Source organism: Colossoma macropomum, unplaced genomic scaffold (genome assembly GCF_904425465.1).
Source record: "Colossoma macropomum unplaced genomic scaffold, Colossoma_macropomum, whole genome shotgun sequence".
Taxonomy (NCBI): Eukaryota; Metazoa; Chordata; class Actinopteri; order Characiformes; family Serrasalmidae; genus Colossoma; species Colossoma macropomum.
In genome coordinates this window covers 16,244,529-16,532,886 of record NW_023494798.1, presented here as the reverse complement: position 1 = coordinate 16,532,886, position 288,358 = coordinate 16,244,529, and the positions used below count along the sequence as shown (strand labels likewise).

General features: G+C 39.0%; 15 protein-coding genes across 31 annotated transcripts in view; 6 read left to right on the top strand and 9 right to left on the bottom strand.

Moving 5' to 3' along the window:
• Window positions 1-11,426, top strand: part of cry1b (cryptochrome circadian regulator 1b) — a 12,782-nt gene extending 1,356 nt beyond the window's left edge. Inside the window, exons 2-13 of the mRNA XM_036584944.1 lie at window positions 3,321-3,429; window positions 4,020-4,162; window positions 5,359-5,543; window positions 5,647-5,735; window positions 6,744-6,884; window positions 7,064-7,375; window positions 7,868-8,019; window positions 8,170-8,372; window positions 8,623-8,715; window positions 9,156-9,257; window positions 10,094-10,153; window positions 10,350-11,426. Of these exons, the coding sequence (XP_036440837.1) occupies window positions 3,321-3,429; window positions 4,020-4,162; window positions 5,359-5,543; window positions 5,647-5,735; window positions 6,744-6,884; window positions 7,064-7,375; window positions 7,868-8,019; window positions 8,170-8,372; window positions 8,623-8,715; window positions 9,156-9,257; window positions 10,094-10,153; window positions 10,350-10,435 (1,675 nt within the window). The 3' untranslated portion in view covers window positions 10,436-11,426. The remainder of the gene's footprint in view (window positions 1-3,320; window positions 3,430-4,019; window positions 4,163-5,358; window positions 5,544-5,646; window positions 5,736-6,743; window positions 6,885-7,063; window positions 7,376-7,867; window positions 8,020-8,169; window positions 8,373-8,622; window positions 8,716-9,155; window positions 9,258-10,093; window positions 10,154-10,349) is intronic.
• A 3,426-nt stretch (window positions 11,427-14,852) lies between these two features.
• On the top strand, window positions 14,853-22,177 carry zgc:153031 (uncharacterized protein LOC557552 homolog). Its single transcript, XM_036585079.1, has 6 exons — window positions 14,853-15,034; window positions 15,400-15,449; window positions 16,746-16,851; window positions 17,300-17,426; window positions 17,765-17,880; window positions 21,079-22,177. Exons 1-6 carry the CDS (start codon window positions 14,895-14,897, stop codon window positions 21,155-21,157), a joined length of 618 nt encoding a protein of 205 aa, XP_036440972.1. The 5' UTR covers window positions 14,853-14,894; the 3' UTR covers window positions 21,158-22,177.
• Window positions 22,178-25,952: 3,775 nt separating this feature from the next.
• mterf2 (mitochondrial transcription termination factor 2) lies at window positions 25,953-29,449 on the bottom strand. The gene is made up of 2 exons (XM_036585635.1): window positions 29,337-29,449; window positions 25,953-27,800 (listed from the first exon to the last, which is right to left on the bottom strand). Exon 2 carries the CDS (start codon window positions 27,766-27,768, stop codon window positions 26,650-26,652), a length of 1,119 nt encoding a protein of 372 aa, XP_036441528.1. The 5' UTR covers window positions 27,769-27,800; window positions 29,337-29,449; the 3' UTR covers window positions 25,953-26,649.
• Window positions 29,450-52,148: 22,699 nt separating this feature from the next.
• si:ch73-62b13.1 (uncharacterized protein LOC100002270 homolog) lies at window positions 52,149-58,144 on the top strand. The gene is made up of 2 exons (XM_036585473.1): window positions 52,149-52,287; window positions 56,986-58,144. The coding sequence occupies exons 1-2, from the start codon at window positions 52,149-52,151 to the stop codon at window positions 58,110-58,112; spliced, it is 1,266 nt and encodes a 421-aa protein (XP_036441366.1). The 3' UTR covers window positions 58,113-58,144.
• A 29,244-nt stretch (window positions 58,145-87,388) lies between these two features.
• Window positions 87,389-91,679, bottom strand: tmem263 (transmembrane protein 263). 5 transcript variants are annotated; one of them, XM_036585367.1, is made up of 3 exons: window positions 91,570-91,679; window positions 90,078-90,148; window positions 87,389-88,954 (listed from the first exon to the last, which is right to left on the bottom strand). In XM_036585367.1, exons 2-3 carry the CDS (start codon window positions 90,139-90,141, stop codon window positions 88,656-88,658), a joined length of 363 nt encoding a protein of 120 aa, XP_036441260.1. In that variant the 5' UTR covers window positions 90,142-90,148; window positions 91,570-91,679; the 3' UTR covers window positions 87,389-88,655. The 5 variants fall into 5 exon arrangements, with proteins under 5 accessions (XP_036441260.1, XP_036441259.1, XP_036441257.1 ...); XM_036585366.1 differs by lacking the exon at window positions 91,570-91,679 and adding an exon at window positions 91,289-91,535 and having other exon boundaries at window positions 90,078-90,169; XM_036585364.1 differs by lacking the exon at window positions 91,570-91,679 and adding an exon at window positions 91,289-91,533.
• Window positions 91,680-95,124: 3,445 nt separating this feature from the next.
• On the top strand, window positions 95,125-108,534 carry si:dkey-103i16.6 (uncharacterized protein LOC557125 homolog). Of its 2 annotated transcripts, XM_036584986.1 has the most exons (8): window positions 95,125-95,361; window positions 104,407-104,587; window positions 105,069-105,296; window positions 105,520-105,752; window positions 106,108-106,208; window positions 106,320-106,481; window positions 107,992-108,204; window positions 108,312-108,534. In XM_036584986.1, exons 2-8 carry the CDS (start codon window positions 104,415-104,417, stop codon window positions 108,462-108,464), a joined length of 1,263 nt encoding a protein of 420 aa, XP_036440879.1. In that variant the 5' UTR covers window positions 95,125-95,361; window positions 104,407-104,414; the 3' UTR covers window positions 108,465-108,534. The 2 variants fall into 2 exon arrangements, with proteins under 2 accessions (XP_036440879.1, XP_036440878.1); XM_036584985.1 differs by having other exon boundaries at window positions 106,108-106,481.
• A 2,214-nt stretch (window positions 108,535-110,748) lies between these two features.
• On the bottom strand, window positions 110,749-124,860 carry ric8b (RIC8 guanine nucleotide exchange factor B). The gene is made up of 10 exons (XM_036584984.1): window positions 124,607-124,860; window positions 123,173-123,220; window positions 121,860-122,477; window positions 120,158-120,252; window positions 118,042-118,192; window positions 117,835-117,930; window positions 117,526-117,670; window positions 117,016-117,160; window positions 116,791-116,910; window positions 110,749-112,294 (listed from the first exon to the last, which is right to left on the bottom strand). Exons 1-10 carry the CDS (start codon window positions 124,688-124,690, stop codon window positions 112,183-112,185), a joined length of 1,614 nt encoding a protein of 537 aa, XP_036440877.1. The 5' UTR covers window positions 124,691-124,860; the 3' UTR covers window positions 110,749-112,182.
• Window positions 124,861-127,692: 2,832 nt separating this feature from the next.
• rfx4 (regulatory factor X, 4) lies at window positions 127,693-142,841 on the bottom strand. Of its 2 annotated transcripts, none has more exons than XM_036585614.1 (18): window positions 142,573-142,841; window positions 140,195-140,281; window positions 139,911-139,980; window positions 138,474-138,597; window positions 137,427-137,488; window positions 136,882-137,095; window positions 136,359-136,436; window positions 136,050-136,213; window positions 134,994-135,094; window positions 134,860-134,918; window positions 134,594-134,738; window positions 133,547-133,641; window positions 133,140-133,257; window positions 132,086-132,205; window positions 131,795-131,956; window positions 131,052-131,217; window positions 130,826-130,967; window positions 127,693-129,007 (listed from the first exon to the last, which is right to left on the bottom strand). In XM_036585614.1, exons 1-18 carry the CDS (start codon window positions 142,613-142,615, stop codon window positions 128,735-128,737), a joined length of 2,223 nt encoding a protein of 740 aa, XP_036441507.1. In that variant the 5' UTR covers window positions 142,616-142,841; the 3' UTR covers window positions 127,693-128,734. The 2 variants fall into 2 exon arrangements, with proteins under 2 accessions (XP_036441507.1, XP_036441508.1); XM_036585615.1 differs by having other exon boundaries at window positions 131,052-131,178.
• A 2,041-nt stretch (window positions 142,842-144,882) lies between these two features.
• Window positions 144,883-175,846, bottom strand: polr3b (polymerase (RNA) III (DNA directed) polypeptide B). Its single transcript, XM_036585297.1, has 28 exons — window positions 175,775-175,846; window positions 175,565-175,597; window positions 175,343-175,399; window positions 175,151-175,215; window positions 174,981-175,056; window positions 174,640-174,740; window positions 174,357-174,448; window positions 174,148-174,265; window positions 173,921-174,029; window positions 171,965-172,087; window positions 167,796-167,912; window positions 167,481-167,615; window positions 163,766-163,927; window positions 163,464-163,664; window positions 162,068-162,230; window positions 160,515-160,668; window positions 159,494-159,568; window positions 159,179-159,277; window positions 158,899-159,026; window positions 155,970-156,179; window positions 155,540-155,698; window positions 155,182-155,299; window positions 154,763-154,905; window positions 149,840-149,943; window positions 146,700-146,866; window positions 145,841-145,954; window positions 145,544-145,717; window positions 144,883-145,361 (listed from the first exon to the last, which is right to left on the bottom strand). The coding sequence occupies exons 1-28, from the start codon at window positions 175,844-175,846 to the stop codon at window positions 145,232-145,234; spliced, it is 3,399 nt and encodes a 1,132-aa protein (XP_036441190.1). The 3' UTR covers window positions 144,883-145,231.
• Window positions 175,847-177,441: 1,595 nt separating this feature from the next.
• On the bottom strand, window positions 177,442-182,967 carry endouc (endonuclease, polyU-specific C). 2 transcript variants are annotated; one of them, XM_036585628.1, is made up of 9 exons: window positions 182,710-182,967; window positions 182,609-182,674; window positions 182,321-182,380; window positions 182,116-182,215; window positions 181,221-181,332; window positions 179,894-180,015; window positions 179,350-179,462; window positions 179,008-179,158; window positions 177,442-178,372 (listed from the first exon to the last, which is right to left on the bottom strand). In XM_036585628.1, exons 2-9 carry the CDS (start codon window positions 182,617-182,619, stop codon window positions 178,112-178,114), a joined length of 930 nt encoding a protein of 309 aa, XP_036441521.1. In that variant the 5' UTR covers window positions 182,620-182,674; window positions 182,710-182,967; the 3' UTR covers window positions 177,442-178,111. The 2 variants fall into 2 exon arrangements, with proteins under 2 accessions (XP_036441521.1, XP_036441520.1); XM_036585627.1 differs by having other exon boundaries at window positions 177,443-178,372; window positions 182,609-182,966.
• A 1,185-nt stretch (window positions 182,968-184,152) lies between these two features.
• ppfibp1b (PPFIA binding protein 1b) lies at window positions 184,153-213,942 on the bottom strand. Of its 5 annotated transcripts, XM_036584738.1 has the most exons (29): window positions 213,768-213,942; window positions 205,616-205,700; window positions 204,567-204,772; window positions 203,836-203,922; window positions 203,610-203,723; window positions 202,994-203,125; window positions 201,086-201,178; window positions 200,758-200,850; window positions 198,485-198,602; window positions 198,142-198,186; window positions 196,766-196,827; window positions 196,593-196,677; window positions 196,179-196,318; window positions 194,175-194,275; window positions 193,511-193,570; window positions 192,718-192,778; window positions 192,556-192,582; window positions 192,300-192,471; window positions 191,071-191,212; window positions 189,420-189,551; window positions 188,949-189,099; window positions 187,884-187,995; window positions 187,658-187,746; window positions 187,345-187,467; window positions 187,116-187,241; window positions 186,842-187,030; window positions 185,549-185,716; window positions 185,351-185,416; window positions 184,153-185,255 (listed from the first exon to the last, which is right to left on the bottom strand). In XM_036584738.1, the coding sequence occupies exons 2-29, from the start codon at window positions 205,677-205,679 to the stop codon at window positions 185,169-185,171; spliced, it is 3,045 nt and encodes a 1,014-aa protein (XP_036440631.1). In that variant the 5' UTR covers window positions 205,680-205,700; window positions 213,768-213,942; the 3' UTR covers window positions 184,153-185,168. The 5 variants fall into 5 exon arrangements, with proteins under 5 accessions (XP_036440631.1, XP_036440633.1, XP_036440632.1 ...); XM_036584740.1 differs by lacking the exon at window positions 193,511-193,570; XM_036584739.1 differs by lacking the exon at window positions 198,142-198,186.
• A 2,755-nt stretch (window positions 213,943-216,697) lies between these two features.
• On the bottom strand, window positions 216,698-221,653 carry si:ch211-245j22.3 (uncharacterized protein LOC563798 homolog). The gene is made up of 5 exons (XM_036585524.1): window positions 221,583-221,653; window positions 220,488-220,620; window positions 217,985-218,134; window positions 217,154-217,259; window positions 216,698-216,900 (listed from the first exon to the last, which is right to left on the bottom strand). The coding sequence occupies exons 1-5, from the start codon at window positions 221,651-221,653 to the stop codon at window positions 216,776-216,778; spliced, it is 585 nt and encodes a 194-aa protein (XP_036441417.1). The 3' UTR covers window positions 216,698-216,775.
• A 5,029-nt stretch (window positions 221,654-226,682) lies between these two features.
• arntl2 (aryl hydrocarbon receptor nuclear translocator-like 2) lies at window positions 226,683-245,286 on the bottom strand. Its single transcript, XM_036585433.1, is given in 17 exon segments — window positions 226,683-227,713; window positions 227,845-227,944; window positions 228,043-228,133; window positions 228,244-228,386; window positions 228,628-228,694; window positions 228,913-229,063; window positions 229,508-229,614; window positions 229,927-230,167; window positions 230,946-231,092; window positions 231,278-231,395; window positions 231,651-231,743; window positions 232,062-232,141; window positions 232,253-232,410; window positions 233,317-233,358; window positions 233,445-233,498; window positions 233,825-233,954; window positions 245,012-245,286. Coding segments are annotated over 17 exon segments (1,932 nt in total). The 5' UTR covers window positions 245,070-245,286; the 3' UTR covers window positions 226,683-227,561.
• A 4,345-nt stretch (window positions 245,287-249,631) lies between these two features.
• Window positions 249,632-265,134, top strand: slc17a8 (solute carrier family 17 member 8). Its single transcript, XM_036585131.1, has 12 exons — window positions 249,632-250,108; window positions 253,627-253,882; window positions 255,137-255,255; window positions 256,165-256,279; window positions 257,358-257,445; window positions 259,784-259,870; window positions 261,680-261,822; window positions 262,178-262,327; window positions 262,471-262,603; window positions 262,705-262,815; window positions 262,920-263,047; window positions 264,643-265,134. The coding sequence occupies exons 1-12, from the start codon at window positions 250,008-250,010 to the stop codon at window positions 264,991-264,993; spliced, it is 1,782 nt and encodes a 593-aa protein (XP_036441024.1). The 5' UTR covers window positions 249,632-250,007; the 3' UTR covers window positions 264,994-265,134.
• A 3,441-nt stretch (window positions 265,135-268,575) lies between these two features.
• nr1h4 (nuclear receptor subfamily 1, group H, member 4) overlaps window positions 268,576-288,358 on the top strand; it is a 29,092-nt gene continuing 9,309 nt past the window's right edge. Inside the window, exons 1-9 of one of the 6 annotated variants that reach the window (XM_036585688.1) lie at window positions 268,576-268,905; window positions 270,360-270,484; window positions 273,881-274,061; window positions 276,884-277,264; window positions 280,211-280,351; window positions 283,693-283,835; window positions 285,370-285,468; window positions 285,666-285,765; window positions 286,775-286,921. In XM_036585688.1, coding sequence (XP_036441581.1) covers window positions 273,965-274,061; window positions 276,884-277,264; window positions 280,211-280,351; window positions 283,693-283,835; window positions 285,370-285,468; window positions 285,666-285,765; window positions 286,775-286,921 — 1,108 coding nt within the window. In that variant the 5' untranslated portion in view covers window positions 268,576-268,905; window positions 270,360-270,484; window positions 273,881-273,964. Of the gene's footprint in view, window positions 268,906-270,303; window positions 270,485-273,880; window positions 274,062-274,987; window positions 275,569-275,973; window positions 276,036-276,883; window positions 277,265-280,210; window positions 280,352-283,692; window positions 283,836-285,369; window positions 285,469-285,665; window positions 285,766-286,774; window positions 286,922-288,358 lie in introns of those variants that run through there. The other 5 variants (XM_036585690.1, XM_036585689.1, XM_036585687.1 and 2 more) reach the window with 5 other exon arrangements.

Sequence of the window (288,358 nt, the reverse complement as noted above, 5' to 3'; positions counted from 1 at the left end):
AAATGTCCCATTCTAGAGAAACTTACAAGCAACCAGAATTGTTCACAGTGGTGGTGATAGGAACCAGACGTCTGAAGAAGTTTAATGCATCTAAAAGCTCCCTTACACAAAGTTATTGCATGAAATAGTTACAAATATACTGACTGAGGCCTGAGACATTGTTTTATTGGACGTTTGAGGTACGATTTCGGCCTAAATATGCGTTTTTTAAAATGCATTCATGGTGGAGCAGGACATGCAGAACATTCTGAGGCAGTATAGTCCCCCAAAAAACATATTCTTTCAGATCTTCCACTATTTTATCATCATCACCATATATAAGATACAAATAAAAACTCAGAAGACACGTGGGTTTGCTGGTGGTTTTGGATAGTAAATAAAATGCCTATATTTGTGTTGTAGACATGGCGACCCCTGGTTCCAATCACCACTACTGTAAAGAAATCTGAGTCAGTGAGTTTCTCGACAATGAACGATTTTACACCAAATCACTCTGAATGACTTTGTTTACATCTTAATGATGAAATTAAGCAGTCATTTTGAAAAACTGGTAGAATTCCCTTTTATGTTTATGCATTTGGACCTCTCTTGGGACTCTGAATAGGCTGTTTGTGTCTGTTCAATGTTGTAGCCAATTCAAAACGTCTGATCTTTCACAAATTATAGGGAATAGTATCTGAGGTTCTGTACTGATTAGTTCAGAATAATAATAATAGTGTAAACCATTAGGTACGTTAAACTAATCCACTATTACTAAACCAGTTTATTCTTTGTTGATAAGTATGTACTAATAAAGTTGTGTGAGTAAAGTCAAATTTGATCATCAAGGTTAGCCTGTCTTTAAATACATCTGTTGTACTCTTGCAGTTATTTAAGCCAAAACATAACTAATGCCTGGTCATAACATGTCATATTCAATTCATTTATGGTAAAATTACATTATTTAAGTACACCTAAATGTACTGGTACAAGCACAGGTCAAATGTGTAACAGTTGCAGAGATATGTTCCTGTTTAAGAATAGTTCCTGTCTGTAGTAATTGGAGTCTGGCTGCATGATGGGAGATCCTCATGGAAGGCCTGGCCACTTACTCCCATAGCTTGGTGATGATGTAACGTAAAGCAGCCCCACGTCTCCCGCCCTGGTGCAGGGCAGACGGAACTGGGTCAGTGTGTCAGCAGAGGCTGTTACCACATTCCCCTGTCAGACCTGACCTACTTTTCCTCCTCCTTTGAACGGTGCTGCCGCCGCTCCTCTTTTGGTAGGCGCTGTTACAAGGCAGCCGTGCTCATAAGCACCACTCCCTCAAAAGCACTGTGGGGAGCATACACACTGTACAGAGTGTCCTCTGAATTACTGTGAGTTGTCCCTTGGCACTACATTAGCACTGCTTTCAAGGTGTGCTACTGAAAAGTGCTGTACAGTTCTCCTCACAACGTGATGGATACCTTGAACTAATGTGTGAAATAGTGCTGCTGGCTTTCAAGCTTCTTGAATGTGTGGGTGTAACTGCTTTGTATAGAGTTGTAATTTAAACAGCCCTTCTGGAAAACTGACAAATACATCTTTCTGTGTAGGCTAATGAATCATCTTTGGCTTGTACATGTTACAAAATCTGTCCCAGATTACTCTCCATTTCTCTTTTTCTCTGACCCTGCTGCTTTTGTTGAAAATCTTCAAATTAAGAACTGGGCTATTTTTAAGTGCTTTTTGGTTTAAATACATAAGAACAAATATCTGTCTTGGGCATAATATGCACTTGTACACCTGAGAGTGGAAGGAAGGCCATAATAATGTTTCATACCCAGTGAGTCATAGCAAGTATGCTCTATGCCACTGTGTCTTGGCCAGGCCAGGTCAGAGTGGATCAGACGTCTGTGGAAAAGCTGCAGACAGACTGGACTGGATTCTGCCCTGCTGACCCAGTCTCGTTGTGATGTCTCTGACAGGGCAGAAGAGGTACAGCTGCAGCTCAGACAGGATTTAGTCTTTATGAGTCTAATTGTGCCTGATATCTGAGTTCAGCTAGAAGAAAATCATTCCAGGCTTTTCCAAACAATGAAGGTCACGCAGTGATGCTTTCGAAAGAAGAGTCACTGATACCAGAAATGTTTGTGATTCAATATGATTCACAGTGATTCAATGAATTACCTTCGCAGTCCTGAACATTAGAGAATAAAAAGTAAATAATAACCTTTTAAAAGTAAAGAAGGTACTTTTTAGTAATGTAAATAACTTCTGGTTGCATATCTTTTAAAGCTAATGATTACCTTGCTTTGGATAAGATTTATTTCTCAGATAAAGGGAGACTGTGACTCTTGGTGATGTAGTATTTGCTTGCTATGGCATTGATTCCGTTAATGCCTTAAACTGCCGGCTTACTATTCAGTTATTAATCTTAAGACTTATTATTCAGTAACTGTTATAACTATCCTTTATAACTACTGTTAAGTAAATTGTGTAGTTGGGAGACTAGAGAGTTGAAGTGGGGGTCCACATACAGGCTTTTGCAGCATAAGGTGTTAAAAATAGTCTAACCAATCCTTTAAACCCCGTGAGTCTATATCTTTTTCTAAGAAGCGCCTAAAGACTCACTTTTATTCGTAGTTGTGATCATAGGTAATGTTCTTAACTGTGTGTGTGTGTCTGTTTAATTTCTTTTTATTATTTCAACTTTTGTTTTCATTATTTTACTGTGAAGCAATTTTTAGCTCTGTCTTAGAAAAGAGCAACATAAATAACTTAATTATAATTATATAACTTAATTATTAATTATAATAACTTAAATTACTTACTTATAATTGCTGATTTTGCAGAGGCCAAGACAGAATTATTTCATTACTTTGAAGGCTTGGCTTGACAACGGAGCAAAGATATAATAACTGAGGACTTTCAATTTTGAGCTGTTTACAAAGAGCCAAAGGCAGTGGTACACATGTTACATAGGACCAGCTGTAACATGCATGCAGTTTGTACTGAAGGAGAAATTTACATTTAAGGACATTTGATTTTGGTTGTGATAGAGAATTATTGTACTATGTAGTATTTAATTTCGCTCTATACTGTGTTAAATAACATACAAAGTCAAACACTTGCTTGCTCAAGGGCTGGTGTAGTGCTGTTCTGCAGCCTTTCCACACATGAAGCACATTATAAGAATGTTTTTTAGCTAGCACATGGACATTTCTTTAATTTTATCAAACTTTTAATGATACAAAACAGTATCATGATCTGTAACAATGTCTACGACTATGGCCATAACTTAAACCTTCTATAGGGGCTGATTTTGCTGGTCTTTCTTCTTCTTTTCTGTGTTCAAGGTTTTTACTGCAGTGTCTGGAGGACCTGGATGCCAGCCTTCGCAAACTCAACTCACGCCTGTTTGTCATCAGAGGCCAGCCCACTGATGTCTTTCCCAGGCTATTTAAGGTGATTGACAGCTGTTCACCCAACCACTTGCATTATTTTTAACAGTCGAATTTTGAGAAGGTGATAGTGTTTTAAACTATGACTTCTGTAAAAACTACCTGTTTATTGACATAACATTGGCTTTAATGAGGCATGACAAACAAGACATTTGTTCACATTAGGTGTCATACTTAACAAGATCTTACAGCTGTACTGACAGAGAGGTCACCATTAGAAAGCCATTGTTGAGAAGGAAGAGAGTACGCAATGCTGTCAGACAAAACTTAAGGCATCAAAGCTGTAACATTTGATGAGACGATATTAGCAGGAAGACCCTGTGTAGACACATGCTTGTATAAATTCATGCCAATTACTCCACCAGTATAAATTAGAACAGCACTGGTTTATCAGGTGCCTGTGTTAGATCAGTCACTAGTGCCTCACTGCCTTGGCTTGTTTGTGCTCTGCATGTTTGTGCTCTGCATAAATAGCCTGGAGTTCATGATATTCCAGCGAGACTCAAGCGATTTGGTCAGTAGGAGCTGCAAGTCCTTAGTAAAGAGGTGTGGGCGGCTTCATATTTGACTCACACTTTCTCCTCTGTGCCACAGGAGTGGAAGATCACCCGTCTGTCATACGAGTATGACTCTGAACCATTTGGGAAGGAGCGGGATGCGGCCATTAAAAAGCTCGCCAGTGAAGCAGGGGTGGAGGTCACTGTCAGAATCTCCCACACACTCTACGATCTGGACAAGTAAGTGTGTGTGTGTGGATGCACACATGCAGTGCCATATGGCTTGAATCACTCACTGATTTCTGCCATTAGCTGAGCATGGAGCATGATCATGCTTGCAGAATGTGGCACAATAAGGAACAATGTACAGAACTGACATGGCTCCTGTAAAGGTGTGTATAGCATCTCAGAAAGTCACACCATTATAAAACAGTGTTTAATGCACCACACATTTGCATTAATATTGATATAATACTATATTAAAGAATGATTCAGCAAAAAAATTAATTTACACAATTTTCTACTTAGCCCATATGTAGTTGGTCAGCTCGGATATGTTTAGTGTTTAAATTTTGCTTCTTTAGTTTAGTGCTGGAGCCACAAGGCTAACATTGCTATCAAACCCTAGAAGTCAATATACACCCAAATCTTTTCCATAAATTCATCCCTGCTCATCCATATCTTCATTAAGGTCATGCAGACTTGTCAGCGTGGTTTCACAGACAGTACAGCTTACTGTGAACTATAAAACTGAACAAAATTTCAGCGAGTTGTTGAGTCGCAGAATCCGGCTTCCCTTCAACATGCACACAGGTCTCAGAGGCATATGGACGCTAAGATTAGATTTGCAATTTCTGTTGTTTCTTTTTTTACGCATATATCTTCAGTTAAAAAAATCAATCAAGATTAAGTATTATCTATAAAAAGAAACAACAGAAGGTACTCTGTAGTGTCCACATGACCTGCTTGCATGCAATGAACAGTTGGCGCAGCACTGGTTGTCAAAAGTGGCTGCCCACAGCGTTCACGTACACAGCAAAGTTTTGTTTATTTTTCTAGTTCACAGTAAGTTATACCATGTCCTAAAACACATCATCATGTCTACGCCTCAATGAAGACCTGAATGGGATATGAGTGGGTTGAGAGAAGTTTTGGGAATGTGTTTATGAAAAGGATATGGGTGTCTATTGACATCTAGTGTTTGTTAGCAATGTTAGCCTCATAGCTCCAGCGCTAAACTGATGAAGCAAAATTTAGACACCAAACATCTCTTTGCTGATGGACTACATCTGGGGTAAGTGGAAACATGTGCAACGTGTGTCATTGTTCGTCACACCACACCTTGGCTACAAAATAGTGTTGAATCCAACATTGTTGTATGATGTACTGTGTTATACACTATTTTGATGTCTCTCTCTTTCTCTCTGTGTCATTAGGATCATTGAACTGAATGGAGGGCAGTCCCCTCTCACCTATAAGCGGTTCCAAACTCTCATCAGCAAAATGGATGCTGTGGAAACGCCAGCAGAAACTATTACTGCTGAGATCATGGGCAAGTGTGCAACACCTATCAGTGATGACCATGATGAGAAGTTTGGTGTGCCCTCACTGGAGGAGCTTGGTAAGACTGCCGCCACTTCATTCTTGTACATGAAAAGCATGCACATGTATTTTCGTAGTTTGTGCAAGTGTTTGATTGCTTGATCTGTGTTGTTGTGTTGTAGGCTTTGAGACGGAGGGCCTATCATCTGCTGTGTGGCCAGGAGGAGAAACTGAGGCTCTGACTCGTTTGGAGAGACACTTGGAGAGAAAGGTGAGCAGGATCTTAGACTTGCATAACAGTAGATTTCAGGGACATTTTGAGACATTACATTATAGAAATCATTTAAGTTTTTAGTGTAAATCAAAAGAATGGGAATTGGAGTGAATTGAAATTGCTGATTGATATGATTTGCATACTTGGATAATGAATTGTATTTGTTCTTGCAATAATGATAATCAGGCAGTTGACGAGATATGAGGTCAGGTATAAATCGTTCTTTGCCTAAGCGAGGCCTGTATTTTCTTGACTTCAGAAATTCTACCAGTTCAGTTCTTATGCAGTAAACACTGAAATGCAACACAGACAAATACACATAAATCAAATGGAAGAGGGTCATTAGGCTGGCTTAATCATTCACTTGCAAGATATTCAGGTTTCTACATACTCAACGGTGGTAAATTAGGAGAAAAAGTCTTGTACGTCTTCAGTGCCCTGAGACACCGCCATGAAGTAATCCTTTTGCAATTATTTGAAAATATTCTTGTTACAATTAAAAGATTGTTTGTTTGTGTCCAGAAAAGTCTCTTCACAGTTATAGTTTCAAGTGCATGATCAGGTGTTCACCACCAATTAGAACTACAAAAGAACCAATTAAAAGAGCAGGGGCAGTACACAATTCAGGGTACATGGGTATATGTGAGCTATGTTATTTGTTTCTGTTCTTCAGTGTAGCTTTAACACAGGATTAAAGTAGTTTCCTCTTAATATATCTTTTAACTGCTAATCTGTACAGCTCCAGGCAGAGCAAGGCATTCTGATATTTTTCTGAACATTGGGGTACAGAGAGTTCTAAAGCAAGACAAACTATGAAAAGGCAGAGGGAGATGAGGAGGAAGAGAGAGTGCTAGAGAAGATAGAAGACTACAATACACTAAATGTTTTGATGCAAAACATCCACCCAATGATATTGCTTCATTTTTATAATTTGTTATATGCATGTTATCTTTGCATGTAGCTGCTTTATTTTTTCCAAATATGATTTTGATGTCTTTGTTTCAGGCATGGGTAGCTAACTTTGAGCGTCCCAGGATGAATGCAAATTCCTTACTGGCCAGCCCCACAGGCCTAAGCCCTTACCTTCGCTTTGGCTGCCTCTCCTGTAGACTCTTCTACTTCAAACTCACAGACCTCTACAGAAAGGTGAGCTGAAGAAGGGACCCGTAAGTTGAATTAGTTGTGTGAAAGACATTTAAAAAATCCGGCCAAAAGAAAGTGATGGGCTTCCATCAAAATATGACTAATCTTACCAAAGGTTAGTCTAAAGGCGTTATTTCAGTAGATGACTTCTGTGCATCTCTCCATTTCTCTGTCAATATCAGGTGAAGAAGAATAGCATTCCTCCGCTGTCCCTCTATGGCCAGCTACTGTGGCGAGAGTTTTTCTACACGGCTGCCACCAACAACCCACGCTTTGACAAAATGGAGGGCAACCCAATCTGCGTGCAGATCCCCTGGGACCGGAACCCGGAGGCATTGGCCAAATGGGCAGAGGGCAGGACGGGCTTCCCTTGGATTGATGCCATCATGACCCAGCTGAGGCAGGAGGGCTGGATCCACCACCTGGCCCGACATGCCATTGCCTGCTTCCTCACCAGAGGAGACCTGTGGATCAGTTGGGAGGAGGGCATGAAGGTAGAGAAAGCTGAATGACTTACTGATCATTATATTGGGTTTGGGTGATTTACTTATCATTAAAGGTCCTTCTTGCTGGAATTTCAAAAAATAACCATGTTATAATATTTGTTACCTGGGTGACTACAGTATTGTGCAAAACTCAGAGACCACCCTTCCTCAATTTCCAGTTGGCCATTAAGTAAAAGGTATTCATTTTTCAGGAGATATTTCTAAGAAATATTAGGTAAAAGATACTAAGGATCATGAGCAGAAAATGTAGCCAACTTTTCAAGACTGAACTTTGAAGGTGTGGAAAAATACCCTGCAGATTTCTTTAAAAAACTGAAAGTAAGCCTCCTGAAAAGAATGAAAGCTATAAAAAAAGGCAAAAGGTGGACACACTAAATGCCGAAGCTTCTAATAGTTGCCGAAGCTTCTGTGTAATTTTCTGTTAAATATATGTTTACATTTTTTTTACATGAGTAATAATTTTGTGTGTCTGTTTTCCAGGTGTTTGAGGAGCTGTTGCTGGATGCAGATTGGAGTGTGAATGCAGGCAGCTGGATGTGGCTTTCCTGCAGTTCATTTTTCCAGCAGTTCTTCCACTGCTACTGCCCAGTGGGTTTTGGCCGCCGCACTGACCCTAATGGAGATTATATACGGTAGCACCTCTTTACCATCGTTACCACTTAACTGGTGTTTAACTTTTACTTCAGAGCAGTTATATTTAACACCGAGCACTTTGCTCTAGCTGAACATTTAAAGCAAGATGTTAATATTCATATTTAACTTTTTCTTTTTTTTTTTTACAGTCGGTATTTGCCCATTCTGAGGGGTTTTCCTGCCAAATACATTTATGATCCCTGGAATGCACCAGAGGGTGTGCAGAAGCTTGCTAAGTGCATCATAGGGGTGCACTACCCCAAGCCCATGGTCAACCATGCTGAGGCCAGCAGAATAAACATTGAGCGCATGAAACAGATCTACCAGCAGCTGTCCTGCTACAGGGGTCTTGGTAAGCATCAGGCATACAGATGTAGAAGACCTGTTTAGTCATATTGCATTTAATGTTTAACAATTAAAGTTAGTGTGTTGGTCAGAGCCATAGTAACTGATTATCTTTAGGAAATAACCTTTATTGTTTGTCTTTATAAATGTGCATAAAAACACATAAAAAATCACAAGATCTCTTAAGAAAATGCTTAACAAGTGTCTAGTATTCCAATATCAATCTTCTGTTAATTTCTAACCCTCCTGTATCTCAGGGCTTCTGGCCACTGTGCCGTCCAACTCTGGTGGTAATGGCGATGGTGCAGGAGCAGGCTCTGGAGACAGCGCACAGGAGAGCAGTGCTGCAGGTACTTTAACTGCTCATTCACTGACTAATGCTGGCCATTTACTAGTTATAACTGAGCTCCCACTGAGGAAACAGCTGATGACTCAGGGAGCTGAATGATGTCACCCAGAGGAGTTATAAAATAAGAGACTACTAGAACATTCAGTTACAGTGAAACAGACTTAAGTTTGAGTTCAGATTGTGGTTGACCTGTGACCGGCAAGGTTCATTATGAGTACCTTCTTCTTTCACCCTCAAAAATTAAATCTGAAACCACCATAGCTGCTCAGACAGACTTACTGCTCTTGGCTGCTCTTTCCTTATTCTGTGGTCATGAAGCATGAATGGCATGTAGTGTTAATGAGGAAGCCAGACATATTGCTGCCTTGCTAAAAGGAGCTTCTTTTGCTATTTGAATTGCTTAGAATCTTTACTGATTAAGCGTTTTTTTCTGTCTACCAGTGCACTTAACCCCAGCCAACCCTCGAGAAGATTTGTCAGCAAGCACCTTCTCTTGTTCCCATAGTGACCAACAACATGGCATTATTGTCCAGCCACAGAATAGTGAGTATTGAGCCTGCTCTGTACAGTTGCAGAGTATGATAAGAGACTGATTTTGCAAAGTTGAGTTCTTGTTGAACTGCATTCCATAGCAAAAGGGAAATTATTGTAGCGACAATGGAATTGTAGTAGATGTCATATCAGGACTTCATGTTTTTAATTTTTTTTTCCATTGAAAACAATGTTTATATATTATTTATATCGTGTGAACATGGAAACAGAAAAGGTCCAAAATGACTTGTGACATTACACTATCCTCTTTTTTATCAGGCCCTCTAGTGGCCATTCTCCCGTCAGAATGGAAATAGACTCAGATATTTTTAATTAATATAATCAAATAAAATATTTTTTCTTTGTAACTCTATCACATCAAATAGGACACTGTTGGTGCTGTGTGTGTGTTGTGAAATAACTTTGTGTTAAGCTGCTAGCGAGCAACAGGGGTGAAAAGAGAGATGAGAACCCGTTATGTGATAACAGTTCACATCTCTCCACAAAGACATTCAAGCCGAGATAATAAGATGAAAGGGACAGCACGGCTGTGGCTTTTTTATCAGAAAATATTTACAATTGCCACAGTAGCATTTAAACATGACAAAAACACTGTTATAAATATTGACATGCTTGCCAACTTATGAAGTTGCAAAACCAGTTTACTTCTAGTTGTAAATCCATCAGTGTATTTACATTGAACTATATTCCATCAATGATACTGAAGGGAAAAAATGCACAGTTCAGCAGTACAGGCAGAAAATGCATTGTATGGCTACTCTGGGGAAAAAAGAGTAAAAAAAATGTGGGTCTCTGTTTGAATGAATGATCTTTCTCTCCTCTTCAAGGTTTTTCAGGAACTGGCAGAGTTGGGTCTCACAGGCAAGATTCAAAGCAGACACTGCGAGGTGAGCCAAGCACTCCATAATGCTCATACCAAACAAGATTGAATATTAGTAACACATACCATGTTTTGCATATTTGAAGTGGAAATGCAACTGTAACATATGAATTACCTCAACTGTTATTATTGTTGTTGTTAATGTTGTTGTTGTTGTAATAATTATGTTTGCTTGTTTATTCATTTGTTTAAAAAATTCCCAGGACGAGGAACGGTCCCTATGAAGCGACACAATGAAGAGCCAGCATCAAGCAGTGGATGCAAGATTCAGAGACAGAACAGCAACTAGCCACACTTACAAGGATGTTTCTTTGCCAGGACAGATATGTCTCTCCTCAGGCCAGCGATGGGACATGTTCCAAATGATAGGTGTTCCCTAAAACTACCTTTAGATGTTAGTTACCTGCTCACATCTTTTCCACTTTGAGGTCTCTCCTCTATGCTAGGCCATAGTGCAGTTCCCCATGTAGTGCTTATGTAGGTTAATGCTTTGAACCCTGTTCATAAGCTGTGCGGTGGGGCATACTATATGTATTTACAGCTCTGTAAGTATGTACAGCATTTAATTTGTGTTTGTTTAAATGTTTGTGTACTGTTCACCCACTCATGTCAGCATTCATGCTCTCCAGACTGCATGCATATTTGTCTCCTTTTGATACGCAAATCAGTGTGTCTTGCATACATGGTCTTCTTTCATGTTGCTGTATCCGCCCCCCATTTTTGAGATTCTGTTTTGCAGCGAGCGCAGTATATATAGCACAATGAGAAATGACTCAAAATTTTAACTGGAAAAAGCAAACAGTGCCAAGTCAGCTGCGTAACATTCATATCACATTTCGTTACAATGCCATAATGTAGAAATGGCAAAATGAATTGCAGGCAATTTGATGTGCTCACATTGAATTTTTCAAACTGAATGCTGAAATTTTGACCAGCGTTTTATGCACTGATTACGATCAGATCTGGTCAAGTGACTAAAGTGACCCCACTCCTTATTTTTGTATAAAGCAGAGATGGTTATTATATCAAAGAAGTGCATGGCTTGAAAGTCCATTTTAGTCTGATTTTGTACAACTACAGGGACAATACAGCCTGCTATGTATATATGCGTGTACTGTAAGTACTTCAGTCAGCATACCTCTGTATATATAACTTTTTTCTTGCTTAGTTACAGACTTACTGTTATTTTTTTATATGAAAAGCGATACCAGTTTGTTTTTGAATTATTGGTATGTGCTCTTTATAAATCTCCATTAAATCATAAACATTAGACATGTTGATTAGCGACTGTGGTGCTCTTTATTTAACACTTTGCTCTAAATGTTCAAACCAACCATACTTTCTTAAAACCCACTCATGCAGTTTTCACCAAGATTCTGATATTTACCAATGTTTTTTCATATGGGATTTGTTCTGGGTAAGAACAGAATCTACACACACTCAAGAGCACAAAGGTGCGAACTTATGTGGCTTAAGTTCTTACATCATGAATCTGATGTAGACTTTTTCTTAGGACCTTTCTCAAGAACAAATTCAAGAAAAAACTTAGGAAGATATTGGTAAAGGAGTCTGTTTGCTTTACATGTTTTAAATAATAGATACTAGGAGTTGACCATAAATTCATAAACTGGTGTTACCTTTGAACAAACTAGAATGGCTTAAGTGATTAGATACAGCTTTCTCCTGCCATTGGTTATTAATCAGAAACTACCCTCTAAGAACCTTTGTGATTCAAGATAACTGTCATGAGCAGTCTTTACTTACAGAGTGTTCACTAGAGAGCAAATCTTTTGTGAAAGTTGTGCTTGAGACATCACAAATGTGATGTTTATACTCTGTGCAAAAGTATCCCAGCATCAAATTGTCCAACATTTCTTCTGAAATCAAGTTATTAATATCGAATTTGTCGCCCCTTTGATAACAGTCTCTCCTCCTTTGGGAAAGCTTTACATTAGATACAGGAACGTTGCTGTAGCTGATTCTGTTGAGCTTTGGTGAGGTCAGGCACTGATAATAGGTGATTAAGTCATGGTGCTCAAATTCATTTCAAAGGTGTTATTCAGAGGTGTGTCTTTATTCCAGGCAACTGCTTTCACAGAGCAGAATCACTGAGCCAGATAAAACAGACCAAGAGTCACTGTCCAATAAGAGCAGAGTTCAAGGACATTCTGATTGGACATCCCTGAACTTTTGGTATAAGTCATACACAGAGTTTGGCAGAATAATTTGAAAAAGTAGTGATGCCTGAATACTGAATATACTGTCCTAAATGTTTTCATTAATGTGTTTCATTACAATACATAAAAGTAACATATTCAGAATATATTTAGAATACATTTACAGCACATATTGATAAGGTACATGTAAAAAACTGCTTTAATTTTTATTTAATTCATGCTGTTCCTCACTGTTACTGGTTGGCAGTTTTGTTTGTGTAATTCTTCTAAGAATATGTTTTATGAAAAATTCAAATTAACTATGAATACATAATTTCCAATGTATATTTTGTCATTTTGTCCACCACTGCTCCCATAATCCCACTGCCTTAGTCAACAAATCACCATATCACAATAATGAAATCTTGCAAAATTGACTATAAAATGAGTAGCTATGTGATTTTCCATCAATGATAGGTATGTAACTTGCCACGGAACACAAGAACGAATGATAGTTATGTAACTTGAAAGTCCAGTACAATGTCCACTACTCAGTTCAGTTACCCCTAAGAAGAGTTTCTAATGCTCAGATTAATAACTGGCTCATCACTGTCATTTATCAGTCTATTCAGGCTTTAGAAGGAACTTTGGTGCTTGTACAGAAGCCAATTTTGAGTTCTTCTTGAGAGTCAGTCTTTGCATGCTGATGTTTTGTGCTGATTTCAAAATACACTCTCAGAAAAAAGGTACTAAACTGTCACTGGGGTGGTACCATCAAGGGTACGTCTCAATAACTTTAGTCAGGGAACATAATTGTACTATAATTCATTAAAATTATATTTTCTAAGTTGTATTGACTCCACACACCCTGTCTCGTCTTCTTATTTTATTGTTCTGTTTTAAAACTTTAGGTTATGAAAAGGCACAAATATGTACTTTTCACCTGAAAAAACTTATTTAAGGTACACAGTTAAAGCTTAAAACCACTGTTGTACCTTTGAGGAAACATTTACATTGTTTGTACCCTGACAAATGAAAAATCTACCTGCACAGAACCTTTATTTCTAACAGTGTAGTTACTTAATAAACAGTGATGTTTTTTTGAAAGATGGTACATATACCTATATTTATATATGTATATATAGATATTGATATAGATATATAGATATATATTTTTTTTTATTTAGTGAGAAGATATTCTAAAAGTATTCTCCTAAAAAATTAAAAAGTGACTGTATTCTGAATAGTGCCTTCACAACATGTAACTTGGACTAAATACAGATACTTTCTTTCTGTATTCTGGATATGTTTTTCCAGTACTTGTATTCTGTTACATCCCAACCTTGATTATACAGTTCGATATATCCTGCTTTCTGAAATACCCCCTGTTGATGACCAGCTGTGGGGCTGTCTGTTTGCTACTTTTGCTCTACTTGTTTTAAAGGGTCCATATTATGAAAAACTACATTTAAATATATTTTTTAAAATAATAGTGTAATGCAGTATACAAACATTAAGTTTCAAAATGTACCACTGACTCCACAGTCCAGTCAGTCCATACATGGAAACTAACCAGCAGAAACACCCCATTTTAAATTCACTGCTTTTATAATGTCATAAACTATGCATTTGTATATATCTGCCTATTAACTTTGAAGCTGCAAGAGTCTTTTTGAGTACAATTCGAACAGACGGTCAGTAACATATATCAGTCTTAAAGACGCAGCCTGTTTAATTCTAAGGGATAAACGAGAGGTTGGTCATGTAAAATGAAATATGACTGGGCCCAACATCAGGAGATTGCGAATTCAATCCTCAGTGATGCCACAGCCATCTGTGGCTGGGAATCCAAGAGGGCAGAAGTGGTCTTGCTCACTCTAAGCCCAGTGCAGGTCTGTTAGCTGACATTACAGAATTGGTGTTTAGGATTCTCCTCCAAGTGTGTTGAGCTGTTCAATGATGTTGCATTAGCAGAAGTTCAAAAAGATATGGCTGCTGGCTTAATATGTCTAGAGATGCACCATGCTCTAGTCTTCACCCTCCCAGCTTCGTGTAACAATCCTGCTGAAAAAGTACCATTGGAAACCATTAGGATTCAAACGTAATGGTTTTGCTTTCTAATGGGAATTGGCTTAATGGTTTCCAACAGAGACCACTAGTTTCCTGTTGTACATCTTTAGATCCCATTAGGAAACCATCAAATGCATTTAGAACCAGCCATTGGTCACCTGTGAAACCAGTAGGATCCTTTACACTGTGAAATCAACCCATTATAAAGCCAAAACACACTACAAAACCACCAGGAACCAACAGAAGCACTTAAGGGTTTTTCAGCAGGGATGGTGTGATGGGTGGAGACTGGGTAAAAAATGGAGAAAAAAAGAATTACCACTGCTTTTGATACATGAACCAACACAAAGGCTGGATCTCAGAGAAAAAAAAATCCACGAAAAAAGTGAGATATGGATCCTTTAATCCTAAATCAAAGCAGCAGATCAATAGGTTCAACGTCCACGCGCCTCCACCTACCAGCCGCCGTATGTGAGGGAACTCCCCCCTCAGCAGCCCCTCAGAGGAGCTCGTGTGAGGAGCATGGAGGAGCGCAGCTTTGAGAGCAGCGAGATCATGAGCAGCCTGGTAGATGGAGCTCAGCAGAAGCCGATCCGCCTGATCGCGGCTGCGTGTAGTAACCTGGGCATAGGCAAGAACGGACGGCTTCCGTGGAACATTCCGTAAGAGAATACAGACCGATTTTATCAGCTCGTCTCTTTTACCCCAAAATACCCCACGCTGTGCCCGGGCTGACGTGGCTGTGCGGTACATCGTTGTTTACGTGACCTCCGCTGGTGGTCTGTGCCAAGCTCAGCATCCTACTGAGTTTGTTTAAGCCTTATTAATAAATGCACAGCATTTCGCAATAGCTGTGATTTCGTAAGATTTCGCTCCTCTAGGAAAGATAATTGCGCTGCTTTATGTAGTGCTATGCACTTGAATTCCACTGGACGAAACACCAGGCAGCTACTTTGTATGGAATTGTGTAATGCATGTGAAAAGGTGAAAAAATAGTATCACAGTTAAGTCCTTTCACAATCAACAGGTCAGAGTTTCAGTTCTTCTTGGACACCATCACAGCCGTGAGCCAACCAGGTAAGTAGTCCATCCTATCATCTGTCTGATTTCAGCTGGGTTTAGTTACACTGCAGATGTAGAATTAATGCTGAACATTAATGCTGAAAAGACTTTCTCTGAATCTCCACAGTGGCTTTAATCACCCTTCCTCATGCACATTACACAGCATTACAACAGCTAGACTCAGGGAGGTGGCCTCTGCCATAGACTGCTGTCACCTTTGAACAATCCTTTACACTGTTACAGCTTTAGTGATTAGATATCGTTTTTTGCTGCCATCGGATACAACCAGATGTGGGTAGTAACTAATGACGTTCACTCAGTTACATTACTGGAAAAAAGATGGTTCTTCACAGGTTCTTTAGTTCTTTGCATGGTGAAGTGGTTCTTCAGATTGATGGAGATTGTGGTGTATATGGTTCTATACAGAACCTTTTTGAACATGGTTCTATATAACACCAATAAGTATTCTTCTATTTTTTTTTCAAGTTTATCACTGTAACAATAGCAAAACACTTCTGGTTGTTGTATAGAATGATATATAACACATTCTCCATCAATCAGAGAAGCCACTTCACCATGCAAAGAACCATTTAAACATGAAAAATGTTTAATAAATGTACTAATATAGATTACTTGGAAAAATTATTATTATTATTAATTAAAATCATATTATTATATTATTATCATTAAAATTATATTATTAACTTCCATTACAAGATCAAAACACTTTTTCTCCTGTAAAGCTACTATTTTGGAGATGCAAGGTTTTGTTCTGACAGAGACAATTTATTATTTACATTTCAAAACTCTTAAATATGTAGTGTGATGTGAATATTTAGGTTAATGTTAGATGTTAGTGGAGTGGCAGCCTTGAGAGAGCATCAACAAAAGCAAGTAAAAGAGCAAATCACACTGTCATTTCTTCACTAATTTAAATTAAAATTAATTTCAATGTTGGGGTGTCTGTTTATTTATGTAATTATTTTGTGCTCTGGGGCCCTAAGATCCTCTGTACTGATTACACCCCTGTACTTTAGTGATTATTTCACAGTTTTCGCAGGTTTAGGCTGCTCTACCAACCTCTAACTCAAGTCTTTTTAAAAGTTTCTGATCATAGCAAACATTTTGTGTGCAGACATTTACAAGGTCTAATTGTTCACTTAAGTGCAGTTGTTTTCGAAAGTTCATCACACAAATGAACACAGTCCCAGAAATGTGTATTACTATTGTAAGTTGTACTTTTTTTTTACAGCTTTAATAAATGAATACATGCATCAAATATAAATGCATGTGCTATTTTGCTTGCCTCAGGGAGGAAGAACCTGCTGGTCTGGGGCAGATGTACCTGGTTCTCTTGCCCAGAGGGTGTTTTGCCCCTGCCCAATACCCTCCATGTGATTCTGAGCAAAAAGCTGAGGTAAGCAAATCCAGTAGATCAGGGTAGTAAAAGAAGAACAATGTGTGGCTGTAGATGCAGATAAACAATGATGGCATCGGTCTGATTTGCGATAGTAAGCTTAATTAGTTATGTAGTCAGCACATTCCTTAACACAAGAAACATTACTGTTCAAACGTTAGGAATCAGGTTTTCAGTCATTTAAAACCAATAAAAACTGCAGATAAATATATAAAGTGATTCTAATATGCTTTTTTGTGCGATTTCAAATAATAAGTAGGAAGCTAGTAAAATTATAATTAAATCAGGAATTATAGATGAGTCCAGAATGCTCAGTGGAGCTGTTTATGATTCTGAAATGACTGAGAAAGCTGTAAAGAATCAGGGATAAAGTTATATAAAAAAAAAGAATGCAGGTAAGTGCTTGATAAATTCAAACTACATATTTTCTGTACTGTATTCTGATCAGGTCTGTCCCAAAACTCACCCACTACCTGTGTGAGGATTTTGATGGGATGATCCGCTTGGCCTCCCTGCCCCCCCTCAATGACCTGGTAGAGACCATCTGGGTCTTAGGGGGAACCGAAGTCTACAGGGTAAGATTTTAAAGTCATCTTTCAATTTTTACTTTTTATTTAGGTAAATGAGCTATTAATTTGTACCCATAAATTCCTGAAAGACAAGAGCCCTTTTCTTGAGGAGCTTTGGGACAAAATGCCATGTTGAGTCTTGTCTCAGTAGTCAGCAGAACAAAAACCTTCTGAAAATGAGCTCGAGCTAGTACATTTCCATTTGTTTTTCTGAAAGGGCACAAGTGCTGCTAAACATTTGTTTGCCATCTGCACACTGGTATACAATGACCTCATGATAGACGCAGCATTTCCACACTGGAAATAAAACACATGGTTCATCAAAGCACTTCATTTTCTAACAGGAAGCTATGGAGCATCCATGGTGTGATCTTATCTACCTCACCAACATTATGGCAGACTTTGACTGTGATGTTTTCTTCCCGAATTTTGACAAGAATATTTACAGGAAACAAAGCAGGTAAGATTTCTCTCTTAATTCTCAACTTGAATAAACAAAATTCCGAGTTTGATGTGAAATCCGCCATTCTAGAGAATTGTCCTCAGTGGTGGTGATAGGAAGCAGACGTCTGAAGCTTTTAATGCCTCTAAAAGCTCCCTCACAGGAAGCTGGAATATGAAATGGCTACAAATAGAAATGGCATTGCTCTGATACTTAGAATCGGTATCAGGAAAATATTAGCAGTTTGCTATGCCTTCAACATGTGGTGGTAGAATGAGAAGAGACTGTATAGGAGGAGGGAGAACTCTGAGAACCTGGGATGGAGTTCTGGATGGCTTCTACTTTAAGACAGGAGGCCGAACCCCTCTTGATAAGGAGGTAAAACTTAGAGGTAGGACTGAGGAACTGGGAGAAGATAGGGTGGTGGTGGGGTGCAGGGTAGAGATAGAAATTTACAGGACGTTAGATTGGAAAGAGGAGGAGTTTCAGGCATGGTCCTTCTCCCCTACTCTAGTCATTTCATAAAATGCTAAATCGCATATCCCATAACAAATCTAGCCTTTTCAACTGATAAAAAAATCTGCTCATGTTGCCGTGTTGTTGGTTGTGTATTTCCTCCTGTAAGGTTTTAAGTGTTCGAGTAGTGGCCTACTTTTAGGTGCTTCATATATTGCTTGTACTGTGTAAACTGTATATATTGTATATTGCATATTGTCTGTAAATTATATGTACATTGTGTGTGTCTTGCATATAAGACTAGAGAGATGCCAATGGCTGTGTGTCTGTTTCTAATTCTGATTCATTAAATATATATATATATATACACTATATTGCCAAAAGTATTCACTCACCCATTCAAATCATTGAATTCAGGTGTTCCAATCACTTCCATGGCCACAGGTGTATAAAACCAAGCACCTAGGCATGCAGACTGGTTCTACAAGCTCAGGACTACAAAACTGCTTCTCAGGAGCTCAGTGAATTCCAGCGTGGTACCGTGATAGGATGCCACCTGTGCAACAAGTCCAGGCATGAAATTTCCTCGCTACAAAATATTCCACAGTCAACTGTCAGTGGTATTATAATAAAGTGGAAGCAATTGGGAATGACAGCAACTCAGCCACGTAAAATGAAAGAGCGGGGTCAGCGGATGCTGAGGCACATAGTGTGCGGAGGTCGCCAACTTTCTGCAGAGTCAACCGCTACAGACCTCCAAACTTCATGTGGCCTTCAGATTAGCTCAAGAACAGCGTAGAGAGCTTCATGAAATGGGTTTCCATGGCCGAGCAGCTGCATCCAAGCCTTACATCACCAAGCGCAATGCAATGCGTCGAATGCAGTGGTGCAAAGCACTGCCACTGGACTCTAGAGCAGTGGAGACGTGTTCTCTGGAGTGACGAATCACGCTTCTCCATCTGGCAATCTGATGGACGAGTCTGGGTTTGGCGGTTGCCAGGAGAACGGTACTTGTCTGACTGCATTGTGCCAAGTGTAAAGTTTGGTGGAGGGGGGATTATGGTGTGGGGTTGTTTTTCAGGAGTTGGGCTCAGCCCCTTAGTTCCAGTGAAAGGAACTCTTAATGCTTCAGCAGACCAAGAGATTTTGGACAATTTCATGCTCCCAACTTTGTGGCAACAGTTTGGGGAAGGCGCTTGCCTGTTCCAACATGACTGCGCACCAGTGCACAAAGCAAGGTCCATAAAGACATGGATGAGCGAGTCCTGACCTCAACCCGATAGAACACCTTTGGGATAAATTAGAGCGGAGACTGTGAGCCAGGCCTTCTCATCCAACATCAGTGTCTGACCTCACAAATGCGCTTCTGGAAGAATGGTCAAAAATTCCCATAAACTCACTCCTAAACGTTGTGGAAAGCCTTCCCAGAAGAGTTGAAGCTGTTATAGCTGCAAAGGGTGGGCCGACATCATATTAAACCCTATGGATTAAGAATGGGATGTCACTCATGTGCATTATAGTGTAGTTGCATTTTCAGCTTTAGTATCAAAAACGAATAAGTGGTATTGTGTCATCTCTAGTTGCAAATACCCTTTCAAGCCTGAGACACTGTTTTATGATAGTTTTGAGAGATGGGTTTTTGTTTGTTTGTTTGTTTTTTTTTAAATCAATTCATGGTGGAGAGGGACATACAGGGCGCTAAGAGTAAAACAGTACCTGAAGAAAACATATTTTTCCAGATTTATCACTATTTTACATTTAACAACATTAAATATAAAATTCAGAAGACCTGTGTAGGTTCCTGGTCATTTTTAGATAGTAAATAAAATGGCTACACTGTAAAAAATGGCTCGTCAGATCAAAAAAATTACTTCACGCGGTAAATAAATTAACTAGTTTTATTCAACCTAAATGCTTTGAAAAATGATTCTTTATTAGTATTCTTTATAAGTAATTTTTTGAATTGAATAAAGCTAGTTCAACTGCTTGTTACCACATGAAGCAATTTTTTTTAGGTTGATCTGACAAGCCATTTTTTACAGTGTTTATTTACACCACCACTGTAAGAGAAAATCGAGAGTCAATACGTTTCTCTACAATTCGCCATTTCACATCACACCACTTGGAATGACTTAGTTTACATCTCAGCAATTGAGCCTCTCCAATGAAAAAACACATATTAACCATCCCATCTTTTTTCCACCTTCAGTAAAAAAAAATCAGTTATTTAGTTTTCTATTTTACTTTGAACAACATTTTTCACTGTAAAAATTACTTCATGTGGTAACCAATAAATTAACTACTTCATTCAGCCTAAATAAATACCTTGAATGAACGATTCTTTTAATCAGTGTAATTTTTAAGTTGAATAAAACTAGTTCAATTGCTTTTTACCACATGAAGTAATTTTTTAGGTAGATCTGATATATATATATTTTTTTTTATATATATAAAAATATATTTATATATTTTTTATATATATATATATATATATATATATATATATATATATAAAACCTATATATATATATAACCTATATATATATATATATATATACACACACATACACATACTCATTGCAGGGGTTCAATTGAAGTTTGCAGAAATGTTGATGTTTTAGATGTTGAGTGGCTTTTTATTTGAGCTTCTCCACAACATGTCTTACAGTGTCATAATAATGGTGTTGCTATAAAAAGAACCAAAGACATATTCAAAATGGCTCAGCCCTTTCTGAACTCTTTATTTCCTATTTTACACAGGTTCCCTGGTGTCCCAGATGAGATTCAAGAGGAAAATGGCATTAAATTTCAATTTCAAGTCTTTAAGAAGGAGTGCTGACCAAGAAGCAACAATAAGCAGATAGGGGGGCTGTTTTTGGCTTTGGGCACACTAAGTTAATGACTCAGGGAAGTTTTGTATCTAGTGTTTTTTATATTTTTAGTAATTGTACCTAATTTTGCACTAAAAAATTCTGCTAGTCATACTTTCTGATTTCATACTGTCAAAAGCCCAGAAACCATGACAGGGAGAGGCCATTTCTAACCAGTCAGAATAGTTTCTAATAATTTGCGTATTTATTACATAAATAGTATATGTAGCACAAAAAGATTTCTTATAACAGCAACATTATGCTGTTCTGCAATTTGTATAAAGATTCTAATTTGACTGTACCAAGACAATGTTTGAAGACTTCTTATCTCATCTTGAGTTTCAGAAGTAGATGTATTGCATAACAAATCACATTCCACATGACTGGACACAGCAGATGGGCAAACAGGAACGAGTGCCAGTGACGAGCGTGTCATCTCTCACAATGAAAGATACAACAGTTTGTGACCACTCACCAGACCCACTGTTACTCATCCCACCACGTCACCATGGTTACACAACAAAGATAAATCAGACCAGCAGAGGGACGAGAGACAGTGGGACTCCTGCCTTTCTTGGCCCCGAACACATGAATTGTATTAATAGACCATCTGCTGTGTGAAGGCAGTAGATCTATGCCATCCCTCTCTCCACCACCCTAAAGACATTAATGAATTTAAAATAAAAATGTTATTGTTTGGTTTCTGCACTGGCTACTAATCAATGACCTTCATAATGTGCATTGATTAGCTGTGATGGAATACATGTTTGACTGGATATCTACATGCTGACCATCAGGTAAAGCCAAAACCCTTTGCTTAATATAGAATGGGTTACTGTAATATGCTAATGCTACTTTTGTCTAGCATGGTAATGCGTTTGCCCTGATGAGGAAACAGAAAGCCCTAAAAGTGTCAACTAAAATTGGTGCATCCCTGTTTGAAATGAATCATGTGCTTTCCAAAGAACATTGATAAAAACTATATTCTATTTTTGAGTATTGTCTACTAAATACTACCCAGACTGAACAGGCAGGGTACTGAACAGTAAACAGATTTCGCCACTAGATGGAGCCAACAGCAAGGGTAACCTATACCTGTACTTCAGTCCTAGCGGTGTTTAATGTGGAGTGGGGAGGTTAGTCTAGGTTTATTCTCACCAGCTTGCTGCTGTTTGAATGCTACTGCTTTTGATAAAGAACTTGAATAGTGATATATATCATATTATCGCTGTCCCCATACATAATCTGAAAACTGCAGTTACCCATTGAATTATGTTAGAATTTCACGAGGAACGAACTAATTCAAATGTTCCGAAATTGCTCCAAGATTGTACCAAGATTAGAAAAAATCTTACATTAACTTCCGTTACAAAGTAAGAATGTTTTTTTTCCTTCTCCTGTAAAATCATCATTTTGTTCTGACAATGACAATATACTAACTTATAGTACAACAGACTAATTATTTCAGTACTCAGTGTTATATATTGCGAGGTGAAACAAGAATTCAAACAGTTCTATTTGCGTTATTTAATATACTCCTAGTATATGCACTCACAGAGCACTTTATTAGGAACACCTCCTTGTTTGTACACTGTCCATATTATCAGCTCCACTTAATGCATAGGTGCACTTTGTAGATCTACAATTACAGACTGTAGTCCATCTGTTTCTCTGCACTTTATTAGCCCCCTTTCACCCTGTTCTTTTCAATGCTCAGGACCCCTACAAGACCACCACAGAGCAGGTATTTTTGGGTCTTGGATCATTCTCAGCACTGCAGTGACACTGACGTGGTGGTGGCGTGTTAGTGTGTGTTGTGCTGGTATGAGTGGATCAGACACAGCAGTGCTGCTTGAGTTTTCTAACACTGTGTCCCCTCGCAGTCTACTTTATTAGACACTCCTACATAGTAGGTCCACCTTGTAGATGTGAAGTCAGAGACAATAGCTTATATATTGCAGCACAGTTTGTGTTGGTCAACTTCTAGCCCTTTATCAGTGGTCACAAGATGCTGTTGGCTGGATATTTTTGGTTGGTGGTCTATTCTCAGATCAGCACTGACACTGAGGTGAAATTATAGGGTAAAACTATTCAGACAATTTATAACAAGCATATTTATGTAAAGGTTCTACAGGGGTTCTAGATATTAATACTGCAAAATGGTGGTACTGGGGTTCATAATAAGACACTGTCACTGGCTGGGAAGATTTCACGCAACAAGTAGCAATCATGGTGAAGGTGATGGAGCTTCCTAAAATTCTCAGGCTCAACACTATTAAACAATATTTGAACAGAAAAAGCTGCACAGCCCAACAAAAGACCTTAAACATCCATGTCAGTACAACTGGTTCAGTAATTTGCAAGTGGAAAGTTCATCAAACCTTAACCTATCACACACAAGCATTTAGACAAATCAGAACTCTTTGGGAACAATGTACTCTGATCAGGCAAAACAAGAACAGAACTCTTCAGAAATAATTCAGCTTGTCAGGTCTGGAGAAAGAAGGGTTGCGCATAGGAGTCCAAGAACACCACACCCATTCTTGGCCAAAAATCTGTATCTGGGGACATTTCACCAAGACAACAACCCCAGAGATAGAGCCAAAAAAGTCAAGACTAGTTTCTAAAAAAGGAGGCGATGGTGCTGGCATGGCCTAGCCAATATCCTGGCTTGAATCCCTTTGAAAACTTATGGAGGATTTTGAAATTGCAAGTCCATCCAAGGGACCCTTGTAACCCTGAGGTTTTTAAGACAGTGTGCCAAGAGGAAAGGGCCAAAACAGAACCACAATACTACAAAAATCTGATTACATCTTACCATAAATGTCTCAAAGCTGTAATTGCCAACAGCAGCTTTGCAAGAAACTAATATTTGAATATTATTATTTTTTTGTTTTTTAAGCATATCTTTGTGAAATCGTGAAATTTCCCCATTGTGAGACTAATAAAGGATTATCTTTTGCTTATGAATACATACTTTTTTTGTTTAGAAGTATGAAGTCAAAAAACATTATGTGTGTACATTTGAACTGGATGTATATTAAATAACACGTATCTGAATACTTGTTTCCTCCTTTATGCACTCAGTACGTGCACCAAAGCTACCAAATAAATGGTATTTTTATCGAGAAAAAAATACAATATAAAGATGTTGAAAGATATCAAGACACTTTTAGTACTGTAACACAGAAGGAGATGTTCGCAGGTTTTCAGGAATTCTTTATCAATGATCTGATTTCATTTTTCAAAATACCATATTTTATTTCTGTCATTTCATGCTGCTGTTTATTTCTCCTTTCAGTTTGTTTTCCTACTGTGATGTTGAGCAGCCATTTCTGAAATAGGTGAACAACCTCTACAGCCACTGTGATTAGGAGCTCTCAGAGGAATAGCAGAAGAGAGGGAAGCCACAGAGGACTCATCTCAGAGATCACATCAGTTCAGCCTCATCTGCATGACCATGGAATATTTACCACCTTAATATCCCACCACACTGGGGTCAGAGCAGGAAATGAGAGGTTTTAATTGCATATGTCATCTATTTTCATATTTTCCTTGAGTTATGCCCCATAAAACCAATGTATAACACTCGCTAATAATACCCAGTGTCACGTTTTAAATGAAAAAGAACTATTTATACTCCCTCTTATTAACCTCCTATGCTTTTGGGTATAACTCACTGTGTCATTAGCAGGAAGGAGACGGCAGGCAGGGGCCAGCGATGCTCAGCCAGCACTGACCGAGAAAAGAGGACAAAGCACAGAACAATAGGCTAAGATAAGACTAGAGAGAAAATGCACAAAATTAGCTTTTTTGTTGGCAATTGGCAAGTATCCTTTTATGTGAAATATCAATTATTTTAAAATAAATGGCATAGATTAAAGAATATATGTGGAATCTTATCACTTATCAAGGTGCCAAACATTAAACGTTTTAATGTTGGTACTTAAAGCTACAAAAAAAAAAAAAACACAATTTCCTAATTTAGATTAAGAGATATAAAAATGTGTTATCATACGAAATCTCACTGTAACCTATTCATCTCCAACAACTAAATTTAGTATAAGGAAAATGCTATGGGTGTTATTCTTACTGGTCCACAGTGATTTCTGCACATTTAGGTATAGTTATAGCTCGAAATAACATCCCATCCAACAGTACCCACTTGATTTTTTTTCTTTTTTTATTAATGTAATTTTCATACTTTTATTCACAACCAAATTCCATGTAATTTGGTTGTGAAGTAATTTCATGAGATCAAATGACTGAATTTAATATGAAAACATTAAGTGATAATCTCACTTTTTAGCCATATGATTCGAATGATTTGAGAACCTTCTTCAGATTTGTGCTTAAGGAAACACAACATGAACAGGCATCAACATAAAACATTAAGTCCTGTAGCTGGATTAACAAGGCTAGGGTAGCTCTGCAGGGTTTGTATTTAATGATTAAAAAGAAGCACACTGCTTTAAAACACAGCCCAGAGGCCAGAAAAGTACTGCAAACTCTCAAATTAGATTTGGGCAGCACTGTGTTAAGCTGAGGAGGGCTATTTACTGATTTTAAATACTAATTTATTTAAAAGCACCGTTTCAGGAGGCATTCTCCTCAGACCTGCTCTGTTCTACATCACACAGCACAGTAAGACTTATGAAGCACTTTGAAAGCTGTATAAATCTATGAGCAGAACATCACTACAGGCACTGTGATGTAAAATCCATATAAAAAAAAATGGTACAATGCTCAGTAATAAGAATAACATCATGATAAAAAATTTACTGCAAAAATAAAATCAATGATCAATCTTTTGACACAGTTATTCATGTAACCTAAAGGACAACCCACAATTTAATAAGAAAACATTTCTTAAAGCATTTCAGCACCACATGCAAGAAAACAAATAGATCTGATTTATATTAAAACCTTGAGATGTACACACTCTGGCCACTTTATTAGGTACACCTACCTTGTAACTGCACTCATTGTCTATTTTAACAGGTCCATTTACCATCCCCCTTTACCACATTTATCAACGGTTAGGACACCCACAGGACCACCACTGAGTAGGTATTATTTGGGTTGTGGATCATTTTACAGCAACACTGGTGTGACTGATAGACTTGAAACAAAATAACCTCCACTAACACACCACTTCCATGTCAATGTCACTGCAGTGCTGAGAATGACACACCACCCAAATATTACCTGCTCAGTGGGGGTCTTGTGGGTGTCCTGACCATTGATGAACAGGGTGAAGGGGAGCTAATAAATTACACAGATAAATAGATGGACTACAATCTGTAAGTTTAGAATTACACAGTGCACCTATATGATAAGTGGAGCTGATAAAATGGACAATGAGTACAGACAAAGCAGTTTTACCTAATAATATAACCAGATAGTGTATTTTATTGTCTAAAAGAAGGTACCATTTCACAAGAGGAATTCTCACTCATCCTCACTCATCAGTCCTGAGAGGGGCTACAGGGTTAAAGAGTGGCCTCTCTCGCCTCAGACGCAGTTTTCCAAAGCTCATCTCAAAGTCCTTCTTGGTGCCATTGAGGACCTCCAGACTGCCTGTCCTGACATCATAACCATGAGAGCGCAGTTTCTGAATACGATACTGAACAATCTGTGTGGTAAGTTCCATGACTGTGGGTGTCTCCATGATCTGCTGCAGACTGATTCCAGCACTGAAGAGGCCTTCGAACCTGTCTGCCAAGATAGGCACAGAGTAATAGAGCAAAGCAGGACACTTAAGCACAATCTGCCGGAGCTCAGCATCTGCGCAGCCCAACATTTTCTGAGAGTAACTCAAAGTGAGGCCCATCGACTCTGGCTGGACCTCTGTGACAAAGCCTTTTAGTTTGGAGAGCAGCTGGAGGAGCTCAATGCTGGTGAAGCCCCAGCCTTGCAGGAACATCAGGTTATTCCGTAAGGCTTCCGGAGGCTTCATGAGCACGTATGGGTTCTGACTAAGCAGCTTCTGCAGCCAGACCTTCAAACTAGTCTCATTCCCTCCTAGCTCCAGGTATGTCTTCTGCAGTGTTTCAATCATTTCCTCATTCTGTTTTACAGGTCTACTGAAGCTTTGTGGAGCACTGGCCATCAGCTTAGCAATAATGCGCTTGTTAAGGCCCAGGCTTTGGAAGAACATGACATTGGCCCTCTGGCTGTCAAGATGGCAGGGTGAGGTGAAAAAAGAGGCAGGGAATTTTTCAATGATTCCTACCAAGTCCCTCTGGCTGGCACACACTGACATCCACAGCTCCTTCTGAGCCTTGAAATGCTCCGGCCTGCAGAGAATGGCCTCAGGGTGGAGTTCCAACACTCGAGCAATGACCAGCCCGCTGGCCCCCATGTCCCTTAGCAGGGCTGCCGCCTCCATCACATAAGCAGGGTTTTGGTGCAACACCCATGCCTTCAGCTTCCGGATCTTAGTTAAGTCAACTGAAAGGTTGTAAAGTGCATCCACAGTGAGTTTGTTCTCAGCCGGGTTGGAGGAGCAGTATCTGCTGGTGAGGCAGATAAGTGGTTGGGCCCACTGGCATAGGGACACTGTCAGTGAGCGCAACATGGTTGGACATGTCACAGGTCAGTGGTATATACCTGTAGGAGAGATAAATATTCTTTAAGCACTCTAAAAGCCCTCAAATACTCCTCCCTCTCTGAATGGGAGATACTGAAACTGAAGGTCAAATTACCATTGAGTCATTCCACACCAACTCACCTAGCCCTCCCATGGGACTTGCAAAATCCTATTGCTCTACTCCAAGCACTTTTTAGCTATGAATTTTTACAGTTTGGCCCTTCTAATCATTTTTACAATTCTATGTTTGTGCACTCTAAGCCTTACTAATTGCTTATTTTTTGCTGGATTGGGCTGAAATTTGTACTGGACATCCCAGAAACCCTAAGGATAATTTGCAATGTGTATTCATGTAAATGGTTGTTGCTGAATGTTTCACAGTAGTCAAATTATACAAATAAAAAACTTTTAACCAAACAAAGAATCTTTCTTTAAAAAAATATATATTATCTCCACTGGTTTTCACTTCCGCGCAACCAGATTTGGACTTGGTGCAATATTAATTTAGTTCTATCACTTTTAGAAGTTATTTTGCACTGCCTAAATAATTGTGTGCCACAGATCTTGCTAAATATACCCACTTTAAGATATCTTGACTGCATACTTTCCCCAAAAAGGATTATTTGAATTTGCTTAAAACTTTTTTTTTCATTGAAAGGTGTTAATATTTATTGCAGAGATATCAAAAAGTCTATAGATGTTATATTACCCCTTGATCATTTACTAATTTACTGAAATATGTATGATTTCATACTTTTCATACTTTTTTTTTTTCAAGAAAATCCATGGCATGAACTGGGAGGGCTAGGTGAGTTGAAATCACTGATAAAATCTGACAAAAAAAACTCAATATTTTGTAGAGTTTGGCTCACTAAGGTACAAAAACGTGTTTTTTTGGTTTCGGGGGGAGCTTGCGCACATCTCCAAAACGAGGGGGGAGGCCTTCCCAGCTCGCAAGGTACCTAGAAACCTGATTGGCTGTTGTTCTTGAAGGGCGGGGTTTTCTCTGTAAATAGACGCCATGTTGAGCGTTATGAGCTTTCCCATTCAATTTCAACCAGTGACCGGTCTCCTCAGTTATAACAGCTCGTGGCTGTTACTGCAGCAAAGGGGGACAAACGTTGGACGTGCAGGTGTCTACAAACTTTTGGACGGCATATAGTTAGTTTAGTGTACCACAGTAACGGTCAGGTCCAGATATGCACCGTCACAGCACAATTATCTTTGAATATCCTTAAACAAATCAAGACAGATCTTGACTAACTGTTAGTAATTAGGCTATATTGGCTATATTCCTTTCTTTTGATACTCAGACAGTTAACAATATACAACAGGTCTGTTAGACCACCCTCGACAATTAGTGAAAACAATGCACTGCAAAGAAGCTCTGGGTAAATGGTTACTGATAAACACTACTTTTAGTAAGTAACAGATTGTGTAACAACATCTGACTTTCATGGAGAGGAATCAGTCGCGGTAAAGCTCTTTTCAAAGGGGAACACGGGAGTTAAACCCCCCAGAAAACCGCCTGCCTGAAACGTCAGAAAAGTTCATACCTCAACAAAGCAGCAGCTGTCAGGACATCGCTATCAAAGACACCGTGCTCTTCTACACCTTCTCAGCTATGTAACCGCCATGAAATGGCTGCGTTATACCGCCCCCTCCGGATAGGAGACAAACCGACAACCTGGCTCCTGTATGGTCGGGCTGCTCGATTCCTGAAATGTTGGAGTCGACTCTGATTCCAAATGATGGGAATCAGCTGAGACGATTCCAAGAGTCCACATAATTTTCTCGAGTCTCGATTCCAAAAAATCAAACAATAGGAAAGAAGGTCTGTCAAAAAATATAAAGTACAATATGAAGTATATAATACACTTTTGTTGATGGTATAAATAGCGAGCGATCTTATGTTAACTTCATGTGTTACCACCTCACTTGGAAACAAGATGTCAGTGAGGTGGTAACACATGAAGTTAACATAAGATCGCTCGTCATTTATACCATCAAAAATAGTATATTATATTGTACATAATATTTTGCCAGATCTTCTTTCCTGTGCTTTGATATTTGGAATAGCAAAGTAGTTTGGAAAGTTAGCTAAATTAACTTAGCTGACTGTCAAGTAAGGCTGAACAATTATCGTTTTATATTGAAATCGCAATTTGATAGAGTGCAGCTTTCAAATTGCAAGAGCTGCAATTTTCATTATATTATTTATTTATTTATATATATGTAACCTAATAACGCAAATCTTGTGACCCAGTTGTTTGGCACTTGGCATTCAGCGTTCAAGCTGCAAGTCAAAAAAAAATGGATGTGCTTGTTGACAAAAACAGGCCTGTGATCACTTGGAGAAAACATCTTAAGTTTTCCCTTTTATCTTAAGTATCTTAAGCTGCTTAAAATCCCTTCAGGGAAATGTTTAATTCAGAAGTGAAAAACAAAATCCATAAATGTAAATTGTTTTAGTCCCTAAGTTTAAGTTGGAGCACTTTAGTTTTACATTTAAATTTACAGCTTTATCTTTATCCCTTCAGCTTTACTTAAGATTAAAAAAATATTTATTATTAAATACAGTTTTATGCAAGTGAGTGTTTCAGCAGCAGCAAAGTTGATTTCTGTTACAAATCATACATTTTACTTTGTTTTCCACTTTGTTAATAGGAAAATACAATTAGTCTAGTTATGTATGGGTGGCCTGGAATTTAAGAATCGACTCTTTTTGGGACTCCTAGCCCTACTGCATAGAGTAAACGATAACTTTGGAGTTAATAATTACAAAAGGTCAGTTAATAGACCTACATAGTCTGCATCTAATGGTTTATTGAGTAACCTGTAAGTTAGGGGTGGGAATCTCTAGGCATCTCACGATTCGATTTGATTACGATTCAGAGGGCTGCGATGCGATAATAAAACGATTATCGATGCATCTCGATGCATCTTTTTTTTCTATATAGCATTTCTATTTTCTCACTGTGTGAGCTCAAGTTTCGAGTTCAAGTTTCAAGTTTATTTGTCATTTGCACAACATGTCAGGACATTTATGCATTGAAATGCTTGTGGTGAGGCTCAGCTAATCACTCTACAGAAAGAAAATAAGTAAAAATACAAGAAAAACCAACAGAAATATATTAAATATACACAAAATATACACAGAATATAGAGACAATATACATTTTAAAGTGACTAAGTAACTCTGTGTTGTTGTTATTTAAAGTGATTTGGTACTTTTAAAGCAAAGTATTTATAATGATCCATAATGAATTTACTTCCAATATCTTTTTTAATAAAACAAATAAAAGTAAGTGAACTAGAAGGCTCTCATTCAGTGCTCTTGTTTGGAGCACGAGAAGCTGCTGCTACTCATCTGCGATAAAATGCGCAGTTACGGTGAAATAAGATCCAGTGGTAATGGATGTTCACGCAGCACATGTTACAGCTATTCTACCCATTGTGACAGTAAAGTATCTTTGAGATGGGACGTGTGCAACATAGTGTGAAAGCCCTGTTTCGGAACGACTGAGAGACTTTTGCAGGTCAGAGAGACTTTTAACTGATCAACTTCTGAGGAAAAGTTTTCTGGAGGAGATGGGAGGAAAGCAGCTGTAGCTAAAGCTTAAAGCAGAGCGAAGTAAATCTGCATTTTCGTTTATATTGTTTAGCCTATACTAAGACATTAACACATACTGAGACATACTGGACATTAACTGTTGTGGCTCCCAAGGTGGTTTGATTTTTGTTGAAAGGTCAAAATGGCTCTTCTTAACTTTTCGGTTGTGTCTCCTGACCTAACCTGGCTTTTAATGCAGAGGGAGACGGTCGGATTTCTCGATCATCCATGTGTGTTTTTGTTATGTGCCGCCACAGACTGTCCGGGCGCTGCACTTCCGCACTTCCAAGTTCCGCCTTTTGTGTTCCGTCAACATTACGTTATAAATTAAATATTTAGAAAATCGATTTTTGACATTTGTGAATCGATTCAGAATCGTTCACGTCCGCATCGCAATGCATCTAAGAATCAATTTTTTCCCGCACCCCTACTGTAAGTTAATCACACTGAAACACTGAGTTTTAAGTGAAAATCCACATCAGGTGTAGTGATACTGATTGAGAAAATGTCTGTCCTGAGTAGCAGACTTTCCTAAAATGGCACTGTAAGCACCATAATCAACACAAAGCACAATTAGTTTAAACAGTGGAGGAGAAGTGAGTCACAGTGGGAGTTTAATCACAATGCTGGATCATGACTACCTCCTCAAGCTGTTCTCACAGCCCACCCTTGGCAGTCTCTGCTTCCAATCTGGCAACTCTATGAACATTTGCTTTATATTAAGGGAAAGAATGAAGTCAGGTGGAAGTGCACAATAAGACTGCACAGAGAGAAGAGTGAGATAATGGCATGACATGCTATTTTGGAATGTTCCCAAAATGGAAGCAATAATCTATGTAACATAATTGGTATTAGTTCAATTAGTGGTTAATTTTGAACTGAAAGTTTGTGCTTACTTGTCTGCAAAAACATAAGGAATGCAAAGCAATACAATAAGACCATTTAGCACAGCTTACAAAGACGCACTGTGATACAGTGTGAAAAAAAGAACTGCCAGTTAATGATTTAAGGCCAAAAATGCACCATGCCAATTAACTTTTGTCTCTGCATGTTTGCATAAGAAACACTAACTGTCATCGTTGTCTTTCTTTGTTGATGAAGGTAGATTAATATGAGAGCTTTTACAACTCAGAAGTGTATTCCCCATAACAAAACACTGAGCTGTACATAGCAACACAGTCCCACCGAGCTTAGTGAATGTTTTACTAAACCACAAATGTGGGTGAAAAACGCAATGTTGCGATAACAATGAAAGTCAGACCTCTTCTACCTGTTCTGCACTGAAAGGTCATGGGACACAGAACACTTAGTCTGAATATCTGTAAGTGCGTGACAGATTTACAGACTGTGCTGTGAGCTTTTTCTTTCTTGTTCAATTCTCTAGTGAATGAACTTGGCACAAACATATAAGACTTATCACCCTTTTCTCACAAAGCGTGATTTCATGGGTATGCAGTTGTGTACTTTCCCCTCGTGCAAACGTACTGGCATCTGTTCCCTGCGCACGCACACACATATGTAAAGAAACAGTAAACCTGTCCAACCACACACTGACGTACAAGCTGTGTCTTTTATTATTTCTGAAAGATAATAAATCTGAAAACATGCAGGGTGAAGGGCATGATCTCTGCATAGATGGCTAATAAGTCTCAGATTTTTTGGATTACAAAACATCGTGAGAACAGGGGAAAGTTAAAGAGAAAGTGCAACCAAATTAGGCAAGAAGCACATCATGATATGGGCGGTTCTTAACGTCAAACCTTAGAAACAGGTTACACAGTTCTCCGGGTGTGATAAGAAACTGCTTCAGAAAGCTCTGCAGTCTGGACGACTAGCAACGCACAGGATGATCAAATTCAAATTCTTACTGGTTTTGCTGATGGCTAAGGCTCTGGCAGAGGAGGACCCAGAGCCCATTTTCAGGTCAGTAGGAGGGGAACTAGAAATGGGTTATTGCTTTGGAGTGGACTACATCACATTGTACAAGCTAACCGAGAAGGGGAAGCAACTGCTGGGCAACTCCTCCAACGCAGCAGTCGCACCTCCTCAGGCTTATAGGGACCGAGTCAATCCTACCAACCAACTCCATGAGCTACTTGGTATGCAAGTTGTGAATCTCACGCTCTCTGACCCAGGTGTCTACTTGAGAGAGTGCTGGCGTGATAATGAACTTGTTAACCACCATAAACACTACTTGTATGTGTGTGATGAGGAGGCCAGTTCTCAGGAGATTTTCTTGGGATCAGATGGAGGTGTAGATCTGGTGTGCAACATCAGTTATTCCAAACAAAACAATGTCACTATCAAATGGTTCAAGGAGGAGTATGCTGGATACCAAATGTCTTTGCTTTTGGACACCAAGAGGTCCCAGGAGCCACTACAAGAGGAGCTGAAAGGTGTCCTCCAGGTGCGAGACGAAGGCTTTTCACTCCACATTTCGGAGGCTGGCCTGAAGAACGATCACCATTTCTTCTGCCTTGTCATGGAGGGTGAGCAGTGTAAGGGCTTTCAAAACATACACCTTCCAAACAGTGGTGAACATGAGGTGCAGTCTGTTTTTCATGGTGTGGGAGAGACGGCATTTCTGTCATGTTCCTCAGATTATTTGAAGCAAAGACAGGTTTACTGGGAAACACCTTTAGGAACAGTTAACTCAACAACAACAAACAAAAATGAAGGTTCAACCAGCAGTGACATGTACATATCAAAGAGTAAAGAGACAGGAGATTATTCACTGGTTATTCCCTTTATCACACTCACTCATTCTGGGGAGTACAAGTGTTACCCTAATATGATGGAATACTTCATTACGGTTTGCTCAGAGCTGAAGACAACTGAGATTCAAATACATACAGGAAGCAAAGTTACCCTGGAATGCGCTTTGACCACAGACGAGTCAGTCAGCATTCAGTGGTATCGGCAGACAGAACTTGAGGAAGACAACCTCATTTATGACTCAGGAGATCCTTCTGTAAGCACATATCCTAACATTCATGTTTTAAACACTTCTCTCACAATCGCTGAACTCACTGAGGAGGACAGTGGAATGTACTGGTGTGTGGTGTTTTTGGACTCTGACTATGCTGACCATTTCCTAGAGGATGAAGATGAGGAAAATGACAAAACTGATGATGACTATTGGATAGAAGAGGGAGAAAACACAGACAAGTGCATTTTGAAGCAGGTGACCCAGTTGATGGTCGAGTCTAAACCCACATTCAACACTAAAAGACCGTATAATAGAAAGATCACAGATATGGACTCTACACCTGGGCCTGATTCTGAGTCTGAGTCTGGCACACTTCTGTACGCAGTGATTGCAGTGATTGGACTAGTGATACTGCTCTTGATTGCGGTTGGCGTAGTGCTGAAGCTGAGAGCCAGGGGAAGAGCCACAGACCAGAGCAGGACAGAATCTTCTGTACAGCAAACTGTATCTGAACCCCTCGTCAATTTGAAAAGCTTACACTGAAGCTCAGAGAACTTCTGCCTAATCTGTCATACGTGCCTCCATCCTTGCAAGCTGGTAGGCTTTGGGTCCATGAATGTACAGTATTCCATTTTTACAGAGGGCATAATGTTTTCCACATTATCAAACCTAATGCTTTTTACCAAAGTGAACCTAAAGGGCATTGGTTGTAAGGGTGGAGGCTCATTTACATGTAGAAGAAGGGAAAGCAGGAAACGCTTTCTGCAGTGCGGGGAACTCTCTAGGTCTGCAAATGGGAAATACTTGTGTGTATTAATTTGTATAATCTGATCCTGAAGAGCTGAACTTGCATATTATCATGAACCACAGACAAAAAAAAATGAAAAAAAATCCTGAGTGGGACTTTTGGGGCATGAGTGTAATGTGAAAACACTCCTGGCACAAAGCAACACTTCCTTATGCAGGACTAGTTGGTTGGCTTCCATGTCAGAACTATATGTACATGCTTCAAGCAAACGGAATTTGTTAAACCAACAGCCTAAAGCAGGCCTTACACTTTATCTGTCAACATTCTTCAAAGGCAGTGTGGGTCTTATCTCCTTATCTTGTATCTTAACTATTGCATGGGGGATGACTTGCGCATGTATTTCATGTTGTTTGGAAATCTGCACTGACTACTGATACAACAGTCATCCCATTTTTGTATAAGGGTAGCCAAATTACTGCCTAATGTGTCATTGTTTTTTTTTTGCATTTAGTCTATACTATACCCTGTGTTTCTCTAGTATTTTTATAGGTGCTCATAGGTTCATCAGTAGTTTGAACTTGCATCTGGAGTACATTGTAGTGTTTTGCTGCTCTAATACATCCAGTTCAACTGAACACAGGCTTGTTAATGAGCTAATGAATTGGGGGAAGGTAAAAGTAAAAAAAAAAAGAGCTCTTGTGCTCTAGAACTTAGAAGATCCTGGAACCAAAATATAATGTTGTTATGAGTGTTATTATGAACCCATGGAAAATTTTAGTCTGTGAAGTAACTTTTTTAGGGGACTGCAGTAAAGAGTTAAGGAAGCTAAAGATTTGATCTAACACTTTATATTTATCATTGCAGGAAGGCTATTCTTAGAACATTTTGTCTATGACAAAAAAAAAAACTGATCACTGCAATGATAAAATAAAGATTACATGCAGTGGCTCTTGCCCTAAAAGCTTTTTTTTATCATCTCTTCCCTGATCAGAGACCTACACAATTTCCCCACTTTCATTTCTCTTTGGTGTCCTTCAGTGTGCCAGTGGCACGTTTCTGTAAATTGTACACTTGAGCCTATTACTCCCCTGACTCCAATACCCTGAGTCTAACGGCCGGGTGGGTGTGCAGTAGTCGGTTGGTGAGAGGACGGAGGCCGCTGACAATGTCTGGAGAACAGAACGCTGTGTTGATGGGCCCAATTATGCAGCATAAAGTTGCAGCAGCAGGCTCCTTTAGGAGAGGGAAACTCAGGTAAGGGAAACAGTGTAGAGCTTCTAAAGCTGGGTTTGCTGTCATCTAAATGTCCGTGTGAAACAGCTATTTAGAGTATTAAAGGTAATTTTGTGTTCGAGTGATGGGATGTTTTGAAAGCATTAATACATGTCTGTATACTTGGACTGGAAATAAAGCGTCTGCTATAATGGCTTTATTTACACAGACACACATTAATCTACTAAATGTTGCACAGCACAGACTGATTATCTTGTTAGGCCTGAGAAATATTATTATTCTTTATTATGACAGTACTCAGCCATAGCAACGCCACTTGTTGAGTAACATAAAAGTGACTTATGTATTCTTCATTAGGTACAACCAAGAAATAATATTGTTTATCTTTGAAAACTCTATAGATTATAATCATTTACACCTCAGTTCCCATTGCGTGAGGGTAACTATTGTCCCACTACTTCCCAGCAGCTTACCTAACTGCAAAATGTTTTCTTTTCTTTTTGTGGAAGTTTATGAGTCATGACCAGGTTCTTACTTAAGAGACAGTTAGCAATGCAGACGGGCGGGTTTTTGGGATGGCCCAGTGTCTCTTCACTCATCGAAAAGGCCATCATCCTCCCTAACTGCCATTTGGATTGGGCCTGCGGGCAAGAGTCACGTTTCATAACTGACACCTGTGGTGCAAAGTAAATCTGTGCTGCGAAATTCAATCCCACATATTCACAAATCTGCTTGCTAAAGTACTAAAATCTTAATATTCAGTATTATTGAAAGGTCCAAGTGTAATATTTTTCTTGAATTAATGCATTTCAAGTCTTCAAGATGACTGCGTAGAGAATGATGTGGGCAAAACCAGCGGTCAACCTCTACACTGCTGAATTTTTAAAGCGCACAAATAATGAAAAAACTAATTTTGCTCGCTTATTTGAAGTAAAAGATTTTGATGTAGTATGTAAATATTGCTAAACATGGTGTAAAACATTGCACTCCCCTATCTGTACAATCCATATAAATGGAAATAAAGCTGCAAAGAATGACCTGTTTTGAATGCATCACTTTTGTGATGACATTAAAACCAGCAACTTTACGTATGTCTGACTATTCAGCAGGTTAGCCAACCAAATCATAAGTAAAGTACAAGGAAAATGCAGGCCCTTTAAGAGCAGGTACATTAAAATAACCCTGATGTATCAGGCATTGCATATTCCACAGAAGCAATCCTGTGATCTTCTTGAGTCTTGGTTGTAATTCTGTGATGTTCATCACATCATTGTAGATGTTTTGCCTTTTACTGGCTCACATCAATGTAAAACAAAGTATGTATTGAATTGACAGCACTGATGTCCTCAAAGTGGTTCAGGTTATTTGTGAGATTAGTTTCACCAACTTAGCTAATCTACCTCAGTACACAGTGTGACGTAGATATGAGCAGGAACTGTCACATACTGCACATTGTTTTTAACACTACTCAGCCATCTCTTTCCAAAATGTCAAGCAGCGAAAGTGTGAAATGTGATAAGTTCATGCTAGATAGAGAGATTTATATTGGTAAAGCAATTAATGTATGATTAAAAACCAAAGCTCTAATGCAAAACTATATCAAAGATGTCCAATTTGTGAACAAAACATTCTTTTAAAACAGTTCTATTCAATAAATATATGTATATATCTTTGTCATATGCTCCAGAATTCTAATCAAGTTTGAAATATATTTTTTACAAGAACATAAATTGCCAATATTAGGAACAACCTATTTTGTTTATATTGTCTCCCAGTAGGCTGCAGCTTCCTCTATTGTGTGTTTATGCTGTGTGTACGCCAGTCCACTAGGGGGCTCTGAACCAAGTGGCTGATTCTAGTACTTTGTTACAATGATAATTCCCTGACCTATTTTAATGTCTCTGGACAGACTCACTCACTGAACTGAATGAACCGATATCTTCAGTAACGTGGCAATCAATCACAAACATCATCGGTTGTTGAACATGTTTGACTGAACATAAATTAGTCACTCAAGTCAAACCAGTTAATTGAATTAGCTTCTGCCTCATTAAAATCAATGAGCTTAAAATCAGAAAAGTCAAAAGAGCAGAGCGCTTTTACGAGAGCTCTGGTGTCACTCAAACTGATGGCGGAAACTTGAAATAAAACATACAATATTTCCATCATTTCATGAACTTTTTTATTTTATTTATTCTGAAGGCTAAACATAGTCATAAAATGTAAAGTATATGCTAGGTGAGCATGTACACTACAATGATTAATGCAAAAAACATTTAATTTCTTTTATACGTAGACTTTGATCATTCGATTATCATCGCTAGCACGATGCTATTTTCTGCTATGTATGGTAACTTTTTTGCTACCCTTCTGATATTCAGCCAAGCAGACAGTGACATCGTGGAGCTCCTTTCCTGGCATCATCACAGTGAAAAATGTTGTGACTAACCTTTTTGTGCTAGACAGACAGTTTAGTCAGACTGAAAAGACTTTGAGTAATCTCTGCCTGGATGCATTTCAGAGGAGACTGTGCTGGCTGTCATTGATGTCGGTTGGAGTAATGAAATATTTCTCAGCCAGCAAGTTCAGTGGGTCCCACCAAAAGCTCTGAGCTAAAAATGATTCCCAGTCACATAAAAAAGTATTAATCTGCATTAAGTTTTATCGATACATCAATGCATGAAAAGCACAAAGGTGGCCATTTCAGAGACCTCAGAAAAGGAGAACACTACATGTGGCGAAGACTGTGACCTAGGAAATTGAGTTGCAGTCAATGATCAATAATCACGACTGCTTAAGATATTTAAGACCCTTCACTGCTGCTCATAAGCGCTCACCTTCTTGGGGCCCTTGAGAGGGACCTCAGCTTTGATGAACTGAGAAATATCTTCACAGTGTTATATTCTTCATACAGTTCATCCTTGTAAATGTCTTTACAGTCAAGATTACAGGCCATGACTACTTCAGAGAATTCTTCAAAAGGCACAGCACTTGTAAAGCTCAGTTTTGACACTTGATTGTGAAAGCTGTTTTCAAAGAAGTCATAGCTACTACTTAAGTATGTCTTTCTTTTCTTTCCTTTCTTGTGTTTCATAGCTAAATCTTGAGTCAGCTGTCTGAGCCTGGTCCTTACTACAAAGCCAAAACGTGGTACGCAAACCAGGAGTTACACAACAGTGACCAGTCCAACTCAACCTGTTACCCTGTTTGCCAGCTACCTTTTAAGGCCTGTCTTCTCAGTACAATTCATCTTGACTTGACTCTGTGGCAAGAGTAACAGAAATATTACAAACAGGAAACAGAGGCCTTTTAGAATAGAAGCATACAAGACATTGCCATCTTCAAAACACAGAAAGAAAATAAAAAAACAATCTGCTCATTTATTTTATCTCTATAAAATCTAATTGATCTAACTGATAACTTGACTTTCAGCGACCTTAGCAGAGAAATGTATTTATTGATTAACCACTGTGTTCACATTTGTCTAGCTAACTACATTTTCTAAGATCTGGCCATTTTCATCATAGTGAGATAACCAAGCTGGGACCTCAGCTTTCAAATGGTATATATAATTACACATTTCTAAGTATTCAAAATTACTTAGAATAAAATCTCTTTACATTATCTTACTTTGAGTTAAGAAGGTTTTTCCTCCTGTAAAGTATTTGATAAAGCATCGAAATAAAAATATTAAAAATATTTCCAGACACCTCAAACTAGCACAGATTTTGACATCTTGAATGAACACTGACATGGTTGCTTTGTGTAGTAAACTGGGGTGGCCAAACATTTGTATCAGCCAGACCTGTGTTTTTATCTTGTAATTTAATGCATATCCACTAGGAGGCATCCACTGTATGAAGAGATTTCATCAGTCATTGAATCACCATGGCTGTGACAGCAGAAACGACTGGAGATCATGGATGCAGAGTATCAATTCTGCAGAGTATCAATAATTAAAAAAGAAAATATCATAGAGGTTTACCAATATGAATACGTTTTTGAGATATCTATGCTTTTATGTCCATTCATAATTACTATGCAATAACATAAACGTTTCTTTTACTCCCCAAAGTTGCGCAAGAGCCCCTCTACCACGTACAGAGAAATCCATGTCAAGAATCTAGGTTCTCTCTACAACTCAGTATAAGAGATGTCCAGAAATATCTGTTCCTAGACATGTTTATCACTCTGAAATGTGTCATGAGGCAATGTGACTTTGCCAAGCTGCACAGTAAATAAAAAAAGCACATTAACATAGTTAACCAACCATGAGCATCAGCCAGTCATGAGCCGACTATGACCCCTGAAATAGTTCTGCAACAGCTGATCCTTACTGTGTATGCGTACACACTCAGACACGTGCATACACACACCAACACAAATAGAAACACACACACTGTGTGAACCGTGCTGTCACGATGCCTCTCTGTTTGCCTGAAGAGAGGGAATCAGAATCAGTATCATCAACTGTCTGTATTGTCCTCAAGGAGTCAGTATGCTATAAATGGAATGTGATGACTGCTGGCAGAGGATCTAATTTAGTAATTAACTCCAAACACTCTAAGCAAATTATAACACTGGCATCACTCTGAACCTCAATCTGCCCCAGCTCACGCAATAACCCTAACAACCTTTAAACCATAACCCTGACCAATGTTTGACTAAACCAAATATACAGTAAAAGTGTTTACATATAAATATGCATGAGAGAGATTTCAAGCATTAGAATGTCATTTCTCAATATTTTTCATGTACCTACACTATATGTATAAGTATTGAAGCACTCTTCCTAATGATTAAGTTCAGGTGTTTCAGCCACACCCAATGCTAACAGGTGGATGAAATGCCATGCAATCTCAATAGACAAACACTGGCAGTAGAATGGGTCATACTCAAGAGCTCATTGACTTTAAACATGGCACTGTCATAGGATGCCACCTTCCCCACAAGTCAGTTTGTGAAATTTCTGTCCTGCTAGATCTACCCCAGTCAACTGTAAGTGCTATCATTGTGAAATGGAAGCACCTAGGAGCAACAACAGCTTAGCCATGAAGCAGCAGACCATGCAAACTCACAGAGTGGGGCCACCATGTGCTGAAGCACACAGTTCCTATCCTCTGTTGAATCACTCACTAAAGAGGTCCAAAGTGCCTCTGGAAGCAACATTAGCAAAAGAAGTTCACAAAATGGGTTTCCATGGCCGAGCAGCTACACACAAGTATAAGATCAAAATACACAATGCCAGGCATCGGGGGAGGTACTCAACATCACTCATCAATACTCAATGTATTCTGTGGAGTGACGAATCACACTTCTCTGGCAGTCTGATGGACGCGTCTGGGTTTGGTGAATGAAAGGAGAACATTACCTGCCTGTTTGCATTGTGCCGACTGTAACCGTTTGGTAGAGAAGGGATAATGCTACGGGGTTGTTTTGCAGGGGCTGGCCTAGACCCCTTAGTTCCAGTGAAGGGAAACGTTAATGTTTCAGCATACCAAGACATTTTGGACAGTTGTCTGCTTCCAACTTTGCGGGAACAGTTTGGGGAAGACCTTTTCCTGTTCCAGCATGACTGTACCCTAGTGCACAAATCAAGACCCATAAAGGAATGGTTGGGTGTGTTTGGTGTGGAAGAACTTGACTTGCCTGCGTAGAGCCCCGACCTTAACCCCATCGAACACCTTTGGGATGAACTAGAAGGGAGATTGTGAGCCAGGCCCTCTTGTCCAACATCACTGTCTGACCTCACAAATGCTCTTTGGGATGAATGGCCACAGACACACTCCAAAATCTTATAGAAAGCTTCCCAGAAGAGTGGAAGCTGTTATAGCTGCAAAGGGGGGACCAACTTCATATTAATGCTTTTGGATTTAGAATGGGACGTCATAAAAGCTCCTGTAGGTGTAATATGTTGGTGTCCCAATACTTTTGTATATATAGAGTATCTGCTGAAGCTGAGATGCACATTTATAAAGTGTAGACACTGGGACTAAATCCACCTGGATTAGCATTACAGAGACATGGATCATTTATTTGTGTAGGATTATAAATGTAGTAAAATGTACAAATTGTAGATATTTTTGCCCAGTGTCACCTAAACATTCTGCTCTTCTGGTTCACAATAAATACATCACCAAATATCAGTTCATATAGGTCAGCTCTAAACATCTGTCCAACACTGATACATTTTTAAAAGTATATCATATTTGCCAATACCAACATATTTGGATATCATCATGTATCACTTGCATTAATAGGAAGTTGTCCCTCTTTGCTTCAGTAACAGCCTCTGCTCTTCTGAGAAGGCTTTACTCTAGATGTTGGAACATTGCTGTGAGGATTTGATTGCATTCAGCCACCAGAGCATTAGTGAGGTCAGCTACTGATGTTGGATGATCAGTTCTGGATCACAAACTCCACTCCAATTTATCCCAAAAGTTTTGAATTGAGCTCCATCACTCCAGGTCATAAACACGGGGGAGCTTCATATCCCTCTAGCCGACCCCTATCTTTGGTCACGGTGACCTTAGGCTCATGTGGAGGTGCTCCAGGGCATCACATATTATTGGTAATGCAATTATACATATAAACTGTGTGAAGGAATACAGTGGACCTAAAAGTAGTTGAATTCACTAATTACTAGAGATGTCTGGATACTTTTGGACATACAGTGTAGCTGTGGGTCAAAGCAGATGAGACAGACCAGTTCCTGGAATGCTGTGAGGTGGAGGAGCGTCGCTGTGTGAGTGGGTACAGGTAGAGGATCATAAGCGCTCATCAGGAGCGGGAGAAGTGTCTCTGCTCCCTCTCCAATCCCACCCACCGCTCTCAGCGCAAACCCAGCTTCACTCTGTCAGCTCCACATCTCTCAGCACTGGATGCAGCTCGCATCTGGGAGAAAACACCAGCTAAGCCTGCTGAAACAACTTTATTGCTCAGGAAACCCGATCTAACCGAGGAAAGCGGCATCAGACCTGTTCATGGTAAGAGTCGCGCTCGTCGTTCCTCTTTATCGTTCACGGAGACGTTTGTCGGATTATTGTCGCCTTGCATCGCTCTGCAGAGACAGTCCGAGCCAGCAGTTGACTGGGGCTGTTTAAAGTCACTCATTTCCAGCCTCGCGTGAGGGAACTTCTTCAGTTTGTGCGTGTAGGACAGTTTCAGTTTGCAGATTAAAGACAGCAGAACTCACGCGCTCTTATTGTACAGTTTAAGTAGGCGAGGTTTAGCGTAGCGTGCTCGCCTACAGGGCACATGTGCGCCGCTCAGAACGACTGAAGACGCACACTTAGTAAAGGGAATGGTTCTCTTTATAACCATGAGTTCTATATAGAACCATATGCATGCTTAAAGGATTCTTTGCGTGGTTAAATGGTTCTATAAACACCACACAGCCTTGACATCGTAACAATAGCAGAACCCTTTTTAGTGCTCTATAGAACCATTTCACCATGCATATAGCTATTTAAGAATGAAACTCGTGGAACTATTATCTTTATTATATAGAACCATTTCATGCTTAAATTGTTTCTTGCATAGTGAAATGGCTCTGTAAAACACCACAAAGGGTTCTGCCATTGTTACAAGCTTGACATCGTAACAATAGAAGAACCATTTCTGGTGCTATATAGAACCAGTTTCAAAAATGTTCCATATAGAACAATATAGAACACAATTTCATTTCATGCAAAGAGCCTTTTAAGCAAGAGGTGGTTTTATATAGAACTCATGGTTCCAAATAGAACCACTGTCTTAATAATAATAAAGAATCCTTGAAGAACTATAATTTTTAAGACATACAACACATTCTCTATCAATCTGAAGAACCATTTTACCACACAAAGAACCATTCAAGCATAAATAGAACCTTTGGCTTTACTATATAGAGCCATTCGCATGCTTAAATGTCGTAAGCTCGACATAACAACAGAAGAACCCTTTTTGGTGCTGTCTAGAACCATTTCACCATGCAAAGAACCATTTAAGCATGGTTCTAAACAGAACCATTGCCTTTACTATTTAGAACCATTTCATGCTTGGTGAAATCGTTCTATATAGCACCAGAAAAGGTTCCTGTATTGGTAGAAGCTTGACATCATAACAATAGAAGAACCCTTTTGGTGCTATATAGAACCAAGATTCTATATAGCACCATATTCAACACATTCTCCAACAATCTGAAGTACGTTTTCACCATGCAAAGAATCATTTAAGCATGAGCTGGTTTTATATAGAACTCATGTTCTAAATAGATCCACTGTTTGTACTAAAGAACCCTTGAAGAATCATCTTTTTTAAGAGTGTATGCAACGCATTCTCCATCAATCTGAAGAAGCAGTTCACCATGTAAATCCTAAATAGAACTCATGGTTCCAAATAAAATCATTGCCTTTACAAAGAACCCTTGAAGAACCATCTTTTAATGTGTGCAGGCTAAACAGCAAAGACGAGAAAGAGAGGGGCTTCTTACTACAAAGTCGTGAGATGGGAAGCAGCAGTAACCTTGAAACAAATATGATATGGGAGACTTCATTCATATCTTCACTCATTCACGCTGGCTTCTTATTCAGTTTCATTTCTGTTCCACTTTAAATGATACAATGGTTACATTATGTCGCCTTAACGGGTTAAATGTGTAGGTTAGTCTACAGAAGAGAGAAAAAAGACAGAGTAGATGATGAGGAGGAATGTGTTGGTGGATGTGATAGGCTACTGATCTCTTATAGTACAGTGCACACAAACACTTATGAATGAGAATCAGCTTTAGTGTGTTTTTGAGAGCTATCCTAGTGCGTGACACTACGCAGTGTCTATTACTTGTGAACTGGCTACATTCAGTTTTTACCACACACACAAGTGATCTACACATTGTTGGAAAAGACTGAGAATGTGTGAACATTTTAGTTGACATTTTTACCAGGGGAATTTCACCAATTCCTTATTTTTTCTGTATTACTCAGTCTTTGAGATGCAAACACAGTCATTTTGATGTAAGTGTGTAATTGTAGAGAAACTCACCCACTCAGAACAGTTCACAGTGGTATAGCGACCAGATGTTGTTAATGTATCTGGAAGCTACAGTGCTGTGCAAAAGTCAAAGATCACCCTTCATTTATTTCATTGCCAGTCAAAACGGCTATGAATCATAAGTTATTCATTTTTCAACAACTAAATGTAGTATCAATATATTCTGTATTTAGCCTTTTACAACAGCTTTAATCCTTTTTGGTTGACTTGCTTTCAGTTTCTAAGAAATGTGCAGGGATATTTTTCCACACCTCCAAAGTTCAGTCTTAGAAGTTGGTTGCATTTTCTGCTTCTTGAGATCTAAGATCTGGTCAGTCCATTGTTCTGAGAACACCAGCAGCTTCTTTGGTGATTTTTCTTATTTTCTCAGATTTTGTCAGATCTGAATTAAGAGTGGAGCTTAATTTTCTCTCTCTCTCAAAGATGAAAGCTTTAAGTACTGTTTATCTGACAGTTTTGATGGTCTTGCACAGTTGTTAGGAATCATTTCACTCATTTTTTCCCTTTGACTTTCCTTCATTGGAAAGTGGAAAATCATATATTTAATCTAATCAGAAATATCTCCTAAAAAGAATAGCATGTACAGTCGCATACAAAAGTTTGAACACCACTGGTCAGATTCCATTTTTTTTTTGTTGTCTAAGTAATAATAAGTTAACACATCAGCTACAGGGAACAAACTTAAAACTGCCATTTTTGCCAATTTTAATGCACAATTTCTATTTATTTACTAAGTTTAGGATATTGGAAAAAAAAACATAAAATATGAAATGTGCCATAACTTTTGCGCAGGCCACATTTAGTTTTCAGCACCTTAACAGTAATTGTGCATTAAAATGTGCAGAAGTGTGTTCTCTGTAAAGGATGTGTATTTTTTTTTTTTTAAATTAGAAGATAAACAAAATTATGTAACATGATTGGGGCGCCCAAACTTTTGCATATGATTGTACTTGATGTCTGTTTTGACGTAATCTCTGACTTTTTCACAGTACTATACTTCAGAGAGAGTTTGAAATTAAATTACTATGAATACGTCAGCCAAAGGGTAGACAAAAACATACTTTTTAATGAATCCGCTCATGGTGGAGAAGTACATCAGGCTGTTATAAGGCAAAATAGTACCCCAAAAATTTTTTCTTCATGATTTATCACTGTTTTACCATTTTCAGCATTACGCATAAAACTCAAAAGACAGGTGTAGGTTCACTGATTGTATTGGATAGTAAATAAAATATATGCTATATTTACATTGTATACGTTTGTATCAGCACCACTGCAAGTTTCTCTATAATAAACCATTTCACATCAAACCACTCTGAATGACTTCGTTTACAGTAATTTTTGCCAGTTTTTTTAAAAAATGGTGGAATTTTCTTTAATTTCTTTATCCCATTATAACCTCTTATATCTTAAACATATTTTTCTAGTCTTATCTGTTTTTGTGTGTCTTCACAAATGAAAATTAAATAAAGGTTATATCTCTATAAGAACAATAACATGTTTAGCACAGAAGATTGTTTTTCATCTGCATGTTCTAATTATGCTGTTTTATGAATGATTGATGAGGTATTGATGGAAAAACAAATTAGTGCAGATTTCCAGCTGTTGGTAGATATTTCAGGCTCTTCTGGTGCAGCTCTCCCATGAAAATGCCAAATGTAAACAGTTTAAAGAAAAATGCTGACACTTTTCTAATAAATTGTGTTAAAGAAGTAGCAAGTGGTTAGCACTATATACTAATTGATGGCCTTTGGCTTTAATTCACTGTTAGGCTCACAGGTGTCTTTGATTAAGCTATTCCTTTATTCAACATTTTGTGTTCTGGCCAGCGTAGTGCCTTAGTGCCTTGAATTAGCCATATACAAAATTCATAATATGTGATTCCGCACTGTAATGTAATACGGAAAAATTCATCAAGCATGCCTCAGGCACTCTGTACATGGACAAAATGAGCTGAAGTGAATTAATGGTCACAAGATTTGTTGACTTCAGAGCAGGAAATGAGTGTGGAAAGTAACAGTGGTTATGGAATTTTAAAAGTGGTAGGCTAGTTTCAGTGTTGGGAACAAAATTCAGTAGATGTGTCAATACAGAGGCACAAAAAGACTTACATTACCATTGTCGCTGTTGTTTGAAGAGTTGATCCTAAAATCATTAGAGTTTAAAAGGCTATGGCCATCATGGAACACTGCTAATTTAACTGTGGTCTTCCTCTCTGTGACTGCCAGAGGTGGTGCAAAGCACAGTTAATACTCCATGTGTATCTACAAGTTGAGATCTAACACCAACAAAGTTACACATGGAAATGACATGTGATTGAATCAGTAATGCTAACACTTTATTCACATGGAACCACCGTTGCATTTGTAACTAGCATTGTGTTTTATTCTTACTGATCGCCAGAGGCAGGGTGAAGATCACAGTCACAAAGAATTGCACTCACCTAGACTGACACTGAGGTAGCCCCAGACAAACTAACGTGCAAGGTGATGAGCGAGTAGCTGCTGTACAGAGACCTTTCACTACTTCCCATGTTGCAGAAAAACTCTGGACAGGGAGATGACAGCAAATCCGGTTGCATTTGCTGGGTGAACTTAGAAATCACCTCCACCACCTAGTGTGAAAGTCTTTGTTTTGATCCTATTTTTGTCACTGAAGCAGACAAATGTTTGGTCTTTTCAGACAATGGCAACAGTCAAGATCACATAGTGCCTCAAAGCCTGGACCATAACAGAGAACATCAAGAATCCTCCTTGTCTGTGAAGAAAGTCAATTGAATACACTGATTTACATTTTGAGGGGATAAGATAAGACCTTATGCAGAAGGTCACAAGGCAGACCTGATGCCACTTGAAATCCACTTGAGGCCTGTTTATGACAGTGACTCAAAGACTGGACCACACAAATAATGTAATAGCAAAGGCAAATTCCATGGCAGACTTCTACATCAAGAGGTGTTAGTGTTTCGCCCTTAAGGAAAGGACTGACTTAATTATGTGCACTCAGGAAATAAATAAGGTAAAAGTATCATCCATATGAAATTTAGGTGTGATTAAGGAACAACCTTAATCTAGTCGGCTCAATAAGAACATAGTACTACAGAGACTTGGTTACACGTCCCATTGCCTTAATAACAGCGCCAATCCTGTCAGGTAAGGATAACAAGTTTTTTGAGTTCCTGTCCATTCCACACAGTTTGTGCCTTATGTCTGAGCAGGACACAACATTGACACTCCCATCATCCAGGGTGACAACTGCAGGTTGTCTGTATGTGCCTCGTTCAACAGACAAGATGGAACTCTGGGATAGTTTGACTGACCAGCAAACTCACCAGACTTCAATTCCACTTTTCAATTTGAAATGGCAGGTGAAATGCTGAAATAGGCACACATAAACTATTGCTGAAATATGCATCCAGTTATGGAAAAAGAACTAAAATGGACAGGAACTACCCAAAGACACTGGTGTAATAATAATCCCCTGACATGATTGATGATTGAAGTATTAGAAAAGAAATGCAGTGTGAAAAATGTTCTTGTCCGGTGGGCTTATCTATACACTAGTTTTCCGATGACAAACACATATGGCCTGATATGTGCTAAATGCAATATATGGCCAAAACTATGTGGACACCCCTCCTAATTATTCAGTTCAGGTGTTTAAGAGTGATGAATCTGAGTTCGGTGGATGCTAGGAGAAGCTACCGACCGAAATGCAAAGTGCCAACAGTAAAGTTTGGGTAATGATCTGGGGCTGTTTTTCAGGGTTTGAGCTCAGCCCCTTAGTTCCATTGAAGGGTAATGTTAATGCTACAGCTTACCACTTTGTGGCAACATTTTGTGGAAGCCTTTTCTGTTCCTGCATGAGCACAAAATCAGCTACATAAAGACATGGTTTGACAAGGTTGGTGTGGTGGAACTCAAGGAGACCTGACCTCAAACCCACTAAATGCCTTTGGGATGAACTGGAACTGGATTTTGAGCCAGGCCTTCTAGTCCAGCATCAGTGTCTGGCCTCACATATGCTTATTTGACTGAATGAATACAAATTCCCACAGACTCACTCCAAAATGTTTTGGAAAGCATTCCAGAAGAGTGGAGGCTGTGGTAGCCAAAAAAAAGGGGTGCACAGGGGGTATAGTGTAGCTTCCCAGATCGTCGGCTCACAGACCATTTGCTGCCACTCTGACCCACTGACCACTTTCTTAACTGATGGTGATCCAGGTGTGGGTGCCTTACTTAATCCCCAAGCTGAAACAGGAGGCACCTTCTGAGTCGGAGGTCCCTCAAGATGGTCAACAGCATTGGGAACCAGTGTCTGCCAGTCCAAAGTGAACACTATTATGAAATATGTTTGCCATTCTGAATTCTGTGTAACATTTCAAGGGTGAGGAGACACAGAGACAAGGTGGAAAGCATCCAGTCTGGCCAGTCTCATTCCAGCATGTCCAGACACAGGGAACAGGTGGATTTTATACAGAGAACCACAGAAAACTATTACTTCAATACATCCATCCCTTACCATATCTATCCCAAATCATCTGGACAACCTCGCCACCCTTCTAGTGTCAGCACTGAGTTTGGCCATTGTCTTGACATGGAGTCTGGAACCTGGTTTCTGGGGTCCAGCAGATAAGTGGCTTGTGGTGAAACTGCAAAGAGTCCAAGTCAGGAGGCAATATGCAAAGCCTATTAATCTCATGTTCATTGTCATGGATGTGGAAACCATAGCTGTGTTGTCGAATTGTAGAAAGTATTTCAGTGTGAAAAAATAGCCCCAGCTGTTTCAAAGCCTCTGATCCATGGTCTGTTTTTTTCTACTCGCCGATACCATGCTGGTGCCAAACCACATCCACAACCTAACAGGGATGCATCAGTCATGACCACCTCTTTGTGCAAGGGCACTCACACCAAAACCAGCCAGGTGAAAATGTTTTCTTCTCCAGGTCACAAGGGCAGTCATATGTCTACCTATCACCATGGTGTGCTTGTGCTTTGCTGGGTACAGATTTAAGCAATGCAGCCACATCTGAAACTGACAAAGCTGCAGGAGGCTGAAGTTGCTGTCATCATGCTTAATACATGTAAGAGAATGAGGAATGTGAGGAGGGTGCCAAGTCTGACTTGTGAAAGGCCAAGAGTGTCTCGAGATTCACTGAGGCCATCATTGAGCATGAGATCAGCCTATGAACTGAATGGTATGAGATGGAGGAAGGGAATTCTTCTCCCAGTCCATGGACAGCCCCAGGCTTGACATGTGCTCCAGTAGAGCCAGAGTGCCTGACACATACGTAGCCAATGGTCCGAGTATGGGAGAATCTTCGCACCATTTTCTCTCAGCATTCACATAGCTGGTCCATAACCCTGAGGCTATCAATTAGCCATGTGGTGCTGATATGACAGACCCTGGAAAGCAAAGCTTAAGGGATAGGAAAATGAAAATTAATGCCCTTTAAATTAGTGCCTCACAACCCTGGTCCTGGAGTGTCCTCTGCCCTGCACATTTTAGTAATCCTCTAACTAATAAGTCCTTCCTGAGTTGACGTGGGTGTGTTAGAGCAGTGAAAACGATAATGAGCATAACCTTCATGGTTCATATGTATAAGGTAAGCACTGAAACTGCGGTATGTAACCCTATTAAATTGTCATGAGCATCTTGGTTTTAGAGGCAATGAGGGATGGCAGGGAAGTGTGGTTGTACAGTGGAAGAAGAGAGATTCGACTTCCAACCTCTCCACTGGACACGAAGGCTAGCAGAGTTCTTAGGGGCACAGACATCCTCTGTGTCAGTAGGGCATATGTATTAAAAGCAGCATTACATGTCATGTCACTGCATTTCTGGTACAAGATCTTGACGTCTGTGCAGGTGCACAGAGAGCATCCAGTGAGTTTTGCCACTGCCATTGGCAAAATAGAGCCACCTTTTCACTTTTTAGTTCAGTCTTACTTTTATTTTGTTCTCTATTCTTGTTCTTTTTAATATGTCTCACAGACAATAGACAGTTTTCTGATTAAGCATGTTTGTTTTGGTTGCTTTAAGAATAAAATCTATACTTGATTCAAATGTAGTGCATCGTAATTGTTAATTCACTTGCCTTTGCAACATGAACAGCCCCACAGAAGGGACATTTACGGTAAAGGCGAAAGAGGAAGAATAAAAGAGAAAAAAGGGGGGAAGAGAGATGGACAGCAATTTTTTCAGTAATTTACAGCATGGCTCACAAGACTAGTGCTTGATTGTCATGGTTGATGTGGTTGAGCCTATTTTGTCAAATGGGAGCATTTTTGAGTTTTCTGTGTGCTGACTGATGGAGATAAAGGCATTCTGTCCCTCCTCCGCACCTTAATGGGAAACCTTTAATGTCAGCTTTTAACCACCCTTGAAAAAGGAAAAAGAAACAAACAATTAAAGTATTTTTTAAAAAAGTGAAGCAGCCATCATGGCATACCAAAGTTGATTTAAAAGAAAGTGTACGTATGTATGTAGGTTAATCTTTTTAAAAAATTATAATTGCGAGCAAGATCAAATTTTAGCACAAGGTGGGCTATGCCAGTCCTGGAGGGCTGGAGACCCACACATATTGGTGATTCAGCAGCTATAACACATCTACTAAACCTAATAATTAAGGGATGAGTTAAATCAGGTATGGTTGAACAGAAAAATCACCAAAATGTGCATTAAGTCCAGTCTCTGCCATGCCTACTTCTAACCCCCTAGAACACCATCGGTCCTAGAGGGTTACAAGTAGGCATTGCAGAAAAGTGTTATATGTGTCTTTTGGTACAGACTGGAGGAGGTAGGGACGGCGGGCCAGTATGGAGTGCTCGTGGAAGACAGTGCTGCTGTTGGTGTGCGCGTCCCTGGGGGTGCAGTACACTGCCATCCGCTCCCTTCAGGACTTGTTCCCAGGGCCATGCCAGGACTCTGGACACTGCCAGGGACGCGTGGGCAAAGGTGAGTCACAGAACCGTCAGCACTGCTAACAGTGACGCCAGCTGAGTTTACAGTGGAAATGTGCTGTAGCTCTGCGCAAAGTAATAAGATGTTTGCAGAAATGTTTAATAGCTGTTGTTGAGTGTGTATGTGGGGGTTGCCATACGCCTCACATGACTAAGGGTCCCTAAACATGCTCTCATTGGATCAGAAGGATAATACGGGCACTCCTCTGTCACAAATTATTATTATTATTATTATTATTATTATTATTTGTAGTAGTAGTAGTAGTAATAGTAGTAATAGTAGTAGTAGTAGTAGTAATAGTAGTAGTACCAATAATAATAATAACAACAGCAGTGTTTTTCTATAGATTAATTCCAGTCCTGGAGGCAGGGGTGCAAATTTGGTGTAATAAGTGGTGGGGCAACATCAGGTGGATAATTACGCTCTAAATTAAAACTAGGTGAAAAACTACACTTGCAGTTAGAGTTATGATATTGTCATATATCTACTGGTAATGCTTTTAATGGCAAATCAATATCAAAACACAATAACAATAATATTATGAACAATATTATTAACTAATAATATTGTTAATAATATTATGGATTTTATGTTTTGATATTACATTTTGGGTGCAAAAATCGCAAGAGCTCCAATTTATTTATTTTTAAATTATTTATATTTCAGCCTATATTATTCACAGTTGTCTTAACACATTTTAAGTGGAGAAATTTAACCTAATAATGCAGAGCCTCTAGCAGTCTGGCACGTTACATTCACCTTTCAAGATTCAAGCCTGAAAAAAATTGTCTTCTTAGCCAAAAAAAGCCCTGGAGCTTAATTTATAAAAAAAAATCACATTTACATCATCATATTGGTCAGAAAATTGTAACGCACAGACGAACAAGACATTGCTGACTATAACTAAAACTGTGACTGGCTGTGTTGTAATAGTGAGTTTAATTTTTTTTTATTGGAAATATTTGATATTTGCAAACCTCCAACAGCCCTTTCACAACACCATTCGGAATGCAATGATATGTCTACCTATAAGCTTGAAGTGTCAGACTTTCTGAAAAATCAACATTTCAAATGTGGATATTCTATAGTGTAAATAGACAGTAATAATGTAATGTTGATAGTAGTAGAAAGTGGTGAGGTTAGCTGTTAGGCTAGCTGATCGCTGCTGCACACAGCCAGAGACTGTTTTCCCTTCACCTTAGTGTGCGTGTGGTGCGTCTTCATTCAAGCAGCCACTCTGTGTTGACAACAATATCACTAGTGTGGGAGATTTTATTTAAATGTCACTTTTAAAATGTCACAAATATAATGTTAATTTTGTGACAGTCATTCTTTGACCCTGCAAATTTATCTCATATTGGGCCAGATTCATAAAACACACCTCCAGATTTATGGTGACATTAAGAGAAAATAGCGTGGAGGTAACAGGTTTGCTCATTCATAAAAGAGGATTACTGGCATTTACCGCGTGTGCGCTGTGAGGCGTTGCTGCATGATTCTCTAGTTTACATGCACCAACAGAAATTATTCACACGGCACAATCCCACAAAAAATATGGTGATTTTTTCTCCGTAAACCTTGTAACTGCTGTTGTAGGAGCACACGAGGAGGAAGACTTGCTTGAGATTGATTTCACATTGGCAGATTTAAACAGCACTGCACCTAAAACAGCCTCTTCTTCCTTCTTCCAAGTTCCATGTTTGGTAAATCCCCTTCTGTCAATGCAAAGCAGGTTTAGCTTGTAATCCAAATAAGTGAAGAGTAATTTGACATGCTCAGATTCTAATTACATGTTCAAATTGATTTTATTGCAAGTACTTCTAACTTTTAATCCTAATTTTACAATGGATTTTACACAGGAATTCAATTGTGTATGTGAAAATGACATTTTACTAGAAATATTCACATCTTGCAAGTAAAAGCTAATTTTTATTAGTCATAATTTACTATTTGGAAGTGAAAATTGATATCAATAATTAAATATTTACTAGCTGAAATTGTTGAATAGTTGAAGTAAAATGAATTCCTGAGATCAAGAAAAATACAAAATAAAAGCTAAAATGGCTTGCCATAGTAATCAGAATTTCAGCATGACAATAAATTGGAAAAATGCTTAAATTCTTACCAGTGAGAAATGAAATCTGATTTGCTAAAATATAATCCCTACATTTAAAAGTTAATTTAAAGATGGTATAATTTGATGTTTATAAATGTGTCTTTTTTGTAGTTTCAACATTTTCTAATAAAAAAATATATATTTAGTTTGTTAAAGACGGTTAATACCATCTTTAACAAACAATTTACTCTTATTCACCAGTATTTTTCATTGTATCCATTTTAGTTGCCAACTGGAGCTTCGCTTGACTTTAATATGGGTCTTTAATATGTAATTTTTCATTGGCTCTTGCCTAGGACACGGGTGAAAATACAGTAGTGTCAAAAAGACACCATTGCGCTCATCACCAGCACTTTGACTTCATGAATAAGTTTTATTTACTGCTCCACACATTTTGCATGGTGTAGCACTGTTACCACCAAGTTTTATGAATCTGGTCCATAATTTCAAAACCTTATTTTGCACCAGAGCCTGGAGGGCATAATACATCACTTTCTCAAATTACATCATTTAACACACCTGATTCAACTCATTAGCTAATTACAAAGGTCTTCATGCATTGAATTTGAGTGTGAGAAAAGAAAAAATGCTAATCTCTGAAGGGCTGTGCTCCTCCACAACCTGAGTTTGACACCTTGCTATAGATCATTACCGTTCATATTCAAAGTGTGTCTACCAGCAGAGGGCAGCCATATCTCCTCCTAAATTCATCCACTTTTCCTGATGTGCTGCAAATGTGTCATCACCATTTCTGCTGCACAGTTATTGTACATCAAGTGCCAGATTTGTGCGGCAGTCTAACTCTACCCAGAACATAGTTTGAGGGCCATTTACAGGTGCTGCTTGAAATCATCTCAGAGGATCCTCACAAGGCTCAGCCCAGCTGATACCTCAAAGCCTGAGTTCTCTACTTTGTTTATTTATGAAGAATGAAATTAACAGTAGTCAGCTGGGAGAGGGCTGATAAATACAGCAAGGGATTCCCTCTTCATCCCAGGCAACACCGGAGAGAGAAAGATATAATATCAGTAATTTATTTCACAGTCATCTCATAATTTATCTGCAGTAATCTGCTCTCATAGAGCAGCTGTTTGCACTTTCAGCAAGCGCTTCCTTGCACACCCTAATGTCCCATGCGCAATCAACTCCTCATCAGTTGTAATTACATGTTATCACTCTCACTCTCTGTGCTATATTTAGAGATTATTACTTTCAAATTTCAAGCCAAAAACAGTCAAATGTCTGTCTCTCACTGTGACGTTCAAGGATTTAATTGTTCTCCACATTCCAGGCCTGCATATTTTGCCATTTTTTTAGTTTCTGTAAAAAAAGGCAAAGGTATTTTTTTTTCATAAGGAACATTCAAGAAAATTGAGTGCATAGCTGCTGTTATACAAAGTTGGGTAATTTGACACACAGCGTAACTAATATAAAAAAATTTAAATGTATGGAAAACACACATTCATCATTTCTGTGAGGTGATATACCCCAAAACTTAAAAAGAGGGGACCATGACCAAACAGATTACATAATTGAATAAAAAAATTGTTTTTTTTTTTTAATTACAGAAACATGAAAAAGGAAACATAAGAGAGAAAAATAATCTTATCCGATCAACATGTTCACACAAACACATATAACCTCACAGTGGTGAGGTTGAGAACACTCGCAGGTGTCTTTCCCCTCTAACACAGACTTGGTAAAGCAGTTATAGCTTTATGCAAATTACATGTAAAATAGGCATACACAATTGCTGATTCATTATTACAAATCAAAACTATTATAATGCAGACTTGGTTGGGTTTAGAAACTAAACTGATCACAGTGTCATTGGTGAGATTCAATCAACAAAGGTAGTGTCCCTCATGTGCATCTTAACAACGTCAAGAAGAGTCCCTCACGCCAAAAGCCTTGAGGTCATTTTTCACCCAGTTATGCAATCATGTAAAAACACAGTTCCAACTCCTGTACCATAGGCTGCTGCCATGTCTGGTAGGATAGATTGGAGATTGGCATGAACAAGTCTATATCTCATATCATAGCATCCTTCTCCAGAAACATGTCACATGCCTCAAAGAGACACAATGGCCAAAAATGGCCAAACTTGGGTAGTTTGAGCTTGTCAATTTACTTGTATATGTCTAAAGAGAAGTGCTTAATTTAAAAGCTCATTTTAAAGCTTATTAAAACATATCAGATAGAAATTGGTATAGGCTGATACTCAAGGTTTCAATACCGGATTCGGAAACACAATACAGGGCAGCCATTCAGAACGGATATAATTCACATATATCTTTCATAAAGGAACTGTAACAAACACAGCCTGTGTATTTCTAAGGGATGAAGGGAGGTTGGGAAATGGTCGTGTAAAAATGAATTATGACTGTTTTTGGCCATAAACCCACACATATAAGTGAATAAGTGGAAAAAAAGAAAAGAAACGAAGAAAACGTAGGATCTAAGCCCTTTAATGAAGTAGAGTAATTGCCTGTTTTAGTGTTTTGTATGCTCTGAATCCTCCATGGCCCAACTGAGCCTTAAATTCATCGAATCTGACTGTCTCCTTCTGTTCCCAGATCACAGATGGAAATTCTCTTGCGACGACAACTTTGTACCCGCAGAGCGTAGCAGCGCCTCTGCTCGGAAGCACATCCTTCTTTTTGCACAAACTCGCTGTGGCTCCTCCTTCACTGGCCAGCTGTTTAACCAACACCCTGAGATCTTCTACGTGTTTGAGCCACTGTACCATGTCCAGCAAACCTTCACCAACTCTAGCAGTCGTCTCCGTAGAGTCCTGGACAGCCGGGCTCTGCTGGGAGCCTACAGAGACCTCCTCCTCAACCTGTACACCTGCGACCTCACCTTCCTGGAGAACTACATCCGGCCTGAGCCGCAGGATCACGTTACGGCTTCCTTCTTCCGCCGGAGCTCCAGTCATGCTCTGTGCTCACCGCCCGTCTGCCAAGAGGGCGGAGAGGAGATTCAGGCAGGGCAACCGGATGAGACCTGGTGTCCCAAAAAATGCCGGACCTTGAACCTCACCTTAGCCTCGATGGCTTGCCAGGCCCGAAACCACGTTGCCATAAAGACAGTGCGGATCCCTCAGGTCGGAGATCTACGGACACTGTCAGAGGACCCACGTCTGGATTTGAGGATTGTCCACCTGGTAAGAGATCCCAGGGCCATCTTGGCCTCTCGCATGACTGCTTTTGCCGATCAATTCAGGGCCTGGAAGATCTGGAACGCCACAGACCGGCAGCCACGTTACGTGGACTTGACGCAGATCACCAGAACATGCCGAGACATGGAGTATTCTGTGGAGACCGGTCTGCAGAGACCAGCATGGCTGAGGAGACGTTATCTGCTGGTGCGCTACGAGGACCTGGCTTTAAATCCTGAAGACAAGGCCAAGGAAATCTACAGATTCCTGGGCTTAAATATAGGCAATAGAGTTCTCACATGGATTTCTCAAAACACTAATGCCACTGCCCCATCTTTCACTGAGTGGAATTACAAGTACTCCACCAGTAGAGATTCTAAAGCTACAGCCCACAGCTGGAGACAGCGTCTGGGCTTTGACATTGTTAAAACAGTGCAGACTTTATGTAACACTACCTTTGCCTTATTGGGCTACAAGCTAGTACAGTCTGAGGCGGAGCTGAGGGACCTGACAAACAGTTTAGTAGAACCCAGAACATTTTAGAACCTAAAGTTCAATCTGGAACAGTTTCTCACCAATGTTTGAATTGTTCGACATACTGTGCATCGTTTCTTATTCTAGTCATAAATTAATTTCACATCCTCATCACCATATCCTTAGTCAGTATCATGATGTTTATGGTGGACAAAATTTTGGATGCATTAAAAGAAGATGGCAATAAATGTGTACACTACTGTTCAAAAGTTTGGAATTAGTTGTCATAGTAATAATTGGTGTTCCTCTATTCAGAAATAACCCATACAGTATAGATGTAGGCCTGTAATAATTATTACATAATCATCTGATCACAGTTGTCTAAGCTGACCGTGATTCGTTTCCACAGCTTTCAGATTTTACAGTCATATACCCATGCCAAACCGAATGTGCATTTGGTGTCTTTTCATCAGTTGTTCTGAGGCAAGTAATGAAGTATAGCAAAAAACACAAACAATGTTAAGCAAAAAACGCACAACACATAGTTCTTACAAACACAACAAAAGTGCTAACTTCTAACTTAGAAGCTGGTGTAACTTGCTGTAACTGCCATAACACCTTTAGAGGGCAGCAGTGAGTAATGTTTGTTTATTTGAGCTCGAGCTGTGTTTGTCATCAGCTGGAAGTTGGAAGTATCAACATCTACAAGCAAGATAACTACTCAGTCAGTTTGGCCACTTTGGGCTTGAATAGTTGTATACAATGATGAAAATAAGACAATTACATTGTTAATTGCAGTTAATTATATGGCAGTTAATCACCAGCTACAGGTTCATGATTGTGACAGGCCAGTGGAGACTTGCTAATGACTGATTGCATTAACATGCTACTAAGAATCTGTCTTCATTTACAGTTTTCCTCAGCTGCTAAACACTAAACACAGATGCTGAAACACATTCACACATTCACACATTTTCCTTCTACAATGCCCTAATATCCCCAAATCCCCAGAATGTGCCAATTTTGAGTCTGCCTTTGTTGGAACAAGTTATTATAGATTTAAAATGAAGAGAAAATGGCAGATGTGATGGCAGAAAGTAACAGTGAAGAGGTGGTAGATTGTTATGTTATTATTGAAATGATTTAACCATTAAAACATATGGAACATGTTTTATTAAAATGTCAAGTTTTTTGGGGAAAGATGATAAGATGATAAATGACAAGTAATATGCTGTATTTAAGTTATCTGCTTCAAGATTTGATCTCCACTTTTACATTCAACGTGTTCTGGAGGTAAATTTTATCATAACAGTCTTACGTTTTTTTATATTTATTATTATTTTCCAAATTTTTGAACAGTAGTGTATGCAGTTGTCACTTTTTAAAGCAGGACAAACAGAAATAAACCAACGTCCAACCTAGTCATGTTATTACAATCCAGTGCAAACAGTAAACTTTGAAGGGAATGTTGGCAAACACTTTTTGTTAAAGACCCAGGGAACCTAAATCTGTGTTTTCTTTCTGATTAGAATAATCTTGGTCTTGCAGGCAAACAGTGAACATGTCCTAAGTACATACTTTGAATAATGTTCCAATGACCAATAAATGACCGATATATTTGACCATATTTCTCTCCTCGTGATGTAAACTGGGTGGTCCTAATCTTGGGTAAAGCTTCCATAAGCATTCCCCTCACCAACCACAAGACTGGTGACTCTTGCCCCGCCCACACAAAACAGTTTCGGAGTCAGAGACACTCAGTGAGCTAAAGCTAACCCAGTATAACCAAAAGCTAGCAAGCCAGACCACCTGTCTGTAGCTGCCCGTTGCCCACTCATTCGTTTATCCAACACCAACATTCATTCTTCCAGTCCTTCATTCACGCTGTACTTTGTCCATCTGTTTGGTCATTCGTCCGTGACTTTTTTGACTTATTTTACTTTTGATCTAGTAGGCTAGGGGTGTTGAACAGAGAGCTGTAAATCAAGCTGCTCATTAACCATGCCCACAAAGTTCTCAGATAGGTCTGATCAGTGTTTTTTAAGCCATGTTTTCTCATATTTTTCTATCTTATATTTTTTTGCTGGATGTTTAACATGACACTCATGTTCAGTATCATGAAAACATTTTTAATATTTTACCCTGTGTTCCCTGGGACTTTAAATATCACCTTGTAATTTCACGGTCTTAAATATGTCAGTGCTTCAGATGATAACAGTAACCAAGTGGTTGGATGTGCATCGCTGTTTTCTCTTTCTTTCTCTCTGTTATCTCTCGTTACTCTGTTAAGGATTTAATGAGAATGTATGAATCACACTCATAGTCATCAACGTATGAATCACACACTGCTTTTTCAATAATGCTGGAATTAAATGCTGCCGAATGATCAGTGCCTCGCCTCAGGTATGAAGCCTCAAGAAAAGAGGACATACATTTCCACAAAAGATATGGTATCTTCTTGTAGACTAAAGCGTTGGACGTAACTTCTACACTGTGGTTGCTTGGGAAGAATCCAACAAACAAACACAGTGGTGATTTGCGCACCATGTTGTTTTTATTTCATGCATATTTAATATGTACATCTATTAAATGGTAAAACATTAATCTTGAGGTTTTGATGTAAGTTTCTGTTGTTACTGTGCAGTACGCAGGGTGAGAAATAGCTCTGCTCTCCTTGCTTTTGACACATCAGTGTTGTTATGCTGAGGCTGGAACTATTGGTAAGTGCTGACCATCATTTCAACTTCGGTGCAGCAGAAGGCCAACGTCAGCACAAAAATGTGCATCAAAGAATGAGATTAGCAAGAGATAATGTCTATAGCTCACAACCCTTTTGAAGTTCCTGTCAGTTGCTTGGATTCTGAGTAGAAAAATCGTTGGCGTTTACCACATTCTTGTTGGAAGTAATGGTCCAGCAACTAAAAGGGTTGAGGGTTTTCTGCTGTCATTCTATGGCCTGTTTTGTCTAATTGTGTTGTGGTCATTGAGCATTAACCACCTGGGAGGAATAGCTAATGACTGTTATTGCATTAACATGCTAACTAAGAATCTGTCTTCATTTACAGTTTTCCTCAATTGCTAAACACTAAACACAAATGCTGCAACACATTCACAGTTTCACACATTTAGCTTCCAACAGGGGTGTCACTTGAGATTTATGGATAGGGGGCTATGCCTTTACTAAGGGGGTCTGGAAGCATGCTCCCTCGGGAGGATGTTTATTAGTGGCCCCAAAATATCTGTTCATGAAATTTTAGGGTTTATGTTTTAGAGTTTAAATTTCTGAGTTGGCACACAAGATATCTTTCTTCATAGTGTATTAAACACAGACCTTTTATGACTTTTATAAGCTGCAGGTCCTAAATATGTTATTCAAATACACAGATTATAGATTGGTTTTTGCCACCAGATAGAGTGTGATTTTGTTATGTAGTTACATGTTTAATGTCTAGGTGATCTGCTCATAGTGAGATCTGAGAGCACAACAATATATCATCTCAATTTTTTATTTAGTCTCATAAATGGGGATATATTAAAGGAGTACCATTTCCACAAATTCAGTAATCATTTTAAATTAAGATTAAACAACACTCACTTGCTCTCTTCTTGACCACCATCTTTTACCAAACCTGCTTCTTCAGCTCTCTCAGTCTCCTTCAGCTTCTTTCTCTCCCTCTCGTTGCCTGTTTAGTAACATTATTTTTATTAAATTCAGATTTACAAGAACTCAATGATCAGTGGGCCTCATTCACCAACTGTTCTTAAAAAGAAAATTATTCTTAAAACCCACTTATGCAGTTTTCACAAAGATTCTGACATTCACCAATGTTTTTATTTTATCTGGAATTTGTTTTGAACACATCATGAATCTGTTGTAGACTTTTTCTTAGGACCTTTCTCATGAACAAATTTAAAAAAAAACATAGGAAGATATTGGTGAATGAGGCCCAATGTGTTCATTTTTTTGTTTGAACTGGCAAAACTCTCACCTGACTGGCCTTCAAAAGAGCTGACACCTCTTCTCTAGCATCTACAGATTGAGGAATTGAGGGACAAAATATAGCTATATACTGTTTTATACAGTATATAGCTATATTTTGGTTTTGAAATACTTAATAGGAATATGACAAACAAAAAAAATCTGTGAAGTTTCTTAAATTTTCAAAACAGTTGGCTCCTCAGCTAGCTAACGTTCATGCTTTATAGCTGATCCTGTTTTCTTTACCTCAGACAACCGGCTAGAAACTCCATAGCCAGCTGAACTGACAACAGTTTACATCCATATTGTAGGTAGATAACTTTACTCTGTAACTGCTTACTGATTCAGACTGTATATCGTATATTTTACATATTTATATAGTTTGAATGAGGCCTAATCTTTATTTTAGTACGCTTTGAGCTAAAACCCCGTCACATCTTCAGCGGTTGCCGACTGAGTGAGTAGCAGCAGAGCCCCTACCCCAGGTCTGAGATGATTGGCTAACAATTTACGAGGTCTGATATGATTTGCTGAGCCGCCTTTACACGTTTTCCCAAGTATACACAGCAGAGGGTTGGCTTCTCCTGCTAGAAAATCTCTGGTAGTCCGCTGAAGCAGTAGTGGATTAGAGCAGCAGAAGGGAGGTGAAGGTGGGAGTTTCCCACCAGAAATTTTGAACATAATTAAAGTGACATAGCAGAAAAAAAAACTTTTTTTAATCCATTAATTGCTGTCATATAGCGTAAAATCATATGTCTACTATGTATAGAATTAAAGGGGAATTCCACAGAATCTCAAAAACTTCTGCATGATAAAACTATTACAATGTAAAGGTCCACTGTGAAGAAAATTACTGACAAATTATTTAATTTGTTTGTAGACAAAGATAAAAATAAGGTACCCTTTCTTTGAAGAGAAGCATTGATGACAATATGATTTTGATTCTCTTCATGTATTTGTGTAGGTGTATGGGGTCATGCATTCTAAGGTTAATGATTTAACTATGCAGAAAGTTTGAAAAATCAGTGGAATTCCCCTTTAACTACTTGATATGATTTCACTAAAGTAGACTGAGATGTTTTGCTCCTTTGACACTTAGACAATCCATACCCTAGTTAGTAAAGAGAGTTTTGAATTGTAAGTTGCCTCTTAGAACAGCAGTTTTAAAAAGCACTAGTCTTGCTCAGAAATGTAGGGCTGTGGCAAAAATGAAGCTCCACCTATGGAGTAAAACTCTCACGAAAACAAGTGACAGTAATTTTTAAAATTAAGTTTATCTAAATCTTTCATCTTGTTTTAAAAGAAATCAAAAAGATCTTCTTAAAAACATTTAAAAAAGTATGTTTTCACAATTCCTCTACTCGGAGGTGGGACAGCCACCTCAGAATAGAGAGCATATATGATGATATATGATAATGATAATTTTGTATTCTCAATTAATGTATTGAGTTTATATTGATCATAACATAGCACTTGTTAATAACTAAGATCTGAATGCTTATTTTTTTAGTAGTTTTCTGCAGTTTGAACTAATTTGGTAGGATCGTCCAAATAAAAGTGAAAGAAAAAGAAAGAAAAGTAAAAAAGAGTCAGGTGTTTTTATTCACAAAGCCAAATATCAGTTTTCTGTGACTAAGGGGAAATGAACTAATGAGCAGTTGATGACTCTTCATCTGTTGATGAATGTCTCTATCTTCCTGAAAGTATAAAGACAGATGGACTGTGGCTAAATTATAGGAAAACAAAGATTTATTCAGAGTGTTTCTCCACAGAGCCTGAAGGGTTAAGCAGGCCCTAGGGGAATAATCCTCCGGCCTATACAATCAGTCTTTCCTCTGCAGCTGCTGACTCGGGGGATATTTCACAGCAGCTCGAGAATATATCCACAGAAGAAACCCAATAGAAACGGGATTTAAGATGGAAGGAGAAGAGAAGCCATCCCTCTTTGAACTTAATCTGCAAGGCAACACAAACTGGCAATAAAGCGGAGTTTATGACACCCTCGGAGATGTGTTTCATTGGCTTCTCCATCCTGAGCTGACACACAAAGCCCTGAGTTGCCTGAGTCAGCCACACAACTAATCGCCCATCTCTTCCCACCCAGCATCGGCCCCCTCGGTTCCTTTTAACCCCGCTGACAAATTTAGACCCGAGGAGGACGGCAGTGGCCAGCGCTCAGAACAGATGCAGCACAGAGATAGCAAGTTTTGGGAACAGAGCCTGTGTGTGGGTGTGTGTGGAGGTGTGTGTGGTTGTGCATGTTTATGTAAGCATGACAGTGTGTGGTTTCTTGAGTGTGTGTGAGGGTGGCAAGCTGTTTTGTCATTTATTCCAGTCCCTTAGTCATTTAAAACAACATTTACTTCACAAACTGCATTTTAAAGGGCCCGTATCATGAGAAACCACATTATCCTCGCCTTGTTGAAAGGGTTTGATATGGTATGTAAACTTTGTTAAAGCCTCAAAATGTATCGTTTAGTCCCCAGTTCGTACAGTCTATATATGGAAGCTAAGTTGCAGAACCAGCCTGTTTTATGATGTCATTAAAACCTACACATTTACATACATCTGCCTATTCAGCCTACAGCAGTTTAGCTCTGCAGAAAACTTATATTTAACAGAAAATTACACAGAAGCCTCTACAACTAAATATCATTTTTCAATTTTTCAGTACTTAGTGTGTACACCTTTTGCCTTTAGTACAGTTTCTATTCTTTTCAGTTTTTAAAGAAATCTGCAGGGATATTTTTCCACACCTCAAAAGTTCAGTCTTAGAAGTCGGTTGCATTTTCTGCTTGTCAAGATCCAAGTAATCCAAACGCGTTCAGTGATGTTGGACTGTGAGGTGGTCACCAGCAGCTTCTTTGTTTGATTTGCAAATTTACTACTTTTCAGTAACGGCTTCTTGACAGCTACACATCCTTTCAGATCCATAGCGTTGAGTTATGTTCTCCAGTGGAGGGATGGACAGAAACCCTTTTTTTTTAGATCTGAAGCAAGAGTGGACCTTGATTTTCTTGATTGTCTCAAAGCTATGAACACTTTAAGTACTGTTTATTTGATAATTACAGTTTTGGTGTTCTACCAGTTCTTATAGGGTTGTTTAATCATTCCTTGAACTCAAGTTTTGGGCACTCCCATTCTTTAACTTTCTTGGACTTTCATCTTCCTTATGGAAGTGGATTATCTTACATCTTCTCAGAAATATCATCTGAAAATAAAGAAAAAAATGTACTTGGTGGCAGTTGTGATTGAATGATACATAATTCAAGGGGTTCTGGAAGATGGAAGATGGACCTCAGGGAAAAAGAAAAATACAAAAATGTGTAATGTTATGGCCCATTTAACACAGTTACCTGAAAAAGAATATATATATATATATATATATATATTCCAAGACAGTTACTTGGAAAACAGTCTGATTCCACTGACTTACATTAGAAGTAAAGTTGTTTTTTTCCTTTCCCTATAAAGTTACCATTTTGGAGATACAACAGTGTATACATATATATATACATACATCATCTAAACCACTTATGCTTTTGGGTCGCGGTGGGGTGCTGGAGCCTATCCCAGCTGTCATTGGGCAGAAGGCAGGATACACCCTGGACAGGTCGCCAGTCCATCGCAGGGCAGACAGAAAGACATACACAATCACACACAACTAGGGGCAATTTTAGCACGTCCAATTGGCCTAACTGCATGTCTTTGGACTGTGGGAGGAAACCCACACAGACACGGGGAGAACATGCAAACTCCACACAGAAACGACCCTGGTCACCCGGCCAGGAATCGAACCCAGGACATTCTTGCTGTGAGGCGACAGCACTACCCACTGCGCCACCGTGCCGCCACTATATATTATCAATCTATCAATCAATCAATCAATCAATCTATCTATCTATATATATATATATATATATATATATATATATAGATATATATATATAGATTGATATATATATATATATAGATAAATATATATATCTGTTACTACCTATTCATATATATATATATATATATATATATATATATATATATATATATATATATATAGAGAGAGAGAGAGAGAGAGAGAGAGATAGATAGATAGATAGATAGATAGATAGATAGATAGATAGATATCTGTTACTACCTATTCAAGGTGATTCAGATATAAGTGTTGTAAATGTATTAACAGTTGAAGCTTTGGGGGAAACATTTCATGCCTATATTGTTTTTTGTGGTGTAGGTTCATGTCAAATAAAGTATAGCAGATATCCTGTTAATAGCAGCTAAACAACAACAAAAAAGAAAGAAAGCTGCCTTGCTGTCTCCACAGCACAAATTACCCCTCTCTTGGAAAAAATTGATCACAGAAAGGTCAGGCAGGAGGTTCTGCGAGAGGAAAAAATATCGACAGTCCTGTTAAAATGGTGGCCATGGGGACCCAGTGTGACAATATCCTTAAAGCAGTAGATAACAGGAAATGTCAATACAGTTGAATGCTGCAGTTGCTAATTAAAGGATGTAAAGGTAAATTTCAAAGGAGCAATAACGGTGTTTCTACAGCCACCATATTCCAGCTCTGGTTATTTTGGCAGGTTATGGATATTCTTATGTTTTTCTGTGTACTGTTCTTGATATTTGGACTTCTCATTTAACAGGAGCTTATGGAGCGTTTAAAACAGCGGGCTGTGTCTGAGTGAATATACTGTTACTAGCCTCTCAGTATTCTTACACTGAATGCCACTGAGTCCCTGAGCACACATAAGTCACCGCCATACGTCAGTCAGTGCCTGTCACCAATGTACTGTCACACACACACACAGATTTCTCAGCAGAGGCCTTCAGACATTCACTCAAATAGACAGGAAATGCAGGCAACATGCTGCAGTCGATGGTAAAGAGCAAAATGAAAATTCCATAAGCAATGAAATAAATACATTTAAATCTTCTCTCTCCTTGCACCAACCCTGTAAAGGATTCACTTTCAGATCACATGCTTTCAGTATCAACACTGAAAATTCAAGTCATCTTTGTAACACCTGTCAAAGACATTACATTAACAATGATCAAAAGTTATGCTTACTGAATGGACACCGTCAATGAAATGAATATCATCAATGAAATCAATATCACTAATTAAAAATACTGAATCTGCTTTTTTGCTGAATGGCAGAGACTTGGACCAAATGTATTTGCAACAGCACTGCAGAAAAATTGCACTTATTTTCACAGCTTTTTCGCTGCACACATATTTGCGACTACTGTAGTGCCTCTAAAGTTAATTAGTAATGATTGTTCAGTATATCTTGCATTTGTTTTTTTAATCTTTACACTCTTTTACCAGGGGTCTAATGCCATATAGCAGTCAGAGTGCTCTCTTCCAAAGGTAAATCACAAGTCTATGTAATTAGAATAATGAAATGCTTGATTGCCCCCCCTCAGGTGGCCATTTGGCTAAAACTGTGCTCCATGAGGGCATGTGATGATTGCTAAAGCACCCTGACACCGCAAGGAGTAATTAGCCATATTACAATTGGAAGTAATAGGCGTCATAAAATTGAATCCTGAACTCCTTCTATATTTCATGAGATGGAAGCTTTTTATAGACCCTGATGGGCCCAGGGCCACTGGAGAGATCAGGGAGCTTCAGCACTAACAAAGGAGAGGAGTGAAAAGGAGGAAATATGGAAGGAAACGGAACACTCTTGTCAGAATAGCCCTGATTATACCTGCACATCAGTCATAGAGGTGTCACTTCTTTATGTTCTTCCGGTATGTGCATGAACTGCAGCATAATAAGTATTCCATGATGCCTTGCTAAGAGACATCTGACATAAAAAAGAGCAAATTTCTGTGGTTGATGTGCTCCCTCTCAGCATTAGTTTTTCATATATATGAGCAGAATCCTACTGTAACACTGAACCCACCATTTATGTGCAGTTTCCACTGAATTACAGTGCACTGCTTTAAACAATGTGTTTGGCCACTTTAGTGCTCACTTCGTCCATCAGTACAATACTGGAAGAGCAGTGAAATTGTGGCATTTTGTGAGCAAGGTAGAGTTAGACACAGTCATTCATGTGCTACAAATGCAATTTTGACCATTACAGCTTGGGTACATCACTTAGGTGTATAAAAATGGCAACACTAAAGAACATTGCTCTTCTAACATTTTGAAATGATGAGATTCTGTGTGTTTTTTTATTCTGGTGAGATTTTCTTTTCTTTTATGTATTTTTCATTAACAGTGGTATTATGATTGGTGAATGGTTTGTTATAATTGCAAAGTCTTTGCTGTTCATGTGCTAATTTTACACTTTAAATCAGTATCATTTGTGTCACAATTATTGGCACCTTTGGTAAAGATGAAGGTAAAAAAAGGCCATGAAAAATGGCATAGGTGGTTACCTCACACTGAAGATATAAGAAAAATCTAATCTTTAATTGAAGTCAATTAGGTTCAGTTTAAAAAAAACACTTATCAAGAAAATATTATTAAAAACCATGTGTCATAATTAATGGCATTGCAGCTTTTAGTACTTTGTGTAACCTCACTTTACCAACATAACAGCAATGAGTCTTCTCCTATAATGCTTTATGAGATTCAACAAAATAGAGGCCACTACTCAAAACAGGTCTTCTCTTTAGGACTCTCCTCTTCAGTCAGCCCACATGTTTTCAATGGGTTTTAAGTCAGGGGACTGGAATGGCCATGTCAAAAGCTTGATTCTGTAGCACCTATATTGTTTTGTGTGGTTTTGTGTGGTTTTTTTGTGTGGTTTTGGACATCTGTGAACCTCTTTCTAGGCAGGTTCACTACAGCACCAGTTGTTTTAGCCTTGTTATTTTTTCCCTTAACATTGGAAACAGGCAGTAAAGAAAAGTGAAATATAAATATGCTTCAGTTACACTTCATTCATGAGACTTTCTGGGGGTGTCAATAATTGTGATGCATGTGTTTTTTGTTTATTCGATAAAGGTTTTTGTTTTCTTAGAATAAATTTGCTTAAAGATTAATTTTGGTCTTATATTTTCAGTGTAAGATTGCACGAATTAGCCACGAACACATTTTTCCCATCTTTACCAAAAGTGCCAATAATTATGCTGACTGTATGTAACTGATTCTATAATATATATGATATATAGGAAAAACTTCATTCATTGATTTAAGCCATAAGCAAACAGACATACTTCAGAAGATAAAGAGATATTGAGGGAAATATAACCAGTAAAAATCCAGACTTCAGTCATGGAAATGTTATAAGAGATGACAGTAGAAAATGACAGCAGCAAGGTAGCCTGTGTTGTTTATTCCACTCTAAAAGGATTATTCCAGTCAACACCACCACCATGTTTACCTCTAACCTCAAGGAATGAAAGAATTACATAGACTGGTGAAGGAGTTCTCAATTCTAACTGTAAAAGTAAATTCAAAGGAGCAATAACAGCAGTTTCTACAGCCATATTCCAGCTCTGGTAATTTTGGCACAGTATATGGGTAGCTATGGGGATATAGCAGGTTATAGATATTCTTATGTTTTTCTGGGTACTGTGCTTAATAGTTGGACTTGTCATTTATGCTGTTAGTTAAAGTGTTTTTTTCCTGTTCTTCCACACTCCTCCTCTAGTCAAGAAGCACCAGAACTGTCAGCAACTGCACATGAATTATATCCAACTCATATCTTCTGAGGAGAATTTTGCATAATTCAGTCATTATGTTCAGCACACAGAGTAAACACAGACTAACTTCACTCAGAAAGTCTTTTAATCACATTCACCTCAAATAAACCCCTTCTGAGTGGATCTAAAACAAATAAGTGCATAAGAGTCAATATTAGTATAATGTGTATTTGGTGTCCTCAGCATAGTCATTTGAATGTTATATAAACAATGTAAAACAATTAATTTTCAAGTATTACTTTGAAGTGAATGAACATATTATTTATAATATACAGTAATGTTAACCTTCACTTTAAAATATATTTTTTGTGCATTTTATACAATTTTCATTGATGTGGAGATGGAGATTTTGAAATGTTCAAGGTGCTGCATGGTTAAGTTGAATGACTCTTTTAAGAGGTTAATTGTTTAATTTTTTTAAATTTCTACTTCTTTTGAGTTTAGAAGAAATTTGTTTATAATTGAGACATTTTAATTATTCGTTTTGTCATTTTCCAAAAAATATAAAGCTTTTTAAACATGTCAAAGAGTTACTGTCCACCCTGTCATCTCGGGTTAACTGCCTGAAGAAATACTTATTTGAAAACATAGTTCATGTTTGTCCATGACACGGTGCATCATAAGATGTTGGCTTGCCATTGCACAGATGTTTTCTGGGTTGTCTGTAGCCTTGTAACTCTGTTTCAAAATGTTTAAAAATGACTAAAGATTATGTGGTCTCAAAGGCACAGTGTACTGGTAATGAACCATAAAAAGATAGAGTGAGTGAAAAAAAGTGGAAAGTCTGTGCTTAGCTTGCTTTAACATTTATGCATACTCTTATTTTCAGAGACAGGTCACACTTTGCCAGTGGGGTGATCAATACCAAAACAAATTTGACATGAGTCATGATGTAAGGACTAAAGGATTAGTCATTCACTGGAAGAGTTTGCCCAAATTCACCATTTCGAATACTTTTAACGTTCAGACGCTTACACCTCACCACTTCTTCTGCTGACATTTTGAAGCCCTTTCGTTTTCCCTTGCTGCAGGTGTGGGGCATGTGAATCATAGCCTGGAACTCTCTGGTCAGTGTGTTTTGCTCTTGGATCCAGCCATGCAATTTTGGTCCAAGCAGCCTTCCAGTCAGACACGAACGGTGATGCTAATAAACGGCACCCTCCTCCACAACAAGCAGTCCATCTGTCTGTGTCAGCCTAATCAAATTTCATAAACATAATCACAGCACTGTGATGGACTCTGAATGATTCCCTTCTGAGAAGTGTGCTTCATACAAGCTACTACATATCTGATAATTCAGCCAGATCCAGAGAGAGGGGAGAGCCATGAGGCAAATGCATGCGATTGATGACAACTTGTCAGGGAACATCATTGTGCTGCTGCCTGATAATGAACAGGACTCTGATTACTGAGCCCATTTATCAGACAACCCAACTAGAGCTCTATTAACGGCAGTAACAAATGATAGATGGTTGATATCAGAAGTGATCTAGCATGACGCAATACTAGCTCTAGCAATGCTCTTTGCAGATATGAATTTTTAAAGTGATATCAGCTATTTCTTATTTGTGAATAAAGAGATAGAACAATGGTATCTAGATTAATGAATCATTAATTAATAGGTTTTGTAATTAATCAGGCAATTTTCTTCTACTGTTTGCATTGGATTCCTTTTCATGCTAATGTTTTCTCCACAGCATGCTGCCTTTATTTCGGCCCATTACTTAAAACATCATAAATCTAGCTAATTGTGCATATGCTTTATATTTCTATTCATAACCAAGGCACGTTTGAAGAACTTTGTAGATCAGAGAGAGCATCTGAATGAGTTCAGTTAGTTTTTCTCTAACAATAACACAACATATCCATCATGATACCCTGCCCTGCCCATCAAAAAAACTCTGAAAAAGAGGCCACTAATTAGGCCGAGTTCCAGCCCAGGCTCAAAACTCCTTATAGTGGTAATCCCAGTTGATGCATCTGGGGTGGCTGATTCATCGACTGAGAAGCTCAGCTTTTGTACATGAGAACACAATCGACCACAGCACTGTGGCTTCAATGGAGCAAGAACTTCAGTGGGTTTAAACCCGGCGCTATGCTGGGAGAGGGCATGATCACAACAAAGATACCACTGATGTTCTGTGGAACTACTGAGGGACGGGTGTTTAATTAGCCCTCAGTAAAAGATAAGCGAAAACCTCTGAGACCTTGTCTTTGCCTGGAATATTTTCACACAAATAAGTGGGAAAAACAAGTGGGATTGAGAAGAATTTGATTAAAAGATGCCTCATAACAGATGTTAACATGAAATATGTAGGCCATTTCCACCCAGCTAATTAATAATGTCTATGTATTCATCACATCAGTATCTAACCAGTAATATTGTATATGTATATTTTATGAGTAATTGTTAACATTGGCATAAGCCATATGTGTGTATACCATCACTGTCTTATCAAAATCTCATAACTCCATTTATTTTGAAAACAAATTGAAAACAACAGCTGCCCTTGACATTGTGTGAAGATTTCATGATGAATGGACAAATAGACATGGTTCAAAATAATGTACATCAAAGTTTAAGGGAAATTCCACCAACATTTCAAAATTTCTGCCTAGTTATATAGTAGAAATGTAAGCAAATCATAACAATGTCTACAATGAAAATATAGCCATTTATATTTAAATTTAAATGCTTATAAACCATAATACAAAACTATCGCAAAGCAGTGTCTCGAGTATTAGGCAATGTATTTGTAGCCATTTCACTTAGAGCTTTTCTGTGGTGTAGCTTTTACAAGTATTAAACGCTTCCTATCACACCACTGTGAACAATTAAACACTATTAAAGTTTAAAACATATCATTGGCTCCGCAGTCCATACTGATTCATACTTCCATATTTACTTATCTGTGGTAAATAAGTTGCAAACTCAGCAAACCATCACATATACATGTATCTGCCTGTTCAGCCTTCAGCTCTGCCTATTAATGGAGAAGTTATAAAGAGTGTTTTAATTCTGATTTTTCTCTTAAATCAGGCACAATACAGTGCAGCCAATCAGAACAGAGGCCTTTTACATTTACCAGTCTTATAGGCCCAAAACAGCCAATTCTAAAGGATAAAGAAAGGCTAGAAAATGATGATGTAAAATAAATTATGTTTTTGGTACACTAAACTTCACAAACCTTATAAAAAGAACAAAATAAAATACAAGTATGTAAGATATGGGCAATTTAAAGATTCAATTATGCATACATTTTGAAAAGTCCTTGGAATTCCAGTTTAAGAACAAAGAGAAAAGTTTCTTGAAGGTTTGTCATGACAGTGTAATATATTCCACACCGCAGCAATAAAAAGCACTACATCATACTTCATTAAACTCTTACAGAACTGATGTGCAGATCACTCATCAGCTCACCTCACTGAACTTTTTCTTGGGCACTTAGGAATCCGGCTACGAGCGCACACACACATATCATCTGAACTAAACACGCAGCAGCGCCTGTAGTGGCTCGTCGCTGAGCATATTTATGTGTGTTTCAGTCCATAGACAATTGTTTCCCAGAGCATCTGTCATGGGAGCGAGAGAAGAGTGATGACATATGGCACATTTAATTAGTGTAAACTCATTTCATTTCCCCACCTGACAGGGCTGTGGGACGCAGCAGACCCTGTTCTCTGTCAGGGGCCTGGTAAGACTGAGGTTCAGTGGGGTTTCCAGCCTAGTTAACCTGGGCTGTGCTCACCACACTGCATTAATGAGTGGGCTTTCAAGCCACCTGAGCCAACATCACAAAGGAATTTCAATCCACAGAAGTGAGGATCAGTCTGCAAACAGCAGCTGTTGGTTCAATTTGACTCGTGCATAATAGCCTTGTTCTCATGTTTCTGAGGCCTGTTCAAGAGGAATAAACGTCAGAGATATTCAGTCAGCTTGAGCATGCAGCTCACTGATGACTAGACTAGGCTGACCATTTTTCCTGACATCAAGAGCATAAACTCAGCAACCTATGTTTGCATTAAAGCAGTACAGCGTAGGTTTCCCATTGCATAATGAGTTACATGCAAACATTCTATGTAGTAATACAGTTCAGTGATAGTAACAAAGAAATAAATGTTACTTTTGTCGCAATGTTTGAATATGATTCCTTTGCAGACTCTTTAGACCCTAAAGAGCGCTTTCATCTTCAGCAGAGATGCAGTTCTATGGATAGATCTCTCCGTCCACATTATCTAATGGCGCCTCTTCATGCTTGTTTTCACAAAGCATCTTTTTGCGTTTCCTCTGTAAAGAGTGAGACTCTAATGGATTTGAACTAAATAGATCATAGGAGGTTTATTGGCTTATCTGGACTCATGCATTGCCAAATGCATGTGTGTGTATGAGAGAGCTTTTAAAATCAGAGCTCTTATCAGTAATGGGATTGACAGGATGTCCTAGTTTTGCACGATGGTTCAGGCTACATGAATGGAAGTAAAAACCAAGCTCTTTTAAATATCTTTTCAATAAAGGTTTCTGCATTTATATATATATATATATATATATATATATATATATATATATATATATATATATATATATATATATATATATATACATACATAGATAGATAGATAGATAGATAGATAGATAGTTAGATAGATAGATAGATTCAAGTGCTCAGAAAACCTATAATTGCATTAAAGATAAAAGTTACCCATCCAGTATGATACATAGTTCACATTTATTGCATGGCAGGTCTAACTCATTTAAAAGCAATTACCTCACAGCTGCGTATCCTTCTCCATAGTCATAACTGTGTCGAGATGAAACATTCTAAACAAAGATTTACTTATTATTAATTATCATTATCGTACTAGTCTCTCTTAACAAATCAGTTAAACAGACAGTCCACCAGTCATTCAGAGTGGTTCGATGCAAAGTGGCGCATTGCAGAAATAGTTAAGAAAACTCACTCAGATTTCTTTACAGTGGTGGTGGAGGAGCCAGGGGTCACAATGTCTACAACACAAATATATCTTTCTATTTAGTATCCAAAATGCCCAGTGAACCTTTACATCTTCTGAGTTTTTATATGTACAGTGCCATGAAAAGTATTACTGCATACTGTATTTCTTACAGTGAATGCTGTTAGATCTTTAAACAAAATGTTGTTGTTAGTGTGCTGCACACTCGACCTGACTGAATATCTCTGACCTCTTGAACAGGCCCCAGGAACATAAGAAGAAGGCTTTTATGCATGAGCTGCACAAGTCCAAAGCCAGCCAACAGCTGAAAGGGACTGGGCAAAGGTGGCATTCATGGAAAAGCAGCAAGGCAGAAAACAATGCTAACCAAAAGAAACACTGATGCTCATCTCACATTTGCAAAAAAGCACAAACCCCTAAGCCTTTTGAGATAATGTTCTATGGAGAGACCAGCCTGACGTCTACATACTGTAACCGGACAACATAGATCCCTTTATATCTCTCCTAAAGTGAGTGCGAAATAGGAACATCGTACAAACATTTTAACATGGTGGTGGTAGTGCAATGGTGTGGGGATGCTTTTCTGCCTCAGGACCTGAAGAACTTCCCACAAGAAAGAAGAATCAAAAAAGAGATCTCATTAATATTTAAAATTAAAATTAATTTTTAATTTAAAGATTTTCTCTTTTAATTTATTGTTTTAGTCATTTTTAATTATGTTTTTAATGTTGTTTTTAATTATGTTTTTAATGTTGTTTTTAATTATGTTTTTCTGTTTGTGCTTACTTTACTTTTTTAACCAACTGTGACTGAATTTTCTCATTTGTAAAGCACTTTGAACGACAGCAGTGTTTGAAAGGTGCTGTATAAATAAACTTGCCTTGCCATGACTACTATCTCAGTTGTTTATCCTGAATAACAATGAGATCAAGAGGAAAGACAAAGGAGACTTTAGCTCAGTAATCTCACGTGTCTCCTCATGAGTTTAGTAGAGATCTCAATAATGGTACACATTGTGCTTGGGTTTGTTAAGGTACTAACACACATCTTTACGTGCAGTTGAACTCTCATCTCTCCTCTATCTCTCCTGTATCTACGGTCTCATTTTTTGTCTAGTGCCATTTCACCTACAGCATTTTAGGGGAATTACCAATACGTCTCCAAAGCCATCAAAGAGCAACATTTGAGCAATAAAATTTTCATCTGAGTTGCTGTTATTGAAGGAACCATGAATTCTGTTCTGTTTCAGAGTATCTGTTCATCTGTCCATGAGCTGAAGCTGAAACATAATCGAGTTTTGAAGCAAGACAATGACCCAAAGCAGAAAAGCAAATCCACTTCTGAATGGCTGAAAAAAAAAACAAAATTAATGTTTTGGAATGGCTCTGACTTGAATCCAAAACAGATGCTTTAAAAGGTCTTTAAACTTGCAGTTCATGCTAGAAAACCTACAACAAGATATCTGAATTAAAGCAGTTCTGCAAAGAAGAGTGAGCTCAAAGTTTTCCACAACGGTCCACAGGCTGACATTAAATTAAAGGAAATGTTGGTTTGCTGCTAAAGATAATGGGGGTGAAGGGGGATTAAGGGAGCAGTTACTTTTTCACAAGGGTGATCCACATGCTGGATATCTTCGCTTCTTAACTACAAGACTAATAACTTTAAAAATGTGTTTTGTGTTTGATAAGGTTGTCTATCGTTTAAAGATCTAAAAACATTCATTCTGACAAATATGCAGGAATAGAGAAAGGGGCAAATATTTTTTCACAACACTGTAATGCTGACAATGATAAAACAGTGGTAAATAATGAAAAATAAGTTTTCTTAGGGTACTATTTCTCTTTACAACATCCTGCATGTATGTCTCCACCCTATATGTATTTTGAAAATACATTTTAGGACAAAATCTTGAAACTAGTATAAAGCAAGACACGCATTCATAACCATTTCATGTAACAGCTTTCTATGAGGGAGGTTTTAGAGGCCCTGACAGCTTTAGATGTCTGGCTCCTATCACCCCTACTGTGAACAATTATTTTTCGGTACATTTCTTTAGAATGGAGTATTTCACATGAAACTTCTCTGAATGACTTTGTTACGTCTTAGTGATCATATTCTACTGAAATTTTGAACAGTGGAATTCCCCTTTAAGTCATATCAACTTTAAGTTAAATCTGTCTTTAAAGATGGTTCTTTTTGAGCTTAATTATACATTCATATATATATTACATATATTTTTAAGACAGGACAATGAAATGAAAATCTGCATAGGAGCCAGATAATCACCACAAGTACAGAATATGCATCATAGCCTCAGTCATGTTTTTCCAAAAGAAAACGGCACTAATCGACAGCATGGAATTTAGCTGGCCAGCAACATTATTTCAGCCAACAGTAGAGCAAATATGCTTAACAAAATGTCAAATCACAGACCCAGATTTCCCCTAAACCTTGACTGTAGTAGATTTTCAATGAGGAATCAGCATGAATTAATACACACAGTAATTCTGTATGTGATCATACTACTACTACTACTACAAAGACTACTACTACAACTACTACAAAGACTACTACTACTACTACTTATCTACTACTACTACTACTACTACCCCTACTACTACTACAACTACTACTACTGCTACTACTTCTACTACAACTACTACTACTACTACTACTACTACTACAAAGACTACTATTACTACTACTTATCTACTACTCTTACCCCTACTACTATTACAACTACTACTACTACCACAACTACTACAAGACTACTACTACTACTACTACTTCTACCACAATTACTACCACTACTACAACTACTACTACTACTACAATGACTACTACTACAACTACTACAATGACTACTACTACTACAACTACTACAATGACTACTACTACTACAACTACTACTACTAGGGAAAAGTAACAGAAAAAACTTGAGAACTACATGAAAATGTGTAAAAACCAAAAACCTGTGCCTTGTAACTCACAGAAACACCAATATAGAATGCTGCAATGTGATGTGTACAGCAGTATTATAGCCTTACAGTCTTCAGTCTTCATCTAGCAGAAAACAAATATAAATATAAAAATATGAAACATCTAAAGCGCAGACATGTTTGAAAAATGTGTTCAAGTGCACTCAGATTCATTCAGACCATTTTTCAAACCCCCTTTTTTGCGTGGTGGTAGTTATATTCTGAATAACTTGCAAAGATGAATATACAGTCTGTCAAGCGTGTCCAACATGAAAGACTTTTCATTCTTCAGATAAATAGCAGAAGCCAAGCCAAACTGATGGGTGTAAAAGCCTGTACTTTCAATATTATAAAAAAGACCCTTAAATCGTGTGATGGTTAGTGTGAAATCTCATTCACATTCAACTCCACTTTGAAGGGAGGCCGTGGTGAAGGATGGAGGAGGGTGAGAAGACGGTCTTTGTGAAACTCTCCAGCCACACCTAGCATTGAGGCTTCAAATAAAAAGGTAGTGACAAATTCCATCTGATGTCATTCTTTTTCTCACTAACAACTGGTGCCATTCTATCACCAAGTTTAAAAATGAAACCTCTTCCTCAAGTATTGTCATTACTCTTCTCATAACCTTGGACATTCTGAAAATAACCCAGGTGCCACTTTTTCTCCCCTCAGAGTCTGACCTGGCGTAATGAATAGGTTCTGCTGTGACCTGTCTATTATTCTAGTACTGTCCTCTTCCGATTCTCCGATGGTGATGAACAAGAGCCCCTCTACTGCAGTAGAATGACAGCCATGACTTTGCTTAAGCAGAACTCTGCTGGTCCTTCCAATTAAGACTCCAGAGCAGCTTTGACGCCCTCTATTCACAACACTCCCCTCAACACCCACCATTCACAGCACTGATATAACTCATCTTCCAGTGCTCAGCAGAAGTCAGGTGTGGAGGCACAGCCTCAGCTGTGAGACAGTTATAGCAAAGCTCCCTGTGTTCTGATTTCAGACACTGTGCAACATATCATTACATGCCAGCCACTTCAAAGGTATATATAAATACACACTGAAAACATTTCTCAGATCAGACAATAATGTTTGACATCATGCACTCCTAAAAATGGTTCTTTAAGGGTTTTTTAGTAAAGTAAATAATTCTACAAAGAACCATGGACACTTAGAGAATCTTTTGCATGATTAAAGGGTTTTTGCATCATGAAAGTGTTCTTTAGAATGTGCTGTAGATGGATTTATATAGGACCTTTGTGAAAAGGGTTCTTGTGATGTCAAGCTTGTAACAATAGAAGAACCCTTCTGGGTGCTATATAGAACCATTTCACCATCTACAGCACATTCTGAAGAACCCTTTCATGATGCAAAGAACCCTTTGATCACGCAAAGGATTCTTTGACTGTTCATGGCTCTTTATAGACCCATTTTCTTCACTAAAGAACTCTTGAAGAACCATCATTTTTAGTGAGTGTGGCCTGGTTTACCAGATTTTTTTATAATAAGCACCCTTGGTAATGTAATTTAGTCCTAAGGTAAGACTTAATCCACATCAAAAACTGGCCCCATGTTTTATATTGTTCTATAGGCCAGTCATTAGGCATGTTTCAATACTGAAGGTGGTAGCATTTCCAGTATATTTTGACTGAGGTGTCTAAGGTGTAACACAGAGCTAGTGTGAGGTGGCCATGGTATAACGAGACTTAGTTAATGCCAGATGATCAAAATGTATAAATACAATACAATAGTTTAATGCGTTGCATTATTCAGCCTTTTCACTTATCGTATACTTTTTTCTAACAGCCATTTCCCCATATATACAAGGAGGTGATGATGTCTTTTTAAAATTAGTATCAAGTTACACCTGCCACTACCCCCTGACCACTAGTGAAAAGTTGAGTTAGAGAGCATCCCCAATACCATATTTCACTCGGGATAGATCACGGTATGGCAGTAAAATGCGCTATGACTTCTGGTTCAAATTGACTTAAATCAGTCCATGGTTCAAGGGATGTCATTGTTCTGGGACAGTTGTGTAGAGATACCAGGTTCAGCCTGAAAATCATTCAGGCAGAAATGACTGATATAAGGGCTAATAGGCTGATGGAGTGCTTGAGTCAGAGCTTTCAACTGGTAGACACATATGGAATAATTAATGTATGAAGTTTTATATTAGTTTTTTTATTTGTATCCAGGATCTAAAGTTTTTTCCCCCCAAACACTACCACTAATGCCATGTAGGAAATAACAAACCTCTTCTGTGCAGTACATAAGTAAACCCGCCAACATCAGAAATCTTTCCTTTGAGAGTGGCATAGAAAAAAAGAACTTTGCGGTCAGGCTGTACCAGCTTCCAAAGGTCCATTGCCCTTAAAAGCACCTTTCATCTTTTGTGATTCTATATAAAAGAACAAGACTTAGGATCACTAAAAGCAATGGAGGAGTTGCCTAATGCTCACAAGAGCACTTAGTTGTCTGGAAGTTTTTAGTAAAATAACCACTGTAAATTTAAATTAGTTGACTTTACTTTAAAAATCATGCAAATTATTGCCTCAGAAAATAGTAAATAAGGTACTTAACAGATTCAAGTTTAATTTACTTTATATATGAGATATACATACTTTTTAATTTTCAGTGATCCACACTTCTGCAGCAAGTAAGGTTAACTCAAACAGCCCAATAATTAGAAAAGGTTTCTGCTAAACTTTTTCAAGTTCTGCTTAATACTCTTGAATTAGTTAGGTTAGCTACTCCATTACATTAAATGGACTGTTTTGTACAGTAATCAATGCATGCCTTAAATAAGAATAGAATCACCCATTTCTGAGGACTCTAATGGCTTAACCCATATTTGCCCTTCTGTTAGCATTAGCATTCACAATGAGAGGCTGAACTGGTAAGAAGTGGAGAGAAACATTTAACAAAAACATGTAAAATGCATTCAAACCTCTAATTTAACATGAGAACATAACACAAAAATATTTATCTTTATCTTTATCTTTTATCTTATCTTATCTTTATTTAATAGAGTTAATTTACAGAAACCAACAAGACCGCTAAGCATACTGGGAAGCTTTTTAGGCACAAGACTCTTCAGTCTATCAGACTTACTCACATTAACTGATCTTAATTAGATTTACCTAAGTAACTAAGGATTGTACTAGAAATAGTATGTGTTACTAGATTTATATTAGTAATCTTAACAAATTAGAAAAGCAAAATCAAAAAAAATTAAGTTAGTGCTATTAATATGTTTTAGAGTGAGGAGAAAAAAGAGTTTGAAATTCTCAGAGTGACCTTGAATGCATCTCATATCACTATGAACACTTCAGCTAGGTAGTTTTTGTAACAGCACATGTGAGCATGGCACTTTGCCAGCCTAAGCAAAAGTGCATCAGCGCGGCATCCAAGCAGGACAAGGTTAACCCAGTTCTGCTGATAATTAACGTGTGGATCCCTGTCTGCAGCCTCCGGCGGAGGATGAACTTTCGGAAGGTCTCTGAGTCATTCACATCCACAGCTGATGGAGGCGAGTGATCACATGTCCAAACCCCAGGACATCCAGCCTGCATTACATCATTCACTACTAATATAGGCTTTACCACATGGCTTGGACTGAAAGGGCAAGGTTGCTGTCAATGATAAGTCTAGAAATGCAGGAGGAGTAAGAGAAATCTGACAGTTAACACAGTAGCTTAAAGTAAATACCTGAACCCTGTTTGATATAATCCTGGCTGACTTGATTACGCTTTGTAAAAAAAAATGACATGTGATTACACTATGGTTCAAATGGTCCTGAGCACGCACAGCAGCTGTTCCAGTGGCATTTCCATACGGACACGCTTCGACACGGAATGCTCAAAAACCGCAGTACAGGCTTGGTTCCAGCTAAATGATTTTTAAAAAACACTGTGTAGAGGGCACACATTCGAATGTCTGGTGTTGAAGTGATAGAAAGAGAAAAAATACACTTGTTTTGTGGTGCTTTAAGCTCTACTGTGCTGGGCGGCGCTAATGCTAGTGTAGTTAGCCATCTACAGGTGCAACCCATTGCAGTACAGGCTCAATTTCAGTAAGTGATGCTCAAGTAACACTTTTTTGAGAACCATTTTGAGGATAACGAATTTGAGAGCATACCAGGAGACTGATGTTGGAATGACAGATGGAATAAAATGTGTGTTGAGGTGGGTGGTGTGTGTATAGCAATCTTTTTTCTGTAGTTTTCTTCAGTATTTTCTGGTTCTGATTTAGTGACACAACAGATGGAATAAGAAACCATAACCAGCCCTGAGAACCATTTGGCTCGACAATGGAAAAGAGGCCCAGGAGTCAAACAATCAGTTGAATAGATGGTTTGTACCCAGGTTTCAGCATAAATTATCCAAATCTCCTTAGCATTTTAGTCAGTGACAGGAGGAAAAAGATTTGTCAATTAATCTATTTTTAACACTAGATTTTAAGATATGAATCAAAGCGCTTTGAGCTTCACTGGCTGCAGTTCCATCATCAGATGGTGTTTTTAGTGTAAATGAATTAATTCTCTTTGGTGCACACGCTACATCGTGATACTAATGCACCCAAAAGAGTTCCCTGAGGCCCTTAAACAAAGCTATCTGTTTGTGACTGAAATCTGTTGACAGTTGGAGGCTGGCAATAGGGGCACATTTAAGAAAGAACGTCAATAGCCTTCATGCTACTTCTCCATGCTGTCGGTGAAACGCTAGTCACTGGAGAGTGTTGATACTTTCTTCTGTCACAGAAGTCTGACTCATTAAGAGAGGAAACTTCAATCTTTGTTGTGGGCCACAGCGACATTTATGACACACCATTTCTCAGGGGAGGCATTGAAGCTTATAGTATTTTGTCTTAAAGCATAACAGAGAAGAATCTATCCATTTTCTTGATATCTCTCTCGTTTTCTTTTCAGAGCAAGCTGTGCGTACCACGAGATGACAAAGTGTGCTTTGCGAACTGCAGACATCAAGGGGTGTTGTTGCCCGTGCGCATATGTGATGGAATACAAAACTTAATCTCCATCTGTGCTTTCTCAAGGAAGTACCAACACTGTGTTAATCAAAATGATCAAACGCTGAATGAGTCTGTGGAACAGAGTACCTGCTCAGGACTCTCATTGTGAGGCTGTTAATGAGTGAAGAGAAAAGGTGAACCAAGAGAAGTTGAGATAAATAAACACATTTTAAACACATAAACACAGTTTATTTTAAAAGCATTGTTAACATGCAGTATAAGCTCCATATTAGGCCATTTGGAACATTACCAGATAAAAAGACAAATCACAAAAATAAGTAAATATCATTTTTAGTAGCCTGTGTGTCAGTGCAAACATTTCCCTCACTCTTCCACGTTCATGGACAGATGCTATATGTGCCTGCAGACAGTTCCCAATTCCACAGCATATTGACTGACTCTATAATCATGCTTCTAAGAATTGTTTACTCAGTTTCCTGGGTCTTGCTCTTAAGTGCTCTTATCAAGAATTCCACATGCACGGACACTTGCAGAGAAAAGCACGACTGGGCCCACTGCTGTGCTGGTTTATTTGGACCAGCTCATGTTCTTCACTTAGTAATGCAGCCTTTTCAAAGGGATCCATTCAAAGAATGGATTCAAAACAAGTCCATGTCCATTTCCTAGAAATAGTTTTGCCACAGGTTTGTGATAAGGTGCATCAAAATGCATCTTGATTAAAAATGTTTATATCTTTTTACTCTGAAGGACTAATAATGCTCTTCCTATGCTGTTCCAAAACAGTCATTTGCAATGTGTATAAATGTATTACAGCACCTCTATAATTATAACCCTTGGAAGCTCAATAATGGTGAGAGAAGGGCTTGATTTCCCAGCTCCTGCTACTTTGAAGACAAAGGCAATGTCTTCAGCTGAGCACATAAAAGAGTTACGTTGTGGCAGAATTTTCTTTTTAATTGTTTTATTTGCATGGAGACCAAGCAGTAAATCTGGCACCTCATTATGTATAGTTATAAATTATTTGCAGTCAGAAATAAACAAGGCCACAATTTAAAATTTGCGATCTGTTTTCTTTGGGGCAATTAACCATATCACTCACAGAGAGACATCTTCCAATGAGAATCATGATATGATTTTTCTGAGATCAAAGCCGAGCCAGCTCTTTGATTGTTTCTTGCTCTCTGGGTCATAAACAGAAATAATTAAAAAAGCAAAAAATCAATTCGCTGCTGCTTATTGTTTAAGGCTACATTAATCAAAGTGGGAGCGTGTAAATAATTTATACTTTCCTCAATTTCCTGCGTCGTATTCTGCTTTCCTGCCGTGCAATTTATCTTACAGAGCTCCTCACGTTGAAAGCGAAGGAGGTGGGTTAGTATCCTGTGTGAAGGAACACAGCTGCCTCATGTCTTTTTTATTATTCTAAGCACACCTGGAGTTGATCCTCAGCACAGCTGTCAATCACAGGAGCCAGTCTTAATCAGTGTTAAGCGATGGTTATCATGACTGTTGTGAGTGCTGCTGAAACTGAGACTTTCTCATGCAGTGCTAAAAAAAAAAACCTCATATGGCACGAGCCACAAACCAGTAAGTAGTAATATATTGCTTGTATCAAGTGAAGCAAAGCTCCTCTTACTGTAAATAAATTACTGTTCAACTGAAAACTACAGAGCAATTTATCACATGCTTTTCTTGAGTTCTTCTAAAGTTCTTTTAACTCCTAACATGTTTTAGATCTGCATCTCAGGTAAACAATAATGAGTCATTTTTTTGCACAATTTTCTCACTAGGTGGGACTATTTCCATCAGACAAGTTTACCAGGCTTTTTTTCTTTTTGGGCTCCCACTTACGGATGGCTGTGGCAACTTTTGGGTTCACCACTTGTTGGGATGACCACTGGGGGTTGGGAGCCCCTGAAGTTAGATTCAGAGTTTTGTGTTCTGTAGATAAATGTAACATACACAAAAAATATTGTTAAACTTTATCTTAAAAAAGTAACATAGCTGACTAATTGAACATCAGAAAAGTCTACATGACAATGTCAGACACAGATTGTCTTTCTGTTACTTACTTAATGATATTCAATTGACTCAAAATCTAAGGTCAGCCACAAATAATTTAAAGCTAAACTAAAATTACATGGCAACACATGTATATAAGAGTATTAGAGTAAGTATATCTAAGTATTTTATGTATTCCTATTACTGAGGCCAATTTTGTTGGACTAACTAAAACACTGAAAAACAATATTTTTCTAATTCAGGTAACAAAATGAAAACATGCGTAACAGAAATAATTTAAGCTGTTTTTATAGTTTACTTTCTGGCTGGTTATTCACACTCTGCACTGACACTGCATTTGCATTTCTGCATGTACTTTTGAACCAGTGAACACATTTCAAATATTTCACGTCTGATTTGCGCTCTGTTTTTCTTTCCCATCCAAGCTGGGAGTTCTGCATTTTTGCCCTCCTAATTTAAAACATGAAAAACAGATATCACACTGTGTGAAACAACCTAGCTTTTCCCTTAGATTGATATGAGATTAAAGGGGATGCAATTTCATTTTCGTAGCAGGTGGCTTAGTTCAATGGGGTTACAAAGTCATACAAATGCTGCAAACAGCAGGCCACCACAGGGGCTTTACCGTCTGTGAATTATTCAAAATGGAGACAATAACAGGAAGATTTAATCATTGCAGAGACTGGCAAACTTACGACTTAAACACCTTGCCTGTCTGAGCTGAGCTATTTTGTTTTTGCCAACAGCACATTGAACAAAACGGCCAAGGTAAGTGGTTTATTTTTCTTACAGCCCCAGAGAACACTCTCCCCACCCCTTTAACAACCTAGCCACTTATATTGGGTCTTTGAAGTGTAAAGCCCTGGGCAAACTGTGAGTTACATACTGGCCTCATTATTGATTCACTGAATGGCTGTCTGAATCATAGGCTTGTGAGTGGATGGGGAGGTGGAGACAGAATGAGAAGAGAAAAAAACTGAGAGCCAGACATTTAATTCCTTCCCTTTGCCAGGAACACTGTCACCAATGATTTAAGCTTGGTGACTCAAGCTTACAGTCCCTTTTGCTATTGGTTGGAAAGGGGCACATGCTATTCTTTATGAGCGACATCTGTGCTGAACCAAATACCCACAAGGTCTGAGAATGGCAGAGAACAAATTAAAACGTAAGAAACATTTAGCTACTTGAATGATGTGGGAGCAGTTCAATTAAAGCAACACTATGTGGGATTTGGAGACCTCTCTGATAGAAATATGTAATTGCACACAACATGCAGAACACTTTGTAATGTCAATTGTGCTGCAGCTTGTTCTTTTTGATCCATACTCAGTGGTGCTACTTCTCTCAATTTTAATAAAAAACATTATATAGTTCTGCTTTAAATCTAAATTAAAAATAAATTGTTACATCTAGGATAAATAAACAGTAATCTCATGAAAACTCCAAATATAACAGCTCTTTTTCATGCTGAAAACTAAACATCTCACCTCACCGGGTGAAGTGTCCCACTGAAACCCTAGCTGCTGACTTTACTCATCACTTCATAAATAATGATGCCTTTGATTTACTTTGACATGTTTTTTCATGTATATCACAAAGTGTAAGCACAATCTACACTGATCATTATCTACATCCACACAACACTGCCTCATTCATACAAACAAGCACATACATGATCTTATCTCCATGGTGTCTGGAACAACAGAAATGTCTTTCCCAAGAAAGACTCAACACAACCCTGCCATTTTGCCTTTTGCAAGAAAACCTTGGTACGGCATTTCTTATTCACTTCTCACTCATTATCACTATTTCCCCTACACCATACTCTAAGTTGCCACCATCTCAATCTGCAATGAATGCTTCTCGACCCCAAGACTGAAGCCCTCACTTTCAGCCTGCATTTTGAAGTGCTCACTGAGCAGAGAAACCAGGAGTGTGAGGAATGAAACTGTTTCTGAAGGTGACAGACTGGGGGAGACCCCTGTAGCCATGTCCTCAAAGCATCTGGCACCACACTGCTCATATCTGGAATGACCTTGGAACTGGGACTCCTGGGACAACTGCAAAAAGTTGACAAAGTTATTAAGATAAACTAGGTTATAACATATTTTTGAGTATGTCATGGGTATCGTCAAGACATCTAGAGCACTGAACAAACATAGGTATCATAGTGTATAGGAACTACATAAACTACATAGTATCAAGTAACTGGATGTCAACCTAATAAACAATGCTCTCAATTTTTTATTTTTACCAGTTGCTTGTTTTTGCAAATGTTGAATTTAAAAAGTTTGTTTCATGGTCTTTTTAAAATTTTGCACTACTGTTTCAGGAAAACTAAACATCTTGATTCATGTCATGTATTGTGAAAATGTCTTCAAAGGTCATAATTAAATTGATTATATTTTTACATTATTATTATTTTACATTATATTTTTGCTGTATCACTCACTCTTAAGGGTCTAAGAGCCAAATCTGTGTGGGGTACAATTGCCTCTGCAACAAGGCCTGACTGGTGCTGCTAAATTTAAAACCCAAACCTGCTCACAAGAGAGGAAATATACTACATAAGTATCACAAACTAGACAAAAATCCCAGGCTTGACCCAAACCAGATTTTGCATGTGTAAAATCGGCCCAAACACCACTTTTTGTCAGGCCCGGGTTAGGTAGCAGATCTCTAGCGTGGCTTAACTACTATCACTAAGATTTCTCATTTAATATTGAAGCCAAAAGCAACACTGTTGAATATTATTCATTTATTGAATTCACATCACATGTTCAAGTACAGACTTACATATTTGTGTGTAAAAAGAATAAACATATACTGGTAAAAACAAGTGAGAGAATATATTGTTTATAATACAAAAGGGTCAATATTAATGCATTTGAGAAAGGGTTTCACACTATTTGCACTCTTTGGTTGCAGCAAAATAAAGATATTTAACACACACTGGAGAAAAATACTGCCTGTGCCCATTCATACTTTACCAAAATATAAAAACGTGATTCGGTATTGCCTTGTGAAAATGTCTAAACTGTGAAATGAATGAGACGAAAGATGGAAGGCCCCTAGAAACATTTTTTGCAAGAAAAAGAAACTCTGGTATAGTCAAACAAATCAACCTTTACTCCAAGGGTAGAGTACACAAATGATCCATTGTTTTTCTAACGTTATCTTTTAACTCACAGCTCTTTTAACTCACAGCTTTCAATTCCAAAGAAAAACCATCTCAAACTATTTTTCTTAAGAAAGACTGCTACCAGCATTCAGATTTTTGCAGAGAAAAAAGTAACCATTTTAGCTGTTTTGCTGCATAGTAGACACATTCACATTTGCCTGTGTATGTGTGCAGGCTCAGGGTTTTTCTGTATTGCAGGTGACAGAGCGAGAGAGTGATGAGCAAAGCTGTGTGAGAGGGCGGCATGGCTCAGCTTGGACCCCAGAGGCAGTAATCTCACAAACAAAATCAATCCAACAGATGGAACGGTGCCATCAACCCTCCCTACAGTCTCTGATTTTCTTGTACAGTACCTTGAGGGGCACCCAACTGATGTCTGTCTTAATCCAGCACTTGGCTTGTGTTAATTTGGCTGTAAGGCTCTGGTACAAGTGAACGTGAATTCCTTGTGTTTGCTGTCAGATACACAAAGCTTTGTGCTGTGTGGCTTGGCGGAACATGACGCCAGTGTTACTGTGGTCCCTCACACAGATATCCAAACCTCTCCTAGAACTAATACTTCACAAATGAAAAACATTATTGGCATTACTTGGAACGCAATATTCACTCTCTCTCATATTCCACCAGATATCACTCATGACACACAAAAACAGAGGTCCTCTTCTGAGGAGCAGAAGGAAGCTCCCAGCATACTGAAGTCACCATCTCATAGACCAGATCTAGCAGATGGATTTGGTCCCAGCACTCGTGTTGCAGAATAAGAAACCAACCATCAACCCACTAAGGAGTCATGCAATAGTCACTGATAGTATCTCCCCAACACTTCAGTCAGACTTGTCCTTCTTCTTGGCTCCTCCAATGGGAACTTTACTAGCAACTGCTGAGCCAACTGCTGTCACTCCACCTGCCACAGCAGACACGCCCCCTTTTACTAAACCTACTCCCATAGCAGGAACAGAAGCGACAGAAGTGACAGCAGTTTTAGTGAGATCCAAACTCTTCCCTCCAATCCAGGCCACCCCACCAACAGTGGCCCCAACAGCCCCCTTGGTGACACTGAACAGCCCCCCGGTTACTCTGGAAAACATGCCTGGCTGAGGCTGGGGATGATCCTTATTGGTATCTGTAGGACAGACAACAAAACATCAACAACAAGCAAACCTACAATTTTACACATACTATAATCTTCTATTATAGTGGTGAAAATATGATATACAAGGGCAACCATGACAATAATGATAAGCCGTAGCCAAAGAAACAAATATTATGTTACAGTTACATGGTCACCAGCAACTACACATAGGCTTGTCCATACCATACCCCCACAGCATATTCATACAAGTCAGGTATTTCAGAGAATGCTCAGACAAACAAGTCACATGAGCATTACATACTACTGTCTAAATGTGATTTGTTTGACCCTGGAGCCTTGGATAGTCTTAAAGCTAAATGTACATGAATGGAGGGATTCTAGAGGAAAGGTTAATGGAACTGGGGAATGGCTTATTCAAATAGACCTATACAAAGAAACAGCAGTTTTAACCACTTTAATTCTTTACATTTTGCATTTTTTGGCACTCATTTCTCAGCAGTGACAAATCTAAAGAAAATAAAGAATAAATAAATTGGAGGAGCTAACATAGGAATGGTCTGTGTCTCAAGTGCAAGCCCAGTTACAGAGGAGAAAGAGGGAGCAATTCAGTACTTGTTGACTGTAAAGAAACAGAGTCCTGGATGGCACAAGAGCACCACCATGTGAGTTCATACTGTTACTGCTTGTTTTCACATAAACCAGGTAGTGCTGAGACATACATTGCCTATACTGTGATACTGAGATATGAGATATAACTTCAGCAATGTATTTGACAAAAAGTGAGAATTATATCTACAATGTCATGTTCATACAACAGCAGTGTCCCTGGCGCCAAGCAGCTTATTTTTAGTTTTTGTGCACTTTACTCATGATGTCTAGTATGTGACTTCAGGTTGTTTTGAAAGAACAGTTAAAATTATACAAAAACTTACTATAGTCACTATAGTGTGGCAGCACTCAGGAAGCATTCATTTTTACTAATGCCAACTTAAATTAACTGTACTAATTTTACTAATGCCAACATAAATACCATCAGTTATTGTGATTTATTCCAAAAACATTGTGATACTGTATTTTATCACCACCCAAAACTAAAAGCAGGCACGACTGACCCTCTGCAAAAAAAAAAACAACTCATTCTTAACTTGCTTACCTGCTGGAGGTTCATCCTTTAAATATGAAGGCACATCATCTTGCTGCTTATCCACTTCACTCATTGTTTCTCTGCATAGGAAAAAGCCCCAACTAAAATTAAAATGATGTATCACAATTACAACTTTCAAAATAGAAATATCTTTAAAAAAAATGTTAGACAGTGGCAGCAGTTGTACTAGACAAAGGCAATGTGTGAATAGGCCCCTTTGCCATTTGGTATTAGGGTGTGCTGCATATATCAACACAAAACAAGGCAGACCAGTTTACAACCAGTCAGTACAGTGTGACATTAGTGACTGATCTATTTTCTTGTAAAAACAGTATATGCATCCTTGCAGACAATATTGTTTAACCTAGAGTGAGGAGAATTGCAGAAGAAAAAGACATAATTAAACAGCAGATAAACAGCATCGACACTGAAGTTTCCACAACTTTCAACTGTTTGGAAATTTGGGTCCTGATCCATTCCAGACTGTCAGGGGGAATTTGGGTGTGCCAACTATGGGCCAGAAGAACAACCTTAGTACAACAACAACTGAGCCGAGGGCAGTTACACGTAGGCATTAATGACAAGCAGCCTTATGTTCCCGTCTTAGTCCTTAAAACTCGACTGAAAGTCGACTTCCTCCATTAAGTGTGTTAAACATGACCACACAAAACGACAATCGTTAAGTAACAGTGCACTTAAATATCACTTAACTATCTAATACAACTGGAAAAAATCCTCTCGGTTTTTTTAATACTTCACTATGAACCGTTTCATACACAACGATAACATTAGGCCACAACAAAAGGTTAATATGCTAATTATACAGTAAGTTTACTTATGCTCTGTGGTAGCTAGACCTCTTAAGAAAAACTGTACGTGGAGGCTATAAAATTCAACTAAGTAAAGTTTAGAATAAAATACAGATACAATCACACGACTCTTCTGAAAACGACCAGGCGAGTTGGGCTCCTCTGAGCAAAAACAGGCTAACATGAGCTGAACTGGGAGAGGAGAGCAGTTAACTTACAGCTGTCCAGCAAAAATCGATAATGGCCGTCCAATCGGAAGATTTCACAAAACACGGATATCGTGACAAAGTATTGAACTGCCTTATTCAATGTAACTAAGCTATTTAGCGAGCTAACTAACTATAATTTTGCCCGCCACACATCACAGTCAACTTTGCTAGCTAGCTAACGTTAGCTACGTGAAATACTTACGTGTGCAGTTTAGCAGACGCTGCTTTTTTCCTGTCCACTAAACTTGGAGCACTTCTGTTCCCTCCTCCTCTTCTCGCTTTAAAACTTTAAACGTTGTTCCTGATAAGATTTTTAAAGCAACACCGCCGAAATACTGCTGTATATGTGGGTCATGTCAGCCTGTTCATCTACAACATGTCCAGGATTTGCATGATGTGTACGTGGCGTCCTACTTTGCTCTTTTGACCAAGTACCAATGTGGATACATTAGAAAGGAAGTGACGTGTTGTATTTGTACTTACAAACTACAGAACTTCTACACCCGAGACATGGCACACGGATAAATGTTGATTTTTTGATGCTCCACCTGTTAAGTATTGTTATCTAGCACAGTGAAAGCACATAATAGTCCTTCACGCCCTATGGAAACTGTTTAAACCTTGATTGATGATATTGCATGATGGCAAAGATGGAAAGATGGTGTTACGCAAGGATACCCTTTTGCCAACTTGCAAGTTCATGCCAAAATGAGTCAATGCAGGGGAAAATTGCTAAATCCTGCTTGAGGTCTTGTATGTTGCACATCCAAAAGTATCAAGACACCTCTTATAAGACACCTCATCTAATTACTGCTTAAGTTTATCAATTACTGACACACATGCATTCAGTTGGGTGCACACAGCTTCTATAATACATAGAAAAGCATTCCTAATAGAATGCGTCTTGAGCCGCACATGTTCACTGTGCACAATGCCAAGTGCTGGCTAGAGGGGTATAAACATGTGACATGTGTTGACCAAACACTGAATTTCTTGAGTGGCTAATGAGATTAATTTGAAAATGGGTGCAGGCCAGGTGTGACCAGTGTTGGCTCTCATGTTAACTGCCCAAAAGTCCAAAATGAATTTTATAGATATAGTAGCTAGTAGCTAAGGTAGAGACAGTGTTTTAAATCAAGTGGATATATAGTCCAGTGAAAACATGACTAAACCATACACAATAGATTAACATGTATGGCTGGATCCTATACTTATTCCTCATCCTTTTCTTTGTTGTCTCAGTCAAAGGTCAGTGGTAAATATGGATATGACATGTACTGACTTGATTGCTATAATACGCTGTATGTTCTTTGTATTGTACATTGTGGATTTTTTTGGGAATTAAATGTTTCCTGATTTTGAGTTGAGGGCTATACTGTACTAATGAACACATTGCTAATGGTGACATAGCATTTAGTTTTGGACACAGCCAAGAGTCCCAAAAGTCCAAACCCATCAACTGTCCTAGTGACCTGGAAATGCTTGATGCTTCTATATGAGAGGCATGTTAATTTCCCAAAGTCCCAGAAACATGTGGTGAAAGGTTAAGTGTCCCTTGGATATACTACATGGACAAAAGTATTGGGACACCAACACATCACACCCACAGGAGCTTTTATGACATCCCTTTCTAAATCCACAGGCATTAATATGGTATTTGTCCCCCCCTTTGCAGCTATAACAGCTTCCACTCTTCTGGAAAGCTTTCTACAAGATTTTGGAGTGTATCTGTAAGAATGTTTGCCTGCCCATGCATCCAGAAGAGCTTTTGTGAGGTCAGACCCTGATGTTGAACAAGAGGGCCTGGCTCGCAGTCTCTGTTCTAGGTAATCCCAAAGGTGTTTGATGGGGTTGGGGTGCTTCCATTTCACAGTAATAGCACTTACAGTTGACAGGGGCAGATCTAGCAGGACAGAAATTCACACAGTGACTCGTGGCAGAGATGGCATCCTATGATAGTGCCATATTTAAAGTCAGTGAGCTCATCAGTACTCCCAGTGTTGGTCTATCGAGATTGCAAGGCTATATGCTTAATTTTATCCACCTGTTAGCAATGGTTGTGGCTGAAACACCTGAGCTCAATGATTAGGAAGTTTGTCCCAATACTTTTGTCTACATAGTGTATCTTTTAGTGGTTATGTTTTGGAAAACACTTGACTGATATTTGCACCAAATAATTACAGTTGTAAAAGTTACAGCTACATGATAAAACCTGTGAAATCTGCCTGCATTCCTTACAAGAAACACTCTTCCCTCTTAAAGACATGGTTAGTGTAAAGTTACAAATTTAAGTTCCGACTGTTTTGTTGAATGAGCTGTATTAGTTTATGTATCTCTTCTGTTACTCAACCACAGTTTATTCTATATCTCATCTGCATAAGGGTGTGTGTGATACACAGTATATTCCTCGTGAAAGAGTATCTACAGTATCTACAGTAACAAAGTAGAATACCATTATTTAGATCGTACCTCATTGCTTGTCTTCGGTTTCTCCCTCTTTTCTCTTTGTTTGCCTTGACATACATGGAAGACAAGGAGAAAAAGAAGAAAGGTTTTAGTTCAGACTCCAGGTGGTAACACAGGTATGATTTGAGAGTGTCTTCATTAAGAGAAAAAGAGCATGTTCCTTTACAAACACATGCCTCATGTTTCTCATAACTGTCAAATGTAGGTGTTCCTCAAATATCCAATTGTCTTTTTCAAATACATTGAGGTATCTCATGACACACCACCTGCTAATGAGATAAGTTTGTGCCATCTGTAGCTTCTTCCACTCCTTTCTTGGCAGTTAACATGGTTGCCTGTATAAGAATATATATTCAGTCTCACAAGCAGAAGAGGAAAAACACAATGCAGCTTTTACTTTACCTTGAACTTGAAATTTTGAGTTCATAGAACAATTTATGTTATACTTTTGTTAACTTATTATTTTAAGTTAATGAACTCAACATTTCAAGTTAACCTGATTACTTACTTTTTTAAGTTTAAAAGCTGTGTTTTTTGTTTGTTGTTTTTTGTTTGTTTGTTTGTTTGTTTTTTACAGTGAAGGCAGGTTGACCAAGCTGACCTTTTGAACTCCTATAAACAAAATGCAGGCAATTGAGCCTAATGCACATGTACAGGTCTCATTTAGTGAGAACACGATTTGATGACCTCTTTTCACAAAATATCAGATGCATGTTGGTCTGGCAGACCGCAGCATGATTCACCTATTCAGGTGGTCTACTGCTCTCCAATACCCTGAGTGATAAATGCATTGGTATTGGTGGTAATAACAGTTAGTGGCTGAACTGTAAACAAAACAAAGGGGATTCAAATTACCAGTAAAAATGTGCATTTCTACATAACATCCTTATTGTGTGAAACACTGAGAATTTGTAACAACATGAAAGTGCTATGAAGCTTTATTAGTTATATTTTGTGCTCTTATCATAACTCGGTTTTATGTTAAACCCCTAATACAATACTTCCAAGGCAACTTGGTGTGTAAAGCACAATTATGTAGACGATAGAATTAAAATACTGACAGGACGTCTTGGAAGCGATACCACATAACAACATTAATCCAAATTGAGTGTAAAGTGGGTGTGGTATTTTTAGGGGAAAGGGATTCTTTTTGTTTTGTTTTTGACAAGGTAGATTGTTCCACTATCACTCCTAACATCAAGAAAATGCCTCCCTGTAGTTTTTGGTTATGACCTTAAAAAATAAGTACTATATAAACTGTTGTGATGTTTTTTGAACGTAAAATCCCGCCATGTAGTTTATACACTACTATGTATGTTGGCTCTGTAGTACATAACAAAGCGCGGGAAGGATCACGTGATAAATGACCCCCCAAAAACCACTTCCTGTCGGATGTTTGCTTTTTATGTATATTTTTGATAGAAAATTTCAAACGGGCACTTTTAAGGGAGTGATATGTTCACTTGGTTTGGAAGCCATCCCACTGGGCCTTTCTGAGGACCCTGCGGAGGGAGGCGCGAGGACGTTTGGAGGCGGCCTGGTTTCCCGCGCTAAATGAGGGAGTGACGTGTTTCCCGTCTCTCTCCTCGGTGTGTTTTGAGCGGAGGGGCTCGGAGCATCGCTGCTGTTAAAACTCTCACAGCCTGCAGCTCTGACCGCGTCCTGCTCCACAAAGTGATGTGACAGGGGTCTCAGTCACCGCGCCGTGTTTCAGCTGAGGAGGATACAGAGTCGCTGCTGTGTGTCTGTCTGTCTGTCTGAGGCTGTCCGTCCTTCCCTCCCTCTTCACTGACTCTTCACCGTCTGGAGGCAGGTTTGACCACAGAACGGGTGCATTTACATTTTCACTTCATTCGCCACGTAAACTAAGAGGCCTCAGTCGAAATCCATAAAAGATACAATCACGATAAATCTTAAACACTTCAAGTCTTAAACACTTAAGACCTTATTTGAATGACTGTTCACGCCGGAGGCTGTTATTAAGGGACGAAAACAGACTAATGTTAACTTTAAAAATTCGTATTACACAGCAGTTTTATGCTGAGAGAGCAGTTTCTAATCGGTTAACTTTAAAAAATGAGCGTTCAGAAGATCTTACAGGCAGTCCAAACGACAGTGCTGGACGATTTCACCTCATTCAGTATCACGATATTTTCTAAATATATCGCGGTATCATTTGATATTCATTTTTAAGTCAGCGTTAACATTTTAAAATTTAAAATTATAAAATAAGGCACTGTGCTTGCAGACAGCTTGTTTTGATTTTAGTCTGTTTTCTTTTTATTTATACTTTTTATACTTAATTTTACATTAAAAGGAACCTCACATGGTATTGTAAACGTTAAACAGACACCAAACAGATTTACAGAAATACACTTACTGTGTATTCAATTCAGTATATTTAATCATTCTTCCCAAACAGTCTGAAAACACCCAGCGAAGAACAAACACTGCAGTTAACTGTTAAAGGTCCCAAATACCTTAAAACAGTGCACAAAATAAAATTAAATACATTGCTTGGCATCAGCGATATTGCTGTTTTATGAGCATTATATGATGATCCTTAAATGTTCCTGTAATATCACTGAAACTCAAAAGTAATTTCACAGTATACTGGTGGATATATGAGACAGTTGTATGCACCCCTGGCCAAATTGCATATGAAGTGAGAAAAAGTAAACACAGCCTCTGCCACAAACGATTGTGGAAAAATAACATTTTGCTGCAAATGTCTCAGCAGCTGTGGGCTCCTTTAAGCAGCTGGCTGAGAAGATGAAAATAAGTTTAACTGATACCTACGAAGGAGAAGAAGGCTGTAAAAAGATATCAAAGCACTTCCAGTGTGCAGTTTCCACTTTAGGAAACATCATTAAGGCTGGGTGTACACTACACGACTTTTAAAAATGTAACAGATTTCTAAAAGGGAGAGCATCACAAACTTAATGTCAGTTTGTCACAGAATTTCTTCTCATTGTGAGGACGCTCGCTCTAGATGATCAGGCAAAGAGGAAGCATAACACACATAACGAGTTTGGGCTATGAATAAGAACTCACTCCCAGATAACCTCAGAGATCACATGACACAAACAGAGCTGAACTTACTTAAATGGACCTGTTTGTGCTTTTATGCATAGCAAAAATGCTAACTGGGGATTAATATGGGGCTGAGATACACTGATATTACAGTGAGAACTGGAGAAATATTTCAAACTGGCAGCTGAGCTGAAATTATAAAGAGAGTGGCTGATGTCTAGATCCAAACATTATGAACATGATAACGGCTCTTATTTGCCTGTGTTTTACACAAAGCTCCTCTGTCTCTGTGCTTTGCTCTTCAGGTGACATGCATGCATGTGTCTTCACCTGTTTCTCCGCTCTTCTAGCTCTCTGGTTGGCTGTTGTTTGAATCACTCACTGAGTAAATCTCTAACCTTCTTACACTACAGGACTTGTGAACGTTTTGAGTCATAAATGTCAAACATTTGATAATATCTAAGAGCCCTCGATCAGTTCAGAGTTCAGTCGGAGGGCTGAAGATTGACTTGTTTCTCCTCTCGCATTAGTACATCATCCTCACCATCAGCCGCTTCTGATCAAGCTTCCAACCTGGAAAATCACTTTAGATCGTGAAAACTTGTCACAAGGGCCAGTTCGGGGTTAAAATCAGGCAAAAAGTGTAGGCCACCTTAAGAAATTTCAGCGGATCTGTGGAAGTCAAGCCATGATCTGGAAGACCAAGAAAACTCTCAGATAGAGCGGCTCATATAATGGCCAGAAAAGCAGAATAAAACCCCATTTGACAGCAGGGCCCGCAGGAAGGTTTAGCTGACACAGGAATGGTGGTGCACTGTTGAACTTCATTGAACATCTACTGGTAAACATACTGTGTGAGCAGAACGGCCCAAGAAGGTTGCAGAAATGGAAGCATTCTGCAAGGAAGAGTAAGAGTAAGTCCTAAAACATGAAGAATAAGACTCCTGGCTACAAAAAGCATGTGCAAGCTGTGATGTCTTCCAAACTGGGTGTTACTAAATGGGATGTCCAAACTTTTTAGCAAAATCCTTTTTTTCTGGTTTTATGTTAATCAGGTATGAAGTAACAGTGTAGTGGCATTTGCAGAAAATGTCATTTTTATACCTTTTCACTTAAAAAAAATCAATAAAATATGTAATTTGGCCAGGGGTGACCAAACTTTTGCATACAACTGTAAATTGCCCAGCACTATACAGGAATATAAAACATTGAGCTGAATCAGTTGTAAGTGATGTGCATGGTTATGCTGACAACAGCACACTGTTTTGCTAGTAGTGGACAGACGTCTATGTGAAGGTGGAATCTGGACATTTTAATTGTTCATGTTGTATTAATCTTTAACCCATTCTAAAATTCTGTCTAGATGGGATTCCAGAACTACTTTTCTTTAAATTTTAAGATTCCTACACAGTGATGATGCAACGTACATGAGCAGACTTTCTTTCTGTTTAACATGACAATGACCACAGTGTTGATAAAAGTGTATATAGTCACTTACATCAGCATGGCAAGTGTTATTTAAGAAGTTTAAGAAGCCCTGTTTATGAGAAGTGTGTAGAGGCTGAAATTATTGTCACAATCTCAGCAGGTGGCATCTCAGCCATGGTTGACTTTTACTTCTTTGAGTTCTCAGTATTTTGCCAAAATTATTGTATATTATGAAAGAGATTGTGGGGACAGAGAGTCATACATTTGGCTTGTTCATTCATTGTGGATTCCCTTGAAGGCCAATGACATGACATTTTTTAGATTTTTCACACTACTGACTTCTGCCACTAGATGGAAGTCTTTGGCTTGTTTTTGCTGTTTCAAGGCCGGAGGGGGGATTCCACAAAGGGAGCTAACTCAATAAGCCAGACTTATTCCACTGAGCCCGGCTAATTGTCATCAATTTTGGTTCCACGAAAGAAGATAATCTTAAATCCTGTTTAATTACCATGACAGCATATGCTTTAGGACAAGCCTGCACCGTGCTACAGTTAAGGCTTAGTGTAGCTTGATCGATTCCATTGGACAAACCATGTGACGTATTAAAACACCCCTCTAGAACAACAATTTGCCTCAATACTGTCCAGTGCACTGCTGCATAAAAGGTGTATTATATTTAATATTTTATTATGAATATACCATGGGGCCTAATTAGCTTTGTCATTAGGGATATAATTACTTTTAGAAAAATAACTTATGATTTAAAAGCCAAATATAAACCAGTATATGTTTAATTTAGAATGAGGAACTATATTAAAAAGGTTTAGAAGCAGTTATTGTCATTATCATATTGGTTTGAAAAAGTGAACTAATATGGAGAGAGTATAAAAAGTCTATAACAACATACGTGATTTAAATCAGAGGTTTATGCAGTGTATAAGATATTAAAGACCCACAAAATATTTGTTATTGTTGCCTGTGTAAATATAACATCAAGCTTACTCATGTGTATGTATTTTCTGGCTTACTGTGAAGAGCTAGCAATGTTTTTCTGTGTACACCCTGTTCAGAATCTGCTTAAAAACTTAAAGTCCAGATTTAACCACCTGCAGCATCTTTTAGTCACCACACAATACATTTTTGCATAGTGTGGATAATATTACTGTAGGTTGTGGAAACAGTGGAAAGATCTTTCAAAAACTGTCAAAGATCACATGGATGGTGGATCTGTGAGGGACATTCACTTTTTATCAGTGGTCTTGTTCAGCCTGTGCCAAGAACAAAGCCTTAATTAATTTTATATAAAATTAATATAGTACAACTACTACACTTATGGATTTCTCATTTTTATGTTAATTTCCACCTCCAAATTGCTAGTTTCCAGTTACATTTTAATTACTTTAGTCACATCAATGTCTGCTTTGTCACATGAACATCCTCTTGCTGGTCCTGAAAGCATCTGCATTATCAGAGGATAATTAGTACTGCTGAACATCACAGGCTCTCTGGTGAACATTGTCACAATAACTTTTGGCATTTACACAATTTAGAAATTCTAAGTATGTAACCCCAACAGGATCAGGAAAGTAAAGACATTTCCCACTGTTGTAAGACTGTCTGGGCTGCTTAAATATCACATGCATGCGCATCAACCTCAATTACTGATTTGCAGCTTGAATCAGTGGTAACAGATCTCACTTGGGTTTTGTTAGTGGAACCCACGGAGCCTAGAGTGAACTGTTTGGTTAAATAAAGCGAGGCTAATTCAAATAAGCACCGCTTTTATAAGCTCTCTTTGTGCAACACTCCCAAGGATTTCTGAGTTAAACAGTTAAGTTAAGCTTACAGTTGAGGCTTGTCCAATAGGAATGTCCCTTGGCTCTTTTCTTATTGATAAGACTTGACTTAAGGCTTAAGTTATCCCGCATTTCTGCTAAAACCAAGGGTATTAATGGAGAGTTTGTCCCCACTGAGCAACACCCTCTATGCTTCTGGTAAGAGTTTACACTGGATGTTGGAACATTGCTGAAAGGATTCAGCCACCAGAGTTTTAGTGAGGTCAGGTATCGATATTGCAAAATTATTTCTGGACCACAAACACCATGCTCATGTGTGGCTAATTCCTTTGGCAAAGTTTTTCAGCAATTGGTGCACCTAAAATTAGTTTAATTTAATTAGTTCAGGCTCATAATTCTCATTATCTTGAATATAGGCTAAATGATAGCGATCAACTGGGACAAAAGAATTGACCTGATTCAGCTGCCACGTTGTTTTGATGCTGTAACGTCAAAGGCTTCCAAATGACGCCAAAGCGCTTATTGATATGTACAATTTGTGTACTGTAAATCAGCATCAATGTGCTGCTTCTTTGATTTAATCCAGGGTATTGAAGGTGTTAGACAGGTGCTCGCTCGCTCTTATGTAGACACACTTGTGCACCCCCTGAACAAACAATACATTAAGCCCAAATTGGTGGCATTGTATCATGTGAGAATCCAACAAAGAGCCAACACTAAGTGACATGTCATTAGTCCAAGGCAGGATAAAGAGGAGAAGAGACCTTTTGGAGCTGAAGTGGTCACCATGGTGACTGTAGCTCCAAGGCCAGAACTTGCATAGGGGGCAGCAGACGTCAAACACACGCTGCTTACATGACTGGACCTTTGAGGCGAAAGCCTTTGGTGCAAAAGCCCGTCCTCCTCCTTACTAATCTCTTACTTGGGTTTTGGATGAGCTGAGGCCAGATTAGTGGTGTGAATGCTGGTCAGGAAGGGTGTTACAACGAGAGTTTAAGCTATGCACATGTGAGCTTTGAGGTGATGCAGGACAGAATGTACTAATTTGATTACAGTATTAGATTACTGTGGGGAATAGGGCTGCCCATAAACGTGTACAGTAAAATGAGTAAAAAAATACCTGAAGGATTTGGAAGCCAAAGCTGCTGAAATATACAAAAATATTATTTTCAGCAAACCATAAAAATGACAAGCATGTATCTGTCTCTGTCGTCTTTTCATAGTAGAACGCATCTTAAAAGAAAGAATAATCACTGAAAAATTGTATGTATGTAGCATCAGTAGTTCATTGGTCAGAGTACCTGTGTAAAAATATTTGTGCACTCCGTCCCAGAATAATTTCTCTGCTGGTCAGCAAACATTTTGACTAATTGCAGTGGATACGTCAGGCCTGCAGACGGAGATGTGTGCCAATATTCAACTCTACCTCTTTGCTGTCCTACTAACTCTGAGTGTCACTGGCAGCTAATTCCTTCCATGTCTGCCTGTTGCTAGTCTCCTCACCATGGTTTCAGTCACACTGCTGGCCCTGTTGGTTTTTGCCTTTCTCTTTGGAGAGAAGCCTCCATGTGCCTGTGCTTAGTAAAGTCTCTGTTAAGCCACAGACTGCTCTGTTTCTGAACCCTTTCCATTGCTGACTCCACCTCTGGATAGCTAAGCAGGAATAAGTCAGCCATTACCCATTTCATGCTTAATGGGCCTTTATCCTACATTTATTTTAGTGTATTTTTTCCTTGAGGTCCAGTTATGATGATTTGCATGGTTGTATGTCCCCAAAACAGTCATCATTTGTTTTTACACAACCATTTCCCAACCATCTGTTTACCCCACTTAACAGTGAAATTGGCTGTTTTTGTTACTGGAACTTTAAGACAGATATATGTAAATGACCACTGTTTTGATTGGCTGCCCAGTATTGTGCCTCATTCAAAAAGCAGTGAGGACTCAAACATGCCTTGTAGCTTCAGCGTGAATGGATGGAGCTAACCTGCTGTGGGCTGAATAGGCAGATATTCGTCTGTTTCATGTGATCCACAAACATCCAACAGAAAACAGACAAGTTTTGCTGTATTCCTGCATAAACTAACTGACATGACAATGTTTAATCACTTAAGTGTTTAAGCAGTAATGTTACTAACGTTATCATTTACTATGGAAAAACATTAAAAACGAACTTTAATCAACACAATTGACACACAGGTCCCGACAGCCAGTCAACACAGTTCACTGGCTGATCTACCCAACGTTAGCAAACTAAAATAACGCCACCAGTTTTTATTTATGACACATCACATATTCTCTCTCTTGTTCTCATACAGCTTTTTATCTTCTTTAAATCCATACCGCTTGACCATTCAGTGCTGAAGCAGCAGCAGTAGACTACTTTTAATAATGTTACTTCCGCCAAAGTACAGGGATGGATTGTGTACTAAATACACGTTCATGTCTGTAAACATTGCAGTTACATTTTTAGCAGATATTCACACCACTGTGATTTAAAACTGGGGTGAGTGCGGTATGAGGAGCTTTGGAAAAATGATTAATTTGTATAAAAGTAATGTTAATGTCTGACTGGAGAAAAATCCAGGTTCCTGGTAATACTTTTTTTTATTATTTTTTTTTGTCATTCCCCAGGGTTTTCACTGTGTTGAATTTTGCTATTCAACCACACCTCAGAACTGAAAGTAAGGTTTATCATTCAGTATTACCTGTGCATCAGTGCTCTTAAACTACCTGTCCTGTGTGGCAGGTCAGGTCAGTATTAATGAAGTTTGAGAAGTGTATAAATGGCAGCCTCACCTGACACTTTTTTAAAAGGTTCTTACTTCATGCCAGTGTGTTCGTGTTTTGTGATCCTCTGTTTTGAGGGAGTAGTAGAGGGTTCTCTGTGCCATCTGCATGGAGTCTTATTAAGCTCTGCTGTGATATATTGGCCCTATTCAGCAGTGTCTCTATGGGTGGACTGGAGACAAAAGCAGTGAACTCCTACCCCCTGTAGTTTTTAATAGCTCCCCAGAAAAGGCTATTAAAGTAATGGAGATGGGGAAGTTTAATCTCACGAGGAGTAAGCCTAGATGCGTTTAAAAAGACTGAGGGGTTAAAAATAACAATAATGAGTTCTAATTTGTAATTCTGTTTCAGAGCACCTAGTTTGTCAACAGATCAGGAGGAGCTTTTTTCAAAAAGACTGTCGTGTAGGTTTGCAAATTTTCATGTGGTCTTGTCTAGATGCTTTCCCTCAGCCCATAGTAGATGGGTTTATCACTTCAGTGGAACGGGGCTCATTGTCCGTCTGAATGTGATTATGGTGCCTCTCCAGCCTGTGATAAGGTTCCTCAGTGAAAAGGCTGCCTTATCACGTTTGTATGCCATGACGCAGGCTTTGTTTTATTGGATGTATCTCTTTGTCTCCTTTCCTCTATCGCCACTCTTCTCTTTTTCTGCCCACGCCTCATTTTCTTTCTCCCTTTTAAGCGCTCCTTCTTCCTTGGTCAGTGGCTGTCAGTCATCGATAGTGGCATATCTGAGGCTCTAGAAAACAGTCTAGAATACTTTTGGCAGCGCTCTCCCACCCCTTGTCTTCTGTGTATTCGCTTTATTGAAATTTACCTCTGAATCATCTATCTCTGTTCACTCTCCCTCCTTTCGAGAGGGTTTGAGGGGCCTTTTAAGGGGCTTCCTCCTTTCTGTTCCAGCTGGGTTTGTTGACACACAGTCAATCCTGGACCCCCTACTACCCCACCTCTCTTTTAAACACCCCCTCCCTTTCCTTCTTTTCCCCTTCTCTGGGCAGTAAAGCTGCCACAGCTGTGGGTTGTATTAGCATAGCTGCTGAACAGAGGGGGAGCTCTAAATATATTACAACCATTAGCTTTTGTTTGAGAGGTGACAGTTTTAAAACATTGAAGCTTTTCACCCACCAAAGGGCAAAGAGACAAAAGAGATGCTCTGTGATTTCATTTTAACTGCCATTTAAAAATGGCTCTGAACGCTTCTGGATCTGAAATAGCCAAAGCGAAGAACCTCTTGTCCAAAATTAAGAAGGGAGTCAGGAGGGGGGCTTTTATTAATTAAAAAATGAGAGTATCGTCTTTTGAAATGCCAATCTGTACCAGTTTCTTTGCAAGACAGTCTCACAGAACAAAAAAAACACTAAGTGATGAGGCTCTGTATGTTGTGTATTCAACTGCGAAGATGAAAAAGACCCTTTGTCTTCTGAGTTAAGAAAACCTTGCCCTTAAGGTATGGTGCAAGGTGGCTGTGGATGTGCGCAGGTTTAAAGGAGGAAGAAAACCACAGTTCAACTATGGATGCAATCTAAAAAACATCATATTTCTAGATTATAGTTAGGATAATTGGTGGGCACTTGGCATCATCAAAGACGTGGTAAAACATTATGCTGGAAGTTGTGTCTACAAAAATAGCCACATTCAGTGGAAAACAAAATATTAATTTTACATTTATATTTTGGATTACATTATAATATTTATCATATTAAGAACATGATGCTAATTAAATTTATCATATCACAATCTGAACAGTAATTTTATTGCCTAGCTCTGGTTTCTAGTGGTGCTGATGATGAGTAATATTGCAGGTGCAGGCATGAGCAAGGCCAGGTTCAGCAGAGACAGGAGAGTAACCAGAGTAACTCGCAGCTCCATCAGCTCACACGACTCTGGCTCAGCTGCGGCTCAGCAAGGAAGACCCTCAGACTCTGGCCTACTTGATGACCTCAGCCTCATGAGGGTCAGTGAGCTGCAAACCTTATTAACACGGTAAGGTCCTGCACTGGCTCTGATACTTTGCTCTTTTAAATATACAATGGCTATGGCCATTAGCTTATTGCATCTTTACTTCACTGTCATAGTAGCCATGACATCTCCAAAATGGAAACTTTATAAACTTGAATCTACTTTAAGTAATGAGTTTTGATTTAAAGCAGTTTTGGACCATTTCTGTTGATCTATTCATTATGAAAAGGTCATGTTTGGGCAGCTGCTGTTTTCAAACAAGGTTAAATAGTAGTAATAATAATAATAATAATAATAATAATAAAAAATAATAATAATAACCAGAAAAATGGACTTTGATTTTGACATGACCACAACAAAATAAATTTCCATATATATTACTTTGAAACTGGCTGATGTACAGTGGACTGCCGTTAGCAGGACAGGATTCCTTAGTTACACTAACATCTGACCCCTTGCGAATATGTTCTTATTTGTTTCCTCATTTGCCCAACTGTGTATGTAGGAAAGCAAAGCCATCAAAGACAGACAGTGATGTCAGTGAGAGTTCATCAGGCGGCACTAAGCATGGCCTCCCTTCCCCCTCTGGCTCTTCAGTGCGAGCCCCAGGCCGCTCAGCCCCGCGGGGGGCTCTAGAGACTGTGGGCCGGCTGATGAAGCTGGGGCGCCTACGTAATGTGGTAGTGGTGGCTGGGGCTGGAATCAGCACAGCTAGTGGTATACCAGACTTCAGGTGAGAGTTATACTTTGTCTCAAGCACTGAAGCTACTAATTCTTTCATTCTTTTATATTGTTTTCTCTGTCATGCCTGAACGTTTTATGGATACTTGTTTAACAACTTTTTTCCCCTTCTTGAATGGATTTAACTTGCTTTTATAAATTGTGGCATATGATAAAGCTTATTCAGTTATTGATGCTGAACTAAAGTTGTTATGACCCCTCCCTTTTCTTATCAGGACACCAGGGACAGGCCTGTATGCGAACTTGGAAAAGTACAACGTTCCCTACCCTGAAGCTGTATTTAACATTGACTACTTCTCTGATGACCCTCGTCCTTTTTTCTCCTTGGCCAAAGAGCTGTACCCTGGCCGGCATCGTCCCAATTACATTCATTATTTTATCCGCATGCTGCACCAGAAAGGCCTACTGCTCCGAATGTACACTCAGAACATCGACGGCCTGGAGAAAAGTATGTTTAATAGTATTTTAATTGAGATATACAGCTGTCTTTAAATTTGTAGGGTTTATTATGAAAAGCAGCGACTACCGATATCAGTGTCTTTTAAATTAGAACTGCCAATGTAGCCAACAGTGTCAATTGGATGGTAAATGGTTATTTAATGTGTTAAATGTTAAAATGTTTTTGCTGATCTGATTTAAACAAGGACACATGGTGCAAAGCAACAAAGGCCATTTGAGTGCAATTAACTAAAATAGCTAATAGCACCCCCTTATGGAGAATCTTCAGCCTGCTAAAGAAGAGCGAGTTACGAGCCATGAATTGCTTCATGTCTAAAAACTGATGCCTGTTACCGTTTTGTCAGTGTGTGGTATTCCAGATGACAAGCTGGTGGAAGCTCATGGAAGTTTTGCCACAGCCTCCTGTCACCTGTGCTACACACCATTTCCTGCTGAGGAAGCTAAGGTTAAAAGCAACAGTGCTAAACTACAACTGCTTCTGAAAGACTATTGTTGTGATCATCTGGCTTCAATCTGTATACTTTATCTTGCATTCCTACTTCTTTTTTTTTTTCAGACAGCCATCATGAGTGACAGTGTGCCTACGTGTTCGTTTTGTTCAGCCACTGTCAAGCCAAATGTTGTGTTTTTTGGAGAAGATTTACCTGAAAAATACTTTCAGCACGCCCAGGACTTCCCCAGAGCAGACCTGCTCATGATTATGGGCACTTCTTTGCAGGTCAGCATGCTGAGAAATCTTCACTTAGCCTCTTATAGCTTTCGTTCCGCATTAGCCTAGATCATGGGTAGGGCTGCACCAAAAATTGTATTTTTATCTTTAAATATGAGTTTCTGCAATAAACACATCGTTAAGAGCTGCGACGACAAAATCAAATTACCTCATACATGCGGTGCCACAGAGACATTGGTACATTGCCGGCACAAACAGTTAGAAAACTAATGAGGGCTTTTTGAGGCTAGATGGCCAATTACAAGACACACAGTCACAACTCAGTAACAGAAACTACTATAAAACTAATTCTGAACTACAAGTAAAAATGCATCAAACATTAGGATTCTCACACTCAGTATGTTGTTTTTACTGTGCAAGACAGTTACTGTCACAACAATAACTGAAAAAAATGTTCTTGTGTGCGCATATCCACAGTGCACATCCAGTCACTTTTTTAAAAATAATGTATTGCTTCTCATATTGTAATCACGGTATCCGACTTCATCCGCTATAATGAAATAAAACTTGTGAAGGTCCAATTACATCAGAGTTCTTGTTTACAAAGGTACAGATAAACAAACAAGCGTAAGTGAATGATGGCAGTTATGCTTAACCTGTAATGATTAGTCCAGGCAGCAAATAAAATTAACTCACATCAAATATGTTTTGGTTAACTTTTATTTTGAATGTAATGCATTTTTAAGTTGTTTGGCCGTTAGATATTTTTGTGAAATAAAGAAATGAGCAGTAAATGTTTTAAAAAGGAAAAATGTCTTTTAAAACTTAAAAAACTGTTCATAGAAGACAAAATAAATGTTAAAAAAGTTAAAATAAGTTAATTAATTTTAAAAATAAACAAAAATAACAGCTATACTTAATGAGTAATGTGAAATGTCAGGGAATGGACAGACTCTAGTGAATCTTACATGTTGAGCTTTGGGTGGATTTGATTTGTTAGCAGAACTGAATTGTGTCCGTAGGTTAATTTAGGGTGATTTGCTTCGCGGTGGCGTTGGCACTTAACGCTTCCACTTTTGATCAGCATCATGGACTCTGAGAAAAATGCAGACGTCTCTGTTTTTAAACGATTTTGTCGATTTTTAAATCCGTTGTCGCTTCATTACTCAGACCAGAAATAGTAACTAAAACTGAAAGTCTTTGAAAATAAGTATTAATTTCTTTCTGATTTGATATCTAGCCCTGTAGCCTGTCTTCTACCACTCTTCCAGAATGTAGCACAGCATCATTGTGCAAGTGTCTTATACTGTATCATACTAGACAGTTTTCTCAGATCTTGCATATATTTACATATCCACTATTTGTTTTTATACCTTTTATTGTATTCTAACCTTGTGGTATTTTGTGTTACTCTTGTACATTTGCTTAGCCTGTCGAGTATGTTTCATGCTGAATTTATATGCACTCAAGACATATTCTTGTATGCGTAATATACCTGACACAAAAAACAAAAACAATTGTGACAGCTAGTCTAACGTCTTCCTCTCTTATCTGTCAGATTGAGCCGTTTGCCAGCTTGGTGAGCACGGTGAAATCTAACGTGCCCCGGTTGCTGCTTAACCGGCATGCGGTGGGGCCGTTTGAGCGCAAGCCTCTGAGGAGAGGAGACTACATGGAGCTGGGAGACCTGGTGGACTCAGTCACAAGGCTTGCAGAGATCCTAGGCTGGCACACTGAAATTCAGGACCTGATGAACAGCCATGAGAATGGGGTGTGTTGTCCCGCATGGTTTTGTATATGTAATTAAAGACTTGTATCCAAGAAGTGATGGATAATTTGTTTAAACAACAGACACTGATTTTACTTTAAAATTTTCAGACCCTCCCCATGCTGATAAGCACTTCACCATCAAGCACTGGAGCTATAGTTCCCTCATGCAGCAGTGGTGAAGAGAGTGACTCCTCAGAGACGGAGAGCAAGAGCACAGAGTCATCAATACTAAGTAACCACAGACCTCTACAAGCTTTATGAGAAATACACAGGCTACTCTGATTCTGAACACTTATAATCCATTTGTTAAATGTAGGTAATACTGTATATGGGTTTTCCATGACAAATTACATATATATATATATATATATATATATATATATATATATATATATATATATATATATATATATATATATATAGCACTTCCTGATCTATGGGGAATATTAAATTACTAATTAATGGATGAAACGAAATGTGTCAATGCATTCTCTTTTAACACTGTGTGAATGTAGTAGTTCCTTTGGTCTATATGTGGTCCCTGAGCTTAACGCTGCACAAATCTGAAGAAATGTTTAAAACTGATTAAACAGTATGCCATTTTATTCATTATCTTATTAAATCTAGTCTTCTGGTCACATGGACCTGCTGATTTTAACAAGACAGCGTAAAATCCATATTTGTAAATTTAAGTATGAAACTTACATGTAATCAAAGTACTGCTGGATGTTCATTGGTTGAATGGGTTATAAGAGGGACTGTTTGGCCCTGGAGCCTTAAAGGGAAGGTAGTGTTTCAGAAGGACTGCATTAATGATGCAATGGAAATGGATGTCGATTGGGTTTGTTTGTTGGGTCAAGGGGTGCTCTGAGGAGCGTACAGAAGGCCCAGCTCAGAGGACAGTGCTGAATTAGTATGGGAGGTGTGACCTCCTGACTGTGCAGTGTCCTACTGTGTGTGCGCAACCTCTGAGCTGGGGCCTCCCTCCAAAACTCTAATAAATGTCTCTGCTTGGCAACAAAGAACCCCAATATCCTGCTGCTGCTGCTGCTGTGTGTGTGTGTGTTTGTGTCAGTGTGTGTAGGTGGGTGTCAATAAGAAGGGGGGGCGCCTGTATGAGAAAGCTAATTTTGCTTGCTAGTGTTCGCGAGAAAGCAATTATTACATTTTGCACAGTCGATGAAGTGACGATAATGTGGTCTTGATCTTATCTACACTGATCGCATCCTCTGTTTTGGGTTTTGAAACGACATGTTTCAGGCTCTTTGTATAGGATGGCACAAAGCCTTGACCATCTGTTTTACTGTGTGCTATTTTTTTTTATTTTTTCCCCAGAGTTCAAAACTGTTAGCCATGCAAATAATTGGGTGCCCTCCCTGTGAATGGTATGCTTCTTTTAGAATTGTTAGAATTTTTATTTCCTTTCTTTTCACACAAATGTATTTTGTATTCTTGATATCCAGATGCTGCTGTTTTGTAGGTGACGTTGTACCTGTTGTTTCTTATCAAGTACTGTTGACAAAAACATTTAATAAATAGAAATCTATACCAATTCACTTTTCTAAAAACCTTTTTTTTATTTATTTATTTTTTTTTAATTAAAGGGCCTACAGGCTACATTTTTCTTGAATTTTATTTTTTCCCCCAGAGGTCCACTTGTAGAACTCTTGCATAAACTACTGATGACTAGGTTCCTGTGTGCTTAGTGATTTTTGGAGTGATTTGAAGGTTGATGTTTTCAATTAAATTTAGTGTTCCAGAGGCATCAGAATATTATGGAGCAAATGTTAGATAAAACAAATCCTATAATTCAAAAGTAGTGAAGCTAGAAAAACTCAACTGTTCAACCAATATCAGCTACTCAGACTGCAGCTTTACTGCCAAGGTCACTTAACCACCACGTTTCACAAAGCTTGTTTGGTTTTTTGTGCATTTTTGGTATTTTGGTGAAGTTGTCAGTCTTATGTCAGTTTAGTGCACAGCATTGTTAGCTTATTTTGGTTCATTAAGGACCTCGTAATTAAGATGATCTGGCAGTGTTTTTAGGAGATTGTCTGTCTGTGTCGCAAAACAGCTTTGGAACATTTTAGTTTACCACAGCACATGAGAGGCTGATAGAGAAAACCAGCTTACACACGGAGTTCCTAATATGGGCATAATGCTGCCTACAGAGGTCTATGTTCTTCCTGAGGTGTATATCAACATTCTAGGCTGCCACTCTCACCTGAGTGTTTTTGAGTCGGTTTTGCATTCTCTTGTGAAAGGCAGAGCAGAGATTTTCTTCCATTTGTCTGGAAGAGTTTAGCATTAGAGTGAGAGGTTAAACCCTGTATCATGTTTGTGAATGCATCGTTCATGTTCATATTCAAGGAATAAGGAAAGAATAATGAACCCAACGAAGTTCATATTTTACAAACTCACACAAATATTCAAATAACACTTTTGTTTGAACCTCATGCGTTGCCGAACTGCTAGAGACTGCAGAAGCTTCTTTATATGAAAAGCAGCATTTTGATGCACAAATGTCATTCATAGACTCATCACAGAGGGGAAAGGTTTAGCATTTATGATAGTCAAGACACAAAAGATGCATCTAAAAAAAACTCAGTTGAGTTCAAAGTAATAGTAGAGATACACTGTGGAAACATGATTTTGTTTACATGAAATCCAATTCCAATTAACCATTATAAATAATTTACATCCACAGTTTCTAATATTTACCTCATTATACATGCTGATTTAACAGGGGAAATACCTGTTAGGCGTGTCATGTCAGACAAGACAAATCTGTACTTCTGGCATTTATGTTCTGTAAAGGATTTCAGTTTGTTACTATACTTCAGTCACTTCAGTAGAGTCAAAGATTTTCTAGTCTTAGTTTTCAAAGTAACATGTTTTTCTGCATTGTGACAAACAGTAAGGAAATTCAGCATGTTTGTTGGTAAGACAATCCATGCTTTATGTGAAGACAAATCATTTTGATAAAAGCAGCCATTTGTTGTAAGATTAAAATAAGAATATTACATAAAGAGGCACGTATGTACAGTGCAAATGATGATTCAAAGATGAGAAAAAAAAATGGTACAAATGGATAAATGTTCAGTGGAGTGTCAAGAGTAGTGAACCTCTCAGTTCTAATCTAATTTATGTGGACATGAAAAAAAGCACATTGTGCATAAAAAAGTGATTCCAAAGAAAAAGGACTTTAGTACAAATATCAGTCTACAGTAAGGCCAGAGAAATGAACATGTTTAACAGATTTGAACAGATCTGCATAGAGCTTCACTGTTTTCAGAAAAAAAAAACACAATCCCATTGTTTGACCACTGCTCTTTAAAGAAATGAGGCTTCTGAAGAAATGAGCTAAGCATCCCAATGTCTGTGGATGAAATGCCTCTCAGCAGAACTTCAGACATCTATTAAACAAGTATTCATGTTTGTATGGCCTGAGTAAGGCAGTCAGTATTTTTGTACATTAAGTGATCATCACTTCATGGCTTTTCTTACCTTGACACACAAAAAAACCTGTTTATTCTTCATAGTTTTCCAAACCCAATATTGATGGAGTAACAGTAAAATTACACTCCAGGCAAAATATTATAGACTGTACTTTATCCGTGTATTTAAAGCCACATTATTTTAAGCCACACTGGATTTATAGGAGGCATTCACCTGAACCGAACTGATAGCTCATCCTCAATAAGCTAAACTGGCATCTAACATTTTAGTGTACCTTGAGTAAAAAAAGGAATGATTACAAAAGGTGAGCCGAACCTGTGACTGACCCTCTGTGTTTAGTGTGCACATGCAGGACATACTAAAACATAAAAGAATACTGCAGGAGGGCAGCCTGCCTCTGCCTCTGTGTGGACCTTTTATGAAGTGAGACTGATGTGGATTATATCAGACTCTTTTAGTGGCTTTGCCCTGAGGGGCAGCGGGGACCCTGCAGTGTCTGAGTGAGCAAGACTGGCTCATGCTAATCTGAGTCAGACTCACTGCTGTCTGCAACACTGCACTGGCGGACAGCCTCTTCAAGGGGTGCTAGTGAGCCATCTTTCCTCACACCCATTGGCCTGATCAACTGCTGTCTGTGGGGAGAGAGAAAAGAGCAGTCAGTAATTTTATCGGATCTACAAAGATGACTATAATTGATCAGCTTTCCTTTCTATATCTACAAAAGAAGGTATCCAAATATTTGTGTGTAAAGAGGCGTGCCGAGTATAGTGCTGGGCGATATTGTTGAAACTTACATCACAGTATTTTCTGAATACCTCACAGCATTAGACGATATTTAACTTTGCATTAATAAAGTTAATGAACCCATGCTTCCTCACACTCTGCTAAAAGAAAGTCTTTCAAACAGGACATGGCTAGTTTTGATTGGATTGTTTTATTCTGTTCTACTAAAAATTACACTACAGGGAATCTTGAAGTGCTGTAAACATCTAGACAAAAATACACGTCCAGGGGAAAAAAAAAAACAACTTACTATTTAGTGTTTATATATTTTAAATAGGGATGTACTGATGTGGGAATTCTGGGCCGATGCCACTATCGAATATTTTTCTTAATCATATCTCCTGATACCAATATATAAACATTTATAAAATGTAGAAACTGGGAATACATCCTCCTGGATTAACATTACAGAGTAATAACATTTACTTCATTTTTATCTAAAATGAATACAATGCATACATTAGCTCAGCATCACCTAAATGCTCTGCTCTACCAAAGTACAATACATACGTATTACATATCCTTTCGAAATATTAGTCAAATCTAAACTTCTGTCAGACAATATTTTTAAGCAGTTATCTGCTGATACTGATGTGATTCTGACATCATCATACATCGCTGTTTTTAACAATAACAATACTCACATTTTCATCTACAATATAATTTTTGATTCTGAGGTCAAGATTCGTTTTCCTTATTCTGATGTTGAACATGTCTTGACTCTACAGAGCTCTAATTATATAAATAGGCTACAACAGATTTAATTATTTCTATAAAAATATAAATATTAAATTTTATTATATATTATATAAATATTTCTGCAAAAGACAGTCAATGACAGATGCTCAGTAGGAAATGAAGGGCGCACTGGCGACGCAATTTCGAAGTGTGGCTGTACAGTTGTACGCAGTTACTTACAAATGTACAGTTGTAAGTTTGAGCCCCATCAAATTACATATTTTATTGACTTTATAAGTTAACACATCTTTTATAGAGAGTACGCTTCTGTACATTTTATTTATTTTATATAACTGCTGTTCATTTGCTGAATTTAACATATTTGGGGAACAATAATGTGCTCATTTTTTATTTTATTTATTTCCCCAATATTAAACTCAGCAAGAGATCTTGCATTAAAATGTGCAGAAAACTGCCATATATAAATGCCACATTTACTGTATTGGATGGGGCAAATTTTTTTTTTAACTTAGAAAATCACATCAACAAATCACAACTTTTTTTCCTATTTTTTACCCTTAATAAACCCTTAATTTTAAAGTGTTATTTAAATTTAATGCATTCAGCAAATGACACCCCTTGCAATTAAAAAAAAGTTTGTTAGTGTCAACCCCACTAAATCTAAGAATTAATCAAATTAATCAGACCGTTTATGTGCCAACTATGTCAAATGAATCAAATCAATGTGTGCAAATAATCTGATACCAGACAATCTGTGAAACAACCGTAACAACTAGCTGCTTAGTGTAATCATCAGTTTGATGCATTTGTTGTCCTCACGTCTCATCAATGTGGTTTTTCAGGCCACCAATTTGTCACCACAATCCACCTGCTCTTTGAAAGAAACTCATTGTGCCAGCCATTGTAGTAGCATTCAGGTCCTTCCTCTAAAGAGGCCTGTTGATGTGTAGGACATCTTTCTTTCCCTTTACATCCGGCCACATAAGAGCCCTTGGAATCACGGCCCCAAAGACAGCCCTTCAAACACACTCCCTGAACCCAGCCCTGGCCCTCCCTTCCCCCTGCTCTGCAGTTTAATTACAGGATCAGTACTCATTCTAATCTCTTCAAAGCCACGGCTACTCCTCCACGCTAATCCAATTATATCTGCACTGTGTGTCACCAGCGCACCCCAAGATGATTCATCAGAGCGTTATCCAATCAAAGCAAAGCCTAAGATGATTTATCAGAACATTATCCAATCAAAGCTTACAAAAAATCTCCAATTTGCACTCATTTGCAGGTCTCACAATTACCTTGTAATTCGAGGTTCCTCCAAAAAATATGGGTGAATCTGAGTTACACAGAGTCGAGGACAACAAAAGTGATGTCAAGAAACAGAAGTTGCACTCAGTTTCTGAACTTGGTCCCATAAAGTGCCAAAAACACTTTAATGTACAAAACAGTGCACAGAAACAAGCAACAAAAACACAATACTGTCAGTGTATTTCCAGGTGTGCTACTAAATAAAATGCCCACATAGAAACTCATGAAAAATACTTGGTTTATCATCTCATATTTCAGCTGCAAGGACTTCAAAAACACCTGTGTGTTCAGAGGAAGCTTTGTCATCTAGGTTGTATAGTAAGTAGCTGACACTCAGCCTTAAAAAAATTTAAAAAAAGTTTGAGAGCTGCAGTAAGTAGTTGCCCTCAAAGCTGTGCTTTGAGCCAAAAACCAAATTTAGGCATGCAGTTTTTTGGCCAAATCTTTGCTATACATATTTTACATTTTTTTGATTCTGATATTTTGCAGCTTAATTAGGACTAGGAAGTGAGTGGTACAGTTTGAAACTTTAACTGTGTTTACATACTACATTATTAAAAAGTGCCACACTATTAAAAAAATTCAAATTCAGTTAAATTCAGTTTTATATGATATGGGCTCCTTAAATGCAGTACATCAGCTTCAGTGCTGCTCTACAGTGCCAGATTAATACAGCTGTCCAACATCAAAAATGATAAGCCGTCATAAGCACACCAACTAATTAGTTCCAAAGATGATGAAGTAGTGAACAGAAGTATGACCGCAAGTGAGAGAGAGTGTGTGTGTATATGTGTGTGTCGGCGGTAGGTCAGAGTCAGAGCTAATTGGCCCGAGTCAACCAGGATGGGGTGAGGTGGGGGGGCATTCTTGCTGAGATTTGAGGTGTCTCCTGAGCAGCCATACTGGGCGCACTGGTGACTGTCCCCCCTGCCTTCACTACACCACCTCCATCCTGATGGAGAGAATAGGTAGATGGGGGAAAAAAAAAATTCTAAAGGGAGGAATCTGCCTCTCGTGGGCACACGTTGCTCATTACGACTCTATAGCTCGACAATAACAATGATGTCCTCTTGTGTTTGCAAACTTATTTACCACTCTCAAGAACCCACATACATACACACCAAAGCCACACTAATTGAGCCTGTGTCTCTGTGCACTTCTTTTCTTGGGACAATGCTTTGCACCGCCACTGAATACAGCAGTATGTGTATAAAAAGAGGCACGTATATCTATTAAAAAAAGAAAAAACTGAATGCAGAGTACAAAGGACTGTGAGCTTGCGACCCCACTGTGTGTGCCAATTAGCTGGTAATTAATGCAGCAGGGCTGAGGTGGCAGGCTGGTGTGCCGGCGACTTGCATTGACTCCTGTTGAATGCTGCGTCGCAGAGGAAGGCCAGCTGTAAATGAGGCAGAGGCAGGCAGCGGGAGATTCCTGCCTTAATGAAGCGGTTGGTAAGGAACGCGTTCAGAGCAACGCCACATCCCCTCACGCTGCTACCTCAGTAGTGTTTGCTGTCACTTGTTGACAGAAAGGTCAACATGAACGCAGCCTGCCGTTACTGAAATCTCTGAGGGAAGCAAAGCTGAATGGGATACACATACTCTTACTCTAGTACGCTCTTGGAACATACACTATATGTCCAAAAGTTTGTAGACACTTGCTCATCTAACATTTTTTCTGAACTCAAGAATATTATTGGGAGTTTGCTCCCCTTTGCTGAAGTAACAGCCTCTAGTCCTCTGAGAAGGCTTTACACTAGATGTTGGAACATTGCTGCGAGGACTTTGCAGTTTTCAACCACAACAGCACTAGTGAGGTCAGGTACCGACGTTAGATGATTATTTCTGGATCAAAAACACCACTCCAACTCATCCCAAAGGTATTGGCTGGTGCTCCACCTCTCCAGAGATCACAGGTCCACTGCTTCACAGCTCAGGCTGGGGGAATTTATACGACTCTACCGCAACGTTTGGCATCAGGCATGGTGATCTTACGCTCATGTGCAGCTGCTCCAGGGCTTCCATTGTACATAGAGACATGACGTGGTCTTAAACTCCTGCGAAATCTAACCTGACACCTCTGACTTTTAAATTACTGTTTCCAGTTTTACAGAGCGGCTTGTAGCAGCGCACAGACACCATATTTTTAGTGTGTTTTTCCATCCTGACTCACTACTGCTTTAAAGTAGCAGAATCCACTAATTAGAAGCAGTGTCTGAATACTCTGCATATCTTTACAAACTGTGCTCAAATATAAAAGGGCAATTTAAATGTTTTGCAATAGCTGTACTGGTGCACACTGTTAGATAAAAATCACACTTTCACATTTGCTATCTCACCGTGACAACTCGCCAATCATGTTTGCAAGTTTCTGAGCTTCATATTCCTTCTGTTCCTCAGTCATGTCTTCAATAGGGTTTGGCATTGGCTCTTCTATGTGGCCTGTGATCGGGTTTACGCTGAAAGAGACAAGCATGAGGAAACCACTGTGAGAAAAAAACAAACCATCTACATTTCTAAAGCAAAAATATGTAACAAAAATACATATATACACACACACTTACAATGGTTTTGCTGCCTTGTACTCTTCAGTGTCTGAATCCTCATCAGCAGAGTACTCGGTCTCTCCTCTGCCCCCAGCCAGCAGGCCCCGAGCCACCAACAGTCCTGCAGCATTGCCGTAACCCGTGTACTTCAATAGGCTATCCACTGCAGAACATTTAGAAAAAAAGATGGCAAAGAAACAAACTCAGCAAGTACAACACCCTGTAAAAGATCATAAAATCTGCCCTCTGACCACCATTTAACAAGATAACAAGAAAAAAAAAAACATGAGAAATAACTCACATGCACAACAATTCCTCATGCCTGTGACATAGTGACATCAAGTCAGGGATGTTCAACTCTGATTCTGGAGTGCTGGTGTCTAACACAGTTAGGTAATTCCTCTAATTAAACACACCCACTAAACCTGGCAATTAAGTGATGAGTTAGAGTGTTTGAGCAGGAAAATCACCAAACTGTGCTGAACACTGTCTGGAGTTGAACAACCCTGCATCAAGACAAACACTTACCGCTTTCCTTGCAGAGGACGAAAAGAAACTCTGCAGCCCCTTGTTTTACTCCCATGTCTACATGAGTCATGAGGCGCACCAGTTTGTTCCGGACTGTAGTGCCCACTTCAGGCCTCACTTTCACATCTTTTAGAGGTGGCAAAACCTGCGCATTAGCCACTTTCAATTAGAATTCAACAGAATTTAATAAAATGAAAGAAATGAAAAAATAAATAAATAAATAAAACATAACACAACCTGATCTAGCAGAGTGCTACCCAGGCTTACTTGTAGGCAACAGGATGTTACACAGGAGAGTGTGAACTGTACCTTTGCCTTGAGGTATCTGCGGATCTCCCTGTGGTATCTGGAGCCCTCCGTCATCAGGCTCAGCACTGGCGTCAGGCCCTCTTTATAGTTGGACCCCTGAGAGTGCAGAAAAAAATACTGCACCTCTACAAACAGCAAGGACGATGGTGTTGAAGAGGGCTAGCTCATTTATCAAATTCAGGTATCTTATCTGTTCTTTTTCCATACCTTGTCTATTCTTTTCTCCATGAAGTCAACAAGCACCTGCACAGCATCCATGTTCTTTCCACCATATTTCTCAAGTCCTCCCTGTAAAGGCACGTCAATCAGGACATCCAAGCAGCATACAGGAAGATTGCTCAGGAGGTTTATGGCATGACTGGGAGAGATTATTGAACAAAACAACACTTAGTACTTTTGACATTAACACAGTATTCTTTAAACAATTACAATACAAGCATTATTTGAAAGGGTGTGTTTTTCAAGGTTGTAAAAAGTTATTTACATTTGGTCACTGTATAAAAGCTGACTCACTGCTTCTTTTTATGATACTGAGAATTAATGCAACCCTAAATTAATAATTTACACCATTAAAAAACATTAAATAATGCATTAATAATTTTGTTATTATAGGAGTGCCCCTACACCGTTCCACTCATTAAGAATGTGAAGATTTATGAATATACAAACTGTGAAATCATGCAAATTGAAAATGTCCCTATGCATCTCGCTTTCCAAACACTAGTCCTTCCCCAACTACTCTGTACCCTGTGCTTTTACATTTGGTGAATGGGCAAAAAGCAACATTGGGGAATACAACCCTCTGAACAGATTGAGCAGAGGGCTGTGATGTGTGAAGCTATCAGCATGCTAAACTACTGCTTCCTGTAACTCAATTACATTACTAACTTGGCCAGGATGCTAACTCCACACACCATATATGACAGTTTATTGGATAGATGGGGAATTTAAATTTGACACAGCCACGATTCTAAATACCACCATCATGTATCCAGTTTAGCAAACTCCAGGGTTGAAACATCTTAAACATAAAGCTAAATTTAAACTTGCTCTGATTGAGACAGGCAACAACAGCTATCTTTCTCCAGGTTTTCTCTGAGCTTTAAATAATAATAGAAAATATCTGGTTTTATACATAATTATTGACAGTGAAAATCTGGAGGTCAGACATTTGGTTGGATGAAAATGATGCAGGGAAGGGTAATTTTAACCAAATGGAACTCTAAGATTATTTACTTAGGTAGCTAGTTCGCTAGTGAGATTGAGCAAGCCAACCTTCTAGCTTGTGGACGACAGATGCATTCTGAAAATTATAAAAGCATAAAAAGTAAGCTTCTTTGTTACCTTAAAACAAACAAGAAACTGCCCCAGATATAATTGGTTTACTTATATATTGTCCTGTTTTTAACCATTTTCCACAATTCACTCAATAAAGTTTGGTATGTTTTATCTGTGACACAGAATATGGCTTTTACCGATAGAAAATGTTTATAAAGCAGAACTGCATAAATATCAGGACTTGTAGGCTAGTTAGGTTGGACAGAGCTAATATCAGCATCGGCCGATGCTTAAGGATCAGGTATCGGTACTGGAAGGATAAAAGTGGTATTGGTGCATGCGTCCTGCCCATTTTACAAAGTCAGACGAGAGAGAAGAACTCTGTTCCCGGGCCTATTTGAATAACAAAAGCCAAGCTACTAGTGCCCAAGTCTACTTCAGCACATTCAGTGTGCTTTGTTAAAGGGGCAGAATATAGTCAGCCGGGTCGGAGAGTGGTAGAATGCATTGTGCGTTTGTGTCAAGACAGCAAGACATTCCAGAGGTGTGAAAGGGCTGGCGACTGAGCCATGGGGCACACAATGAGTCAAACCCACATAAACAGGATGGGAGGGGGTTCAAAATGCACTGGCTTCTTTGCTACGGGGCAAAGGGGTGTGCCATTAATCACTTAAATGTCGACACCCTTCACTCACATTCGAAGCTCTGGAATTCCTTTTTTCAATATGTCACAAAAATTCTCAACGATCACTTCTAAATATATTTTTATTGTACATGTAATTCCATACATGAAAATTGGTAAGGATTTAGGTATACTGTTATGAATCCTGCTTCCTTCTAATAAAATGTGAACGATCTTTGACAGTAGGGCTAACACTAGAACAAAAAGTGAAATTAGTAGTTCGAGCAGTTTGACAAAAATAAACCCGGTCAACTATTCTCATATATCACATGATGCACTTTAAATCGCAAACTTCTTCAATACAATATAAAATTGCACTCAGAAGTGCCTGAGTTTAAAAAAACAGCCAAGTAGGGTGCTTACCTGTGAGTCTCCTCTGTTTTCTCCTCCGTCTGAGCCCTCAGCATCAAAATATGCCTCATTATGGCTGCAATAAGCCGCAGCTGGTGATAATTATCCTATCGAAAGAAAGACAACAGCACGGTAAGCAAAAAGTCAGATTAAATATAACCTATTTTAAACAGTCTGCAGAGCACTGCATTACACAAGCAGTAAAAGGTAATTTGGGCAGAGAGGGACTGACATATGAAAACAACAAAAAATTGAACTAATTAATAAACTACGCCAGACAAAGAGAGCGGAACAGATTGAGAGTGACTGGTGTCAAGATGATTAAAAATAAGTCCAGAGAAAAAAAACACCTTCTCCTCCTAGCACTGAGCAATACTACACACTGCTGTGAAGTGGGTCACCTTTTTCAAAAAAGGATTTAAACAAATTAATTAATCATGAATAAATAAACAGCTTTCCAATAAGGTCATGAATTGCCTAATCTCACTGCATAGTTAGAAATGACTAGTTTATGTTACATATGTTAAGAAATTTACTACATGATAATATATTTTTCACACACTTTTGGCAAAATAGCATGGACCATAATCTGCATGCAGAGGAGTTGCAGTGAGGCTTTGGACAGATCATTTAACTGATAAGCCTCTTACTGCTGGTTGATTGATAGAAAAGCTCTCCTATCTGCAGTAGGCTGAAACTTTACTCTGCCAGAGGACAGAGTGCACACCCCTCTTCATCAAAAATGTAACACTGCTAAACAGAAAGCAGTCGTTTCAACCTATGCTTTCTTATAAACTAAATATGCTATTGTTTCATCACTGCCAACAAAATGTTATGACTGTTTTATGACTATTTTATACTATTATTTCAACTTGTTTCAGATTTAAATGCTGGTTCATTCACAATCCGAGGTAAACTATATGGCCAAAAGTATGTAGACACCTAATCATCACACACATATGAGCTTGCTATATGTCCCATTCCATTATTATGGGGATTAATATGAAGTTGTCCCTAATATTTCAAGACTTTCCACAAGATTTGAGAGTGTCTGTGGGAATTTGTGCTTATGCAGTCAAAAGAGCATTTGTGAGGACAAGAAGGTGTGGTTCACAATTGACATTCCAGCAAAGCTGTTCACTGGGGCTGATGTCAGGGCTCTGTGCAGACCACTGGAGGTCCCCCACACCAATCAAATCATGTTTTTCTGGAGCTTAATTTGTGCACAGGGGCACAGTTATGCTGAAACAAGAAAGGGTCTGCCCCAAACTGTTACAGCTTTGTGGCTGAGCTGTTGTGACCGCTTTGTGGCTCAGCTGTTGCTGCTTCTAGATACTTGCACAATAATAGCATTACAGTTCACTGGGGCAGATCTAGCAGGTCAGAACTGGAGTAGATCTAGCAGGACATTTCACAAACTGACTTGTGGCAGAGGTAGCAGCCTAGGACAATGCCATGTTTAAAGTCACTGAGGTCTTCAGTATGACCAACTCTGCTGCCAGTGTTTGTCTATATAGATTGCAAGGCTATGTGCTTAATTTTATCCACCTGTTAGCAATAGGTGCAGCTGAAACATCCAAAGTCAATAATTATGAGAGGTGTCCACATACTTTTGGCCATATAGTAGATGTCTAAACGGCTGGTGGGACACATGCATATAGGGGTTAACATACACCAAGCAGCAGCTAGAACATGCAGCCTCAGTCCTGCTCACCTCATCACTGAAGTCTGACATGGTGATATTGAACAGAACTTTGAGGGCTTCCATGACTTGATCACTCTTCTCATTTGGAACAGGTGGGGCCTGGGGGTCAGAAGGTGTGACTTCATACGGCCCCACCCAGCGCACGTCCAGGAGGCGTTCCAGCACTCCAGTGAGCAGCCCCACAGCACCCATTTCTTTGCACACTACCCCGCGGATGTCTGGCCTCAGCGCGGTCAGCAGGAACAGCACACGGAGAGAGAAGAGTCCCACCTCATGGCGCGTGGAGCTGGACGAGCGCAAGTAGGCACAAAGCCCTTGTGCTAACCGCACATCTTCGCCCACCTGCTGTGCTGCCACACTGTTGAACACCACATTGCATAGGCACTTGAGTGCTTCCACCACCACGCGCTCCTCTACTGCTGACTTGGCCTCGTCTAGAGGCTTTACATCAGCATCCGGCACTGGGATCCGGGCCAGTCCCGCCAGCGTGAGGATGCCCTCACTTGTGGCTACAGGCCCCAGCACACGCTTGTCACGGGACAGAATGCGCATAGTCTCCAGACAGGTACTTTGGCATTGTGGCTGGACAGGCCTTCTGACCACAGTGAGCAATCCCTGACACAGCTTCTGCAGGGGGGGGACAAAGTGTGACAGTTACGCATCAAACTGATAACTTGCCAAACCCAAACAGCTTATGCAATTAAAGCTGCAACAATTAGTCAATAAAAACTGGTTAGTTGACCACTATGTTGATTATGGGAAAAAAAGAATTTAAAAGTTAACCCTAAACCAAATGCTGCATGATGTATGTATGACTGAAATCGACAAAGGAATCAGCAGATTTATAATCCAAGCACGCAATCAGCAATTACTGTTTTTATTTGGTTAATCTGTACAGCAATTTTATGACGTAAATAAGGTGAGCCAGGAAAGTGCACTCATGCTGTATTTGAATACTGCTGCTACATCTATACCAAAACAAAAAGAAATCAGAATTAGACCTAAAAAATCATGATCAGTTGTTCCCTAATTGAAAGCACTCTGTAATGTTTTATAATGTTCATATGACACACATGACCATCTTTACGACAGATTGCAGTACACTGGCTTGTTGTTTCACTGCACCACAAAAGAAGAAAATCACTCATCGCACAGACTGAACTTTGAATGAAATCGGTACTATGAAAGAGACAAAAAGAGGAAACAGTAGGAAGTATAACTGTTTAATTAGCTGATTAATCCAATAATAGATTAATTGATGGAAAAAAATCATATGCAGCTCTCATGCAATATACGACATAGTTTGTCAATCTTTTACTCACTATTCGAGCATCCTCTTCTTTACAGTCAAAGGCAAACGTCTTACTGTTCTGGAAGACAACAAGAACAAAGTCTCAAACAATGGAAAACAGTACGGCACAGACACTCTTCTATTTTACATCATGTAAAATCTGTTCATTCAAGCAACTGTGGAACACTCTCACATGGGTCCCTTGACTAAGACCAGCATGTATTCTCATAGTAATAGAAAAAAGTAAAGGAATTTCTAAAATACATTTGCTAGACAGCCTTGCTATTTGTCAAACTAATAACAATTTAAATGATATGTCCTTAATGACCTTGATTTCTATGAACATCTATCCATCTGATGATGGTGAAAAGCTTAATTTGACTAAGTGCAGTATGGCTACACCTGCCTGTGTCTGCTCACTGAACCCCACTAAACATTAAATGTCCAATTAATAACGCATAGATCAATTTTTCCCCAGGACATTACTGCAATGTGATGAACATTTATATAGTATGCAGTATGCATTTTAAAGCAGCACAACCCCAATGCCACTTTACATTCATGAAGGCCAAGTATACGGCACGATCATGGACAGGCCTGGGATGTTCTTTATCACATCTAGAGTTTCATCTTAGATCATTTTGACATCCAATGGTAAGGTAATGGAAAGAGCTCAAGTTGGCTTATGCTATGCTGGGGGTCTAAATCTGGTGACCTTAGTGCTATGCACAAGGCAAACCCTTGAGTCAAATGGCCTGTGTTGGAAGTGTTAACGCTAGAGTAGGGAAATGTGAATGTCTTTGAGCAGCTGAGATCCCACTGCCATACAAGGAACAAGATCTTACAAGGGTTAGATTATCCAACTGAAAGCTGAAAGGATGGCCCCTCTCCAGAAAAATGAATTTACATGTCAACTCAATGAAAAAAGCATGTCAAACACAGCCACTCAAATGGCAGTGGACACTCGTGTAATAACAGGTTTGGCAGGCTGCTTCAGGAAGAGACTGTTGTTGCACTTGCAGGGGAGTAAAGAAATACATTTAACGTGAAATGGCACTTCTCTCTAACGTGAAATGGCCCTTATGGCTCTTCTCATATCTAAACACAGCTGCAAACTGAACTAACCTACTGCTGCAATTACAGTTAGCAAAGAAGTTAACAAGTTAGCGAGCTAATTTGATAAAGCTAGGGACGAAACCAAGCAAACGTTAGCTAGCTAGATAGCTAACGCTGTGTGTAAGCTATCGTGCAATGATTAGGACAAAAATGCGAATTCTCTTTCGGATTTTGTCCGGACCTCAGCACCTGCAGCGTTCAGAGTTAGAGCGGCACATTTCCACTGGCGACGCCTCTGTTTTGCTAACGCTGCTAAGCGCCGAGCCTCAGTCTGTCATCATGAGTCAGTTTAAAGCTAAGTTAGCAGCGCTGAGCTCGCGGGTTAGCAGCATCCATGAACCTAACCTACCTCTCTGTTGTATTCACGCAAACGTCTCTCAGTTTCCTCCTCGTTTCCACTTTCAATCTGTGTTAAAATGTCACTCAGCTCCATGTTTGGGTAGTGAACGGCTCAGCCCAGCAGGTGAAAGTCTAACGTAATCTCCAGCAGATGTTTTTCCCTGTCTTTGGCTTCTAAACCGCTAATATAGGTTTCAACTTTTAACCAAGAAGCGTCACGGTCAGTAGCACTGCGTCAGAGCGCTCCACTGTATACCCTCAGGAGATTCAGGCTGCGTTGGAATTACGCAGAAGCAGACTAAACTCAACACTTTTAACTGATATCAGATTTCAGATTCTTTTGTGTTTGCCCTATTACCAGACCACAAGCTGTTTACCCTGCTGCAGGGCCTGATATATTAATACCACTGCAGACAGCTTCACAAGAACATGGCTAATTCTCAAATGGCTCCTTACTCCCTATATAGAGCACTACATGCACTGATCAGCAATAACATTAAACCATCTCCTTATTTCTAAACTCAATGCCCATTTTATCAGCTTCACTTACCATACAGGTGCACTTTGTAGCTCTACAATTTCAGACTACAGCCCATCTGATTCTCGGCATACTTTGTTAGACCCCCTTTCATCCTGGTCTTCACTGGTCAGGACCCCACACCTTGCCAGAAAAAACAGCATAGACCAGCATGCCTCCTCACCAGCAAAACCAGCATATGTTGTATTTTGGATGCTGGTATGCTTGTCAGCAGCAATGTAAGTTTATATGCTGATTACCACCAATTATGCTGTGTTTTGATGTTGGTATGCTGGTCAATAAGCATGACCATGCTGGGGTGACCAGCTAAACCAGAACGAGAGCAGCATAGACCAGCTTAGACCAGCATGACATGCAGTACACAGTAACACAGCACCACTATATCAGTGTCACTGCAGTGCTGAGAATGATCCACCACCAAAATAATACCTGTTCTATGGTGGTCCTGTGGGGGCCCATCGATGAACAGGGTGAAAGAGGTCTAACAAAGTACACAGAGAAACAAATGGGCTACAGTCTGTAATTGTAAAGCTACACAGAGCTCGAATATTGTAAGTGGAGCAAATAAAATGGACAATAAGTGTAGAAACAAGGAGGTGGTTTTATAATGTTATTGCTGATCAGTGTAAATCACAAAAGTATGACTTTTGGAATCAAATAGTGCACTAAATGGGGACACAGGCTATGGCTGAAACCCAAACTGATCTTTTGGACATTTAATGCAATATTTGGATGTTGAAGCCACCATTTCATATACATCACTATACATGGAGCAGGGAACTACTTGAGATTCAATTCATGATCATAGCCAGGCAAGGAAAATGACCCAGTCATTAAAGACATAGTTCACCAAATCAAATCTAATTTACTCCAGTTTCCTCTCATCCAAAGCCTATTTGACCAGCCAAGATATATTTGGTGTCTGAAGTTGGCTTTGTCAGTTTTGCACTGCAGTTTTTAGCTACTGCTAACGTAGCTAAAGTAATGGGAGTCTGTGCCACTTGAAATCATTTTGGTGACACAGGCTTTTATTATGTTAGCTTTGAAGTTCCAGTGCAAAACAAAAGCAGCAAACTTCAGACACCAAAAATGTTTTGCCTGCTACACTGTTTGGGGCGTTTTATGTTTATTACATGCTTTGGCTGGTACACCCCGAAACATAGTTTGGTGAGTTTCCTGATCAAAAACACTTGATTCAATTCATTAGTTAATACTAGGTTTAGGTCTTGGGCCAGAGCTGGGAAATCACCAAATTGTCCCCTATCCCTGCTTCAATACATTCCTGTTAGCACTGCTAACCACTACTATGAATCAGTGCGTCTCCTGACCAGATCTTGTGTTGCTAGTCAGAGGCATGTTTTCTTGTGCTACAGAAGAAGGGCTTGCTGTGAAAGCATGAAAAGTCCAAAGGTTAAAGGTTACGGGAGGTGCATTAACCTCTCATCAGCAGGGGGTGATGGCTATAGAAGACTAATTCTTTCCACAGTGTGTCCCTTTTGGTCCAGAGGATTTGAAAAGATTTGTTTTTTTTCCTCAACACCAAACATGCAAAAGAGGTAGTAGCGACTGGTCCCGAAAAATGACGCGCCATGACAAATATGCAGTACCATGGTTGGCTAAATTCATGTCAGTCTCCATACCAGATTCTCATCCAGTCATATTTGCAGCGTCTTTTTGTACAGTATGCAGGTTAACACGTGGCCGGCTTAATGTCAGTATTCACTTTAAACTCATACAGGTAGAGCAGACAACACAACCTTGGACAGGCCAGGAGGTGCTTTTTACCACTTCTTAAAAGATTGAAAAGGTTACACGTTTCCAGTTAGTAGCTCTGTATACAGGTTAAACTGGTTCAATCAGCCAGTCTTGCAGAAATCTTGGGGAGTATCAGGGAAATTTAAATTTCTCTGACTGCGTAACGTTGAGAATGTATACAGTCATGCAGAATGGTTTGATGTGAAATGGTGCATTGTAGAGAGACTTACCCTCTCTAACCCTCTCTTATTTCTTTACACTGGTATTCATAGGAACCCCACACACAATGTCTACAATGCAAATGTAGTCATTTTTTTTATCTAGAACCCCTAATGAACCTTCACATCATCTGAGTTTTTACATGTAGAGTTCATAATGCTAAAATAGTGGTTCTATCTGCATAACCAATCTTGTTTTGCATTACAACACTCTTCTCCATTAATGTAATTTTTAAATATGTTTTACATCAAACCATTCTGTTAAAACTATTGCAAAAGAGTGTCTCCGGAAGCATGCTCATAACCATTTTGTGTAATAGCTTTCTCTGATGAAGCTTTTAGAGGCATTAAGAATATTGTGGACATCTGGTTCCTATCACCACCACTGTGAAGAATTCTGACTTGATAAGATTTCACATCAAACTACTCTGAATGACTTTGCTTACACCTTAAGCCTTGAATTATGCAGACAATTGAAACACTGGCAGAATTCTCTTTTAAATCACAGCTAAATCACATCTGAAAAAACATAAAAAAGCACAGTTAAAAACCATCATTTCATGGGCAAATAATCAGATTCAATTCTGGATTTTAAAAATTCTTTATGTGGCAACAAATAATTCCACATATATATTTTACACGGTAACAGCTGTCACCACAGAAGTTACTGAGTGCTTTTACTTGCAAGAGAAAGTGACTACAGATAAATGTTACATTTTGATATTTCTTTCTTTTTTATTCCTACCCATAGGGTAATAGGTCCACAGTACCTTCGAGTGCATTTAAAATCACACAACCCTAGGTTAACACATCTCCTCTCTATATATATTTATAAAAATGCAATTTACAGTACAAACAAATATAAACAAAGCAAAGGGGCACCATGTTACAAAGCTACAGGAAAATGTTTAGAGTTAAGCTCTCCCACACTTACGGTAACCGAGCCTATAACACAAAGCACAAAGCAAACTTGCTGACGCACTTCAGTCAACACACTTCAAGAAACAATTTGTTAACTTGCCAGATCTCAGTTTCATGTACAGTCACCGATGACCCAACAAATGGATGTAATTTAGTTCAGCAGTCAACTCCCTTCCTTTGACGCTCACATCCTGGCAATGGGCCAAGATGCCTTCTAGGGGGGAGAGCTCAGTTCTTCCTGGTTCTTTTACAGAACAGCTGTAAAGGGCACCACACATGCCATAACAACGGCAATCACGAGAGCAAATGCTGATAAACAGTGAGAAAAAATAATCTGATGTCAGTATAAAGATTGCTTTGACGTCAAGCAGCAAGCCCAAGGTCAACAAAGACATGTGATATACATAAATTCAAAATGAAACAGGGAAATTGGGAGGAAAGTAAAAGGCACAACTAGGTTACAGCTGCTCTCGTCATCTCACATTCTGCTTGGAGAAGAAGAGTTTAATTTGCAGCTCTCATGGTAGACACTTTCTCACTCAACTCACACTGCTTTCTGAAACTACTCTCTGTCTTTCACTGACCCATCATTTGTGAGTGTACGGTACTGAGTGTTCCTGGCCTTGCTGGAGGTCTTCTTTTCTGCACAGATCTGCCGATGCATTCCCCAAGTTTACGGGGTTTTTCTTGTTGGACAAAGACGCAGCTATTTGGCCCACCCTGTGGTGGCCTCTCCATTAATGTAGGCCATGCCGGGAAAGTGTTGTGCATGCTCGTATTCTGAGTTTCTGCGTGGTGCCAAAGGGGAGTACATGTCCCCTGTGGAAGCGTAGCGGGATGAGTGCATGGGTGTGCTATAGTAGCAGCTGTTAGCGGAGGGGACTTCTGGCCAGCGGGGGGTCATTGGGGTTGAGTGCAGCCGAGGAGTCCCACCCATAAGACATGGTTCCATGCGAGACATCTGGCTGTTGAGTGGGTACTGCAAAAGGAAAAATCATAGTCAGGCAATATAAGCATTAAAACATACTGCAGCAGTATAAACTAAAAGTTGAAAGCAATAAAATGTTATGTGGGTCATAAGGTAATTTAATCTGTCATGTTTGTGAAATAGTAGTAGCCTGTGTCAGTTTGTCTGAAGAACAGGGAAATATAAAGCACTTGATTTTAACTATTTGCACCACTGTTGGTAAAACTCTAATTACTATGATACATTTCTATGATTACTTCCTGAATTATGGTAATGTGAAGTTTATCCAGTTCAGTTCTAAAAATATATATAAAAATACTAAACAGCACTTGGACACAGATCTCCTTTTTGTTGCCATGGCTAACTCTACTGATCATCAACAAAAGTCAAACATGTCAACATTTGACATCCGTGGATCCTAAAAACGCTTACTGTCCTCGAAGAGGAAACCAGCAATAGTAATTCATTTGTATCTTCTCAGTCATTTCCTTCTGAGTGATCCTCTCACACAAAGCACAGACATTGTGTCCATTTTAAGCCCAGGCAGGACAAGTGGAAGTAAAAATCTATCTGTCCCCTCTAAATAGAAGCGATACACAGTCAATACCATTATGAAGGACCGCAGCATGGAAAAAGAAAGTCAGCCGGGGTCAGAGACCAAGACGTGTGGCTTAGTGACCTCTTGTCCAGGCAGAGAAAAGCAGCCATTGAATAACAATATTTTAATAAGCACGTTATGCGCCTGGGTTCCCGGTCTGCGGCTGAGCTGTCTGAAGCAGCCATTGAGTGTAGGACAGAAGGGTGCTGAGTCGGGGTGGGGGGGGGCTGTCTGGGCTCTGGCCAGGCCATCTTTCAGAGCCTGCATCCGCTGCGTTGAGTGGGATTCGGTATCGGCCGCTTCAACAACACTGAGACCCAGCTGATCTCCCATTACAAAAGCAGGCTAGGCCAGAGAGCTCTTGACAGGAAATTACCACCACGCCTGCTTTGGCTTACAATATATGATGCCACTAATCTAGCAGCCTCTTTCCTTTGCTTCAACAATTCAATTCAACTACTTCCATTCCATCTGTTAGGCTTACTTCAAAGAATCCTCTCTACACCATTGATCTGTTTGGTCCAGATTCCAAGCCACTTCCTAGCCTAGTTATACTGAGAAACATCTTACTACATACTCTCTCACCATATGTTCAACCCTTTGTAACGTAAAGATCACAACGTCATAATCAGAAAGCTGATCATTCATGCACTACCTTGATGTAGGTGATCTAATTAAGTGAGGTAGAGAATGTGCAGAATGACTGGTAGTACCACTCAATTAACCTTTACTTTTAATTGTTTGCTCAGAAACATTCCTGGAAAGAAAGAGCATACAGAAACTGAGCACTAACTGAAATGACAGTTCAACCACAGGCTAAGCTCACTGCTGCCAGAGAAAGAGAACTGCTCCCTAACTATGGACCCCTCAGCATTACACATAGTTCAGCATTTCACATGCTAATGACGCGCAATGTGTCATTCGCCATTCATATTCATATTAGCATTCCTGTCTAGGTTAAGGCCCTTGTAAAATGCTCTTAAAGAGGCAGGAGGTGAATACGCTTCCATTTCAATGAAAGGGAATAAACAATCTTTTGCATCTATTATGATGTACTGCAAGTCATTAAGGCTGCACAAAGATGTATATTGGATCAGACAAAGCCTGGAATCAACAGACTTTACAAAACTGTCAGATTATTAGTGAAAATTCTCACATTAGTATATCTAAGCTTATTAACAGTAAAGTTGTGATCCCTGTTTGAATGTAAGGGAATATCGGGGAGTGCTGACCTGTGCAGGGGACCGGTGGTAAGAGGAGTAGTGCAGTGGGGTGGAGAGGCTTGGCTCGTGAGTCAGACTCGGGTACTGGCTCTGAATGGCATGATGGTGCTGGTTTGGGTAGCTGCTATAGTTGTAGCTGTTGTAGTTGTAGCTGAGGAAAGGGTAGCACACAGATTCAGACAAGAGGAAATAACAAATGTCAGCATCTTCTGCCAGATCTTCAGTAGGGGCTTACCCAGGCTCATCTCTGTGCGGGTAGACTGGCATCCGGGTACCAGATGAGTTAGGGGGTACTGGAGGGCCGCTACGCATGCAGGACAGCTGGGCTCCTCCTTCAGTGGGGCTACCCCCTGACGTAGTCACTGTGTATGTAAGGGACCATGTATATGACTGAACAGCTCCTGGCACAACACAGACACATACAGAACAGGCATTTTTTTGTGGTGGACATCATATCAGCTTCCTCTAAGATAAATAAATGTTGTATGTAGTTAAGATAGAAGAAACATTCAAATGTCACCACACAGACAATTATCCCCTTAAATAGGAAGGATGTTATGAAGCTGCTATTCTTACTGTTATTAATTTTAAGACTTTTTTTATTCGGTAACTTTTTTAATTTAAATATAACTTTTTAAATTCAGTTACTACTTAAAATTATTCTATTTCTACTATATTACTAATATGCGCAGTAAGTTTTGCAGTTATTAAACTGGGGAATTGAAGTGTGATCCCACATACAGGCCCTTGCAAATTAACCCCTTGAACCATAAGCTAATTATGCAGCTATTAATCTTAGGACTTATTATTCAGCAACTGCTATTACTTACTCTGCAACTGTTGTGAAGCTAATATGAAAGTTGTAATTTTGTGAGAATGTAGAATTAAAGTATAGGCCCACATACAGGCCTTTAGGGTTTAAGGAACTAAGGGGTTACGTTTCCATATTAATTAGTATATTTTTAAATCTCCCCTTACCTGAGGTAACAGACACACCAGTGTACTCAGGGGACTGGGCTGAACTGAGAGATCTGATGGCTGGTACTCCCACCGAGTGCACAGACTTTGCAGGAGAGTAGGGACCAGGCGATGTAGAGGTGGGGGTGCTATCTGTCAGCACCATATCCTCGATGCTTTCTGCTATAGGAAAGCAATGCTGGACATGTCAGCACCCACTGTAGTTTGCCTTAATTCACAGCGCTAATTTGGTCCTTTACAAAATTGGTACTCTATAATTCATGATAACTGATAACTCTCCCATTGACTCACCTGTAGTGCCTTCCCCTTTCATGGCCCTCATCAGATCATTGGCTCTCTCCTGGCAGTGCAGAGACTCCAGCAGGTACAGCACATAATCGTCAAACATCAGGTGGATCAGGTGGAAGGAGCCTGCAAACACATGAAAAGGAACACATCTGTTGCACGTTATGAAGCCACTTAAAAAAGCTCAATAACGCTATCATTAGACTAAACCTGGATAGGATTCTGACAGAGTTGTATATTTGCAAATAAGTACTTATTTTGAGCCAAATTTATGTTTGCACCGCTTTAGACATAAGCCACAAACTCTTTAAGGTTAGGGGTGCAAATATGTCCAAGCCCTTGCTCTGAATGAATGGGGTAAGAATCTGGAAAGAGCATGGCACAATCCTCACTTTGTACAGCTAACTCCAGCCATTCTGTGCATTATAAACCCTGTGGCTATTGAGAGAACAGACTGCAATACTGCCCACTCATAAAATGGGAAGCAGGAGGAAACACTTGTGGGGGGGCTAGCCTTTGTTAATTAGCTGTTTTTGTACAGAGAGCTGCATTATCAAAACACTGCAACCAGCTGTGTCTTTGATATTCACAGACAGAGCTGAAGAGGAGGGGGTCTTCACCTCTTTCAGCTTCTCTGCCATAGAGAGCAGGCCACTGTTAACCAAGACCTTGCAAAGCAGCCATCTTGGTGGAAAGCTCAGGATGTGGATTGGGTGTCTTGGTCAGCAGTACAGATTTTGGCTAGTTAACAGATGGTCAAAGGGAATGCTACAACTACAATTCCAAACCATCCATCAAATAGTTCAAATTATTTAAAAGCTTTTAAAAAAACATTTCCATGTATATGTTTAGCTATAACGATGTTGACACTTGATCTCTTGATGAATTCTTCCCAGTCCCATACGCTTGACAGGAAGGCACTTCAGAATGTACTTAAATTCAAACACCCCTTCAATAGTACCATAGTAGAATGCATTCAGTGCACTAGTATGTCCATTACATGGAGACTGCTGTCTTATTGGACAATGATTATAGGACATTTTGGCCTTAGCAGACTCACCGAAGCTGGGGGCGCTGTGGAGTGTCATGTCCCGAATCACTCTGGTCCCAAAACATGACCACATAAGGAGGAACTGCTGGGCAACCTTCTTCAGGCACCCGGGTCTCTTCCCTGCCACCTAAAGGGATCATTACCATGAGAAAAGTGTGAAGGAGGGGCACGAAGGCCTTAACCTTTGGATCCAACCCCCAGGAACGAAAAACATGTCAACTATTTGATTTGTCCTCAGGGACACACCCTCCCATTGAACTATTGTCTGCTGAGCAGTGGATGTTCCCATGGTGACCAAATTTTCACAAGCCTATATGTGCACTATAATAGCTGCTGATTTCTGAAACTACAGTGCAATTGTAGGTAAACAGGTAACAGGTGTGTAAAACACCGAACTGAATAAATGTTCAACTGACCCTTACAACGCATCTGTCCACCATAGAGTCCAGCCATTCAATGTACGCTTCAATGGGGGATTGATCCTCTAGCAGCTGGTCAAACTCCTGATATACTGAGTGAGGAAAGCAAGACACAAAAACAAAACCAAATGAAACAAAGTGAGAAAACTAAAGTGTCTCTAAGTGCTTGTACTCTCCTGATGGCAATTCACTGTAAATAATCTATGTATAGCAACAAATGACAAGCAACTTGCAACTCAACCCCAACCCAAATTAAAACTAAAGACATCAATATTGTTCACATTCATATTATTACCTGAATCAATTTTAGCTCTGCTGGCATTAAGAAATGTTAACTTTGTCATAGGTAGATATTTATCCTATGCCCCAAAACAATTAAATAAATTCTGAGATAGGAACTGGAAACTGTTCATGTGAGGGCATGACCCAATCTCTGAACTCTGACCTTATCGGTCATTTGAGCAGTTGCCACTGAAATGAGTTTAAAATGTTTCCCTGGATGTCAAAGTGTGGGGGTGAACTTGGTTAACCTCTTAGTGGCTATAATTAAAGCCTGTCTTTCTGACCGTGGGAATGATTCAGCGATGGGCATCAGCTACTGAGTGACATCTGACTAATGTCAAAGATCAATATGCAGGTCTTCCCAAAGGATCAAAATACTATCTTAGTCTAATAACTTTCACTACAATAATGAAAATGCTGAAATGCATCTACATGTCAACACATTTGTCCAGTCAAGTCTATTACAAAGTATTTTTTGATATGCAAGATCTACATATGCACAATTCACAAGAACTTCAGTCAATACCATATAAGAGTCAGTGCAGCCAGAGTGTTACCCTTTAAAGACTAGGCATTAGAGGTGAGGTGTTATCTAAGTCACAGTATCAGTAAAAATAACAAAATGTTCAGATGAAGTCTACACTTCTTACGTTATGGTAAGTGTAGACGTCATCAAATCTACTTCAGTTAAAGCTTATTGTTGCTGTCATCACCATCACCATAAAAAAAAAAGAAATGCATGTTGTTTCGCTTTGTTCTTACGCTGAATGATGAGTCTACGTTGCTCCTCTCGTGAATCCTCCATTGTGTAAAGTGTCTGCTTAGTGATGCTATTCAGGTCTACGTTCCTCCAGTCCTCCAGCATCTGAAAGGTGATGTCTGCACTGTGTATCACTGTCCGTGATGCCTTAAGAAACACAAAGTATGGAAAAATATGCTGCTTATTCTGAGTCAGAAACAAAAACAGTGAATAGAACTATATATGTGGGAAACAGATTTGAATGTGTATAAGTGAATTTTTGTCTCACCTGACAAAGATGATTTAAGGACGTCTGCCGTTTGAGTATCTGGGAAAATCTTCTTGACACTGACAAGATAAAAGTTGGACAATCAGTCTTGAGCAAACCAAACTCAACATAAATTCAGCTAGGACGAGACTTACACTCAAACTTGATGTTTCGCAGATTCTCAGGCAGATCGTGCAGAGCCAACTTCAGCCACTCATCCAGCTGCTTAGCAAATTTCCTAATGACCTGTGTCAGGCTACAGGGACCAGAAGCACAGTGAGATAATTGTGAAAATTACTTATTGTAATTTTTTTTCTTCAGAGGACATTATGATGTACTTAAATATTTTCAAATTGAAAACACTACTGGCGATATTTGTTTATTTTACCCTAGTTTGCAAGCTTGCACCAATGAAGGAAAAAGGACAGTTGCTCATATGGTGGAAAATAATTAATCTCATATTATGTGATCAGGACTAACTGTAGTGGTATGCTTTTTTAACTCATGTTGCGGTACAGAGTTGAGTGTCACCTCTTCAAAAAGATGAAAATTGTGAATACATTTAAATGTTGGAATCAAAGTTGCAACAAAAATTAAACCTTCGTTGTTGTTGTGCCACATGCATTAATCTTTCACTGTCTTGTTTCTGTGGTTGGTACAAGCACGCAGAACAGGGCAGAATAAAGAAACATCCCTATAAAATATATGAGCTGTGTGGTAAGCTAATATAATACCCCTCAGATGATTTAGCTGTAGATCAGCAGCTTATCATATACAACTTATGCAGCTTATCATTTGCAAAAGTTTGAACGCCATTCTGTACAGGAAACAAACTTAAATATGGCATTTTCTGCAAATTTTAGAGCACAATATCTATTTATTTATTTAATATATTGAAAATAATCTAAAAAAAAATAATAATCTGTAGAGGATGTGTACTTATTTTCAATTAGAACCTCAACAAAATATGTAACTTGACCAGGGGCACCAAATCTTTGCATGTCACTGTATGTTCTTTATGATAGACCGATGCCTAAGCAGAATCACTATTACTTATTGAAAAGGCAAAAGTCCATGGCTTCCAAGTCAACTTCCAATAGACTTCCCATAGAAAGGATGCAAAACACATGAGCATAGGATTTCCAAAGTTGCTTTCATATTCTTGCTTTCTGGCATCTACTAAAACACAGAAACAAACAACAGGTACTCACCTGTCGGGCAGGGCCTGCAGGACAGTGGGCATGAGGACTCCTGAGATGGCTTTGTAGAGTATGGAGTCACACACCCCTACAATATTTACTACAGTGGGGGAACTCAAGACAGGCAGCATGTGCGGGGGCATGCCTTGCCAAAAGTGCAACAAGAAGCTCTGGACCTACACATACAAACACATATATGAACACAGAGTGGAAGGTGGATTATTAGTACATATTTCAAACGGTTTATGAGGTCGAACATATTCAGTCCTGTAGCCAGTTCAAAGAAACTAAAGATTGTAACAAAATTGGAAAGAAACAAACCTCATCGAAGTTGGCTCGTATGACAGTGTCCAGTATTCTCTGACAGTGAGTTCTGTACATCATTATAAAGGTGGAAACCTAGAAAAGAAAAGAGGCCATTTAACTAAGACTTACTGACATAGTAAATGAAATATGTTTTAGAGAAGTTGAGCCTGGACCACCTGGAACACAAAAATGAAACACAAAATACACAGAACATGGGATTTAGTCAAATGTAATGTATAAAAAGTGGCTTTTAGAGACCAGCAGCACACAAATCCTTTAAAATTACAGCTGCCTTTTAAAGAGGGACAGCTACTGTCTGTACTTTGTTGCATGTGAGATCTTATTATCTACTCAAAAGATTAAGAGTTCGCTAGGACCCAGAATATAAATCCTCTGGATCCTTGTTTAAATCCAGGCTAGGGAAGGTGCAGGGGGCAGATGAAAAGGGGAGCTAGAGGGGTGGCTGGCTGAGAGAAGAGGGGGTGGATGGCTGGCTGAAGGAGAGTGCAGTCACTGAAAGTTTTAGGGCTCTGTTTACCTTCTCTTCTGGCAGACTGGCGGGCAGATTTAGGTCTTTGACATTTGGAAAGTCTGGCAGCAGAGTGCCCAGTTTGGAGCGGGGTGAATACGCCACTGTCTGTTTGGTGACCACTTTCTTGCCCGTCTCGTTCACCCAGGCTGTGCCTTTCTTAGAGTACATCACATCATAGTACTGAGAGGTCTCCTTCACCGCTATGCCATAGTAATGGTACCTAATGGAAACATAGTTGGGAGATTAAGAAGACTTTTCAACAGAAATTGGTAAAACTCAGAGACACTAATGTTGGGACAAAAGTTCTGTAAAGAGCCAAAATGACTAGTTTTGCAGACACAAGTTAACCTAAAAATGATATAAATTGGGGAATCCCTTGAGGTTGACACAGTGTTAATTAAATAATTGTGAGAACTGGCAGTGAAAGTATAGTGTCAATCTCTCACTGCTCAAAAGTAATCAAAATGACCACAAAGCACAGGAGAAAATATTCAAAAGGAGATCACATGCATCCCAAAGTCACTGCAATATCAGGAAAGATTTCCACTTACTTTGATTGGCCCCTGGTTCCCAGTCTTCGTGTGGTTAATTGAGGAAACTGTTGTCTTATTATCTGTGCAGGACAAGAGACAATAAATAATTTATCGTAGATCATACACTGATTTCTCATCTAATCTGGCAATTGCCTGAATCATGGTCGTCTATGAAAACAAGTTAGTGTGTTTAAGTAAGTCTAGTGGACACATTCTACACAAAAGGATGAAAAGCTTCAATGTCTTGTCATCTGTAAAAGCCCATGGCCCTATGTTTGACCATTGAAGTTCTTGCCAGTTGTCACATTCTCAAAATTCATATCCAACAGCTTTTTTCCCCCCATCTTTTTCATTTTCTTGTGTCTCTCTCTGAACGTCTGTCTCGCTCTCCCTGTTCTGTTTTTGTCCATGAGATTGGCTCCTTGGTCCAGCTCCCGGTGCAGAAACTTTAGCAAACAGTGGAGCTCTCCATTGTGTGGGATGAAAAAAGAGGCCAAGCTGTGAAGTTTCTGTCAGGCTCGGCTTGATAAATGAGCAGACAGGGAGGCAGCCCCAGCTCTCTCTCTCTTTTTTGTCCCGAATCAATGAAGCCTTCCTAAAGGACACCCCACGCTGCTCCAGCCACTGATCTAACATTCCGCAACATCTCACCCTTCCAAATTTCCTTTAATTACACATTAATCCAGGCCCCCTCTCTTTTTCAATATCCTCGGACAGGAGCTGGGGAGGGGGCAGGGATGTCAGGTGGTGGCAATGTGAGGAGGTGGTTGGAGGGGTTGTGGGAACAAGGGGAAGCATGTCTATGGATTTAGATTGTCTGTCCAGAGGTTTGTGAACTGGCTGTTACTGGCTTCCTACCATGTCCAGCAAATGTCCACCAATTTCACTAATTATTCTCTTCGATTTGTGCACATCACGTGTGTGTATTTATGATATTTCAGCATTAGATACTTCTAAAAGGAGAATCCAGGAAAAGTATTTGTAGTTTTGTTTGTGTTAAAAATAATTCCATGGAAGAAATCAGCTACAAAGCTCAGAATAGGTGAATAGAATATGAGAGCTCACCTTCCCGAAGCTGGCGGCATTGACAGGCTGGCTGTCATGCTTCTCACAGAAGTCTAGGTAGTGCATGTAAAGAGCACTGCGAGGGACACAAACACCCTCAGCGATCTCATAGTTCTCTTCCAGCCTGCCAAAATGTAAAAATAAATAAAAAATCTTATCAACACTAAGATAACTCTCATTTAAAACATTTCAAACCAACTTTTCAAAACAATCCAAAACTAATGCAAATAAGATCTGAAAGACGCAAATTCTGTTTAAATGGAAGTTTCTACATACATACTATTTGCTCCCTTCCTCATAATTTAGCAAGTATTTTGCAAGTATTAATTGCTATTTAATTTATCTATTTTTTATATATATTTTGACTTTTAATTGACAAGTTATACATTACTTGTGTCTGTTTCAGACTGTATGTCTATCATTTTGCTTGCATTGCTCTGAAAATACATATATTTCATTCAAATCTAGCACTTAAAGATTGTCACTACATTTCACTTTTGAGAAAGTCAGAATGAAAAAAAACATTGTCATTATTTTGCAGGACCCATGCTTGTGTTATTACAAGGGCAAACACAATAGTAACACTGTATAACATAAAATGACCAGACTCAAAGGATATAGAAATATATATTTTATAAAGAATACGGTAAAATAGAGTGATCGTGGCTGAAAATGATGCAGAAACCAATGTCTCCTTGGCTTCATGTAGACAGCTGAATCTGGATTTTTTGCATATATTTTTCTAATGTATCTGATATCTTCTTTCCTGTTTTCTAAATACCAACAATCTAATCAATTTATATGTATGTACAGAATGATATGACGGAATAACGTAGTTCAGCCAATTCTACCCAAAAGGCAGATTCACTTCTTGGTCTCACGCTGTAACAGTAAAATCTTTTGTAACAGTCAAAAAATTATAGTCTGTAATTTGTAGCTTTATTCTTTTATAAATAACATGACATATGGCTTGTGAGCTTGTTACACCCATCACGGGTCGTCATGAATAAACTGAGAATGTTTAACGTGCTTAATACAGCACGTTGTTGTTTTGAAATCACAGAATGTGCTTTTAAAGGCCATCATCTGATTTCCTGCTAGAACTCTCCTGATTTGTGGGGGAAATGATCAAGACTGTAACGATCACATCTTTTGAATCCCAACTTCAGAATCTCTAACTAAACTCTGGATCGAACTGTATACTTAGTTACTTCTGTGTATGAAGCTCTGTTTACACGTTACATTAAAATTATAAATAAACATTCATAAATGAATGATTTAATCAACCAATCAAACACAGGGTAGGCTACTTTGCAGCTATGATTAAAATGACACACATGAAGTTCTAAATGTTCATTTCTGATCCCTGTCACAGCTGTGACATTAAGGATCAGAAATGAAGAGTCACTGAATCAGAATGAGTAAGTGGAGACTCACCATTGTAAAGTTGCAGGTGTTGAATGACGTTTAGATGCTCTGTTGTTTTCTTTCTCTTCATCTTTGAAAGCTTATAAAAAGAAAGCAATGTGATTAAAATATTAAATTATTATCTTAAATGGCACTAGTGGCTTTCTCTCCTTTTATATTAATTTTTAAATCAACTATCTCGTTTGTTTTTACCAAAAAGTTTGCTCTAAAACAAACTTTGTGAGAACAAGACTATAAATTGAATGTATTTATTTGGACTGGCTGGGTAAAGCACAGTGAGGATGTGGGCTTACTCTCGTCGTTGGACATGCTCCCTAGAGACGTGTGGCTGGAGTAGCGCTTGCTGTCGCTTTCGTTGAGACATCTTTCGATCCAGCTCTCTGGAAAAAAGGGCAAATTGGCAAGGTTCTTTCTGCTCTGTTCACAGCCAGTTTTGTTCGGAGGCTCACATTATGAAAAGGTAACGGTAGACTAGCCTATTTTTTTCACTATGAATCAAAGCAACAGGTGTACAGTGGAAAGCGGCTGGATGTAGCAGCTAAAAACAACAAAAAATGGATTTAAAACTAGCTAACTAGCGTTAGCGTTCTTACCAGCAGTACGTGAAATTTTGTTTAAACGTAACGTTACAGTTTCGAAGAAGCTCTTAAAGGGTAGCTTAGCTAGCTATCTTACAGCATTTATACATTAGCCTAGCTGGCTAATGTGTTATCATAGCATGTTTAATTCGAAAATGTGGATTTTAACTGACTGATGAGCGTTCAGGGCTAACGGTTCTCACAGTTACCGCGTTTACTCAAATATGATCATTTTAGATGAGCTAGTTAGACGGTTAGCCGTCATCATGTTGCGACTGTACGACAGGGCCGAGGCTCTATAGGAAATACAGGCATGAAAGTTCGGCTTCAGTGCGGTTTTGTTCTGAGGTGATTTCACCAGAACGACAGGAAACCGGTAACGAATTGGCCCAAACCCGTCTGAACGACTCCTGTCTCTGCCCCGGTATTTTCTATATTTCCCGGTACGAAAACCCTCCAGGCCGCAGTAATAAGGCGTTAATAAACGCCTCAGCCGGTCGTCATGTAGGTTAGATCACTTTCCCGCACGGGCCGTGACTGCTGTCACCATAGCAGCGGTTGCCAAGGCCGTGGGTTGGCAAGGAAACCAGTCCATCAGAAGGGGTTAAAGTTGTGTGTGGGGTGGAAACTAAAAAGACATTGAACCTTCACTGGATAAAAACACATTATTTAACATCTATTCAGAATGGCTGAGCGGATTTAGAGTGAGAAGTAGGCTGGGAGAGGTCAAGGGTATTGAGCAGCGACCAATTTACGGCCAACAAAATAATTAAAACAGTCTGTGGTGACCTTCAGCCCATCGGTGCCCCACAACTATTAACTTAGTTCGGGAAGGAAAAGCGTCGACTCCGCCAGCTGAGGGAAAGTTCAAGCTCGACGATATAAATATTAAAGGATATTCAGCTTTAGGAAGGAAAGCAGTTTTGTTTGAGTAAGTTAATGTGTCTATTTTTTTGCCTGCTCTCCCTCCTCAGCAGACACACAGCCGTTAGAGTCGAGTGTCTGAATCGGGCCTGAACAAAATAAGTAAAATTGATTTCTTAGATTTTTAAAAACGTTATTTAATTATTAAATTATTTTTCCAAGACTTATTTTGTAGAAAAATAATTTCTCTAACGGAGTAATAGTGCTATGCTGTTATATTTGTTATATATACCGCAGATGGCGGCGGGAATTGAATCATTTGCTACGTGCGCAGTTCAAGCAGGTCTAAATAATGGGATTAAATCCAGTCTAAAGGCGAGACGGATCACAGATCATTTATAGTGCTGAACTGAAGCCCACAAAAATGAATAATGAACGTTGACGTTTAATATTAGTTTCATTGAATTATTAGCTGTGTTTTATTAATATGCTAAATAACGAATGAGAATGCAAAAGTCTCGAGTGGCGAACTTTTTCAACATAAGCCTAAAGTTAATCATCGCTAAAAACCCGGTGAAAATGGAGCTATAATTTTGAATTCGATTTTTTTTTAAGGTGATTGGCCTCAATTTAGCTTCGATTTCAAGGCGGTATTACAGCTGTGGCTAGCTTTTAATACTTTAAACTAGTTTGTTCTTCAGCACACCTGCTTCTGAAAGCTTGTCTCGATTTTAGGTTTATTCAGAGGCTGTTTTAAGCCGCTGATTGGTCCCAATGAGATGTCGTCCATATCAGGTGCAGCCCGTATTCGGCCTGAAGCAACAACACAACTTTTCCACGACTTTTACTATATGATGCCAAAACGTATGGCAATCTGTAAACCTAAGCATATTGAGATGAAACGCGCCCAAAGGCCACATGTACTCCACCTAAAACAAAGTGCACTAAAAAGCTGTTCACTATAATGTAAAATTAAGTATAATAATGTCCATCAAAAAATACACATCCTTTGAAGTAAGAAAAAAAACAAGCATACCAGCTTATCTTTTAGCTCTAGAAAGTTGAGGGCACAAAGCCGTCCTGATGGAAAAAAGACTTAAAAGTTAAAGGAACTTTCTTTTGAGTGATGTTGAGGTCCCGCATTCCCAGGGCCCAGCAGCTTGCATTCCAGTGCAGCCCCCCGTTTCCAAAAGCACCCCAAAGCCATGGGCCTTTCAGCGAGAACCAACCTGTGGAATCCATATCAGGCTCTTCCAGCAGCCCACAATGCATCCTCTTCCCATCCACGTTCTGCTGGCTCCTCAGAGAAAATTGCTTCGTGTAGGATTCTCCCTCCTCAGCTCCATCCGTCTCTCCAAGAGCACTGCCCGCCACAGAGATGCATACGATGTGCCGGGCTGCAGAGAGAGAGAAAGAGAGAGAGGGAGAGAGAGAGAGGGTGGTGGTGGTGGTGGTGGTGGTGATGGTGGTGGAGAGGTGGTGGGGGTGAGGGTCGGAGTGGTGGGGTGGAGGGTAGGGGGTGTCAGAGACTCCAGAAATCCAGAGGGGGGAAAAGCCAGAGCCGTCAAAATGTTTGCTGATGTTTCATGGGAAAGGGGCTGATTTTATAGGAGCCCTGATGGGGGACATGTCATTGATAGGCTCGGCAGGCTGATGAATGGCTTCGAGTCAGATGGGGATGTGGCAAGGCTCACTGGAAGTCTTTTGTGGGGCTGTTTTGAATAAGAAAAGCTCCCTCCCCAGAAAAAAAAGAGGCTTAGATCTACGCAATCCCGGCACTGTGGCCTCCCCGTCTCCCATTATAGCATTTAATACGTTTTCATACCCCCTCCCTACACACACATACACACTGCCCCCACTGCCTCCATTTTAAAGTTCTCGATCCAAGGGCCACTTTTTGGCCCACTACGGAACTTTTTTGATGTCTGCGTCTTCCCCAGTAAGCCTGGGAACCTGGATGACAAAGTTACAACATTTTATTTCTGTATGATTCAAAGAAAGAATGAGCAAAACTGAGCTCAAAAGCCTGTTGAAGCTTTTGCTTTGCCCAGTTTCTCTGATATTGAAACACTTTTGTTGTTTTGTCAGGAAATTTCATAGAATGGCGCCAAATCTTGAAACGGTAAAAAAGAAAGTTTGAGAATTTGGTAGACTCCGCTCTTGCGCAAACAGCATTGGTGTGACACCCCCTCCCCTTCCTTTCCCCCCCTTCACTCTCTCTCCTTGAAGCAACCTTATTTCAGTGTGCTGGGAGGAGAGCGTTGGCCACAAAAGGGGGAAGTAAAAGTGTAGAGCCTGAGGCAGGGAGGGCTCTGATGGAGTGCCTGCGAACTGCAGAGGGGAAAGCTGTGATTAGAATATGAATGGAACCACGGGGGGGGGGGGGGTGGGGGGGGGAGTAGGAGAGAGTGAGCAAGAGAAAGGGGGATTATGGCTGAACTGCTCCCCACACGGTGGACAGCAGAGGAAGACTTTCCTCCACTCAGACTGCACAGAAGTGGAGAACAGTGTGATTGCCTCTTAACTGTGTGGCTACTTGTCCTGTCTTTAAAGCAAGAAAATATGCAGGGCAGGTGCAGGACTCCTGGCTAGTGGAGGTCACACAAAGTCTGAGGAAAAGTGGCAACATGTTTTAGTTCTGAATGCACATCTAAAAAGTTTATAACTTTTCTTTGGAGCAAGCAGCTACACAATGCAAATATGAGCTCACAGAGCAAAACTGATTTTGGATAAACATCATCATTCTACTTCAGCACACACCACCAGTTCTACCACTTGGAAAAGCACTTCCAAAATCCAGATCAAGGATTAACACCTTGAATTCTGAACCCCAGCTGAATGCATCATATGAACTAAGCGTCTGCGAACACACCGAACATGCTGAGGAACCTCATCAGAAGAGCAGCAGTCATAATAGGCTAACGACAGGCTCATTAATTCTACTTTTAAACATGGACAGAGGCAGAGAGCCTAAGACAGAAGGGGTCCTCTTCCCCTCCTCAGCGGACATCCTTTTTCTGTCCTGCCACTTTCAGTCTCTCATTAGGCCCTCATTAGCTAGGACAGGTGCAGTTGCCCAAAAAAGAGACGACCCAACACCACCACCACCCTCCACCCTTTATCAGCGAGTCGCTGTCAGTGCTCACTCTGCTGCATTTTCTCAATCAAAGGGTTTCCGAGCCGCTTAGTGGGTGGGGGCATGCATTGAATAGCCGACGTTGTATTAGTGTAAAAAGCATCAGAGAAGGAAGGTGGCCAACACAACAACAAGCTCTTTTCTGCTGTCAGTGTTGTCACATTAACACTTAATCAAGAATGTACAATACTTCTCCCTCTGTTTCTGCCTTTGGGGCAGTGAGGGCAAACACTTCCCGTTTCCTTGACCCTTAATCACTGGTTTACCAAAAAGGTGACGACTCAGAAGTTGATGTAAGAAACTTCTCAGATTATTGTAATTTAAAGAGTCATTTATTACTTACATATACATACAGCAATGTAACAATTTCTGAAAAGCAAAAAAGAATAAACTTTGTGTAATTAATATTTCACTATTTGAATAAAGGAAAAAAATCCTCTTGAAGTAGGCACGTTTTCCACATGCAAACCAAACGTCTAAACACTCAAGACTGTGAAGTGCTAGTTATGTAACAACCTCTGAATTGTTCTTTAGTCCAGAGCTTCTTTGACTCATGAAATGTCAAACTACTTAATTTAACACAAAATGTAACCACTAACGGTTTACAAAGAACTTCTCTGACAGGTGCAAACAAACCACTGTCATGTCATGTCACAAATATCCAGGCTGAGACGCAATGTTGCAGAAGTGCAACCTCCACAGTAGTATGTGTTATCTGTTTTACTGCCTGCTCTGTTAGAGGCATCACTGGCTCACTCGTTGTATCGAGCCAGTTTAAGGCGAGGTACAATGTTCATGGACTGCAGCTCCTGGAAAAGCAGTTTGCAGGCGTAGGGAATGCGCAGAGATGATACGTGGCATGAGGATTTGCAGTAGTGGCACCTGCAGCACATGTAAACACACCACATACAAAGGATTTAGCACAAAAACAGTAATCATGATAATTACATCACCAAATGTACTGATTTCGACTGTTCCAGGATCAGCAGATTATTTTAAAATGACAGAAGTATAAAGCATATGTACATCTTTATCATCTTTAAGTGATGAAGTTTGTGACTGACCATCCTGAATATCCCAGCAGACCGCACTGGCCGCACACGTCCACTTCAAAAGCATCGCTGGAGATCATGAGACGCTCCAGCAGCAGCATGCTGGCCCCATATCCTATCAGACAGTCCCTCTCCATCTCTCCCAGACGGAGACCACCATCTCGGGAGCGACCTTCTGTAGGCTGTCTGCGTAACCACACATACAGATAAACATGAGTTGTTTTAACAACTACAACAACAACTACAACTTCATGAGTGATTAAAATGCCCAGCAAAATAAATTTACTGAGCCCAATAGCTGCCCCTTACCTGGTGAGGACTGCTCTTGGTCCACGTGCTCTGGCATGCATCTTATCCAGCACCATGTGCTTTAGTTTCTGGTAGTACACAGGACCAAAGTAGATGTAGGCCTCTAGGGGCTCCCTGTGTAGAAAGCATAGGCCTAGTCACAGATGAAAAGGATGACCCAAAAAAAAGAAATGGGGAGGGGGATTAAATTGTTAAATATAGTACACTGACGTTTAGGGATGACTGGTCTGGATATCAGTTCTAAATTCTCTCTCAATTAAAACTAAGTAGAGATGCTCGTTCCAGAAGGGCATTTTTTGCTGCAAACGTGCAATTCGTCAATTTATTATTTTGGTGATCTGTGTTGCAATTTTATGACATGCATAATGTGGGGCAGGTAAGTGCAATTGCGCTGCATTTGAATGCTGCTGCTGCTGCATCTGTACCAAAATGTCATTGCATAATTACACATGACTCATTGGGGTAAACAGCCAGCTCCCTTTTACTTTTTACTGACTTATTTGAATGCTGTTATTCTGAGAAATTTTTGTTTTAAGAATTTAAAATGTCACTTTGACCTGTTAAAGAACAAATAATGTTACAGTTTTTGTCAGTAGAAACGGTAATAGAGTGCGCCAATGGGTCTCATGTTCATTTAGTCTACGCAGTACAAGAGTAATAAAAATCAGCCAAAGACAGTTTCTATAAAGGAACTGGAATCAGCCATGGAACAAAAAAAATTCATGGTGTACATTCGTAAAATTAATTATTTGTGCCTTTTATTATTAAAACGTGAAAAATACAGTCCATGCCTTTGGGACAGATGAATTGGAAAAAAAACAAAAAAAAACAAAAAAGTTTGAAAAGTAAAATGTATTACCCAGTGATGCCAGAGGTGACAAAGTCCTTGCCCTGGTAGTTGTACCCATAGCGAATAAGATCCTCACACACATCCTTCACCTTACTGCCTCCGAAAGCCGTACCGTAATGGAAACGCCCGTCCAGCACCCCCGCCTTCCCTGCCAAAAGCTCAATCAGCTTCCCAACCTAACAACAGTAAATGCAATACAAATACACAATTATTTTTCAAAATCACTCTTAAACGTTTTCTTCTTAGTACACCAGGAATAAAAGCATCAACCTGTTCACAAAAGTACAACACTGTGCACATCCACCTATTCATGAAACTATTCTATTCCAGGTACGCTGAGAATTTTACACAAAACTGGGCTGAATATGATTAAGGTTTGATGTCAGTGATGCTGCAGGTGGAGAAAAGGAGAATGTGACATCATACAGCAGGGTCATGGTCCACTGCACCACAGTGGCCTGGCGGAGGCGCCTTGCAGAAAGAACCGGAAGACCTTTGACCTGCAGATGCTGAAAGGGTGAATGCTTTTCTTCTGTTTACACGATTTCCTATCTGAGAGCCTGCTGTGTGCACCCAAACATACACTTCAGATTGTGGAAACTGACAAAATGTTCTGGCTTTAAAGTGCATTAAATCCAGTGCATTTTACATTTCATGCAATTTTAAAAGTGATTCTCTTTACATTAACTTGATAATTTTTTTTGTAGACACTGCAAAAGCTTAGAGAAATTCTTACCTCTTTAAAGAGCTAATATATGGGTCATTTATGTATAAGGATTTTCAATAGGTCGATTTTAAAATACAGAAAATAAGTATATCAATTGCAATTGTTCAAAAACTGAGAATGTTGTGAACCCATAAATTCATATTTAAATTTTAGATTAAGTTATTTTAGCATTTTTTCATCTAGATGAAATGGCTGTGGCCTTAAAAAAAGTCATGTGGTGCGACCATGATTTCTCTCAAAATTAATTCATTTCAGTGACACACATAACTTTTTTTTTTTTACAAGTTCTCAGTAATATAAAGCGTTTAGAAACAAAGGGTTTGCATTACTTTTGGGTTTTATAAATAATGATCTCATATTTTTGTTCTGTAATGTCTCAGTCGCCTTCTTAAATGAAGTAACAGACTTATTTTTCCTGCAAATCGCATAAAACTTAGTAAATATTTTTTAAAAAGCCATTAACTCAAACATACTGCATCAGCGATTAACATTGCAGCCACACAAATTAGATATTTTATTTTAAATTTAATACAGTTATTGCTATTATGTGTCGTACCACATGATGAGGAGTCGCTCCAAATGACATGAATATCTTTAAAAATCTATTTTAAAAGATCAATAAACGGTAAATTCCATACAAAAAATTAATGTTTTTTTTTTTTAAATCAAAGTAAATTGTAAAGTTGAGTACAGCTAATTCAAGTGTTACCACAAAGTATTTTTTTTTAGGTAGAACTGAAGAAACTTCTTACAGTGTAGCTAAAACAGTAATGTAATACAGCATCATGCCATAAATCTGCGTTTTAGTTTATTTTCATTTTGGACTAATGATAGACGCAATGTTAACAAAAAATGCATTTCCTCCAGGTAATGAAAAAATACACATGAGCAATTTTTATTTTTAAAAATTAAAGAAAAATATTCATTTCTTTTCTCCTAGCAAGGTACTCTACTCTTGCTACAGAGTCAGAATTAACACACTGCCTATGGTAAGAGATATTTACAATGGTACCTGGTAAAATAAATTAAAACTGTTATAGATATATAAATAAAAGTTAAGTGAAATTACACATGCTTTATTGTCTGCACTTTTCTCATTATATTGTACAAAGTTTACCAGCACAGAATTGGCCACCAAAAGAAAATAAGCTAGCTTTCCACAAAAGGTAACTATGAAATGTATAATGAAAATATATATTTGTAGAAATAATTTAATATCCATTATTTTTTTGAGGTCATACCACATGATGTACAAAAGTGGCAACAACATGCTAGCCGTTAAAAAGATTATTTTTTCCCAAATTTCAGAGAGACTTACAAATCTGCTTGCTGCTTCCATGGGTCCTTGGCAAACTGCTATATGATGCAATCTCCTGGTTTTGAGATGGTTTTAACATAAACGTCCCAAAGTGGTTGTTTCTTGATGGTTTCACCACAAGATATTTCATAAAATGGACATCATCGGACAAAGTTTGTTTGTATATTATGATGGAAATAAACTTAGAAATGCTTTGCAGTTTTGAACAGGACGACAAAACACTTTGGAAATCATGCCAAATGGGATAAAAAATAAAAATGAACAGATTTAGAGTAATTTCAAAGAAGTTTCAAAACAGCAGTCATGGTCATGGTCGCACCACATGATATTTTGACCCTTTAAGTAACAGGAAAATTACAATTAACTAATATTTTTTGAAAAGTTAAAGTGAGCAGATATGTGGGAGAAGTCCTACATATATACAGTACCTTTTTTATGCAGTTAAACCTTTTTTAAACTGAAAAAAATGTTGGACAGAAAATTTAGGCGTCACGTCATTGACTCATATGGAGATTATGATTAGATTGATAGATTGATTTTACTAAATCCAAATAATTTAGCTATACAAAAGGTAGTAGAATTTCTAACCAAAAACCTCTGCATCTATATCAAAAGTACCATCTATGAATTCAGTGGGTGTAATATAAAAGTGGCATCCAAAAACTCCACTGGTCAACATGTTTTGGTTGATTTAAGAGTGAACACATATGAACACACACCACCTGTATTAAGAACACACTTCGGCATGATTACGGTTTATTTGCTGAATTTAACATACTGGGCAAAAAAAAAAGTTCAAAGATGATGACATTTTGTAAATTCTCTGCTTTTTTTTTACTATTACAGGTTATTCTCAGTAGAAGATGTTAACTTTTTCTCAATAGTAACCGTTAAATGAGCGTAATTGATTATGCACAGTGGAAATTGCAATATTAACAGACAATACTGTATAATACAGTAATGCATTCTGCAGAACATCAATAATCACTGCACTTCAGAATAAACTCCACTAGCACTTCTTGTCTAAAACGTGAACAACACTAACTTCAGTATGTGAAAAAAAAGGATGAAAGAGATGATGCAGTTCCACAAGGAAGGACTTACAGTCATTCTGGAGGGGTATCCATGAGGGTTCATGATTATGTCAGGACAGATCCCTGAATCACAGAAGGGCATGTCCTCCTGAGGGACAATCAGCCCACACACACCTGTTGCAGGAGAAACCAGTCATTAAAACAGTGCTTGCTACCTTACAGGAATTTCATTGCATGTTCTGTCACTTTAATCTATTAAATTGTTAAAGTCAGTTTTATATCAAAAACTGACCATTTTGTCCTTGTTAGATCAAAACGTTATGATGTTTACCTGCCCCTAAGCATCTTTTGATTTGTGTTTATGTCACCATAAACCACCGGGCAAGGAAAAATATTAACAAATATGCCTCTGCCTTCCACCACTTCCACGTATCATTAAACCCTTTGCTAGCACAGATCCTCCCTAATACAAAGTCTAAGACTAATACATTCCATTGCCATATAGAAGGAAAATGGGTTATGATTTTCAATTCACAATGACTTTAAAACGCAGATGATGTTCATGGGCCTCTGTTGTTGCAATACCAAAACTGGTCAGTGAGCTGCAGCAAAACTTTAGTGTGTTAAAGGAAATAAATTAATGTAATGACTGCTCAGCATGAATCTGTTTCAGTGGCTCTATGTAGCTTCTCCCATCTTCCAGGCTTGAGTACTTAAATAACTGAAATCTTCATTACATTGTGCTTCAGGGCATCAGGAAGAAAATATATCAGACCAACAATTCACTGAAATGCTCATTTTATACTTTAATAACTTCAATAGCTCAAGTTACACATCAGTTTAACTTCTTTGTGCATCATAAGAACTAAATATGGCCTAATAAGGTCTTCCCCACATATATCAGTCCATCAACTCTACAGATACTAGAATGTCAAAATTAAACCAAATGCACATCCAATACCAAACATGAAGGTTGATCATACAGAAGCCCAGAAACTCATTTCATCTCAAATGTAGCCCCTTACAGAGGCCAATAAAAGAACAACAATCTAACAAAGTCACAGCAACTACAGTCTGCCTGTGTCAGAGACGTTGGGATCATTTTTAAAATCCCCTACAGAATGTCTGTTCCACTATGAAAATCACTTGCATGCTAACTGAGTGCCATTAACAAATGGTACACAGTGAAGCACAGCAAGTATCTGCAAATGCTGGTCAGGTCCAGTTTTTTTAAAAGTGGTATAGCAGCAGCAGTAGCCATTCGCACGGTGGGCCAGAGAAGTGGTGTGCAGCTCTGAGTGAGAGGGCAAATGTTTGCCGAGGAGCTTCGCACTCTTCCTTCTGCCAGAGCAAACACATTATTGGGCCATTTGCAAGTCATAAAAGGCAGGAGAGGCAGGAGCAGGAAGTGAGGAGAGGTGCTTAGCCGGACAGTGAGAGAGGGATTATGCGTCTGTAGCTTCCCTTTACCATAGTGCACAAAGACAGGATCAAATCGTGAGAGGAATGGAGTACAATCATATGTAAAGAGAGTCTAGGGAACGACTAGGGAAATCTTAATGTACAGAACGGTGCAAACGTCAGAGACTTTTATGTGATGTGCAGGCAAAAAAAAAGCCATTAACTATTGAGTAAATCATTTTTCAGCAACAGGAAAAAAAACAAGAAGCAGAAATCATCAACAGAAAATAACAGTCAATTTAAACACTGAATATACGCACAGATAAAATTTCATGCTACTTGTAAACACTTTGAAAGTTCAATCTTAGAAGCTGGTTGCATTTTCTCCTTCTTACATTTCTAGTAATACCAAACAGCATTCAGTGATGTTGAGGTGTGGGCTCTGGGATGGTCAGTCCTTTGTTCTGAGAACTCCAGCAGCTTCTTTGTTTGACATGTACATTTTGAACTCCTCAGCAGTGTGCTTGGGATCATTATCTTGCTGTATAATTAATTTCTCTGTCAGACGTTTTCCAGAGGGTACTGCATGATATATTAGATTCTGTTTGTACTTATCGGTTCAAGTTGAGTTCAATCAAAAACAAACCACCAACTCGAGATGTTGCTATACATCCTGAACGTGCATTCTCAAAATTACTCACAAAACCACAAAACTTTACTCCACATCTCAGATGTCCATGTCCAGTTTTGTGTTGTACAAAGTTTTGGAAATTCCCATTTCAGTCTGACATTATTTATGTAAGTGGATTCTTATCTGATCTTCTCTCCTCTAGCCATTTTAGATAACATTATTACGTCACATAATTAAGTGAGTCAACTAGCAGCATATTATAATTATTCAGTGTGACGCACTTCAGTTGGTGAATTTGGAAAATCTGCACCAGGAGCTGAATGTCTTCAAAAATTATGTAAACTAAACTATTTAAAGTCAGAAAAGAATTACAAACACACAGAAAGTGAGAGAGAGCGAGAGAGAGAGAGATTCCCATCACAGACATCCTCTGTGTTGTTTATTTTGTGTGCGAGTGAATGATAAAAGAGGCATGAAATCAGCAGAGAAAAGCAGGACAGCAGTAAGAGTCCACGGCCCTCCATCACACCCCATACAGGCTCACCGTGGCAGCTCACACAAAGGGCCGCACCAACACTGCTCTGTGTGTGGTGTGTGTGTGTGTGTGGGTTGTTTATGTCTGTGAGTTGGGTCACCGGTAAATAATTAACCTATTCTGCTCTTTTGACCAGAGCTTATGAGACTAGTCAGGGCTAGTAAGGAGGAGGGAGGTAAATAAGAGTAAGACAAAACTCTAGCGGAACTTGCTTAATACAGCTGGCACCAGTACACTGTGGGATGTCCTCTACTGGTTCTTGGAACCACTGAAGCTGCCAGATTTTTCCCTTTCAAAAGCAATTTTCTGTACATATCTATTTCGGTCTAGATATAAAAGTTAATGATTGATCTTCCAATTTTCAGTTTGGTGTAATTTACATTATTTGGACCTCACAAATGTGTTAAGCTCTATAGCATTAATGAAATTAAATTAAATAATTTTAAATTCAAACTTAAGAAAAAAAAAACTCTGATATGGATATTCTACTGAGGCACCTGCTACACACATATTGGCTCTGGGCCCATGTGATTTCTACTAAAAGAAGCAAGTTTATTGTTAATAAATAAAGATGGCATACCAGTATCAATGGGTACTTGTGTTTGGTCAACGTCAGGAGAAAATGCTGGATGACGTCTCAGAAAATCGTTAAAAAAAAAAAAAGGAAGAAAGAATCCGATTCAATCCGATTCAAAAATTCTATCCTGAAAAGCACACACTTACTTTGTCTGTGGATTTGTTCCTGTGGGCTTGTTTTTGGGTTTTAGATGCTCATCCTCAGAGAAGTGCTTCAATTAAAAACTGATAATTTTAACACTCAGTAGTTTTAAACGAAGAAAAATTGGATGAGTGTCAGAAGGTTTCAATATTGGTAAAGAAAAACGTTGGCAAAAAAAAAGTGGTATTGTGCCATCTCTACTAATAAATAAAACTAGAATGAAAAACTGAGAACCTCAGAGTGATTGTGTCAAAGATAAATTTATGTCTACTATTTTTTTCGGTTTCAAGATGCTAGAGGACTGTGAAGGGGAAAATTACTGTTTTTAGAAACGCATGATGAACCTTGATTTACCATAAAAAAATGCAGTATTTCCAAGTTTTAGCACTGAAACAGATTGCCAATTTATCTCAAAACATCACAGAACACACGCACACACACACACACACACACACACACACACAATCCAGTCCAACTACACAGAATGCTTTCAGAGTTTTGAAAATATTATGTATACTATGTTATATAAAATTCTGAAAAAATATACGTTTATCTAATTTCACTGTCAAATGAATTTTCTCCCAAAACATTTGAACAACCACATCAAAAGATACAGTTTCTGGTAAAATAAGCTTCTGAATCAAATCTAATTATTCTGAACAAACCTCAGGACAGATTCAAACAATTAACACCCCTACTCAGCACAATCAGCCATTCTCTAGACTCAATACCCTTATCTCGGCACACCACCACCCAACTTCTCCCACTCACATAGCTCCACAATAGCTAGCCTCTAAAACCACAAAAAGGCGTTCAAGAGAACTACGCTGTCCCTCGCAAACAACATTTAGCTGTCCTGTATTAGTGGCTCTGTGCCACTCCTTTAAATACCAAGAGGCCCGTTAAAAAGAGCAGTAAATAGCATCTCGGGCTGTTTGCGGCTAACCCCTCCCTGACCCCTGCTCACTGTCATGGGCCGTGATGAGTGCTTGTGGACAACCTCGCCTAATGAAATGAGTGAATTATGCATGGCGCCAGTTACCGCTCTGATTAAACCATCATCGTGGTCTAGGCTCTCAGTGGAGGTGCGCAGAAACAATAAGGACTGTAAACACTTTTTCCCAGGAGCTGCGCTGCTGTAATAAATTTGCATAGTCTGGCTTAGGACAAAAGGCTAATTAATTGAAAAACAGCCCTCAAAAAAAAATAAAAATAAAAAGGAGGCCCACCCCAGATGCAATTCATGTTGGAAATGAGGAAGAAGGAAAAGAAATAAATAAACTCAGTTGTGGGTCTATATATGTATATATCACTGCTGTCAGAGCAAAACCTTGTATCTCCAAAATGATAACTTTACAGGAGAAGGATAAAACATACTTTACTTTTAATGTAAGCCAATGGAACCAGAGTTGTTTCCATGTAATTTTGGGCCATTTCTTTTGGTACTTTCATCACAAAATTTACATACAATGTAAAGGGCAACAGGTACTTTCAAATTATGTCAAAAACTGAAAAACAACATACATGGAGATACTGTGTACACACACACTTTCCTTTTTTCCTTCTCCTGTAAAGTTATGATTTTGGAGACACAGAGCGCATCCACTTGCACTGGCACTGACCGACTAGCTTATATAATAAGACAGATTGGAAGCATTTAGTCTCTTCCACTTAGTAGTCCAGTGGAGGGGCTGGTGTGCTAGGGTACCTTTTTGGCCGTGCCGGCTGCTGAATTTGTCTCCTATCTCGGGCCTACGTGTCTGCCTGAGCAGGATTTTCACCAGGAAGGCATCCTCAGCATTTGATGATATCATGACCTTCTCTATGTATGAGTCTGTTGAGCCCTTATACCTGTATGAATAGAACAGAGAACCACTCTGACATCACTTGCCATGTTATTAAAGCTAAAAAAACAATGAAAATTAAAGTTAATTGGCATGCAAAAGGTCCATCAAAATGACTTTTCTATGGTCCTGCAGACCACAATGGAATAAGCAGCCTTGCACCAATATAAAAAGGGCACTAGTACATAGAAGAATATTATGTATTTAATGTGATTTAAACGTGTGGAAATGGACTAGACGGTGCCCAGTCACAACAACTGTGAGCAGAGAGAGGCACACTTACGTGATGGGTACATCTCTGTACTGTGGCTGGCTTGGCTGGGTACTGCCCTCCAGTGGTGTCTGGGTAACTGTGGGCATAGACTTATTCACCAGCACCTGCTTATTCTCCACTCGTTCACCTGGCATACAGAGTGTACACATACACAAAGTAGGAAAGTTGCATACATTAAATCTCATACCAATTTACAAATATATGTCTTAAGACGTTCCTTTGGCTGCTACCTTGCTAATTTCAGGTGAATTTCAGTCATATTGAGCACACAGAACTCTCTCAAACACATCAAGCATAAGAAGTGGTAAGAATATAGTGGGAGCTCCCTGCGCTGTGCTTTAGTGAAGTGTTTTTCCGTAACACTCACCAGGAGAGCAGATGCCATCCGCATCCAGGATGCTGTGCCTCCAGATGGGCTTCCGAGTTTCAGCATCCAGCATGGGACCCATCACCTTGTCAAAGGTCTGGTTAGTATAACGTCTCAGGGTGCACTTGGCGTTCTTGTACACAAGACATCTGCCAAAACCTGGCAATAAAAGAAGAGGCATAGAGATGAGTGTGGGAGGGAGGCAAGGTGGATGATTCATTGGTTACTACAGAGTCATTGGTTGTTATGCTCTTGCAATTTGCAACTTAGTGATAAAAACTTCTGGGTGTAAAGAACGAGACAAAGCAGTTAATCACTACAGCACTTTTTGTAAACACAATGAGATTAAAAATGAAATTGCAAACGTGGTCAAATTTGACATATGCAAGTTGGCAGCACTAAGAATGTTTGTGTCAAGTAGTACTCTTACCTCTGTCTAGTGAGGCCTTATTAAGCACCAGAGCGTCCTCAATATCATAACCACTGTAGCTCATCACAGCCACTGTGGCGTTCTGACCTGCAGGCAGTTTCTCAAAGTCAATCAGTTCAATGGTCTTTGTTTTCACCATGGGTCTCTGAGGATAGGCCAGCAGGTACATCAGCGTGTCTATCCGGTTCCTCTGGTTATAGCCAATAGTGCCTGTGGGCAAGAGATGTAGTACATGTCTTCTGTAATAAAGGGTATTAATCCTTTATAGCCTCTACTCTTCTCAGGATTTACACTAGATACTGGAACAACGCAGTAAGGATTTGACTGCATTCGTATGTAAGAATGTTAGTAAGGTGAGGTACTGTGTTGGATGATTAGTTCTGTTTCACAAACAGCATTCCAACTGATCCCAAAAGTATTGGATCGTGTTCAACCACAGTTTTACTCCTCCAAAGCCCAGTGCTCAGAGCCTTTATTCCCCTCCACCTTGGAACTTGTCATGGTGACCTTATGTTTCATCATATGCTACAGAGCACCCGATTCTATAAGCAATGCTTTTCTAAGAAGATAAAGATGCAACATGTGTGTGCGCACAGTTAAAGACCTGTATCAGCAATGGGTGCATTACTGAATGCACTATTTAGAAGAGGTATCTGGATATATTTGAACATATAAAGAATGACCAGTAGAAAGCATGTGTTTCTGTGATAAAGCAAACAAAAACATGGGAGAAAAACTTAAACAACGCTGCATTAAACTGGTAGTACATTTCAAACGTAAACGATGTTTTGAAGCCATAATCACCACACTGCTTGTTCTGATACCCCCCCTGATCGCGACTGATCCCGACTGAACCCATGAAGGACCTCTCGTAGTGAGGAATGAGAAAGACAAGAACAGAGCCCCCCCCCCCCCCCCCCCCAAAGGTAGTTTGAGGTTTTGTTCCTTTGTCATTTGAAGAATACTGCTGGCTTTATGCTTTAACACCTTGTCTTCTCTAATTAGTCTAAGGAAAATGAATGAAGAACTCTGACCTTGGTAAATGTTCTTGATTCATCCAGATATGAATCAAGAGATAACACATAAAAGATATCAGATAACCAAAAAGCCAAAAGCTTCAACCAAGCTCTGTTGAGTTGGTTTTCCAAGCCGGAGTCTAGACTTGAACTAAGAAGAATTTTTAAAGAATGTTTATTTCAAGACCATGTTTAATCTGTGTCCACAAAACTTGTCCTAAAATCACATTATGCTTGGCTAACTTTGTCAGTCTGGCTGAGTGAGCATGTGGAGTGACAGTATCTTTAGCTGCAGTGCAGCCAAGAGAGGGCCACCTCCTTAATCCACAGGCGTAAAGCAGGGCAGGTTATGGAAGAATAGCAGCCGTCCCTCGAGGCCTTGACATTTGTCAGATGCTATTACTTCACAATCAGGGTACAAGCACACAGTGTGTGATAATAGGTCCAGGGCCACACAGAAAGATTTGCACATGTATGGGGCCGTCCACATGAGAGAAAAAAAAAGGAAAAAAAAACCCAACACACAACACAAGAGACAAGGGTGAGGATATTGGGCCAAATGTAGTTGCAGTCTCAGTGGTTTTGTAAAGATAGTGGGGTGGGGGGTGGGGGGGGGTGACTATAGTAGTTCTGGTAACCAGGGGAGCGCTGTGTTTTCTCTCTCTCTCTGCTGCAGCTGAGCACACTAACCCACTACACACACTGAGCTGAAGACACAATGAATGGCTAATGACACTCAGACAGACTGTGTGTAGAGGCCCTTTCCCTGCCCCACACACGGCCTACACAAGCAGAGGATGTTTGATGTACACACAGTCAGACACCCACACTTACTTTAGTGTGTATGAGGGTGTGAATACCACTATGAATGTGAATATATTTCAGCATGAATGAATAGTGAGTGAAAGAGAGCAAGAGAGTGAGAGAGAGAGAGAGAAAAAAATGTGTAAATGCTCAAGCTCCCTAGGACAGCTGAAGATGGAGGCTGTGCTGCAGAGTTTGGTATGGTTATAGTGCAGGTGGGCTATTTAGCAAAAATACTACATAATACTTAAGGACATCCACAATACACATCAACATTGTTTTGATATGTTAAAACTGACAATACATCAGCTGCTTTTTTTTCCCAACACAGGTTTGGGTGATATCTAAAAATAATTATCACTATATATTTTTGTTCAAAGATGCTGTTACATCGACACCCACACAAGTATTATTTAAGTACTGATGACACCCATTATATTCTCGGAAAACCTTATCGTAAGGCTTGGACAATAATGTAAATTTGGGCAAAAGACTGTGCTTAGCTGAATGTTACTATAAACAATACCATTGTTAGCCAAGTTACAAAGCATCACGTTCACACATTAAAGAGGCTTACCCTATTGTTTGCACATTCCCTTGATGATAATATAATTACCATAAAATTACCAACTGGGCTAGCTTATAATATTAGCTAATAATTTATAAAAGCTAGCTATATTCTGCACAGATGGCTTGTAATACTTAACATCCAGCGGTCTTCCATGCTCGTTTGGTTGGAAACCAAAACATTGCTAAACTGGCACATTGGCACCTTTCTTCTGGACAAGCTTGTCTATTTCACCTTCTACCAGATCTCACCAGAGCCAGAGTTTCTTTGTTTCACTTGCATGTAGCTCAGCCTTCTTTGCCAGACTTAAAAATCTATGTTATAATCTTTGTGGTGTTTCAAGTATGTGTGTGTAGTTCATTATTTGGTAATGTTCTGTTTGAAAAGCCTTAAATAAGGAGAGTATATCTTGGCACTTTTTTGGTAGTCTGAATTACAAAACTTCAATAACATCAGACAACTAACATATTCATAATTTCATATCGCCCAAGGTTACAGAGCTGAGACTAGCACATTGCTGTGATGGACACATGGCTCTTACCCATGGCCTGTTTGCCCATAGCACACTGGTAGGTGTTCCTGGGGGACTGGTTATGATGGGGATAAGGGATCAATCCAGCACAAACCCCCAGCAGAGTAAATGGCTCAATTTCCAAATGTGTAGTGTCCCTGAAAAACATAGTGAACAACACACTTAACCACCATCTGAAGTGGTTATAAACACGAAAAAGACAGTATTACTTTTAACTTACAAACCATTCCTTTTATAAAGTAAAAAAAGGAAATAGGCCAAAAAATTAAATAAATAAAAAAAACCTCACTTGGTGATCACATGCTCATACAGAGCAATAGAGCAGTCATTCTCCTCATTCACATCAAGATATTCCACCAGACCTTCATGCAGAAAGTCCTCAAAGTTCCTATATGGATAAAAAGATGCAAAGTCAGACATAATAAATGGGTCTGATGGAGCAACTCTGTTTTAGAAATGCCAAACACAGGTTTTCAAATATCTTAAGAGAAAGAGCATTCAAGAAAAAAGCATGGACAATGCAAATAAGCTTCAGATCCACTTGTTTGACCCTCTTTTCAAAATCAATGAGAGGATTTCAACTACTGATTCCACTGAAGCGCACCTGTAACCCTGAGACAGCTCCTCAATGTGTTTGTTCTTCACAGCCGGCTGTCCGTTCTTCACAATGATGTAGGGTCTGGCAGAATTAAGACAAGCAGAACTTAATTAAGCTTTCACTATTCGTTTCATTAAAGAGATTCAACACACAAAAAAAAATGAAATAAAGCCAAGCATTACATACACACACACACACACACATTACAAGGCAACTGTCAATCATAGTGGAAACTGGAATTCACAGGTATGTCACATCATTAGTATTAAGATGCAGGATGAAGCCGGCACTGCCACCTTAACAGTTAATCCAATCAAAATTGTCCATCTCTTGCCCATCTCTCTACAGTGCAATCAGGTCTCAGAAGAGTATGAGATCATCATGAGGATACAATATGGGAACAAGAGAGTGAGCAATATATTGTTTTCATACTTTTAATTCTAAAGGCCGATATAACAGCACAAAAATGCAAAATATTCAGACATGATTTTTTTGCTTCAAAGCTTTACACGCAGAACAAATTTTTGCCTGGAATTTCACCATGTTCACCATTCCACCAACAAACATATGTGCAAAATGTCTTCAAGTGACAAAATGAAGTCCTTATCCTCCCACAAATCTGGCAAATTGTGAACTTTATCGCTCTGTTCAAGAGCTGAAATGTTCTGATCCCTTTCACACATAGCTCAGATACACACAACCCAGTTTTGGTTAGTTTTGAAGATGATAGCACAACATGACGAAGACAGATAAATCCTTTCCACGTTTGTCAAAAAGTTCTAGTTGTGAGGACATAGCTGGTCATTCAGCTTGCATATCGGTATGACCACACCAGAGAAAATTGTGGTTAGGCATAAATTAACGTTGCCTGTGAAAGTTCACAAAAATTTGTAAACTAAACATCACATTTTTGCCAGCCGCAAGTTATCTTAAATTCAACATGTTAAAAATTATTCACTGACGTCTGAATAAATCACACAAAGCACACTGTGTGCTTTTGCAGTTGTTTAATTATACTGAGGCTTACCTGCAGAGGCGCCCCCCGTCAGAGGAGATGTAGACACAGCGGTCCGTCACATTGGTGGAGATGGAAACAAACTCGTTAATAAAGCCAGCTCTTCGCATCAGCCTGAATGTGTTGACAAGCTTGCGGTGGTCTCGAATCACTCCCAGTATGTTACCTGCAGAATCACACACACAAACTGGTTAACAACACTGCACCAAATCACATTGCATTACACAGAAAGAACAAAGGTCTGTCTATACTGAGATCACTGTTATAAGCTGCTTGATTCAAAGTTGACTGTGAAATGGAGCTAGCGCAATGAAAATTACACCAGAAAGAAATATCCATGGTTTACCATTTGGTTTGGTTTAAGGTAAAAACATTTGTGGAATAATGGATACTGTACCAGGATACTGTTGTGCTACAGAGACAAGCAAGTGTATGTGTGGGTGTGTTGTTTGGAGCAGTGACTGGATTTACAGACTGCTCTGCGTTATGCTCTGACACCTGCTGTTTTTGCTAATTAATTACTTTCTGAGGCAGCCTGCATAATTTGAAACTTATCAGTGCTCTGGAAAACATATACACATTAATTAATTAGCTAGGTGAGTCTTCTCTGACATGACATTAAAAGCTAATCTATGGCATGCAGTATACAGCTGTAATGTGGCTAAAGTTCATTAGACTTTCATGCTGCCTTTCAAGTCAAACACAAAAAACAAACCATTTCACTATACACCTTGCATCATAGGTTTTTACTGCCTTCACGTTTTTCCACAAACATCAAGTGCACTGATGTTACAAGGCAAAACCCTTCTTTACAAAAACATCTACAGAAGATTCCTGGAATATATAATCTGAGTGTAAAGCTGGGCCTATGCTACACGACTTTTAAAATCCTGTTACTTTGTTGTGAGGATATGCACACTCGACGATAAGGCAAAGAGAGTGTACAATACACATGAATTTTGGCATTAAAAAACACTCAAAATCCCAGATCTCCCCATGATCACAAGATACAAACAATGCTAAACTGGACTGGACCTGTTTGTGCTTTTATGCACACATAAGAAGTATAGTGAACACGAAAAACTGCAAATGAATATGGGGTTGAAATATGTTACAGTCAGAGCTGGAGAAATATTTTACTACAAACTGGCAGCTGATTTGAAACTATATGAGAGTTATTATTTACTCTGAACTCAACAAGCAGCTTCTCAGTCTCCATAGTCCATGGCTTATGCTTCAGAGGGCATATACGCCTCTCTTCGCCTTTTTTGTCTCTCCCCTGCTCTCTCACTGACCGGTACCTTAATCCTTTGTTCAATTACATCGCTGACCATCTCACCCTACAGGACTTGGGAATGCTTTGAGTTGAAATAACAAACATATTTGAAAATATTGGAGGGCCTTTGATTACTTCAGAGCTCAATTGACTTGTTTCTCCTCTCACACTAGCAGATCACCTGTTAAAATCGTGGTTAAAATAGAGTTAAAATTGTGTAGTGTAGGCCCAGCCTAAAAGCTTATGTGTGAGAAAACGTGGACATGTATGGTAAATGAAGCTGAGTTACCATTCAGGAAAACTAGGAAAACAGTAGGGTAGGACAGCTCCTCTCCACAGAGCAGGTTGACATCCTCCACTCCAAGGTTAAAGGCCAGTTTAATGATGGGCCCATCCTCCATGTCTGTGGTGATGTGGGTCATTAGAGCCAGGTTCTTCACCAGACCACACGCCTAAACCAAACATCGAAATATGAAAATGATTAACCCCCGCCCTGCCCCGACCCCCCCTCAAAATCAGTCATTTCCTGTTGTGTTTACTGTAATAAATAAATAATCAATCATTTTTGTACTGTTGTAGGAATTAGCGTTTAGCTATTCAACCGTGGATTAAGAAGTAAAAGAAGCCTTGACTGTGTTCCTGCTACAATATATAATCCATTTGATAATAGGGATGTGCATGGGTACTTGGGTACTTGAGTACTTGGTTTAACATTTGAGATGCCAGTACTCGAATACTGAATTCACTATTTGGGTGCTTGTTATGTTTCAAGACAGGAAGACAGAAAACACAGAGAACAGCAATTACATGAAATGCCACTTACGTTTTTAAGACTGTAAAATGTGACTGTTTTGCTCATATTTGTGAACAATTGTATTTGTTACACTTTGCCAATCTGAAAACGCATAAGCATGTTGCCAAGGACACACTGTTCAGGAAGTGGCTGAGAAGGCAGATGTAGCGTGGACTTATTTCTAACTAACGTTAGGCTAACTACTCTAACTGATGATAGCTAGTTTCAGAAACAGTGGAAATATATTTCTCTGTCAAACTAACATGTTGGCACATCGTCCAATGAGGAGAAAATACCTTGTGTACCTTGTCCTCCAGCATCTAGCGTTGTATCAAGTAGCTGTTGTTTTAGATCTAAAGAGGCAGCCTCTGTTATTCATACAACTGCTGCTTTTTTTGAATAATAAAACCTGTTCAAACGTATTTCTCTGCCTGCTGCTAAATGTTATGCTACTGATTTATTTTATATTTATACATTTATATTTATAATTTAGCCTCTTATCACAAGAGCTATCACACCAGGCCAGACCATACATTAATTTCGGCAGAAGTAACAGTTAATTGCATATCTGCTCTTTAACTCTTGAGGATACTCAAACATAAAAATTATTCGTAATGCACTTCCCTTTTTGATTAGACTGCGATAATTAGTTGGCAAAGTCAGTGTTTCAGTTTATGAAAAACTTGAGTTAAGCACTCTATAAATGTTCTATAGAAAGCTTTGGCAGTAATATGGCTTCTGATGTTTCATTGGACCATAACAGTAAAAGAAAAAAAGAAATCTGAGTGTTGATAGCAGTAGAAGTGAGGGGGAGGAGTTTAGTTAACTCAACAGATTAGCTCTATATGAAAAAGCTTTCATGTTTGCTCTCAGGCAGAAGTGTTGTACTGACCTCTCCTTCAGGTGTGTCTGAGGGGCACAGCATTCCCCACTGTGAGGGCTGAAGGGAGCGAGGTCCACTCACTTTCCTGGTTTTCTCAAACTGAGAAGAGATCCGGGTCATCATGCCTAACGCTGAGATGAAGGACAGGCGAGAGAGCACCTGTGTGACTCCCTGCCTGTCCATCTTAAACCTCTTCAGAGACCAGTTCCCCTAAAGACAGCAAACCAGAGCAGGGGCAGAAATGAGAAGCAGTGAGAAATGTGTTTGTCAGTAAGCCATGACATGGAGTCTATAAAAGAGCTGAGACTCACAGTAGAGATGGCATTAACCATGCCGTTAGTGATCTGGTCCTGCCTCATGTGTTTCACCACGTCGAACTGAGCCGCTCTCTGCTTGGGGATGATCTGGTCTGCGATCTTCTTCAGCTCAGAGTTAAACTTCTTAAAGAGATCCTCAAACAGCAGAGACAGCAGCTGAGAAGGAACAGGAATCACCAGATGAGCACGTCTGCTAACTTTGTGAGCCTTAGCCTTTAGAACCACTACACTTTACAGAAACATAGTGTGAACTCCAGCAGTTCAAAACTGGCAGCCACTGATCAAAACATGTAGCATTGTTTTGTGATACATCAAGCTGTAATCTGCTGATTAGCACATCTAACAATTCAGTGTGTCTGGAGCATTCAGACAGTGTCCTATTTAAACTCCTATCAACACTTCAGCCTGTGAGTAGCTAACTTCTTCTCTTTGTTGTTCTGATTCCCCAGTGCCACTTCCAAAAACAACCAACTTTATTAACTGCATCTGGCTCTTACAATATCACATTCTGTGTCATCAAGCCTCTAGGCTCTGCAAGCAGATGTAATAACCAGGTGTGCCCGTGCTGTGATAAGGTTGACCTGGCGCTTCTCCCAAGGCCCTCTTATCCTCACCAAAACCCTCCAATAGCAGCGCCCCTCCATCCAAGCACATTAGCATACATCAAAACAAGCAGGCCGCGTCAAAATTAATAAAGAAATTAAGCTTCCGCAGCGCGGCAGGGCCAATTAGTTGAATGTCAGGGATTCGTAATTGAGGAGACTGGCAGTGTTGGGAGTGTGTGTAAGCTCTATTGAAAAGGGTTTTTCGCTTAGTAGTCTCTCTCTCTCTCACACACACACACACACACACACACACACACACACACACACACACACACAGAGTTCACCACCAGAGAAGGCTGGTTGGGGGAAATTAAAGGACTTAAGACTGCGGTAATTACATTATCAGAGCCGGGCTGGTGGATTAACTCAATCGCTCAAGTCAAGGCAGCCATTCTTTTGTCATGGCTGCGCTAAATAATAATAAAAAGCGAGAAAGCCCTGAGCTCGCCTGGCCCGGGATTTGGGTGCTGTCTATGCTGCTGCATATCTCGCCGTCAACAAAGGCAAGGCGAGCTGGGAATGGGGGGGGGGTGTGGGGGGAGGCGGCCACGCAGGGAGGAGGCAAAACACAGAGGAGACAAACAAAGCGGCAGGCAAATAATGAAGGTATTAATAAAAGACAAGGAGGCCAAACACAAAGAGGAAGGTGAGGGATTGGGAGGCAGCCCAGCCGGGCCTGCTCCACTGCTCAGAGCTCAGTTTCACACAGGAGAGCAGTGGTGTGTGCAGAAGAGAAGGAGAGAGGAAGAGAGAAATGTGAGAGATCTAAAAAAGGTCTGATCAAAAACATAAGGTAAGGATAACTAATCTTAATATGAGGTATCGCCAAGGTGAGTAGAATATGGAGACGTTCAAAGAATTAGAACTGACAGTACATACACTGCATTGCAGAATCATTCACCTGCTTAAAACGCATAAGATTTGTCCAGATTACAAACAACACTTTTATACTTTGGGCCGTGGCATATTTATTTTACAATGAATTCATTTAAAGTGATATTGGTTTTATGTAAGAAAATGTTCTCTGACACAAATGACTAACTAAAAAAAGTCATAGATCATATAGATTTACAATTGGCCTCTACCTGTGAATCATTAAAAAAAATGTCACATTATCTGGTAAAAAGACCTGCTTAATTCCTTAAGTATCATTGATCAGACTGTGAATCTGAAGGAAAGCTGAAGACCAAACAGCATTCTGATGAACTTAGAGATAAAGTCATAGACATGCACAAGACAGGAAAAGGCTACAACATAATATTTAAGCGTGTGGATATCCCAGTGAGGAAATGGAAGCTGCATTATACCACCCAGGCACTGCTAGACAAGACTGCCCCTCAAAACTCCACGCCAAAACAAGAAGGGGACTTGTAAGGGAAGCCACAGAGAGGCCAACAATCACTTTGAAGGAGTTACACAGTACAATGGCTGAGAATGGAGTAAAGATGCACCGGTCAATGATATCAAGAGCTCTGCATACAACAGGGCTGTATAGGAGAGTGGCTTGAAAGAATCAGTACTGAAGAAAAACCTCATCAAAGCATGTCTGGAGTCAGAAAGCATCAGTTTGACCGACCTAAAATATGCGAAAAGGTTTTGTGGTCACATGAGACATAAATGAAGCTTTTAGGCCAAACCAAAACACTATGCTTGGTACAAACCTAACACTGCTTACTCGGCAACAAACATCCCAACAGTGAAGTATGGGGGTGGCAGCATCATATTGTGGGATGCTTTTCCTCTGTGTAGACTGAGCATCTTGTTAAAACCGAAGAACGGGGGGGCTCCGAGAGAGCACAATTGGCCTCGCTCTCTCTGGGTGGGTGGGATGGCTGCTCTTCTCCCCCCATCACCCACTCAGCACGATGCTAGTTAGCGCAGGCGTCTGTTAGCTGACGTAACAGATCTGGCGGTTGGTGCTTTCCTCCGAGCGCGTTCAGCTGTCCAGTGACGTTGCGTAAGCGGCAGCTTAGCTTTAGTAAAGAAAATGGCTCCATATGGAACCATGAACACTTAAAGAACCCTTTGTATGATTAAAAGGTTCTTTGGATAGACAGAAAATGTACATGACTGTGCTATAGACTGTTCTATATAGCTCACAAAAGGGTTCTTCTATTGTTACAAGCATGACACCGTAACAATAGAAGAACCCTTTTCAAAAAGGTTCTATATAGAACCATCTAGAGCACATTCTCCATCAATCTGAACACCACCTTCATGATGCAAAAACCCTTTAATCATGCAAACGGTTCTTTGAGTGTTCACGGTCCTATATAGAACAATTTTCTTTACTAAAGAACGCTTGAAGCACCATCCATTTTTAAGAGTGTACAATGGCCAAGTCAAATTCCAGATCTTAATCTACGACAACAGGTGGTACTCATTCAAAATTGCGGTCCACAAATGTCCCCTAACCAACCTGAGCAACCTGGAGCAAATCTGCCAGGAAGAATTGGAGAAAATCACTCCCAAAAAGTGTGCAAAGCTGGTAGAAACTTACCAAACAGAGCTTAAGATGTTATTCCAGTAACCAGTGGTTCTAATACGTACCAGTCTGAAGGGGTTGAATACTTATGCAAGAAGCATTTGTCAGTTTGTATTACTTTTTTAAAGCACTGCTGACAAATAATGAATTTTGACCTCAAAAATTCCCTTTAACAGCATACTGATTTGCTATATAAAATATTGGCTGGAACAATCTGTGTCATTTGTAATCCAGATGAGTCTGATGACTTTTAAAGGGGGTTGAACACTTCTGCAAGGCACTGTACTTATCGCAACTTCGGCCACCAAAATAAAACGTCTGTACTTGTCTCGAGCGACCAGATAAATGCATAAGAAAACACAGAGTCTTAGTTGAGGCAAGTATCATTAAAAGGCTGTCAGTCATTCTTAATTGAATTAGAGTTGGTGTGAATGACTGCAGCAGACAGAACGGGGACTGTGTGGGCCTTCTGCACAAGAACAGCTGTTCAGAGGCTATGTGAGGATTGGCCAGCTCATCCCTATTCCAGGACCACCACTATATCCGTTCAGGCTTCTACAGAACCTCCTCTCTGTTTATGCACGTTTATGGACAGAATGGTGTCGGGCATTGTTTTTACCTGGCCAGCCAACTCCAGACGCTTGTTTCCATAGTAATCACGATCGTCCACTTTGTTGTTGCCTTGAGCAAGAATCACTCTGCGCACCATTACAGCGAGGTAAATGCACTTGGCCCGAAAGTTAAACTCTTTTACCTAGGAGACACAGAGAAACACTGACTTTACACATTGACACTAATCTGCCAATAAACAGCCTAATAGAAGTCCAGGATGGGAATAGAAAAATGAATTTTTTGAATTTGTGCTAGTCATACAGCACAGTACAGAACTAATCCCAGTAAGAAGACTATGAAGAAATAAAAGATGGAGACTCACAGGGACATGGGTGAGAATGGTGGAAGCCAGCAGCTCTCGGGCTTCCTCCATCTTGGTTTTCTTGGGTCCACCCCACATGCGCTGACGCCGCACTTTATTTCCAATGTACTTCAGTGCCTGTGAAGAACAAAAACAACAAGTTTTTAAAGCATGTCAGCATGTCAAAACTTTTTACCTCTTAATTGTGACAGCATCTGGACAAATCATGAACAGCTGTTGTGTCACCTGGTAAAAACTACACAATGACTGGTTTATAGGCTTGTTCACTGTTCTTTCCATATTTGTACCAGTCTTCCTCTTGGTCAACCTCATCACTGGCTGAATATACTTTAGATGTGAAATGTGTGAACAGTGAACCTTGTAATGCATGAGCCCTTTTACCAAATATTTCTCCAACAGAAGTTTGGTTTCACTGATGTACTACAGTTTTCCCCAAGCACTTTACTGTGTTCACACTATCATAACGTGCAAAACTCGGCGAGACGGAATTATGTCTTTGGAGCACTGGAACAGACACATCTTTGCCTCAGAATGTTAGAGGACACAGAGGGTTTTTTATTTCAGTTTAGATAAGTCCAGTTCTGCTTTCTTGTCATTTGCAGGTATTAAAAACACACACTGATTATGGAGCTCAGTCATAAAACCTATTAAAAGAAAAGAAGACACTGCTAAGGTGGTGCTGAAGTATGGTGATACTTCAGCCCCACCTTAGCAGTGTTTTCTGATTATTCTTCCCACTTCCTCAGACAGACCTGTTGCATTCTGCTCTGCTTATGTCACCTTTGATCTTCTGTTACTCTGGGCTTCTCCTCTGCAATAAGAGCCCAGTAGTGGCTTTCTATATTGTTTAATTTTTCCTTCCTTTTTTGACATTCAAATCGTCAAGAACATTTTTCAACCATCTAGCAGGGTTACGTTCAAAGAGGTGGTGGGAGAGAAACCTAAAGTTACTAGTATGTGAATTTCATTGCCAAGTTCTCAACAAGTAACAGAATGGATCAAATTAACAAAAGCACTTGTGTATGGATTTACAGTAACCTGCACAGACAATGCATTTTGCCTCCTTAGTGATGCTGGGACTCTGCAACACTGTTTTTGTAGATGGCAGGTTCTGTGGCTGTTGAATCTGCCACACATAAAAACCATTCTGGAAAATGGAATTGCTCAGGGATTACAGCAAAACTTGGAACCTGGGCTACAACATCTTTATCAGTTTGTTTAAATTTCCGTACAAATATTTCAACAAGAGTTCCCCGAAAAATCTTAAATGTTTAATCGTTGAATGCGCAGGAAATCACAAGGCCCACTGACTCACTAAACAGGTATCAAAGACACACACACACACACACACACACACACGCACACACACGCACACACCTGAGCTTGGCACTACTTATTCCACCAAAGGGGTTAAAGGTCGCAGGGATTGGGATTTTCTTCAAGACCACCCACTCGGACACTTACAGCCACATGGCTGAGCAACTCACAATAAGGAATAAAATTAAATGAACAAAGATTTGTGAAAGATCAGAACAATTTTTTAAAGACTTGTATCAAACAATTATGAACTCGACTTCCTTACAGCAATATTTTGGTGTTTCTGTATATTTAGATGTTCAATAATTCAAAGACCATTAGAATTTCAAAATCTTCCAGAACAAATCTTTCTCTTCATGAAGTAGAAGTGTACCAGTGAGAGTGATTCTACATGCAATGTATACTTACCAATATTTACATTTTGATAGATTTTGACTCTAAATTAAAAGAAAAAAAAATAAAAAAATCACATACAGTACTGTGAAAAGGTCTTAGGCATTTCACATGTACCACCTTTAAGAGCGTTCACACAGATTGCCTGAGCAGAGTGGCAGTGCATCCCAGAGGTGACATGGCATACAGAGAAGGCTTGGAGCCCATTTTTTCTCTGTGTTACCTGCGCCACACAGTAAAATACTTAGAATACCAACAAAAATGAAACAGAAACCCAAACAAAAATGTAAAATATGTGAATTCATATTGGTTTATGAAAAGAAATACTAGTTAAACATTTCATGCAGGATACATATTTCAGAATTAATGTAATGACTGTGAGCTCATTGATAGAGTATTAAAAGAGAACTCAGTCAAAACTAGGTGAAGGATGTGTTTCTTGTGGATGTAAGTTAATTATCTATTACTTACATCTTCATCAGTAAAACACTGATTTTGCATTTGAGACAAACATAAAGCCAGGTCTTGTTTTTGAGGCTGAGTGTGACATTAATACATAAAGACATATTACGTGATCCAAAAAGCTACAATCTGACTAAAATCTGACCAGATGCCTCTAACTCAAATACAGGGTGACTGCAGCAGCACACACAGACCATATTTTGTGCGTTTTTCCATAACTCAGTCATGCTTTTTTCAATTTTATCAAAAATAGTTCACACAGTGCTGCTTTAAATTAAACCAGAGGTGCTGCTGATGAAACTGAACAAATCCACACAATGACAATGAATTCAGCAAACAATTCTGTTATGCTAACTGTATTCTTCTAACTAAGATATCAATAACTTCACTAAAAAATGTTAAACATATACGCTGCGTTCATTTGCTTTTTTATTATAATGATATATAGTGTTTTTACCACTTTCATAACTGCCTAAGACTTCTGTACAGTACTGTACATATAATGTTGAATTAGTTTAGAGAACTTTTTTTTTTTTTTTGATATCAACTTCAGCCCTGGTCCCACAAGATTTGTCATTCTACACTTTGAGAATGATGGCTGCTGCCTCTAGTGGTCATTAACAGATGGTTCCTACAGTTTCCCTTCTTTCCTCTATTAACTATTTGTTCTAATATGTCTTATCTAACTGAAGTCTGCCTGGATCAATTGGAAGACAAATGTGAGGCTCATTAGAGTCCTGATGTGACCAGCACAATGCCATAGGCCCACGAAACAGGCTCTCGGACATGCTCAGATGCAGGTTGCTAGGATGCAGATATGCTTCTTACCAATCCATTGTTGGGGCCTGCTACAAAATAAGACATCCGCTCTCAGCAAATTAGGCCTCAGCGTTCGCTAATGTACGTCACAGACAGACATATTTAGTGTTGTTTCACACTGGGTCAGTGAGATCTCTGAAAGATCCAAGTTTCATCATTATATAAGTGAAGGGAAACAGATGTTTTCAGTGTTTTTGAATAGCTCAAAAAACATTGTGAAGACTAATGAAAGGTAAACCAATATGTGAGAGATGCTGCCATTTGGTGTAAACCTCTAAATTATTCGGTAATGTGCAATCTGTGCATTAACAAAAAAACACAAATCTAAGACAATAGTTGACTCAAAACATGTTTAGAATACAAGTACCAGCCAGTTAAATATGGCACGATTTTCATAGTTTTAAACATTATCATTTTGACTATGAGCTAGACAATAGATGGGCTACTTCTGGAGCCATGTCCTGTGTTTTAGAATGATGACATAGACCAATTGTATTAGACCAAATGATGGCCCATATCTTGGCCAAGTTCACTCATTTTTAACACATACAGTCGATTGCAACAGTTTGAGCACCTCGGTCAAATTTGATTTTACAAGCAAAAGCAAGTTAACACCACCTACAGAAAACACAATTATGTACATTATAAGGCATAGCTAATGTTTAAATGTTTTAAACAGGAAATAAATAGAAACTGTTCAGTACAATTTGCATGAAAAAACCGCCATATTTAATTTGTTCCCTGTAGAGGGTCTGTATTTTTAGCTAAGATACTGTCACTGTTCAAAGAAAAACATGTATCTCCAAAATAGAAACTTTACAGGAGAAGGACAAAACATTCTTAACTTTTAATACAGGTTAATGTAAACAGCTTTTAATTCAAGTGATTTGGGATTATTTATATTTGTCCATTCATTATGAACTTTTCACATACAGTGTAAAAGACAACCATCATGTTCAAATGATGTCAAAAAATGAAAATCAACAAAAATGAAGATTCGTGGTTTTTTTTTCTGGGCCTGATGAAATTCAGAAGGAAGTCTAATAAAGAAGTTTGTCCACACCAATTACATGCTCCTGGATACAAGTTGTAATGCATTTCTTTTAACATGATTCAAAATCCATAGCTCTGCTATGTTGGGCAGTAAGAGGTACAGTCTGATAATGGCAGTGAGGTACCTGGGTTTGGGTGAAAATCTGAGCTTTCTGGCATTCTTCCAGGCTAGGAGCAAAAGCAGCCATGACATGCTCTTCTGTACCAATCATCTGTACTATCTCCTGATCACTCTCCACACCCATGGCCTGAAAACACACACAAAAAAAGCAGAGAAAAGAAAAAAAAGAGGGAGAGAGTGAGCTCAGTTTCTGTATCTTGACAAAGACATGTTGATTGACAATGTTTATCAAATATACTCAAGATGTTCTAGAATTATACTTTACAGATGTGCACTGTAACATCTGCCAAATTTGACACAGAAGTAATTTTTGAGATAAGGAGGCTCAGGCCTCTTTTGACATTTACTTATGCTAATAGACAACTGTGGGAACGGGACAGTAGACCAGGGCACTTACAGGTCGGTGCCGTTTGCAAAGGCCACTGGTTAGCAAGAAAAGGCCTGCAGGAATTTACTCTGGACGCACAAGTGCAAAGCAAACAAGCTCCACAGCCAATTTACTCGGTGCCTCGTCCAAAACGAGTCATATCTGTGTATTTGGCCTGAGGCAAGGGACTTAGTGGTGACATCTCTAAAGCTGAAAGAATTCTCATTTAAGCTTAGATTAAATAACTCGGTCAACTGAATCTTAAACTGTGATTACAGAGACTCTTGGCAGTAAAACCCAGATTGAGATCAAGCAAGGAATGGTCAATTCTGAGCCACAATATTCTGTAAAATCTACATGCTGCTCTCACAGAACATACAGTTCAAATACAAAAACAGCCCTTTAGGAGAACAATTTATTACGTATACAACACTGCCATAAGACGCCAATCAACTGTTTACCCCATCAAAAACAAACTAACTACAGTAACCACTTTTTTACTTCACAACCAACTGCAGCAGTCCCACTGGTTTTCTGTTTGTCATATTGCACCATCTGCTGGTTAGAACGAAATCATGCATCAGAGGACCAGGCATATTTAATGAATTTCCATTACATCAAGAAATGCAGTATGGTTCAGTTACAAATTTATGATCACGCATTTTGTCATTTCCACTACCAAGTAAACTGTCCCATACCTACAAACTAGAGGTAATAATTCACAAAACTGATGATTCAATTTAATACAATACAGAGGTGTTGCGATTCAATCCATTTTTGATTGGGAAAAAAGTAAAAACAAGGAGCAGCTTGTATAACATACATTAGTATGTTAACGTTTACGTTTTCAAATTATCAGAGCATTTAACATGATAAATATACAGTATTTGAAACAAAATGTGCTTTATAGTGTCTAACGTTCTAGCGACAAACTAACGTGTTATCCACAGGCTAACACGATAGCTACAAGCTAACATACTAGCCACAACACAATGATATAATACGATATGTTGTATTGTTACTTCCATACTGAGTACCCGTGGTGAATTTGGTTACCCTTCTTGTTGGGGTAACAAGAGGGTACTGAACCAGAATATATGGGTGGAGCTAGAAACAGTGCAGACCACAGATTTGTCAAGTGTTCAGTCAGATGATCACTTCTTTAAAAGCTACACTAGCCAGATTTGCCATCTGTGACTCTTCAGAACTAAATGTAGACTAAAAGGTAAATCAGAACCCGAAGCACCTCCACTGCTGCTACTGTGGCTGGTTTACTACAGACACTAGCATTGTGTGAGAAATTGTGACCACCATACAACCTCCAGAGAAACCCACCCATTTTCATGGTTCTGTTGTGCAAAAGGAAACGAACAAATACACAAGCACAGATAGGTCTGGGTTTGGATTGGTAACTGTACCATGTTGCAATGTCTGGAAAAACGCATCACAGGAGTATAAAAATATACTCAAATCGGCAACAGCATCTTCAGGTTTCAAAAGTGCTCAATTACGGCCTACTGAATACCCACAATGAACCTCAGTTTTTTCCTCACAGATTTATGAACAGTACCCCTTTGTCTTCTACTCGCTCACCTTGAATATGATGGCTATTGGAGCATCCTCAGAGAGTGTGTTGTGCTTCAAGTAAAAACGACCCTGCTTCACAATCATGTTAGTTCTACTCTTCTTCTCATGAGTGGAGCTACAGCCCATAGAAAAAGAGACACAATCAGAAAATTATAAATGGTAAGTTAGAAGCCAAGAAGTACCACTCGTGTGTTAAACGTCGGAACACAGCGTAAACATATGACTTGCAGCACCTGGTAACGGAGGCTCCCACTGCACCCTTGCGGTCTTGCTCCACAATAATGCGGTTCTTGGACAGCTGCTCCTGGATGAGAATGACCTTCTCCTGACCCTTCACGATGAAATAGCCCCCTGCGCACAGATACATAAAAATTAACAGAAATTTATGAAAGCAGTCTCTCACAATGAACTGTTGTGACTCTTGTGTTATTTAAGGATGTACCTGGATCTAGGGGACATTCATTGAGCTTAGAGAACTCCATGGGTGTCTTGCCTGTCAAGACACAGTTGGAGCTGCGCAACATAATTGGCATCCTGGCAAAAAAAGAAGTAATTTGGACTGGTTATTTAGCCATTTCTGGGTTTAGTTCACAAGGGAGCATCTAAATGAGTGGTCAGAACTTCCTTGTAATGCTTTCCTGTCATCTTAAATAAGGTGCAGAAAAGAGGCCTTGGTCTTCAGTCTGGCCCAGAGATGGGTGCTGAAAAAAAAATAATTTAAGTACCTTCCAATGGGTAATGCATTGCGAATGATTCTCTGGCTGCCTCTGGTGTACTCTATGTCCACTGTAATGGGAGCGGAGTAGGTCATGTCTCTCAAACGACACTAGGCAAAGATAAAGAGAGGAGACGGTCAATACTGTCTAGCCCCAATTTGTACAAACTCCAGAACTTGTGGTGTGTTAAGTTGTTTACAGAACCCAGGATGTCCCTCATCTCCCATTTTATATGAAACTGATTTCAGATGGGCTTTTCTTTTATTTTATGATGTATCAAGTCAAAAACGGTCACAGAGTGGTTTAAAAGCAAAAGAGTGATTAATTAACTGAACAAATTCACAGATTACCTCATGTGGAGACACTGGTCTGGTTACATTAAAGCTCTCCTCTACATCAGGCATACCAACGTAAATATTGAGGTACCTGGAAATACGTGGCAGTACAGGTTCATTTCTCATGTTAAAAATCTGTAAAACTCATGTCAGAGTGTGAATGAAAGAGGAAACAGCAATCTTACTTTAGATACCACATTGGATCAGCATCACTTGTAATCTTCTCATTTGCCTTCATGATCTTCTTTATCTGAAAATATAACAAGAGAGAGCTAAAGACCCTAGCGATGCTCTTAACATGCAAATGTTAGCTAATGAGTATGTTGGAACACACAAATTTTCTGGAATAAATGTCACTAAAAGCTCAAGCATCTTACCTCTACATTGATGAAGTAGTTGAAAGAATCAATGTGTTGCTTTACTAAACCTTTGACCTGAGAGTTAAGTGAAAAATAAAATAACTCGTTGAGACGCTAGAGAAGTAAAATAGAGCAAGTTCCAGACCTACTTTGCTGTATGAAGACCAACAGTGTTTTTATTCTGGTGTGACTACTTCTTAGAGGTGAACAGCAGCTTTAATAACATGACGGCGTGTTTACCTTCAAAAAAGCTGGAAGCAGTTTCCATTTTTCCTTAAAAACAGAAAATATCTGTATTACCATGTCAGATATATAATATTATACAAATTCACATAAACAGTACTTTAAACAGTTGCTGGGTTGAAGGCCAAGTCAAGCAGAAGAGCCACTGCTGTTAGCTCAGTTAGCTTAGCGAGCTGAAGCACGCTGCAGGTTTTAATGCTCGTTTACCTCCACTGTGTTCACAGGAGCAGCGAGCTGCTGGGGAGACATGTCCCCGAAGTCGTCCTTCAGCATTTCCATGATGTTTAATTTTAATTTCACACATTTACGCGATACGACATCATGTTACTTCATCAGTAACCAAAACACTGAGGCTACAAATACATGTGAATTGTGTAGTGTAACTGGAAAAGAATCCCGGGCGGTACAAAGATTATTAGTTCCGTCCACAAATAATGTTTTGTTTACCACAGTTTGTTTGTTATTTGTTATTGGTTAACAAATGCAACGGCACAGAAATGATCTATGACTCATTTTAATTCATTTATGCACTGTACATCATTATGAAATTGAAGCGCCTGAAGACTGCGCTGTCAACCTCTCATCAATACCAACAAGAAAGGACACAGAAATGGCCCTGCGAAATTTTGAAACATATGTTTTTTGGACAAAGTAGGTGATAAAATATGATGGGGAAATTAAGGTAAATAACTGGTTCAGTCCTTTATAATGATGATTCAAGTAAAGAGGAGAGAGGTTTCCAGAAATATTCATTTTTGTGGGTAAGTGTCTCGACAGTAATATTCAAAAGCTGGAATCACTGTTCAAATGTTTGAAATCTTGTATAATTCAATAATCTAAAGCTAATGTGGTTGTAGATAAATGTATAAAATAATTCTAATATGTTAGCCCTGCCCAGCTTCACAGGTTTTAAATAATCAGCAGTACACTACCCTGCTATAAAACAAGCAAAGACCAGCATGGCTGGTCACCAGCAAAACCAGAACATGTCCATTTTTGTCATTTTTTCATGTTTTTGCAAAGTCCAGGTACTTTGCCTTGTGTTGTAATGTTATGATGAACGAACCTATACAAATGGTCCAAAATCACTTGGGAAAAACTTTGTTACATTGACTTCCATCACAAGTTAAGAATGTTTTTTTCTTTCTCCTGTAAAGTTACCATTTTGGAGATACAAGGTTCTGACAGCAATGATATTTTGTGTTTTGGATGCTGGTATGCAGATAAACGAAGCACTAGCCTAGCCCTAGACCAGCATGGAGTTTATACTGGTCTGTGTTTTTTCAGCAGAGTAGGAAACTGTAAATAGAAATTATGAAATTTTAGGTGTGGCAGAATGATAAACAGAGCTCTAAAGTGGCTAAAAAGGTGTAACATCGAGAATCAAGTTATATTAAAATTAATTTTCGGAATTCATATTTCAAAGTGGGGAGGCAGATAATTTGGCAAAAGATGTAACCACATAACTACAGTATATTATCATTTTATTCATTTCTTGTTAGTAGAATTCTTGAAATATTGAAGAAATCCTCTGAAAATGTCTTGGTTTAGTTTGTAATACAGGGTGTCCCAAAAGAATTGACATCATTTGAGATTTTTGTTAAAATTTGAGATCATTTGAGGGAGAATTGGCTATGTTATTAAACTACGAAATGATGTCAATTTTTTGGGACACGCTGTATTTAAATCCACATTGTGTAAGGTTTTTTTTAACAGTAGTGTATATTCAGCGATGCATTCCGGAGATGACAGACCAACACAACCTAATATTCTGTTAGGATATAAACTCCTTTTAGCCTGAATTATGTCTCCAGTCTCAGTGCAGCATGGTGTGAGAGACAGTAAGGGAGTCAATCAGAAGAAAACAAAGTTGTGGACAATAAGTTTAATTATTTCATCATGCATTTCACTTGCTGAAATTAGAACGCTTCCTACACAAAAAACAAATATTGCCAAGGCTTGGCAATGTGTGGGAGTTTACATCAGTGGTCTGCAGATTTAGTGGAGTCATTGTTTGTCAGACATTTTGGACCAAATACGTAACAGCTAATTTATTTCTATTGTTTAATTGTTCTAATTATTCCATAACAAGCAATGTGTGTATATAACCAAGAGTAAAAGAAGAAATCCAGAAAGCCTTTCTCCTGAAATTGTGATCTTTACAAACAGAACAAAACACAACGTGATGAAGAGATGAAGCCAAAAAGTTTTAACTAAGCTGTTTACATCAGTTAAAATTCTAGAAAGAATGAGATAATGCAGTTTCAAACAGTTAAAAGAAGAAAAAAATCTTCAGAAGGTTCCTCTAAAACATTAAAAGCAGTTTCTGAATACATGCACAAACATCTCAGCAGTTCAGCTTTTTTTTCAGCAACATTTATACTACTGCCCCCAAACCAGCAAACTACATGACATTACATGAGTAATGATTTCTACAGAAAGCATGTCTTTCACTTGCTTGTCCTGGCTTTTTAACAATGTCAGCAAATGTTAAAATACTATGTATGCTGCAAACAGGACGATCAAAGCTAGATGTAATAAACTTTATATGTGTCTGTTGTTGCTGCTCAGTAGTTTGGGATAGGACGTCCCGATGGAGCGTCCGTGTCTGTGAACAACCATCTCCAGCTGATACTCGGCCATGTTGACCACAGCAATGGTGGTCTTCTCAGTAGATGTGAGGAACAGAATGGTGAAAATGGCCATCTCAAACTCGGGACTGACACCAATGAAAGTACTGCCTACAGGCTTGACCAGACCATGCCAGCTGAACTGCACATTTAAGACGTGGTCATCCTCATCCGGCTGAAATGGGAGAGAAAAAGAGACATTTTTAATGGAGATAACATCATAGAATGTCCTAAGTTGGAGAAAAAATATTTCATAAAGTATAATGTCCCCTAAAATTAACCTCTACTTTACAGTGCTGTGCAAAAGTCAGAGACCACCTTTCATTAATTTAATTTCCAGTCAAAATAGCCATTAAATACAAGTTGTTTGTTTTTCAGTGTCAGGAAAAGAATTCTGCAGGGATAATTTTCCACACCTCCAAAGTTCAGTCTTAGAAGTTGGTTACATTTACTTTTTGTCACAAACTAAATAATCTCAAACACATTCAGTGATGTTGAGGTCTGGACTCTGGGGTGGTCAGTCCATTGTTCTGAGAACACCAGCAGCTTCTTTAATTCAAATGTTCTCCCTATATCCTTGAGTTGTCTTCTCACAGTGGAAGGATGGACAGAAACACCTGTGGATTTTCTAGTGCATGCAGATTATCTTACACACTAATCTCCTAAGAAATATCCTGAAAAATTAATAATTTATATATAACGGCCATTTTCACTGGACTTTAAATAAATGAGGGATGGTCTCTGATTTTTGCACAGTAATGTGTGTCAGTGTCTTTTCCATCTACAGTTCAGAAGTATGAAAGACGTTACCATATCATTGTGTCTGGCTTTGTAGCCCTTGTAGTCAAGCAGATGCTGCTTTTCCTGAAGATAAAACTGGACCCAATTGTGAAGGCCCATGATTTCATTTCCAAATTTGGTCTCACCAACAAACACATGTTCAAATCCACTGGAGTCCTCACTAGTTGGGTAGAGGGAGATTAAAGAAAAAGAAACATCACAACACATAACTTACTTACGCGGAACAGAAACAAAAGCCACTTTACAGCACTATGTCTCTAAATATTCTTTCATTTTATGTAAACACATGCTTTTGTGTATGTGGACATGAGTGCTTGCGCATGTACATGAGAAGAAAAGAGAGAGACTCACCCTCCATTCCTTTCTCTGTGGTAAAGATGAAACCACATGTAGTACAGCTGAATCTTAAACTGTCTCAGATTGGAGTGAGATTTGCCTTTCTTCACTAAATACTGGTGAGCACGCTGAAGAAAGACATCAAAACAATCATCCTCAAATGAATTAATGTTAGTGTTACTGAACTTAGCCAAAACACGACATCACATGTTTAACTGCAAGAAATAATATTTTTCCCGTGATGTCCCAGGACCTGCAGCTTTTGAGAACAGAACGTGACAGGAAGAAGCAGCATTCAGAGTGGAATTTACTAAACATAGGTCTACTGTGAACAGCAACCACACTAATGTGCTGCCAATCCTTCAACATTTTACAATGGTGTCATACAGTGGTAAGCCAAAATAAGATGCTATAACTTTTTAAATAGGAAAATAAGAGGTGAAGTGATAGGCTTTTGTATGCAGCGCTCCATTGTCTTCTGCTTAGATTGTCATTTGTAAATCACATATAACAGCTGAACTCCATGACTGCCTACACAAATAGTCAATGGTGTATATACCTTCATGACTGCGGTCTCCAAGATGGCATCCAGGAAAGCGTTATTCTCCGTCACTTCCTCAGAGGTCACTTTCTCAGCCACACCGGTGGCCCTTTCATAGTTATCCAACAGCTTCATGAAACCTAGAGTCAGACAGTTGTGCTTAAGATGAAAGAAGGATTGCTACTTTGCCAATCATTGTTTTTAGGAGTCTTGCCAAAGGTCTCTTCTTGGTATAGAGTAGCATTATTGCCCAAGCTGGGCCTGATTACCTTGGGCAAGTCTCCTAATGCTACATTCACCTGCCTCTGTAACATTATTAAATTGTTAATCACTGTGGAAAAGAGCATGCACCAAATGCCATAGCTGTAACTCAAGCTATATTTGCTAAAAGCAAACTTTTTAGCCTAATTCATCACACTTTATTGTCTAATCAGTATAATAAGTCAAGAAAATTTTCTAGCTAAACACAGTTTTGTTAAATATATTTTAATGCTCTGGGTGTAAGCATGTACTAATTTTATTCCCAGCCAGCAGTTAAATCCCATCCATTCATGAGGAAGTTATAAGGTGTGTTTCAGTCCAGACTGCTTTTTGAATAAGGAGCAATACAGGGCAGCTAATCAGAACACAGATCATTTAAATATATTCTAAGGGACAAAGAGGGGTTGAGGGAGTGGTCAAGTAAAAATGAATAATGACTTTTTTTGGTACATAAAACTTTTATAGTGGACCTCAAGGAAAAAATAAAATATGAGAATAATATAAGATATGAACCTGTCAAAAAAAATGTTGCAGGATCTTTAGTTTCATATCCTAATGTACCATTAATTTCCTAAATACATGGTAACCTATTTTATATCCTTAATTCCCTCTAGTATGAGTTTTCAATCTCACAGAAATATTGAAGGGAAACATTCTACTTACATTTGTGCTCTTATTACAGAGCAGTTAATGTACACATTAAGAAAACTTTTCACAGTGAATTATGGATTCTTGGTAACCACGCAAAGTGGGTGCCTCACTGGGGTAATCAAAGTAAAGAAAAACCCTCTTTAATTTAAGCCAGGCTTGCTTCAAACGCAATTACATTACATAAAGGATTGGCATGTCCCTGGGAAAGACATGTCTAGAGCAGCTCCTGGCGCAATCTAAGCTTTTGTGCAAACTGTGTGAGCCAAACACAACTCCAAATAGTACCTTAATGGGATGGGTTTTAAGTGTCAGAGCATGTTAGGGCAGAGGAGTGAGACTAGAGTGTCATTACTAAGGATTTATGGAAATATCTGTTTGAGTAAGAAAAGCCAGAGGCATTCAGAACTGAACAAAGAATATGCTTTTCACTTACAGGCATAGGTAGTGATGGATTTCAGTTTGTTCTCATTCACATAGGAGAACAGAGGAGATGAGGCATGATCTTTTGCAGTAGTGCTGCCACTGGGTATATAACCAGCTTTGCCCTGTAAAGAGGTTTTAACCGTTTAAACGTCTGAAAGAAGTGTTGTCAAAAAGCACCGCTGAATGGTGGAGTTCAGCGATGTTAATGAGGTATGATGACCAATGCAGTGGCATAATAACAATGTAGTAATGTAGTAGATGATGACAATGCATTAAAATGTCATAACAATCTTAATGGGGAATTTTACAGATTTTTCAAAATATCAGCATAACTATATGGTTAAGATAAAAACAAATCATTCAGAGTAGTTTGAACTGAAATAATCCGTTCTAGAGAAAGTCACCGAGTGAGAATTGTTCACAGTGGTGGTGATAGGAACCAGACGTCTGAATGCCTCTAAAAGCTTCCTCACAGAGACATTTGTACACAAAATGGTCATGAATAGACACTGTTTTATAACCTTGAAATAAGATTTAGGCATAATGTTTATTTTTAAAAAATACATTCATTACCTCAAAGTACATCCAGAATGTTCTGAGGCAAAATAGCCCCCAAAGAAAACTCTTATTTTTTTCTGGATTTACCACTATTTTACAATCATCAACATTACATACAAAAACAAAGACACATGTAAGTTCAATGGCCATTTGGGACAGTAAATAAAATGTCATTTTTCGCAACCACTGGTTCCCAACACCACCACTGTAAAGAAATCAGAATAGGTAAGTTTATCTACAATAGTCCATTTTGCATCAAACCACTCTTAATGAATTTACATCTCAACGAATGAGAATTTTAGACAAGTGGGTGGAATTCCCCTTTAATTCTATTAAACCTGTTGTACCTGCAGTGAGATCCTGTAGTCTGTCCCAGCTTTAAAGCGATTCACATCCAACTTCCAAAGCACGTCGAACATGTCAGACAGCTCCTGGTTTACAGTTTGGCTGATGATAGGAACAAGTTCATTTTAGAGCTGTTTGTGTTCACGATCTGAGCTAAATGTGTTAAAGCGTCTGGAACACGTGAGTTAAGGTGGAATAAATGCTCACCTTGCCGCATCAATATATGCAAACAGAGCAAGGAGCCCAATGAAACCACCCCAGACACGCCTGAAAGTCAAGACAAAAACGTTAAACCTTCCTACCAAAGCACCACAGAGCACTTCAGAACTTATTAATGAAAATCTCAGCTGCTTAGCTACACTGAAAAAACGAGCCTCGGTTGAGGATGAAGGGAGAGCAGTCAGACTACATGGACTTGTTTCTGAACAGTGTTCTAACGGCAATGATTTAAGGCACTCGTGGAAAGTTTTAGACAGATATAAATGTTTCACGTACCCGCCAGCCATCGCTGTGTGCCTCCCCAGTCCTGTCTGTACAGTAGAGCTGAAGTTATAGACAGTCCTGTCTGTACAGTAGAGCTGAAGTTATAGACAGTCCTGTCTGTACAGTAGAGCTGAAGTTGGAGAGTGGAGAGTGGAGAGAGTGAGTCCTCCCCTCAGACTCCTTTAGACAAACACACCCAGATGGCCGCCGCGTCACACCGCCCTAAACACAGGCTCGGCCTTCAAGTGTAAAAACCGCTCTAAACAGCAGTTAGCATCGCTTTTGGTAGCCCGGTGAACACACATTGAGACTTTAAATATAAGTTGTAGGATTTCGCTCGGGCACAAATGAACAATCAAACAAGTATAACAGTGTGTCGACCTAGTGCGCATCGCCACAATAGTCAGCAGGTGGCGCTGATACTGCATCGACCCGTGGTTTACTGGCATTCCGGCTCAAAGCTAGCATTTATAGTCAAAATTGACCTTTTACCTCATGTCCCTGGTCATATTAGGCACGATTAATCATATTATATCATATCGTTGTTTTCACATATTCTTTGATTGTATATCTTCGCCAGCAGGTGCAAAAATAACAAGTATACCAATAACCAATCACCTCACCACCTAGCATCAAGAAAAACACTCAGACGTACATCACAGGAGGGAAAATGTATGATTTCAGTATGTTATTAGCCCCCTCTCCAGATGTAGGTTAATACAGACACACTCTGCTTCCGGTAGTGTTAGCTATCTACCTTCCGTCTGCCTTCAACAGATTCCAGCTAACGGAAAAAAATATTTTTCAAAAACCCCGCCTCGATTATATTGGGGGTGGGGGGCGGGGGGGATGTTTCCGCCTTAAAGCGCTTGAAATTTTTCAAAAGTTCCTCCCACCTTTAAGATGCATCATCAGACGTGGGTTTTCCTAGACTGTAAATTCTTACTCTCACGATTTGCACCACCACTGTAGGAGGCAAGTTAGTTTAAGCAGATGTAGCAATGCTTTAATTTTTAATTTTGGCCGGGTGTCCCTTTAACATTTCTAAACAGAAGTACAGATCTGAAATAATTTGTAACTGATGATTTGAACTATTTTGTCTTTGTTTTCCTTTATGGACAAGATCTACAGTAATACTGCTGTAAATCTTGTTATATATATTATTGAAGCAAGTGTTTTCTAAATGTTATGGTTTTAATATTTTATAAATGCTTCTTTTTAGCAGTGTGAGATTATTTGACTGAAAGCTGCATTATTAATAAAATAAATCATCCTTGTTACTAGTCATAGTGGTAGAGAATTTTCTACAGGATTCTTGTAGTCTTGTTTAATTGCATAAAATGTAGTAAATTCAGACAAATATTTACATTTTATGACAAGTATTACACGCCACTATTGAAATCTTATGTTTTACACACACATATATATATATATATATATATATATGGTTCTGCAAGAGATCACCCAACAATATTAATAGTTCTTTTGGATTCAGCCTCTCAGGACCACTTTTATTCCTGTATGGAAAAACCACCCAGTGTACCAACAAAACAAGACCGTGTGCTGTACTTATTTTATTGATCTTTTAAAAATGAGCACAGGTTGACAGAACACAATACACAACTGAAATGATTATGAGAGGCACCAAAAACAAATACCACTGCACTGATGAACAGCACAGATTTTTTTTATATGTTAATTGATGCACAATATTTTTGAAAATGAGAAAGGCTTAAATAACATGCAATGACATTTCTTTACAAATAGGCCATAGAAATGCATTGTACTTAGTTGTTTCATAGTGTTAAAATACACTGCGTGCAAATACATGCATCAATGAGCATATGCAGAATCCAGGGACAGATAATATAGATCAATACAATTCTTGTAAAAGAATACAAATATGGCCATTGTAGGCATTGAGAGATCTGGCAATCCTTATTGGGGAGTGTTCAATGCTTTGAAACTTGGCAGTTCTTTTTGTAATCCAATTTTTAAAATCTAATTTCCTTAAATAGCTGTATGATTCAGAGTGGCTAAAAGTGTCATTGTGCTCTGTTTGCTACCATAAAAAAACAAGGACAAAAAGACAAAGGAGTGTAAGGCCTGTAGAAAAAAAAAGCAAAGTGTGCATAAGTCTCCAGTGACCAGCTGGGAGGCAAACTACAGTAGGACTGCCACTTATTCCCTTTAAAAATTCATAAAATACCTGCAATCGAAGCACAACTACTGGATAAACAAATAATTTAAATCAAAAGATGGGACAAACAAACCCTTAAACTCTTGCGTCTGCTCCTGGGGACATATTCACATCCTCTACACATGACAGCTTACATAGGAAAGATGGGCACTGTTCTGTATGGCAAATACTGTAATGTGGTTCTTCTAAAAGAGTTTACATGACCTATGTAGACTGATAAGGTATGGATGGCACTGTGAGAGAGAAAGAGAAAGAGAGAGAGAAAGAGAGAGAGAGAGAGAGAGAGAGAGAGAGAGAGAGGTGTGCAGAGGGGTTGGCACAGTCAGTTCCGATCACAGCAGCACTATGGACAGGCGAGTCTAGGAAGCGCCCTTAAACGTTGGCGTCATCATCAGTTACGCTGGGGTTGGGTGACGACGTCGACATCTCCTTAAAGAGCTCATCGTCTTTCAGCATACTCTGTGCCACAATGCACATAAAAATTATACATGGTACTATAACACATTAGAAAGTGATCCATCTGATCACAACTGTACGATTAACGTGATTTTTACCGTCAAGTTGTTGATGCCCTCTGAGAAAGCTCCAATCTGTCGCACAGTTCCTTCTGAGTCCTCCATCTGTGGCCACAAAGTCAATAAAAAAGTAATTAAGTAAAATTAAGTAAATAAGCCCATTTTGTGTGATATAACGATTACGCTGTCCATGCTGTGGTATTACTCTTTAATATTAAAGTGTCCACACAACCTTACCTGCTCTAGTCGGTCCAAGTCATCCTCATAGATCTGCAGCTCCATGCCTCTGTAGCCCTTCTGGAAGCTGCGTCCTTTAGGCATCTCCACATCCATGGGGCACACGTACTCCTCATTCTCCTCCTGCCTCTTCTTCCTCCCAAAGCTTCCAAATGCCAGCTTCCGGGGCTAAATACAACACACAACAACACAGCAAGATGGAAGCCCACCACTATTAAAGCAGTATTTCTATGGAAAAAACAAAAAAATTACCAAATACAGTAGATCAGCCAAATAGTGTAAAGGTTGGCTTCTTCAAAGAGAGTGTTCATAATTTTTTAACTGAAGCTTTGAGGCTAATATAATCAACAAGTAATGGAGCTTTATACCCCACCAACTAGCACTGTATACCATATACTGTAATTATTATTTTGATCACTACTTCTCAAATACAAGGCATTCTGAATATTAATTTTAGTGTATTCTGTTTGTATCTAACATCTCTTCATTTTTTACAGCTTTCTACAAATAAATGAAAACAGTGATTCCAAACTTCTGAAATGTCATGTGGGTCACATACCTAATAACAGTAACAGCAGATATCTCTAAGCCTAAGTTGTGTCTATACTTTTGACCATTTTTATAGATAAGGGTATGTCATTCAGTATCTTGGCTGATGCACTCCATAAAGAAAAACATGTAAATTAGATTTTTGTTGAATGATTTCTTTACAGGGGAATTCCACCAAGTTTTTAAAATAGCTGCATTATTAAATGGTTAAGATGTAAACAAAGTCATTCAGAGAGGTTTGATGTAAAATCCTCCATTCTACAAAAACTTATCAAGTCAGAATTGTTCACAGTAAGTGGTGATAGAAACTCTGAAGGGCATAATGCCCTAAAAGCTTCCTCGAGGAAAGTAATTACAAGAAATGTATACAAATCTGCTGCCTTATGCTTGACGCACTGTTTTACAATAGGTTTGAGATTTTGGAAAAGCCATTCTTGCACGCATATTTCTACAGATTTTTTTTTTTCAGATTTTACCATCATCAACATTACATATAAAAACGCAGAAGACACATGTAAGATCACTGGTGGCTTTGGATAATAAATAAAATAGCTATATTTGCTACATTGCGACCCCTGGTTCCTGTCACCACCACTGTAAAGAAGTCACTAAGTTTCTCGACAATTAAGCATTTTACATCAAACTATCTCGAATGACTTCGATTACATCTCAATCACTGATTTATACAAACATTTTGGAGTAAGGAAAGGAATTCTCCATTAAGGCTGGTGTGCTGAAGTGTACCTTGACTTTAGCGGTTGCAGTAAGCACAGTATGGTCAGGGTTTTCCAGACACTCCTGCTTTAGCTGCTGCGCCTCTGAGCCTATCAAAAGGTTAAAGTGAGTGGCCAGGTGCCTCCGAAGCAGTGTCTTATTGGGAGGAATGTTCAGCAGCAGAGCCATGGTCTCCACATTAAAGCGAGGCTCCAACACCTGAACACACAGATATTTGCATACATTAAATACCATTAATTCCCCAAAGACTTAAAACACCATTTCTTTCTTTTTCATTGCTCACCATCAGTCCTCCATGGACTCCGCTGCCCCTCAGATTGGGTGCGTATTCTGCCAGATCTACAGAACGTAGCCACTCCATCACACGGTGGTTGGTCCACTGAGAGACCTCTGCTGGACTGATGTTGTTCTGAAACAACACAGAGAACCAGAATCAGCATGTTTACACACAGCAGTGAGTACTCTACAGTGGAACAGCACAGCTGAGCAAAGAACAACATAGCAGCAGATACCTCGTCAGAGGGTCTGCGGCGCAGGCAGTTGGGCTCATAGTTGTTGAGGCGCAGCACCTGGATGGCTCTTTTAATGCTGAGGTGATGCAGCACACTGCCCACTTTTAAAGACAATAGATCATCCTGACCAACATAAGAGAGTCCATCATTAAATGCAGCACAAGTTCAATAGTGCAATATGCAAGTACCTTTTATGAGAATGATCGCATTTAGGAAATCTGGATTCAGAAAGCAGTAATAACAGGAAGTAAACTGTAAAATGTCAGTGAAACAAAGTGGCCTGTCATCACTCAAGAGGAAAAAGCAGACTCACCACAGTCATGTAATGAAGCATTCTCCCATCTACTCTCCCCTCATCAAACTGGGTTTTGTACTGAGGAAGGCCAATGTCATCAAGCCATCCTGAATGAAGAGATCAGGAAAAAATGTAAGGGAAGAGAAATAAAAACCTCAAATTTAAATCAGTCTGCCAAACAAGTAAACTCCCAGAAGCCTGCAGTTAATTATGACGTTTAGAGCAGGAAAAGGCCCTTCCTCACTTGTCACCCAATGGTAGTCCAGTTTGCCTTTGTTGTCATCCTCCTCAGAGCCCAATGCTTGCAGGGCCAGCTGCAGTTTCTTCCTGTGGAGAGGGTGCTTGATTCCCAGCTCCTACACACAGGCCACAGTGAAATGGTTAGCACTAGCACACCGGGATCAGATCACTGTCCACTGAATTTACACAAAATGGTCATTTGTACACTTTACACAAAATCCAATATTTAAACATTAGAAAATGGACATTAGGAAAAAAGTAAAATTACTGACTAATAGAACAACAGATACTGAAATGAACACTCTTGCTGTTGCCACTGTTGTATACATAAAATACTAGGCAAAGGTCAGAGCCCACCCATTTATTTTTTTTAATTTCTAGTCAAAATGGCCATTAAATACAAAATCATTCATTTTTCAGTGAAAGAAAACAAAAACGTATGTAACAGCAAATTACACTGAAGCCTCAACAATTACATATAATACCAACTTTTTCTGCATTTTGTTTCTATCCTTGCCTTTATTACAGTTTTTCAAAGACATTTTAAAAGCGAAATTTCTTTTCTCAAAGTCGAAAAAAAGTGGAGCTTGATTTTCTCCCATCACTAAAATGTGGAAGCTGTAAGGATTGTTTATCTGATGTTGACCATTTTTGGTGGTCTATCACCAAGCATGACTGTTAGGAGTCATTTTGAATTTGAACTTTGAGTTTTGGAAGCTATTTTTTTTTTTTCAACTTATTTTTCTTTGACTTTCCCTTTCCCTTATGTAAGAGGATTCTCTTATATCTAATCTCAGAAATATCTCCCGAAAAATGAGTTCGTACTTCAAGGCTGTTTTCACTAGAAATTAAATAAATGTAGGTCTCTGACTTTTACATAGCACTGTATATTTTGTGTGCATGTGTATACAACAACAGCAAGTGAAAGATGGGAATGATCAAATCTCGTTTTCATTGGTGAGAAACCCTCCAGTGAGACAACTCACTTTGAAACCAAACTGAAAAAGTTACACAAGATGGGAATACACCGTTCTTGCTCAAGGATGTATGAGAGTCGCTGAATGTCCACCTTTTCTAAGTCTTGCTGAGAGGCCTGCAGGAGAGTGTGTCCTGAGGAGATCCACTGCCTGGCCAGGTTCACATACAGCCCTAGTCCCTGCTCCTGCATCCAGTCACACACCTGCTCCCGGGACCAGCGCGCAAATGGAGCATCCAGCTCACTGACAACCACACACATATACATAACACATTAACTTACAGGCCCTAAATGAGGAAAGAGTAAACTAAAAAATAGATAGATATTGTGCGTAACACATGGAGAAGCATTATGTCTTTTACTATAAGACATCTAAAGTAGAGATCAGACATCAGACAGAAATATCTGTTTTAACATTGTTCATGTGGATTTGGAGGTCATTATCAGCAAGCTCACCACCAGGTGGTGCTGTCTTTACAGCTGCTCCTTATAAGCAAAAATGAAGGATGAAGTGTTTATATGATAGGCCAGACCAGCACAGTCACAATGCCTCTGAAGACTGACCTGTTGGTGTTATGAAGGTCACGTGACCAGCCCAGCCTGGGCCCAGCTGTGGCTCGGATTCCTCCCCGTTTGAACTCGCTCTCTGAAAGGTTGTCATCCAAGTTGAATGTGGTTGACTGACTTCTTCTGAGCCTTCAGTGAAGAGTAATGTTTTATACTGATTTAGCTGACGAGAAAGGATTCTAAGCACGCACAATGAAAGCGACAAAAGTACACTGTTCAAATCTCTCTTGTTTTGCATGTATATCTGCATTACAAACACTATACATCAAATACTGTTTAAAAAGGAAATAAAAAAAATAATCACAACCTCATTTTCAAAAAAGTTGGTACAGTGTGTCAAATGCCAAAAGAACGCAAAAAATCATTTGAACTCCATAATCAACTGTCAATAGTACCAAGACAACATATCAAATGTTGATGCTGAGACATTTTATCATTTTTTTTAAAAATACATGCCCATTTTGAATTTAATGCCAACAACATATTTCAAAAAAGTTGGGAGAGGGGCATGTTTACCACTATGTTGCATCACTTGTTCTTTTAACCACACTCTGTAAGTGTTTGGTAAAGGAGGAGACTAATTGTTGTTTTGAAAGTTAATTTTTTTCCTATTCTTGCTTGATCTAGAATTTCAGTTGGTCAACAGTTCGGAATCTCCTTTGTCATATTTTTCATTTCGTAGTGCACCAAATGTTTTTTTAATGAGTGACAGATCTGGACTGCAGGCAGGTCAGTTTAGCACCCAGACTCTTTTAATACAAAGCCTTGCAGTTGTAATACGTGCAGAATGTGATTTGGCATCGTCTTGCTGAAATAAGCATGGCCTTCCCCAAAAGAGACAATGTCCATATGGCAACATATGTATATATCATTCAGCATTAATGATGCCTTCACAGATGTGCAAGTCACCCATGCCATTTTCACTAATTCACCCCCATACAATCATGGAAGCTGGCTTTTGAACTGTGCACTGATGACAAGCCAGATAGTCCCTCCCCTCTTTAGCCTAGAGGATGAAGCGTTTATGACTTCCAAAAAGAATTCTCAAATTTTGATTCGTCGGAACACAACACTTTTCCACTTCGCCTCAGCCCATCTTAAATGAGCTCGGGCCCAGAGAAGGTGGCAGCATTTCTGGATCCTGTTTATATCTGGTTTCTTCTTTGCATGGTAGAGTTTTAACTTGCATTTGTGGATGCAGCGACAAACAATGATTTTCGGAAGTGTTTGAGCCCGTGCAGTGATTTCCACTATAGAGTTGTGTCTGTTTTTAATGCAGTGCCACCTGAGGGCCCAAAGATCATGGCCATGTTACTGACCTGCTGCCAATTAACCGAATTAGCTGTGAAATGTTGCACCAGGTGTTTTTTTCAGCATTACACAACTTTATCATTCTTTTGCATGCCCCTGTCCCAACTTGAAACTTGTCCGAAATGTCCTGCTGGCATTAAATTCAAAACAGGCAAATTTTTTTTCGAAAACTGATAACAATCCTCAGTTGCAAAATTAGGTATGTTGTCTTTGTCCGATTTTCAGTTAAATATAGATATAAATGATTTGCACATTATTGCATTGTTTTTATTTACATTTTACACAGCAGCCCAACTTTGGGAACGGGTTTGTAGCAGACAGACGGTGGCCTACTCACTTTCCTATGAACGCTTTGATTCCCTTAGACTTCTTCTTGCCATCCGGGCAGGTGGGGAGAGTGCGTGTGCTGTCACTGTTTGCTGATCTTTGTGGCATTCCTGCAAGGTCTAGATGGTCTGTACCTTCACGCTCAGTCTCAGCTGTTCAAACACAGATAGAAGTTTAGAAAGTTCAAGAGACAGAAACAAAATCTGACGGCACTGCAAATGGAAGGTGCAGAAATTAAAACACCAACACCAGAACAGAAAGTCCAGTGCAGAAGAACCCATTAACAGTCTTACTACTAGAACACATCATAATAGAGCATATTTGCAGATAACGTCTAGTCAGGACTCAAGAACAACTGGATAGAGTTTGTTTCAGGGATACACTGAGACAGGGGGAAAAGAAGACAGATGCAGACAACAGCCCTGATCTACACAGCATGTACAAAGTTGCATGAAAAGTTACAAGATCTGATGTCAAAGAACAATGTGGCTGTAGAATAACTTGAGATTAGGGGGCATTACATTTCCACATTCTGCATCCCAGTGGGCTCCTCCTGGTAATAAAGAATGAACAGAATGCCAAAATACTTCAGAGATGTCATCAATCCAGTGAGGAACTCCACTTTTACACATTTGCTTGTTCTTGGAATAGCGGAATATATGAAAAATCCATCAATAAAAACACCTGGATTTTTTAGATGCATGTTTTTTTTCAAATGTTTAAAAAGCTACCAAAAGAGATGACTGTTAATAGAAGTCATCTGATGCAGGCTAAGTCAGTTTAAATCATGACAAGGAGACTGGGGAATGTTTGGTGTGGGAGAGGGGGCCCATCTGGAACAGGGTGTGTTAAGGCCAGTTCACAGAGACAGAACATATCCAGTTGTTGCTTTGTTTCTCCAGAGAGGCCATGCGGCAGGCCCAGCTCTACTGCGGAGGCTGTACCGTTCCTAGCATTGGAGCACTCGCACTCCGGCTGCAGTCTTCACACTATATACAACCACCACATGCCACCACCCCAATGCCAAATAAACAAAGGGCAGAGGTTAGGTTACAACATGCACACACAAAGCTACACTGGACAGGCTGGTTGGACAAACACATGCTTATCACAGCAAAGAAGACAGTTTCAAGCATAAAAAGCATACGCTACTTCATCACACAGTAATGCTGACTGGGACCCTAAAAACGATTGTAGAAGCAGAGCCAAAAATAATCCTTCAGAGGCACGATGTCAAACCTAGATTTGGGGCGCTGGCTGTTCTCTTCCCCCCTTTGATCTTAAAGAAGCCTCGTCCAAAGGAGGACCTGGCCTTCTTGGTACCAAAAGTGTCATCCTCAGAAGTACGGGAAACAGTAGGGGACTTTGGCGGCAAGGTCGTAATTTTGTTGAACTCATCAAAAGCTCGGCTCTAAAAATAAAATAAAATGAAATAAAAAAATAAAAAAATAATATATATGTATGAGAGGACATAACAGCTGTAAGTTAAACTTACCTCTGCTGGTCCTACTGCCAAAGGTCTCTGAGAAGACAAACAAAATGTTTTCAAACAGACATTTGTTTTTTCCAAGACGTATAAATAGTCACTTTAAAGACTGTTGTTAAAGCTGATGTTGTCAAAGACTATTTTTAAAGTTCTTAATAGAATGAAGTTCACCTTATCACTAGGGCTGCTAGCCAGGTTGCTCTGGCTTCCAGATTTGGGCACCTCTGCAGTTCTGCAATAAGATGAGTTAGTTATCATCACTCACTCGCAAAATCTCTGAAGCATCAAAAGAAAATTGCTTGTAAATACCAATTCTGAATGACATAACAGGAAACAGAGGGTATCCAATCCTACACATACACTTGGGATGCACTTATTTTGCCTACTTAAGACCATGAACAAGAGATACCTTCAAACTATGTTGCATCCTCAATATCATTCACCAGTTCTTCATTAGAGCTTAAACGTATGTCAGTATGTAGTACTGTATTAGGGATGCGCCGATATTGGAATTGTAGGCTAATGCCAGTATCCAATATTTTTCAAGTACATATCTGCTGATGCCAATACATAAAAAAATATAAAATGTCAAAACTGGGACCACCGGGATTAACATTTCAGAAAAAATATAACATTTACTTTTGTAGTATTAAAAATGCAGTAAAATGGATAAAATGTAGATATTTAAAGCACAATAGAAGCACAATAAATAGGTTATCAAATCAGTTTGAAATACCAGTCAAATTAACCATCTGACCAATGCCGAATTTTTTAAGCAATTATATGCAGATGCCGATATTCCAATAACATTGTGCATACCTACACAGTGTTAATTCATGTTTCAAATAAAACAAACCAAAACAATTATGGCAGTAATGTCCCATATTTGTAGCAAAGCTGCTGATAATTATTGAGAAGTCTTAAAAAGGCTGTGAAAATTCCCCTTTCTGGCACATATACTCACTCTAGTTTGGTATCTATTGGAGGCTCCTCTGATTGGCTTGGCTCCTGATGCCCTGCATCACTACAGGGGACAAACACATTGGAATAGGAATGCTAAATATGGAGGAAAAGAGTGATGGACAAGCAGTGGGATGCAAACAAGGCTAGACAGAGTTCAGACAATGGTTTGCTAAACATGGTAAGAGTGGAAAAGAGTGATGGAAAAGTGAGTTGAAACTGTACAGTGACCCAACAGTACCTACAACGGCAGAGGACACAGGAAAAGCAGTGGTGTGACAACAACAATGAGGAACAAGGGAAAGAAGCTGATCTTTATTCCGAAGAGCCACAAACAAGCATTAAGATGTCAACATGGAAGACCAGAAGACTGAGATGTAACCATAGTTGGAAATGATGACAATGACTGTGAAACATTTAATGATAAGACAGAATATGTTACTGGTGAGGCATACAAATGAGAGAAAAGGGTTAAGGGTGTCTGCAGTCTTTAGGGGCCAGAGTCATCAGGTTTCTGCTTTTTTTAAATTTGGAATTCACAAAATCCTTCAAGTGCTTGTCTCGGTAGGATGCTGTTGCATTGATGGTTGGTGATCCTGCCTGCTAGGATGCTAATATAGTTTCAGGAAACCACACTTTTGGGGTGTTTTTTTTGGAGCTCAGCTCACCTCTGTGACGGCGTTTGCTCCAATTCTTCATCAGTCTGTTGTTTGGCTTGTGGAGATGGCGTGAGGGAGGGCACCTGCAGTGTACTGACAAACGTAGTTGGCTAAACACAAAAAAGAGAAATATCCAACAATTGGTTAGATCAAACCAATTTTTCAGCTTATCTAAATATTATGAGGCTGTTAGTTTCACTTATCACCCCAGGGATGTCTATTTCCTGACAATAATGACTGCAAATTGACTCTGGATCAACTACAGCAGCAAAGTGTGACTTGGAGTTCACAAGCAATGTCCTCTACTTGGGTCTGTTCAAGCCTCAGGCTTGACAGATTCACCAGGATCAAAACTGTTTGGCTAGAGTGTCAATCTTGCAATCTTGTGATGTTCAAAAATAAAACAATATCAGAGCTAGGGGTGGGTGATATAGCAAAAATATTATATAACAATGAATGAAAACATCTTACAACATGCATCACAATATTTTCACAGTATTGACATAGTAAAAATATCGTATAAACGTATACAGGACTTTGAGGATTTCAGGGTACTTTTCAAAAATACAAACAGAATGTTGATTTAGGAGCATGAGTGCGAGAACAGATTTTGGCCCAAGTCGTCCACCACTTCATTATGTGCATTGTGAATACAAAGGTGAGGATCTTTTTGGTGATGCATGCCACTGGATAAATCAAATGTTACTATTTTGACAAGACATAAGAACATCAGCCTACTTTACTTGTTTGCACGTAATAAGAAACCTAACTAACCCGCCAATAAAAGTTGCACAGCTGTCAAGTCACACACCCACTGTTTGGCCTTTGCTGAGGTTTCACAGCATTAAACGCAAATCTGATGGGTTTTCAAAACAGAAAGAGAAACTTAGCTTAGCTTAGCTGCATGAGGAGCTTAGCTGCATGTTTGCAGTGCACTGATGAGCATTATTAGCCAACACAGCACCTTCAAAATAAGGCCAAGCATGTTGATTTTGTATACCGGCATTTAAATGGGCCACCAAAGTGGATGCTAAACAAAATGAACCAGAAGTTAAACGGCCCTCTCTTACAACAGAAAAACTGGCTGAGTAAAGCATTTAGTTTGACTGCACTAGAACTGAAAAACTTAGAAGTTAGCCAAGCTAACAATATTATCTATTATTTAATTTTCAACAGGTCTTAGTCTAATTTCTAATAAACATGCACAAAAAATGCATTATGTTACAAAAAAAAATAATAATAATAAAAGCAAGAAATGGCTGCTTAGCAAACAGGCTCGCAGGCCAAACGTGTAAGAAATGCAGAGAAAAAGACACACTTTGCATGGATTAGATAAAAGGCAGAAATACAGATGAAATCAAAGAAACTGCATGTTATACGACAAACCTCCTAATCATGTTCAGATCACCCTTAAGGGCTTGCTGGAAAAACCTGATTAATGAATCCTTTTTTTAATTATTTTTCCTGTCAGCCAAAAAGGGGAAAAAAGTTCATACAAAGTTTGTGCTCATAGATGTTGTGTGAGCTCCTGTCTATTTCAAATTAACTGGCAAAAACTTAGAGCCCTGAATTTTACCTAACACACATATCACAACATCCAATTAAGCAGGGCCAAACATGCTCTCTTGAAATTCCATCATCACCACGATACAAACACACAACCTCCCCACAACAGGATAACACATCAAAGCTCCATACAGGCCTCTATTTAATAAAACATTCAGCTGGTCAGTGTTGTTTATGTACTCACGATGACCAAGATATGCTCAGAAAATTGTGATGGAATTTATCACAATATCACGTTGTTGTATCACCCATCCCTAATCAGGGCTCATAGAAAGTTTGACAAACTAAAACAGAAGCCGCACTGAAAAATGAGTAATAATATCTCACAGGGCAAGGCCCAAAACATTTCATACAGTTAGGGGTTCTGAAGTCCCCTGTCATTGCATGTAGGAATGCCTTGTGTGGACGTGCCAGAAGACTCAGCTGGTTTGAAAAGAGATGCAGTACCTCGTCCTGACTCGTCGCAGCCCCTTCCTCAGCACAACCCAGCACGGACTTCTCAGTGTCCATGGAAACTGAGATAGCAGTTGACATGGAGAGGGAGCTGTCACTGTGGCTCTCATCACTTTCACCTTCTTTCCCTTTATCTGAGGAGAAGGAGAAGAGAGCGAGGGAGGCCCGCTCATTAACTGGCGTCGGGTGCACGGAACATGGACATTTAATTTAGAGACTCACACATCAGTTTCAATTACTGTTTATTAACAGCAACTTGACTAATTCGACTAATTACGTCTTAAATTGGATGATGTGTCAACACTTGTAAGAAAGCACAAAAATAGTTCACAGGACCAAATGATGGCAAATTGCCTTTAATTTGCCACAAGAACTCTCACGATTAGTACATACACAACCTCTTTTCACCTTTTCTGCCTTGCACTGACATGACCATATCTTGCACTTTCTTGTAACGCATAAGAGACTGCCGAAGCTCCTCAATCTTGCGATCCTGTGGAGCAGGTAAGAGGAATTATCATAGATTGACATAAACCATCAAAAACACCAAAAAATGAAATTAATTCAAGGGATGGAGGCACCTTCTCTTCATTGGCTGCCATGAGTGATTCAACTGCTTTCTTCATTCTCTGCACTTCCATGTCTGCAAAGTACAGGCTATGTAGTAAAATCAGGGGCCAAAACAAGAACCTGACAGCTAAAGCAACATTTGAACACACTGACACAAGACAGACAACAACAGATCATAAATCTCATTAACAGAGAGAGTTGAGGTCCAACAGTGACCTTTGAGTGCAGTGTATACAGTGGAGGAGCTCCATTGGGTCTACTGTGAGAGTGCACACAGCCAGAGTGGACAGCGCTGGTCTCCAGCCTGAGAGGTACCTCTGGTTAGAGGTCACAGCACTGCTGCTAATGACTGAGCGAAGGTGACAAAAGAACAGATAGAGGGAGGTGACAGAGGAGAGAGGTGCTGAGAGCAGCTGGAGGGTAGTTGAGGTGTTACTGTTAAAGGAGACAAGCAAGAAAACACAGGCTGCTTGTTGGACACAAGGGTGTGGACAGGACACATCCAACATGCTGAACGGGCTACTACAAACTGTCTCACTAATCAGGAGCTGATTTAGACCTTGGTCCTAATGCTTAATGCTTTTAAGGCCGATATCCTATATTTTTCTTGTATTTTCCCCCTGAGGCCCACGTATAACATTTGCGTGGGTTTATGTACCTAAAAATAGATGTAACTTATTTTTAAATTAAACTGGCTTCAAGACAAAATAGGTTTAAATATCCCAATCAAATTACATGTATGGTTGATTTTCTATGTGAAAAAAGTTAAAACATCTTTTACAGAGAGCACACATAAATATGCCTTTTTGCAGAGTTTAGTGCTCAGTTTCCATTTATTTGCAAAGTTTAACAAATTGGAAAAAAATAGGACCTAAAATTTAAATACAGAAAACATAAAATGTTTTATTTTTTCCCCCCAACATGGTAAATTTAGCAAATAAACAGTAATTGTGCATTAAAATGTGCAGGTGTGTGTTCTGCAAATGACTGTATAAGTAAACAGTCTATCTTCTGAATGTCCTGTATTGTGCCTCATTTAAAAAGCAGTCCAGTTTTATGACATTGCAAAAACAGTGAGTTTAAAACAGTGTTTTTGCACCTTAGTTTTCCTATATGGACCTGGGAATGAATGGTTTGATTTTAACAATTTTTATACTTTACATCATTTTTCATGATATCAGCCCTAAAAACAATTTCTTTCCTCATGTTTCCTTCTCAGAGTAACCTGTGCTTGTTTTAACTGGTTCAGTGATGAACACTTCTCCTTCGTTTCACAGAAAAGCAAGCATAATGAGTACATACATGCAGACTGTGAAAGAAGAACAGAACTAAGCAAGGAAACGATATATAGGCATAAATAAATGCATAAAAGGTAAACCTCCCTTACGTTTCTCTTTGAGCCTCTTTTTAAAAGTTTCCTCTGTATGGTAGACTGTATAAGACAGAGTAATGAAATACAATATCTTTTGTTACTGCTTCTGTCAAAACACTGTCCATTATTAAATGGAAACAGACATGCAGCAGTCATATAGAGTCAAATAAAAAAATTAGAAATATAAAATGCAAAAATGCAGTCTATTACAACCTCTTGTATTTTTCACCAAGGGGTAGATGTTAGCGCCATAACATTGCACTGACACATCAAAACCTGGCCCTGGACTAGGGTATTTCCTAGAGCATGCTGAGGCAGGTGATGTGGCTATGAGTAACAGTGGCTTAGCCTGACCCACCTCTCTCGGTGCTTTCTAAGCCTGCAGGCGTGGGTGATCTGGACCCTGTCTCATCCTGTAGCCTCCTCAGTTCTCCATCTCTGCCATCCAGCTGCCTTCTTAAGGTAATCAGCTCCTCCTAAAAAACACACCCATACATACAAATCATGAGACACTGGTTACTTTGATGAGCTTACATGTTACATCAACACCACAGACAAACAAGCCATGACCACATTTCATAAGTTATGCAGCAGAGATATAACACAATCTGTGTGCAGATCTGTACATGTGCAAATACTCCACAATAAAAAAAAAATATATATATATGTATGTATATATATATATATATATATATATATATATATAAAAAAAAGAATGAAAACGTTTTACAGTAAACTACCAGATAGTTGGGACTGAAAGCCAATCAAGCAGCAAAAAGAGGTCAGCATATGATTTCTGCACATTACAACGAAGAAAATCCATTTTCTCTGTTGATTCAACAGCAGGTGACCATAATTCTGAACAAACTTGTCTTTTTTTTCCTTTCTGAAAGGTACTCTGTCAGCCTACACACAACCAAACAGTGCAGTAGAGTCTGCAAGTAACTGGACAGTGAACAATTTTTGTTTTGGATTTGTAACTCTATACTACATTTGTGAACCACACAAGACTAGCCACCTTTTCCAGGGGGCCATAAGTAATAGCTGTTTTTCACTGATACATAACAAGCCAGGAGAGTTCTGGGGCAGTCTTATTTTTGACATACACCACACATAAATTCTCTTACCATAAAAATGAAAGGGAAAAAAAAGGAATTACTCATGATTCAGATCATTCCACCTCATCTGTACAACATTGTATATGTGGAACTGGCTCACTTGTCTGTATGATGTGACTGCTCATATTCAGAAGCATGGAGAAGCATCCTAAAGGGGCATTCTGGTCTAAAACTGGCATTTAATGTATCTGTTGTGCGCAGCATTGTATCCCTCAGCCTCATCAGTCTGACAGAATCCATGATTCTGTATCACTACTGTTTTCATTCATAAATGTTCTCTCACTAGAACACCCAGCTGGAATTACACAAAAAAACATCATAAACCCTGTGGTGTCAAGCAATCCTGACTGCTTGCCTAGGCACTGATGTAAAGGCTGATGAATGCAGATGTGATATCCAGCTTCCACGCAGTAATGTTAGCTATCTGGCTTCCTTCTGCATTAGCTAGGTAGGAAGCCAGATAGCTGGGTATGTGGCAAAGTCTTTGTGTTTTGCTGACTGCTATGAAATCCTGCATGCACATCATGGTTAATGTTCTTTCTTGTTTGATTGACTTGGGTTTCTCTTTGTGATTGTCTTATCTGCTGTGACCAATGTAACACAATGTAACTTAATAATATCAATAACTTGATTTCAAAAACTAGAACCTGATGGAGCCATATACAGACTGGGATTGGGATGGGGAGGCTGGTCCTAGAACATAACAAAATGCAGATAAATTGCATGCATGGTCAACACAAAAATTAAGCAATTAGCCTTATTTGGAGCTTAAAAATCATTGTTGTGTTGGTGACATGTTAAGCCATTCCAGCACACTTCAGACGTATTAATTGCAATGTCAAATTGAAATATAAAGTGTTTATCAGTAAGCTGCTGATAAGGTAGAATGAAGTACTTGATATGTATAGCTATAAGTTTCAGTATTATAAGGAACTATAGTGCAAGTCAAACACTTAAATAAAATGCAGGTATGCTTTCACAATAGAATAAAAGTTTGATTTGTGTTTTGACATTATTCCACCTAATTACATAGAACCCAACTGACATGTCAGCTGGCCAAAAATATTAATAATATCAACAACCAACAGTTTTATTGACATCTGCAAAAATATTTCAGGGTGATTAACAACTTTTTCAGTCAAGACATCTCCAGGATTCCAACTCAAAAGCCCAACAGAAGGTCCCTGTTTAACTATATGACAACAATTCAGGCTAAACTACTGCTACAGTATTTTTTTATTGTATTACTATATAACTGACAACAAAAATCAGTCTAAACTATTAAATCAGCTGACAGAATTATCATCGGTACTGGCCACTAAAATTTCATATTGGTCAGGCCTAATAATAAACAGACTGGCACATTTGGAGGTGAATATCTACTTTAAGAGTAAATATGTAAAAATACTGCCTGACAAGGTGAACTGGTATGTGTGTGTGTGTGTTTGTGTACACTTTTTATAAAACAACAACAAAACAACAGCATCAAACAGTCACCCTGAGGTACGCCAACCTTGAGTGCCTGGATTTTGTGTTCCTTCCTCTGTTTTTCATACTGCATCTGGCCCATTTTGATTTTCAGGCTAGACAGCTTAGCCATTAGCGACTAGCAGTGGAGAGGTTAGCCAGGAAGGAAGAGAGAAAGAGAGAAATTTAAGAGATGAAAAAGACACTTGTAGAAGGAAAAAGGGGGTGAAAAGAGAGTCAAGCCAAGTAATAACAACGATCATGGAAGGAAAAGGAAAAACTGTAGTGAAAGAAGAAATCTATGAAGTGAAAACATTAAAGCAGTGACCCCTGACAGCAACACTACTCAGATCGAGACTGAACTAAAAGCTTACCTTAGTGGACTTCAGTTTCTTCTCATTCTGTAACCGTTCAGTCTCCATTTCAGAAACCCGATACCGCAGCTCATTGATCTCCAGAATCAAACCCTGAAGAGAAAAAAAAAACTATTTTACCACCAGTCCCAAACAGATCTATGAACAGTTGGTCAACATTTGTGAAGAGGAGAGTGTTAAGGTGACACTGAGCTACTGCACTAAAATATCCAATTTTACTGCATTTGTATCCCGATACGAATACATTTTTTATTTCTCCACAACACTAATCCAGGTGGATCTAGTCCCAATTTATATGTTTTAGAAATATAAACGGTCAGCCTCAAACATAGGCATCTGCCCACAATTTCCATATCTGTGTAAGTCTACTTGTGATTCATTCAGTAAAGCCCACTGTTGCATTTAACATTATGTACTCAAGCAGCATAAAAGCCTAAACGCACAACAATCTGACATATTTAAATCTTAGAACATAAAAGTTCAGTATCTCAAAGGGAGGAAAACAAGAGCCCAGTGACAGTGACTTCCATTCAGCACTGGGGCCTTTCGGGGACGAGCTCTTTGTCAGAGTGTCCAGCATTCAGCAAGAGATTTATGATTCAATAAACAGCCTGAACTGCCTGAAGTCATAAACACTTTATACCACTGCAAATTTTACACAGTGTAAAAACAGACATCTGCATTTAAATGATGGTGAGATAGCTGAGGAAAGCCTACATATTCTTGACAAAATAGGTGAAACTGTTTAGGATATGGTCACGATTAAACCAGCTTCATGCCTTAACATTATTCTAGTTTAAGCCTCCAGCTACTAGAAGACAAAAATAGCATCTTTAAGGGAACAGCATGCAGCCATTAAATCATGGGACACAGGAAACAGGCCTGACCTTCCTTATCCTTAACAAATGCACCAACTATCCTACTCTCTAAAAAACAATCCACAGTTCTGGTAACAGTTCTTGTATACTCGTTTAAGGGTGTAAAAGTTTTGTCCGCAGACAGAAAACCATTTAAAGTGTTCAGTGCTATGCTGAAGAAGGAAAAAAAAGACTTATCCCTGTGTTTTAATCACTTTTGGTTGGAGGTGATGGGTGAACACACGTGCAGGGAAGGGTCATCTCTTAGTCCCTAATCTGAGAGCAACATCTTTAAAAAGGAGCATCTGTTCAGACTCAAAGTTCTCCATCTGCTTTTTGCATTACTGGATAAGCAGCTACTCATTCTGGCCAAGGTGATGGAAGCAACTTAAACCTTAACTTTAAGCGCAACAAAAAAATGTGCTGACAAAAATATAATTTTAGCACCACCTCACTCTCCCACCATTTTACAAAGAACATGAGGCATCCATCTGTTTTCAGCAAGTCCTTCGCTATCCATAAAGTCACCACATGTGCCTTTCCACAGCGCTGGTACAAACCCTTCCCATAGTCCTACGCTCAACACCCACTCTCAGGAAACTCAGCGTTCGACTCCCAGACTTGCACATCCACAAAGGGAGCAAAGCTTCCACAGTAATAACTACTTTCCAGAGAGAAGAAAAGCCACCCAAAACAATTTTGGAGAGGAAATGGCTTTTGGCAGAAACTGTCTTTGCTTTAGCCTTTGTCCAGACAGCAAGTGAAGCACAACATGGATAAATGCCTGCCAATCCAATGGACTGGAAGAGACCTGAGCATTTCAACAACACAATGCGTGACTGAAAGTAACCAAGTGCCATGCAAATTTCATTAAAGTTAAAAACAAAGAAAATCTTCTTTCTGTTTCAAACTTCTTTCATAACATTCTTTCATGATAATTGCTGCTGATATATATAAAAAGGATATCTAGGGACATAAAAAATGAGACATCTTACCTACTACAAATTGCAGAGGGATCTATATAAAAAAAAAAAAAATAAAAAATTCTCACCTCACTATCCCTGAATCGTTCATCAAAGTCTATCCTGTCTTTTTCCATGGCAGTCAGCTTCAGTTTCAAGTTGGAAACCTCAGCCATCAGCTCCAGCTTTTGGGTCTCCAGGGCTGACCTGAGGAGGAGCTCCTGAAAGCAAAAGAGGGGCAGAGAATTCAAATGTATGGCCAGCACATACGAAAGATCTAAGTAGTGGTTATAGAAATATGCCACAGTGCAGAAGGTCACTACTTTGACAATCTCAGCAGAAAACGTAAGTTGGCTCATATTCTGCCAGCTCCAACTGTACCCTCTAACAAGGTACCAAACGTTCTCCAGCTCCACAGCTACCATAAAAATGCTTTTTGCTGAGCTACAATAATTGTTCCTCCATGAGTTCCACTGTACTGCACACAATTCACTACACATATGGCAAAAAATCCAAGAGAACCAATGAGCAAAAAATAATTCTGTGTGTATGTATATATATATCAGCATGGTGAAACCTCTATTTAACTGGATTTAATTATGTACAATATGAAAGTTAGCCTGAATTCTGAAGTAAGATAGCAGCATTTTTCTTTGGCTTTGTGAAGCAGCAAAAGTGGTGATTGCCTCCAGCCATGCAACTAACCTGCTGTAACATTTCCTCAGTGGCATTCAGTTTTTCGCGGTGTTCCTCAAGGCACATATCTAGGTCTCTTATCTTTTCTCCTTGAGCTTCCACTTGGTCCGTCAAAACACTGACCTGCAATGCATTATTTTCACTTAAAGCAATTAGACAACTATTATTCAGTTGTACAAAATCTATGAAATACTGTCTGGTAACCAAACATTAACCAAAAAGTTTTCTGAGTTACCTGAAGAACAAGGGATTCCTTGTCACTTTCAAGACGATTAAGTCTGTCCTGGTAAATGTCACCAGTCACGGAAATGTGTCCATTTGACTGTATCAAAAAATGAGATAATTTAAACATATTTAAAGTATAAAATAACAAGCTTATTACTACAAATTACTAAGACAATTTACATTAGTAACGGGTACATTGAGAAAATCATGCAGTTAAGAGAAAATCACAAATGTAAAGAAAGAAGAGCATTTCAAAAAATGACAATGAAGGATTTCGAAGCTGTGTGTCCAATCCAAGTGTTTTCCATGAGCTCTTTGTTCTCATAACACCACCTTAAATGGTGAATGGACTAACAAATCCCTGAGTAAACAGACTGAGTTATGGTATTACATGCTGACTCTGGCATTCCTTTGGCAGACATCCAAACCCCTCTCTCTTAGCATACAGTCAGAACTGGTTTCTTGGTAAAGATAACCATTATCTGCGTATCAGAATATTCAGATATAGCATGCTAACTAAAACATTTCCAACTGCCTTAAATAACCCGCTCAACTGGCAGCTGAAATATGACTGCACTCGAAATATTACTGCAAAAAACAAAAGCATTAGTATGTATAAGCATTTCTGTATAAATTCCAGTTCTATTTACAGCATAGCAATACCATACTATTATTACTATTTGCCTGTATCTAGTAACGAACAGCAGTAACATGACACTGTTATGAAGGCAGAATGCGTACCAGGTGGCCATGCAGCCACTCCACCAGGCAGTCTGCGGTGGAGTCGGGAATTTGGCAGCGTAGTCCTTCTCTCTCCTCCGAGTCCATGAGCTCCAGGACCCCCCTCAGATCCTCAATCAGGTGCAGGGCCCGCAGGCCTCCCATGAACGGGGAGGTCGGAGACTGACAGTCAAAGATGCCATTGGAGTAGTCTAGTGCCTTGGAGCCTGTGAGATATTGACAGCATGTCATTGTTACTCATTCAGATGTGTCCACTGCGATGACTTAAGAACAAATAAAAGAAAAATGGCATATTCGAGGAACTTAGCCAAAAAAAAAAAAGTTGAATGTTTTCATCACAGTTCATGCAATGCTTAATGCAAGCAACATAGCAGTTCCCAACTTGAATTTATTTATTAGTTAATTCCAAAGAAGAATTCGTGTTCTCAGCACTCTACAGCACCGCCAAGCAAGTTCAAAATGAGACCTCTTTCAACACAAAAATTCTCACAGTGCAGCACTAAGGAATGATTATATCTGACTTAAGACATAGTCATGAAAAATATGATTATCTAACACTGTGGAACAAAACAGTGTGCCCTTCTACTAAGCCTTGAGGGCAACTCTTTGACTATAGGCCAGAGTAGAGGAGTCTGAAATAGACCAGAATAAAGGCTATAGTTACCGAGACCTCGAGGCATCATGTGATGTGACAGGCTACTTCTACAAGAAATGCCATCCCCATAATTAACTAGTGCTGAAAAACAGTAGTACTTCACAAGCCTGTTCAGTGAACTGAGCATCAACTACTGTTGAATCTCATGACTATGAATGTTGCAGGATACCATACCATTTAAACACTTTTCTTAGCTCTTAGTCATAGTTCAGACACTGTACAACAGCCTTGTTCAGATATTTACAACAAAAAAATCCTCAACAGGTCATAGATTTCAGAGAAAATCAGCACAACTCATGGTACACAGCAGGTGCATGGTGCAACTGAATTCTGCCATTATTTCTCTCTGAATTTTCTCTGAATATCTGCACTAGATATACAGAGCTTGAATTACCTGCAATGATGCCATCCATCTGCTCCAAGGCAGCTGCCAACATGTCACTGGCATCAGACATCATCTTTAGTCTACCAAATTTACCCTGGAAGGAAAAAAACGTGAACAATGCAAATTACATGAAAATGTACATTTGTAACCATTAACGTGTCCTACAGTTACTCAAAGTAGCAAATCTTTATTCTCTCACACATACAGAAGCCAATCATCTAGCAAAGAGCACTTTCAGTGAGAATGTGAGGGATGGCCAAACGAGCAAACAGAACCTATAGTTTAAACCAAGGTGATGTGACAAGAGGACGTGCACGGTGGCAGAATAAGAGGAGCAGCAGTTTGTTGGTTAATGTTCTTGAAGGACTGACGATATAATCAAAAAGCATATCATGTCGAAATTTAGCACAATAATGATACATACCATCATATTGCTCACCCTATTTTGTACATGTATCACCTGATCAGATCATGATCTCATTAGCATGCTTGTCATTTTCTCCTTCCAAACATGGACCCCACCACAACAGGTCTGTATAGTCAACTGCACAAGACTGAGAGGCTCTGGCTTGCTGTGTTCCTGTTTTATTGTGCTCTAGGACATTAAATCTTTTGGGAGAAAGCCTGGATGATTCTTAGCTTGTCTGCTGTTCCTTGGGTTACCCAGTTAGGATACAACCATTGGCCACAGATTTGAAAGAATAATTGAGCCTTTTACCTCCATTACTGGCACAGTTTTCGTGCTGCTGCATGGGACACAGGGCACTCTGTTGAGGGACCAGTGGAGGCACAGAGTGACGCTCTTTTGGACCAACACCCAAGAACACAGCAGCGTCTTTATCTTAGTCTCACTCCTCCGAACAAACAAATGAAGGGCAACCCTGTCATGTTCTCATATCCTCCCCACCACTGTAGATAAAGTTCTAGGCTAAAATGCCACACCATATATGCAACTTCCAAAATAAATCAGTTGTGAAACAGCCGGTAAGGCCACCACTGTGCTTCATACTACTAGAGTGAGATTTATTTTACTGTACTCAGATCCCTTTTTGATAACCTATGTCAGGGGAATTCCATGATTTCCCTTTGGGGATAAATATAGTACAGTTTTGTGCAAAACTCAGAAATCACTCTTCATTTATTTCAATTCTAGTCAAAACATGTGGTTAAAAGAAGTTTTAGTACTTAGTGTGTCTACCCTTACCCCTTTATTACAGCTCCCATTCTTTTCAGGAGACTTGCTTTCAGTTTTTTAAAGAAATCTGCAGGGATATTTTACCACACGTGCAAACTTTGGTCTTGAATTTTCTGCTTCTCATAATCAAAATAATCTCAAACATATTTAGTGATGTTAAGGTCTGGGGTGGTCAGTCCATTGTTCTGAGAACACAGCAGCTTCTTTGTTTAATTTGCAAATTTTCTTCTTTTTTCGTCTATTTCCTTTTTCTTTGTAACGGCTTCTTGACAGCTACACATGCTTTCAGACTCACAGCACTGAACTGTCTTCCCACAGTGGAAGAACAGACAAACATCTGTGGATTTTTTCTGATCTGAAGCAAGAGCAGAGCTTGATTATCTCCTCTCTCTAAAAGATGAAAGTTTTAAGCATGGTTTATCTGATGATGACAGGTTTGGCTGTATACCAGATCTTTTTGCATTCTATTTTTTCCTCTTATTACCCTATGGTTTTCCTTTGCCTTTTGTGAGTGGTTTATATATTCTTATATGTAATCTCTTCAGAAATAACTCCTGGAAAATGAATAATTTGAACTTAATGATTAAAGAAAATGTGTTCTCTAACTTTTGCTCAGTACTGTACATCTCTCTATCTATCTAGGTGGGAGATTTAACTACACTGAAGCACAATACTGGCTTTGGACTGTTATTCTTCACAACACATCAGCTTGTGATTTTCCAGGTTGGAGAAACTGTTTAGTCACCCAGCTGAATGGTGAGTTTTATTTAAACAGCTGGTCTAACACACTGGTGACACCCAGCATTCAGGTGGCGGTTTTCACTTTTATGCTCTCGATGTTTTATAGAAACCACCCACAAACACACCACATGAAGGACAAAAAAACCATGTTAGAGTAATGTGTAAACCAACGCCCAATACAGTGGCTTAGAAACGCCTAGGTAGACCAACGATTTGAGGTGATTCCGCTGGAAGGACCACTGCTCTGCTTTACAACAGCTATGAACTGACAGAGCAGTCCCTATGAACCCCTGTGACCTCAAAATTACATGGTAAATGCTGTTTTGAGTTAATTACTATTTTGTAGGCATTTCTTTGAAAAGAAGAGGAAACTTGAGGCATTAATTTGTCAAGAGACCAATTCTGTCAAGCCTGTCTAGCTTATCTAGGCAAGTGGGTTTGACAGAAATCCTTTCAAGCAGTGTCTTTTCATAAAATCCCTTTATCTTCAAATAATGTAAATCCAAAGGCCGCAGTGAGTTCTGAATTTGTAAACATTCTGGTTTTGCAGCCATCACATTTCTGTCAAATGAAATGGGATTCAAAGGCCTTTCTGCACCACAAGCAAAACAGTACAAACCCAAAAACATTTGAGGCATTTCAGCAGTGTTCAAAACGCCCATAGACCAAAGCAGAATACCTCACACATTTCATATCTGTGATGAAATTCGTCATGTTCCAAGAAACACAGCCATTGGTACATGGTTAGACTTTATTTTCAGGCAATGATTTTGACTTGACATGTTGCATTATTGAATAAGCGGCGGAAAAAATAGGGAGCATGAAGTCAGTCATCCCTGAGGATCAGACAACCACAAAGATGTTATGAAAAAGCACTGACTGATGCAAGTCATGCATTCTTCTGTCATGCATGCTATCATTCAGATTACACAGTGAAAATGTGCAAGATCTAGATGTCATTGAAGAAATCTTTGACAGTTTGAACTGAAAACAAGTCACTGTATGCTGGCATGAAAGTGGAATTAGTCTAGAAGATTTGCTTGTGTTGTCTCCTCAGCCCACAGTCAGCTGCTATAGACTAAACAGCGTTCAGAAGGCATGAAGTCTTCAAGGTCAGGGTAAACATGTTGTTAGTGATTACTGGGTTCTCACTGAAAGGACAGTGCTGCACTATGGTTGCTGAACTGCTGTTCAAAGGATCAAAGAGTGCTGAAAATGTGAAGGAGACAAATAAGCATTACGCCTTTTGCCTGCGTAAGTCAGAACTTACAACCAAAACAATTTACTGAGACTAAATGCCTAGATGAAGTTACATCAACCTAATGAGAACACCTGGAGCATTTTATCATGTCCAGAAACAAGTATTATTCTAAACCTAACATCTACAGCAAGAAAAATACAGCATGCAGATTAGACAGGCATTTCAACTCTCATGCATTCCACTGTTTTAGCATTTGTTAGGCCTGTCACATTTATTACATAATCACCTGATCACAGTTATTTGCGAGAACCACAATTATTTTCCACACTCGTTAGATTTCACAACTTTATGTCGCAACAAATAGAATGTGAACTGTGTTTACAATTGCTGTGAAGAAGCAAATGCATGTGAATAAAACAAAGCGGAAAATGCATTAACTGAGATACCTTATGGGTATTTCAAAAACAACAAACATTCAAACTTCTGACCTGATGCTGTAGCACCTTTAGAGGGCAGCGGTGAGTAATGTTTGTTTATTTGAGCTCAAGCTGTGTCCGTCCTCTGTTGGGAACTACCAAGTCTAGACTGATAGGAAGCAAATATTTATATATACGCTATATCTTACTTTAATAAATAAAGACAATTAAATTGTCAGTCGCATTTTTTTCGAATATTTTTACGCCAACTAGTCATCAGCTAAAACTTCCTGGTCATGACAGGCCTACCAAATGTCACTATCGATTATATTAGTAACTGAGTAATCTAACGATTATTTTGATGGGTAACTGAGCATCATGGGCCGAACAATAAAAATGAACTTAGAAATAACAAACCATACATAACATTTCAAACATTACAAAGTACGATACTTAAAAGAGATAAAATAGGAAGGCTTTAAAAAGACTTCATTAAAGAAAATATAGCATTGAAATCCATCAGGCTGCGTTTCGTTACTGAAAGACAGACCAGAGGAAGAATTTCAAATGCGCATCATCATCATGCAAATTGTTAAAGCTACACTTTGCAAGTTTTGGGGGTTTGCAGACCTCTTTGGTGGAAGTGTGCAATAGCACGCAATGCATGGAAGAACATTTTCTAAGCCAGCTGTTCTAGTTCAGACCCCTCCCCTGAGTGGATGAATCTGATAATTGCAAGTGCACTGAGAGAGTATTCATAAAGAACTGTCAAGACTTGATAAATGACATGGTGTTCTGAGGTTTTAAGGGGATTATCTACTATTGTTTTCATATCTTCCTTCTTTTTGAGTGTAACATTAATAACATAAAAACATAGGACAAGTCTGGAAAACTCCAATGAAATCTGACCCAACAACTCTGACTTTTAAATTATTATTTCAGGCTTTAGAGGGTGACTCGCAGCAGCAGTGTACACAATATTTTATTGTGATTTTTCTTCTAAGAATAATGCAATATTCTTCGCTGATAATGTACAATTTTAAGGCTGATTTTTTAAAATTGAGTTTAGTCAAGTAATTGTAAAAGCTAAATGTTATAGTGTTTTGATTATGTCTGTCCTATAAAACAGTGTTCACAGGTAAAGCTCAGTGTCTTCTCACTTTGACTTGTTATGGGTTTTACAACCACACACCCCCCCCACACACACACATTCATGCTAGTACACATTGCTTTGCATTGCAGATTCTTGCAGCGCTGGAATTTCCTCTCGTAGCTGGAACACAATGGCTCCCAGCCCGGGCAATGATAACACAAGTTCTTTGTGATGCTCATCACTATCACAATCACTGCACAGAACTCCACGAGATTCTGGAATCACTGCTATGGGCATGTGGGGATACTGTGCATTCCAGATACATGTGGTCACTGGAATTTCACATTACAGTGAGGCCGAACACAGGAAAACAATGAATTTCACCAGAACGTAGATGTATTGTGCAGAAGAAGAAGACTGTCTACCAAAAGAAAAAAAAAATCATTTTATGGACTATAGTAAAGATGGGGCATTTTTTTCTTTTGTAATTACTTCTATAGCAAACAGAAAAGTTGGGAGGGGTGTAAATGTTAATTTAGATCTGAGCTGAAAGACCAATTTCTTCAGTGGTGTCACACTTTGAAGCTAGTCTTACAACCTAACTAGCAAAACTATTTCGGTACTCTAACTCAATGGAAACAGCTGACTCTTACTACTCAGAATGCAAATATTTCCCTCCATTTCGCTCTCCCTCTAAGCACGCCTTAGAGCAATAGTCATGCTTTCCTGCAATGGAGAGTAACAAGCGTGAAAAAGAAAAAGAAAAAAAAAGCCTAATGGCCTCTGAGATCCATCAGGCTGGGTGCCTCTGGGCTACACTTCACTGGCTCTGCTGTATTAACTACTGTCCTACTATGAACTCCAAACTGGCTGACAGAAACAAACCTTCACTGGCACATGCTGGGAAAAAAATACCAGCCTCCAGGTCTTTTGTCTGGAAAAAAAAAATACAAGTATTTGTGGCAGGCAAGTCCTAGGTCAGCAAGCTTGCTTGAAGTCATGCATGTAGGAGCAGAAACTAGTAGCACGGGCAGGAAAAATCGAATAAAACTCTTCAGATTCTAAAGCACGCATAGTACAGATCCCATATCATAACAACTGTGTTAAGAAAGTCAATGTGTCTATACCCTTCCTTACCACAAACCAGCAGTCAGATATTCCTTATCAACATGCTCAAAAATGTGCCATGTGACAAGCACTCAAATGTCAAGCTTTTAATTATAACTCAGGGGGTAAACTGCTGTCTTATTTTGGTTTAGGCCTGGCGCCACACTTTATAGAGAGAAACATAAGCTGTTCTGATTTCCAGTTTTTAACACAGTGCACCACTGTAAGCCCATAAGAGCAGCACATTTCTTTCCAGCTATGGCACACAGGTGACATTACACAGCCTAGGACAGAGTTAAGTAGGGAATGTTGTCTTTTCACAGTACACAAAAAAGTTAAAGGAGGATAGGATCAATGACTACATGCTTAAAAACTACGGTTCTTCAAGGGTTCCTCAGTAAAGGCATCAGTTCTATTTAGAACCATGAGCTCTATATAGAACCATTTTCATGCTAAAACAGAAGATGATATGATTCTTCAGATTGAGGGAGAATGTACTGTATGTGGCTCTATATAGAAGCTTTTTGAAAATCGTTCTACATAGCAACAACAAAGGTTTCTTCCGTTGCCACAAGCTTTACATATTCTATTGTTACAAGCTTGACATCATAACAGATGCAAAGAACCATTTAAGCATGAAATGGCTCTATCTAGAACTCATGGTTGTAAACAGAACCACCGCCTTTACTAAAAACCCCTGAAGAATCGTCTTTTTAAGTGTGTAGGCCACTCTGAGTGTTACTAAGATATTTTAAACACAGGCAGCCAATCAATACAGGGACTGTCAGCTCTTATACTCACGGATGTCGATCTGACCCTGATTTTAAATAAGCCATAAATAACAGGCTCCTATTCCAAGCCAGACTGACACAGAAGAATATCACTTATTTCAGACCCTCTCAACTGCATGGAAGGGAGATGAGCTGCTTGGCTATCTATAGCATACTGTAAAAAAATCATGAAGTCCACTCCGCTTAGGTAAACATCTCTTTGCTCGTACACAACCACAGTGAGAAAACAGATCAACAAATCTGCATCGACAAATGAGACATATTCATATTTCCACGCTTCAGTTTTTGTGCACAGCACATAAATGTACATACTGTACAACAGATCCATCTACATAGAGAAAACACAGTAATGCTGCAAACAAGTATGTTTCTCTCAACAAGCATATTTGGATCTTATTTAAAAAAGGAAGGAAAAATACAGCTCAATCCAGCATTTTGTGAATGGTAGTAGAACAGTCAGTGTTTGGCACTGCAGCTCTTACATTGCCTAAACTGATCGGTCATTTCTAACATGTAGCAGAGCATTCTGACTGTATATTTTCATTCATACTGTTTATATGCATAACTGTGTGCCATATTTCCTCATTACTGACTGTTATTGAAAAACACCTGAAATACTACTAAAGCAGCACTGCAGTGCTGTTTTATAGCAAGCTATAATGCTTATGTAGCATTCTGTAGTTACACCTCAGCAACTGCCTGCATTTACTTTAAGATTCTTACAATAATGCTGTATAAATCTGTACAGACCCACATTATAAATGTGCCAAGTGTCTGGAAAATATAAATATGTATGTATGTATGTATGTATGTGTGTGTGTGTGTGTGTGTACACACACACACACACACACACATAATATAAACTGTAAAAAAACGATTCTTGCCAGGTGAAATGATTCTTCAGATTGAAGGAGAATGTGTTGTAAATAGTTGTGTATAGAATATATATACACATCAAAAACATTATATATCAATGCCAGTAACAGACACTAAATCAAACCAGACTTCTTGTGATTTACTGAGTGCGGAGACAAGTACACTTTTTCCAGTTCATTCATATTGCTGTATGTGGCTGGCTGAATAACAGCTTCTCCGTGTTAGAGCAGGTAAGGGAAGCACAGACGGCCTGGAGAAATGTCTCCATACTCCCAATGGGAACATTAAACCGCCTGTTTCCGTCGTGATTACGTGGAAGACAGCCTAAGTCTGCCACAAACACTTTAGTCGTCCAGTTACCGAAAACTCATGACTTCTTTTCAGGTATTCGATGGAGAGAGTAGATAATAACCACGGCATCTTCTCTCTCTAAAAACATTTAGTCAGCGGTAACGGCCAAAGCGTTTCTGAGGAATCAGATGAAGACCCTCGGGCATCGAAAACAGTGGCTACATTACATTACTGCCGTCACAACTAGTCGTTAAAGATAAATACATGTCATATCTTCATCGGTCTTAGCCAACTTTTCGGTTCAGTAATACGACAATAACCTAATACATAAGGTAGCCTGTCTGCCGAGTAGACTACACTAAGTACACTTAACAAGTTTTGAAAGTAGTGTCTCAGAAGTAAGTTAGACTCGGCTTGTTTACAGAAACAGCTACTTTAAAAAGAACTTACCAAAAGTTGAACTGGCGTCTACAAATCAAACGATGATGTGCGGTGAATCAGGAACGTCTCTCGCCTCTTTATTTTTTTTATTTTTACAGGGTTTGTTCTCCCAACAGCACTTCGTGCTCCCCCTCACCCTGCGCCATGTCGACAGGGAGATGTGGACGTGACTGCGTCACTGGTTGGGAAAAGCCCGCCCCAAATCCAGTGGGATTGGCACGAGAGTCGCTATAGGCAGTTCTGTGGAGCCAAAGTGAAGCGAGTTTCCGAGTTTCCGAGTTAAGATTTAAGGCTGAAGTTATAAAGAGCTGAGACGGGCACGTAACTCATACTAACTCGTGCTCAGACTCGGGGATGCCACTCTGCAAAAATGAGATCTGATAAGTTATAGCCACCTCAAATAACTTGTTAATGTATTAATGATTATTGGTAAGGAAACATTATAAATATTCTCACTATTCCGTCTTTCCGTGTTCTGTCTTAGCGTTTCCCGCGCAGTTGAATTTGACGATGATTTTGTAGCTTAAAATCACCTCTGAAGTCGTCAAACTACGCAACTTTTATTCGAATAACTGTTATGTTAGTTGTAATAGAGGTTGTAAACTGGCTTATAAACAAAATCCATTTTTTCCAGTTGAGCTCTAGTAGTCCGCTGGGTTGCTGAAATAAACATGGCGGAGCTCCAACGGTCTGCAGCTAAAAGTACATCTTTTAGCAGACTAGCTAGCTGTACGTTTAATGTAGTAAACTGGTGTAAAAATGTACATTATTCATGAATATGTAAACAACATAGCTTTAGCAAATTAATAATAAATATGCAGTGGTAAACTGGTGTGTTAGTTGGAGCCTCACATCCACTACATACCCACACCTGTCAAGCATAAGTCATGTAATCTTCATAGACATTGTCAGTAGAAAATGGATCATACTGAAGAGCTCAGTGATGTAAGGCATTTTCTTCGGATAGCAACTTTCCAATACTTAAGTTCAGATTTCTGTTAGAGGTGCCCTGGTCATCTGTGAGTTTTGATGAATCATCACTTTGTTGCTTACTCCATCTGGCAGTGGTTTGGTGGATGCCAAGAGAATGCTATGTGTACGTAGTCACTTGTAAACTTTGGTGGAGGAGGAATAATGGTTTGGGCACCTTAGTTACAGTTGAGGGAAATCTTAATGCTGCAACATACAATGACATTATCGAGAATTCAAACTTTGTAGCAACAGTTTAAGGAAGACCCGTTCCTGTTTAAGTATGACGGTATGCGAAGCGTGGTCATTAAAGAAATGGTTTGCCAAGCTGTGGAGGAACTTGACTGGCCTGCACAGCTTTGACTTCAACCCTATCCAAATCCAGTACCTGTGGTGTGAACCAGAATGTCGACTGTGAGTCAGGCCTTATCACTCAACATCAGCGATTGACCTCACTAATGCTCTTGTGGCTGAATGGAAACAAATACATGTAGCCATGTTCTGAAATCTAGTGGAAAGCCTTCTCAGAAGAGTTGGGGCTGTAATAAGGATGGACCGTATTACTGCGCATGGTTTTAAAAAAAAAGATTTTCTGCAAGCCCATTGTCCAATGTCCCCATAATTTTGATCATGTAGTGCATCATAATGTTGCATGAAAACTTAGCGGCTAAGTTCTGAGCTGTCTGGCAGAGAAAAAAAGGCTGGCAGGTGCCACCAGGCCCAGGTCATCCCATGTGTTTAATGGGCATGTGCCCAGCGCCCCAAGTTGCTACATCTTTGTGATGTGTGAATCGTCTGCTTCCGCTCATTAAGTTATCAGAGGTAAGATATAAATAAAATTTTTAAAATCCATTCTGTGGCAGCATGCTTTAGCCTAGGATGCTTCACAGTTTGGGTTTTTAAGTTTGCTCCTTTTCCCCTGTCTTTATTATGTACTTTTCAGCTGTTCAATTTTAATTTGTTATCTTTATTTGGGTAAATGATTTGCTTGTCAAGAGTTGACATATGCTTCATAGGGAAATATTGTGTTGTTGGATTTATGTTCATGTGTGCATAATCTTGCTATTGTTTTGTCTCGATTGAAAAATATATATATATGAGCTTATAGCAATGATGTGCCCAACACTGCGGCTAGTATGCTACCATCGTAGTGCAGCATAGCCTTCATGTAACCTGCTGTGATATCGTAAAAAAAATCCCTGACCACTCAGGGGCCAATGACTTGAAGATCTGGGTTTGGGTGCTGATTTGGCACAATCCTATCTGGCCTACAAAATTATTCTAATTTTCTATTAATATTAGCCCATTTCACAGCGAGCTGCACTGCAATCCCCTGCATGCATTAAACTGTTGGGCTTTTTAATATGGCCCTTGTAGTGGTTGAGTTTGACACTTCTGCTCTAAAGCATAGCTTTTGTACCTGTGTGTTAAATTTCAGTGTGTGAAAGACCTGTGAAGGAAGAAAGTAGCCTGGAATTACCACATTAAACTCTTTATTTTGCTTAAAAGGCATATTTAACAGTGAGACATCTTTTACATTTTCAAGCAGGGAATCATTCTAAGGCACCCTAAACTGTGGAAACAATAACACTCAGTCTGAAAATCAGTGCAACCTATGCAAATTGTTTAGGAACATTACAATCACAAGTACTAAAATAAATAATTTACACATATAACAGCATGTCAGTTAAATCCTTTGACTAATCATTTTTGAATCAAGTTACCCAAGTCTTATCTTATAGAGTGTAGACTGAAAACGTAGCGATTATACAGTGTCACAACTCTATGCTTCATGAAAGACAGCTGTAATAAGGCTGAGGAAATGCACTGTCCTATCCTTCTGATGTAAATGATAATGTCTAATATCAATGATGAGCTCAAAATGCTTAAGCTTCAAATTACACATATAACAATCCAGTTTTACTATAGAACCTGATTAGCATGGTGACAGGTTCACACAATTTTCACTTTTATATTCTACATACACAGAGCTACTTTCCACTGCACTAGTACATATGATATCCTTCATCCTTCAATAAAACCAAGCTCTAGACTACTGCATGGCCCTTAAGGGGCCTTTCCACCTTCACCGTGTTGGGGTCACATTCCAGCATCTCTCTTATCCATTCATCATCCAGAGCTCCCTCAATGAACTCCTCCAGACTGATGATGGCTGTGGAGATGGAGGAAAAGCACAAATAGGGTCTGCTTTCTCATTAATTGAAACAAGGTCAGTTGTCACTTAGAGCTACCACATTCACATTTTATGTACATTACAAGATTAGCTACCTGTTTACAAAGATAATGTCTGTCATGCAATGAAATGCCAGTGTAAGCCCAACAAATTGAGTTAAATTTCATTAAGGCCAATAATTCCAGATTTACAGAGCGAATCCATAAGAAAGCACCCCTCTACATCACCTTACCGTTGTTGTCTTTGTCCAGTCGTACGAATATCCTGTTGGTGCATTCCTCAGCAGTCAGTGGATTAGGTTTGGTCAGGGAGGCTGCAACACTCATCTTGTACACGGCCTGCCAACAATCAGGACATGTTGGCAAAGTAAGTCTCTGTTGCCCTCTAACGGAGTAAGGAGGTAGTGACAACCTCCTTTACATGAATGATACAACTGAAGCATCTCAATGTTGAAACCTCTGTGCCAAATGAGAGGCCACTGTGATTCCAGTGTTCACCTATTTTCTTAAGACAAAGCAAACATTGACTGACACAATATAATGTGCTATGTGTCCAAAAGTTTGTAGACACAAGCTAATAAGGAGCGTGTCCCACATTTGCTGCAGTAACAGCCTCTACTGTCCTGGAAAGTCTTTGCACAAGTTTTTGCATTAGGCCACATGCGCATTAGTCAGGTCAGGTACAAATGTTGGATGACTAGTTCTAAATCACAAACTCCACTCCACTTCATCCTAAAAGTATTGGATAAAGCTCCATCACTCCAGAGAACGCAGTTCCACTGCTTCATAGCCCAGTGCTGGGGGGCTTTATACCCCTCTAGCTGACACTTGGCACTAGGCACAGTAAACTTAGGCTCATGAGCTGAGTATCCTATTGTATTGGCTGTGATTTTCTATAAAGATTATGCAAGCTGAATGTGCAATTGAATGCTTGTGTCCGCAATGGATAAACCTCAGATGAATTCACTAATTAGAAGGAGTGTTTAAACACTTTTAAGACAAAGTGATTTTTAAAACAGTCACCTTATTATATTTTGAGCACACATACTGAACAAGGGCCCTACCTGCATGATCTCGAGCATTTCTGATCGTGTTATGGCTCCATCCTTGTCCTTGTCATAGAGCCTGAATGACCAGCGTAGCTTGTCTACTGATGAGCCTGCTATCAGCATACTGATGGCTGTCGCATACTCTCGGAAGTCAACAACTCCATCCTGTAAAATAATACACCAACATCTACCATCGTCTACAATGAAGTGCGATTCTCAGTGTTTATGCTGAAAACACAAATACCTTCTCGTAAGGCATTTCCTGTCAGTTATTTTTCCAAACAAGTGTACACTCATTGAGCACTCTACTAGGAGCACTAAACTAATACTGGATATTTACTCTCAAAGTAGCCTCATTTGTTCTTGGTATGGATTCCACAAGATGTTGGAAACATTCCTTTGAGATTCTGGTCCATGTTGATATGATTGCATCATGCAATTCTGGTAGATTTTTCATGAGCACTTTCATGCTGTGAATCTCGTGTTCAACACATCCCAAAGGGGTTCTGTTAGATTCAGATCCAGTGACTGGGAAGGTTGCTGAAGAAAAATGAAATCATTGTCATTTTCATGAAAAGTTTGAGACTTTTGCTTTGTGACATGGTGCATTATCATGCTGGAAGTAGCCATTATAATATGGCTAAATTGTGGCCATGAAGGGATGCATGATTGGTATTACAAGGCCCAAAGTGTGCCAAGAAAACATTTGCACACCATTACACCAACGTGGTCTTCTATTGTAGCCCATATACCTCAAGCTTCGATGTACTGTGCATCCTGAGATGTTTTTCTACTCACTACAGTTGAAGAGTCAAGAATAGTAGTCTGTGTTACCGTATCCTTTCTCTCAGCTCAAACCATTCACTGTCTGGCCATTCACTGTTGACCTCCCTCATCAACAAGGGGTTTCCATCCACAGAATTGCCACTCACTGGATCTTTTATCTTTAATGCACTATTCTGACTAGACTCTAGAGACTATTGTGCATGAAAATCCCAGGAGATCAGCAGATAGAAATACTCAAATATTTCAGCTGAGATCACATTTATTCCCCATTCTGATGGTCTGCCACACGATCAGCTGATTAGGTAATTGAATTAATAAAGTACTCAGTGAGCATATATTCAGGGAATACCATGAAGGTTGGATTGATAAATACACTCTCAGAAAAAAGGTACTAAACTTTTTTGGGTACAAACACTGTCACTGAATTGTTACCCTCGGGTGTCCATCTTCAGTACCTTTTGTGAAGGAACATAATTGTACCATATTCAGTTGCAGTCCTTTATTTTAAGTCTGGGGTGTCAAACTCCAATACTGGATAGTTGTTGTCCAGCACAACCATTCATTCAACTCAACAGTTAATTTCCAGGTTGAGCTGGTGTGTTAAGAGTAGGAAAATTGCCAAACTGTGCTGGACATGGGTCCCCCAGGAAAAAAAGGTTACCACCAAAGTGTTTTTATGACCTGTTTTGACTGCAGGCTTTTTATTTTACTTTTCTATTTAAAAAAGTTAAGTTATGAAAGTGTATAAATGTGCACCTTTCCACTGGAAAAGTGAATGCAGTGTCTCTTGAAAACTCAAAGATACACATCTGAACACAAGGACATTGTTGTACCTTGGGGGACAAAAAAAAAGTACCCTTTTCCTGACAGTATATATATTTTCTGACAGTGTATGTACATATATACCTACAGTACTGTGCAAAAGTCAGAGACTGCCCTTTCTAGTCAAAACAACCATTATGTTATTCATTTCTCAGTGTAAGGATAAAATAACAGAAAACATATATTTTAACAACTTAAACAACTAAATATGCAAAATGTTCAGTCCACTCTTTGCCTTTCACTGCTTCCATTGTTTTCCAGAGACTTGCTTTCGATTTTCGAAGAAATCTGCAGAGATATTTTTCCACAAAAAACTGAAAAGTTCAGTCTTAGAAGTTGGTTGCATTTTCTGCCTCTCACAATTCCTGCAATTCCAAACACATTCAGTGATGGTGAGGTTCGGACTCTGGATTGGTCAGTCCATTGTTTTGAAAACACCAGCGGCTTCTTTGTTTGATTTGCAAATTTTCTTCCTTTTTGTCTGTTTCCTTTTCTCAGTAACGGCTTCTTGACAGCTACACATCCTTTCAGCCTCATAGCGTTGGGTTGTCTTCTCACAGTGAACAGACTAGGGATTGTTTTCAGATCTGAAGCAGATCTCCTCTCTGTCTCAAAGATGAAAGCTTTGAGTACTTTTCATCTGATGGTGACAGTTTTGGTGGTCTACCAGGTCTTGCACAGTTGTTAGTAATCTCATTTTCGCTGTATCTTTTTTTTCACTCATTTTCCTTTGATTTTACCCTTCCTTATACAAGTGAATTATCTTATATCGCTTCAGAAATATCTCCTGAAAAAATCGTACTTCATGGCTGTTTTGACTGGAAATTAAATGAATAAGGGGTGGGCTCTGACTTTGTGTGTATATAGAAAGTGAAAGAGAATTAATACAGCTCCTGTAGTCCTGCCAGACCTCGTTGTTGTCCAGTGTGCGGAATATCTGCTCTGCGTATTCTGCAGACTCTGTTCCGACAGTTCCGTTGCAGAAGTGCCGTCTGAATTCATGCAGAGTGATCAGGCCACTGGGACACTCATTTAAAAACTTCCTACCAGACAAGAGAGAAACCAGCACAATCAAAAATGCCTCCCTTTATGGGGGTATACTATTTGAAGCCACAGCTTATAAATTCTGAATTTGATTCCATTCAGCCACCCAGCATTTTCATATAAAGCCATAAAACCATTTGCTAACATTAATTTGATGAGGCTACATATAGTAGGGGAAATGTTGGTCAGAACACTGAAAAGGATTTGGATCTGTTCATCACATCTACCCAGATTAATTAAAAACGGACATCAGGCATACGCAAAAGCCCCTGATCAAATCACGTTTTCTGAGTGAAATAAGTTTCACAAAGTAAATGCACTTGTGCACATTTTAATGCACAATTACTGTTTATTTGTTGAATTTAACATACTGTGAAAAAATAAAAAACAAAATTTTATCTATTCTAAAGTGATTGAGCATTTTATATTTTATGTATGATTTCTTCCTCATTATTTTAAACTCCACAAAAAATAGAATTTGCACTAAAATGATCAGAAAAATGCCATATTTTAGTGCATTCTCTGTACAAAGGATATTTTCACTTAGAAAATATAGTGTATACTTAGTGTTCAAACATGTATATAACTCTATATAAGATACTATACAATATGTGTGTGTATATATATATATATATATATATATATACACACTTCTCAAACATTCATTAGGCAAGTCATTCTTTCAAGTAACCTGTTTTTTTTTGTTTGTTTTTTTTTGCTTACAATATGGCTGAAAACATGTAGAATAGAATTAAATAAAAAGCAAAGACTCATTTCTGATATTCACGTGTTCAGGACCATGAAACAAGATAATAGATGATTTCTAAGAACAAAATGCCCATACGCCAGAACTGTCATCAGTATGTAAATAAGTAAACCATAAAACTACAACATGTAAAGCACAGTTCATGCAAACAAAAATACATTCGTGAATCAAACGCAGATGAATATCTAACCTTACCTAAACCACTCATAGAGCTGTGTGACATAGGTGCCTCCACTTCTGCTGGGCAAGGTTGCAGTCTGTCCCATCCTCAACTGTTCTCCTCTATGAAGTAGTCCAGTGACACATTTATACCCCAGCCCTGCTTACTTCCCTCAAGCTTAATCACTCTTACAAGTGCCATCCTGCATCTGTGAAATTAGGCAAAAGTAATCTCCCAGCAGGGGGCAACAGGCAGGTTGGGGTGATGCAAATGTAATTACTTCAAGAACAGCTCCACTCAAGGGCGTGTGGGCTGTGAAGTGTTTTGTGGTACCCCAATTCACCCCTACACCAACATTAATGAGTACTGTGAGCAGTAAATGGAACACTGTTTAAGTTTTCCTCTGTCAGTATGTGGGAGATGTGCACCCATGTGTGCACCACCATGTTCATGTAACCCTGTGACCCAGTTAAGAACAGGCACTTTATACACCTGCAGCAAAACGGATGCATGTAGACGTACACGTGATCTGATTAACTAGCAACACTAGCCTGTGGTTTTCTCAGCCAGCTTTGTGCTCTGACTCATCATGTAACGACAATACAGTACTAACTACCTTAATTTAGAGAAAGGAAAAGCTGATTTACGTGGTTATGTGTTTCTGTAAGTACCTTTTTCAGCGGTTACATCTGAGAATGAAGAGCTGACAAAACATTCTCGAAAAGCCCATTTCATGGAAAACTAAGATTTCCTTACTTTTTTTTTAATAAAACGTTTGCTGTAGTATTTATACAGTTTTATAATTTCAAACCACACTGTTCACACCTCAGGGTCTGTTCATGGTCATTCTACAGAAACGTCCATTTTTTGTGTCCCTAGTGTTTACAGATATATTACACTTAAAAAAAAATTAGGGTTACAATTTTTTTACATTTTCAAATAAAACTGTTTTAACAATTACACCTTCTTCAGCCATCAATTTAGCAATATTGGTTTTAAATCTATCATATAGAATTCCAAGTACCACAGAAGTTCTTGTCCCCACAGTCATGTGTAAAGGGCGAGCGCCATATTTTGAAGAAAAAAACATTTTTTCTGCAAGTTTAACTACAATAATCTATACATGACTATGGAATATATAAATTAAAGGACATAAAGAAAACAAATGCCAAATAAATATTATAAAATATTTAATGAAAGTTGTTGTCCCCAGGAGTCCAGACTGGTGTTACTGCGTAACAAAAATATCTTATTTTGAAAAAAAAAATCACACTGATCACATCACTTAACTTCCTTTTACCTATTTTCTGAGGATCTATGAAAAAAGCACATGGTAAGTCCACTGTGTCTTTCCAGAAATTTTCTCATTTAGCTCATGATTTCATATGAAGCTTTTAGTTGAAGTCACTGGTATGACCTACTTTATTCTTAGATAATTGTGAAAAAATAGAATACAAATGGATTAAATGACATATTTTAGTGGATATTCCATGATTCACAACATGTGGTTCGATGCTCTGTAGCAGCCATTTTGTAAAATGTCGCTGGTGTTCCCTTTCTTATGTGTAACACTAATGAGCATTGGTAACACCAGTGACACCTATGGACAGATAGAAAAGTGGACGTTTCTGCAGAATGACTCATAAACTAAGCTGTGAAAATGGCCCACTTTGAATTCAAGAAATGCAAAAATTTGGACACCCCTGGTCAAATGATGTTTTTTTTTTTTTTAATCGATTCTCTGAATGAAAATAAGTACATCTTCTACAGCGACCTGTACATTTGAATGCAGTTACTGTTTATTTGTTGCATTTAACACATTGGGGAAAATATAAAACAACGTTTGCGCAGGCCACATTTTATATATTATTTTGAAATACATTAAATTCAGCAAAATTAGGAATTGTGTAAAATGCCACATTTAACTGTAGAGAGAGGATGTGTTAAATTATTTTTCACTTAGAAAATCAAAAAGATGTGTAATTTCACTTAATTCAAACTTTTGTATATGAACTTTATGTATTTACATATATCCACCTATTCATCTTTCAGCAGGTAAGCTTTGCACCTCAGTGTGTTTCCACCCAGACTGCTGTTTGAATGAGACATGACATACGGCAGCCAGTCATTATATATATCAGTCTAAAAGGCACAGTAACAAAAACAGCCTGTTTAATTTTGATACAGGATATGAAAATGGTCATGTAGAAATGAATTGTGGCTGTTTTTGACACATGAAACCTCACATGATCTAAGCAAGATTTTTTTTTTTATTTATTTTATTGGCCACTTTAGTAGATGTGCCATGTAAACTTTTCTTTTCTTTAGTTTTCACACCTTTGTCACCTCTTCAGTTTCAGAGTGTGGCTGAGTTAAAAACTGCATGCATGTGAAAGACAATCAGAACGTAAATGAAACTAATGTTTATTTAAGAATCTTTTTACAGGATAGCCCGGAGAGAGACAGCTTCGCTGCCATGAACCAGACCTGTTGACAGCAGCAGCGATGGTGTCATACACTTAAGTGCTTTATAATATACGGGGAAGGAGGATGAAAAAAAAAATATACAGAGGAGGCTGTGTGGAACTGGCATTGATGAAGTCCCCCTGTTTTCCAACAGCCTCTGCCAAAGGCTTAGACAGAGCGCATGCAGGATGGTGGCCTGCGCATGTCCAACCCACATTCCCCTCACAAGCAGTTCATGGAAGGGAGGAACTGTGGAAACCGCAAGTGTAGAAGAAGTCCCCAGCGGATGAACAGTCTTCAGCGCACTAACCACCACTCTCCAAGACAAAAGGAGAAGGAAGAAAACACAAAATGACAAAATCCCAGTCTGTCTCATAAGGCAAACAACACCTTTATCTACCACTAACAAAAAAAGTAGAAAAAAAGCAAAATTAACAGGTACACAAAAAGGCGGCATGCATGGATATCACTGGAAGAAAAACAAAGGGAACAACAAAAAAACTAGCATATATCTATGCAGGCTATTTCAAGATATCTTTAGGGCTAAAGCAGTAGAAGATAAGGTCTGTGGTTCTAACCTAAGTACAGTACTCAATTTTTGCTTAGTGCCACTGCAGCAGATGACACATATAGTACATACGCACACTGAAAAACAGTGACATTGTGCCAGGGCATGAATGCACACAGTACATAGATTCTAAAGTAAAACAATAACTCAAAGACAGACAATTCATGATTTTTTTGCCTCTCATAGTTATGGCACGTGTGTCACAGCTCACTGCTTGTTCATATGGGTGGAGAGAGCAGCTGTTCCTGTGCTTAAGGCCCCAGCTGACCAATCTAAGCCCTCATTGGCCATCATACCAGGCTGCCAATTGGCTAGTACTCCAAACCGTTAGCATGGTATGGAAAATTTGCCTACACTCTTAGAAACAGATGGTTTCTCAAGGTTATAATGAATACATAAAAGAACCTTTTGCATTACTAAAGGGTTCTTTGCAGCCTTAAAGTGTTCTTCAGATTGATGGAGAATATGCTGTAGATGGTTTCTATATAGGACCAAAGGGTTCTTCTACTTTTACAAAGTGAAGCTTGAAACAACAGAAGTACCCTTTTTGGTGCTATATAGAACCCTTGTCAAAAAGGTTCTATATAGAACCATATAAAACACATTCTCTATCAATCTGAGGAACACTTTCAGGAAACAAAAACCCTTTAAGCATGCAAAGGGTTCTTTAAGGATCCATGGTTCTATATAGGACCATTTTCTTTACTAAAATACCCTTGAAGAACCATCTTTTAAATAAAGTGTGTAGTCACAACAGCACTTACAAATGATCCCATAAAATACTAAGCAGGTTTAATGGAAATGCCCTTCCTAAATATTCTCCAGTCCATGTGTTTGGTAAAGAGACGCATGGGGAAGAGAGGGACTGTGGTCAAGCTCAATCATGTCTTAAACAGGCAGGTGGAGCTTCTAGACACATCGGTGGGAAAACATACACGGGAGTCTCATGGAACTGAGGATGGGACCCTCCTTCCTTCAAGTAGTAGTCTGGATAGCATTTGAAATGATCAACATGAACAAGAACATTTACCAAAACCTCTTTAAAACAAGCACACTGATGACACAGAGTTATAGGAGATGACTCCAGTACATCAAGGATACACTGCAGCAGAGAACCTGAATTATCCTGTCACTCAAAATGACTTTGGTATGTCAGTAAGAGTCAGACACATGCCAGCGAATAAGGCCATTAGACGCCAGCATGTTTTTTAACACCCAACAGTGCAGCTGTGTTGCTGCCAGTTGATGGAAAGGGTACTAGAGGGAAAAACAGGTCTGTTGCAGACAGGTCACTATTAATACATGGAAGAGTTTTTAAATTATGTTTCTAACGAACCACAGTTAAGGGCAGCCAAACTCTTTGGCTAATTACTATTATTTTGCTAGTCAGATATTGCATGTAGGCCATAGCTTAGTCTGTGGAAGGTTCCTACTAATTGTGCGTACTAAGTTGAAAGACTGAGCACATTCACAGCATAGACTTCAGAAATGATCAGTATTCTAATGGGAGCTAATCGGGCAAAGATTAAAAGCATTGAGGATGGAGTTAAAACTGTCGCACTGGGCTCATTAACTTTGCATGTTTTCAACAGCCACAACACACCATTCCATGAAGGGGTTAATCAGTAATAAACATAGGTTTAAATAACATCTTGATACATGCCATTTGGTTGTATGTTGACAATGTTCACTTTTTGTTGGTCACAGAGATTTATTTGAATATATATATATATATATATATATAATATCTTCAAAAAATTATATAAATATATATATATATATATATATATATATATATATATATATATATATATATATATATATTCATATTCCGGTGCATATTTGTTCACAATAAATACATACTGAAAATGAATCTACCGTGAACAACACACATCTGTACTGCCAACAGAAACCAATCTAATGTGTAGTCAGTAAGATTTGTACATAATGGGTGGCAAAGGGTTTCCCATTCAGTGGCTCCCTGAGTGTTCTGGACTGATTTTAATGATATTCTTAGCCTTCTCTGCTGCTTTTCACTTATTGTTTCATCAGTGTTTCTGGAAAGAGACCTTCATGGTATGGCAGCCTCAATCACTCAGCCTAGACCCCATTCACTAGCTTTTAAAAAACACCACTGAATGCAGATGTGCAAGTATAAACCAAGGTCAAATAAAACAAAAGTTCACAGGTTTTGAGACCAAAGGAGGTGGGGGGAAAGTATTCAGGCCCCAATGCCAATTCAGATCTCCCTGCAAAGTCCTTCTATTTGACAAATGACCACAAGCCTGCCTCTTCATCCCCATGTTGTTCTGGTTCAGCACAAAACATACTTTTTCTGCTTACAAGAGCAATAACTGTCAGGCTTCCCTTGACTCCTTAAAGATGTAGGAATCCTGTTAAAAATTTTCAGTGCGGTTTTGCCTTAAAAAGCTCCATACATAGTTCAAGTGAAGAACATCTAAGGACATTACAAAAAAAGTCCCTTCATCCACTGAAGAACAGTGGACTGTTTGGGTACTTGCTTTATGGCTTGGCTGAGGCATGCTTTTCTCAGCACAGGAGAGTGGGGCCAACAATTGTCCCTCAATCTGCGTCCTCAGAGAAGAGAAATGCACAGCAGACCAATAAAATCTGGTCTTGTTGCTTAAGGTACTCAGCTTCCTCAAGCAGACCCTTGCTGATCATCCTGCTGGAAGATAGACAGAGAATAAGAAAAAAGGATAACATGAGAGTTTGGAGGTGTCCTTTACTGTGGATCCCATTCACTTCCACTGAGGAATCATCGGAGGACTTGCTGTGTCTTTCACAAGAGCATAAATTAAAAATGTCTAGAAGCCAGAGAATGTAGATGATCTGCCAGCAATGGAAGGTTTGTTTTAAAAACAAAAGACCATCATGAAATAAAAAGTTTTTTTTTTCCAAAAAAGAAAAAAAAAAAAAGAAAGAAAAAGAAAAATAGAAAGACATTGGAGCCGTGAGGTTAGAGAGACCAATGCATCTCGTCAAAGTCCACAGCCTCGCCCAAGTTGGCGTCAGTCTCCAGCAGGCTCATTATGACGGCCATTGCAGCTTCGTCACTGCTCAGGCTTCCCAGCCCTGGAACCCCCTCAAGATCCAACTGAGAGCTTCCCTCTGCAGCAAAGACAAAAACCAAAGACAAATATGTCCTTTCAAGTCTTGTGGAATGGAAAAATGAATTACTTCACTACAATAAACAAAGCTAAAAGATAAACTCTAAACTGATACAACGGAACAGCAGGTACCCAAGACATTTTCGCCTGTTGCAAAGGGTCCGCTTCGTGCGTCATCCTCCGAACTCGATTTGCCGGGGATCTCCACATCTGTTGCTTCCCCATTTGGCACCTTGACAACAAAGAAAAGCATAGAATTAGGCCACCACGAAACCCGTCTCACACCCAAGCTCGACCTCAAACATGAATATGGTTGTAAGACTGACTCACATTGCTGCTAGCTTGCGTGAGGGCCAGTGGAGACTTGTCCTGAAGCAGACTGAAGGGGCTGGCATTGCCACTGGATGGGGAGGAGTTCATCCTAAGGACAATTTAGCAAAAATCACATGCATTTTATTTTACATCCACTGTCCTAGCATTTCTAGTACATCATAGAAACACTTGCTAAAATACTGGTAGTCCAAGTCTTACCTATTGAAGTCTAATAGCTCATTAGCAATTTGGGTCCCAATGCTTCCAGCATATATCATTGTGCCTGAGGCATTGGAGATCCCTGGGATGATGGGTAGGGACTTCTTACCATCATCTGATGAGGTGAAAACAGTAGAGATTCACTTCAAGAGGACCAAAACAGTCAAACAGTTTTCCTTAATTATAATGAAAATATTATTTGGAGTTGAGAGTTACATACAAATGGTGTCAAACTTGTATTCGACTTTTAACTCCAAATATTTCTTAGATCCACATCATTTTTACACAACATTATTAAACAGGATCATATCTCTTAGCTTTAGAACGTTCTTTATAGATTGAATCATCAAATAAATGCAATACCAATCTAAACAAAGTGATCACCTTCAGGGCCTTGGAATCAACAGGCTGTTCTGACTTGTCCCCTGATCCACCTGGATTACTCTTACCACTATATGAAAACACAAGCATTAAACAACAAACTGTTATCATCTCAATGTTCAGGAAGAACAGCTGATGTGATGTTCACTACACGTTCACTACGCGTTCACTACACGTTCACTATTCACCTCCAACACAGAGGTGTAGCATATGTGAGACTAAACTTCAGCATGTTCAAATAGATATATACATGGCCTTCAGAAGAAAGGATGAGATATTTGTACTTACGATATGACTGTGTTTGTTGACACTATGTATTCTACTTCTTTGGTCCAGGGATTTATAAAACTAAACCACTGACTTTGCAAGGTGACAAAAGAGCCGTATTTCGTTTTAAACTTGTAGCAATTTGTCTCAATCTTCTCTTTACTTCTCAGCACTGCAAAGAAAAAGGGACAGGTAGAGCCACCCATTTACATATAAGTAACAAGTCAATAGTTTCTAATGTTAGAAACAGGAACACTGACAAAGCAAACACGCCCAAGGCAATAAAGTAGACTTACTCTGTTCAACTGGAGCCAACTACATAAACAACTGATCGCTGATGAGGATTTGGCCTGTGCAGGTGGCACACGCAGATGCCACTTGCCAAATAATCTACAACAGCAACTTGCTTGATTTCTCAGAAAAGCTTGACCCAAATCAAATTTAAAGCCAACATTACCAGTCAAATGCCAGCAGCCCCAATTAGCATGATGTGATTTTCATCAAACGAATTAGAGGTCATCGTGGCTTTCACTGACTATTACTTGTGTTAGTGTTTTTGGTGAGAATATTCTATTGCAGTCCGGAGTCCACTCAGTGCTGAACTCTGATCGCTCACCTTTTCGATGTCTCTCTGCCAAATGAGGCAGGTCGTCTTGATGGAAGTATTCATAGCAGGATGTGCCTAGCAGCTCCTGAGGCAGGTAGCCAAGAACGGTGGTGGCTCTGTAAACGGGTAGGTTACTGTATTTAAAGAACTATACTACGGAAAACTGAACTTTGACATAGTTTTGTGATTCAGTATGTAAACATTGCTACATGTTTCAAAACATACTGTTCACTCTCCAATCTATATATAAAAAACTAAGCTGCAAAAACTCATTTAGTTCCTCATTGTGTCAAAAGGCGTTTGTTCCAAATAGACTGAAGGTCCTGTGTTGATCTACTGTTTCCAAACCACAATGCCTAAATTTAAAAGAGGTATTAAGACAAGGAAGTTACAATGTGTTTTGGAAACATGAAACTCCATCTGTATACCGTTGATCCACAAAGGTGAATTTGCCATCCATGGCACAGCGAGTGACAAACTCTGTGGGCTTGACCTTGACCTCTCCGTTGGCCTGGGGGACGGTGTGGGGGTGCACACGACCTATGGCCACCAGGCAGCTGAAGTGCGAGCTGTCTTTGTCGGCCTCAGCCTCACCCTCTGTGCCAAGCTGGCTGGTGGGCCAGGTGCGCATGTAGCCGGTGCAGTGAACCGTGCAATATCGCTGAGATTCTGAGACAGGAGAAAGAAAGGGGGAGGGAAAAAAAAGTCATCACACAGTGGGGGCTGTGCCACCACAAATGAAGTCTTATTTTAGCTGGATTACTTTTACAAAGCTTTTATAACCAATAACTAGGGGAGGCACAACACTCAATAACAGTAACAACATGGCACATGGCTGGGTCTACTACCAAATTTATAAAATATAGACATTAGGACCAAATCCACATTGATTAGCATCACAGAAAAATGTAACATTTATTTCTGTAGAGTATAAATGCAATAAAATATATAAACCGTATATATTTCAGTACAGTAGACCAGTGTCGCCTAAACATTGTGCTTTTTCAGAGTGTAAGAAATACATCAAGTATCAGTTAAATCAGTCAAATCTAAATCTGTCTGATGCTGATCATTTTTTTTTTTAGCAAATATCCATCAATACCAAATTGATTCCAATATCAATGTGCATCCCTGATTGTAGTACCTCACTAACGTAAAACTAACCCAGGGTTTGAGACCAGTGCCAAATTATGTTCAGAAACATCAGAAAATTTCATAAATCTGAGAATTTTGTGCCTGTAAGAATCACAAGACTAATGTATGTAATTGTTCTGGTTAAACAACTATTTTCTGCTGAAGAAAATTTGGGCACTTTACCCAATTATTTTTGTTTCTTTGCATAATGCAGAAAAGTAAATGTTACACTGCACAAGAGCCAGAGCTCTCTGGGGGACTTCAACTGTAATTGGTATTCCTGGACCTTAAGGCATAAGTTTGTGCTACTTACCTTTCTTTTTGGAAGAGCCCGCCTGGAAGTCCTTTTCTTCTTTAACAGTGACTTTGTTGTACTTCATTCGGCAGAAGAAGGAGCGGCGAGCCCCTGAGCAGAGCCGAGCGGCTCCCACAGGCAAATCTGCCTGCACCTGCAGTCCCGCTACAGAAGAGATTCACAGTCACACAAGCAAGTGGTAGAGATTATTTTATATATTTTACAGATATATATACAGCTTACAAATATATAGCTTACAGACATTAATCATTAACGCACAGTTGTTGACCGTAAACTGAACACAAAAAAAAATCCCGAAAGCTGAATCAGCTCTAGTTTAGAGTGTTTACTTTTGGCGTCTATAAGGCGTTCCCGTGGGTAGAGTTCAGAGGCCGAAAGCTGCTCCTTTACTTTTCCGATGTCCTTGGGGTGAACATAGTCAAACAAGCTCTGACCAATCAGCTCTGGCTAAGAAGCAAAATAACATTTAAATGAGCCAAAGTCTGCCCAATAAACATCCCCAATCCATGAACAACAAAATGTACTGTTCTCAGATGTTTACAGACTGTTCACAAAGCAAACCTAAAGAAAGTGAATGGGACCGTAAACGTCCAGGACAGTAAGCCCTATGCCTAATTACAGAATAACACAACCTCTATGGAACGAATAAATAAATAAATAAATAAATAAATAAGATTTTTTGTATGAAGGAAAACTGCTCACCCGACTGTAGTTAAGTATCTTCGAGACAGACTCTGAAACAAAGACTATTTTCCCTCTGTCACAGCCAACCACAAAGAGAAATCCATCAGCAGCCTAGGCAACAAGATCACTGAAGGTCAAAGGAATGAAAAACATACAGAGAGAAAGAGCAATTCCACTGCTAAGAAGACACAGTTTACACAATGCACTAAAAATGGACAAAAAAATAGAGAAGAAATTTGCTGTAAGTGCTGTTTAAAACACATCTTGTATTTCAGAGCCTGTCTGTTACACTTGTCTCTAAATATATACTTGGCATTGTTTGAACTGATCTTGGCATTCAGTAGCTGTAAAGCTTTGTGTGCTTTCATTCAGAGAGGTAGGCTTTACACAGCCGTACTGGACCAGCTGCAGTACATATTGCAGGATTACCCTGAGGACAAGGTGCTTGAGTTCATCATCCGGGAGGAATGAAGGCTTGTAATTGGCTTCTGCAAAGGAGCTGGTTGCACCTGGCGAAACAAGAAAATCTGCAGTCAGGAAATGATGCATTGCTCTTAGGTCTAGATTTTAAAAGCAGAGCGATTTATTAGTGTAGGCATATGCGTCTGTGAATAACCTACCTTTGAGTGATTTGAGGTGTTGCACAGCCATGCGCAGCACAGTGAGTTTGTCGAGCTTGCGGGACATTGGGTTACAGGTGGGAATCATTGCCGACAGCTCATCAATCAGGTTATTCATCTTGTCCCGTCGCCTTTTCTCAATTTGGCTGTGAGGTTCCCTACAAGTAGGGAAGTTGTTTAACACAAAAAAATGATGTAGACAAGTAACATCTCACTTGATTTAACTGCATGAAATTCATGGAAGACATGAAGCCCCACTATCCTGACCTGTCCTGCTTAAAAGCTGAAAATGTAAATGTGTATGACAAGCAATACTAATTGTGTCAATGTGAAATAGCAAAACAGTTGCCATTTAGAGCATTAATGTGAGATGTGCTAATGTAAAACAAATGTGTTAAATCTAATACATCACTCTTTTTAAATCTCATATCAACAGTCTGCTAAAGAGCCACATTTTACACACACACGAAAGTAGAAAATATGTAGTACTGTGCAAAAGTCAGAGACCGCCCTTCATTTACTTGATTTCCAGTCAAAACTGCAATTAAGAATCAGGAAAAAGCAGAGAATGTGTATATGAGAGAAAACTACACAAAAGCCTAAACAAATAAATATATGTCTTTCCATATTTAGTTTGTCCTCTTTTTTCCCCTTCACTGCTTTCATTCTTTTTTGGGAGACATGCTTTCAGTTTTTCCAAACAAATCTGCAGGGATATTTTTCCACACCTCCAAAGTTCAGTCTTAGAAGCTTAGACATTTTCTTATTTGTCTATTTCTTTTTCTCAGTAATGACATCTTGACAGCTACACACCCTTTCATACCCACAGCGTTGAGTTGTCTCCTCACAGTGGAAGGACGGACAGAAACATAAGTTGTTTTTTTCCTATCTGAAGCAAGAGAGGACTTTTGCACAGTACTGTACATATTTATTTATTTAATTATGCATGCATTGAGCTCTGTAACAGATATTATGTTCCCCACACAAGCATTAAGGCAGCTTACATTAAACATCAGATCAGATGCCAACATCATTAAAAAAAAAAACATGAATTGTTTTAGTACCTGAAACACTTAATTTTCACATGTTGATCATCCCCTTCTGACCTAAAAGCAAAAACACTCCAGGATGTTAAAAACAAGAGTAGAAGCACATAAGAGAGACATTTCGAATGTCATCACAGACAGAGTACCTTTCATGTTCATCCTCCATATCTTCATCCAGCATCGATGCAGATTTTGTTTCCCTGGAAACAAAGTGGTTTAGTGATTAACAAAGCCGAAAAAAGAGGCTAGGCTTCACTCTCCGAGCACTAATACAAACCACACACATTTCTTAGCATTCTGCATGTTCTGCTCTAATTCAGAAAACCAGGACAGGGAGAAAAAAATAAAAAACAGAGGAGAAGATTTCAGTCATACAGAAAACACAGCAACTCTAAAGTACAATACATTTCATTCAGATTTACTTTTCATTCTCTTTAAAACAGAAACTCTCACTATTGAGGTCACCTTTATACATGATAAAATATATCAAATATACACACGTAAACAAATAAAAACACGCACTCACTTGTTGTCCATGCTGCCCTTTCGTTTCCTCGGCAGCTCCATGCCAGAAGCCATGCCAGCGGCTGAAGGGGGGGTCACCAGACTGGAAATGGAGACAGAGTGACTCTGGAGTCTGCCCTCCAACGCATCCCCTGAAACACAACCAACCACCCACGAAGAGAGAATTTAAGGGTACGTTATACATGTAGTTCAGTTCCCTTCTTCCAGACCAAAGAAGAAAATAACACGTTGTAATTCAGTCCTAGTCTGCTTAGCGTTCACGCTGACATTTTTCTTCGAACCAAAAGATGTGATCCAACATCACGAGTAAAACGCAACAACTGACTGCGCAAATTTCATGATGTACAATAACTGCAATAACGTCCATCGAACTTTCTGAATCATGTTCTTTGTTCTATCCGGGCTGTTTGGTTATATTTATGTTTTGTTTTATCTGTCTTGTGATATTAGAGCGATAAGCCACAAGAGTCCCTGCGTTACTGCGGTTTTGCACATCACAAATCAGATCGAAATCCCTGTAACACAGCATTGAGTGGCTGCTTTTACAACAAAGAGAAACCTTGGCACATAAATACACCTCATTTATGTGTGCAGTCAAATATGTATATTGAGTGATTTATAATGACTTCAAATGTGCCTCAGCCTTGGTTCAAAACCAAAACTATCCATGCAGTAATTACCGATTCAGAGCTAATGAAGAGATGACAGAACACATGCACATGTCAAAACATCATCAGAAACTCATCCTTATACAAAAGAAGCTCTGCAGAGATGGTTCGTTCTCTCCTTGGTCCGTTTAGATGTCTTCGGTCTGTATTGCGTTTATACGTCAAACAACCCCCCAGAATTCATTTTAAAGTGAGACAGACATGCTTAGAAAGACTCGGTCTGTTTATTTGGTGCACAACAGAGTTTGGATAATGAATGAACCGCACTAACAGCGCAACCGCATCAGCGTTCACTTTAATTGAACCAAACCTGCCAGGTCTACACACCCTAAATCTTTAGGAGACTTGATGGAAAAATGAATGTTTCTGACGAAAAGGCTACTTCAATTTAGACAGATGTTTATGTTATTATATCTTTCTCCAGACAGAGCTTTAACTGTTCATAAATGCTAGGTCAGCAAAGCTCTAATGAACATGCTCTAAAATGGGTCTGCATAAAGTGGTTTCATCTGCTTACGCCTGATATTTGGTTAAAACACACAGCTCCATGCTGTATGACATGTTTGCATTCGAGTATGTATGTGCATACAGTGCTGTGCAAAACTCAGAGACCACTTTTCATTTATTTAATTTCTTGTCAAAACAGCCAATAGTACAAGTTTTTCATTTTCAGGGAAAAAAAGAAAAAAAAACAAAAAAAACAACACACATTTGGAAGAAAATTATACTCCAGCATCAACAATTTAATATGACTTTCAGTATTTAGTGTGTCCATCCTTTGCCTTTACAACAGCTTCCATTCTTTTCAGGAGACTTGCTTTCAGTTTTTCCAAAGAAATCTACAGGGACATTTTTCCACACCTCTCAGAAGTTGAATTTTCTGCTTTTTACAATCCAAGTAATCCCAAACACATCTAATGATGTTGAGGTCTGGACTCTGGGGTGGTCAGTCCATTGTTTTAAGAACACCAGCACCTTTCGTTTCCTGTTTCTCAGCTTCTTGACGGCTGCACATCCTTTCAGACCAACAGCACTGAGTTGTCTTCTCACATATTTTTTCATTTATTTAAATAAATTCTGCTTTTGGAAACTCCTGCTTTTTTACTTATATCCTTTGACTTTCGCCTTATGTCCAATGTCCTCAGAAATATCTCCTTGTACTAAATGGCCATTTTGCAGGTAATTAAATAAATGAAGGGTGGTCTCTGATGCTTGCACAGTACTGTATATTCTCTTTACAGTCGGTGTGGATAGGAAATCAGAATCCTTCAGAATCTGTTTTGCAGAAAAAAAAACTGTCAAAGATTCTACAAAAAAAGTTATACAACATTTTTCTATAATTTCTGAAACATGACTCATTATTTGTTGAAAGCATGATTTTAATGTGTTTTTTAAGACATGGGAGGCTACTTAAGAGCAAGAGAAAAAAAGACTTCAGCAATAAATATGTTAATAAGTATTGGTAAAAATATGTTAATAAATATAGGTAAAATAAACCTGTGCATGTCAATCCATCATTAGCTGGCTCGTCTCACAGCACCACAGCATGGCGGAAAACCTTAGAAAACAGTGCAGATATTGCCAGATATATGAACTACCTCACTAATGTTGACATGAACTGAAATAACTCTTGATATAGTGAGTATTTTTTACAACTGGTCCAAAAAACAAAACAAGAGATTAAAGCGAGGAGGTTACATGGAGTTGCATGTATTTGCAGCCAGAAGTGAAGGCGACTACAGGTGTTTTCGCTCTATGATTTGTCAGGATAGTGGGAGGGTGGAGAAAAACATGCTAAGATTTTATTGGTTAATATAATTTTTTCCTGTTGATGGTACACAGTGACACAACCAAACATCAAAAGGCATTTAGATTCAGGCAAATAGTCACTACACTTCGATCAAAGAATACAGAGAATTACATTTTTTTGTATTTTGAATCATATGGCAATGGAATGTGCTTAAAATAAACAAAAGATATGAACTAACAACTTAAAAAAAGGTCCATTTTGATTTCAGGTTGACTTGAAAAGGAATGTAAAATACATTTAAAAGATTACCCAAATTTGTCTAGCCTAACAAAGAATGTGCTGAAGAGAACTTAAACTGCTCCTACACCTGTTCCCACTACTGGAACCAGGGCATGGTTGAAATGCAAGCATGTACACAAAGACCATGAAGTTCTCCAAAAACATCCCCAAAAAAAGAAGAACGCTTCACAACTGCAGGTCTAAATAACAGACAACGAAATACTTATGAAATGTGACGATTAAATTTAATACGAAGTCTTAAAACCTAGAAACCCAGTTTTGCACGTGGACCTTAAAAGGCGACACTTGAACATGGATGAAGATGTTCATATAAGAAGTGGTCATTTCACACACACTTCGTAAGCACATCTAGGTTACCTTTCTGTGTTTAGAGGACTGTTATCACAGTATGGCCAACCTAGTTCAACAAGAGGCTTTAATACTCTTTCATGTTCTCTTTTTGCTGTTCTTTACTCATTACTCCAGACAGCACTGCAAATAAAAGATAATTTGCTGCCTGACCAACGGCCTTCAGTGCTAACAGGACCTAATGACAGTAAATGCAAGCTCTTGCTCTACTTTAACAAATCATTAGCTTCTTCTCTCTATTTAAGCTTTAGGCTGTAAAGACGATAACAGAGGTGAGACCAGAACATTATTACACAGTCACAGGCTTAATAAAGCTTCAGTATTACATAGATTTCATAAACAACCTTCATTAGGGATGCACTGATCATGAATTTTTATGGCTGCTTCCAATTTATTTACAGCCCAATTGGTCAATATTCAAATTTTTCTTTTAACACGAAAGGAAAAAAAAACTTTATTAGCCAAAGTCAGAATATGAGTAATATTTTGTTCTTTATTGAGCCAAATTGACATTTTTAATTCTTAAACAAAAACAGTTTCTTATTTAAATAACTTAAATCAAATAAATCTTTTGAAAGAGGGCCACTACCTATTTAGCACAAGGAGTTATACACAATTATATAATTTATACAGGTCTAACAGCAGCATTTAAACACAGCTAAACACTTACCTGACTCACATTATTTACATTATAAAATTGCAAGACAGGTTACCAAAATTCATATTTCATATGTTTGGAGCAAGAATCTGCCAATCTTCCCATCTTGGCTGATTCAGATCATGCTTTTTTTTTAATATAATGGCATGAGTAGGGTTGTCAGGATCAAACTTGTGTAAAATTTTGAAAACCACCTATAATTTACCTTCTTGATGAACTGGCAAAGCTTAGCAGTTTGGATGATGTTTTAAACATTTTAAATTCTCCTACAGTCTCTCTAACAGTAAGAAACACATACATTTATGCATTTTCTGCCATAAAAGATTCCTTGAGCTTGCTATGCCAACTTGGAGGAAAAGCATCATGTTCAGAAGTTTAAGTCTCTTCTAGAGGATTCTTACAATAAAGCGGCCAACAACAATTACACATTGCACCTTGCATGACACGGCCATTCAGTAAAACACTCTGAGCCTCCAATCCCATTCATAAAGAGATTCACCTGGTCTGTGTGAGTAGCCAGGTGGCAGCTGTTGTTCTAAGCCCCTAAGCATGTTGATTTGCCCCTGAACTACTCCTACACATCTCCAGGGCTATGTGCACACGTGTGTGTGCGGGCGCATGTGTGTACACAACAGAGCGGCCAAACTCATGCGACAATGGAACGGGCCAGGCCAAACCCAGCTCACGTCCCTGGCTCCTATATTTAAAACTGTTCCACAGGCCCAGTGACCTAAATAGTCATTAACAGATCAGCAACAACCTGATTTTTAATCCTGGGCTCTGGAGTGAAGATGTGTAGCAGGATTATTGGGCTTTACAAGGGGATGTTGTGACCACACCTTGCAATGATCTACCTCTCCCTCTCTCCCAGTTAGCGAAGTCACTTACACACATATGACCTGCATTTTAGCGCTGTCACACGATGATAACTGAGTGACGTCATTCACTCGAGAGAGAGCTGTTCTGCTGATAACTGACTGAACAATGAACAGAGATATTTTCCAGGATATATCAAACAAACAGCATATATCAACTCATATTAGTGACACATATATTAACAATTAGTTAGCATTTTACAGGCTAACGCTTTGCATTTTAGTCTCTAAAAGTCAGCTCCTTTGCTAAAGATACATTCACTCATTTGACTTTAATTTTTTTATGTACATACATGCAAGAAATAACAACTGTTCTACAAATACAGGTTCGTATATGTCCAACTATCGACATAATGCTTCACATCAACGAATATAGCATAATTTCCATTTTCATTAACTTTTTCAGTAAGTCATGGATAGAATGCATTTTTTCTAAATTAAATCAAAAGGACAGGGGTAAAAGGAATCATCAAAAACATTTAAATGGTTTAGATTAAGACTGTGCACAAAGCAGCTTCCAAAGATTTAAGGCAAAATACTACTGTTAAGTAGGCAATTATATTTTTCATAAATTTTAACAGAAAACCCATGTGATAATCATATCTTTTAAGCACTTTATTATGCTCCCTGTAAGTATTTGCTTAAAAAAAATCAACATCAGTCAGATGTTTAGATTTGACCTATATTTCAAACCTTCATTTAATAATGTATTCATCATTCTCCACAAGAGCACAATGTTTAGGCAACACTGAGCTAGTGTGCTTAAATCTCTGCATGTCATTAATTTTCCAATATTTGTAACAATAATAAATGCTAACCCAGCAAGATTTACTTCCAATTTCTACATTCTATAAATGTGTATATGTACATATACAGACAGGGAAAAATATAGGATATTGGCATTGCCCCAAAGTTCTCATATCAGTGCACCCCAGCGGCCAGTTTTCTGGGAGTTTAGGTACACTACATAGTACTGATTTTCAGAACATACTAATTGTCAAAATGGAGCGTGCAGTTAAATATAATCCATCCCAGTTTTGAAAACTGGCCATTCCGTAAAATTAATAAGGGTGGGATTCTTGTTGGGGCTGAATGACCTGTGAACAGTGCCTGGCACAAGTTCAGACAGCTCTTACAGACCATGAGAAAGCTCTGACCAAAAAAAGGGGATAGAGGAGATTGCTCTAAAAAGAATCTGTGATAATGCAGAAAAGTGGGACTCTTTTCATAACTTTCAAGTTGTATGGAGCAAAGGCTATTTTCCATGACCTAGCTCGATGTTGGCACTACTTTATGCATGTCCTAGCCAATTTACTGCTTCTGCTGCTCCAATTTTTTTTAGGCACTTACTCTTTGAAAGCAGATCACTCCATGTCCATGTCGCTGACGTAACAACTATCTGACACGCTGCTCCATAAGTTAATGTTACGAAGCATGCAAGCCTGTTCAGAGAAAACCCAACCACTAATGCATTTACTTGGATACAACATGCAACTTATTATACTCCACTAAAAAGCTACATTTTCCACTTTTACTTTAGAATTTGACTTAATCACAACACAAAACTCTGGTGGTAAACATTAAACCAACACTCGTGAGTTTGACATCCAAGCTGGTTTTGCCAAAAATGTTAATTTTTTAAAATATTCACCAACAGGATGTTTTACTACCACACTGACGGCAGCACTGTTTAATCTTTTACACAGAGCACCTTTAATGATGTGAGGCACTGAAGTATGTGGGTAAAAATAAACTTGCTCAACCGACTGCATTTTAAATCGTGGTGTGTGTGCATGTGTGTGTGTGTGGATATATATATTATATATTTAAGCAATAGAACATGAGAGGGAGTGTGTTATCGCGAAATAACATCACAGCTGTGATTTAGTCGCAGGCACGAGAATTTAGTGTAGTCTCATCTTCAGAGTCTGACCAAATCAGTTGTCGGTTGAATGTGATCTTAAAAGTATCCATTTTCTGTTTGTGCACAAAGTAAGTAAAAACGCTCAGATGGCTTGAGCGTCTTCTACAGCTGTCAAAGTCGTTGTTTAGCAACGGCATATCAGTGGAGTGATAGTGTTTGTGAAAAAAACGTGATGTTATGGCAAAAAAATCTAAATTAGAACACTTCTCAACCAATCAGCTTGCGTGGCCAGAACTATACATATAAAATTATATAAAATTTTGTTGGAAGAAAACCTTGTATCTCCAAAATGGTAACTTTACAGAATTAAAAAACCTTCTTTACTTTTAATGTAAGTCAATGGAACCAGACTTTTTTCCAAGTAATTTTTGGCCATTTCTTTTGGTCTTTTCATCATGAAATTTACACACAATGTAAAGGGCAACAGGCATTTTCAAATTATGTCAAAAACTGAAAAACGACAAAAACGAAGACATAAGGTTTTGTTCTGACAGCAGCGACGCGCACACACACACACACACACTTGCCCAGAATATTAACATATCCACTTTTTCTGCCTTGAGGCTTGAACACTGGACATGGTGCATCACCTACGGGCAGTTAATCTCCAGGTTGTTGGGTTAAATTACTTACTCAACTGAAACTGAAAACAATGTTGTTGATAATATAGCCTGTAATTAAAATTACAGCTCCTGGAACTGGAAAATTGCACTTTCAAATTGCAACATCGACCCAAAAAAAAAAAATTTCAGTCCTGCTAAAATCACAGTCTTGGTGAATAGAGATTTCAAGGTTTCAGATGTTCAGCACGAGACAGGAAAATAACGAGCCAAATATAGAGCGTGTATTCTGTAACTCAATTTCCTGTCTTATTGTTCGGCATTAGCCATAATATGATTTCCACGCACTTAAGGTCTAGAAAATATACACACAGCAGCATCAATGTATATATAGTTCACGTCTATTCTGGTAGACAAAGAATAACATAAAATATCTCCTCTGCTGTCTCAATTCATACCTTTAATCTTTCATGACCAGGACACAGAGTCTTTTATGTATACTATCCTTTACATTCAAGTACAGCACAAACGCAACCCACTAAAGGCTGCCATCTTGGGAATTCAACAGCACTATTTTCCTCCATACTTCAAAGAAACACACCCATCACTGAACCCTCTGACCGTCCTACACACACAGAAGTATGTGTGGAGGTAAAAGAACACCACAGGTCAAGTGACTATATTTTTCCCCCCAAAAGCAGATCAGCTGACACCTGAAACAACTTTAAACAAAGTGGGTCTGGAACAAACTTGAACCTTAATGAACCAGGGCCTTTGCTTTAATGCCTTTAAGAAATAACTGGTGGACAGTGTGTGGACTCCCTGCAGTCTGTGATCATGTTGTGCCAACCTGTCCTTCAACTCTATCCATCAGCATGTGCTCACGCGGAGCAAAGCAGACGGTGAGGCAACAGCAAGCTGCTAAAAATACACACATGCAAAAAAGTAGTAATATACCCCCATTCCATTGACCTACTTTTGATACAAACTTTCCCTTTAAATTTATGACCTTTACAGTGCCAATTACTCCGAGGTGGGTACAAGGAGCCTGCGGCATTCAAATAATATGTTTTCTCTTCTGTTTTCTGCATTAAATTATTCACTTAAACACATATACGTGCAAATGATTTACTAACCTAATAATACAAGAGCGCTGGTTTACAGAAAATTCAGGCGCTGAACATTCACTTAATGCTGAAAGATAAAAGAAAATCCTCCTGTGAAGCTAAACAAAAGGTATTTCTGTAGTTAGTTACAGAAGGTTTCAGAATTTCTTACCCCACAAACATAAAACAGCAGAAGGCAAGCTCTCCCATTTAAACTGAGACACAATTTTATTGTGTACTTTCCATTTACAAGACTTCCATTTACTAATTTTCTTCACTTTAAATATTTTAACCAAAACAAAACATTGCTCTTCTAACATACAGTTTAAGCATACATACACACACACACACAGAGAGAGAGAGAGAGAGAGAGAGATGCTGTCAGAACAAAACTCTGTATCTCATTTTTTGTTGTTTTTCAGTTTTTGACATAATTTGACATCCAAATTTCTTGATGAATGGATCAAAAGAAATGGCCTAAAATGACTCTGAAAAATGTCTGGTTCCACTGACTTACATTACGGTTTTTCCTTCTCCTGTAAAATTTTCATTTTGGAAAGGTTTTGTTCACTATACACTATTGTATCTGTACTGCTTTTCCCCTTCTTTATAACTCTATTTAAAAGTTAAAGTTATAGAAATAATAGGTACAAAAAAAAAAACAGAAAAAAATGTTAAAAGAAAAAGAAAATGAATGCCGTATCACTGCATCTCTAACACTCTTAATAATAAAGCAGGCTTCTCTTGGCACAAGAACCAAAGGACTAGGGCAATGAACATTTTGAGGTCTGTCATGTTATTGTGTTTGTTTACTGACTGATTAAGTGATTGTAAAAATCTGGTGTTGAAAACTCTCTGCTCTGCTCTGACCGGGTACAAAAGACAAAGCACCGACAAGTTTTCTCTGGGGGGAAGCATAACCAACAGAAATATCTTAAAATCCTGATTGTGTCCAGAGCACGGACAGCATATCTTCTCAAAAACAGTGAACTTGTGAACATGCAGACAGTGCCACAGACGTGTTTCACTGGAGCTTTTTCCCACTATGCTATATTACGCCTCCACAGGAGCTCAAAAAAACATGCCCATGTTAGTCATTTCAGCTATTTCTTTAAAAAAAAATCTGATGAAATTAAGACAGTTAAAGGTCAAAATTCAATTTGCAGCCTAAAAAACTCTAAAGAGGCACAAAAGGCTTTTGAACTCTAAATAGAGAGCGAGGGAGATTCAGTCTGTGTGTTACTCTGAGCCCCACTCCACACGGCAGTCATGACAAATGTTTATCTCTCTACTAGTGGCACGACATCTTTCCTTAATATCGATTTAAACTACAGTGAAAATGTGCTTTGGGTAAAGCTTTAGACTTGACAAGTAAAATTAAGTGTTTCTATGAATATGTGGGTCCTGTTGGCCCCTCTGAAGGCTGAGAGCAGACCCCTCTTTCCCCTCCGCCACGTTTACAGCACTGCATTTCTCAAGGGTTCACCACACAGCTTCCGTGCCTTAACAGCCGACTGCTGTTAAAACGAATAAACACTCGTGAGAGACGTTTAAACGCGTCTCTAAAGCCGTTTTCCTGAGCAGGTTTTCGGCGGAACGTGAAGGCTCGGTTTCCGACGCTGAAGATGAGGAGGGCATCACGGCGATGGCCTACAAGGGTGCCGAGTTTGACCTAGATATTATACAACCGGCACAGTGCAGGATCCCGTTTACGCACTAAATGCACAGCAGATATGGCACCGTTACAAGCGGATACGACGGAAAACGAAGCTGGCACATCAGGCACCTGCACCGAGATCAGATCTGACATTTTTCACGTTTTAGTCGTTTCGTTTCTGATCAAGAACAGAAAGAACAGCCCCATCTGAATGGCACTATATTTACCCACACGCTACTAATCACACCTCCTACCACAACAACAATGAGCCGGTCTTTCTTATTTTCTCAACTTCATACAGGATGAAAATAAACCTGGCTTTGCCAAAGAGACTCTGCTCCAACTGAGTTTACTTCACCTATTTCTCCACAGCCGCTGACATCTGATTAACCACAACAGAGAGGATTTACTTTGAGCCGTTAGTGACTGATAACTTCTACAGGCCCGCATATCCTACATGTCGGTGTGTGTAAGTTCACTTCGAGCTGTTTAAAGACGAAACCAGCAGCCAAACATCAGCCGCACGTTTCGTAAGACCGCGGAGCCGATGTAGGTTACGGACCGATATCAAAGGTTAATAAACAACATCCCCTTTCACTGAGTAACGGCGGAGACCAACCCGCGGCGATTCACTCGGAAACGGGCCGAACCGACACACACCTCGGGGCGACACTCAGCTGAAAATGCTAAGCTTACTAATGAGGTGATGAAGAGACTCTGCCGCTGTTTTGGTCTGAGGTCCGAGCCGAGCTATTATTATTAATATCATCATCATCATCATCATTGTTATTATTCACGGCACTGCAGAGCTCCTCTCCAGCCAGTCACACTCGGTAGTGGCTTCTTTATGAATCATTTTCACACAAAAATTCGGCTGGGTTCGGCTGCTAACCCCCAAAAGACACAGTTACCAGCCCCTCGACACGATAATTCTGTTAGCATAGCCACTTCAGTCACTTCATTGTCGGGCCTCGCCGAACAAACAAACGCAAATTCAGACAACATTCAATCCGAAATGCTCGGTCACACGGCCGAGGGGCCGAGGGGGCTTTAAATTCATCACAGCAACGTGTTGCTCATAGCCCGGTGTCCAAAACGGGCCAGCGGAGCCGGTTCTGCCGGCAACGTCCAGCGCGAAATCTTCGACTATCAGAGTTTGCTCTACTGAACTACTGACCTAGTTTCGCTGTGAACGCGAGTCCGCGGAGGCGAGAGCGCAGAGCACCGGCAGCTCCCTCTCCTCCGTCACACACACACACACACTGACCGAAGGGTCTCTCTGCTGCTCCAGCCCAGGACACACACTCACTCACCGTCCACCCTCGCTGTCCGGCAGTCTTACCTGTCTCTTCCCCCGTCGGTCTGTCACCGCCGCCAGCCGCTGCATTGCTCGCCGACATGGCTGGAGCCGGTCCGCCGGGGCCCAGCACTCCACCGCATGTGGAGAAAGGCGGCGGGTAGTAACGGCTGGAGAGGGAGAGAGAGGTGAGAGGGGGAGGCGGGGGTGGACAGCAAAACGTTGTATAATTGACTTTATTATTTTTTTTTCTCCTTTCAACTAAGTGAGTCGGGAGGAGGGGGGACAGGGCTGAGCACAGAAACGTGCGAGCGCGGTGCGCGGCGTAATCAGGACACGCAGAGGTGGAGATCCGGGAAAACGCGGAAGACGACGACGTGTCTCCTCCTACCGCCATGAACGCCGCCTCCCCTCCCCGCGCTTCCCCTCACGTTACTCACCCCTCGAAGTCACGCGATATGTTATGCAAGCAGAGAAAAATGCGGTCATTGGGCCGCGGTCCAATATGCGTGCTTGTGTTCTAAGTAGAACGCTTAGCGAGTGCGTGCATTTCTGCCCGCTGATTGGCAGGCCGGCGCGCGGCGCGCTCGCCTTCTAACTAGAACACTAAGCTAGGGCGTGGAATTCAAAACAGGTTGTGTTCTATTTGGCGGCCTCAGTTTTCGCACTAGCTAAGCGTTCTCTGTGTAGACCACAAGCACTCGTTCTGTGTTTTATTCGGCGTGCTAGAATTCTACATGTTCGCAAGCGTCTAGTTCTAGTTAGGACAGAAGTATGCGGGTTGTAGTCTGTTTGGAAGGAAGTTGGTCTTCATCTTGGTGCCCATTTAAAACACAACATAGAACACAAGTACTCACGTGTGCTCATTGGGTCACAAGCTCTAAGCATGCTAGTTAGGACACAAGTACGCTTACTGGACTGCAGCCATGTATTTAGCAGCGGTATGCAGTTTGGACCTGGGAACAGCAATGCCTGTGAAATGTCAGCTCTTCAGCTTCAGTAGCGAGTCTTCTCAGAAAGTACTTATATTTCGTTGTCGGTTCTTTTTTGATATCTTCACAGCTTCTTTTTCTCAAATCATTGTTAGTTGCAGAATAGAAAAACAGCTCATTTTATATATCCTACTGAAGCCATATTAGCATGTTTGGTGATTGTATGCTGCACTATTAACCTCTTTGTTCTTTCATTTTCTTCCTTTCTTTCTTTATATATATATATATATATATATATATATATATATCATATTATATATATATATATATATATATAAATCAGTATAAACCTGCGGTTGTCCAAATTAATTTTCTTCTCTAATTTCAGTGAAATTATACGAAACATTTTATTCTCTTTGAAAGATTTTTGTGTGAAATTGAATAAAATACCTTCCGAGAGATTAACACTGGAGAACGTTTTACTATTATTTATATTTTATTGTGTTGTGTGCTTTAAATTCAATTAGAATAACAAATAAATACAGTTTTTAAAAAAGTAATGAATTATTTATTTTTCTAAATAAGTAGAATAATAAGTAATATCTTCATATAGCTGGACGTTTAATATGAGTACAGACATAAAGTGTCCCATGGTCCCTAATCCTGTATTTAATCCATATCTCAGTGTTTACCATGATGGAGCTCTTCCCCACTGCTCCACTGCTATAATAAAATGACTATATAAATCATATTATTTTATTTGAATATACTGGTAGTAAATCATGCTTGTTTGTGATCTCTAGTAGTTCAGCTCTGCTGTTGCAACCTGGTTTTTCTTTTACTTAAAGGAAAAAATCACAGATTGTTCAAAGTGTCTGTGTAATTGAACTGTTGAGATGTAAACAAAGTAATTCAGAGTGTTTTGATGTGAAATACTCCATTCTGCAGGAACGTACAAACTCCTACCGACTTACCAAATTGTTCCCAGTGGTGGTGATAGGAACCAGACATCCAAAGTGTTTAGTGCTTCTAAAAGCTACCTAATACAAACTTACTATATTGCGTGATGTGTGAGGCTTTGTTTTACAATAGTTTTGGGATAAAGTTTTGGCCTAAAACATATTTTTTAAATACATTCATGGCAGAGAGGTACATGCAGGGCGTTCAAAGGCAAAATAGTCCCCCACTATTTTACCATTACTAGTATTACATATAAAAATGCTAAAGACACATGTAGGTGGTCATTTTGACAGTAAATATAATGGCTATATTTCCTTTATGGACATTGTGACTGCTACCTCCTGTCATTGTAACTGTAAAGAAATGTGAGGCAATAAGTTTCTCTGTAATATACCATTTCACGTTAAACCACTCTGAATGACTTTGTTTACATCTTATTCAATGAATTATGCAGACCCAATATGAATGAATAAACTGAACTCTACAAACAGCAGAGAACAGCAGACATGAGTACAACAGAGAAAGTTAATTTTCCTCAAGGGACATGTCCGCCAGCTAAAATTCACAATGAAAAAACTGTTACTCTCACTGGTCAAATGACATGTTTTGTTGATTTTCTGACCAAAAAGAGACACACATCCTCTTCAGTAAACAAACTTAAATATGACATTTTTTCAGCAAATTTCACAATTTCTGTTTATTTGCTGAGGCAAACATACTGGAAATAAAATGTGCCATAACTTTTGCAAAGGTCACATGCTGTATTTTATTTTTCTCTTCTATATGTTAAATTCAGTAATTGTGCATCAAAATGTGCAGAAGTGTGTTCATTATGTTTGTTTAATTATAACTGGATAATAAAATGTGAACGTGAATAAGTTTAATTATCAAAAGCAACTGCTCACATTGGACTGTCCATTATCCATTATTATTATACTGTAGCATGCATTGTGGAAAAATATACGTCAAACTTGGCCAAGCTGCGTATGTCAGTTACTCCATTTGCTATTTGGGGATTAACGGCTAACAACTGAAATTTTACACCTATTCAGTCAGTCAGTAGTGCTACAGTAATCAGTAGAACTACAAGTTCAGAACTGATTTATTTGAGGAATGGAATGAGTACTTTAATATGACTGTGTGTTTCTGCTATTTTAGTAACTCATTGAAAAGCTATATTGAGTAATTTATGTGTTTGAATATAATGAATCTTCTAAGGGGTCTAATGGAGGAACTGAGCTGTTCAGTGTGTCAGATACATTTCTGATACAGTACTACTACTTTACTGTATGTGACACATCGTAATATTTCAGTGTCTCACATTTCTTGAAGATGTTTTCTTTCTAGTCTCTGTTTTGTAAAAATGTAATAAAAAATTGGAACAGGTGTCAAATAAGGTTCTAGAGTGGGTACTGACCACCACTTCCCATGTGATCCACTAGATGTCACATTGGTCCTTATGATCCTTCAGCTCTTTCACTGGAATCAATATATGAGCATGTGAACAAATCATGGAACATACAACCAAAAACCTAAATAAAATCTTTGGTGCACTGAAATGATGTGCAGCAAAGCCAGAGGAAGGTTAAAAAAGTTAACTTAAATCATGTTGGTTCTTATAACGTACAGTGCAAAAGAAAAAAAATTGTCTCATAAGCAAATTGTTTAAAGGCATTTATCTGGGCAGTAAGTGTGTTTTTGCTTGTAAAAGTACCATATAACATTAGAATAAACATTAATGCAGTAAAATGAACAAGAGCGTCTTGTCTTCAAACAGTAGTTGACATGTTTGTTTCCAGATGCCTCCAGCATTCACAGGGATTTGTTAAAATCCATCATCAGCTCATTTGATTTAATTCAATGAATGACTGATTGAGTTAAACTTGGTGTTGGATGGTAACTACATGGAGAGGTTTGGAAATGGCTGAAAGAACACAATGACAGACACGAAATCAATGCGTTTTGTATTATTGTTATTTGTATTTATTGTAATTGTAGTGTGTTTGAGAGCAAATAAATGTTTACTTCTGAGATAAATAGCTTTTCAAGTATAATTTCCTAAGATATCTAGAACTCTTGCACAGTACTGTACTCCCTACATCTCCTAAGTATTTTTATATCCACACATGCAGAATCTTTTAACTGGTCCTACTAAAAAGTCACTCTATTCTGCCTAGCAGTTATTTTAGGAATGAATGTGGTTTGTTATTGCATGAGAGACTTCCAGTGGGGCAACACTTGAGTTTATTTCTGGCTGTCTACTGAAGCACCACAGAGGCCAAAACCAGTTTTCCAAACAGGCCTGCACTGAAACGCATAGAGCTCAACACACCACCGCGCACTGTACTGATGAATCTTTTAAACCTCAATATCTGAATTTTTCACAAGTACTACATTTTTGATCACAGTCAAATAGAGACTGGGAACAAGTACCTTCACACCATTACAAAAAGAACCTCCACTGCCTCCAATATAGCTTCACACACGCTTCAAACCCTTGCTTCAGTGTTTTATTTGTTGTTGGTGATACTTTTGACCCTCAGTGGCCTTGTTATACTAACACAGGATGGCAGTGAGTCTGGGAGCAGAATACTCCATCTCTGGTTACATCTGCTCGTATCGTCCAACACTGAGCCTGCTTGAACTAACTTCGCCTTCAATCTTTAATGACCTGAGCCTGTCTGTCTTACTGTCCTGCTCTAGATGGGATGGGACCTGGAGGGTGGGGTTTTTGGAGGGGAAGCAGGTATCCTCAGTGTCTGTTGGGGCTGTGAGGAGGACAGACTACACCAGAATCTTTCCACTACTGTTGTGTCTAGATGCACTCCGCGATGAGAGTTCAGTGAGAGCAAAGACACTGGGCATTTGTCCTTTTGCTGCCAAATCAGGACCTTTTGGACGTGCTTCTTTATGCCCATGCAAAGCGAAGGAAAATAGACGGACGCCCCGTTACGTCCCCATCTCCAGTGCCTCCAGCAAGTCCCTCCTCTCCCCTCTCTCAGCATCCCACCTCCCCTTTCAGCACACCTCAGTCAGCCCACAACAGCCTAGCCAGGAGGAGGATGAGCATCAATGCCTAGTGGACATCCCACCTGTTCGGCAAGGCAAGAGCCAGGTCTGTAGAAGAGCAACCAGAGGGAGGGAGAGAGATGCCGTTTGGAGGACTTGCAGGGCTGAAGGAGAAGGTGCTGAAGCCAGGAAAGGAGGAGGTGAAGAACACAGTGGGTGACTCTCTGGGGAACCTGCAGAAGTAAGTGTAAACAGGTTGGGTGCAGAACCCGCTCTAAAAAGGAGACTAGCCGAAGCTCTTCGATAGTGTTTTTGACCAGCTCAGGCTGTTGAGTGAGATTTTTTACTAGCGGATGCTGTTCTCCAGTTTTTCTTTTTTTAGTAGCTAAAGCTGTTGGGTAGGTTTTTCACTGGCTGAAACTGTTCAGTCGGATTTTTGAGAAGCTAAGGCTGTCAATAGGGGTTTTGACTACCTAAAGCTGTTAAGTAGATTTTTTTTTTTTACTAGTTAAAGCTGTTCAGTACGTCTAATATGGTTGTTGACTAGCTAAAGCTGTTCTGTAATGTTGTTGATGTGCTGAAGCTGTTCAGTAGGGGGTTTGAAAAGCTAAAGCTGTTCAGTAGGTTTGTCACCAGGCTGAAGTTGTTCAGTAGGGTTGTTGACTAGCTAAAGCTGTTCAGTAGGGTTTCTGACTATTTGAATGTGATGAAGGGGTCGTTGACTATCTGAAACTGTTAATTAGGGATATTGACTAGCTGAAGCTGTTCAGTATGGGTTTTGACTAGCTAAAATTGTTGGGAGGGTTGAATAGCTGAAGCTGTTCGGTTGAGTTGTTGACGGGCAGAAGCTGTTTAGTATGTTTGTTGAATAGCTAAAGCTGTTCAGTAGGGGTTTTGACTAATTCAAGCTGTTCAGTGTGGTTGTTGACTAGCTAAAGCTGTTCAGTAGGGTGGTTGACTAGCTAAAGCTGTTCAGTAGGGGTTTTGACTAATTCAGGCTGTTCTGTATGGTTGTTGACTAGCTAAAGCTGTTCAGTAGGGGATTTGAATAGCTAAAGCTGTTCAGTAGGGGATTTGAATATCTAAAGCTCATCAGTAGGGTTGTTGACTAGCTAGCCTAAATGTGTTTATGGGTGTTGAATATCTAGAGCTTTTCATTCAGGTTAATAACTAATGCTGTTTAATAGTTTTAGATTAGAAGTAGGGTTTTTTAACCATGCTGTTCAGTGTTCCTGATAGAGACAACAGTGTAGACTAGCATGGTTTTTCAAGCATATTGTGTTTTGGATGCTGGTATGCTGGTCAATAGCAATAAAATGCTGATCACTACCAAAACTAGCATAACATCATTGTTGGAAGAAAACCTTGGATCTCCACAATGATACATTTGAAGGAGAATGAAAAAATATTCTTTTTAATGTAAAGTTACTTTTCAACTTTCAGTGTAACACAACTTAATGTAACAAGTTTAAAAAAAATTAACAAGCAATTTAGGGCCATGTGTATTGGTCTGTTCATCATACAATTCTAACACAATTCAAAAGTTAACTGGACTCAAATTATGCAAAAAGTAAAACACAACAAAAATTAAGATGCAAGGTTTTAGTGCTTTGGATGCTGGTATGCACCATGATGAGTGACCAGCTAAACCAGCACCAGACCAGCACAAAACCAACTTAAAGCAGTTCAGGCCAGCATTGAATTCATTCAGGCCTGATCATTTTTTTCAGAAGAACATATTCTGTAGGGGTTTTACTGGCTGAAGCTTTCTTCATTGATTAAATGTTCAGTCAGGTTTTTGACTGAGGCTGTAGGGGTTTTGACTAGTTAAGGCTGGTGAGTAGGGCTTTTGTCTGCAGATCAGGCAGTCCTGTGTGTTTGACTGTCTTTGTTCAGTACTTGTTATTTAATGAATTTGTAAGGTGATTGCCAAGGCATTTCGCAGTATATCACAGAGTAGTATTTTCAGATATTAATACATATTTCTTATCTGATACATATTCACAAGAGTATAACAAATCTGGAAACCCCATATAAAAGCAAGATCACTGTCGAAAATATGACAACTTGATAAACGAGATAAAGTGAATAATTTCCTGTGCCTGGGTGATATTGCAACATGCAGGGTTCAGGTGCAGTGAGATTTTGTGAATCTTGTATTGTGGAGGATAATAAATATTGTTAAATATTTCACTTGGTAACCTCATATTTAGTTCATATGGTGCCATTGTATCTTCACAACTGCAATTATATTTGCAAAATGGCAAGTACTGACTTTGGGAGGGTGTTTTATTTGTCATAAATTATGTATTCATTATGTATAGATTGTACAGAACCGTAACTTGACAGTTAACTGGAATATCATATGATATTTTTGTTTAATCATGTACTGAAGGAAATGTGCAATGCATCCTTTATGCACCTTATGCACTTTTTTATGTTCATTGCAAAGGAGAATGCTTCGATATCTGGGCAGGGAACTGGGATAAAAGTGTTTCTTTTACTGTGGCCTCATAATGGGTTTGGGGGAGGGAGAGTCATGTTGGCTTTTGACGGCAAGTCTGTTTTTGAAACCTGCAAGCACCATCCCCATTAATGAACGTGGCACTGTTAGCCAGGTCTCTCAAAAGCCCTTTTCTCTTTATTTGTCAGAGCAGCACTGAGGAACAGTCCATTTCAAAGGCGACTTGAATAGTTTTGCAGCAGACTGCTGGAGAATCTCACTAAAAACCGATGCAACACTAATCTAAACATTTCTGTCCTTGCTGAATAAAAAAGTAATACTGGAGAATGATTAAAAACAGCCTTCAACTTTCTGTTTATCTTAGTGCATGTGTCTTTTGTGAATGATCTAGAGCATCTCACAAGAGGAGCCCTTGAGAAAGCATCCAGCCTTTCAGTGTTTGCAATAACCCTCATGAACCTGAAAGCTGCAAGTTCATCTTGTTCACAAACATCAGTGAGAGGAAGACTGAGAGCTCTGGGGCATCATAAAAAGAAACCTCTTTATGCAGCATTTCTAGTGTTTTATTCAACTCTCTGAGAATTCTCTCCATTCTCGGAGACACAGGAACTCAGGTGTGCGTTTGAGAGCAGACAAGATGAAAGTCATTGCCATTAGGTGGAGGATGAGAGGCGAGATGGAGGTTCTGTAATGGAGCAGGTGTGCGTGCGGGCAAAAGGGAGGAGGGAGTGAGTTACAAACGCTCCACTCCATGACCTTTCTGGAGCCACCTCTTGCTGCCCTCTCTGATTGCAGTGAGGATATGCCTGTTGGAAAGCGCAGAGCACAATCAAAAGTGGATCTGTATACTAAGGCAGAACACAAGTTCTGAGTGCAGGGCTGGTGAGACGAAATGACAAATGATTCTCAAACGGTAACCTTGAGATGCTCCAACAAACCTTGGTCAGTTAGTAGACAACCACCACCTCAGAGTCTGATCTAAAGAGAGGAGTGCATCTTTGTAAAGCATTATCTTGCTGAATCATGTGCAAATCATGTGTTGAACATCAGTCGAGAGTTGGAAACCCCTGCTTATGTCTTACATTAGTGGTCACCAACCCTGCTCCTGGAGATCTGCTGCCCTGCAGAGTTTAGAACTGGGCCTAATCCACCATGCCTAGTCCAGTAGATGATTGTCTCCAAGTCTTTAGCTGTTATGTTTGGGATGAAAGGGAAACCTTCCGGAAGGTAGATCTCCAGGAGGAGGGATGGTGACCATTGCCCTAAAGTGTGACCCCCCCCCCACCTCTCCACAGGAAGATTGATGGCACCAACGTGGATGAGGAGGATCAGATAGAGCTGACGGAAGATGGCAGGCCAGTGGCAGCCCCCCAGCACAGCCCGCCCTTGCTGGACTGTGGCTGCTTCGGCCTGCCCAAGCGTTACATCATTGCTATTCTCAGCGGCCTGGGCTTCTGCATCTCTTTTGGCATCCGCTGCAACCTGGGTGTGGCCATTGTAGAAATGGTCAACAACAACACGGTGTACATCAATGGGACTGCTGTCATGCAGGTGATCAAAAAAGCATGAAGTAAATATGCATTTCTGACGTGAATGTGTTACTGTGAAAATATAAGAATACGTATACGCTGCGCCATGAACAGGACACAGTAGTTAACCAGTTCAGCTGAGGTGATCAAACCAAAGATAATCTGGGTTTTGATTTTAGCGTAAAATCTCATCAGTGACTTTCCATGTAGTTAGCCACTGCAATTTCCTGTAATTTCCTGTAGTCTGAGGCAAGGGGAGGGGAAGTATGAGTGAAAAACTCTCTCTCTCTCTCTCTCTCTCTCTCTCTCTCTCTCTCTCTCTCTCTCTCCCTCTCTCTCTCCCTCTTTCTCTCTCTCTCTCATTCTTTATATCTCTTTAAAAGTATTGTAGTACTATACATAACAACATACCAGAATGTAAGAATGTTAGTAAAACAAAAGATAATAAAGACATAAAACATAAGTACAAACAAAAAACAACACTTTGATTAGTGCTGCTCTGCACTGGTATTATTTGGGTTCTTAATCATTCTGAGACTCTACATAAGATTTGAAAAACATGGATTTTCATGGATGAATTCTTTACAGAATCCTAAAGTGTACATCTTTTACATTATTTGACATGCAATATTTAAAAGGAATGAATCATGTTTTTTTTCACTGTTTATTTTCAATAAGGGAATTCCAGTAAAATATTTCTGCTGGATTCTCTCTCTTATGGAAGCCCATTCCTGCCAGTTAGAACAGATTTTTTTTTGTTTGTTTGTTTATTTGTTTTTCTCTTTTCTTGGCAGCAGTATGTCAAAATGTTGACTTAGCATCTCAAAATAACTGCACACTATATCAAAATTATAACTTATTTTCTTGAACCTTTCAGTTTTGTCAAATAACATATTATCCCAAAGTTATTATTTATTATTTTAGAATAATGACTATGTTAAAATAATCAGTTACCCTCACAGTATATTGACTCTGTCATTATTTAGTAATGAATTAATAATTTAGTACTTATTCTGTGATAATGTTATTTTAAGATACTAAAATATGTTATTATTTTGAAATAGTATGCGATTATTTTGAGAAACTAAGTTAAAATTTTTACATATTGCTGCCAGAAAGAGAGAACTGAAAAAAAAAGATTATTTTTTCTCCTCTACTTGGTGAGAATGAGCTTCCATTCTTTTTCTCTCTTCAGTAAATTGTGATATATATTTGTACTGCTAACTTCATCCCCATGACTAACACATGTTCTCTATTGCTGTGTCTGATCCTCCAGCCTGCTCAGTTTAACTGGGATCCTGAGACAGTAGGCTTGATACATGGCTCCTTTTTCTGGGGTTACATTGTCACTCAAATCCCTGGAGGCTTCATCTCCAACAAGCTAGCAGCTAACAGGTGAGCTAACAGACTTCTGGATACCTTAGGACAGGAAGAGACAATTAAACCTAAGCTTCACATTGTCCTCACTGACAGAAAGGAAACTAAGTAAAGCTACCCAAAGAAAAATAACAATTTAGTATTAAAGAATGTAATGGCATCTGTCTGGAGTTTGTTGGGTGGATCTCCTTAGTCAGGGCTGTAAGGGTTAAAGAAGTCCGGTGTGTTGATGAGAGGTGCGATAGCGGCTCCTGTAATAAAAGCCTCACAGGAAAAGAGGACATGAGGCTGACAGAGTTAATAATGAAAGATCCTGCCGCAGATCTCTCCCTGAAACAGCAGCCTCTGGAATATTACAAGTGTCACTTACACACTGTTTTGGAAAGAAAAAAATAATGGAGGGATGAAGTAAATGGTGATAAATCGCAAGTGGATCAATCCAAAATGGCTCCCTGCTGTATGACTCATGGCGTTGAAGCTTCACTACATTAAGCAGGCCATTCTTAAATTTTTTCTTGGTGCCAGACCATCCATTAGCAAGTTGAAACATTTGCGCTAAAATATTTAATGTCTTAAATCTCAGAATTCTGTGCATATAGACTTCATTGCTGCTTGTTTGCTGACATATTTAAACATAGACTTTGGCTTATTCATTGCCATCTACATACAAAGTCAGTGCTGAACTGTAGGTGTCACTATTTCACTATAAGAGAGTATTGTAGGGGTAAACAACTGCAGTGTCTAAGACAAAGAACATGAGATATTGTGATATTATATGCTTATAAATGAACATTTCAGTCATTCAAAGAACTGTTGTTGCTAGGCCAAGACCATATTAAAGTCCAAACATTAAAAATCTTTTAATGCCCAATTCAAACCAAAAGAAAATGGGTTGTAAAATCTATAAAATCTACTTCTTTTCCTCAGAGTGTTTGGGGCGGCCATTTTCTTGACGTCAGTGTTGAACATGTTCATCCCATCAGCTGCGAGGGTCCACTATGGCTGTGTCATGTTTGTACGAATACTGCAAGGGCTGGTGGAGGTTAGTGAAAGGGACATCTCATGATTTCTGTAACTCTAATATCAAAATGACGTTTCATCTATTTTTTTCCATCTATCATATAGAGTTTTGAGGTTCTCAACGCCGTCCTTTGGTTAGTCTGCAATGTTTTGTTCTTCTGTGGCAAGGGTGGGGAACGGAGGGCTGCACAGTGTTAAGATTTCCCTGCTTTTCCCTACATTTCCCTACATTTATGGCATTTGGCAGATGCCCTTGTCCAGAGAAACTGATAATCTAATAATTTTTCACAGAAGTAAAGAAAATGGAGCATCAGGAGTCTTGCCCAAGGACTCCCATTGTTAAAGCATGGAGTGCTTGCCTGGGCTGGAAATTGAACTCCGGTAGCTCCCTAGGATGGGCTCCCTAATTAGGGCAACCATTTAAGTGTTGTGCTATTGTCTGGAGACTGCAAGTTTGAATGCCACAGCCATCCGTAGCCAGGAGTTTAATTGGTCTCACTCTTTCTGGGAGGGTAGGATGGCCCTCTGCTTCCCCATCACCCAGCATGGTGCTAACGAACACACACATCTGTTAGCTGACATAAGAGAATTAGCAGTTAGCCTCCAAATGCATTGAAGTTGTCCAGCGACGTTGTGTTAGCAGCAGTTTGAATGCATGAAAACACATGTCAGCCCTCACCCTCGCCAACAGGTGAAAACAGGCCACGACAAAATTGGGTAGTAAAATTGCCTAAAAAAGTCAAGTCAGTTGTGTTTGAGCACCAAATCATCAAACTGTGCATTAATCCAGCCCCCCGGGACCAGAGTTCCCCACCCTTTCTCTACAGCCTCTGATTATCTGGTTCAGCTCTGTGGGTCCCAAGATGCTTAGGCAAAGGAAATCTTTTCTGAAATCCTGAGTAATTGAATGGGATAGTTTGGGTTGGCAAAACTCAAAGCACAAAATTGAACATAGTTATTTATGATAAAAGCCCACCAATGGATTAACAGCTAGGAACACAGATAAAGAGGCCTATTTAATGACACATTTTGACTGTAACCTGTTGAACAGTGACCTAGAAATTTTGTCAAATGTGTGTATGTATGTGTGTGTATATCAGGGAGTCACATATCCAGCCTGCCACGGAATGTGGAGCAAATGGGCTCCTCCGCTGGAAAGAAGCCGACTGGCCACCACCTCTTTCTGTGGTGAGTATATCTACGAGAAATGTTTTTACATTAATGATTTACATTGAACCTGGACATGTAGGCTAATTAGCTCAATCGGTCATGATTTACTAAAAGCTCTTTACGCATGCCATTATCTTACTGATGGCACTATATCCTCTTAACATATTCAAACTGTGAAATGATGCAGTATTTTAAAAGTATTTTAGTGCTCCTGCGTCAGAGCTGAAGCTAATGGCTAACATGCTGACTAATGCACAATCAGTGTCCAGTGCTGATGGCAGTTGAATGCTTAGGAGAGGCTAAGTTTTGTTGTGCAGATGTCTGTCTACTCATTACACCTTACCCGCCATACACACATGCATTAAAAATAGCCGTCTTTCTCAATAAAATGGTACCATGACAACCCATTCTTCAAACCTCTCTTGACGTTGCCTCTGAATGGAGATGGTGTGCATGCAGCTTCACCTTCTGCATGTGAAGGAGCTCTCTTCCTCCCCATTGATACAAATGAAGTAGCACACTCCGCTCTGCCCAACTCCGGCAGAGACCTTCCCACTCCAAACTGAAGTGTTTGTGAGCGCATCCGGTAATGATAAATATATGAAAACGCCTTTTCATTAAAATCACATTACCTTTAGCTGAGACAGACTGAATACTAAACAACTAAAGGAGTTGTTGATGTTTGGAAAAAGGGTCAGTGTTCTGTGTCTCTGTGTTTGATGACTTTATGAGCAACTTTCAATGATAGATATGAAAGAGGAATTTCACCTATTTTTCAAATTTCTAGATACTTCAATCATTAAGATGTAAACGGATTCATTCAGAATCTGTTTGATGTGAAATTATGCATTGTAGGGAAACTTACTGGCTGATTTCTTTACATAGGTGGTGATAGGAACCTGAGATAACAATGTCTATAATGCAAATGTAGCCATTTCCTTTACTATCCAAAACCAGTTTTTATATGTAATGTTGATGATGGTAAAATAATGGTAGATCTAAAAAAAGAGGTTCTTTGTGATATTTTGCCCCTCCCTGCATGAACCTTTTTAAAATTTGAATACTATTGTTTTTATTGAGAATATTAATGTTGAAAAAATATGTTTTAGGCCAAAATCATATCTCAGAGTTATTGTAAAACTAATGTCTTAGGAATCAAGCAGCGTATTCATGACCATTTCTTGTAATAACTTTCTGTGAGGGAGTGTTTAAAGCCATTAACCTCTTATGCTCCAGGGTATATTTTGGTTTGTCCATCTGAATTTACATGACCAAATCATAAGGCAAATCATTCAGTAATTGCATGAAATAAATGCAAATTATTATTTTATTTATTTATTTATTTTTGTAAAAGCTCCCCTCAAATGAACAGAACATGTGTTTTATGATCATACACATATTGCTATATGCTTACAATTTACTACTGAAAGCCAAAAATCTTTGACGCTCTTTGTATTATTTTACAAAAATAATTTTTACAGAGTAAATCACTGAAGAGAGACCATCAGTTTATAGCCCAGATTTGTGGAAAAATGGGTCAACTTTTTGTAGACAAAAAAAAAAATGTGAGTTCAGCTTCTTCTATTATAAGGGTTTAAAATTACATTACCCATCTATTTGACTGGAAAGAAGACAGCTCTCATATGACACCCACCTTTTGAATGTTTTTGATTTGAATGAAGTTATGAAGAATATGATGAAATGCGTTTTGGAACCACCGGTGGTTCCAAGGAGCATAAGAGGCTACACTACAAAATAAAAAATACAGATTTTGATTTGTAAAAAGACAGTTTTAATCACCATCACTGTGAGCAAACGTAACTCTGTTATTCTTTTAAAGGAAAACTCATCATCTTTCTACCTAACCTCTGTAAAATCACAGTCATTTACCATGGACAATAACCTCGACCTGAACTTCAAGCATCTGCCCATTGGCTTCTCTTAGGAGGGTGTTTTGGTTACTCAGGTTTTCTGTTCTTTTCTAAGTATAGGGAAATTACTGGCGATGGTCATTTCCTGTATGCTGTAGATTGAGTTTAGTTTGAAAAATGCTGGAATTTTCCTCAAATTTCCTTCAGAGACTGCTGAAACATTCATGTAACACCTTTCTTAACGGCTTTCTCTCTACAACTTCAGGATGAAATAATGGGCTTTGTCACATCATATAAAAATAAAAAACGACGGAACTGAAATAGTGGACCACTGGCAATTTTACAGCCATCCTTGTAACCACTGGAGGGCTTGAAATGGTTGTGTGGGAGACATGCTGTAATTGCAGTTCAGATTAATTAATCTCCGTTTTCCCTCTCTGTGATAAACTAACCCTAACTACTCCCACATGTGTTCTGCTTGACAGGGTCCTATGCAGGTGCAGTGATTGCCATGCCTCTGGCAGGCGTGCTGGTGCAGTATGTGGGCTGGCCCTCCGTCTTCTACATTTATGGTGAGATCACATCTCCAAAGCCCACACCAGCATTACACTGAGTGTATCTAAACAACACAGTACGTATAAAGATACCTGTTATCATTCTGTAGTGCATTTAACAAGAAACAAAAACACCCTTTTACGATCTATGCTAGAGTAAAGTAGTATATGAGTATATGAGGGCAGGAGGATGGTAAATGAGTGCTTTACTATTAATTTGTAATTAATTTCTAATTACACTCAGTATATACTTTCTCAGATATTATGGCTTTTAGAGGTTATACAAAGTAATAATGGCCTGACTCACACTCTGCATCACAGTTCATACATAAAAACTTAAACCTAAATGTAAATTTAATGTTCACTATATGACCAAAATTATGTAGACAACTCCCCCAATGATTGAGTACAGGTGTTTCAGCCACACCCACTGCTAACAGGTGGATAAAATCAAGCACATAGCCATGCAATCTCCATAGACAAACACCTGCAGTAGAATGGGTTGTACTAAAGAGCTTAGTGACTTTAAACATGGCACTGTCATAGGATGGCATCTTTGCCACAAGTCAGTTTGTGAAATTTCTCCCCTGCTAGATCTACCCCAGTCAACTGTAGGTGCTATTATTGTGAAATGGAAGCATCTAGAAGCAACAACAGCTTGGCCATGGAGCGGCCCTGAGTGCAGAAGTGTGTGCCTCAAAAAAATCACCTATTGCATCATTCATTACAGTTCCAAACCACCTCTGGAGGCAACATAAGCACACAAACTGTGTGTTGAGAGCTTCATAAAATGGATTTCCATGGCTGAACAGCTGCACACAAGCCTAAGCTCACTATGCGCAATGCTAAGCTTGGGCCGGAGTGGTGTAAAGCAAGCTGCCACTGGACTCTGGAACAGTGGAAACGTGTTCTCTGGAGTGATGAATCATACTTCACTATCTGGGAGTCTGATGGGTGAATTTGGGTTTTGGCGGCTGCCAGGAGAACATTAGAGAATACCCTTTCTTGTTGTAGCATGACTGCGCTCCTGTGCATAAAGCAAGCTACATAAAGACATTGTTTAATTAATTTGGTGTGGAGGAACTCCAGTGGTCTGCAAAGAGCCCTGACCTCAACCCCACTGAACACCTTTGGGATGAATTGGAATGGCGATTGCAAGCAAGGCCTTCTCTATCAGTGCCACAAATTCCCCCAGACACACTCCAAAATCTTATGGAAAGCCTCCTTAAAAGAGTAGGGGCTGTTTGGGGGGGGTCAACTCCATATTAATGCCCATTGTTGTGGAATGGGATGTTCAGCAAGTTCATACAGGTGTGATGGTCAGGTGTCCACATACTTTTGGCCATATAGTGTTTAGGGATTGGCAATATGACAATATTTATTGTTATTGTAATAAATTACGCCACAATATGTTACAGTATGCCTTTCTGAGTATATCGTGGATATCTTCGGTACTTAAAGAACACTGGCCAACTGCATGTTTCATTAATAAGATGCCCTAACCAGTCCTGGCTAATTAGATTTAGTTCAGTGAAGTGTGTAAAACATCATTTTTGATAGTATTTTTAAAAATGCAGCACCACTGGTTCTTTTTTGTCTATTCTAACACAACAAATGTCAGAAAAAATAAATATTGTGACATTGTGTATCATGAAAAACTGTGAAGTATTGTTATATTATATTTTTGCTATATCATCCACTCATAATAGTGTATTTAAAGACATATTGATGAACAAATAACAGATACCGACCCTAAATTTAGCTATGCTGTAATCTGACTAAAAACAAGGATCTGGTCTGATTTTTGGCATGTTTATGTTTGCTCAGGAGTTTTCGGAATCATATGGTATACTTTCTGGCTCCTGCTTGCCTATGAAAGCCCAGCTGTGCACCCTACTATCAGTGAGGAGGAGAAAACATACATCGAGACCACAATTGGAGAAGGGGCCAACTTAATGAGTGCTACTGAGGTACAGCACCAGGATCTCCTGCTTCACATCACCAATTCTAATAAAGCATAGGTTTATATTTTAATTTGACTATCAAATGTTAACCAGAGGATGATAGGCTGCCTTTTGACTCTTAATTCCTTGCAAGGTTTTTCATGCCTTTAGCATGTTTTTCATTGCTACTTTCAGCCTTGGCTCATTCATTAGGCACCTGGGCCTGGTTTTCTGAAGAGCTGCTCTGTCACAATATCTGTTGAATTGAATGTACTGTATAATGCATAACATCTTCTGACACAAGTTGCACTGAAACTAATTTCTGATGTTTTGAGAAGATGGACGCTGTGCTCAAGAGGTTAATTCCACCAATTTCTTACAGAAATTCAAGACTCCGTGGCGACAGTTCTTCACCTCCATGCCAGTCTATGCCATCATTGTGGCCAACTTTTGCCGCAGCTGGACCTTCTACCTCCTGCTCATCAGCCAGCCTGCCTACTTTGAAGAGGTCTTTGGTTTTCCCATGAGCAAAGTGAGCTTTTTTGATTTTTGCCCATAGAATGCCATCATCCGCCATTGTACTGTGTACACAGACAACTTCATGGATAGTTGCTGACGAGTTCTTCACGTAATGAATGAAATACGGTATATAACTGTTTAATATGTGTCTCTTAGGTGGGCATCCTATCAGCTGTGCCCCACATGGTGATGACCATTATCGTGCCGATTGGGGGCCAGCTGGCTGACTTCTTGAGGAGCCGTAAAATCCTCTCGACCACAACCGTGCGCAAGATCATGAACTGTGGAGGTTTGTTTAGCGCGCTAATAAGAAGTTAGTGTGAATGAAACTTGTCACAGAAATATCAACAAGATAAACCAGAGTAATTTTGCTGTTCATGTGGTTCTCAGGTTTTGGGATGGAGGCCACTTTGCTTCTGGTGGTGGGATTCTCACATACACGTGGAGTAGCCATCTCATTTCTTGTCCTGGCAGTGGGCTTTAGCGGCTTTGCCATATCAGGTTAGAGTAACTTGTGACCACTGTGAATTGTCAGAAGATACTTAGCGTATCTAAGCCTTTCAGTTCATTCATGTTCTTCCTAATGTTTGATCATACAATCTTAGGTTTCAATGTGAATCACCTGGACATTGCTCCCCGCTATGCCAGCATCCTGATGGGCATCTCCAATGGAGTGGGTACCCTGTCGGGTATGGTGTGTCCTCTCATCGTGGGAGCGCTGACCAAACATAAAGTAGGTGCTTCTCTTTACCTTGAAATGTGCATACAGATGTTTATAGCAAATAAGTTTTAAGCCATAGATGTCTTGACAGTAGAATCCAATAGTTAAATAACTGAACTTTACCTTAAGGGCCTATTTTCTACTTTTTCCTCATATTTTATTTTTTCCCATTATTCACATAATTTTCCACTTTTTCTACTTTGTGTGGTTTTATGTATCAGAAAGTCATTTTCCTTTGGAATAAATCAAAGTTAATCAAATAATTTTTTGTTCATAAACCTTCAAGACATATTCCTGAACTCTCATGTAGCAAATACTTTTTGGGTCAGACCTCTGCTTGTATACCCTTACTGTCTGATATGCAGTCACAGTTGCTGTTTTTATCTAATTGTGCATATTGTTCTAGAATAGTGCTGGAACAGGCATGTCAAACTGGGGACCTTCTAAGCCAAAGTGCTGTGGAGATTAACATTTACCCTCCTGTAATGCTCTGAATTCAGTTCATGAAGGCCTTGCTAATAAGATCATGAAATGAATCAGCTGTGTTTAATGAGGCAGCATGCTGAAGTCTGCAGTGTTTTGGCCTGCGAGGAATGGAGCTTGCGCTAGAATATACCTTCTACATACATAATAAGAATTTGATTCAAGATACCAGTAGACAAGTACATAAATCACCATTCAGATATTTGTTACATTCTATCACTGGGAGACATATAATAAAACAGAAAACATACTGGCAGACGGTTCAGTGAGGCACTGATTTTATGTTTTAACAGGGCTGTGAAGTGTGACAGTTTTTCTTGTGTTTGTGAATAGCAAAACTTTGCTAATACAAAATACGAGAGCCTTAACATGACATCATTGCCAAGGACCCGTTGTAAAGGACGTTTATAAGACGGCAGTGACAGTGAAGTCTGCTCTGGTGCATCATTTTCACTAACTAGACTAACTACTGTACTTGATGTTAAACTTGCTCATTGGCTGGATTTGGCCCATGGGCCGCTTTTTGTTGATTCCGATGTATGTCAGTGCTCTTACTGACTGTCCTGTATTGCGTTTCATTGAAAATAAAGTTTGGAATGAAATGTACAGAACTGTTAAGTTTAGAATCCTTAGGGAAGTTGGGAAATAAAGTTTCAGTAACTTCTATTTGTTTGATTCTTTTGAAAGGCTGCAGGGATATTGCTTCCTGATGGCCACTAACAGTACAATGTTGATTAATTTTTTCCACATCCTCACTACAGTAAATCTGCTACAAGTTCTCTGGCTTAACAACACTCCAATTCATATCAACATGAATTAGCAGCTGAACAGATAAATGGGGAGTCGAATATGCATTCGTGAATAAACCATGATGATTTAAAATGAGCTACTTTTGCAGCTTGGTTTCCATGTATAGACTGTACAAACTGGAAAGTGAATAGTACAATGTTTGCATAGTACATCAGACTCTTTTATGTCAAAAATACGTGGAAATCTTTGTTTTCCAATGATATTCAACTTATGAGATGAAGTTGGTCATGATGCTATCTTCTTAATGTGATGCAATTCTTTCTGTACACCTTTAGCTGCTATGATTCTGACATGCATTTCATTATCTTCTACAGACCCGCCGGGAGTGGCAGAATGTCTTTGTGATTGCCTCTATGGTGCATTACTGCGGAGTGATCTTTTACGCCATCTTTGCGTCCGGTGAGAAGCAGGACTGGGCAGATCCAGAGAACACCAGTGAAGAGAAGTGTGGTATCATTGGAGAGGATGAACTGGCTCAGGAGACGGAGCCCAGCTGTGACAGCGCCCTTGCCCCCAGCAAGAAGAAGTCCTACGGGACCACCACAGAGAACTCAGCCGGCCGCAAGAAGGGCTGGAAAAAGAAAAGAGGGGTGACCATGCAGGAGGACGATGAAAAGGAATCGTACCCTTGTGAAAACGGGGACTATCAGGAGCACTATCAATGACACTTTGTGGGTTCATCATGAACCCAGGACTGCCCTCACCTCACTGGTGTGCTTCTGAGGTGAAAATGTTCATTTCAGTAGCTGTTGAAATAGGCTCTCCACTCCAGCATCAATACAAGGGATACTACCCATATGACTGTAACATATCAACAAGGTTTTCTCACAAATTACTATATTTTGGCTCCTTTCTGACTTTCCATCCTTTCTCCCTGATATAACACGTAAATACATTAATAAGGTTAAAGTTATCTGTGGGACATCAGTGTCTGTTGCTGTGTGATGGACTTCATGTTGAGATGATGGAGGCTTACATTTTTAGCAAACACCCTAGCATTTTCTTCAGAAACTGAAAAAAAACAGGAAAAAGAAGAAAAATAAAAGCTAAAATAAATCAAATAAAAAAGCTTTGGAATGTAACAATAAAATGCATCAGAAATAATTTCACAAGTCATAGTTAATAACAGTTTCTTGGAATGGAATTTGTCCACATAGTAGGTTATGCATCATTTCTTTTTAACTCACTTTGATTTTTTATGCCTATTGTTGTAAGCTATGCAATAAAAGGCAAATACTGAATGTGTTAAGGGATCAGAACTATTTTTAAAAGGCTATGGTGAGCTTGCATGTTGTTGGGCAACCTCAACTGATCCGCAAATCTAGCAAAGGAACTAAATCACCTGCATTATTTCCTCTACCATCATCTTGGACTTTTATGGTTTAGTGTTGTGATCTGGAATTTTGTTTCAGTGGATGGACAAGGAATGAGGAACACTGCATCCACAAGAAAGGTGGACTTTTCAGATTTTATTTCTGAAACGTATCAAAAATACAGTCTGAAAATGTAGGATCCTGCAGCGCATTCTGTCAAATGTGTTTCGGTGTTCAAAGCCAGCAATGTGCCTCTTTTTTGAAGCACAGCTTCAACTTATTGTCAAAGTAATTTTGCTGAAATGAATATAAAGGTGTTTATTTCTGTTACTGTAGCTATTACTGTGTGTATTAAAGCTTAATTTGAGAAGAATAAAGTAATGGTTTTCAAATGAGGTTCCTTTTTACACTTCAAGTCCAAAACTGATGTGTCTCAGCGAAACTGTACTTTGATTCCACATGCTATCAATAATCTTCCTAGAAATAAATGTCCATTCCTAGAGCATTACATTGTGACCATCTTTGAACATGACAAAGTTTAGAGAAGATCTACTTGTGTTATTAGTCAGTTTCACACTATTAATGAGCTGAGTGTGGAAGGACTGATGTTGGGGCTATCTCACAAGCTGTTCACGTTATCATGCTGTTCTGGTGGAGAATGGCTGTGCTTGTTTATGCAGACTTGCTTAAATTGGCTCACTTACTCATTGTTAAGAACTGACAGAACTGTGCTGGTTTCTGTCATGTAGATGTAAACATCCTTCACTTTATCGTTCTTCAAACAGCACTGAACATTCACACAAGAAGTGTTTTATTTGTATTTCCAGACATGAAAAGAGTCTAGTCTGAAACTGAACAGTGTGCAAACTGCATTGTTAAACCACTCTTCAGTGCTGGAGATTAAGATTTTGCTATAAAAGGGGCTCCCGAATGGCACAAGCATTGGCCTCATCATCAGGAGTTTGATCCCCAGTGATGCCACAGCCATCCATGAGCATGATTGGTCTTCGCTCTGTCTGGGTAGGAAGGATGGTCCTCCATTTATACCATCACTCAGCGCAATGTCAGCCAATGGGAGTATCTGTTAGTTGATGTAACAAAATTGGCAGTCATAGCCTGTTTACACCTTACATTAACATGTGTTTCGTATCTGGATTGTATCTGGACGAACTTTGTTTACAACTGGCATTTCATGCGGTGATCCAAACGTGATCCGCTCACCAAATATGCATGTTGATGTAAGGTATAAAAAGACCCTTAGAGTTCTCCTTCAAGCATGTTGAGCCCTCCAATAATGTTTTGTTAGCGCCAGTTTGAAAAGATGTGGTGAAATACAGTGGCTGTATTTCATGATTACGGCTGAAAAATCAAGTTGTGGAACAGAAGTATCATTCATTACTGTTTTAAATAAGTCAAGGAACATGTGCTTACTTGTTAAGTTACCGTTTTATGTCTCATTCTATGTCTGTGACAATGTAAAGGGGACAATGTGCAATTTGCAGCTGTCACTGCAGCCGATTTAAGCTGAAAGTATGGCAAGAACAGGAATTTTACAAGCATAAACCTCTTAAGAAAGTGCAGTGCTTCAACTGCGTGTGAATGTGGCTTCCTGATCAATGCTTGGAAGCCCAGGTGTTATTGTTGAAATCTGTGCCCATCAAACATTACTATGTAATATCATTGCTTTATGGCTTTATATCTGTTCCTGACAGTGTAAACAACATTAAAAAGTTGAAATGAAATGACTTAAGTAATTTACTAAAGTAAATTAAGTAAATTACTAATAATTAATTATAATTACTAATAATTAATTATAATTATTATACTATTAATAATTAAAATAATTAATAGTAATTTGTGTAGGCTATAAACAGAATCCTCTGACTAAAGCTTTTCTCTCAGGCTGGTTCAGATTTCTGTTGACAGAAAGATTTTATAGATTTTTTATTTATTTATGAATCATGTTAGGATGTTGTTAGCATTTAACATATTGTCTCTCATGCATCGCCGGAATTTCTGTCCATACATCACTCAAAGCATCATGGGCCTCAGGAGTATGTTGGATTACATTTAAAAAAGCCTGCAAGTAAACCACTATCTACCACAGCGCGTTAACAGGTCTGCCTTTAGATAAACCTTGTGAAAGTTCAAGGTCATGGACCTTGTTATGGTTGGCTGTAGAAGATTTTTGTCGCAGTCCTTAACAACTCGTGTTTGGGGACGGTGACAAGTAGTTTCTCAGTTTAAAGAGCTGTTTGATTGTCTTATCTCACCATCAGCCTTTTACGAGTTAGTGCAGTTCTGAAACAGTACACTGCAAGAACTTTTTTAATGCTTGATCAAACATCAAACCCTGTGACCTTCAGAATATGATATTACGGGCAGATTAAGCCGTGTCCCTTTGTGTTACCTCAAAAATCCTGTCAATGTTTAACAGAATAAGGACGAATTGCTCAAAAGTTGCTTCTGTCTGTGATTTGACACGTTTGGTAGCTTGGCGTCTATTAGTCAGCAGCACGTTAGGCCACTGATAACAGCCAGTTCATGCCATGTGGGAAAGATGGGGACCATTGCTGGTACCAAGTTACATTACGGTGAATGAAATTCATTACAACACCATTACAGTAGCCTGTAGCAGAGCCATAGATGTGTCCTTCTCCCAAGGCCACTCACAAACCCTACCCCCCACTCTGAGCTCCACAAACAGCAGACAGCTAATGGCAAAGGTTTTGTTTATTTCAGAATACTCTGTGTTGACTCAGAAAGAAGCGCTCTGGATGGAGCAACAGCCAGTAAATGATTAAGAGTTTGTTTTTAGATTGGTTCGCAATTATAACGACGCTGGCCTTCATCATAGTTCGGGTAAATCTCACTCCATGAAGGAGGCGTGACTTTAAATGAATCTTTTCAGGTGACTCATGATGAACTCTACTCTAAAGCTGAGGGATTGTAGTGGGAGAGTCATGTTGGAGAATCTGGAAATCTGTGATTTTCTTCCCATCTAACATACTGCGTGCATGAAAAAGTTCAGTTAAGTCGAAATTGACCAGACCAAGTGTTTTTTAATGACATAACAAGATCTTGTTATTATTTCAAAGCACTTAATGCAAGAGCTCAGTTCACAACTATTTTATCAGCTGAATAAACAACTAACCTACTTACATCTAGTGAAAGCAGATTAGCCACAACTACAGCCTGACCTGTAAGTCTCTTCTGTGGGAAATCTGTGGGAATTTTTAAACATTGGACAGACCAGACAGAGAGGTATAGTACACTTTCACAACTCTTATTTCCTTCTGAATGTTTCATATATGTGTGATCTTTCCTGGACTTGTGGCTCTGTTCTTACAGGACTCATATAATGTGTGTGGATGAGCACCTTGTTACCTTAAAATTATTAGTTAGGGCATCAAGACACAAAATTTAAATACAACTAGAAAGCTTTAGTTTATGTTCATGTACAAAAACATTCATCTCAAAAGACTTGAAAGTTAGCTACTGGCTAATTTCTACCTGCAGTCTTTGGGGAGCTAAACATGAATTAAATACAACATACCTGATTTAATACAGTACAAACAGAGACTAATATTAATGCTAAAACAATATAGTTTAACCAATATCATTACCATCATATATAATCCTCATAACTCTGTTTGCTTTGGTTTTTAGTTTTTGAAACAGTTTGAAAATGCCAGCTACCCTTTGCATTGTAAACATGACAAATGAACCAAAAGAAATGGTCCAAAAATACTTGGGATATACCTTCTTGCATTATTGTACTATGAAGTTCATTTTGTATTGTACTATAAAGTACATTTATCCTTCTGTTATAAGGTTTCAGTGTCAGGGATACACCATATATCCAAAATTTTGTGGACACCCGCTTATCCAACATTTTTTCTAAAGGGTATTAAAAGAGAGTCTTTCCTCCTTTGCTGCATTCAGCCACAAGAACATTAGTGAGGTTGGGTACTGACATGGATGATTAGTTCTGGGTCACAAACTCCACTCCAACTCATCTCAAAGGTATTGGAAGGAGCTCCACTCCAAAGAACACAGTTCCACTGCTCCACAGCCCAATGCTGGGAGGCTTTATACCCCTCCAGTTGACACTTGGCACTAGACATTGTGATATTAGGTTCATGTACAGCTGCTTAGGAGCATCCCAATCTATTGGCAATGCTTGTCTATAATGATTATGCCTTTTAAAGTGGTTGAGTTTACTGATTAAAAGGGATGTCTGGATACTTTCGGACATATAGCATCTCACAACAGTGACAAAGTGTTGGTAAAAGTTGCATAAGGCCTACTGTCACAAGAGTCAATACTGAAAGATGATCTGTTTTGAGTGCTCCTCAAATAGTGTGAGAAACTAGTTAGCATGTCATAACTGTAGAGTGTAAATATGTGCTTGTAAATGAGGTTACATATATATATATACATATATATATATACATATATAGATATATATACATATATATATATGTGTGTGTATATATATATATATGAAGTATACACTTGGGAGTAGGCTTTTCTGGGCTGATATCTCTGCAGCGGGGAGGTGATGGTGCTGCTGTATCTCTGCGGCTGTCAGCCAAAGTTTAGTTCTGATGGGAGACTCTGGGAGAGCGGCTAGGGGGAGGACTATTAGCCTTCATGGAGAAAGAGTTTAATTAATAACCACTGTCCCCTTTCCCCATGACCCCATCCGCTCACAGTGCTGCCTAGACTCCTAACAGAAGCACTTATATGCCTCTACCCAAACACTGATGCTTCCAAATCTCAAGTTCCACAGGGCAGTAGAGTGTGTGAAGCAGTTCGAGGAGAGAAGAGTAAAAAGTAGGTAAGAAAATAACTTTTTATATATTTAACACAAATGAATCAAAAAGTCAACCACAGTGGCTTAAAAATATATTTAAGAATTATGGATTGGAATGGCGCCACTGTTTGTCAGTCTGTATTGGGAATACCATTTGGAACCTTTGGGAAATTAAACAAGGTTGACTAGCGTGTTTGTGCTGTTGAATTATGAGGAAGTTTCTCATTCGTGGCTGTGATGTGACTGTGATTCAGCATTGCAGCGGTTTGAGGCCTGGAGCCATAGCAAATTACTGTGCTGCCGTTGTGGGGTTTGCCATGTTTTAAGAATAGAGGAGAAGTAGCAAGATACACAAGCTTAAATGTCTTGGCTGAAGTCTTGATGAGTCATACAGCATTAAAAAAGCAGTGAAAAGAAACGAGAAGCTGTAAAATATCATACAAAATTGCTATTTATACTATACTTCAATCTTGTAAACTGTTGTTTCATATTCCTTGAAAACCTGTTGTAAAAATGAAATATCTGAAATATAAATTAGCCAGTATAACTGTAGCCATCTAAACAGACGTTTCAAAAATGCCTTTTGCCAGATATGTCGAAATGCAACACGTGTGTTTTGTTCCAAATTCCATGAATAGATACACCAAATGGCAAAAAATGTCTTATAAGCTTTAACAATCTGCATGTAAGATATTATATTATTAACAAAAAATCAGCAAAAGCTACATACTTGCCTCCTAATTTGGCCTAATGGCCTTGTGGCCACTACCAATACACTTGCTAAACTGATATTTAGTGCAGTGGGCAGTCCAGCAGTTCTTTAAAGCTTAATCACTGACCAGTAAGGACAGGTCAAAAGGTGCTGCAGCCTTGACCTATCATTAGATAGATCAATAAAAATGCTGAAATTGCATCTGAGACATGTAATAAGCTATTGTTTGATGTGTTGCACTTTAATCATGGTAAAGCAGCGAAACTCTATTACAGTCTTTACTGTTGACAATGTTGCTTGTTATGCAGTATCTAAGCAAAAGGTCACTTATACTGAATTTCAAATCATTCTGATAGGTGCAGTCGAGTTTAGGAACAGTATGAGGCAATGTCGTATTTTGAATCATACCTGAGACTTGCTAGGACTGAACTCGTATTTGCTTTACAATGGGTAAAGTCACTGAATCATTGTTCTATGAAGTCTCTAAATACTAGAACAAATGTTCACGCCATTCCACCACACTCCATTCTGTCTTGAAGAAAACAGACTATTTATTGCTTCTTTGATGTACCATAAACAAATTATAATCAGAGGCAGATAAAGCATAATATACCACTGTACCACTGCACAGCTTCCAGTAATTTCTTCAGTATTGTTATCATCGCTGAGTCACCACACTATTCCAAATAGCCCTTCAAGCAAGCAATATGATTTTTCATGTATAAATAGTTCATTATGTGGTAATAATATAAAGTGAAGCTGTTAATCATTGATACTGTGCAAGAAAAGGTAAATGAAAGTTAAATCATTGGTATTCTTTAGTAAGAAGGGTTCATGTTTTCAACTAAATTTAGCTTGTTTTTGGTGTGTAAGTGGCTGCATTTTTGTTGGTCTATACAAAGAACAGATACGTCTTGTAGGCTTCATGGACACTCAAAGTAGAATATTTATCATCATCAAAACATTTATCATCCAGATTTTCATATATTATATATATTGTTATTATTTATTGGATGGTATCTGTAAACACTGGGCTTCGTCAAGGAGAGCTTTGGAAATGGTTAAGCCTTAGAAAATGTTGTAGTATCCACTGAGAAATATCTGATACACAACTGGTATGCCTGTCAGCAGTGTTTTGATGAGATTATCAGTAGAGGTAACATACAAACAGAAAAACAGAGGCCGTAAGATTGAACCTTGTGGGACTCCACAAGAAATGTTACAATTTTTTTTAATTCCTCAGTGAATTCTGTCTATTAATTAAATTTGATTGAAATCATTCTTAAACTGTGCCTGACAGGCTTACGTAGTCTTCAAGATGGGGAATTAGAATCTTGTGATCAATGGTATCGTAAGTAGGGCTGCATATTGTCAGCAGCTTCACAATACAATACATATTACAATACAATACAATACAGTGACAAAACACACCAGATGTAGAGCAGACACTATTGGTCAATGTTTACCTTATAATTTGTTTTGAAAACTACAGTTATAATGAACAGAAGGTAAAAAAGAAGAGAAAATCAGTAACAAGATGGATGTACAAAGATTTCATGAAAAAGTCATACAGAAGCCTAAAGACACAAACAGAAGACAAGATATTTTGGTGAAACACTATCCATAAGGTCACCAGGAGTCAGAACTGACTTGACAGCATGTAGTAATAATAAAAATAATAATAATAATAATATAATAAATATAAATAAAAAAACAACAACAACAACAATAATAATAATAGGAAGAAGACGAAGAAGAAGAAGAATGAACGAATAAATAAAGTTGGGAAAATGGTAATTACGTAGTAAACATGTGTAATAATACATGTTTACTATGTGCTGGATGCTGTAAAATGTTGCCAAACTTAGTATTTGTTTCACTCACACATTAAAGCATTGAGAAGGCGGCACTGTGGTGCAGTGGGTAGTGCTGTCACCTCACAGCAAAAAGGGTCGGGTTTGATTCCCTGCCTGGATGACCAGGGTCCTTTCTGTGTAGAGGTTTCCTGTTCTCCCTGTGTCTGAGTGGGTTTCCTTCCACATGTTCAAAGACATGGAGTCAAGCCAATTGGAGACACTAAATGTCTGTGTGATCCTGCCTTCTGCCCAGTGAACACTGGGATAGGCTCCTGCAACCTAGGATGCTGGTGCTAAGCAGCTTAAAAGATGAATGAATTAAAGCTATAGATTTTGATATAACCATCTGTGATATATGTTGCTGCATCAATATTTTAAACACAGCCAAAATTAATAGAGAGTTTGCATGGATTATGTTATGATCGAGGCATTAATTGAAATAGCAACAATGCAAATATAAACAAAATCTTCAGTTATAGCGTAATTTCTGTTGGGGTGGTGTCTGTCCCAAACACTAATCCCCAAATTTTTGTTTTTTCTTCAGTGTTGATCTTTCTGGTTTCTTTTAAAGCAAAGTTGAACAATTTTACTGTATCATGAGTTTAATTTTTATTTTATAGAGATTATATAAGCTGTGTGTGCGCAATTAAACACCTGTGTCAGCAATGAGTGCACATTAAAGTAGCTGAATTCACTAATTAGAAGGATCGTCTGGATACTCTTAGTATCCAGTAGTAGTGTAGTGTAGTTTCCATGTTTTAAAGACTTTGCTGAGTCCACACTGAAGAAATGAGACATACTTTTTTCTATATTTATTTTGCACTGATGTAATTCATTATTGTTGCCTTTCAGGATTGATGCCATTAATTCTATTCTGCACCGAAGAACTAAACTGTAATTGGAACTGGACCCTGGGGTCAACACACAAGTGTCTGGATGAATGAGTGGGTGGGCCCTGATGTCAATGTGGTGGGACCTTTGCAGATCCCACCCAATGATGGGTTCCCCATGCCAGAGAGCTCCCATTTTTTTGGTAAGGAAAGCTTTGATTACAAGACTTTTCAGCAACACTGAGAAAATGGGTGCTTTGAATCACATAATGTATCAGTCGATTGTACATGGATAAAGTACATCATCTCAACATAATTGCAGTCTCTCACCTTTTAGCTTACATACAATACTATGCAAAAGTCAGAGACCCCCTTTTATTAGATTATTATTTCTGATAAGATTAGATATAAAATAATCCACTTGAATAATGAAGGGGAAAGTCAACAATAAGTGAAAAAACAGGAGCTTCCAAAACAGAGTTCAAAATATTATTAAAACATAGAGAGGAAATGGGACTCCTAACAACCATGCAAGATCTGGTATACCACCAAAAATTCCACCATCGGATAAACAGTACTGAAAGCTTTCATTGTTGAGATAGAGGAGAGGATCAAGGTCCACTCTTGCCTCAGAACTGAAAAAATCCACAGGAGTTTCTGTCCATCCTTCCACTGTGATAAGACAACTCAACACAATGAGTCTGAAAGGATGTGTAGCTGCCAAGAATCCCTTACAGAGAGACAAAAAAAGAAGAAAATTTGCAAGTCAAACAAAGAAGCTGCTGGTGTTTTCAGTACAATGGACTGACCACCCCAGATTCCAGACCTCAACATCACTGAATGTGTTTGGGATTATTTGGATTGTGAGAAGCAGAAAATGCAACCAACTTCTAAGACTGAACTTTGGAGGTGTGGAAAAATATCCCTGCAGACTTTTTGAAAAACTGAAAGCAAGCTGTAATAAAGGCAAAGTGTGGACACACTAAATACTGAAAAATGGCATTGTATTTCATTGTTGAAGCTTCTGTATAATTTCTGTTTAATATATCTTTTCTGTTGTTTTTTATGCTGAAGAAGAATGACTTAAAGGCCATTTTGACTAGAAATAAGATAAATGAAGGGTGCTTTCTGACTTTTGCAAAGTAGTGTATTGTTTGGAAAGAATTGATGCAGCATGTTTAATGTCATACCATCAGTGTTTTTAGTGAACATGATCTAGGGATAAATTTGTGGTGGTGATGAAGACATATATTAAAGACAGACATACAAGACCTGATACTGAACTCAGAGCCATTGGGCCAACATACTAGTGCAACATTTCCCTTAAATTAAACTGAACCATCAGTAGATAGACTTATTACCACCTTTTATATTAAGCCTGATATTAACATGCTCTGTGTCTGCATACGTAAAGGTGACTTTGCATTATGATCCAGCTACCTGTAATAGAGACATAGAAATGTGACTGTCAGGTTAATAAGCAACTGTAGCAACCTTTGCTCCCCTTGGCACACTTGAGGCAAGATTTAAGGCATCATAGAGCGACAAGGTTTTACAAAAAGACGGGTGATTTTCAGCAGCGAGAAACAGGGAGTTGCTTTGACAAACTGAAAGAATGATTGCGGATGGTCAGTGTTTGGGCCAGAAGCAAATCACTGGTATCCACTCTGGGTCCTGCTGAAATGTCCATGGGGCAGGTGAAGACTTCAGGTTGGTACAAACTGTCTTGTAGAGAGTTTGAAGGAATCACTGTTAAATGGTGTGCTTGGTAACTTGATCATTTAATTGACGTAGCTCAGCTGTGGTGGTAAGCAGCTGTTTCAGGTAGTCGTTACATTCTGCGGATACTAATTTTGCAAATATTATATTTTGTTAAGATTAACATGTATGATAATCTTGCATGGGCTGTTTAGGCTAAGAAGACAAAAGTGAACAAAAATAAGTTTTACACTTTGGGCCTTGGAATAATATTCTGTCCATACATATATACGTATACATATCAGCTCAAAGAAAGTCTTTGTTGTAGAATGAAGTATCAGCTCAAAGTGTGTGTGGGTTAATTATTTCTGACTTTATTTGAGGGTGTGGTGGACTCCTGTTTCAGGTGTGGCAAAGTGTAACTTATTGGAAGTCACTTTCAGATCTGCTACCAGCTGGTGCAGCACAGATACAGTGTGGTATGTAAGTAAATGGATGTGAAAAGATTTTAATTTTTTTGGCTCTATTCTACAGCACATTGGATTTGCAATGAAATAATGATTATGAGGTTAAAGTGTGGAAAGTCTGCTTTAGTTTGAGGTGTTTACATCTACATTTGCAGAATGTGCTGGAGTACAGAGTGAAAAAAAATCAGTGTCCAGTAAACTAATGAACTGCGCTGTACACTGCCAGTTTATTAATTCTACTACATTTTTCCTTCATCTGTGTATGTTGGGAGTTAGACGGGAGCAAACATGTAGACTGTCTGAGGACCAGGTTGGGAAACACTGATATAGACAACATAAAAATTACAATAAACATCTGTACAGTATATTACTGTAACAAGCGATTGTAAGCGATTTTAAAGTGTACCTAATAAACTGGCAGCTCAATGTCTGCCCCTTGTTAACGCTATAGTGGAGTGTAGTACTACATTCATAAAACCTTTAATTGGTGCAGAACCTTCATGTGGAGACTGTGAAAAGATTCTTCACACTCACACATCTTGCTTCTAAAAGTGGTTCTTCAAAGAAACATCCATTGAAACGTTCTGCAGGACACCAAAAGTGTTTTTTCTATGACATTGCCCAAAGAATCCTTTTTGTTGGCCTTATTTTTAAGAGCATAATATGGATTGTAGTGCTAGTGGTGTGACTGTCGGCAGGTAACAGAATTACTGTTTGTTGTAGTACCTCTAATAGCTGCTTTGGTATAAAGCCCATTAACTCCCTGTGTCTCCAACATTGGGTTAACTTGAGCATTCGAACTCCATGACACGTGTAAACTGACATCCTTGTCTCACTCCTGCCATCTTCTCTGCTTTCAGATATTCTGGCAGAGCACAGCAGCCCTCTGCTTCAGGAGGTCCAGGAGGTTTTGCCTTTCACCAGCTATCCCAGCATGCAGTACTCCGCAGTGGAGCAGTCCATGCCATCTCCATCATACTACTCCAACCAAAACTACTACCCCCAGTACAGCCCGGAGGAGTGGTACACACCATCCACTATGCTGGAGTTGAGGAAAGGCCCACTGGAGGGGGGCTTCAGCACAGAGATGGAGGAACCATCCCCCATTGTTCCCACTGTGTACAAAAGACCCAGACATGCTGCCCACTCAGGCAGGGTCAAAGGGGAAGAACTGTGTGTGGTGTGTGGGGACAAAGCCTCGGGATACCACTACAACGCTCTCACGTGTGAAGGGTGTAAAGGTGAAGACCACTTACGTCAGAGCTTCTGCTGGACAGAACATGGGAATTTGTGAATGTACCATAAAAAAATGGAAACATTATTCTTAATTGCTAAATAGAAGACCAATTTAGCCAGAAAAAAACATAGAACAATTAAAATGATTATAATATTGTACTTCTAAAAATGAAGGTGACGAAAAGGGTTCTTTTAAGTGATGTCATATAACAATCACTTTTGGTTCCCTAAAGAACCTTTCAATTGATGATTCTTCAAAGAACCCTTTTTGGAAATTAGATGTTTGTGAGTGTGAAAAAGCTTTTAAAAGTTCAAGGAACTTTAGCATAATCTGAAGGTCCTAACCCAACTAGAGGTTTTTCCTAGAACCATACGTCCAAGCCAAGAACCATTTAGGAACCTTCAGTTCTTAAGAATATAGGAAGCTAGAGACCTGCAATTAATTAATGAAACAAAAAATAATAAAATAAAATGTTATTAAATTAAAATAAATAAACAAGTAAGAATTGTTTGACTGGCTGAGAAAACTGTACAGCAGATTTACAGCAAGAATAGATTTATAATATAATAACATACTTGATATGTCAGATAAAATATCTACAAATACTTTTTGCTGTATAGTTTATAAAAAGTTATTTTATGAATAATAAAATTTAAAATTATATAAAACAACAAAAATGATATCACGTGACAAGTGACTTGGAAGTCTTTATGATTATAAGTTGAGTCTGTGGCCGCTTGCCTAAAGAATCTTATGTATTTATGTTAAATTACATGCTTAAGAGATAAAAGCTGTAAATTTAAATTGTTTAACTGTCAAAAAATTGCTGAAACTTAAACCTTGGGTCTAAAACTCAGTTTACAATTGTAGGTTTTTTCACTTTCCACTAAAACACTCTTCACTTCACTTCACTTAGAGTAACGGGTAGACTTAAGGCCACAATTCACTTGAGATGTTTTATGCAACTGACCACAGAAATGCAACACAGACTAACCTGTTGTTTTGTCTGTGGGCTTCTTCATGTTATTATAATACCAAGTACATGTGATTCAATAGAATTTAGACCAGTTCAATCTACAAAGCCCTCCCTAATTCATACCTTGCGTTAAATACAATATCACAGCATGCGCATGTGTTCGACATGGTAACCTTGTCTTTTTAACTCCCACGTAGTATATGACATATAACTCCACAGACCAATTTTAGCTCTTTGGAAAATCGTTGGCTGAATGACTGCAAGTGTAATTCCACCTGAGTGTGGACAATGCCCAAAGGGCAGCTGTTGGGCCATGTGCTCTAAGTCTCTGAGGCTTGGCCAGGCTCGATGCTCCCTCACGCCCAGTCTAGGTTTGGTTCCCTCTCAGCTTTCTGCTGAATAATGATGTAGGGAACCAGAGCCTTGTGCCGCCATGCAATGTTAATGTGTGTCATTGTGTTCATCAGCTCATGCTAGAATGTGTAATTACCTGTCCCAGAAGCATCTGCGTCCAGGTGTCTGCGGGCTGGAACAGGGGACGGAGTGGGATCTCTGTTACAGTGTCATGCGTAATGCTCTGATGAACTAAGGGTACAGCAAACCCATTTCAAGGTCTAATAGAGGCGGAGCTTATTCGTCCTGTCTAGTTAGTCCAGGTTTTCTTTACAGTTGCTTTAGAAACAACAGAATTCATAGAAACTATATTCCACTCTCTTGGTAATTGTAGCTATTTCCATCAAACTTTTAGCTCTGCACAGCAACGTCCGTAGTACTTGAGCCAAGAGACCAAAAAGTTCAGTAGTACGTTGTGCATTTGAAATTTTTCTTTCAAAAATAAACTGGCTGTGCAAGATTTCCAGTGCATACATACATGTTGGAGAACTGACAAATTATGCATGTAGGACAAAAATTAGCTAACACTAAAGCTAACACTGAAGCTAATCAGTGCTGAAGAGGACTCCTTATGTTTTACACAAGGTCTTTTATCAAACTTAATGAAATATTATGAAGAATGGCATGTGTACAGGAGCATTAATATTCATCTTTACACACAATATTTTAATCACAAATGTGAACACTGTGCATCCTGTTAAATCAAACTGATTTAGCAAGCTATCTTTCAATCGCTAAGTTACGAAAAGCTAACTAGTTAGCTTACTGATCTTAACATGATCATAACATCTTAAAATGGTATTGCTAATAGTTTTCACATCTAGATTAACCCAAAACTTTTTCAGCTTCAGGAATGAACTAAAAACAACACCACCCTCCAGATGATCAGGCCAGAATGCCTCAGGCATTATGTATTCCTCAGTAACACTTTATCATCATTTTTTATTCTAATAATTCTGACCAGCGACATTCTCAGTGCAGGTTTGCTCTGAGGAGTTCTATCAGAGTTTTTCCTTCACTTGATGGAGGAAGTGGTGTTTAGAAATTAGTGTGATGAGTGGCATGTCCATCATGATTTTGCAAGTGGTCAACTAAATTCTACCGTCACTATTACTTTGCCAATAATAGAATTCTATAATTGTTTCATATAATGTCCTCTTGTCAAGAGTTGTGTACATAGACACAGTCTATGCAAAACATGGTCAATTTACATGTTTTGTTGATTTTCTAATTCAAAACAAGTTAACCCATCCTCTACAGAGAACTTAAATAAGACATTTTTCTGCTGATTTTACTGCACAATTTCTGTTTATTTGCTGAGTTTACCAATTTTGGAAAAATAAAACATGAAATAGAAAATGTGCCAATATTTTTTCACAGGCAACATTTTATATTTTATTTTTCTTCCAATATGTTGAACTCAGCAAATGAACATCTCCTTCTTTGTAGACGATATGTACTTATTTTCACTTATTAAAATTAACAAAATATGTCATTTGAGGCACCCAAACATTTGCACACAATGAAAACCGGTTACATCACCAGTTATGAAAACTAATATAATTTTGATGTTTCTTGCAGGGTTTTTCAGAAGGAGTATAACCAAGAATGCAGTGTATAAGTGTAAGAGTGGAGGGAACTGTGAGATGGACATGTACATGCGCAGAAAGTGTCAAGAGTGCCGACTTCGGAAGTGCAAAGAGATGGGCATGCTGGCAGAGTGTGAGTAACCATCCGTTACCACGATCATAATCCTTTAATTATCCCACAGCCACTGTTTAATAATTATCACATATGATTCACAATCACCTTACTGTATGCAGACATATGTCAGCAAACAAACTTGATTAATGAGCTCAAAGCTTATAGTGCACTTATCTTCTCTGGAGGGGCCCATATTATGGAAAACCACACCAAGCTGCTTTTTAGAAACAGTTTGATGTGGCATCTAAATGTTGCTAAATTTTTTAAATGGAATGTTCACTCTCCGGCGTTGGCATGGAGATGACGAATGGCTGTGTACCAGCAACTAGAACATTTTTACAAATGCTAAAAGGATCAGAATCTCCAAAAGCAGCTCAAACAGGCCTCAAACTGGGCTACAAACATCTGAGTAATACTTAGAAGCACTCAGATTTCCAGCTATGCTAGTTTCACCTTACCAAAATGGAAAGCAACTCACAGTTCATTGTGTCCGGAGCAAACAATATCAATTTGCACTTGAAGATATTCTGCCCATTTATTTTGTTGTAGCTTGTGTGGAGCTGCATCCCCAACTCAAACTAAGTGATGGAGATCTGGGATGTGTGTTAAAGAGTTCATAGAGTTCTAGCTCGTGAATGAGGTGGAGAAACTCTCTGCTCTCCCTTTGCTTCCCCACAGTGGAAAGCATCCTGCACAATGGCACAGTATGATTGTTTTGTGAAAAGCAGAGTTTGATAGATATTCTGTCCATCTTTTTTTCACTGTGCAGTCCTAAATCTAACCCTGAAGCTAATCCTAACTGTAATACTAACACTATTTAGAATCAACAGTTTCACCAGATAGTTTGTTGATGATTTGAACATCTACAGCTAATCTATTGGGGGCTTTCCAAATAAAGAGGGGCCCAAAAACATATAAACATTAAAGATGGACTTCAGGAGGATAATGCAGAATACAGACCTTTTCAGGCCTGTTATTCAGTAGTAAACATGAATTATTCAGTAACAACTATGAAACTCATATTTCAGCCACAGCATTACTGCTCACTTCCACCTCATAACGCTGACATGGGATAACACATAATATTACACCATAGTATCACTAACCAGCAGTCAGACGCCAGACGGTGGACACTGACTGAGATCAAACTGATAGCATTTATTGTAGACTTGAGAGCTAATATTTTGAATGCAACTGAGATATATTGTGTCAGGCAGAACTGAACAGAGTGAGTATGTAGTTCTGTTAAGTAAAATGAATGCTGGTTGAGAGGCAGAGAGGCAGAGAGCCTCTGTTGTTGAGCACGGGGCTAAAATGTGAGTTTGAATGGATTGGAATGACTGAATGAATGTGTGTTGTAGTTAGCGGTGAGGATTAATTGAACAAGTGAATTCTTATTGGCTTCCCGGTGATGAAACATAATTAGCCATGCTGCCGTGCATGGAGCTGTCAGATAGAATGAAGAGCAGGCCGTACTCAGCTCCTGTTGCTCATGAATAGTGCATTAACGTTTATATAAATATTGTAGGCAGCAGGCATTCAGTCTTCAGCCTGTTCCCACTGCACCTCCACTCACACGCTCCCTCATTCAGCCTGGAAGCGTTCCACGGTCTGCCCTCGAGTCTTTTCCTGTTCAGCGAGGAGGCATTTCCCTGAAGTTCACTCATACTGTACATCAGGCAGTGAAACTGAAACCTCCCATGTATTTTTTCATTGTACAGGTTAGCTGTGTCAAGATGAAAGTGTTCTTCCAGGTTGCTTTTCTGACATTAGCACTTTTTCATCATGCTTGTAAAATTCCACTAACCACTAGTTTAAAGCTAACAATAATGGCAGCAAACAACCAATTGTGGTGGAACTTTTGGGCAGAAAAATAATTACAGATATTAATCCCTAACCAGGGCCCGCTGTTGAACCCAAAGTTTTATTGCACACTTCTATAACCTAAGAATAGCTCATCTGTCTGCACTGAAGTCCCTGTAGTTACTGAATAATAAGCCTCAGTATGTAATCAGCCTGGGATTTTAAGCGGTTGAAATTGCATAGCCAGAATTTTAGGAGGGGGATGGTCACAGGTTACATCAGCTAGGAAGCATTATTTTCCAGAGAAATCCCCACAGTGATGATGATATCCATCAAATAATGTACTTCATTGTATAATTAGAGAAATAAAAATAAAAAATTAAAGGGCCAGTGTCATGAATACCTGACCTTTAATCTTCAACAACGGCTCTTTACGAATTTATTGTTTTAGTGATGTCACGAAAATCAGCACATGTACATATACCTGCCTATTCAGTCCACAGTGGTTTAGCTCCACCCATTCACACTGAAGTTATAAGGAGTGTTTCAGCCAAGACTGTTTTCTGAATGAGTGCAATATAGGGCGGCCAATTAGAACAGAGATCATTTACATATCGGAGTCTTACAGGCACAGTAACAAAAACAGCCAAGACATAAAGAGAGTTTGGAAAATCATCTTTAAAAAATGAATTGAAGATTAAACTTAATGATTTTATTACATAAAACCAAACAAACACTACAAGTAGACCTCAGAGAAAAGAATAAAATACTAAAAAATGAGACCTTTAAATACAACACACTATTACTGACCTTGCATTTAACTGCCGAGCTGACAGTGCACCACAGTGAGTACTTGCTAATTAACCCCAGGCCTATATTTTACAGTACTAGCTGTAGACATCTGTAGACAATTTTTTTACCTCATTTTCTTTACCATGGTCAGCTTTAAAATATTGTTTAATAGCCAGGTGAGTAGTAGCCTATGCTGGAAGCTACTGTAGGTCAGCTAAGTTCCCACGATCTGCAGAAACAGCAGAGCAGGACAATATTCTTCACTGTGTTTTTTTCTTTACTTTGCAAAACTGCATTAACACTCGAGCTTGTGAGAATAACATTATGGCTGTGATGGACTATAATGATCTGTGCTATAACTTAACATGTACATGATGTACTGTACCTACAAAACAGCTTAACTCCTACATAACACTCATTATCATGCAAATGACATGATCAAGGCTTAATGATATTTTGGCCTTTTATTATTGGCTATTTTGTTATTTTGGCGATACATCACTGCAGTCCTTCTGCTGTAGGAGATCCCAGAGGGACTTCACAATGAATGATTTTATGTAAAAGCATTTTGTCGCTGTTGAAACAAAACCTTGTATCTGCATGTTTTGTTTGTTTGTGTTTTACATGATTTGAAAATATATTTTGAAAATCTTTTTTAAATTGACATTTATTAAAAGTTAAGAAAGTGAGAAGTTAGGTTTATTTCCTAGGAAACTACCACTACAGTGCTGAATCTGTGGTTTGGTTTGACTGTTTGTAAGCAGGTTTGCTAACAGAGATTCAGTGCAAATCCAAAAGGCTGAGGAAAAACACCAAGACCTCACTAGAAGACGGCACAGGAGACGATACAGAGGTGGGAGACAGTGGGGATGCTAAACAGGTCACATCTACAACCAAAACTTTTAAAGTGAGTGCAAAGTGTAAAAATTTATATATTAATACAAAAATTACACTAATTTGTGGAGGACAGTATGTAAGCGATTGGATGGCGAGAGTCTTTGTTGTTAACGTTTCATTCATTCATCATGTTGGTTTGTATGATGGTGCTGGTGCTTTTATAGCAGTAATTGTTTGGGTGGCTGGTGAAGAAGTGAAGTGAAGTGAAGTCTATTAACTAAAGTCAGTTCACTTGATTTAACTGTGTATGATTAGCACATGAGTAAACTATATTACATCATCACAATTTTGTCTTTCAGTTTTCTTACTTTTGGCAGTAACTATTGATGTAATGTATTTTATTAATGTAGAAATGATGTACATTTTCAAATCCATCATTTTTCATTGATCAGGATTACCACTAGCCAGCTTTGTTCAGTGCAGTTATACTATGGCATATGCTTCCCAAGAAAACCACAGATTAACTTCCTACTTAACTAGCTTTACCTTATTTTGAATGTAGAAGTGATTGATTTTCTGAAGTGAAACAACAAGAAAAACTTGTAGACACCTGCTCACAGCATTTCTTATGAAATCAAGGGTATTGATAGGGGGTTGCTCTTTTGCTGCAGTAACAGCTTTTACTCCTTTGGTAAGGCTTAACACTAGATGGTGAAACATTGCCATGAGGATTTAATTGCATTCAGCCACAAGAGCATTAGTGAGGTCAGCTACTGATGTTGGATGATCAGCTCTGAATCACAAACAACAATCTATCTTATCCCAAAGATATTGGATGGAGCTCAATCACTCCAGAGAACACAACTCCACTGCTCCAAAGCCCAATGCTGGGGGGCTTTACACCCCTCTAGCCAATGCTTTGCATTGGACATAGTGATATTAGGCTCATGTGTGGCTGCAATCTATTGGCAGTGCTTTTCTATGGACATTATATAAGCTGTGCGTGTGCACAGTTGAATGTGTGTGTCGGAAAGAAAGTAAAGTAGCTGAATCCACTAATTAGAATGGGTGTCTGGTTACCTTTGAACACCCAAACACAGCCACACTTATAACCCTGCCTTTTACATTGTGTAAACATTTCATGATGAATGGACCAATAGGAATGGTCTGAAGATAATAATAAAATACATAATAAATCAATAAAATGCATTAATGTATGTTAAGAATGTTAACTTATTGTGCATGCTTACAGACATAGCTGTCCCTATTGCTGGGTTTGTTACCGTGTAACTACACTAGACAAGCCATCACTTTTATTGAAGTGTCATCAAAGAGGTTCAAGGACAACTTGAGTGTTTGACTTCCCTGTAGAAATGATTTCCCGCTGCTTACATTTCATAAAGTAAATGGTGCTGTAGAATGGTTATAAAATGGTTGTATTAGAACTTTTCTGGGTCAGAAGTTTCCTTGTTATTCAGTAATAAGCACCAACCCATGCTAGTGGCAGTGCCTCTTGGGAGCTGATTGCTGTGATTAACAGGAACCAATAGTCTGTACAGATGAAGAAACACTGTTGATATTATGTTAATATTTTTAAATCTTAGGAAAAAGTGGAGCTCAGTCAAGAGCAGCAGGCGTTACTAAATTACATTGTTGAAGCATACAACAAACATCGTGTCCCTCAGGATATGGCCAAGAAACTGGTATGTTTTTCCATGTGTATATTGAGTCTTGATCCCACTGAACAGCCATAGACAGCTTAACCTATGCTAAGCTCAGTAAATGGAAAGCCACTGTTGAGTTACGTAATCTCTGTTATCAACTTTCACATCATAAAACATGCACAGTAGTGATTTGCTTCAGAACAAAGTGTTTCAGCTTTTCCCTCATGTTTCCGCAGCTGCAGGAGCACTTCAGTGCAGAGGAGAATTTCCTGCTGTTGACAGAAATGGCAACAAGCCACGTCCAGGTTCTGGTAGAGTTCACTAAAAACATCCCAGGTCAGGATACTTCTGAATGTAATTCATAAATATCAACAAACAAATCCTACCTGCAGTGCTTTTGACACCATGTTTTATTGTTAGTGATACAGTAATGTTGTTAAATGGCCATCACTGATCAGGTATTTAAGGCCTTTTCATAGTAGCTATAAAATACAGTTTACGCCTGACTCTGCCTGTTTTGGAGGTCCCTCAGTTTTTGCGCTGTGGATTTTTCTCTTCAATAATGTTGATATAATATATTATGAAGGAAATATGAATGATTTACAAAATCCGAAGTGTACTGTTTTTTCATCTTCAGTGAGCAAGCAAGACTTATAAACATGGTTTTATTGGGTTGAAGTGATTTTCTTATTGCTGCAGTTGTGCACAGTTTTTGATATGTAGAAAGCTGCAGTTGTGTGGTCCATTTTATCTTGGCATGGCTGTCTTTGTCAAGAGGTGTGAATTGTTTACACAGCAGGGGGTTCTCACCCCACCCCTTTCAGTCCTCATTGCTCACTAGCAGTTCAATAGAGTTACAACATATCATACACAGAGACCCCAGCGCATAGTTACTACAGTGTCTTAGCGTGTTTTTTCTCCGTACAAAAAATACATAGTACAGTTTTAAAGAAATTCTTACCTATGTAATTTCAAAAAATTAAACTTTTTGATTAGGTTCATTTTTGGTTGTGCATGTTAAGTGACACTATTTTTTACAGTAGTTTGCATGTAAATATGTACAACAATATGTATATCAGTTACTAGTTTTTTACTCGTGCAATTTACTTGATTCAAATGTATACCTCATTCCACATGAACAAAAAATACATTAAATCAACTTTGGCCAACTTGCTTTTGGCAATAATTGTGTTGATGTAATATTTTATTGATTTAAATTCAATAATTTGAGTCAACTAAACTCAATGCATCACTATTTTCTACTACTTCAACAACTGAATCAAACCTTGCTAAAAGCTTGACCAGCTAATGCAGCATGGCAGTAAGTTCTTTGATGTGTGAGCAGGTTTCCAGTCTCTGGACCATGAAGATCAGATTGCTCTTCTGAAGGGTTCAGCGGTGGAGGCCATGTTCCTGCGTTCTGCCGAAGTCTTCACCAAGAAAAGGCCTCAGGGACAGACAGAGGTGCTGGAGGAGCGCATAAGAAAGAGTGGTAGGCTTCCTTTATCATACAAATCACTATAGGTTAGGGTTATTATACGGACTGGTCAGCAGGTTCAGATATATGTTCCATGACACTTTAGACAGTTAAATGCTTCGAACTTTGTAGAAACAGTTTGGGGAAGGCCCTTTCCTGTTCCAGCATGACTGTGCTCTGGTACACAAACCAAGGTCATAAAGACATGGTCTGATGAGTTGATGAGGTGTGGAGGAACTCAAGTGGCCTGCACAGAGCCATGACCTTAACCCCACTGAACACCTTTGGGATGAATTGGAATGGCAATTGCAAGTAGGGCCTAATCTCACAAATGCTCTTTTGACTGAGTGGACACAAATTCCCAGAGACACAGCCTTTCCAGAAGAGTGGAGGCTGTTATAAATGCAGTGAATGCAGGGTAACTCCATATTAATGTCCATCGTTTGGAATGGGACGTCCAAGAAACTCATTTAGGTGGGATGGTCAGGCGTCCACATACATTTGGCCATATAGTGTAAGTTTGTTTTGAGGCAGCAGGTTTTCTGTTCTTTTTGTTCTTTTTCATTCTTCATTTATGTTACCATCTGTGGCAATCAGTCATATGCTACAGATGAAGCTGATAAAGAATAGATTGAAAAACAATGGAGCATTCCTTTCAATTGTTAAATGTGTTATTTACCGGTGACATCAAATTCACAAGTACAGTCCGATCAGCCATATATAGGAAGCCACTGCTTGTTTTCAAGCTTACCTGAGAGCGCCATTCCCCTGAGCTGCATTTGAAATCATTGTGGTTTTCTCCACCCTCTGACGGGTGATGGAGTGCTGTCAGCTCAGCGCAGCTCCATTCATATTCCCACGCAGGGCTGTGAAAGCTCAGCGGCGGAGACTGTCTGAACACGTCACTCTCTTTCCCCCTGTGAGCACTCACAAATATTCATGCAGAAAGGCCAGCTGGAGAGAGAAGAAGAGCCACTGTCTGAAGAGGCCATTGTTCTCTATCTAAACATCGAGAGGCCTATTGTCCTTCCTGCTCGGCCCCTCCACGATCCTGACATTTCTCTGTTTTTTGAAGGCTCTGTGATGCGCTCGTGTGTTTTTTTTTTTCTTCTCTTCTTCTTTTTTGGGGAAATAGTGACAAAGGTTATCCCTCATCTGAAGGGATTTCAGTGGCGTATCTGAGAGGCGTCTGCTTTCACTTCTGATTGCATCTCTCTGAGGTAAAAACCTCAGCCTTTGCTAACACATACTGCAGTCCAGCATCACAGGCCACCAGTATTGATTTTCAGAGGGCTGCCCTTTCTCACATGACGTTGTTTTCCTTTTCCTGTCTGTAAGCATTTCACTGTGTCTTCATGTCACAGTTCTAGCAAGATGCTAATATATATCATATATAATGAGCATCTTTTCCACTGTGGGGCTGAACGGTTCTGAGCATAGAGGGTAACCATT

Bases quoted from the DNA above. Each gene is read 5' to 3' on its own strand.
- zgc:153031 (XM_036585079.1), top strand. From the start codon at position 14,895: ATGGAGGAGCGCAGCTTTGAGAGCAGCGAGATCATGAGCAGCCTGGTA. The intron at 15,450-16,745 runs GTAAGTAGTCCA...TGCTTGCCTCAG, and splicing joins CACAGCCGTGAGCCAACCAG to GGAGGAAGAACCTGCTGGTC. The intron at 17,881-21,078 runs GTAAGATTTCTC...TATTTTACACAG, and splicing joins ATTTACAGGAAACAAAGCAG to GTTCCCTGGTGTCCCAGATG.
- mterf2 (XM_036585635.1), bottom strand. From the start codon at position 27,768: ATGTTGCGCTCACTGACAGTGTCCCTATGCCAGTGGGCCCAACCACTT.
- si:ch73-62b13.1 (XM_036585473.1), top strand. From the start codon at position 52,149: ATGGAGTGCTCGTGGAAGACAGTGCTGCTGTTGGTGTGCGCGTCCCTG. The intron at 52,288-56,985 runs GTGAGTCACAGA...TTCTGTTCCCAG, and splicing joins CCAGGGACGCGTGGGCAAAG to ATCACAGATGGAAATTCTCT.
- tmem263 (XM_036585367.1), bottom strand. From the start codon at position 90,141: ATGAGTGAAGTGGATAAGCAGCAAGATGATGTGCCTTCATATTTAAAG. The intron at 88,955-90,077 runs GTAAGCAAGTTA...TCTGTCCTACAG, and splicing joins AAAGGATGAACCTCCAGCAG to ATACCAATAAGGATCATCCC.
- si:dkey-103i16.6 (XM_036584985.1), top strand. From the start codon at position 104,415: ATGAGCAAGGCCAGGTTCAGCAGAGACAGGAGAGTAACCAGAGTAACT. The intron at 104,588-105,068 runs GTAAGGTCCTGC...CTGTGTATGTAG, and splicing joins CTGCAAACCTTATTAACACG to GAAAGCAAAGCCATCAAAGA. The intron at 105,297-105,519 runs GTGAGAGTTATA...TTTTCTTATCAG, and splicing joins AGTGGTATACCAGACTTCAG to GACACCAGGGACAGGCCTGT.
- ric8b (XM_036584984.1), bottom strand. From the start codon at position 124,690: ATGGAGCTGAGTGACATTTTAACACAGATTGAAAGTGGAAACGAGGAG. The intron at 117,671-117,834 runs GTACAGTTCACA...GCTAATGCGCAG, and splicing joins GCAGATACCTCAAGGCAAAG to GTTTTGCCACCTCTAAAAGA. The intron at 116,911-117,015 runs GTAAGTGTGTGT...TGTCTCTTTCAG, and splicing joins TACAAGGCAGCAAAACCATT to CGTAAACCCGATCACAGGCC.
- rfx4 (XM_036585614.1), bottom strand. From the start codon at position 142,615: ATGCATTGTGGGCTGCTGGAAGAGCCTGATATGGATTCCACAG. The intron at 136,214-136,358 runs GTTTGTTTCTTT...TTGTATGTGTAG, and splicing joins TACGAGCCAACTTCGATGAG to GTCCAGAGCTTCTTGTTGCA. The intron at 131,957-132,085 runs GTGAGTCAATGG...GCTTTCCTATAG, and splicing joins GAAAGGGGAAGGCACTACAG to CAGAAAGCATCGAGGATATG.
- polr3b (XM_036585297.1), bottom strand. From the start codon at position 175,846: ATGGAAATGCTGAAGGACGACTTCGGGGACATGTCTCCCCAGCAGCTC. The intron at 155,300-155,539 runs GTGAGTGTTACG...TCTGTATGCCAG, and splicing joins GGATGGCATCTGCTCTCCTG to GTGAACGAGTGGAGAATAAG. The intron at 145,955-146,699 runs GTAATACATTTT...CTTTCTACACAG, and splicing joins GTCACCTCTGGCATCACTGG to GGAGCCCCTAGAGGCCTACA.
- endouc (XM_036585628.1), bottom strand. The intron at 182,216-182,320 runs GTGAGCATTTAT...TCCTATCATCAG, and splicing joins GCATATATTGATGCGGCAAG to CCAAACTGTAAACCAGGAGC. The intron at 180,016-181,220 runs GTAAGTGAAAAG...GTCTGACTCTAG, and splicing joins ATCCATCACTACCTATGCCT to GTTTCATGAAGCTGTTGGAT.
- ppfibp1b (XM_036584738.1), bottom strand. From the start codon at position 205,679: ATGATGTCTGATGCCAGTGACATGTTGGCAGCTGCCTTGGAGCAGATG. The intron at 203,923-204,566 runs GTACGCATTCTG...TTTTTGATACAG, and splicing joins AGTGGCTGCATGGCCACCTG to TCAAATGGACACATTTCCGT. The intron at 185,417-185,548 runs GTAAGGTTGTGT...TTGTGGCCACAG, and splicing joins ACTTGGACCGACTAGAGCAG to ATGGAGGACTCAGAAGGAAC.
- si:ch211-245j22.3 (XM_036585524.1), bottom strand. From the start codon at position 221,653: ATGGGACAGACTGCAACCTTGCCCAGCAGAAGTGGAGGCACCTATGTC. The intron at 218,135-220,487 runs GTCTGGCAGGAC...ATTATTTTACAG, and splicing joins GCACACTGGACAACAACGAG to GATGGAGTTGTTGACTTCCG. The intron at 216,901-217,153 runs GTAAGGTGATGT...CCATCTCCACAG, and splicing joins ACTGGACAAAGACAACAACG to CCATCATCAGTCTGGAGGAG.
- slc17a8 (XM_036585131.1), top strand. From the start codon at position 250,008: ATGCCGTTTGGAGGACTTGCAGGGCTGAAGGAGAAGGTGCTGAAGCCA. The intron at 253,883-255,136 runs GTGATCAAAAAA...CTGATCCTCCAG, and splicing joins ATGGGACTGCTGTCATGCAG to CCTGCTCAGTTTAACTGGGA. The intron at 262,328-262,470 runs GTGAGCTTTTTT...TGTGTCTCTTAG, and splicing joins TTGGTTTTCCCATGAGCAAA to GTGGGCATCCTATCAGCTGT.